This window comes from Balaenoptera physalus, assembly GCF_965194825.1.
Source record: "Balaenoptera physalus genome assembly, chromosome: 3".
Classification (NCBI taxonomy): domain Eukaryota; kingdom Metazoa; phylum Chordata; class Mammalia; order Artiodactyla; family Balaenopteridae; genus Balaenoptera; species Balaenoptera physalus.
In genome coordinates this window covers 175,972,674-176,261,031 of record NC_138890.1, presented here as the reverse complement: position 1 = coordinate 176,261,031, position 288,358 = coordinate 175,972,674, and positions in this window count along the sequence as shown.

Here is a 288,358-nt window from a genome sequence, read left to right as displayed (position 1 = left end):
TTGTGGCTCACGGGCCTAGTTGCTCCGCGGCATGTGGGATCTTCCCAGACCAGGGCTTGAACCCGTGTCCCCTGCATTAGCAGGCAGATTCGCAACCACTGCGCCACCAGGGAAGCCCCTGGTCGTTGGTTTTTAAATATGAAATGTATTGCTTTTTTATTTTAAATGTTTTTATATTTTGATACTATTAAATTTCTAGACGAAATTTAATTATTTAATAATTATATAGTTATAATTTAATATAAATATATAAATAATAATTATAATTTAATAATTTGAAATTTCCAGATTTTATTTAATTATTCTGACATTATGTAATTACGCAATCTACAGAGTAATAATTTTTTCCTTTTCCTGACGTTGCCATTCCCAGCGTGTGACCAGGGCAAGCCTTCCTCTGTGCTGAGACTCTGCATCCTTGTCTTTAACGTGGGAACAGTGTCTACCTAAAGTGTACTCGAGGTGGGAGTCTTGGCTCAGCTAAGAGAGTTGCATGGACACTCAGCCTCCCTGGGAGAGGAGACCTCGTGCTCCTGGACACCCACACCTTCCAGAAGCTCAGGCCGCTTCCTAGGAAGGGGTGTGGCTGTGCACTCAGCGTCAGGACCAGGGAGTGGGGGGGGCAGTGAGGAGACACCTGCTGTGTTGGGGCTTCGCACACACGTCTCTTTTTCCGGGGTTTCGAGGTGGGGGGAGCCAGGTGGCACAAGGAGTACCCCCTGAGGAAGGGGGCGAGTTAAGGGTCCCCTTTTCCTTTAGGGGGAATAAGGGTGAGGCCTCTTGTGGGGGCCACGTTCATATTTATTGAAGAGAAGTGATGAAGAAGCAGCTGGTTAAATATTCGGGCATATGAATTCACAGCAGACCCAGGGAGACAATCGACCTCACTCAACGCGGCTGGGGCAGCTCTGGGCGGAGTCCTGGGGGCTGGTCATCGTCCCTGCCCCCCATCACGGGGAAGACCTACTGATCTTCGTCCTCCTGGGGAGGATCCCATCAGGGCACATTTCTGTTCCCCCCGACTGCTGCCCATCACTTGTGGACGGGGAGCTGGTGCTCTCAGGCCTGACGGAGGCCCCAGAATAGCCCCTGGAGCTGCAGCTTGGTTACACGAGCCGGCATTTCAGGTGGGTCCTGGGTTGCCCGCAGCCTTGTCTTTAACACCACCAGCAGTTCAAGGACGAGATTCCCATCCTCTTCCCCGCTGCCCTGACCTTTGCTTCCCGCCCAGCCCGGTCTCCGTACTCCGTCCAGGGGGCAGCGTGACAGTCAGGACGAGTGTCGTCTTTAGGGCTCCTGCTCCGTGCGGCACCTCCCACCCCTCAGCACCTACAGCCCGCCCAGCGGCAAGCCCCCTTGAGTCCACCTGCACACGCACGGGACCCGTGTCTCTCTTCATCTGTCCACCTCAGCCCCTGGTTCAGCCACGGCAGCCTTCCCGCAGCCCCTGGCACCCGGCCTCTCACTCACCTGGACATGCCTGTATTTAACACTTAGACCTCAGTTCTCTTCAGTTAAAGCCCCCCAGTCAATGTCCAATGCAAGCAGAAAGCATTCCTAGGCCCACCCCTCGACGGCAAGGCCCCCTGTCTGCCCGGCCTGCAGCTCTGGCCTCACCTGGTGCCTCGGGCGTCCTCACCTGGCCCTCTAGCGTGCACACCTGCCCTCCCTGCCTGTGGCGCTCCTGCCTGGGACCCTCCCGCCCACACTTTCCCACTGGCCTCTGCTCGCCTGCTTGTCAGAAGCTGTAAGTAAGCCCTGGAGGGCGTCTCCGCTGTGGGTCCAGGGCCCAGCACATAGCGGATGACTCAGTATTTGGTGGCTGAGAGCTCGGGTGTGCATTGCCCAAAGCTTTAGTTTCCTTCCACCCTCCCTTTCTGGTGTGATTTCAGGGCCATCTTCAGTGACTGGTTTTACCAAAGTTCTAGACTCTTCTTTACAAAGGGTCCTGGTTACACACAGGTTTCTGCTGAGTTTATTTGGTTTTCCATGCTCCCGCCTTCTGCCATCAAATCCACAGGAGGCTATGCTGAACTTAAATTCTCAGTCGTTTGTAAAACACACGGCATCACAGAAGAAACACCTCATTCTGGTATCAGCCCAGGGAAACTGATCCATCCAGATCAGAGATTAAGGCTGGGCCAGAGATAAGCCCATTCAGGCTTGAGCCTGGAATTATAGCAGCATCTCACGGAGCCAGTGACACAGCACGAGGAGACCAAACGGCATGCCTTTAATGAGCAGGCACAGCGGCTGGATGCTGTCTCGCTCGCATAGAACAGAACGCTTCATCAAGACGTTTTCCCCCTGAATCATCCCACTTAAAGGGTTTTTTTTTTCCCCTGATTAATTAAAAAGTTAATGAGCTTGATTAAGTACCCACTATTTTTTGGTAAAGATTAAAAAGAACATAAATACCTCTTTCTACTTCCGATATACAAGTAAAGATTCTGCAACCCACTTTCTGTAATGAAATGTGTCCATAAAACTTATTTTATAATTTTGTAATTTATACTCTTTGTGGACTTGCTGATCCTTGGTCTATAATTTTTTCATGAAAGTATACCAAACGATAATATCATGCCATACAAAATATTACATGCCAGTAAAGATGAAAATGTCAGAGTCAATTTATTTAATTTCTTCAAAGTGTGGTTGATGTGGGATGGAGACAGATCTGGGGGCGTTGCATTTCTCTTGCATGTGTGCACATGAATGTGTGTGAGTGCACGCATGTGTGTGTGTGCGTGTGCATGGACAGGTGCATCCACGTGCATGTGCGTGTGCCTGTGTGTGTTGCAAGGCTGAGATCTGGAGCTGGAAGAGCCTGGCCTGTGACTTGGGCCACAGGCTCCAGACCTGTGCATGGGTTAGAACACCGAGGGCTGTTCCAGGCAGATTCCTGGGACGCCCTGCCCTCCTGAGGTTCTGATGGAGCAGGATCTGGGTGGGGCCCCAAACGTGCATTTCTAATAACTTCCCAGATGACTCTGCTGCTGGCTGGGGCCCCCTTAGAAAACCCTGGTCCACATCCTATATATTTTTGATCTGTGAAGTTAGAGGGAGCAGCTCCCCGTCCCTCCCCCGCACTCACCTCAGGCTCTGGCATTAGAGTCACCAGAGTCGATCTATTGTTGGGTGAGATGTTCTGCGCATAAAGTACTGCATGGAGCTTTCTGTCCTGGGAATGGCTTGCTTAAAGGACTCCCTGCAGATTGATAAGCTCACCTTACCATTCTTCTCCTGGACCTTTGGGGGAAAATATATGTTGACCCCAAAACAGGTGCTGCATCCCCTCCCCTGGTGCCCAGTGGTTTTTACTCAGTAGATGCTCAATAAATATCACCCACCTCCACCTCTGTGGAGTCTTGTGATTCTAACAGCTCACCTGCAGGATGGTGACTGAGCAGGATGGTGACTGAGCAGAATGCTCTAAATGCGACCCTCCTTTGGGCCCCCTTGGTGCCGTCAGACACAGTAGTGTGTTCAGCTGGGTAGCCCGGGGTGGGGCAGCCCTCATGGGCAAGGCTGACCTCTGGCTGATGGGAGATGATGCAGATCCTACAACCAAGCTCATTAGAAGTCCCATCTTAAATGCATGGGGGAGATAGGGGTTTATATGGAAATAGCTAATTCTGCAGTCGGCAGGCAGATCCTAGGGTGACCCAGTGACCCCTGCCTCCTGGTGTTGGTGCCCTTGTGTGACCCTTGGCCCTTGAGTCTGGTGGGCCCTGTGATTTGCTTCCATACCCATAGACTGGCGAAGGGGATAGGAGGTCCCTCTGGGGATAATGTTCCTTTACAGGAGGCTCCATCTCCACAGACTGGAGGAAGACTTTTCTTGCAGGCCTGATGAAGCGTTGGGGTGACCTCACATGGGGAGGTGCTGGGGGGTCCCTAGGACCTGAGGGCAGCCCCCAGCCCAGGCCAGCAAAACTGGGGCCCTCAGTCAGACAGCCACAGGGAAACGAATTCTGCCAGCATCCAAAGGGACCTTGGAAGAGAGGTCTTCCCCAATCCATCCTCCAGATGAGAACGCAGCCCAGTGATGCCTGGATCACTGCCTGGTGAGACCCGAGCTGAGGCCCCAGCTAAGCCCAGACTCCCGCCCCACAGAACCAGGGGATGACAAATGCATCTTGTTTTAAGCTGCTATGCTTGTGGTCATTTATGCAGCAATTAAAAAAGAGTACGATTATGGATGCTTAGCACCTCATAATTTATGAGCACGCGGGGATGGTGCTAAATGAGAGTGATGCGAGCAACGCTTCAGTGCTTTAAAGTCACTTCCATCCTCTCTGTTATCCATCCCATCCCTGTCCTGAGTGGGCTGGGGTTGAGTTAGCAGCTGGTGGACAGTGGACGGGCCCAGGGGGGGAGGCTTTGTGTGGGCTTCCCCTGTTGGAACCCAGTGTGGACTGTCTACCCTCATTCTGGGGAGAAAGGAGGAAGATTAATGGAATTACGTAACGACTCAGCATTTGTGGAAAGGCTGTTACCCTTACTTCTGAAGTAGGAAGTTCAATGTGCTTCACTTTGGGCTGGCCGAGCGGGTCTGAACACAGACGGCTGCCCTTGGGGTCCACACAGTGAGGATGTGAGTTCACCCCGAAGTCTCCCTCCCAGAATGAGACAAACTGCTCCACACCAGGTTGGCTGGGGGGACAGTGCTATTTTTAGGATCAGTGCAGACATGGAAGTGGCTTCCCAGACAAAGTGGCTCACTTTCCAGACACAAGGGATGCCCAGACAGTGGGGACGTGGGTGGGATTGGACCTGTAGCCCCGCCCAGGGGCTCAAGGAAGAGGAGGTTATTCTGAAGTGGTCATAGATGCGGCAGAGGACCTGGTCTCATCACTTGGGGCCACTGGGGAAGTGAGCCGGGGGGAGTGGGGGTGGTGTCAGGGCTCAGTCCCACGGGGTCTGTCTGGAGTGACTGGTCTGCCCATATTCTGGGGCAGGATAGGGCCACGCTGCTTTTGTGCCATTTTTTCCAAGATGATAAACGAACAAAATTAATAAGTAACAAACCCAGCTGTACTTCCTTTCAGCTCAAGAGAAGAGGAGGGAAACACGTTTGTGACCATCTTAGGGTGGCATTTACTGATTTCCAGTACGCAGCGCATTCTGGAGAAAACAGCAGATAGTCAAGCCGAACTCTTGTTTTTTCTTCTTTACAGATGTGTTGTGCCTTTCCCCCCTTCATTCAGGGCAAACTGAGATGAGGCATATTTTTGCCTGTCACACGTGGATGGTTTTTAGTAAGAAAGCACCCTCCCCGGCTCGCCTGCTATTTCCCGCCCTCACAAAGGGTCAGGGCTCCCATGCTTGGACCTGTGGGCTGGGATCTTCTTACGAGATGAAAGGGGAAGCAAACAGAACCGACGTCTGGGTGGGCTCTCCACCCCCAGCCCGCCCCCCTGAGCCGGCCTTCACGGGCCCTCCCCTGTCCTTTGCAGTGATGCCCTCGTTACCTTCTCTACCTGCAGAGGCCTGCCCATCCTTTCTCCCTTTCCACCCTCATCCCCACCTGGGATGGAATGGAAATGGTCCATCCAATGGACCAATGGAAACGGTCCAATGGAAACGGTCACCATGCCATGCTTCTTGTGGACACGCGGCCGGGAATTATGACGCTTCCGCACTCTGTCTCTGGCCTGCACGGCCCCTCCCAGCCAGCGAGAGGCTGATGAAAACTGTCTGTTCCACTTACACTTCTCTCTCCCACTTTCTTCTGTACGAGGAACAATTTATGTTCTTTCTTTGCAGGAAAAAAAAAAAAATCCTGTCTGAAATATGTAAGAAGCAAGTTAGCAGGTAATAAAAATAGGAAGAAAAGTCACTCTTCCTTGTCTTTTTTGCATGTGCTTGTCCCAGCAAAGTATTGAAAACAATCTGCGCCCTAAACTCTCTTCAACCTCAAATGCGTGTAGTGTGGGGAAACTTTTATTTAAGGTTTCTAGAAAGTGTCCCCATTTCTGGAAAGCACAGGTGGCCCAGGACTGGCTGCCAGGACCCGGCCCTGGACTCGCCTTCCCACCGCCCGCCCGCCTGCCGCCAGGACCAGTATCCATTTCTCCACTGCTGCCACTCGCGCCTGTGTGACTCTATCAAATAACCACTTGTCTTGAGGTCTTGTCTGAAATAATTTGAACTGCCAAACACTGAAATGAATAGGTTTTGTTAACACAAAAGGCTAAGGGACTGGCTGGAAATGTTAAAGAGCTCCCCGGCCCTGAGTCTTAACGGATCATATTGTTTGGCTCCCAGGCATTCTTTTGTCAGCACCCCTCGGCCTCCGTGGGTGCGGGATGATGGATGGTCCGGCTGCTGGAGGAGGAGAGAGAGGCACGCGGGCGGGGCTGGGAATTGGCTAAGTACTCCTGGGCACTTCAACCTCCCCGTGGCACACAGCGAGCCGGCCGCCGTGATTTATAAACTGGGGTGGTGATGGATGATCTCTGGAGGGACGCAGCAGGCGGAGGCCTCGCCGACCGGAGCACTCAGACACGACGGCCACTCGCGGCAGAGTCACGGCCCGCTCACACCCATCAGCCCCAGAGGACCCCCGTTTTGGACACGGGTCCCCGGGCCAAGGCTCCCGGTCGGTGGTGAGGGAGGGCGCCGTCTCCTGAACGACCGGGGTAGCTGCGGATGGGACCAGACGGGAGGAGCTCTTGCCGGGCCTGGATCTGGGCAGCCTGCCCGGGCTTTGTTCCTGCTTTGCGACCCCTCGAGCCCTCTGAGGACGCTTGTCTGCTGCTGAGGGCACCCGGCTGAGCTCCTCCCCCGGGCCCCTGCCCGCCTAACTTTGTTCCCCTCAGGTCCTCCCTTCTGAGCTGAAGGGGAAGCCACAAGCGTGGGGTCACCGAGACCCACCGGCCACGCCAGGAGGGACTGGACACAACCCCTCTGGGCCTCCATCCAGGCCCCCCTGCCCCGGGCCCTCTCCTGCTCCAGGGACGGGCAGGGCCGGCAGAGGCCGGGACGGCTCAGTGACCAGAGCCCGACCTGGAGGTGCTCTCTGCCTGGAGGTCTCAGTATTTGTCAAGATAACGATTAAGCGGGAGTCAGATAAACGTGGGTGCCGGGGCTCTGTGGCTGCAGGTGAGCAGTGAGCAGATCAATAGCGGAAGACGACTTCCGAGGAGAAAAGAGCTTTCTCGTCTCCCCAGAGGGAGATCCCAAAATCACTTCCATCTGTTCTGAACTCCGGGGAAGACATCAGTGTGGCTAAAGGAGGAAAGAGCGGGGAGAAATCTCAGAGGCAGACTTTGTGCGCGTCAGTTATAATGAACTGAGCTCTTTGCTCTGAGACGTGTAATATCTTCCTCAAATGCCTTTTGCAAGGCAAGGGAGTGCAACTAATGAATTATCCTGTGGCTCGGGATATCTGTGGATAATTAACATCGCTCCCTTTTAGGCTTTACTGCGGCCGCTGCCTTTTGCAGAAGGCAAACTCGAAACAGGGAAACCACTTGGTGAAGGGAGAGGTTTGAAGGGTGAGCTAAAACCTTCGTTCCAGAATTCTGCAGGAGGAAACATGCTGGTGGAGACCTCAGGAAAAGTATTACTTATGCAAATAGATTTCTGTACAGAGGATAAAAATAGAAATGGGTGAGCAGGAAGGGTCTGTCTCTACTTATGACGATGCTCCTTTTTCCTGAAGAAATGAATGTTCGTTTTCTGTGGCTGGTTTTTGAAGTCAACAGAAGAGACTCTCAGTTCAGAATAGTGTTTAACTTGTGGCTCAAAGAGCCTATGGTTATCTTACTTTACTTCTACTACAAAGAATTTCATCCCGCTGGCCCAGGATCCTGCAGGAAGAACTGAAAAGGGGTATTCTAGTGGTTTTCTCTAGGGGTTGGGGTGTTTCTTCTTTCTTTGGGCTTTGAACATATTTCCTCTCTATTTTCTTCGTTTTTCCCCCAAATCTTTAAAGCATGTATTGATTTTATTACAGAAAATTTGATTTAAATAGTCGATGAATTTCCCCTTGTTCCTTTTGAAGGAACAGGGGCTGGAAGATGAAAATGACAGTGTGCAGCTGCATTCGGCTCTGCTCTTAGAAGGCTCCTTAGTTCTCGAAATAATTCAAAGTGTCACTGACCCCACAAGCCATGTTAACAATAAGCTCATGCCAAGGCACTCATTCACCTTCTTTCCACTTCCAGAAACAACGGGAAGAGTATGGAGTTTGGAGTCTAAATGACGTGGTCAGGTTCTTTTTGCTGCATCCTCACTGTATCAATTCGAGTAAGGGACCCGGTCTTTCTGGGATAACAAGTAAATAACGAAGATTTCTCTAGCTCGTGGCATAACCCAAGCGCCGCTCTAAGCCCTATTGCACATCATACTTTGTTAATTCTCATGACGACCCCAGGAGAGAGGTACTCTTCTTATGGAAGAGGAGACAGGCACAGAGATGGCAAGCGACTTGCTCAGGGTTGCGCAACTATCAAGAGGCAGAGCCTGGTACCCTGACACCATACATGAGCTAATCTAGATCAGCTCCGAGGGTTATTATAAGAATTAAGAAAACTATCATATGCCTCCTTTCCTTTCAGCCAATCAGGTGGTCCAAATAGCCTAAGTTAAACTCTACAACGGGTGATCCCAAAGTCTGCCAAGCAATAGTCATTTGCAGTGGTAATGCTTCTCTCACTGAAGCGTAATCATGTACCATCTTGGATTCCCTTCTCTGTGAATTGTGGCCCTTCAAACAACTGAACACTCCAGTGTCTCTGATGAGCAAGTGACATAACCTCCTTCGTTTCTTTAACCCGTGATGCCGTAACACTTTGTAAGGAGCAGTAGACTGAACTATAACGACAGAGTCAATCGCTGCTGCCGGCTCAACTCGGCTTTCCAAAGGTAAGTTAAATTAAAAAAAACAAAACCTCAACCAAAAACCAAAACCAGAAAAAGAAAACAACCCCCCACCCCCCAAACCACGCTGGATTTATGAACAGCCCATAGGAAAAACCTGAATTTTCCTCATCACTCATAAATCATTCACATCTGAAACTATTTCTTTTAGTCTGTTTGCAACTACCAAATTGTAGACCCATTTGCTGGACCTAATGGGAAAAAGAAGACCAACTCGTCAACGTTTGGAGAACAAAGAGTGTATTTATAACAAAAGTGTTGTACATCGTAAAATGGTTCGGGTAATTGACCTTTGGGGTGGGATGATTTGGGGAGAGGAAGCAACATTTATTTAGATCCCACATTTCCACATCTGCAGCAGATACTCTGGGCCTGCAGAAACTGCTGAAGCATCCCTGAAAAGTTTATTTTGCTATGGGTTGTTTCATCTTCAACCAGTTGTAGTATTGATTTCTCTCAGTGGATTAATTATCAGAGGCAGTTTCAGACTTCCCTGCGCTGGACGGAAGGAAAAATGATGTTTTCATTTCAGTGAAGCCTGCTGGCAATTGTGCTTGTGCTTCTCTGGAGCCCTGGCTTCGACGAATGGCAGAGAAGGCCCATAAACAGGATTATTCATCTCCTCTGTGCTCGCGGAGCCTTGGCACGATCTGGGGACCCGGTAAAAGGGGCTTCCCGTGGTCCTCTTCCCCTAGTTGTAGAAGGAGTGTTCAGACCCAGAGAGAAAGGAAGAGAAATCATGGAATTGCACAGATGTGGAAGTCAGGGTTATTTACAGCACAGCCATGGCCTGACAGAGGGAGATTTAGATAGTTCTCCAAGACAGAGGGCTCTAACATGGGCTCCAGAAGACTCTTCTCCACGGGACCTGGATTCAAAGCCACCTCCAAGCACCAGGACTGCGAAAAGCTCTCTGAGAATCACTTCTGTAGACTCCAAGGATCTAGATGATACGGATGAACAGAACACTTAAACCCAAACTCCGTCTCGGCAATTTTTCATGTGAATTCTCTGAGCTACACCTTATACTTGAATGTCAGCGTTAGCCTTTCAAGGTGTCGAGGCGTTTCTCATCTTCTGGAACACCTCTGAGTGGTAGACAGAGCAGGGTTATGAATTTCTGCAGTGTTTCAACCATTAAACATCTGGTTGGAGCAGGGGTGCAGGGAGAAGGCTGAGTTTCAGGGAAGTGGCAGGATTTTCCTGGTGCTTGGTGGGGTCTGGGACACATTTTCTGGGATGGCGTCATCCTACAGAGAATTTAAATAGAACTTCCAGACATCCTTTTCTTTTCCTATAAACTTTATTTTTTTCTTTAAAAATATAATAAGGTAACTATAAAATGTCACCATGTCGTCAAATAGAAATCAGATAAAAGATGGAAATAAAAATAATGTGTGTGTGTATCTTACCACCTACATGTAATCATGTTAATAATTATATGTTCTCTATATTTTTGCAGATATACAATAGCAAGAAGTAGCGCTTTTTACATTGCTTTGTGATCTTTTTTCCACTAGAAAAAAACACATTGAATTTATTTCCTATACTTTTCTATAACAGCATTTCTCAGGGCTGCAAAGTGTGCTTAGAGGTCATTGTTTTATTTTTTCCTTCGACCTCTTTTCTAAGTTGATACACTTAGAGTGTCTCCTATTTTTCACTTCAAACCCCTGCACTGAATATTTCTGGAGCTGTGCTTTGAGCTCGTGTCTGTCTGGGCTCAGCCTCACGCGGGGTTGTTTGTCAGAGGTCAGCGTCCCTCCGTCCAGGGAAGGGGAGCCCAACGTCCCTCATGACAGCCTGGAACCCTCTGGTCTGGCTGTGCCGGTGAAGTGCACACTCTGGTCTCCGTTATGATGTAGTTTCCAGAGTCGTGTGGGGTGGATGGGCATTTGTCCAAAAGAAATGCCTGTTAGGATTTTCTTAACATTTTGTTGTGGACTGACTTTCATTATACCCTTGCCTGGTGTTTGCTGCAAGTGTCCCCTTGTGTTTAAGAGACATCTCAGCCCTTTCCTGCCGTGTGTAACGAAAGTGCTTCTGCACCCTTGCCTTTCACTTTATTGACTGTGTCTTTCTGTGTGCTCAGCATTTCATTTTTAGTTTGTCAAACCCATCAGATCGGTTTTTCAACAGTGTCTGCCTTTGTTGACATGCTTAGAAATAGCTCCCCTATTCTAAGTTCATATAAATCTTCAGGTATATTTTTTCTAGTATTTTATACCCTTATTGGTCGCATTTAAAACTTGAAATTATCTGGAAAGAACGTTGATAGATGATGTGTGAGGCACGGTGGGGACCGATCAGATTCCTACGTGGGGCGGTCACTGATCCCTGGGGAGGGTCGGGGTCCATTCTCCTGCTGTCCCGGTGCTGGAAACTCGACGACTGAATCACGGTGACTTTACCGCATTCAGTGTCCCAAGAGCCCTCATTATATGCTTCTCAAAGTTTATCCTTTTTGAGTCAATTCACCAGATTATCTAAAAGCACCTTTCATGCTGCTCACAGCTCCTAATTATTTGATTTACTTTCAGAATACTTCTATGACAATCTCATTATTCTTAAGTGTTATTTTATTTGTTATTAATTTACTTAGCACAATGGCTTCCATTTCTAGATTAATTTGGGAGGGAAAAGCCTTTGGGTGGACTGTTTGCTCTGGGCCTTCTCTTGTCCTTGCGGCAGCCTCTCTGGGTCACTGGTGGCACTTTCTCCGACTAAGTCGCAGAAATCCGGCAAAGCGGGGGCACTGCAGGGACCGGCTGGCACTCTGCCTAGGAACCTGCATTCCAGACCCTCCCCCGGGTGGTTGGAAGGCAGGTGTTGTTGGATGGACGGCCATCGGGAGGACCGCAGTGTTTGTCTGTTTGCACTTTGTGGTGAGGTGGCGGTTCCTCCTCGGCCTTGCAGAGCAGCACAGAGCATGACCACCCCGGGGTGCGTGGCCCTCTCCTCGGGGACTCCTGTCCCGGCACGTGGCCTCCTGACTGTCCGAGGGGGGAATGGTCTGCAGTCTTGTCCTGCCTCTGGGAGGTTGGCCAGGACAGCCGCTCTCCCCCGGGCCGCACCTCAGGCTGGGCCACCTCCTTCTGGACCCCACGGGGCCTGGCAGTAAAGGAGGGACGGTGACGAGGAGCAGGGCTGCCAGCCGGCCGGTGACGCTCCCACTGTCCTGAAGGCTGTTTACCCAGGTTGCTGGGCCTCACCTCCCGGAACTTAGATTTGCCGAGTCTGCCGGAATTTGCGTTTCCACAGGTTTCCAGGTGATGCAGCTGCTGGTGCTGGCCTGGGGACTGCCTTACAGGGAACCGGTCTCTCTCGTCTCCCTCTGTTTTTAATCGTATTTAAGATACCAGTTAATTGTTCTTGAATTTTCCTTCTACTATTTAAAAACAGTGAAGCAGATAATAGAAATATTCTTTTAAATTCCTTCAGGGAGAACATTTTTGTCTGTTAATCAATTTTCTTAATTATTTAAACTGATAATTACCATCTACTTCCTTCCTGACTGATTTTCTTGGAAGGTAAATCCGCACCGGTGCTACTGTGACTTGGGGAGTTGCCATGGATCCCAGGAAACAGAAAGGAAGACATCACCAAACCGCACAGGCGACGGACGTGAACCAGTGGGGGACTCTCTCCACCGCCCTTTGTCCCATGGAACCAGTAGGTGAACTGGGCAGAGAATTAAAGAATCATGGAAGCAGGGCTCTGACTTGTGGGCAGGAGGGGCTGGTTCCCCCCAAACACTTCGAAGTGGCTGTGGCGTCCCTGAGACATTTTGAACGTACGCTGAGTACGCAGATGGATTCTGGATAAAAAAGTGAGTCAGACATCAACGGCCAATTTATCATTTGATCACTTGCTGGGAAAATGCCTGATTTATTTGTAAGTCAGTGCCTGTCATTTTCCCTAATCATAATTAGTGTGATCTGTAATGCATACAGCATATGATTTATTTAAAGGTAAATTTATTTCAGATAACTGAATCTGAGTGTGAGTGAAATACAGGCTCTGAGTGAATGATTTAAATGCCCGCCATGCAGGAAGCTTGTATAGATATGGGCTAACCTCCACCAGCAGCCGGCAGAAGAATGGGTTGGAAAATACCAGTATCTCTCACGCCGTTCTAAGCACGTGGAAGGCAAGAGCACCTTCTCCTCTGAACTCTGAAGTGTGAACTCAGGGCTGCTGGGGCCCAGCAAGGAGCAGCCGTCCAGGTCCTGGGCCCCAAGCCCCCTTTCCCGTCTCTCCTGCCGGGTGGACGGCAGCCTCTCTGTTTGGATTTGTGGCCCCAAGGCTGTCTTTGCTCAGCCAGCCCCCAGCTCCGGCCCACGTGTCCCCTCAGTGCCCCGTGCCCAGTGGTGACCTCTGGTGGGCTTTCTGTGTGGGGAGGTGGGCAAGTCCCTGCAGGCATCCGTCCACACCACCCAAGTCCTGAGGGTCCTCATCCTGTCCCGCAGCCGCCGGCCTGGGGTCGGGCCGGGGTCAGGCCTGTGAGCCTCCGGAAGCATCCATGGAGGGCCTGGGCCTGCCCCCTCCCACTGCCCTGTCAGCCACCGCAGCTCCTGAGGTTGGCAGTTACCCCTCCACTCTGTAGGGTCCTGGGCTATCGGCAGGTTCCTAAATGCCGCATTGAAATGCAGAGCCCACTGGAGTGAGGACCCCACCAGCCACTTGACTACAACGGTCGGCGGGGCGGGTGGGTTGGCTGGGGAGTCCACGAGGGCGGGAAAGAGCCAGGGTTCGGGCCTGACCGGCGGGTCTGCAAGGCTGGACACGACTGACCGGGGCCGGCCGCCTGCGTAAGGATCACCACACGGTGCCTCCCCGCATAAGATGCCCGAGGGCAGGTGCTGCTGAGTAGGGAGCCCTGGGGCACGTGTGCCCCGCTGAGCCCAGCTGGTGCAGCTCGCCTGCCGGGCCCGACCCTGAGGGCAGCTTAGTTATCACGGGCCAGGCAGGGGAGTAGATTCACAGGCAGGCCTCACTGCAGGGCGACTTCAGACACCCTCCATGGTGTCCCCAAAGTCAGGGGGTTCAGAACTGAGCCCGGGAGGGGCCCACAGGGGAGGCCGTGAGCAGGGCCTGGAGGGCGGGGCCCTTCCTTAGCCACCCCTGCCGGGCCTTCCACCATCAGTGTGCGGAGCCACTGACCACTCCTGGCCGTCTGTTACCTGCGGATGTGGGTCAAGTACCCGCAGGGGATGGACGTCCCCTCTGAGGTCCATCAGTCCACTTCTGTCCCCCACGTCCCCGCCTGCTGACGGACGCTCACCAAGAGCCCCCTGTGCCTGATGGGCGGATGGTCTTATCGCAGCAGCCTCCTAGGGCCCCGTGCCAGCAAACCCGATCGCACGGGCCGGGCGTGACGGCCCGCGAGCAGACTTGGGGGAGTGCGGGGCCACGTCTCCACACGGGAGCTCAAGGCTCGGTCAGAGCAAAGCAAAGCGACCGCGTCATCACAGGCGACAAGCACACACATCCACGCATATCGTGCAACTGCTTCTAGAACGCAGGGGAGCGTAAGGTGATAAAGCGAGGGTGGCAGGGCCGCGGGGCATGCCTGCAAGGGTCACGCAACACAAGCCAGTGGATGGAAGGCTCCTGCAGCTTCCAGAGGCCTACCGTGACGGGGAGTTCACGGGGAGGTCCAGTGGCCAGAGACGCTGACGGAAGCTGGCATGTGGACCTGGAGGTTTTATTTTACAAACTCAATCCAAACAAATAGAGTGACATTTCTTGAGAGCTTTGTAAAGCTGGGTGGGAGGGACCCGCACAGACTGGAGGACACCCCAGCCACAGTCACCCCCGTGTCCCCTCTGGCCAGAATGCCAGGTGAGGTGCGGGTCAGAGACAGGAGCTGTGCCATCCCAGCTGTATTAATAGCCATCTCACACTTCAGTTCAATAACACTGTTTTAATAGTCATTTGTGAATTCCCCGTTTTGTTGCCAATTATAGGATACAAATCATTTGTTTATGGCGATCATTTAAGGCTTAGCGATGCTCTGCCCTGGAATTGGGCCTCTGGGTGCACTTTAATTGCTGTTTGCTCGGGCTAACGAGTCGGCACAGAGCAGAGACCCCGGAGTAATTTAAGGCCTATCTTCCCGAGCGTTTGCATCTCTGTAAACCCGCCTGCCCATGAGATGACTGACAACATGTTTGGTTTCCTCTGAAGCCCGCAGGTCCCAGCGCCTCCTGCTGAGACGGGTAAGCCCTGCAGCTTGCTGTGCACTTGGGGGCCCAGCACCCCCTCTCACCTGCCGGCTGCAGGGCTGCCCAGCCCGCCTCCCTGCTCTTGGCTGCGACTCACAGGAGAAGAGGGGAGGCCCCTCCCGCAGAGCCTGGCCGTGAAGCCTGGCACCTGGATAAGGCGTGTCCCTGCCAAAGGGAACGCTCACTCAGGTTCCAGCCAGCTCTGAGTCTGGAAGGGAAGTGTCTGGGGTTGGGGCCCCTCCCTCCCGGAGGTGAACAGGCGAGGAAAGGGACTTCACACCAACATCTACAAGTGTAAACGCATGAGTCCCTTACTGCAGGAGGTCCAAGGAGATTTCCCTACCCCCTACCCTCATTCCATTCGAATAGACTGCTATGTAAATAGTATTCCAAGTGTGAACCAGGTGAGAGACACTTGCTGAGGAGTTATTCAGAAGAGACCTTTCATCTTTCCCTCACACCAAATTGTCTGTTTTGGCTACTTCAAGATAGTAAGAGGAAGGTCATGCCAACATTTACTTCTAAAGGCTTATGTTTGTTAATTTGACCCTCAAAACGTCTCTGTGAGGTAGGCAGAGTTGTTGCTCCTTTTTATATTTGGGAACTAAGGCCCAGAGAGGGTAGTACGTTTCCCAAGATCACACAGCTGTAAGCAGCAGGGTCTGAGTGCGCTGTGCCATCTCTCAATGCGGGCGATAGTCCTTTTGCGTCTTAACGCTCTTTCTGACCTGGCTTTTGAACCACCAGCAAGCACTGGGGTTTCTTCTCCATCCAATGTTTGTGCTGTTTTCAAATGTCTTCTGCTGTAAGAGTTTCCTGGGGCTGCCGTGGAAAGTTACCACAAATGGGGAGCTTAAAACAACAGACATTTTCCCTCTTGTGGTTCTGGAGGGCAAATGTCTGAAATCATGAGTCACAGGGCCTCACGCCCTCAGGGGGCTCCAGGTGAGTGTCCTTCCTGCCTCTTCTAGCTTCTGGGGATTCCAGATGTTTCTGAGCTTGTGGACACATCCCTCCAGCCTCTGCCTCTGTCTTCACCTATTCACAGCCCTCTGTGTCGTCCTCCTCTTATAAGGACACTTGTCGTTGGATTTAGGGCCTACTTGGATGATCCCAGGATGAACTCATCTCTAAATCCTTAGCTCAGTCTGCAAAGACCCTTTTTTCCAAACAAGGTCACATTCACAGATTCCTGGAATCAGGACACGGAGCTCTTCTTGGGGTGACCCTTCAACCCACTACAAACCCGAATATAGCTATCACCTCTAGAGAGAGGGTGCCAGACACGCATTTGTTTGTTCAGTGAGCAATTCTCCAGTGCCTGCCCAGCCCCTGCACACTGCTGGGTGCAGCAAACGCATGGGGGAAGAGGGTGGGCCCAACCCTGGCCTGGCGTCCACCACCCCAGTGGGTCACTTTGCCCATGAGCGAGCATGGGTGAGGGAATACTGCAGGGGCCTTGTCTACCCACCTGCGTGGCCTCTGCCCATGAATCTGCCTTGGCCCCAGCTCTGAGGGGCCTCTTGAAGGGAGACCCTGACCCTGGGCATGTGAGACCCCAGCCATGACCCCCGTGTGGGTGCCAGACACCAGACATGCCATGGAGGGAGCCAGAATCCAGAGGCAGCCACCAAGGCCCCGGAGCTGGAGAGGTGGCCCGTCGGGAGGGGCTGGGCCTAGTGAGGTCAAGGTCATGGGGCCAAAAGTCATGGGTTGGCCTCACCCACGGTGTGCCTGTGCAGCCCCTCCTGCAGAGGGAACAGTGTGCACCTGGCGTCGTGTTTGATGCCCCTTCCCCAGGGATCTAAGTGGTAAGTGTGCCTTGGTATTTTGCGTCTTCTCATAAAAGCCATGGAACACCTCGGTCTCTCCTTGTACCTCAGCTTCCAGGATGCCCAGGCATGACATCACCGGCCTGCTGCCTTGCCAACATGACCAGTTTTTGCTCAAGGTACACTGTGCCCAGCCTGAGCCAATGCACCATGGCTAGACTTTTCCCGTCCTGCCCCTGGTTTCTCAGCCTCCCTCTCAGCAAGCAGTGGACAAGCGACCTGGGCTCTGAGACCCAAGGTGAAAGATTGTGATTGCCTGATGAAGGGGACAGGCAAGGCTGGAACAATGCTTGGAGCTGCAGCATCTATCCTGTGACCATGAGGCCACAAGCATGGAGATGACAGTCAGGATGGGGAGACAGGGGACGGTAAGAGATGGAGAGTCCACAAGGGACCCCTCTCTGTGGACTTTGTGTCCCTGAAAAATAATTGCTCCTTACTAAACCACTGTTGGGGTTTTTGTGACTTTCAGGTAAACTGATTCCTCACCAATACAGGTGAATTTTGTGTTCAATTACATTTACTTCTCAAAAAAAGCTTTCTTTATATTTACTTCTGCCTTTTCTCTTTATTACTTGAATGTTGCCTTTAAAAAAAAAAATTCTGATTTTCCATTTTTGCATTTTATGATTGCTCTGCTTTAATTAATGCATGCCATGTCAATCCTTTTATAAATATGTGTAAATAAATGTGATATTTATATTATAAATTTTTATATATTTATATGATACATTATAAGTACATTTATATATTATAAATATATGAATTTATGTTATGGTCCAGAATATGGTATATCTTGGTAAGTATTTTGTGTGCCCTTGAAAGGAATGAGTATTCTGCACTTGAAAATAATGTTTACCTGCAGTGTTCTATAAATGTAGCATAGGTCAAATGAGTTTAAAGAGTGCTTCAAGTTTTCTTTATTCTTACTGATTTTCTCTCTACTTGCTCTATAAGTTATTGATGGAAAAGTGTTTAAATCTCTCACCATAATTGTTTATTTATTTCTAATACTAGCGAAACTCCTTTAGTTTTATCAGTTTGTACTTCATTTTATTAAATGCATAAGTTTTTAATATTTTTTGTGGTTTCTTGATGGATTGAACACTTTATTATTATGAGATAATCTTCATCTCAGGTAATACTCTTTGCTTCACTTTGATATTAATATAAGAGTCCAGCTTTCTTTGATTAGTGTTAGCATGGTATATATTTTGCATTCTTTATATTTCAAGTGGGTTATTATGGTTAGTTTTTTTTTTTTAAGTGATGGCTTTAGGGAATATGATCTAGATATTTAACTTATCACTGTCTACTATCAAGTAATATTATGCCACTTCATGTATAGTATAAGAACCCTATAAAAGTATACTTATAATCTTCTCAGTTCTTATATTATTGTTTTTATAAGTTATATTTCTACATATGCTATAAATACTTCAATACACTGCTATTGTTTTTCTTCAAATAGTCAGTTATCTTTTAAGAGATTTTTTTAAGGAAAAAAATGTCATTTATATTTACCTTTCTTGAGGCTCTTTATTTTGATATTTTATTCTAGATTTCCACCTGGTGTCATTTTCCTTCTTAAAAGACAGGTCTACTGGCTATGGATTTTTTTCAGCTTTTGTATGCCTGAAATTTATTTTGCCTTCATTTTTGAAAGTTACTTTTGCAGGATATAGTTTGTTTTATTTTGTGTTTTCTTTCAGAACTTTAAAGATGTTACGTCACTGTCTTCTGGTTTGAATGGTTTTCAATGAGAAATCTGCTTATGTTTGTTCCATATTCATACTATATATCTGTATTTTTTTCCCTGGCTATTTAAAGATTGTTTATCACTGGCTTAAAGCAAATTGATTACAACACAACTTGTGTTAGTTTTCTTCAAGTTTCTTGTGCTAGAGTTTTGCTGGGTTTTGGAATCTGTCTAAATTCATCAACTTCAGACATTTTTAGGTTACTTCTTCAAATATTTTTTCCCTTCCCTACTTTCAGGATCTCAAATTACACACATACTAGACTGTTTGAAGTTACCCTACCTCTCACTCATGTTTTCAGTCTTTTCCTCTATGTGTTTAAGTTTGGATAATTTTTCCTGCTATTTCTTCAAGTTCATTAATCTTTTCCTCTGCATTGTCTAAACTGCTGTTGTTCCATCTTATGTATATTTTATCTCAGATATTTTGATATCTAGATGCTTGATTAAAGTTTATTTTTTGTATCCTTCCTATGTCTTTATAAAATTTTCAACCTGTACTTTCTTGAACATATGTAATATAGTTTTTTTTTAAATTGAAGTATAGTTGACTTACAATAATATATTAGTTTAAGGTGTAAAACATAGTGATTAAATATTTTTATGGATTACACACTATACAAAGTTATTATGGTATTATTGACTCTATTCACTGTGCAGTACATTACATCCATTACTTGGAATATAGTTATAATATTGTTTTAATGTCCTTGCTACTGATGATATCATTTGTGTCATTTCTGGGTCTGTTTCTATTGATTGGTTTTTCTTTCATTATAGGTCATGTTCTTCTGTTTCATTCCATGCCTGGTGAATTTTATTAGACTTTGTAAATTTTGCCTTGTTGGGTGCTAGATATTTTTTATAGTTTTATAAATATCCTTGAACTTTTTTCTGGATTACAGTTAAATTACATGAAAAAAAGTTTGCCTCAGGCCTTGTTTCTAACCTTCATTGTGTGGTGCCTGGGAGGCCTTTAGTCTGGGGCTAATTTTGCCCTGCTATTGACTCTCTACACGGTGTCCCATTAATTACATGTTTTTTTCTATTCTGGCTGGTGGGAACACAGACTGGCCCTATTCCTACTCCTGTGTGTGCTCTCAGGACATCTCTCTGTCCACAGAGAGCTTTCTCACATGCGTGCACTGGCCAGCACTCAGCTTTGCTCAGCAGGGTGAGGACGGGGTCTCTGCAGGGCTTTGCAGCTCCCTATCTGTGTATAATTCCTCTTTCTAAGAATACCCTGTCCCCTGAGCTCTAGCTGCCTTGAGCGCCACAAAAATCCAATTTTTTTTTTCAACTCAGGGAATGCACTTGACTTTGCATCATTTTCCCCTCCCTGCACTGACATCTGGACTCTCTCTCTGAGCAGGGAGCTGGGGACAATCCTAGGACTCACCTGGTTTGTATTTTCTCACAGGGATTTCTGGCGTGTGCTGCCCACTGTCCAGTGCCTGAAAACTGTCATTTCATGTATTTTATCAGTTTTCTTTACAGTTGTTTCAAGTGGGGGATGTAAACCCCACCTCTGTTACTCCATCTTGATAGATACCTAGATTGTTTTTGAAAGTGATTTAAATCAGTGCCTACATTAGCAGCTTACCTCAGGGAGCTCATACATTTAACTAATACGTATTGAGCAGCAACTCTGTGCTTGGCTTCGTTCTAGATGCTGGGGCTGTGGTGGTGAGCCAGCCAGACGAAACGCCTTCCCGTGTGGAGCTTATACTCCATGAGGCGTAGACTGACAATAAACAGATAAACAGAGGGCCTCAGGTATTGGGAGTGATGAGTGTTGTGGGAAAAAATAAATCTAGGCATGTGGGATTGGGAGTCTGTTTGTTGTGCATTCAAAATACAGCGGCCTTGAGGAGAAGATGCTGGATCAAGTACCTTCAAGACGCGAGTGTGTGAGCTCTGCAGACACCTGGGTGAGAGAGATCCAAGCAGAGGAGGTGGCAATGCATAGCACTGACTGATATTCCAGAATTCCTGAGAAATAATTAGGAGAACACACTATAGATGGAGCAAAACGAGGTTTGAGAAAAGATAGTAGTAGGTCCTGGGTTACATTCATAGTCTGCTTTAGCATTAGAAATAAAACTCTGCTCTCCATGCCTTTGGGGTCCAGATCATCAGAGATGGCTGAGGATAAACTTCCTACCCGCTTCCAGACAGGGAAACTGTGGTGGATGAGAATGAAAAGATGAACTCAAAACTATCTCTTTTGACAGTGGTTGTGCTGTAGGAAAAGAGGGGAGGGTAATGGTGTAGTTGATAGATGTGTCTAGGGTAGCCTTGAGCACTCATGAAGCCCCTTGGGTCTTCAGGTTACCACTGAGGGGCAGCGACCCATGAAGAAAGTGAGGAAGATGATGTATGTCCTGACGGCTGAGGACACCTTAGGAACAACCGGCTACATCAGTTCCTAATCTCTGTCTGCGATGGACATTTTTTTCTGTTTCAGTTCTATGGAGCTTGAGTGAAAAATGCAGATCCTGGGGTGTCTTGGAGCATTTTTTCTAACCCTTTAAATCTTAATATTGTTTGTAGTAAAATAATAGGAATAGAGGTCTCTACCTTATAGGGAGTTCAGGAAGATTAATGAGGATAATATGTTCAAAGCCTTTATAACTGTGCCTGGTACACAGCAAGTGTACATGTGGTAAGACCTTATCAGATATTCGCTCTCAACATCATCTTCACCATCCTCACCACTACCATCATGATTACTATCATCATCAAAAACATAACCACCATGATCACCACCCTATCATCACCATCACATTATCATCATTACCATCACCACCCTCAGCATCAACCATCCCCATCACCATCATCACTAACTTTAACATCATCACCATCACCACCACTATCATCATCACCACCATCACCACCACTATCTTCATCATCGCCACCATCATCATCACCATCATCTTCACAATTGTCATCCCCACTACTGTCACTACCACTTACATCATCATCATCATCATCAACAACATAAACCACCACCATTGCCACCATCACCACCAACTTATCATCACCATTATCATCATCATTACCATCATCATTGTTAACAGCACCACCAGCATCACCATCGTCATCACCATCACCCTCATTATCCAACCCTCAACACGAGCATACACTTATTTCTGAAAAGCCCTTCTTCCTAGTCTGGATATTCAACACCTTTATTACCGTCTTCAGAGGAACAGTTGAGTGACATGGACTTCCATCCAGGGGAGGAAATGAGAACTCTGTAAGCTGGGTGCCAAGTTAATCCTTCCATTATGAAGAGTGAACGAAACCTTGATTTCAGACTCTAAGAAATGACTCCTTCCTACAGACTGTACTAGTTACACAGAGCCCTTACTCTTTCAAATTCCACCCTTAAATTCATAGCTAGAAGCGATTGCACCAGCACCAGAGTGGAGTGAATTTCAATTTCAATCATTTTATTGGCATGACAAAGTATACAGGAATTGCCGGTGTTAATACATCAAATCCCAGTGTCTCAGAGGTTGTCATTGATCATGTGTCTCTATTTCGCATTACTGTCTTTCCAAGCCTGTGTCAGGCTCTAGCTACTTTAAGGTTGCTCCTGCCAAAATTTAGGCTTATTTCAATTTTATGGTTTTTCTTCTTACACCTGCCTTGACAGTACTTCTTCACCATTTTCAAAAATTGGAGAGGAATATTGTCTACATTTCTGCATCTCGTAAGGAGGAGTAAGAACCATTTTTTGTCTAATTTACTGCTTTCTTATGACAATTATTGAGTTATGTTCCAATTACTTTTCTGGTTAGTAAGATCAATAGCACAGAAGATAAGCCTAGATTATTATTTCAATTATCGTGTCTGTCAGGCAAAAATTACAATGTTCAGGTATAGTCAGAGCTGGTCAGTTATTGAATACTTAGGAAATATAATTCATACAGTTTAGTGGTTACATAAGAACCATTTTAGCAATTGTTTCACCATCCTATCTTGAGATAAAATTACTGACTTGAGACGTGATAATTTGGCCAACAATCCAATAGTGCTTCTGAGAATTTTTTTCTCATAGCATCCAGGAACATTACATTATCAATTTTGTCCTTTTTGAGTTTCTATCATGGAGCGCTGTCATGGGCAGGGAGGGATTCAGCCAGTATATATAGTATATTTTGTATAGTAATAAAGTATGGTCTTTAGCCTGATCTTTCTTACCCTTATTTTTTAAAATCCAACATAGGAGCTGTAGAAATCCAAGAAATCCTCTATGTTTTCCTCATACCCCCTAATTCTTCCTCCCAGACCCCCACTCCAGACCTCTACAGAGTAAATGAGTATCACACATATAGAAATGATATGTCCCAGTACCATAGATTAGAAAATTGTGGGTAAGTTTAAGTATATCCTGACCCAATTCCAATGTCCTTAGCCCTACCTTAAAATGTAATCTTTTCGGTAAATTGAAGCTTTTCTGATATTCCCTAAAAATCAGTCATTTTTTATGTCTGAAAAATTGTGGCTTAAAATGTTCTGTGTTACAGCCCCCCACTGCTCCTCTCCTGTGGCAAAACAAGCCCCCGCCTGGTGAGGTTTTATTTCCGGGAGTCTTTTTCTGCAACTGTTTCCTAATACTCTCTGTTTAATATTTTGTGATTGTCTCCCTGGTGGTTAAAATGCTTTGAGCTAGGGCTGCATTTCAAACAGGTTTGCTTTTCCAAAGCCCGGAGGTGCCCAACTCACTGTGTGCAAAAGAAAATGGATAATGAAGCACTTTAATTAATGTGAATATTATGAAATTTTAACTGCAGTTGATGGGCTCCAGTTAAGAATCAATCACTGCCTCTTTCTTCTCTGATGAGTCTGAGAATCTGTGAAATGAAACACCACCAAGGTACTCACGTAAGAAGAGCCAGTTGGATGGAAAGACTTGATTTATTGGATGCCAGATAGGACGGGTCTGATACAGCATCCTGGGGCTTTATGAGACTATAATACTTGTGTAATGAAGGTTATTCCTGCACTCATAACATTTCATACTCTGGTCTGTACTCAATCATCAACCTACACTGTGAGGCTTGGATGGATAAACATATTAATTATAGAAGGAATCCTTCTGTGGACGGGTGATGTGGAGTGTTCCAGGGCAAGCCGTATTACAGAAAGGAGAAAAATCTCTGTGAGGGTCCTGGCAGACCCCCACAGGTGGTAACAAGCTCCTTGGCAATTCCCTCTAGGGTGCAATTTTCTGAAAGTTGGAAACTGAGGGTTCCTCTGGGGTCTCAATAACCCATAGTTCTAAATAAGGTCAAATTTACAGTTACACTGACATCTTGTTAACAGCTTAACCTTCACTCCGGAAGGATTCTAGTCTTTTCCACCATCTCCAATACTTTCATGAGTTGCTGGGGTTCTTTCTGGCGCATGAGCCAGTGCTCTTCCCCATCTTTGTTACCAGAGCTGCCTGGGATGCAGTCCCTCCACCTGGGATCTGCCCTGCTGAGCTGGTCCCTGATCCGTCCCAGGCACCTGCCTCTGAGCCTGGTTGATGCTGAGAAGGTGATTCTCCATCTCTCCTCACAGTGCCCAGTTTGTCAGGTTCCTTGGCCTACAGGGTCAGGGGGCCGGGAGTACCTTGCTGGAATGGCGAGGTGGGGACGGGCACCCGTCCCGCCTGCCCCTGGACACCCAGACCCACTGGCTGCCCTGGGCTTGGGCCCACTCCGCAGCCAGCCGCAGCACATCTCGTCTGTGAGCTCTCTCCATGGAATTTAGTACTTGTGGTTTTGAAGGGCTGCAAACATTTCTGATCATATTACTTTTTATAAAGCTTGTAGTTGAAAAATATTGAACCTTTTTCAATGAATTGCTGCTAATCTAGGTCACTACCTTCTTGGGTCCTGAAGCTGGCTTTTTAAGCCTCAGTCACACTTGACATGTATCTCTGCTGAATGATACTAGATTGGTTTGCAGCATATCTAGAGGGTGCCCTCTGTGCCTGTGCCATCAGTGTTGAGTGTTTTGAACAGGTCAATACAGGGGGTTCCTCTCAAGGCCGTCCACACGGACACCTGCCCGTGGGATAGACCAGACCTCGTCCCCACCAGGTGTGCCTCCACCCAGGCACGTTCTTTCTCACCTGCCAGCTGGCATGTCCTTGATGAGCTCAGTGGATAACCTGACCCCAGCGTTTCCCTTCCTGCAAACCTGGAAACTTACTGGACCAGAAGACGACACCTTGCTCTGAAGACTTCAAGGTTCCGTGACTGTGGCCACAGGGTCCCTCCTATTTTGAATCCTAACTCAGGCCACACAAGTGTCCAGTGAGCCTTTGATCCTGGGTAGTGCCCTATTTGGCCATTTGTAGACAGATTGAGCTATCAACAAATGTGTACATTTCAGGACAGGTGGGCTTGAAAAGAAGAGATAAATCCTTCCAGAGTATAATGTGCTCTAGTAGCTAGAGTAGCTGACCTGTGTCTAGTGTTTTAGGTTCACTTGGTGATTTCACAAACACCAGCTTCCTGTTCCCATGGTAACATTTGAGAAATTAGGCATCACAGCATCATGGGCTCAGCAGTGAGAGTGTAGCAGGTGCCCCGATACCGGGTCCTGATCTCGGGTTAGCACAACCAGGACCCCAGATTCTACCCTCTTCATTCTTATCTGATTGCCTGAGGTTAACATGTCACCAGAGCCGCTGGGACGTGACGACCTCGTCGGCATCAAACTGCTGAGGGCAGGGACGAGTATTTTAGGGCTAAGCCTGTTTGTTATCTTCTGTGCAAGTGACACGCCCCTTGCAGCTGATTTCGTGTCCCCCCCCCCACCAAGGTTGGAGATGGCCGAGCTTTCCCACAGTCACAGACAGGTTCTGTCCATTAGCTATCACGTCCAATTTCCCTGTATATAATCCTGTGGCCACTCAACATCAATGATCCCTGCCCTCACTCCCTGTCCCCCAGAAGATGGATGGCCCGCATCTTCACTCACAGGAAGGCATTTCAATAAAAATCACACTCTGTCTGCGTCCCATTTTCCCTCTGAGCGGGGGAAGCAATCTTATTAAATCAAATTAGATGTGACTTTTAAACTTCCTCTTGCAGCAGTCAATTGAAAATCTGAATCCTATCATAACACATTGCCTTTTTATGAGTAACTTGACTCTACTTGGTCCCTTGGGGGTTTCCAACCTCCTTTCCATATTAGGGGAGAAACGGCTCCCCTCCAGCATGGGTCGCAGAGCCCTGTCCCACCCTTGCTGGACCCGAGGACCTACTCCTGGTCCCAGCTCACCTGTGACCCGGGCTCCTCAGCTCCAGAGTTTGGCCCTGGGGCACCTGTCAGGGACAGAGGCAAGTCAGTGGGCCTCGGGGCCCAAGGTTCCGTCTCACCAGCTGCTCCGGGGAGTCAGGTGGTGGCTAGTCTCATGGGAGCCTCTTCTCATGTGAGGCCCTGTGGCCGTGAGCGGGGGTCGGCGTGCAGCCAGGGGAGGCATCTCCCCTCCCACCAAGGCCATGGAGCCCACCCATGCTGGCGAGATTCTGGAAGGTGCCCTCAGGGACTGTGTATGCAACTTTGAGTCTGGAGGAACCAAATCCAGGGCTGGCAGAGGCTGCAGGGCACCTGCTCTCTGCTCAAAGGCGTGGCCAGGTCTGCAGGGAGGGGACGTTGGTGGGACCACCTCATCCATGCCAGATGCTGCCTGCGCCCTTTGCTTTTTTGTTCATGAGCAGACATCCTTGCTTCACAGATGAGAAATCAGGAGGTCAGGGGGTTCGGGGAATGCATGCACCCAGAACTGTGTAACTTTGTGCTTGCCATTTACCTGCCACGCCAGAGGGGCCACGTTCCTCACTCAGCGCTGGCACGATCCTAGCAGTAAGGACAGCTCTGGGACCACTCTTGGCTCTGTTGATGGAGGCACGTGCGGTGTCTGCCTGCCTGGCTGTCTGTCCCGCTGTTCTTTACGGATCCTAATGATGGTCCCAAAGAGATTTTATCCCGGGGCATGAAATTATTTGTTGGCTAGAAATAGCAAGCATCTTAAGAAAACCTGGAAAAATACCCGGTGTACGTGTGCTCTATATGGATACAGACGTAGAACTAGATGTACATTTATATATGGATGTAGATATGGATATACAAAGAGGTTAGATTTAGATATAGATTAGATATATAGATGATATGTATATATATATATATGTAGATACAGAAGTAGGAGCTCTAGATGTAGATTGTATGGATATAGATGTAGATGTAGATGATACAGATGTAGATGTGGGTATAGATAGAGGTTAGATTTAGATATAGATTAGATATATAGATGATATATATAAGTGTAGATACAGAAGTAGGAGCTCTAGATGTAGATTGTGTGGATATAGATATAGATGTAGATGATACAGATGTAGATAAGGGTATAGATAGAGGTTAGATTTAGATATAGATTAGATATATAGATGATATATATGTATATGTAGATACAGAAGTAGGTGCTCTAGATGTAGATCATGTGGATATAGATGTAGTTGTAGGTGATCCAGATGTAGATGTGGATATAGATAGAGATCAGATTTAGGTATGGATATAGATTAGATATAGGTATAGAAGATATAGATCAGATATGAATATAGATGATATATACATACATAGATATAGATAATGCAGATATAACTATAGATATAGATGTATAGGTAGATGTACAGATTAGATACAGACATAGATTAGGTGTGGATGTAGGTAGTTGTTCCTTTGCCCGCTTTGACAAAAGAAAGGCTCACTTTGTTAAGGGCACTTGAACTTGGAGTCTTGGTGAGCACAGATGCTTGGCATCAAAGCAGACCCTTTGAAGAAAGACAAGACCTAATCTCAACATTGGAGGTCATTTCTAGTAACTCTTAGGAGGGAAATCATCCTGATCCCAGCCAGTGACACGCCAACGAACCCACATGGGTGACAGTGACGTGGGAGGGGGCCATCGTCGCCTGAAGGCTGGCTCTGTCCCACCATCTCCCGAGACCTGGGGTCTGGGACCCTCGGGGAATTGCCAAAGTTAGTGTGGTTGTGGAAAGGGTGCAGTGAGCTGTGGGGTGAACTGAGGGCAGGGCTCCCGGCGAGCGTGCCCTAGGGGAGCTGGAGCTCGGAGGTGAAGGAGGGCAGAGCAGGCCTGTGTTCTGGCAGGACCCAGGGTAATTCCTGGTCAAGGGGACATACATGGAGGTTCCCAGAGACTGAGAACAGCTGGGGAAGCCCAGGGCCAGAGGGCCCGAGGCCCCGCACAGGGCCCAGTCACGCAATGCGGCTCAGCCCCGCTCCACGATGGGCTCCCAGAGCCCAGAGTGGCTCAACAGCTGCCCAGGTCACAAGGCCAGCGGGCAGCAGAACAGCCCCTGCCCCACCCCTGCAGGCCCATGGAGCCAGGAGTTGTGCTGGGTGATTGTGTGGCCCAACCCTGCCGGCCACGCAGGGCTCTGGAGAGAACCATAATGTCCCCTTGGAAGATGAAAATGCTGAACAAACCCACACACCTCAGAGGAAATTAACAAAAGTTAGAAAATAATAAACAGAATTCAGAAATTTTAGAGGATGATGGCACGACCAGAGAGTCTAAAGGGAACTGGATCAAGAGGAAACCTCACATTTAACACGTAAAATTCTACCGAGACTACAACCTTTTTAAAGGAGAATACAGGCAAAAGAAATGAAAAGATTGCTTCTGTTAATGAAGCTCAACTTCATCCTAAAGTAGGATTTTATAATCGGTGTGTCCCATCAAGGCATCATAAACAATTGGAAAGACCTCTTAACATAAAAGGTATCCATAGAAAAATTCTGCCGTAAAGGTATTCGTTCATTCATTGCACCTGTAATAAATCAGCACCTGAGGTGGGATGGGGCTGTTCCAGGTTCTAGGAAACAGTGATCAGTGATCAGAGAAGGTTCTGTCCCCAGCTGGTTTTTACTGTAGTGGGATGGACAGAAAGCAGTGTGCCTACACACGCGTATACACACACGCACACATACACACACGCACGCATACACACACGCACACGCACACACACACATACACACACGCGTATACACACACGCACACATACACACACGCACACATACACACACGAACACTGTCGGGGGGAATTGACAAGGGGACATTGGAGAGAAGGGGAGGCCCCGAGCCTGGCTGCCAGGAATCTGGTCCCAGCCAGTGCCCCAGAGGGGAGGGTGTGGGGGACCCCACAGGCCAGTTTCCAAGGCCCTGAGGCCAGCAGTGCTCATGTTCCAGGAGTAGCAGGAAGCCACGTGAGTTCGGTCTGTCTGTCTGTCTGAGCAGTAACAGGGTGGAGGGAGGAGATGAGCTTGGAGAGGGGGGCAGGAGGCGGGATGAGGTAGCCAGTGAGGAACTGGTTGTATTCCCAAGGCAAGGGGCGGGTCTAGAGCCTGGTGAGCTGGGGCAGCCAGTGGGTCAGGGGGCTGCTGTGGGAGAGATGCAGGTGGTGTGGACCAGTGTGAGGGTTAGGGGTCTGCTGTGGGAACTGGGGGAGATGCAGGTGGTGTGGACCAGTGTGAGGGTTAGGGGTCTGCTGTGGGAACCGGGGGAGATGCAGGTGATGTGGACCAGGGCGGCTGTGAGGATGGTGAGGTCTGCTTAGATTCCAGACACTTTCTGAGGCCAAGCTGACAGGGCTGCTGGTGGACGGGACATGAGTGCGAGTGAGAGGGACCAGTGGAGGATACTTTGAGTTTTTGGTCCCCGACAGCCAGGTCAGTGGTTGTTCCGTATTTACTGAGATGTGGGGAGCCTGGACTTCCAAGTGGAGGTGAGGTCGGCTGGGAGGTGAGTCCAGAGCTCTGAGGAGAAGGCAGGGCTGAGCCATGAGTGCGGGCGGGCATCAGTCGGGGACTGGCCGGCTGCAGAAAAGTGGATGCGACACAGACACAGTTCACAGGAAAAATATGCAGAAGATTAAAAAAGACTATTTAAATGTTCCCTTTTCTTAGAAAACAAAACTGAGTAGCTGAATGGAAAGAAAGAGGCTTATAGTTTTGTTTACTAAATGATCCAAGACAAAAATAACACCGGTGTTGGAAGGAACACCCTCTGACTGCAGGTACTTGAAATGTTCACGAGAAGAAACTTATCAGTAGGTGAAGGGGTTTCACATCTCAACCTTGCCTCTATTATTTCCCTTCTAGTCATCCAAATTTTGGGAAAAGACTGAAAAACTCATAGATGTTTAGATATAAAAATGTATTTTGGGACTTTCCTGGTGGCCCAGTGTTTAAGACTCCTCTCTACCACTGCAGGTGACACGGGTTCGATACCTGTCAGGGAACTAAGGTCCTGCATGCCATGCGCACTGCCGGAAAAAAAAAAAAAAAGAAAAAAATAATTAAAAAATGTATTTTGAACTGATATTGATGATATTGAAAAACTGAAATAGCCTACAAGTTTAACAGTGAAAGATTATTTTAAAAGTGGTCTTTCCATAAGATGAGCTATTATAAGATTAAGAGATATTATTGAGAAGAATTTCATAATGGTGAGAACTGTTCACAATATTTTAGTTGAAACAATGTGCATTTAAAAAATTAAGTACACGCATTCTATATGCAGAGAAAAAAGACTGGAAGGACGTGTATTAACATGTGAAGAACAGTTGTTTCTGGTGGAGAATTTCAGGTGGTGATAACTTTCTCCTTTCTCCTGTGCCATGCTGTGGGTTGTGGTTTTTCTTCTTTCCTTTACTTAGATTTGTTGTTCTATTTTTCCTCTAGTGATTTAGAAGTTATGATTCTATTTCAGTTCTTCTAGTAATTGCCTTTTGTTGTGTATACAAATATATAAACTAATGATTTTCTATTACTGTCTAGAGTGGGCTTGTATATCTCGTCCTCAAAGGAGACAAACAGGGCCTTCAAACCCTGTACCATCCTTAACTTGGAAGCTTTCTCTTTCTGACTTGTGCACACTTTTATTACACCTTGATAATTATTTAGGCTTAATTATATGCTTTTTGGTTCTGTTGCTCATCGATGTTTTAAGTCCTGTGTATTTCTCTTTTCAAATACAATTTTCCTTTTAGAAGATTATATCCTAAAATAATTATTTCAGAAATCCTGATTATTCAAAGACATTTATTAAGCACTTACTGTGTTTCAGGAAGTATTGCAGGTGCTTGGGGGAACACAGTGAACAAGCATGGGGGCTGTGTGTCTTAGATTCCTGTGAGCTGGGCTTCTGAGTCCTGGAGCGATGGCTGGCTTGCCAGGGCACAGCACGTATCACAAATTCTTTCTTTCCTGTGTCAGAGCACTTACGACATTACAGCATTGTCTTCTTAAATTCAGTGGTACCGTGGCAGAATGTCACACCAATATTGTTTCTGTTTCTTTGTGGATAATCAAATAGTTGTTTTTTTTCCCTTTGCATCTTTAAAAGCTTTTCGAATTTTTCATTTATTCTTGGCAATCTAAGATTTCATCAGGGAGTGTCAAAGTATGATTCTTCTGATGGATCTTTAAACCTAAATGCGTTCTTCCTTTCTTGAGCTTCAAGAAGTTTTCTGGCATCAGTTTTCTTTCTGGAGCCTCACTCTGCCGGTGTCCTGGTTTGATCTTCTCACTCACAGATCCAAGCTCTGACTGTGCTATCGAGCTGTTTAGCTTCCCATTTCCTTATTTGTTTCTTCTTCTGTTTTAATTTTTGGTTTTAGGGCAGGTATTTCTTGAAGGAGAGCTCTTACTTTTAGAGGTTTTCCATTCTGCATATTTTTGGTATACAGTTTTCTCTCTTCTGATTCTTCATTATTTCTAGCCTGTGCTTCTTTTAATTCCATTAATTTATCAACATAAAAATTCATTACTCTATCTTGTTTTCCAGTTCTGTGATGGAATGCACACACATGCATGTTGTTCTGGACTGAATGTTTGTGTCCTCCCTTCCCAGATTCATTGAGGCCCTAACCCCCACTGAGATGGTGTTAGGAGGTGGGGCCTTTGGGAGGTGATTAGATTTAGATGAGTTTGTGAGGGTGGGGCCCTCATGATGGGATTTGTGCCCTTAGAAGAAGAAAAGAAAATCAGAGCTCTCTCTCCACCCTGTGAGGACACAGCAAGAAGGTGGCCGTCGGCAATCCAAGAAGCGGGACCAGCCAGACAGCACATCTGCCCACACCTTGCTCTTAGGCTCTTGGCCTCCAGAACTGTGGGCATACATGCTTGTTGTTTAAGCCCCCCCACCCCATGCCCCCATCTGTGGTGCTTTGTTTTAGCAGCTTGAACAGACGGAGGCATGCAAACTATTCTGAAGGATCAAGGTTTTCAACATATGTCTCTGATCAATCATGGAACCTGGTAGAGTTGACAGCTTTGGAAATGGCAAACTGTGGTGATTTTGTAAAAAAGAGAGTGGGCATGGGAACCATGAAGGCTACATAATACTGATCAGTGTACAACTAATCAGATGATTTGGAAGAAGTTACAATGAGCAAGGAGTCAGCTGTACAAGGAATAAGGGCTGAATAAGAAGCTATGCTAAAAAAGTGAATCCTTTCTTGGTAGGATTACAAGAGGGCCATGTGCCACAGATGGTGGGCCTTCATTTTTAGAGACATGTAAGAAAACTTCTCATGACATTTTGAGGACCAGGAGCAGTGAAATGATTACGTAAATGATATTAGATTTAGGTGATTAAAAACTGAATTAATTGCTGTATTTGGGGAATATCAGTTTAAAAATTTACTTTACTTTAAAAATTTTTTAATTTTGTCCCCAATTTTATTGAGACACAGCTGACATGTAACGTTATGTAAGTTTCAGGGGCTATTAAATGAAGTACTGATGGAGTTGTGGGGACTTTCCCGTGTCACCCCCTGTGGAGTGTTGAAGGTTGCTGAATTATCAGATGTCACAGCTGTTTGGGGAGGGACGGGGGTGCTGGAGAAGGGAGTCAAAACTCGAGTTGGTAAAGTGAATATTTTAAAATGAATGAGAAGAAATTAACAAAATCAATGTTAGTAATAGCAAACGTATGTCTTACCTGAGATTTTTAAAAAACAGGACTAGATTTAAATCTGGATTCACAGAAGTCAGGTCCAGTGAAGGCATTGTGTTGACCACAAGTTAAGCACAAGCCAGAATCAGAAGGTGATGAAAACACCTTCAAAGTCATGGTCCAGGGTGAGATGTTGTAATCAGGAAAGGAGAACAAATGCATGTTCTTTGAGTACTTGAGGTAAACTTGTGATTAAGTCAATGCATACATGCATTATTTCCTTAAAGAAAAACGACGTTGGTCATTTCTGTTGCATGGAAAATGTTAGGAGTCATAATTTGGGGTTACAAATAAACATCTGGTTTGTTGGCAAAAGCTGTTGAAGAGACCTCTGAGTTACCGTGTTGCCTGTGTGGTAAGAACATAGGGTTCTCGGTGCTGGTGTCCTCCTAGCATGGCTGGGACTGAGGTGCTCACTCAGCTGAGGCTTTGCCCCGACTTTTATGCACCTGCTCCCATGGGCATAGCCATGGGAGGACCTGCACTCTACCCGAATCCCACACCTGGGTTTCCAAACGTCTTGACAACAAGGGTCTCACTGCTGTCTCTCACCTGTGCTGTGGGGACTGGAAGACAAAGCCAATACTTGGGGTCAAGGAGCTTGGAGCCTGTGCCCCAGGTCCACCACTGACTAGTGGAGAGGTTGGTGGAAATCATAGCCTGTCCGGGGCTGCCCCACCCCAATCATAAAATGAGGAAAGTAAAGCCTGCATCGTAGGATTGAGGGCCAGCAGGTTAAGTTAGCCCCGTACCTGGAACATGGATTTGATTTTAAAATTGACTTCAGTTCCTCATCTCTCTCACGAGGCCACTGTCTTCCAGGAGCTCCTCCGGGTCGTCCCCCAGGCAGATGGTTCTGGGTTCAGGGCTCTTGCTCGTGCACAGACCTGCAGCTTCTCCTTCTGCTGGACCATCCCCCCCATTCTCTTCCTGTGCTTTGGTCGTTCTAGGGGATCCATTCCACATTCTGTGACACCCACCTTCCACTTGTACCTATGCAAATCCACAAGCACCCTGCTGAGTTCCTTTTTTGTAAATTGCATTTGTGATTTGAAATGATGAACATGGATGTTTTGACATTTGTAATGAGCATGAGTTGGTTTGTATATTTCTAAGGTGCTTCCCCAGATAAAATCTATTCGTGGTCATCCCTTGCCAGATAATCCATCTGTAATGACCCCATGGTCATGTGATCAATTATACTTTATCATTAGCATGATAGCATAATCATATAATGAAAAAACTGATGCCATGTAATTCTTCCTGGTGGAATGGATCGCGTGAGAATCTGCCCAGCCACCTGGCAGTCAGGTGGTGGTGAGGACGCACATGCCGCTTCATGGCTAGCAGTACAGAGGGGCTCTGTTCTCTACTATTAGCAGGTTTGGGCTCATGCACCTTATTTCATTCATCTGCCTTGAAAATATAACTCACACTCTTTCCCACACTTTCTATGTTTCCATTCATTGTATATAATTTCACTTCACTGTCTTGACTGGTTCAGTTGGAATCTCATCCTCAGCTATTGTTTCACCAGAAGGGAACTGAGGGTTCCAGTGGCCCAGGTGTGTGCTCACCTGTATCACGCAGTGGCTGGGTGCCAGGGGCTCAGCTGCCCACACCTGTGCACCTTCCGTGCTGAGGAAAACCACCTAAAATCCACCCAAATGTCAGGGCTAGTCGCCAGGGTCTGCTCACACAAACCAGGTGAGCTTCCAAGGCCAAGAGGACATTAAAATACCCTCAAGACCCTGTGGCTCCATGCAGGACGTGTCTTTCTCTTTGATGAATAGCAGGACCAAGGTCAACAGGGCACTGCTACCTGCTCAGAGAGGCACCTGTGCCCTTGTCCTGGGGTCCCCTGGACGCGGCACATTGTCCCCAACAGTCAGTGTGCAGAAGTGTCTATTCTGTCTTCCATTGGGTTAAACAATGGTAAGGGGACGTTTGGGTGCGTGAGTTTTCCTGTGTCTGTCAGAGGTCTCCCACGTTCAAAATGTCAGAGTCCGCACTTGTAACACCAACAAAATCCAAGGCCAGTATCACCTAAACATCGACACAAAGGAGGGTGTGGTTACAGTGAAGCCCTGAGGCTGATAATCCCAGGGCATCTAGAATTTTCTATTGAAAAACATGTATCTTTCCCCTTGCTCACTTAAATTGTTATTCTAATTAGCAGTTAATTTGAATGATTTCAGGGCTAACGCGCCAGGTGTAAGTTAAGTGATCAGAGCTCTTCCACCTCGACCTGAGGGTCCACAGGGTGTCCCTACACCCCCTTCATCTCCTGCTCCCGCGGCTGAGAGCATGGAGGCTGGACGCGGGGTCTGTGCTCCCTTCCCCCTTCATCTCTATTCAGTAGCAGTTTTCTTCTCCCCTCTGTCTGTTGAGGTCACACGTTTTAGTTCAAAAAGTGTGACTTTTGGTACAAAGCCATCCTGCACGTTTGGACGCAGGATTCTTGACCCCGCTGTTTCTCGGGAGCAGACGCGCCCTTCAGCAGGGCCTCCACTGGCTGTTTCTTTGACATGCTTCACCAAACCTAATAGCTCCCTATTACCAGCTACAATTTAGCATCTGAGCCAGGAACTGGATGAGAAAAGGGGAGAAAAGGGTGTAAATTATACGGAGTAGCGGGGAACAAAGGTTTTATTTCTCCTGAGCACAACCCTTTGATAGGAAAACGGGGAGACAACTGTGTCACTAATTTAATTAAGTAGTATGAGATTTCAGGGCCCACAGATGCCATTTAGAATGGGATTAATCAAGAGCGGGTGACAAAAATGAATAGTCACACACAATGTTCGCGTTTTTAACAATCCGACACAGTCGACTGGAATCAAGGGCTCTTAAAACAGGACACAGTTTTGCTTGCTAATCCAAATCTACCTCTGCTTCCTCCTTACAATGCGTGGCTTGTCCTCATGGGGCAGAAACCTTTTCATATTTTCTGCTGAAATCCAGGCCCCCAAAGTCAGAGGATAAAGGAGCTGGTTCATCTACGGACGGTCTGTTTATTCCCCTTTCTCTGAGCATGCTGTCCAAGAAAGAAGAGAGGCCCTTGGGGAATCGTAGAACATCTTTTGAGAGAACCTTAGTGCATGTTAAATATCAAATATGTTACAACTCAGATCTATGGCTGAGCACATGGGCGCAGCCCTGTGGATGGGGAGCGCCAACTGTGTGCTCAGGCGGTGTGGAAGGAGGGCCGGAAGGAATGGGGTTGACACTGACCACCCAAACTCACACACCACCTGTGCGGAGGCTGCCCGAGGGTGCCTGTAACAGGCTCTCGGACATAGCAGAAAAAACACCCATTTCATAACTGGACAGAAAGGAGCAAAGAGGGCCCCCGGCCCTGCGTTGCCTGACACAGGCCTCAGGACATCACAACCAAAAATGTCTCAGAGTTTGGAAAGCCTTGGGGAGACCTGACTCACTTCCAAGTCAATTTACTGATCGGAACATGTTTGGCATATGTATCATTTATGCATAAATGGACTTTTCTCCAATTCTTGGGAGTACTTGAAAATTATTTTCCAGTCTCTTAAGAGTTTAAGCAGCATTCTGAAAATTCTACTTAGCCTCACTGACTGCTTTATTTCACATAGTTTGGAAATGGTGAAAAAGTTTAGGTTGCCCATCAAACGTTTTCAGAAATTCTTGATTATTAGAGACTGGGCTAGGGAGGTTTTGCTGGTCAGGAGATTCCTAAGCTCCATGTGAGTCAGGCAGGTGGGTGCTTGCATCTCTGCACACCTGGTTGTCAGCTGTTTTGGCGTGTGTAGCATCTCCATCTAGAGATCCTTCCCTGTGGCTAAAAACCACAACCAAACCAAACCACAAAGTCCTTTCTGAACTCTAGAGGTTTGTAATGGCCTGTAGTGGCTTTCCTGGGGAAACATTTGAAACTATTAAATATTTATTAAATGTATTTGAGGAATATCTAGGGATTTCAGATAAACTTTTTACTCCTCCTGCTTCAATGCCAAAAATAATTAGAATTGGTTACATTATCTCCCAAATCTGAAGAATAAAAAATGACATCGGAAAAGTTTTTGTTGTTAGAACAATCTCCCTCTTCCATGCTCACGAGGAAATGACAGAAGCCCTCCTTCCTCAGATGAAGGAGATCCAGCTCTGAGACTATCTGAGAATGCCTTCGTGAATCCAAAATGCCTCACTGCCCTGCCAGCCCCGGTGGGGCGGCCCCCTGGCAAAGGGGTTCCAAGCAGGACGGCCAAGCACACAACCCTAATGAAGACCAGGGCCCAGAAATCTCTATCTGGTCACCTACAGCCCTGTTCCCTACATTCCTGCAATTGCATTCCTGCAATTTTGTCTCGAAGCTGGTGGATCCCAGGATCCCCTGGAAGGGGCGGCCAGGTCTGGCCTTGGTTCAAAGAATGGCAGAAAAGTAGCAGGACTTGGGTTGTAATCGTGTCTCCACAGTGGAAGGGTGATGTTTTAGGAGAGGCTGGGATGCAAGCTGGGCACCAGCCCGGGCATGTGTTTCCAGGCCTGGCTCCCTCGATAGACGTGTCTCGTTCAAGTTCCTGGACATTCCCGGCCACAGCTGCCTCCTCACAGACACAGACCAGGTCCTCCCAAGATGCTCTCCAGCCTGGAAATCTGGGAGTTGTAACCACAGGGGCTCTGCTGCCGAGAGTGACAGAGCAGACGAAGCCTCGGTATTGACCTGGCATTTGGACCTGGTGGGGATTCATCCAGGGAAGTGTGAAGAGGAGGCGAGACACTGCGTCGGACTGGCGGAGCTCAAATCCAGGTTCAGCACTGGGGCCTTTTCTACCTGGCGGAAGGCTCGGACGGGAAGGACTCTGGGAGCATCAGACTGACTCGGTTGACATCGCTTTCCCGGGTGGTCAGGGCGCCTTGGGGAGCAGGAATGCTCCCCTGCCTTCATGCCAGACATCGGGTCACTCCTGCATCTGCCCAGGAGCTGGAAGCGTAGGGGCAGGGCTCCCCCTTTTCCCACAGGAACCCTGGCCGCTCACTGAGATGGAAAGGGGGGCATCAGGCCTGCCAGCGAACAGCCCCAGAAACCTCTGTATGTCTCTTTCCTCTTGGTCCTCCTGGGTGCCCAGGTGCCTGTTTGCCAGGAGACGCCCACCAGAAAACTCACAGCTAAAACAGAACGTCAGGAGCCGTTACAGGTCTGCAAAGGATGTCTTTGAAGCTGGCTTTGGCCATTTTCAACCACCCTTGAGCTTCCTTCTGCTAACTGGACCACATATTTATTTTTTGTAGGTGAGATTTCATTTTCATTAATTCCAGGTCTGTTTTCTGCTATGTTGACAACAGTACGAAGCAGAGAAGACCTGAGTTCAGATACCCGCTCACATTTACCCTGAAAACCAAGGAGGAACCCCTCAGCCTCTTGGGCTCTGCTTCCTGCACTTGGGGAGCTGGCAGCAAGTATTTCAGGGCCAGTGACTTCACCCAGGCCACACCCTCCAGATCCAGGAGACCCTGTGTCCTCCGACCATGCCTCCCAATTCCCTCTCTCCAGCAGGAATTGCTGTAAAGTATTGGATCCCTAGATAGAGAGGATCTGGAATGAAAGTTCAGGACATTTTGTTACAAACAATGTACAGACTTGAAAACTATTAGGACTTTTACAGATTTTCTCCATCGTTCAAAACTCATTCCTTGGCAGATTTTTGGTTGTTGTTTTGAATAGACTTAGAGCCCCTGTTATCTTTCTGACATTATGTTTGTGATTACAATTACGCACAACCTGGAAAATTTTGCTTGACTTTAAACCGACGTTTGCTAGCCAGTTTCTTTAGGAATGATCAGTTGTTGATTTCAACTCAAACAAAATAGCTCTAGTAGATGGCCCAGCCTGAGAGTACATCAGACGTATGACACACGGGTCAGGACCGGCGGGAGCCTTTCTTTTTTCCACCATCAGGCATTTGGCCGACCCAGGCACCTCTCCCATCTTGCTAATAAGGCATTAGTGCAGGAAGGTCTCAGGGCTTCCAGGGGTGGCCCTGTTTCTCATTGCAAACCGGACCGGGTCCCACCCCACTGCACCCCGGAGGAGAAGTGGGGGAGGGACTGCCCGGTGGTTGTCTGCACACCCTCAGGGTACAGCTGGGTGCACAGTGGGTGTCCTTGCACTGGGGTTCACCTGGCCAGTCTGACCAGGGCACCTGGAGTGGGGGAGGTTGCTTAAAAAATCAGGCCTGATGTTAATCTTAGTCAGTAAGGCCAACACACTCGATAAATCAACCTCCCTCTTCTAGATGTACTTTAAAGATTTTTAAAAAAATATATATTTTTAAATTTATTTATTTTATTTATTTATTTTTGGCTGCATTGGGTCTTTGTTGCTGCGCATGGGCTTTCTCTAGTTGCGGCGAGCGGGGGCTACTCTTCGCCGTGGTGCATGGGCTTCTCATCACAGTGGCTCCTCCTGTCGTGGAGCACGGGCTCCAGGTGCACGGGCCTCAGCACTTGTGGCCCACGGGCTTCAGTAGTTGTGGCTCATGGGCTCTAGAGAGCAGGTTCAGTAGTTGTGGCGCACGGACTTAGTTGCTCCGCAGCATGTGGGATCTTCCTGGACCAGGGATGGAACCCGTGTCCCCTGTATTGGCAGGCAGATTCTTAACCACTGCGTCACCAGGGAAGTCCTAGATGCATTTTAGAGAAACACAATCTCCATCAGTAGAATGCCTGAAGTAGAAAATATGTTGATATCTGTTCCATGATTTTATTTTGAAATGTCTCAAACTTGAAAGGTCCGTGGAATCGGGGTTCAGTAGACAGAGGAGAGAGCTGAGAACCCATAGGCAAGATGCTTCATCAGGTAAACGTGAGGTCCTAACACACACAACACAACCACAGCAAAGGTGCTTTTCACAGACAGAAAAAAATAAAAGCTTATGTACAATCCCTTTCAAAGATGTTATAATTTTAAGTCTTAATTAACGTGGTTTTACATTACAACTCAGTGCAAGACTCAATATTAAATATCTGAGCTCATCTGTAGTCTGGGATTATTGAAACGTTCCCCTTCTTCCATTGTCGCTGAACAGTCCTAAGAGAAAAGGAAGGAGGGAAGATACAAGGTGGGCATCAGAAGTGGTCAAACCAAGCACGGGGGGCAGGGAGACTATCAGAGCCGAAGAGACATGATTAGGCACAAATGCATCAGACAGAGAAGCTGGTATAAGTAGCCCTAAAGTACAAAGAGAGAAGTATAGATTCTTAAAAATAAAAAAAAAAACACAGTGTGTTAATGCTGGATGGGACATAATGAGAACCTTTAGAATTAGGCTAATAAACCATGTGATTAAAAAGTGAGCCAGGCAAGCTTCAATATGATGAGAATGATGAAGTCGGTAAAAATAGTCTTGAATTAGCTGAGTTAGTATTCTTTTTCCAAACCTGTTCAACAGGAAAAAACTAAAGGCAAATGTCTGGGCAATTATGAAGCAACACAGATGTCATGGGAGTGGCTGATGGGGAGCAGACCAGAGACCCCCGGGAAACAGGTGCCCTCAGGGGAGACAGGTGTCCTCAGGATCCCTGGACCCTAAATGTGCACCAAGGAGAGAAGGTGAAGGGTTCCTGGTGGGAACAGACACACAAGCCGTGGATGTGAACGCGTCACCATGATGCAGTGTCAGGCGACCCAGACAGGAAGACGGCACAGGGTCAGATTACTCAAATGCATTTTATTAAAGCCGTATTTTCTTGACTTGGAGACACGATTTAGTTTGTTCTTAAGCCGAATGTGGTTGTGACTTTTTGTCCTTTGCACAAATACAATTTACTGTGGCTCCTGATACTTTGCCCAGGTCAGGATTGGGATTCAAGGCAACTGACAGATGTGCAGAGGGTGTGGTAGGCGAGGGGACAGAAAGCAGGCGGGGGTCAGGCACAGCCTGGGTCTGAGCCTCCTCTCCACCCCCCCCAGGGTATGCGTCCCCCCCTGCCCCCTCGGCAGGCGTTCCAGGGGCTCCCGGGCTGGCGGCATCTCCAGCCTGTCCCCGGCCACCGCAGGGGACTCTCCCAACACGTCGTCCAGGGACCTGCTCCTGAGACGACACTGCCCAGGGAGCCGCGAGCACTGGGGGAGGAGGACAGGACGTGAGCAGCACGCCCTGCCGAGGCTTCCGGTTCAGGCCTGAGACAGAACACGAGCCCCCGTGAGCAGAGGCTCCCCTGCGGTGGTGACACACGGAGGAGAGGGAGCCAAGCAGCGGAGCAGGAAGCAACGGCAGGGCAGGAACCTGAGTCTGGAAAGAGCCTCAAGGAGCAGGAAGCTGGGCTGGTGGTTCCCTGGAGGCCTTGCTCCAGGCACAGGGAAGTGGGGCTGCAAAGGGTCAGAGGGGTCCCAGAAGGGCCAGTGGTCCAGGGAGATGAGGAAGGGGGAGACTCTAGATGATGCAGCTGGAGAGGCGGGGGCGGGCCTGGGGGCTTCCCACACGGAGCAATGCTCAACCACCAGGCTGTCTGGAGACAGAGAGATGTGCCCTGACACTTGGGAAGGTGGAAGAGGGGCTGTAGGGGCCGGGGGAGGGGCAGGGACCCCAGAGGAGTCTTGTTCCTCAGCCCAGTCCTGAGAGGATGGAGGCTTGGGTGGGGTGCCGGCAGCAGGGGTGGCGGGAAGAGGCTGAGTTCCATAGCTGTCTCACATTTTGAATGGAGGGAGGAGGCCGCGCGGTTTCAATTGTGGCCACTGACCGCACAGCCCCGCTGCAGGCTGTTCTGGGCCCCCAGGGGAGGGGGAGCTGGGTAGACGCAGGGATGGGCTGCCTTTAACCCAGCAGGACCGGGACTAGTCAGAAGCGGTCTCCCTAGTCTGGGACCCAAAGTGCCTCTGAGAGAAAGAAGAAAGACTAAAATGAAAAGGGTGATACAAACCGTGTTAAAGCCAACCTGCCTTCCGATATGGTGCTTGTTTTTCCCAAAGGGAAAGACAGGCCAAGAGGACGGGCCCCCTGTCAAGGGGCCAGCCACACCCCCTTGGCCGGGACCCCTCCCTCCCTCCCCCCGTGCATCTCACGGGGGAAGGCGCTGGGTGAGGGGGCACCTGACGAGTGCCGGGGCGGGGCTTCCACTCAGAACCCCAGATGTGGGAGATTCGGCTGTCACCCCCATGCCGCATCCGGTGTGAGCACCGCGGTCTCCCTAATCGGCGTGGCATCACAGGGACGGCCACGGCTGCCGCAAGTCCGAGGTGACGTGGCCGCGGGTACATTCATGCAGATAAAATGGGAATTTAACAGTATCTCTGGGTAAATGCATGTTGCCCTTTTCTCTAAGTGCGTCACATGATCTCGCTGCGTGACATCGCCCAGCTCCGGCCCGGCTTTGTGGGCCTCTGTGCATGAAGAATTTTCCCAGTGCTCGTTTCTGGCGGAGCCGGGGAAGGAGCCCATCGCGGGCATGCGATTCCTTGTTGTGGGCTCTCAGCCTTCTGCTGGCCTGAGCCGCTTACAACAGTGTAAAGGCGCCAGTGGCATGTGTTATAATATATGAGGCATTGTCCCTCTGAAGAACACACGAAAGAAAGAACATTGTTCTACGAGGGAGCAATTCATCGGGTTTTTCCCAGAGACTCTTGGGTCAAGTTTTTATAGGCCTATTTGATTTTCAAATTCTTTCTACTCTCTTTCCTCTCAGCAAGCGTAGTGCCCAAACCTGTCTACATTCACTTCCCATGTTCTGTGGATGCTAGATGTCCTTTAAAAAGAGTATCTCAAATAAGTCTTTATTCTTGTTTTGTTGGCTCTTATTCTGTGTTTTCATGAACTCTGGCCCCAGCCATGGCAACTGCAAGAAAAATGTTAACCGTGATGGACAGGATGAGAAAAAGCAGGGTCTCTATCCGCATTTCAAACACTTTGGGAACAATGGTGTTTGGTGTGATTGAATTAATGAGATACCGTGGGCTGTCAAAAGAGCACACATACTTTACATAAACCTGATTATCTTTGCATGGCAGAAATGGAAAAAAAATAGAGGAGGGAGCCGGGCTCGGCTTTGGGTCCCCCTCCGGAGGAGCCCGGCTGCTGGCCCTGCTCGCGGAGGGGCCCCGGGCAGCCGCTGCCCTCCCCGCCTGCCCACTCAGCATCCATCAGCCATGGTATTTAACAAGTCTATTCAGGAAACCAGGCTCCCAAACACCACTCTTTTCACTGCTCAGCACCTCTGTGGGGTGTTTTATTTTCTCTGGGAGCCATTGTTTCACGTGAACTAAGCGCACATTTCAACAATTAGACCAGAGCGGGCGGCCACGGCCCCATCCCAGCCCTGAGAAGTGACAGCGGGCATGGTGGTGACACGTATATAAGGACCAGGTCCAGCTGGTGCTGACTGTAAACCCCCAGTGAGGGCAGCAGGAACCCGTCTCTCCAGTGGTTGGGGTCAGACGCAGTTGCTGGAAGCTTTGGCTGGAGCCTCACAATTTTAGTGGCGAAGCGGGCTGAGCAGCTGGGAGTATCGGAGTCCTTCCCTAGAGAAGAGTTGCTGTCTCTGACTGCAACGGCGTGCAGGGAATGGGGCTCCGTGTAAAGGCGAGTGAGCCGGGGCTCCAGCCCAGCATGGAGAGAGTGGGAACATCGCCCCCTTGTCGTGTCCGTGTCACCCTCCTGCTTCCAAAATGCCGGCGACTTGGCCAGCAGAGATCCAAAATCTCCATCCAATGACCCCAGGGTTCGGGAAGCAGAGCTCTGCCCTCCTCAGGCATGCTTACACCTTAGGAGGAAGAAAACCCCATCAAAGTGACAAATCAATGAAATAAAGCGAGCAAACAGCTGTGCCCTCAGTCGGAGCCCAGACCCAAGTTTCTAAGCAGTTTTGCTCTGGGAGCTGCTGGTGTGAGTCAGAATCAGGACTAAAATCAGCAAGAAATAACAGAGGCCGCAAGGCCACTCCTGCTGTGTGCCAGCAGGTCATAGGTGATGTAGAGCAGACCGAGGAAGGGGCTGAAAGCAGAGCTGCCTCCCCAAAGCGAGTGTGCACTTCAGCCCACCACTCTCGTCCCTGGCGGCTTCCACCTGAGATGCACGGCTCAGACCAGACACGGCACGCACGAAGCAATTCCAGACTCTCTGGTGTCTTGTACCTGTGATTTGTCTGTGAACTAAATGCACACACACAGAAATAAAACAAGAGCAGGTCCAATCTGGGTCATCACCCCGGGTGAGCTCTGTGTGCTGGTCCCCAAGGATGATGGCACAGGGACGCCCTCAGCTCCTGCAGCACAGCTTTGGGGAAACACGTTCTCTTCTGCAGATTTCAGAGCAGCCTACGTGCATAAAACTCCGCGTCAGGCTCCCATTCAAGGCTGAGGACAACCCAGAAACGCCTGATCAGCGGGGGCGGGGAGCACGGAGCAGGGCCTGGGGCTTGGCCAGCAGGTGTCTCTGTTTCACACTGCTGGGCATCTTCTCCCTGTGGCTGTTCAGGTCACCCTGCCCGCTGGGCGGGGCCGGAGGGAGGTGCATTCCTGGGCTCTCTGGTCCACAAGTAGGACGGGCGGCGCTGGAGAACATTTCTGGAGGGACACAGTTGCCCCACTTAAAAACACTGGTTAGAAACTCCCCAGACCTGACTCCAACTTAACCTACAAGTGCATCCCCTCCTCCCTGGGTCTAAGAATCTGGAATTTTCCCCTTTAGTTCCCAATCAGGAAAACTCCAAAGTGACAGCAGCAGTGCTGGAGGTGGAGAGAGGGATAGATATCCACTGGATTTTAGATTCACATTTTCATCGTTTTGCTCGGTAAAATTACAGTCCACACGTAACTAAAAGGAAGTTCCTGTGTCATCCGTCCCTGGCTTACTCTATTTGTGGTCCTTTAATTTTCAGCTTAAAGTTTGGTTGTTGTTTTCTTAAGGAAAAGGTCTTTTTTCTCACAGCAAATAAGAAAGCTTGATAGTGGACATTTTTAAAAAAGCTGTTGTAATATTTAAATTCTACTTTAAAATGTCACACTCTTGCAAGATAAAATACACACTTGAATTTGCTTTCACGTCTTTAGAGAACCATTTCATTTCTTTCTTTCTTCCTTCCTTCCTCCCTCCCTCTCTCTCTCTCTTTCTTTTTCTTCCTTTCTTTCTTTCTTTCTTTCTTTCTTTCTTTCTTTCTTTCTTTCTTTCTTTCTTTCTTTCTTTCTTTCTTTCTTTCTTTCTTTCTTTCTTTCTTTCTTTCTTTCTTTCTTCCTTTCTCTTACCAATTTAGGTTTATTGGGACTATGTAAGTGACTTTACAATGTTCAAACCTAGAAGTAAACGAAAGTCAGTACTCTCATTGGTCCCTCCTATGGTGTGAACATTTGTGTCTCTTCAATTTTCTTTTTTTTAATTTAATAATTATTTATTTACAATTAAATGATGTATACAACACTATGATATATTATAAAAGAGAATTAATATCATTAGATTCATGGATTAAAAATCAGAAGATTTGGGTTCTGCTAACATTTGTTTTTGCCTCTAGCTACTAGCCTTTTTTAAAAAAAATTATTGAAGTATAGCTGATTTATCCATTTCATTTTCTTAAGATCACAAGATATTGCTGTTAATCACATGACAGACTCGTAAATCAGGAACCTGGCAAACAGGTGTGATGAGTTCCTGCTGTGAGCTCTTTGGTTGAAGTTATTTTAGACACTTGCTGGCACTTGAGCCCTGGAAACATGCCTGGCCCAGAGAAGAGCCTCAAAAACTTAACGCTGGTGACATTCAAACAACGAAGTTTCCAAAACTGGAACAACAATGTCCTGGAAATAAGAGCTTTGCTTCAGTTTTATCAAATGAATCTCTCTTAGGGTTTTTATAAATTTAGCTCATGTTTGGGGGCTGATTTAAAGCAATCACATTTCAATACAATACTATTCGTTCCTTATGAACTCCTTGCTGTAAGACAGGGTTTGAGCCCCTTTTCTTAGAGAATCCCCCTTGTTTCTGTGGGATTTTCTGGCTTCACTTTCGATGGTGTGCACACTGAGCTATAAATCATTTCCAGGGCACAGAGTGCTCTGGGGGAAATAAATCTGTATTTGTATGTGGGTCCCTGGGACCCATTTGCATTGCTTAGTTCCCCACATTGGAGCCCAGTGCTGTTTACATAGAGTGGCTCTGCTCCCTCACAGAAGGCTCCCTTGAGCCTGGTACATTTTAGTTAAAAAAAAAATGCTTTGGATGATCATAAAACCTTTTAAACAGACATTTCAAAGACTTTGCAATCAAGTTTGAACCCCCTCATAAAGTTCAGTAAAGGAGCGATGTGCCTGGTGTCTCTTTCCTCTGGCCAGGGGAAAAAGGCTCCCTGGGGCAGCTGTTTTCCACTTGCCTGTCCAGCACCCCCTCAGCACCCCTCCCATGCTCGGCACCTGCCAGGAGCTTCAAGAGGCTGCTTCCTGTAGGGTTTGGCCAGTGAGGGGCAGGAGAGACTGGAGGAGAGAGAGGCTGATGTTTACCACTCGCGGCAGGGTCGTCCAGGCTGGTCCACGCCGAGGGCCAGACGCCATCAGGGGGCCGCCCGGCTCACCTGTGCTCCTCGCTGCTCTGGCGCTGACCCTCCCTGCCCTCTGGCCTGGGGTCCGTGGGCAGCGCGACCCCCCCAGCCTGACCTCTCATCAATCCTCCTCAAGGCCTCCGCCGGGGTGCCGTCTGACACTTCCTCTCCCAGTGGCAGAGACTCCTGCAGCGGTGACCCTGCTCCGTGGTGGGGCGGGCAGCTCGGGGCAGGTGCACCCCGGGGGGGAAGGGAAGGTGTTCTAGGAGTGACGTCCTGTGTCCCCAAGTCGGTGTCCCTGGCCGTGCTGTTCTCACCGGCTAGGCCACAGCGTGTGCCCTCCTTCCTGGGAGGTGGTGACGCACGGGTGCACCCTCTCTACACATCATCACTCAGGTGGCTGCCCGGCCCCCTCCCCAGGCTCAGCGTAGACTCTGCCATAGTGCTGAGGACCAACAAGGTGACCAGGGCAGGACGTGGAGGTTACCCTCAGAGAGCAGCCTGGGATGGACCCCATGAGCTGGTCCAGATGCCGGGGGCGAGATGTCAATGAGATAGAACGCCCTCGGGAGGTGGAGCCAGGATGCAGGCCCGACTGAGGGGCTCCTGAGAAGTCTCTGGGCAGGAGACCATGGCTCCCAGGCCAGGCGCTCATGCTCCCACGGCCTTGCTTGGACTTTGCAGTGGTCACAGGAGAAGCTCTCTGTATCACTGAAAACTCGTGAGTCTTGTGGAGAACAGCAGGGGAGGTCATACATGGGGTTATATGTGCCCAGCATGAAATGTCTGGTCACCATTTCTCAACCCCAGTGAGAGGCCGGGGGGACGGCAGGGCCTGGGGTCACCACGCGTCACAGTGTTTCCAAGGTCCTGTTGCTCCAGCAAGTTCAAGGCCCTGGGGGTAAACACGTCCAGGAGAAGCATCGGATGGCGTAGAGGGTGGACCCATGGGAGGCTGGAGCCGCGCCCCTGCGGAGGGTCAGTTTCGGGGATGGACGCTCCGTGCCCCTGTGTGCGCTTGGTGGGGCTCCCGGGAGGCGGGCGAGTGTGCTGCCACAAGAGCTCAGGACCAGTGGGCAGGGCTCAGGGCATCCCCCTCTTGACATAAGTGAACCCTCCAGTGTCCACAGTCACGTGTATTTTGTTTCTGGCAAAGAACAGCCACTGATTTTAAATAACTGGTTATTGTGGGCAAACAAGATAAAGTGGAATCACTTTAAATTGTTGGTTAACAAAAATTTTTATAGGATCTGCTCCAAAGCACAGATTAAAAGTCAACAGATGCTTTCAAGATCACGTACAGTGTTTTCTTTTGTTTTAGACTTTCACCAAGAAGTGTGTTCTGTTTAATAACCCAAACACCGCTCTGCGATTGTCATATTGAAATAGTTTGCGCCAGGCAAGGACGCTGCAGTCCAGAGGGACCTCGGTTAACAGCTGAAGAGAGAGAATAAATCCCCTTCGGCGGCCCCTTCAAAACTTGATAGCTATGGTTTTAGGTCTATTTTTCCCCTCGGTGAATGGGGGCTGGAAATGAATTTCTTTTCAACCTGATTTTGGGAAGAACATTTTTGAGCCATAGATTTGGTGTTTTTGTGTCACTGGAAATCATCAACACATAATTATCATTAGAACAAGGGCAGGAAGTCTGCGGTCAGTCCAACAGTGAGGCAAGATGTCCTTCTGGACGGGAAGTTCACGGAGATTAACACGGAGATGACAGATCCAGGGTCCTGGCTGGCTCTTTATTTCAGGGGAGCATAAATATTCTTCTGAACCCTCACAAATGCCCGTGATCCAGACATGCTGAGGGAGAGGAGAGACCCCAACCTCATGCCCGGGGCTGTGATGAGGACACCCCCCCTCTGTGAGTCACCCCTGCCCCAAGTGACTTGCCCCGGCCAGCGTCCCCAGGACCGGGGACAGGCTCGAACCGCCACCAGCTTCCGGCCTCATCCAAGTCAGAGCAGAGCGCATTACGTTGGTTTTCGGGTCTCCGATGGCGCTGAAGTTCTGTGCCTGCCGGGACATCAGGGTTGACCCGTGACCTCAAGGTCTCTGGGCATTTTAAAATAAAGCCCACGTTCAATTTCAGAGTCTTTCTCTTAATATCTAGAAGGCTCTGTCTCAGTCTCCGTCATCTAATAAAAACCACAGTGGCTGAATGCTCCGGCCGAGCGTGGGGAAGCAGAGCCGAAGGCTGGCCGGGCAGGGAAGGGTTAACAGCCGCCTGGGCCGCAATTTCTCCATCAGCCTCGGGAAGCCTCAGGTCAACTCTGCTCATAAAACTCTGCACAAATATTTCTCTTTCTATCAGAGGAATTCTAATTCTGCACACAGACCAGGGCCACTCAGATTATTACACATTATTAAAAATTAATTTAAAAAGTGGTCTGGTTCTTGAAACGTGCTGTAGAGATGTGTGTCCAAGTTTGAAATTATAGCAGGGAAAAACCGAAAGGAAAGCTGTACGTCCGTCGTGCGGGCAGAAAAAAGCCTGGAAAATGGCTCCTTTTGCTTTGACAATCGGGAGTCCCTGGTTTTGGCTGTGCTCCCTTTACCGTAATGACGAAGTTATTACACCCGACCTTAAAATACAACTTTTCACCCAGCGCCCATCCCTCTGCGGTTTCTGAGTGAGTTAGATTTGTCCCCTGGATGGGGAGTCCGGGTCAGGCCAGGCAATGCCCTCACACTGCACTGGGTGACGGTGTCCCCTGAGGTCCGTGTGGACACATCGTGGGGACACAGGCACTGATTTTACATTTTCCCCTGAGGACGGCTGTGGGTCCCCTCAGTAAAGAGCCTGGGCTCCAAGCCCTGAAGGAAACACTAAACAGAGGTTTCTTGTTGTTTCATCCCCACGGCGGGCGTCAAGACCGTGAGTCCTGATGACGGTAGGCACGCGTGCCTGGTTGTGCCTTTGATATTCTCATTTCTGCTCATTTAAGGGAACAAATGATTTGGTCCCAGTTAAGCACAATAAGAAATAGATTCCACATATATATGTATAACTGAATCACTCTGCTATACACCTGAAACTAACACCATATTGATAATCAACTATACGCCAATATAAAATCAAAATCAAAAAAAAAAAAAGAAATAGATACTACAGTTGCTAGACCTAAAGCATCTCTGGATACAGGACATGGTATTTAAAATACCAACAGTTCTCACTGTCGGGCGGCCTCCTCGGCCCCAGATGCCTCACGTTAGGATCTAGTGGGCGGTGGGTTCAGCTCCTGATGCTGGAAGCTCAGCTCCAGCCCCGGCACCCCTGCACCTGCTCTTCTGAAAGGGGGCAGGGAACCCCTCGCTGCAGCCCCTCCTCCTTCCGGGCAATGCCCACCCCAACAGCTCCAGCTGGGGGGCAGGTGAGTGCGTTTCCAGGAAGGAGGGGATGGTCACTGGGGAAGGGACTGGGCAGGGCTAGAGACAGGGCAGGGTCAGCCAACAAGGACACAGAAGGGACCTCGTCCTGCTGCCCAGACAGGGCAGCCCCTGGGGAGGGGCTTTCCTTAGAAAGTGGCTCTTGGGGTTTCTGTGAGCCGGCCAGGGAGACAGGCTGACCTGAGTTCATAAACAAAGGCCACCCTGTTAATAGGGGTACACAGCACACATCATCACCCTTGAATGTCAGTGAGACGATGGGGACACAGAAACAGATCGTCGTCCTTGCCACTGTCATCTGCCACATTAACATTCAGCAAGGCCAGCCTTCCCGGCCCCGGCGCAGTGGCCAGCTGTCCATCTGGTGGCCAGCGCGGTGAAGCCAGCAAATCTTCCTTTGCCACTGTCCCCCCCGGGCCGGTGTTTTCACTCTGACATGTCCACTTTCTTTCTGGCTGGAGTTTTTAGTCTGGAAAGACACACCTTTCCCTTCATGGAGGAGGGATTACAGGGTTCAGGAGGTAAGTGGGTTCCCATGTCCTTCAGAGGACGGTGTACGTGCCTGAGCTCTGCGAGTTCTGAGGAATGTGACGCATCCAGCTATGCTTCCAGGAGGGATGGGGCAACGTTTCCTGGAACTTTGGTTTCTTCGGAGGAACAGTCACAGTCACACTTTTGTCTATAGCCTCTACAGCACTAAGTGCTGGTACTTTTCCCAAGAACACATCTTCTCAACTAAAATAAATAGATGACGTGAAAGGTAAGAGCTGCCCTTCCATTCCATGCAGACTGAGCCCTGGAATCTACCTGGTGGTGATGCCCCAGCACCTGCTTGGCAGGACACCCCTGGGCAAGGGTTCCCAGCTGTATCTCTCACCCTGGGCCCCTGGAATAGGGTCTTTTGTCTGATACCCTATATATTAGTCTGCCTGGGCTGCCATAATACCACAGACGGAGTGGCTTAAACAACAGGAATGCATTTTCTTACAGTTCTGGAAGCTGGAAGCCTGAGATCAAGGTGTCGGCAGGGTTGCTTTCTTCTGAGCTCTCTCTCCTTGGCTTGCAGATGGCCGTCTTTTCTTTCTGTCCTCACCTAGCTGTCCCTCTGTCATGCCTGTGTCTTAATCTCTTCTTACAAGGACACCAGTCAGATTGGATTTGGGCCCCATCCAGATTAAGTTAAAAGTCTCATTTTAACTTAATCATCTCTTTAAAGACTGAATCTCCAAGTACAGTCACATTCTGGGGTGTTGGGGCTTAGGATTCCAACAGATGAATTTTGGGGTACACAATTCTGCTACGAATGCTGTGTAATCCCCTTCCCAGTGCAGCTGTTTGTTACAGAGAAAACTCGTACACACAAGCCAAGCCTGGGTCCTATAACTCAGACTCAGAGACCCCAGGGCTTTCCCTTCCAGGCGCTCCTGCCCTTCTGGCATCTCATGATCAGAGCAAAATTAGTACATTCTAGTTGTGTTTTAACCTGCACTTAAAGATGGATCATGGAAGGAAGGGAAGAGGGGGGAAGTGAAGAGGGGAGGAGGGGGGAGGGAGAGGGTATGGCGGGATTCCCTCCACTGCCAGCACTGTCCTAAGGGCTTGCATTTGTGATCTTGTTTCATCCCAATAACAACACCATGAGTTGGGTAGTACCTTTGCCACTTTGCAGACAAGAGAGCTGAACCTCAGCCAGTGAAGCTCAGAGTGCAAGAAGATGCTGTGTAACGATCCCACCCCCGTCGGACTCACCTCCAGGGGAAGGGGTGGGCCCAGGTCCAGCTCCGCGGGTGGTGCCTGGGCCAGGCCAGCCCCGCTGTGCACACAGGAGCAGGACCTTGCGGTTATCAGGTGACTCTGCACCAGTTCCTCCCTGAAACGAGGCCAGGTTCTAAGAGTGGTCGTTGCCGATAAGGTCATGCTGATGGTAACACGAAGCGTTCACTTGCTTTGAGCAAGGGGGTCTCTGCTCACCCTGCAGCACCACCCGCTGTTCAAGGGCCTCTTCGTCTACCGCCCCGGGAGTTAGTCACATGGAGAAGCCCGCGGCCCTTGTCCTTAATCACACCTTGGGACTGGCCAAGGTCTGAGCGTGGCGTGTGGTGTGTGTGTGTGTGTGTGTGTGTGTGTGTGTGTGTGTATGGAGTCTGCTGGGAGCCTCCGAAGGCTTCTGATGGGACGTGGTACCTGCCCCAGATCGAGTGCGAGGCCAGGGCTCTGCCCAGAAACCACCTCACTTCAGGAACCCCCAGAATCTAGAGGTCCTGGGAGCCCGGAGACATGGGTCACGCCCGTGGGCGAGGCAGCTCGGCATTGGAAATGCTCTTTCTGTGTTTCTAGAAGAGATGTTGCCTCATAATCTCCTCCAGTGTGTAACATCTGCTTAGTGCGGTTCAGCCGCTGCTCATATAACGTGTGATCTGACATTTAAATTTGAAATAAAAATATGATTTGGACCCAGAACTGAATTGAGTCTTCTCTGCCCAGTCTTGGTGGATCTGTCAGGATCCCACCAGGAGGACGGAAGCCAGCGTGTACTTCTAGCATGCAAGGTCTCAGTGCAGGAAACTGGGGGGCCCGGGAGCCCCAGGCAGCAAAGCACCACCAGGATTTCAGCTTCCAGGCTGGCAGCGTCCTGTCCCCTGGGGAGCTCCCCCAGCTGCCACTCTAGGCTTCCTGGGCCTCACCTGGAGAGGTTCTGCCCCACCCCTGCTGCAGGCAGGAACCCCCTTTCCTGTCTGGGGTCCCATTTTATTCTGTGATGTAGGAGGCCTTGGAGAGGGGCGGTGACGCTGAGCAGACACCAGAGGATCCCGCGCTGGATTCACCTGGTCTGGATAAACCCGGAGACGTCAGAGCAGCTTAGGTGTGTCGGGGATGGTGGGACCTCTCCTCCCAGAGCTGCAGCCACTGGAGGCTGTCACCTTGAGGCGTCAGGAGACCCTGCACAGTTTCCCGGCCAGGCCCTGCCGGCTCCCTCCAGGGGTCTTCCTGCAGGTGTGGTGACTGACGGCAGAGATCTGAGGGTGGGAGGGCCTTCTAGGTGTCGGCCTCTTGCAGGTACCGACTAAAAGGTTTACGTTTATTAATATTTAAATCTATTTCCAGTGACAAGTGGGAACCAAGTCATCTTTGACCTCCTTGGGTATCCAGGGTACCAGGGCCTGAAAGAGTCAGGCTGGCTGCAGCCCTTCCAAACTGGCCACTGCCCGCTGTGGGGTTTTAGTGCCTGAGGCCAGGTCACAGGTGGGGAACACTCCACCCCCAGCGCGGCCGCCCCTCGCCGCCTAGTCCTCTGAGGGTTCCTTCTCAGCGGGGCCTGCGGTGTGCTGACGCTCGACATCCCCACAGCTGCTGGGCTCGTCACCCCCACTGTCCCGGACACACCCCAGCCCGGGCTCCCTGCTGCCAGTGGACGTGCTGGCCCGGGAGGCAGCTCCGGCCTTAATCCTCAGCAGTCACTACAAGAAAGCAAATAATCCGATCGGGGTGCTGGTTTGTAAGATGAATTTTCAACGTGTAGCCCACAGATGATCATTGATTGTGGCCAGTAAACACAGACAGCCCTGACGTTTGTTGTTGTTGGGACTAATTGTAATCGGCGGCTGACGCTGTGGGGCTGAATGCCTCGCTTGTGGCCGGCGTGGGCAGACCCGCCAGCCTCTGCCGGCTCCTTTCATGGGGTGCTATTACTCACGGGGGTGATCAATATTTCACCTGCACAACATGCGGACTGAAGGTGTCTGGGTCCTATGTTGGCCCGCTGATAGTGACCCCTTTATTCAAGCCAGCTTATAGGAACAAGAAGGTAAAGAAAAGGGGAGAAAACTATAGCATATTCTCAGGAAAGTATTGTGAAGGTTATAAGCAGAAAACGAGGAAAATGACAGAACAGGGGGAAATCAAGGAAGAAAGTGCAGAGGTTTCTAAAGTCGTATGGAAAAGAAAAGGAGATGTTTCACAGATTTTTCTTCGTGTGCTAAAAGGCTCAGTAAGCTTTCATCAATCTTTTTGAAACTCATTCTCTTTCAAAAGATTGATTTTATGAAACTGAAGTTTAACAGCCAAGTGTTTTTCTCATATTCTGAATAATTTCAGTATCTCCTTATAAATAAGAATTTATCACTCTTTCCCCCAAACCCAACCCCATTTGTTTTCTATTAGACAAAACTCCGGGATCTGACTTCTCGACTTTTCTAATTTGTCACTTCAAATACACTCCTCACCAACGATCTCCGTCTACTTCTCTGAGACCCCACCTTCTGTAGTTGCTGCAGAGTTGAATGAAAAGTGAGTTAGGCATGCTGTGTAGACTGCTGACATCAAAAGGCTATGCTTATATGTTGGAAGAGAAATCAGGATGACCCCAGTCTTGCAACAGCTACCTGGCTCTTCTCAAACAGTTGTGTTTCCCAGTATTCACCACGGACAAGGGCGGCGTCCCAACAGCCAGGGGGAGGGGCACTGCTGGGGTCTGCGTTTTACGAATTAGAAGACGAGGTACAGAGTCTGGATGTACCCTGGGTCAGGGCTCTGGTCACATAGTGGGTGGTGGTGTGCAGGGCTTGAATTCTGATAGTCTGATTCTGGAATCCAGAGTCTTGCAAAACCAGCCATGATCTCTAAGATCAGCACCCAAGGAATTCCCAGGTCTCTCTGTCCAGGTGTGTGATCATCTTATGGTGTCGGGAGGTCCCCACCTCCTAAATGACGGGGCCACCCTGCCTCCCAAGCCCCAGTCCCCGTGGCATGAAGTTACCAGCTGAAATGTCTTCTGCTGTTATTAAGGGCCCAGTGGTTTGGTTTTGTTTGATTTTGCTCTAGCTTGTGATGTAATGGGCGGGCAGATGACAAAATGCAGAAGAGCATTGAGAAGATGCTGGACCCTGTAGACTCTTGATCAAAACAGGCTCCAGGTCAATTCTTCCAACAGGCTCATCGTGGATTCCCAAGGTGAACGTGAAAGATGATGTAATCACCTGCTCTGCACATCAGGAAACCTTGTGCTTCTGAGCCCTTCCTCCGGATAGCACCCTACACGCAGAGACCCTGCTCTGTCTGAAGGGGACGGGGTTTGCTCTCTGTGGCTCTGAGGAGCGACCTCTGTGGACAGTGCTTAGGGAGGGGCATGCAGGGCTGGATAGAGAAAAGAGGATGGAGCTTGATGAAGCGTAAAAAAACAAACAGAGGACTGTAATGTGGATATTCATCAGTCTCTGAGTGAGCAGGAACATCCCACCTGTAAAAGCAACTGGAGAACATACCCAGATTGACTATATTAAATTTTTAAAAATCTACGTTTGTAAAACACGTTACTATTAAAAGGCCAGTGTCACCAATGTATTTATTTTTTTATCAAATGTGACAGAGAAAAGGTTAATTCACTTAGTATGAGGAGTTCTCTTATTTATATTTAAAACTAACAAAAAACAATAGAAAATATGAGCAAAAGAATCAATAGGCCACTGACAAAAAACCAAAAATGTGAAAAAGAAAAAGCCTTTCATCTCATTAGCAACCAAAAACATTGCGACTTAGATAGGATATTCTGACTCATCCCTCAAAGTGTTGCAAGGGAGTTTTGCAGCATGGCAGATGTTACACATACCCTGCAGGTGGGAATGAAAAGAGAACCACCTGTCTGGAGACACGAGTAGAAATATGGCTCAAGAACCTGAAAGATATGGAAATAAGGTGAGCCATTCACTGTGAGTCTAGGAATGTGCCAGAGAGAAAGAAATAGATTCAGACAGAAATTTAGTTATAACAGATACGGGCATAAATTCATTTAGTGTCATTTTCATAGCTAAAAATTAAAAATTACTTAATGTCTGAGAATACAGTGACATTCTTTGATTCCTTAATAGTGGTCCCAAAGTACAATGGGACTTTCAAAATCTTAAATACTATTTGACAACATGGGACAATAATAAAAATACACAATTAGATTAAACTCAAGCACCATAATCTCTAATATGCTTGAAATACACAAATGTGGCACATGGAAAATACCTACGGAAGCAGCAAAGTATCTCAGCCCAGAAAAAGCATGGCGTAGCTTCCTGAGTGGAATACTTGGGGGGAAGGTCACTTAAACCCTAAATCTCGCTTTCTGTACATAAAATGGAGATTAAAACGAACAACTACCTCCCAGAATTGTGGGGAGGAAGCATGAGCTGAGTGCACAGCCCTGAATCTGCCAGCGTCTGCATTGGCCCAGGTCACAAGCACCTTCAGCTCTGGGGGCTGCAGGGTCTCCGTCACCAGTTAACTCTGCAGCTGTCGCTCAAAAGCAGTCACAGGCAAACTGAAAGCAAATGTGGAGACTGTACCAAGAAAACTTATTTATGAACACTAAAATTTGAATTTCAATTAATTGTTGCATGTCATGAAATATTCTTATTTTGACTTTCTTTTCAACCATTTAAAAATGTAGAAATCATTCCTAGCTTGGGGCTGTACAAATGCAAACACAGCCTGAAATGGTCCAGGCACTACAGTTTGTTGACCTTGATTTAAGATGTTGCCTGGAATTTATATTAGTTACTAAAATGATTATTCCATTGTTATTTGAAAAAATGGACGAAAACACAACATAAACCTTGATATTCTCTAATTGTAGTTGATTTTTACTTTCTTCTTTTACCTTTTTCTAGATTTTCCCATTTTTCTAAAGTAAATGTCACAAGTAATCATTTTATAATTTTAAAAAGTAAACTATGAAAGTTATGTAAACCAAGAACATCAAAATCTCTGTAAGAAAAGCAGAAAAAAATAACACCCAGTATCCCCGAGACCCGCTTCGTCTCAGTGTTGACGATACTAAGAGGTCTTCGAATGTATGGGAAACAGCTCAGAGACTAAATGCAAATACCACAGGAGATGTGGCAAAGGAGCCGTGTTTCCTTCAGTGGTTGAAGAAAAAATATTTATTCTGTTGGTGGACCTTATCACAGGGGTGCAGTTGGGGCTGAAGCCCTTGAACCACATTTGTGATCTCAATACAGGGTCAAAATTTGTATTTACCAAGGAGAAGTATTCTTGCTGGAGGATACGTGTCGGTAGAAAAAGAAGCAGGTTTGAGATGGAACATCTTTTTTGTTTGTTTGTTTCTTATTTAAAGGTCTGAATGTCCTTGTTTGAGATTTCTTCTAAACTGGGCTTACAAGTCACAGAATTTGTTATTGAAATGAATGGATACACTCAGTACACGGGAGCAGAGTAGTGCAGCCTTTCTGTTATGTTATGGCCCTGATCTTTTTTGCAAGAGGAGTTCAAAGATTAATTAAACTCTCCTTTTTTTTTTTTTTTCTTCAATTTACTGAAAGGGTAAGACAGACCTGGGAAGATGGTGGCCATGGTGGTGGAATAGCTTTTGAATCTCTCAGTCTATACCTACAACAGGCAGGGCGACCAGGTAGCAAAATAAAAACTGATGAGCAACTTTTGGAACAAAACTAGGGGACGTGGCACATGTGTGCCCGAAGTGCCTGTGGGTGAGGACGAACCTGCAGTTCCCACAAGACCTGCTGGGTGTGAGCACCCACGTGGAGGAAAGCAGAGGATGTAACAGGGTGTCTGTGAACCCTGGGAGGGCCTGTCAACCCCCTCCAGGCTTCCTCCTGGGACAGGGCACTTCTGGGGAGACTAAAGGAAGTTGGGCAGCACAGACGGAGACGGGTAAAGGGGAGAGGGATCAGAGCTCCAGAGAAAAGAAGGACAGAGCTGTGGGCCTCTGTGAGCAACAGCAGGTTCTGCTACTGAAGAAAAGCAGCAGCAGAGGGAATTCCATGAAGTCAGAACTGCCCTGAGCCACACCACCTTCTCCAGTTAAGGAGAACTGAATTCACATAAATGAGCAACAAAAAGATACCAAGGCCAAATCCCAAACAAAGCTTTCATAAAAAAGGAAGGAGGAACAGAATTAAGTCCCTACAATGACAGACGAGGAGACAGAATAGCAGGCCAATTAGACCTATAACACGCTCATTCAAAGTAAGATAAAAGACACTAAGAAATGATACGGCAGGAAAAAAACAACAACATAAACCAGAATTGTAAACACACAGAAATGAAGCGAAAAAAAAGAGAAATAATTATACGAAAAGAATCAGAAATAAACCATAAACTAAAAAAGTATAAAGATGAATAAACAGCAGAAATAGAATGTAGAAGTAAGAAAAGTTTTACTAATAAAAAACGTGAGATCAAAGGATTTGAAAATGACAAAAACTGCAGTTAAGCAAAGAAAATTCAACCCATAAATAACAGGTGCCCAGCAAAGAAAAACCAAAGTGAGAGGAAACAGGAGAAATATTAAAAACTATAACTCAAGAAAACATTCTGATTTTTTAAAAAAAACTACTTTACATATTCAAAGAGCACAGCATGTGTCTGATAATTTGGACCCAAATGGCCACTATCAAGACATGTTTTAGTAAATTTCCTGAGCTTAACAAAAGAAAGAACAAAAACTCTTTTTGGGGTCCAGGCAAAAATTACAAGTAATTCATAAGGGAGACAAATTATATTTTTATCATAATTTTCAACTACGACACTTTATGCCAGGAGTAAATGGAGGAACATATCTGATAAACAGGAAAAGAAAATATAAGCCCATGATTCTGCAACCAGAGAGACTTTCTGTTAGCTAACTATTCTTTGTTATCAACATGCAAATATCACAAGGAATACTATCTTTGAGTCCTTTCTGAGACATCTACTAGAAAACCAATAACAGACAACAAAAATCCCAGAGAGGCTCAGGTCCTCCAGCTCAGCTCACTGTCTGAGCTTGACTGGGCTAGCTGTTCAGCCGACTGCTCTGCATTGTGGGTGCCAGGAATTTCCTGAGTCCGAGCAGGTTGCTGCTTTTGCTAAGAGAGCACCCAGGACCCCAATTGTGTTTCCATTCACAATAAAGGGCTCTATTGCCTTTATTGATTAGCTGAGCAAATTCAGAAGGGAGTCAAGGCCAAGAGGAAACCTTCAAGATGGCAGAGGAGTAAGACACGGAGATCACCTTCCTCCCCACAGATACATCAGAAATACATCTACATGTGGAACAGCTCCTACAGAACACCTACTGAATGCTGGCAGAAGACCTCAGACGTCCCAAAAGGACCTCGGTGCTCCGGCCGGCCATCAGGCCTGTGCCTCTGAGGTGGGAGAGTCGAGTTCAGGACATTGGTCCACCAGAGACCTCCTGGCTCCACGTAATATCAAATGGTGAGAGCTCTCCCAGAGATCTCCATCTCAACACTAAGAACCAGCTCCACTCAATGACCAGCAAGCTACAGTGCAGAACACCCTATGCCAAACAATTAGTAAGACAGGAACACAACCCCACCTATTAGCAGAGAGGCTGCCTAAAATCATAATAAGGTCACAGACACCCCAAAACACACCCTTGGATATGGCCCTGCCCATCAGAAAGACAAGATCCAGCCTCATCCACAAGAACACAGGCACTAGTCCCCTCCACCAGGAAGCCTACACAAGCCACTGAACCAACCTTACCCACTGGGGGCAGACACCAAAAACAATGGAAACTATGAACCTGCAGCCTGTGAAAAGGAGACCCCAAACACAGTAAGTTAAGCAAAATGAGAAGACAGAGAAACACACAGCAGATGAAGGAGCAAGGTAAAAACCCACCAGACCAAACAAATGAAGAGGAAATAGACAGTCTACCTGAAAAAGAATTCAGAGTAATGATGGTAAAGATGATCCAAAGTCTTGGAAATAGAATGGAGAAAATACAAGAAATGTTTCATGAGGACCTAGAAGAACTAAAGAGCAAACAAACAATGATGAACAACACAATAAATGAAATTTAAAATTCTCTAAAAAGAATCAGTAGCAGAATAACTGAGGTAGGAGAATGGATAAGTGACCTGGAAGATAAAAGAGTGGAAATAACTACCACAGAACAGAATAAAGAAAAAAGAATAAAAGAATTGAGGACAGTCACAGAAACCTTTGGGACAACATTAAATGCACCAACATTCAAATTATAGGGGTCCCAGAAGAAGAAGAGAAAAAGAAAGGGACTGAGAAAATATTTGAAGAGAAGATATTGAAAACCTCCCTAACATGGGAAAGGAAAAAGTCTGTCAAGTCCAGAAAGCACAGAGAGTCCATTACAGGATAAATCCAAGGAGAAACATGCCAAGACACATACTAATCAAACTATCAAAAATTAAATACAAAGAAAAAATATTAAAAGCAGCAAGGGAAAAACAAAAAATAACATACAAGGGAATTCCCATAAGGTTAACAGCTGATCTTTCAGCAGAAACTCTGCAAGCCAGAAGGGAGTGGCAGGACATATTTAAAGTGAGGAAAGGGAAAAATTACAACCAAGATTACTCTATCCAGCAAGGATCTCATTCAGATTCAATGGAGAAATTAAAACCTTTACAGACAAGCAAAAGCTAAGAGAATTCAGCACCACCAAACCAGCTTTACAACAAATGCTAAAGGAACTTCTCTAGGCAGGAAACACAAGAGAAGGAAAAGACCGACAATAACAAACCCAAAACAATTAAGAAAATGGTAATAGGGACATACATATCGAAACCTACCTTAAATGTAAATGGATTAAATGCTACAACCAAAAGACATAGACTGGCTGAATTGATACAAAAACAAGACCCATATATATGCTGTCTACAAGAGACCCACTTCAGACCTAGGGACACATACAGACTGAAAGTGAGGGGATGGAAAGAGATATTCCATGCAAATGGAAATCAAAAGAAAGCTGGAGTAGCAATTCTCATATCAGACAAAATAGACTTTAAAATAAAAACTACTACAAGAGAGAAAGAAGGACATTACATAATGATGAAGGGATCAATACAAGAAGAAGATATAACAATTGTAAATATTGATGCAACCAGCATAGGAGCACCTCAATACATAAGGCAAATACTAACAGCCATAAAAGGGGAAATCGACAGTAACACAATAATAGTGGGGGACTTTAACACCCCACTTTCACCAATGGACAGATCATCCAAAATGAAAATAAATAAGGAAACACAAGCTTTAAATGATACATTAAACAAGATGGACTTAATTGATATTTATAGGGCATTCCATCCAAAAACAACAAAATACACTTTCTTCTCAAGTGCTCGTGGAACGTTTTCCAGGATAGATCATATCTTGGGTCACAAATCAAGCCTTGGTAAACTTAAGAAAATTGAAATTGTATCAAGTATCTTTTCCGACCACAGTGGTATGAGACTAGAAATCAATTACAGGAAAAAATCCGTAAAAAATACAAACACATGGAGGCTAAATAATACACTACTTAATAACCAAGAGATCACTGAAGAAATCAAAGAGGCAATCAAAAAATACCTAGAAACAAATGACAATGAAAACATGACAACCCAAAACCTATGGGATGCAGCAAAAGCAGTTCTAAGAGGGAAGTTTATAGCAATACAATCCTACCTCAAGAAACAAGAAACATCTCAAGTAAACAACCTAACCTTACACCTAAAACAATTAGAGAAAGAAGAACAAAAAAACCCTCATAGTTAGCAGAAGGAAAGAAATCATAAAGATCAGATCGGAAATAAATGAAAAAGAAATGAAGGAAACAATAGCGAAGATCAATAAAACTAAAAGCTGGTTCTTTGAGAAGATAAACAAAATTGATATACCATTAGCTAGACTCATCAAGAAAAAAAGGGAGAACACTCAGATCAATAGAATTAGAAATGAAAAAAGAGAAGTAACAACTGACACTGCAGAAATACAAAGGATCATGAGAGATTACTACAAGCAACTATTTGCCAAAACATGGACAACCTGGAAAAAATGGACAAATTCTTAGAAAAACACAACCTTCTGAGACTGAACCAGGAATAAATAGAAAATATAAACAGACCAATCACAAGCACTGAAATTGAGACTGTGATTAAAAATCTTCCAACAAACAAAAGCCCAGGAACAGATGGCTTCACAGGTGAATTCTATGAAACATTTAGAGAAGAGCTAACACCTATCCTTCTCAAACTCTTCCAAAATATAGCAGAGGGAGGAACACTCCCAAAGTCATTCTACGAGGCCAACATCACCCTGATACTGAAACCAGACAAAGATGTCACAAAGAAAGAAAATGACAGGCCGAAATCACTGATGAACATAGATGCAAAAATCCTCAACAAAATACTAGCAAACAGAATCCAACAGCACATTAAAAGGGTCATACAGCATGATCAAGTGGGGTTTATCCCAGGAATGCAAGGATTCTTCAATATATGCAAATCAATCAATGTGATATACCATATTAACAAATTGAAGGAGAAAAAACATATGATCATCTTAATAGATGCAGAAAAAGCTTTCAACAAAATTCAACACCCATTTATGATAAAAACCCTCCAGAAAGTAGGCATAGAGGGAACTTACCTCAACATAATAAAGGCCATATATGACAAACCCACAGCCAACATCATACTCATTGGTGAAAAAATGAAACCACTTCCACAAAGATCAGGAACAAGACAAGGTTGTCCACTCTCACCACTATTATTCAATGTACTTTTGGAAGTTTTAGCCACAGCAGTCAGAGAAAAAAAAGAAATAAAGGAACCCAAATTGGAAAAGAAGAAGTAAAATGGTCACTGTTTGCAGATAACATGATACTATACATAGAGAAGCCTAAAGATGTTACCAGAAAACTACTAGAGCTTATCACTGAATTTGGTAAAGTAGCAGGATACAAAATTAATGCACAGAAATCGCTTGAATTCCTATACACTAATGATGAAAATTCTGAAAGAGAAATTAAGGAAACACTCCCATTTACCACTGCAACAAACAGAATAAACTACCTAGGTATAAACCTACCTAAGGAGACAAAAGACCTGTATGCAGAAAACTATAAGACACTGATGAAAAAAATTAAAGATGATATAAACAGATGGGGAGATATACCATGTTCTTGGATTGGAAGAATCAACATTGTGAAAATGACTATACTACCCAAAGCAATCTACAGATTCAGTGCAATCCCTATCAAACTACAACTGACATATTTCACAGAACTAGAACAAAAAATTTCACAATTTGTATGGAAACACAAAAGACCCCGAATAGCCAAAGCAATCTTGAGAAAGAAAAATGGAGCTGGAGGAATCAAGCTCCCAGACTTCGGGCAATACCACAAAGCTACAGTAAACAAGACAGTGTGGTCTTGGCACTAAAACAGAAATATAGATCAATTGAACAGGATAGAAAATGCAGAGATAAACCCACACATATATGGTCACTTTATTTTTTATAAAGGAGGTAAGAATATACAATGGAGAAAAGACAACCTCTTCAATAAGTGGTGCTGGGAAAACTGGACAACTACATGTAAAAGAATAAAATTAGAACACTCTATAACACCACACACAAAAATAAACCCAAAATGGATTAAAGACCTAAATGTATAGCCAGACACTGTAAAACTCTCAGAGGAAAACATAGCCAGAACACTCTATGACATAAATCAGAGCAAGATCCTTTTTGACCCACCTCCTAGAGAAATGCAAATAAAAACAAAACTAAACAAATGGGACCTAATGAAACTTAAAAGTTTTTGCACAGCAAAGGAAACCATAAACAAGAGGAAAAGACAACCCTCAGAATAGGAGAAAATATTTGCAAATGAAGCAAATGACAAAGGATTAACCTCCAAAATTTACAAGCAGCTCATGCAGCTCAATATCAAAAAAACAAACAACCTGATCCAAAAATGGGCAGAAGACCTACATAGGCATTTCTCCAAAGAAGATATACAGATTGCCAACAGACACATGAAAGAATGCTCAACATCATTAATCATTAGAGAAATGCAAATCGAAACTACAATGAGGTATCACCTCACACCAGCCAGAATGGCCATCATCAAAATATCTACAAACAATAAATGCTGGAGAGGGTGTGGAGAAAAGGGAACCCTCTTGCACTGTTGGTGGGAATGTAAATTGATACAGCCACTATGGAGAACAGTATGGAGGTTCCTTAAAAAACGAAAAATAGAACTATCATACGACCCAGCAATACCACTACTGGGCATATACCCTGAGAAAACCATAATTCAAAAAGAGTCATGTACCACAATGTTCATTTCAGCTCTATTTACAATAGCCGGGACATGGAAGCAACCTAAGTTTCCATCGACAGATGAATGGATAAAGACGATGTGGCACATATATGCAGTGGAATATTACTCAGCCATAAAAAGAAACAAAATTGAGTTATTTGTAGTGAGGTGGATGGACCTAGAGTCTGTCATACAGAGTCAGAAAGAGAAAAACAAATACTGTATGCTAACACATATATATGGAATTTTTAAAAAAATGCTTCTGAAGAACCTAGAGGCAGGAGAGGAGTAAAGACCCGGACGTAGAGAATGGACTTGAGGACACGGGGAGGGGGAAGGGTAAGCTGGGACGAAGTGAGAGAGTGGCATGGACTTATATATACTACCAAATGTAAAATAGATAGCTAGTGGGAAGCAGCCGCATAGCACCGGGAGATCAGCTCGGTGCTTTGTGACCACCTAGAGGGGTGGGATAGGGAGGGTGGGAGGGAGACTCAAGAGGGAGGAGGTATGTGGATATATGTATATCTGATTCACTTTGTTATAAAGCAGAAACTAGCACACCATTGTAAAGCAATTATACTCCAATAAAGATGTTAAAAAAATAAACAAAAACCGAGAGACACTTTCTGTTAGGTAGCTATTCTTTCTTATCAACATGCAAATACCACAAGGAATATTATGTCTCTGATCCCTTTCTGAGAGATCTGCTAGAAATCCAATAACAGACAACAAAAACCCCAGAGAGACTTTGACTTAGGACTTTGCCACAGTGTGGCAAACACCAACGTGGAGCAGAGCTCCCAGAAAGCTGATCAGAGCTGAAGAGAGGAAGTTTTCAGACACGTCACAGCTTTCCTCACGGATTCCCCAAGGTGGTGTCACTATTACTGACAGCCTGAGGCTGGTCGTCTTTAATGTGGGACAAATAAGTGAGTAATCTGAGGTTTCTAATTACACGATGCCCTCTGTGTCTGACGAATCTAACACGATGCACCTTCCCATGGTCCTGAGTCTAGGGTGGAAATATCAGTATGAAATCCGGAGGTGACTTGTCTTTCTGTGTAAACATTGTAACACTGTTCTCTCTAGAGGCCTGGAAACACCGACTGTCAGCTGTGAGCTCCTCCAGCCCCGAGAATGGTGGTCCTGAAGTACCCTTTCCTGCTAAAAGGAACCTGGGCTTCTTGGGGAAATGTCTGATTTCCAGCCTGGAGCAGAAAATGAACAGGAGGCTGGAATATACTGCTCTGGAGGATACGAAGGGACCCATCAATGGCTCCTGGTCACGTCAGAAGGATGCAAGGGCCAATTCAGACTGGCTCCCCTGCCAAAGATGGGGCCATGTGACTATGAAAAAGATAGCAATTTCAGTTAATGATTGCCTATCAATTATGTTTAAATTCCTGAGTTCTTAACACTATTCAAAAATGACTTTCAGGGGATGATATGGAACCAACTGATTATCTTGAAAACTCCTGGTAGTGACTAGCTATCTATCCCGCATTCCCTACATAAAGTGTTCTGTGGGACCAAGCAATGTGTAAGGAGAAGAATCTTGTCATCGAATTTATTCCAGTGAAAAAGTAAAAAAGAAATTGGAGAAAGAATCAACAGATGAAATAAGACTTAGACGACCTAAGGAATTCAAAAGCAGGGAGGCCTGAGCTACAGCACTAGGGATGCGCACTGGGTGATAAAGGGTCAAGAAACACAGAAGTGGTTTCTATGACAACCAAGGGGAGGAGACTCCCAGGGGAGGGGGTGCTGTGTTGGGATGGGGTTTCTGGGGCAGCTGGACCAGGGCTGTTGTTATAGGATGTTTCCCTTGAAAGACTCGTGACACGATATGTTTATTTTAGAAGGTTTGCTCTATCAGTGTTTTATTTTACAATGAAAAGTTTAAAAATAAATTTGCAAGGCATCAATGTAGTATCATTATGTAATTATTTACTTCCCAATATTATAAAAAATTTCAACGGTTAAGAGAAAATGAGTTCTGTGTTGAGCAGACACAGTCACTGATCTGCCATGACACTCAGTGGTCAGCGCAGAATGAGGCAGTGGCAGCCTTCGAGAGATGTGTGGACCGCCACATGCAGAGGGTACCATGCAGCAAACCCAGGGATGTTTAGAGCTCACATGTGGAAGACTGCACTTTCTCAACTGCTGGATATTTTGTGCTTTAAATGAGGTGTCATGACTAAATTCCTAGGGATTTAATGTTTTGAAAGGGTCGTTTTTGTTTCTTTGTTTATAACCTTTCCCTATTTTGCTATTGGGATTTCAATCTGTTCCTTCTGATTCCCAGGGCTTTTTTGTGTGCAAGATATATTAACCCTTGTCTCTGATAGGAATTTAAAAACCCTTTTCTCGATTTGTCATTTGAGTTTGTTTATGCTGTTTGTTTGTGTGTTTTGCTCCCTTTGACAATGAAGAAGTTTATTTTTTGAAGGGGTTAGTAGCAGAGATATTCTGGGTGGTTGCGTGTAGGCCAGGGAAGCTCTCCAAGTGTCCACTGTCAAGGATCTCTTTGTTGTCCCTTTAAAATTCGGCCTGTCCATAGTGTCCCCTGATGCAGAGGAGCTTGATGTCACCTGGGCTCCTAGAGCTCCTCAGAGCCCTGGCCATCTGAAGCCACACACATGGGCTTCCAAGTTGCATTTTGCTCTCTCTTTCTGGGACGTGTTACCTCTCAACCCTTCTGAGACCCCCCGCAAGCTCCTCTCTCTTGCCCTAATGACTATCACACGCCCAGGACTGGACCTCTCCTTCTGGACACTTCTGAGTTCCCCATGCATACCTCCATTCACCCCTGTCCTTCCCAGGACAGCTTGTCTGCAGCTCCTCTGCCTTGAAAGCCTTGAAAGCCTTTATGAGCATCTCAGGTTGTGCAAGTTCTGTCTCTCTCCAAAGCCACTGAAGTGTAGTTTGGGGGGTTTCTTTCTAATTTCATGCTCCTTGTTGGTGCTGTTTCTTAAAGGAGAAGGAGAAGCATTCAGAGCACTGTGCCCACCACGTTCCCACCAGAACAGACTTCAAAGTCTTCATATGTAACATTTTCTTATTACTTAGCTCCAAGTACTTTTCCAATTTTCATTGTAATTTTGTTTTCAACATTGGCTACTTAGAAGTACATTTTTTTATTTAAAAATTGTGGAGATAATATTCTAATTATCTTTTGGTTTTAATATCTGATTGGATGTTAAACAACATACCCGCTGTGATTTCAGTCCCTTGAAATGTGTTGAGACTTGTTTAAGGCCCAGAATTATATCAATTTATGAAATCAGTCAAATCTACACCTGAAAAGAATGCCGATTGTGTCATGTTCACCATGTTTCATGTTTCTAGCAATTAAATGCTTTAAACATATGTTAAAACACTTCTACATAGTGAATTTTTGTTGGTTCTATCCATCACTAAGAGTAGGGTGTTAGGTGTTAAAATCTTCCACTCTGCTTGTGGATTCGTGCATTTCTCCATATAGTTTTGCCAGATTTTGCATCATAAATTTTGAGATCATGTTATGTGGTACATATTAATTACTGCTAGTATATTTACCTGATGAATTGAAACTTTGATCGCTGGAAGTGACCATCTTTATATGTACAAATGCTTGTGAACATAGAATTCTGATATTATTATAGTTATTATGGCTTTAAAAAAAAAGAACAGCCTCTTATGGTATCTATGAGGAATGTTATCGCCAAACTTCCAATTCCTTTTTTAACTCTGGCATAGAATTTTATTTGTTTGCTTTTTTTAGCCTTTAGCAAGATCCGTTGATCCATTTACCTTTGCTGCAATTACTCATTATTCTTGTTTAAATCTATTATTGTGTAATGTACTAGTCTGTTCCATATCCTCTTTTTTTTTTCTTATCTTCTTTGGAATATAGTGACATGTTTATCATTTTACCTTCTCCACTTTTTCCTATTCTTTCATTATATTTTAAAATTTCTATTCTTCTGTTCTAGAAATTACACCTGCAATATATAATATAACAAAGCCTAAAGTTAATCAACACTTTTATTTTTCTCCCAGATTCTATAAAGAGCTTAGACATTTTATTTCCGTTTACCTTTCTCACAACTAATACATAATTGTTGTTGAGTATTTAATTTTACATATTTTTAAACCCTGAAGACATTATTATTATTTTACATAGTCTATAGTCATTTAGATTTTCCACAGATTTAATACTTTATTTACTCTTTATTCCTTCTTGAATCTCAGCATTCTAATCTGGAATTATTTTCAGTCTGCCTAAGATGGATCCTTTAGAATGACCTTTAGTGGGTAATATTGCCACTGTCTTTTCTTTTTTATTTTCTCTCTCATCCCTGAAACTTTACTTTGGGTACAGAATTCAAGGTAGGAGGTAAGTTTCTCTTGGCATATTTTACGACACTCTTCCATCATGGTATTGGGAACTGTGGCTCCTTTGAAGGTATTCTGTGCTTTCACACCCTCCTTGGGCTGATTTTAGAATTTGCTGCTTGGTTCAGGAAGCAGTGAGTTTCTTTATACTTATTTTGTTTGCGATTCACTAGGTTTCTTGAGTCTACTGATTACACTGATTTTCATCAGTTCTAGAAAGTCCTTGGTCATTACCACTTTTGAAAATTGTTTTCCCTTAGCTGCTCTTCTTCTTCTGGGATTCTGATTAAATGCATGTAGATTTCCTCTTTCGCCTTTTCTGTGTCCATCCTTTGGAAACTCCATATTGTGTTCCGGTTGTCTTTTCTTAATTTAGCTACCCTTCACTAATTCTCTCTCTGGCTGTATATAATTAGCTGGGAAGATCTTTATTGGATGTGTAATTTAGGTTCATTTGTCATTTCTAGAAGCTCTATTTTGGATATAACCTGCTTAGTCATTTTTATAATCCCTTTTTGTCACTCATAGTGGAAATTCCTTTTCTATTTTAATTTTTCCAAACATATTCTTTCAAACTTCCAGACCAAATAATTTCATTGTCTAAAACCTTCCTTTCACACCTTTCTGTCTTCAGCTCTCTTGTTGGTTTTTTTGTATTTATGTGTTTTTTCACAGATCCTTGTTTCCCTGGGTGGCTAGTTTCCTTTGAAGGATGGAGCCTCACCTTCCCACAGTCCAGGGGGGCCTCTGCAGTGGGTCTCCTTCTGAGGGGTGGTGTGGGACCCCTGGCCTCACCTACCCCTGCATCTGCAGCTGGGGCTCTGTCAGGGGGGAGCCCAGTGCAGAGAAGGGGCCACGTGCAGGACGTGCTCTCTGGCTAGACTGGTCTTAGCCAGCTTGTGCTCCAGGTGTCTGGCGGGGTTTTGCACCTGACCTTTTCTAGGTTTCTTGAGCCTCACCTCATCCATACCATGTCATCTGCTGGTCCCTCGGCCCAGGGAGAGGCTGCCTCCTGTGGTAGCTTCCTTCCTCCCTCCCTCCCTCCTTCGGACTCCAGAGCCCCCTCTCTGCTGGTGTCCACTCACCCTGTGGAGGCGCTACAGGCTGAGAGCCCTCACCAGGGGTGTGGTCCAGAGATCCCTGGACACACTCAGGCTCACGTCCCCCACACAGCAGCATCCGTCCGCAGTCCACCAGCAGACCAGCTCTCTGGCCATGCCTCATGCTTGTCGAGTTTATCAAATGAGTCAGCCCCTGTCTGCGTTCCCCCCTGACGCTGAGACCTGGAGCGTGCATCTAACTCCGTGGATGCTCGTTAGGGGCCGCGGGGACGGGTGGGGAGTGAGGCCCCCACTAGGGGTGGGGATGGCGCCATGGCCTCATCGGGAATCTCCAAACATCCTCCTCACAGTCCTGTGGTCTCTCTCCAGACCCTGGTTTCCCTTCTACCTCCCTGTGGCCCAGCCCTGCAAGCCTTCATCTGTTCTGGTACATTTGTGTTAAAGTCTCCCCAACCCCCTATAAGATCTGTGTGAAGATCCCCATGGAATTTCCTAACAATCACGTATGATGCCCCAGCTGAAACTGTTAATTGCAATGTTGTTACATGTTCGCGGGGTTACCTGCCCTGCTCACAACCAGCGCCCCTGGACGCCCCCTCCTACATTTGGGCCAAGCTCATTGCCAGGGTCCTTGGACACCTGAGGCCCAGGCCTGGCCAAGAGGTTCCAGCGCCAGTGGACAGTGTGAGGGTCTCTCACGGAGGCCAGCGGGAGACGGGGACCCACGGTCCAACTGGGAACCTGGAACAGCTCGTGTTTAACACCCCAGTCTCTATTCAGCAAAAATATTCTCCCGTAATTGTAAATTAAAATGAATAATAATAATGGTAGTATAGAAGTGCAGGAAGTGAAATTTTTCTTGAACATTTTATATTTAATCATGTCAATTATACATAAATAAATAAAATATTGTGGTACATGAAAAGAAAAATGATGGATTAATACTTTTTAATTACATTAATACATTTTTTGGAAAAGGGAAAATACACCTACATATTGGTCTGCCATTATAATGAATAATATAATTTTCGTGATTAGCCTTAACTTCTGTAATTTTTAATGATGTTACCAGAATTGATCTTTTCAACATATTAACTTTTAATATATGTAGCCAGATGTGTCACCGTCTTCACCCTTAGTTGATCAAAGAATATTTTTCTTAATTTTAATTTTGAAAAGTTTCTTTCATATGAAGCAACATATCCAAAATAGTTAAGAAAGTCTTAAACATGAGGACAAGTTTGGCAGACTTTTATTTAAAAAACATTTTTAATGCATTCTAGAAATCTCAATCCTGCCCATGATTTTGGTTTTTGAAATTGACTCTAGCAGTTTACAAATATCTCTACAGCAGAGTAATTTCCACCAAAATAACTTCATCTGAAAAGTCACCATAAGGTCCTCTGAAATTGGGTAATTGTAAGAAGATTTTTTTTTGTTGTTGGTTTTTTTGTTTTTGTTTTTCCTGGCATGAAGCAGATTGAATGAAAGCAAAATGGCAGGATTGGATCAGGTGCCTGAGAACCAGTGACAGAATTGCAGAGATTCAAGTTCTCTGTCTTGTCTTTAGGCTTCCTGTGCTGTCATTGTCACTCTGAGTTCCATGATTAAACATGCACACACAAAGTCCCAGTGGGGTCTGGGCCAGAGCTGCCCGAGCAGAGCTGAGGGCCCCGAACCCCCAAACTGAGCCTTGGAGTGATGCCATGCGAGGCATCCATGGTGCCAACACCGTGACTGGATTCCTCAGAACTCACCTCCACAGAGAACGTGCAGTTTATCGCAGCATAAATAATACAAACATGCTCATTTGAAGCTCACAGACCCAACGGTAACCAAAGCAACTCTTTAGAACTTAGACCCACCAAAGTCGTTTTTCAGGGAAGATCCTTTTATCACTGGTACTGCTTAGATTTGTGCATGGTGAAAATGGAAATCCATGACTCTGGGTTGTTTTATGGTTCTTTTCAAGTTCTCTACAGATAAGGCGCCTTATTTCCTGCCCCCAAGGTGTTCCATCACACCCCCCAACCTACCCTTGGCGGGGCTTCTAAAGTTCAGGTAAACTAAGGAATATTGTGTGCTTACTGGGTGCAGGCATGCCGCCGGGAGGCCTGATGCCACACCTGGCATACTCTCCACACAACCTCTGTGACGTCATCGTCGCACAGTAAAGAGGATGAGGTGAGCAGAAGACAGTCACCCGCCCGGGGCACACACACGCCCGCCCATTCTTAGGGAAGCACCCCAGTCACTGCGGCCCAAACGCACATGCGCCGTCTGCATTCTGGGGCCAGAATCAGGAACACAGGATGCGCCTTCCTGACGCATTTTCAGACTGGGTTCTGCAAAAAAGCCTTTCAGAAGAACATGTGTGGAAACACACTGATAATTTCATGTTCTAATAATTTAGAGAAATTCTGAGTTAAAAGCATATTGTTAGAGAAACTAAGTCCTGTGCTCCTCCCTGATGAAGAGGAAACTGGTGAATCAGAAAAAGTTAGGTCTGTATAGTTGGGGCCAGTTGTATTTCCCCAGGAGCTAGGATGGAGCTGTTTGGGGAACGGGGCACACTTCCAAGGTCGCCGCCTTAAGGGACAGTCTCTGAGACTCCTCAACACAAAACCTGGACTCAAAGTCATAGTGGATAAAGAAAGTTCATTTCCCATGCAAGAATAGGGTGTTTTCAAAAGACAGTTCAAATGTGTTATAAAGTAATTCTAAAGTAACTCATTGATGGCAACTTGGAAAACAGAAAAAAAAAAAAAATGGAAAGAAAAAATAACTCACAATATCACTGGTAAGCTCTCACTGCAGATGTGCCGACCTCACTACTTGGTGTTTTCCATCAAACTGCGTGGTGCCCGCGTGCCTGGGTCAAACCAACCTGCAATGGCTTGTAGGCAATTAAGGGTCAGAAAATCAGTAGAAGGCAGTCGGGGGCACTTCTCACACACAGAGATTCTAGAATATTGGAAGTAGTCACGTGGATATCAAATGAACAACAAATGCTCATTCTACTTTTTTTAGTTGAAATAAAATAAATACATCAGGGCTGTTTCATGCAGATGCTGTTTATGCGTTGAGGGTCTCCGGGGTTAAAAACAGCAAGAACTGGAACAGAAACAGAAGCCACCATAAAGCTGGTGGTGGCCTCTGCCCAAGTCATTTTAGATGTCCCTTTTGTACCTCCACAGGGCCGGGTGGGTGATGCGGGCAGGGCTTGGAGGGTGGATGAGGTGGGAGTCTCTGCCCAGAGGTGGGTCCCTAATAGCCCAGGTAAGAAGCCAATTTGCCAGCCAAGATTTCCCTGTCCTGCAATGTGAAGGCCACAGACAGCACCTTCCTGCTGGGCCGGGGGCCCACTGACCACTGCAGGTGGTCCCGTAATCTTCTTGGTGTTTTCAGCGTGAGGGCACGGTGCTCGTGTGCCCTTAGCATCCTAGCCTAAAACCCAGTAGAAATGAAAGATGTAGTGACAGATCGGTATGAGGTGTTTTCTCTATTGGTTCATGATTTAAATGCACCCAGTTAACCCTAGTGTAAAACGTAAAAGGGCTCCTAGAAGCCAAGCATGATTTGAAAGCAAGGCAAAACATGAACTTGCAAATAATTCAAGGAACAGTTAGCTGAGGTGGTTTTCTCTCTTTTTAGCTTAGTATTTGCATGTTGCTGTCCTCTTCTTGATCATTGATCAGCAGAGAGTGTGCAACTAGACCTTTAATAAACGTGCTGTGCACATGACGGGGCAGTGCGGGACGCAAGTACAGCACAAACGGGACGACAGGAAAGCCGGGGTCTGCATCCTGGAAGTGGGATATGTGAGTGCCCTGGGTTTGAGGTGCTTGCACTGCCCTGATTTAAGTGGGATTCCCTGATTTAACCTTTAGCCCCCATCACCGTGCAGAGGAGAGCCAGGTCCTGGTTTTGTCTAAAGCAGGTGAACAAAGTGTCTGCAGTGGACTTCTTTCAGATTAACAACCATGAAAAATGGCCCTGGTCATTCCCAGAGGCTAAGTGTCCTCCTGCCATCGGGCCTCAACACACAGACCTCCAGGCCTCTCTCCAGGTCCTGGCCCTCATCCCATCCTCATTCAGTGCTGGTTTGTAACCCACTGCCAGGGCTGGGCTGGGACGTGGAAGGTGGACCCCTCACTGAGGGGCGATCGTCAGGTCCCCAGGGCGTGCGCCTCAGGGAGCTGCTTGGAGCCGGGGGACGCCACGCTCGAGCAGGGTCCACTGACCCGGCCCCACAGCCATGCCCTGTCATTTACCTGGCCCTTCGTGAGTATCTGGAGGGGGAGAAAGGACCCCGGGTCTGTGCCACTGGGGGTTGTCCCGGCCAACACTGCCGCTGACTCGGAATAACTTAAGAAAAGGGAAAGGCACTTGGGCTGGGTCTAAGCTCGCCCTCAGGATCCACCTGAGACTGGAGAGACACCTAGAGGCTCAGACAAGGTGAAGCCACAGGGCTTCTCAAGTTAGGGCACATCTGCTGGTCAGGCCCCCAGGACCCTTGGCACTTGGTTCTTGACTCAGAAGGGACCTCGGTGGTTAGTGCCCAAGGGTCCCGGTGGCCAAGCCTCACCTCCTCAAGACAGGGACTAGAGAGTAGACACACCTGGCTGACACCTGTGCTGGCTGCTCACCCCCCCGGGAGGCCACCCCACACCCTCCAGCTCCTGTGATGTGGGTGGAGGTCTGCTTCCCCTTGCCCCGCCTGCCCCTCGAATGGGAAGGGGCTTCGGCCTCTCCTACCGCACCCTGAGCAGCATGCGTCTTCTTCATAAAGCCCCTGATGCTTCGCTTATTTACTTTAACGGCAGTAAGATCCAGACTTGCGACTTCCAGCTGGCATGCAGGACCTTGGAAGTCCCCATGCCCATCCTTACAAGGAGAAGAAAGCTGAACACACTGAAAATCAGCGAGTCTTCTTAGGTCCCTGAGAGAAGTGAGGTCGCAGGGCAAACCACCGCCCTCAGATCTGAGAGACGGGTGGGCAGGTGCAGCGAATCAGAACTTGCTGGAGCAGGAGCCTCCCTGGGAACCAGGACTGCAGGGCAGCGGGGCAGCCTGAGTTGCGACTGTGGGGCAGCTGGAGGCCCAGTGCAGATAACTGACTGGTGAAGCTCAGGGCTCTGGCACGGGGAGGGCACCCCACTTCTGTGAGCTTTCCCTCCAGGGGCTCCACCTGGTCCTCACAGGGCAGGTCAGACAACAAGCTCCTCCAGCTTCTGGGAGCTGGAAGGGAAGGGAATCATTTTGAAATAGGCCAGAGTGCTCTGTCTCCATCAGAGGGCTGGCCTTGGGAGGGGGTGTCTAACCAGAGTCTGACCTGCTGGGATTTATCAGAGCCCAGCTGACCCGGGGAGGGAAGTGCCACCTCCAGCCCCTCCAACTCTCCTGTCCCCGCTAAGGGGAAAACAAAACAAATCACACACAACCGAAAGCACTTTGTGAAGCTGCAGCCGGGCACTCGACTCACTGGAAGGCTGAGACCAATCCCAGGACTAGACCCCCCCAACCACCACCAGGGCAGCAGGGCTCCTGTGCAGAACAGGATGGGGATGAGGGCTGCCAGCACAGACCTTATGCACGACAGCAAGATTCTGCACTTCTTATTGATGGAAAGTTCAAACTATCTGACTTTGTTTTTCAGTGAGTAGTCTTATTTAGCAATTTTATCTGATGTGTTTAAATGTTCCTGATTTTACGTCTTTCTTACATCGTTCCCTGAATTAGAAAGAGTATAAGTTACTGCCACCTTTCCAGGGACAATTATGAGCTGATACCATCAAAAACATTATTTATGCTTTACCCATATACTAGGAAAGCCTATGACCATTTCCCATAAATGGCTAAAATAGGTAGGATTTTTTACCTCTTTGCCAGAAGGGAAAACATAATCAAATAGATCTGGTTATTGACAGAAGATTACTTTAGCATTGCTTAAGCTGTGGGTACGTGTACTCATGTAAGTGACTTAATGAATTGTCATTTCAGAATCAATTTATGGAGTGGAGGAGCGCTGACCTGGAACAGCCTCCCGCTTTGCCCCCACCTCCCCTGGGGGACCCGCCAACCATGCCTCTCTCATGGCTTCAGCCTCCTTTGTTTTGTGAGAGGCGTTTATGGATGAAAAATAGCAAACAGAGGTTGACTCTGCACCCCCAGCCTGGACTCCAGCTACAAGAGCTGGTGAGGAGATGGATTAAGGGAGGCTGTTACCTGGGCCCCCATGAGTTGGTCCACTTTCTGAAGGGCGGATGCACCCCTGTGGGGCGGTGCTCACATGGCGCCTGGGGCTCCAGGACAACAGTCAGGGGTCGGAGGCCCATTTCAGACCAGGACGCAGATTCCCTGATTCCGATGTGCACTATAGTCTTCAGCTCCAGTGTGTGGCTCTCCACTTGGGGTGTTTATTATCTTTGCAGATTTGGGGGCTCCACCCCCAGACCTATAAAACTGGGCAGATTTTCTAGGGTTGGGGCCAAGTATTTTCAGTGATTCTTACAATCGCTAGCATTTGAGAACAACTCCAAGAAGAGCTTCTATCTCCCAAACCTTCCCTGACATCTGTTGGAGATGTCTGAATTTCAGGTAAGCTCACGTTCCAGAGGCAGCTACCCACAGGCTCCCTGTGATGGAGGGAGAGGCAAACCACTGGGAACAGTGCTCCCAACTCTTAGTAGTCCTTCCTTCTGCTCCAGGACCTCGGAGCCCCAATCTCTGTCTCTGTCTCTCCTGAGCAAGGGTAAAATTTCTTGAATCTACTGAATGTGAAATCTCAACTACATCCTTACTGATCTTGGATCTGTGGTTTCATGTCTGTCATTAACAGTAGAATGTTCTTGGCCATTATTATTTCAAATATTTATTCTGCTCCATTCTCTCTTTCTTCTCCTTCTGGTATTCCAATTATAGATGTTATGTCTTTTGAAAATTTCCCTCAGTTTCTGGATGTTGTGTATTGTGTGTGTGTGATTTTCTTTTCCCTGTTCTTTTTTTCTTTTGCATTTCAGTTTGGGAAGTTTCTATTTCCCTCTCTTCAAGTTCACCAATTCTTTCCTCAACAATGTCAAATGTACTGATGAGCTTTCTTAATTTCTATTACAATATTTTGGATTTCTATCATTTTCTTTTGGGTTTTTCTCAGAATCTCAATCACTCTGCTTACTTTACCCATTTGTTTTCCATGCTTTCTACCTTTCCCATTAGAGCTCTTAGATTATTATGATTAGTTATTTAAATTCCCTGCCTGAAGTGTCCGTCATTTGTGTTATATCTGAATCTGGTTTTGATCCTTAATTTGTCTTTTCAGACTAGGTTTTTTTCTCACCTTTTGGAATGCCTTGTAATTTTTGGTTTAAAGCCAGACATCTTACTACATCTGAGGAAGTAGACTCTAGAGTGGCTCCAGTCAATGTGGCGGGAGTTGGTCTGTATGTAAGGTCGTCTTCAGCCATGGGTACCAGGGAGTTCATGTTCATCTTGTCCTTGCTTTGTCCCTCGTGACCTTGGGCTCCCCTGTAGCTCCTCCTTGGAGAACTTCTGCAGCTCCTTTGGTGCAGCCGTTCTTGTACTGGGGCCGTGTTGAGGCTGGTAAGACTTGGAGAGGGAAGTGTCTTCCTGTGGACTGGGGTCCCTGGGTGTGGCATTCACAGAGGTTTCCTCTTGGATTGCTTCTTTTTCCCCCATTGGTTGAGACCAGAAGACTCGAGGGAGCAGGAGGAGAAGAGCACTGTCCTGTTGGCTTGGGACAGATGCTGGGGAAAGGCTTCCCCTTTGTTGTAGAGAACTGGGCATATTTCACATCAGCTGCCCTTCCCCTCCCACTTCTGGAGCCATGAGGGCATCTTTCTCAGATCTTCACCTGCAAATAAAGCCAGTGGAAGTGTGGGGGTCCACTAAGCCCCCAGCCCCCAGGAGTTTCTCCCTGTCACATGGCTCATACTCATCTGCCAGCAGCTGATCAAATTCACCCTCTAATTGTTCCCACCAGCTTGTGGCTCCAGCAGCTTCTGCCTCAGATAAGCAGGTCCTGGCGGTATCTCTGTGGACTTCCCTGTCCCTCAAGATTTCAGAACTGCCAACTCAGATCCCTAAAGAATCTAAGAAAAGTCATTGATTTTCAGGCTTTCCAGCATTTTCTAGTTGTAAGGACAGGGGTGAAAACTTCCATGCTTTTTATATGTCAGAGGTAAATTTAGAAGCCTCTCCACCCAGTGCGTTAGTTGTTTTCTGTGGGAGACTTGAGCTATTCCACCATCACAAAAAGCAGAAACTTCTGGTCACTCCACCTAATAAATAGTAATACCAGGATATAGAATAAAATATTTTCCTTAGCCAAGAAAGGAAGAAATGTCATCTGCTATGTATCACCATTCTTAAAACCATCTCTGGTTAATATTTGATTCTGAGATCCCACTGATGAGGATAAGCTTCCCTTGGACAGGAGGAATCTTAACACGGATCTTGAGTTTGGTGCCCATATCCTGTGCCAAATTGTGTGTGAGGCCCACACAGGCTTCTGGAAGTCCATACCTACAACGCCTGATGGAGCCCTTGCTTCTTCATTACCTGAACCTCTTAATCATTATTCTGGGGGAGGCTAAGCTTGCTGGGTTCACAACCAGCAAGCTTGCTGTGTTCATCAACACATCTGATGATGTGTTTATTCATCAGAAATGGAAAGAAGGTTGTCAGACATTGATTTCCTTGGACATGCGCTGACATAGCTAATAAACACAATAATGCCTTGTATTTGTGCATGATTGGAGAATTGAATGAGCATTCCTACCTGCCTTATGTCACTTGAGTCTTAAAAGAACCCAACAAGATTGGACATCCCGAGGCTGAGGTGGCCGCGTGTTTTGCTCACTGACCTGCACCTGGCCTGACAGGAGGTCCAGCCCAGAGACAGCAGGTCCCAGTTTGAAATCAACCTGCTCTATGAGCGAGGAAAGAGCTCCATTCTGTGGCCTCCTCCCAAGCACAGGTGTGCTGGCTCCTCTTCCCCCCAGGGCGACACAGGCAGCATGCGGGCCTCCAATGGGTGAGAAGCCCCTCCCAGCCCCTCCCAACAACTAACAAGAATGAGATGGAGGTTGGAGGGGTGGGGGCATTTCTGGGCAGATGGGAACTCTTGCCTCTCCTACCCGACCTGAGTGGAGCCTCACTGCTCCTTCGAGAACAGACTGGCTGTGGGGTCTCAGCAGCCTGGAGTGGTGGGCAGGTGTGCTGTCCTGTGGAGCCCAGGCTCCTTCTGGAACCACCTTCTACCACAGGAGGAGCTGGTGACGAGCCCCTGGGGAGACATCTTTGGAGCTGGACCCTCCAGCTGCACCGTCGAAGGTAGATGCAGCCAGCCTGACTCCCAGCGCTGGCCCCGAGAGACAAAAACTCTGTGAGACTCACAGTGACCTAGGATAAGCCTGTCTCGGGGGTGCACTGGCTGGTGGAGAAGCAACCCCATGGGAGAGGTGTCACCCAACATTAGCTGAGCCAAGACGGTGACGGCAGAAGGTGTGGACCACCCCCGCCCCGCCCGGAGCAACAGCTCAGGGTTGGCACCACTCCCCTCAGTGCAGGGCCTCCCGAGGACCCTGACCACTCCACTTCCCATCGCCCCCCATGCCTGCATGGGCAGTAAGAGGAGTACCCGCCGTGGCCTTGACTCTGCCTGTGTCTCCTCGGGGCGTCCAGAACAGCTGCCCTGAGCAGTCTCCATGTCACCAGAAGGTGCCCATAGGGAGAAGGTTCTTGGGTTCTAGAGGAAACACCGCTGCATAATTCTAGCTAAGGTGCACGATTGCCAGAGCCTGAAGAACTTAGGCTTTCACCCACAATCGGTCCCTTGAGTTTCTTTTCAAAATGAGACCTCTTTTCACTCACAGAGATTTGCATTTTTAGCAGATAACTGGTTTCCAGCTGCGTGGCTGCTGTGGGCGGCTTCCGGGCGGAAACGCAAGGAGACAAGTTGGAATGCCACTGGCAATGTCCCTGGACTCCGTTTCCTACAGACACGTCTGAAAGACAGTCACAGGGCGTCAACAAGTGCCTGCATATTTAAAGAAAATATGATGATTTTTCTTTAAATATTTAATAAACACATCATGATATACTTGGAAGTAATTGAAGAGACCCAAGGACATGACCAAGATTCCAAGATTTCATATGATATGAATCAATACTCTGAAAATAAAGTCTCCTTGTTAGAAAAAAGGACAATCAACAATCAACAACAAAACCCGAACCCAAGCTTGCCCTTACATTTTCTGGTGAGCAGTATTTGACATTGATGATCAAGAAAACCTCGAACGCCCAAAGCAACATCCACTGCCAGGTAGAAACTGAGCAGGGGAGATGCAGGGGATATAAATAAAGGTAGTAGCCAAACACAGGGGCTTTTGTTGAGTCCGTCACTGCCGGGAATCCATCAGGTGCAGCCATCCTAGGAACTCAAGTGCTGGGTCCCCAGCCCGGGCTGGCAACTGAATCAAACGTCTCCTCTGTATGTCGGTCCATCTGCTGTTTGCATTTTCTTCCCCAGCCTCCCTCCCCTGCCTCCTGCAGTCTCCGTGGTATCTGCTCAGCCCACCTTCTTATCTCTCTAAGGATGACATTTTGGGAATTGAGTTTCTGGGGCCGCCAGTGCAGGGAGTGGCAGGTAGAGCCGTGGTCTGTGCAGAGGATCCCGCCCCCTCCCTGGGCCCCTGGTGTCTGGGATGAGGGGACCAGAGGCCCAGGGCTGGTCAAAGTCACCACACATTTCCTCTGGCTGGAGAAAACGGAGTTGGGCTGCCTGTGCCTTGCTTTCTTCTAAAATGGAAATTATTGCCGATGAGCTCACAGTAAAGAAACCTCAGCAACATGTGCAACAAATTAGTAAAATAAATGTGTACTTAAGTATTAATGAAATAAATATTCAGCAGGTTATTTGGGATATTTGTTCTATCCTCAAATGTTTAAAAAATAATGAGAGGTTTATTAAAACTTTAAACTATGACTCAGTATAAGGGTTTTCACAGTGTACCTTTCTTCCTAAATTCAGAAAAGAAGGGATTTGTGTTCTAAAGATGGGTGAGCCAACTGACAGAATGGAAGCTGGAGACGGAGGCCCTGGATAGGATGGGGGGAGATGCCCAGATCTGCAGGGATCCACTGTCCAGCCACGGTTGGGTCCCTGGCTCAGAAAGCACTCCAGCTATGAGGCAAAGGATTTGGAACAGGGAACGAGGGCCCATAAGATCGCTGGATCAGAATCGAATCCGAGCCCAGAGCAACACGGCAGAAACTGCCCCTGAGGGGCTGCCTCTCTGCACAGCTGGGGACTGCAGGAGACCCTCCCCAGCCCTGTAGAAGGGCCCCGGGAGCTGCCCCTGCCAGCCCCTGGCGACAGGAAAGCCGCAGCCCTGTGCCCGCAGCTGCTGATGACCCAAGCCTGAGGGTCTGCACCCACAAGCTGACAGACCACCCCTCAGCCTCACCCGCCCCCCCGAGTCTGAGGCAGCCCTGGCCCAGGTCCCGCTCAGACACAGCTCCTTGCAGAGCCTGGAGAAGCCCCCAGAGGCTCCTGGACCAGTCCCCGCAGCCTGTGGTCCCAAGCGGGGAGCTCGCTGGCCCCGGGGGCTGAGATGGGGTCTTTTCACACTGGCACGGCTATGTCTAGTTTATGTCCCGGCCGTGACCCACCTGGGGGCCGTGGCAGCATCTGCTCCCACCAGGAGGAGACCCTCAGCTCCACCTGCGAGCCCTGCCCTGGTCTGAGCCAGGCGCTACAGCCACAGGTGCCCCTTCACATGCCCTCAACTCCACCACACCTGCCAGCCTTCCCACATCCCGGATGGTGGCAGAGAGTGAGGTGCTCGGATGGGACACTCCCCTCAGCCCTGGGAGGCCGGGGCGGGCCCCGTCACGGAAAGCAAGCCCCCAACGGTCACATGCAGTAACGCCATGCACACACAGGCAACACACATGCACACACCCATGCACACACATGCACACACACATGCACACACGCACACAGGCAACACATGCGCACACACGCACACATGCAACACATGCACACACACACACACCCTTCGTGCTGTTCACTTATTCAAAAGTAAATTGTGCTCTGCTGATGTGTGAGCATTCTTCTTTTTCTTTATTTTTCTTCTCTCTCTTTTTTTTGTGGGGGAGCATGAAGTGTTTCCATCCATTTAAAAACCAATAAAGTGAGGGGAAATTCAGAAAGGCACAGTACACCCCCCTAATGCAACAGCTGCATCGGGGCAAGCCTTCTGTAGCAGCTTTAAACGGTGTTAATTTTTAAAAAATAGATTCTGTGGGCTATAAAATTATTATTTTTTGTTTGGGGAAACATTGTAGAGGCAACATGTGTCCGTCACGTTGGTGTGAAACCTTCAGACAAGACTTTCAAAAACACTCTGCGAATGTAGGAGACCCGTTTTCTGTCTAAAAAAATAAGAAAGAAAACAGTGAAATAAGATGAAAAGTGGCATTCACGTCCCTAACCTTCAGCATCCCCACTCACCTGGAGAGCCCCTCTACCCATAATGCACTAAGTGGATGATTAAAAAGAAATGGGGGTTTAACTGCGGGTAAGCGTGGGGTCCCCAGAGCTTTGCAGAGCATTGAACCGTGCGTCTACAGCTGTCTCCACACAAGCCCGACATTCTTTATTTATTTGTTATGAAATATTTATGGGTGTTATGAAAGGTTTAAAATAATGTGTCTGTCGCTCTCTCCCCTCTCTCTTTCCCTCTTGCCCGCGCACGGCTTCTAATGCATAAATCATTCGGGGCTCTGGACAGTGGGGCTGCACATTAGGTGGGTGTATCTGCTGTATCACATTTTTTCTGCCTGAGAGAAAATATCATTCCTAGTAATTTTCTACACTTATACAATCAGCGTTGACAGTAAATAATTGATGTATGAATTTAGGACTAAACTCCAACACAATATGACTTTATGTCAAGGGTGACTCCCAGCAGGTTTTGAGCTAAATCATCTTGCAAAATGGGTTCTTTCAGTGGGAGAAAAAAAGCGTTTTGAAATTATTTTAATGGAAAACGGGACCTCTGTGCAGCTCTTCTTTTGATGAGGTCTTGCTTTGCATGGCTGGTAATAAAACTGAGCAACCCACCCATTATGAGATTGGAAATGTTTCATTTGTGATCACAAATGGATTTTTTTAAGACCGACACAGCTGTTTTTATTCTGTTTATCCTTTTTTCTTTTCCTTTTTTTCTCTCCTTTTTTTGGGGGGCTTGTGTGTGTGTGTGTGTGTGTGTGTGTGTGTGTGTGTGTGTGATTGCGTTTGTATGTGGTAGGCTGCCCTCTGCTTTTCATCCTAGTATCTTCCGTAGAAAGTACAATTATGATTTACATTACAAGCTGGGTATATTTGTGACTTAAAGATACATAGCTAGCAGAAAGACCTCAGATAAAGGATTTTACATTCCCTCCCATCCCTGCAATTAAAATCCTTTACATCATGAAAAGAAAATGGTTACTGCAGACCAGGAGGGGGAAGAGCGGGTGTCGGGGAGAGAAAACTTTCATGAGATTGTCAGAAGAGAAATGCTTGATAGCTTTACAACTTCCACTGAAATTCAGACAAGGAGATCAAAGAAAACAAATCAGGTGAGAGACCCGAAGTGAGATTCTCTATTTGTTTTACTCTACTCTGGGGCAATGAAGATTTGAAACTACTGAAAATCTTTCTTCATGGGATGTCATTTTTGCTGAAACCACGATTCAAAGACTAGCGTTCAAAGCAAGGCCCTCTTGTCTTTGAAAGAAAATAATTATTTTCTCTAGCATTCACATTTGCATAAAATTTTATTTATTTATTTTTAGACCCATTGTTTCTTTTAAAAATATTCAGATCTTTCATATACTAAATTTAATTACATTTATTATATAAATGAAGAGATATGATAAAATTCAAAGCCTCCTGAAAAAATTCCCATGATACAGCAAGACCTGCCCTGAGAGTCAAAAGCTGCAAAGCTGTTTCCTTCCCGAATCGCCCTTCCACGTCTCTTCCTCTTCCTCTGTCTTCTGCTGTTTCTCCCTGATCCTCACTCAGAGGACACGGCTCTCCCTTCATTCTATAGGTGGCACTCATGTCTCTGTGCACGAAGTTCTGAAGAAATTCCAGGCCAAAAAGTGGTTCATGAAAAAGTCCTTGCTCTCGGGGAAGTGTATTGATTTCTGCAAAATATAACAGATTTCTTTAAAAACAAATGTTAGATAAGCATTCTTAACTAGGTTTATTTGATCTGTACCTTTCTTTATAGGTGGTGGTGAGTGATTTGAAGATTGCCAACAAATGGGTTTTATGTAACAGATGCTCCGGGCCAGACTCTTAGGTTCATGTGAGTCTGCGGGGAGGGAGGGAGGGAGGGAGGGGAAGGGGTGGGAAGGGGGGCTGGCGTGGGGCTGCTGACCCACAGCCCTTCTTGACTCCTGGGGCAGCCGGGGCGCCCGCAGCAGGCGCTCCACAGCCCACAGCCAAGCGTCCGACTTCACAGCCTCTGCTGGTGCAGCTGGTGTTTCACGGAGGAAAAGACTGATTCTTTTCTGAGGTTTGGTCCTTGATGCCACCCAAGGGGGCTTCAGATGCCCAGGCCGGAGCCTCCACGCTCACCATGCTCTGCAAGGCAGCAGAGGCCACGTGCACCGTGGCAGGAAGGGAACCGGTGTCTGGGTCAGAGCCCGCGCGTGCCCGGCCCACCCTCGTGCTGTTTGGTGGGTGAGGCTCGGGAGCTCGGCAGGACAGCCACCCCCAAGGGGCCTGCCAGCGGGAGACACGTGTGGCTGAGACCCCAGGGCTGTCCGGTCGCCAAGCCTGCGTCACCGAGGACCACAAGCTGGACGAGTGGGCTTGCCCTCATCAGGAGACCCTGGGGCCCTGGAGCGGAGAGCGGTCTCCCCCGGGCCCTGTGTCCCGGGGAAGTGACAGCCTCATTCTCAGAGGGACCAAGTTGCACCCTCCCCTAGACCGCCCTTGGCTGTTGTCACCCCTGCCATGGTGGGGCCTCCCTGAGGGTTGTGGGTCCTGCCCTCAGACAAAGGTCACCTGGATTTGCTCATCGTGCGGGAGCTCCTTACAGGCGCTGGGGGCCTTCTGGGAGCTCGGCCTTAATGAACAGAGCGCCTCAGGCAGGGCTGGGGTGCAGGGCAGGTGCCACAGGCCGGCGTGTCCTCCACCTTCCTGAGCTCTGCTTGCGATCCAGACCCCGGAGTCTGCTGGCCCCACTGGGGTCATCTGTGTCCTGCTGGGGACCCTTGATCCCCTTCCCCGACCAGCAGCCCCAGGGCTGGGCTTGGTCCCCATCTGTGTTTTCTCCCCTGCACACCTGGGGTGTAGGAGAGAGCCACCAGGCCGAGTGCTGGTAGTATGAATGTGTGGGTGTATGTCTGTGAGTATGTGTGTGTGTATGTGTGTGCGTGCATGCATGCATGTGTATGTGTAGTGCATGTGAATGTGTGTCTGGTATGTGAATGTATGTGCATATACGTAAGCATGATTTTGTGTGTGACATATGTGTATATATGAGTGTATGTGTCTAGTCTGGGCATGTGTATATGTATGGGCACATGTGCACATATATGTATCATGTAAATGCATGTATATTTGCACATCTTTGTGTTTTATGCATGTGTATATATGTTTGTGTGTACGTGTGTGTGCACATGAGTGCACATGTATGTGTATGTGCATGTGTGAATATGTATGTCATATGTATATGTGTGAGCATGCATACATATGTATGTGTATATGTCCTGGCCGCAGGCCTAGTACCCCCTGCAAGGGCATCCCTCCAGAGTCATGTTCTCAGGTGATTTGGGGGGCAGGAGTCCCCCATGGGTGGTGGTCGTAGGGTTTGCAGAGTGAATCACTGACCTAAGAGACAGGTCAGATTAGGGTTCTGGCAATCAGGGGCTCAAGCAGTGAGGACCCCCAGGCCACGTGGGGGACTGAATCTTGGGTTTGGTATAACTCTGTCTGCAGGGTCACCTCTGGCTCTGAGAAAGGAACCTGGGACCACCAACGGCCACTTTGAGCTCACCCTTCCACAGAGACTGTCACCCGCTCTTGGCCACACCAGCAGGTGCCACATGTTGGTTCCTGATGCACAATGAGCAGGAAAGGTCTGTGGAGGAGAAGTGGGGAAGGAGTGTGTGAGTGTGTGTGCATGTGTGAGTGTGCACTTGTGAGTGTGTGACTGTGTGTGTGGCTGCATCAGCTAGTGATAGTTTACTAACAATGTACAGTCTAGATCCCTGAAGCTTTTCTTTAGCTGAAAGGACGTTTGAGGTGGGGCCTCAGAGGAGCAGAAAAGAGTGAGTCTCCTGGTTCACCAAGCCCCCCGCCAGGGCTGCACACTGCCCACCCCCCTGGAAGCTCCATCTCTTCCCACTCAGAACACGGGCTTTCCCAGGGAGCCCACCTGAGTCAGCCTGCGGTTAAGCCTGGACCCCGAGCTGCTCAGTTGGGCGTTGGGTCAGCTGGGAGTGTTCAGTGGAAGAGATAGTTTAAAAAAAAAAGCAAAACGTCCAAAGCCCAAACCAAAATCATCTCAGGCAGTGCCTGGAGCACAGCTGGTGCTCAGTGAAAGCTGCCCTGCCTCTTCCTGTGAGGCTGGACCCTTCCCCTTGCCTCCGTGCTGTGCTCAGAGCAGCTCTGAGGCTGGAGGGAAACCTCGGTACCTGGAAAGCTGGAGGGTGGCTCACGGGTGCAGCCGCCCTTGAGAGGGCCAGCGTGCTGCCCGTGAGGTCGAGAAGCATCCCTGCCCCAGGTCAGAGGGGCAGCCGAGTCAGGCTGCAGGGTCTAGGGCAGAGCTGCAGGTGGGTCTCCGGGGGCCATATCAGCTCATCAGGACCCAGGAGTGCCTTCCAGCCTCCTCATAGGACACATTTAGATCAGACCCTGACGACCACATTTAAAAAGAGGAACAGAGGTATAGACAAAATAGAAAAAGCTTCAACATATCCTCAGCTGGATTTTTTGTCTAATGCTTATTTCTAAATGAACACAATCTCCTCCAGAACTCTTTAATGTAATAAAAATATAGCTCAGGGTCAGGTATGAAATTAATGATACAAATTCAAAGTAGTAATGCTCAGTGGGATGAAACAACTTCAATGAAGAAATAATCAGACTCTGTGACCAGACCCGAAAGGAGCAAGATGGAAGCGTACGAACAATTCCAACAGCAATCTGTTATGAAGGAATTATGGAAACATGTATAAAATATTTATTTTTAATAAGATGAATGTCCTATTTCTTAAAACTAAAATAACATTCGACTCTTAACTTATCAAAGCTTAGCAATGATTGCACATGCCACCTCTCCGTGTGACTGGCAATGCTAATTTTATTATCTTAATTTGTGCAGTTCTGTCTCTTGTCTATTTCATCCTTTTTAAAGTTAAATAAGTAGCAATAAGAAAGCTTTGAGGTTTCATTTATATGAAGTGAAATCTATGGTACCAAACATCCAACTAGGACATTTGACAGATCCAATAATTATAGGGCCAGAACAATTTCCTACATCACAAGACTCCTGAAAAGACCAGCTAAAACCCGATGGAGGCTTAAAAGGTGCAGATGTGGGAGGACACCCTTCACCACGTGAAAGGCATGTGCTGCGATGTCACTTGTAGGTGACACACTCCAGGAAAGTGAAACTGACCATTGCATTACCCTGGAGGTGGGTCATCTGAAGGAGAAGGAAAACTGGCGTCCTGGTTGCAAAGTCCTGTCCTCGGGTGTGGCATTGACAGCTCAGTGAGCAGCCCAGGTGGGGGTGGGGGGGTCACAGAGGTCAACTGCACGTCCTTGTCACCCATGGCTCTTCAGGGACCCTCGGCAGCTCAGTCTCCCAACCCAGGCAGTGGGAATGGGCCGGCTCAGCCAGAGGCTCCTAGTTCCAGGAAGCTCTCCAGGAACTGTGACCCTACAGTGGGAATGGGCCAGTAGAGTCAGGCAGAGGAGACAGCAGGCAGAGGTCAGAGACGTGCAAAGGGGGTAGGTTTAAAGTCCTGTCCTGCAGCATAAACTGCAGTAGTGAAAGGTCTAAAAGAGCCCAAACAGACAATGTGAAGGAGGGATGATTAAAATGTGCTCACAAAATAGGATAGTATGAAGCCATTAAGGGCATATGTTTGAGGATATTTAAATAAATGGCAAAAGTGGTAATTACATGTGAAGTAAAGAAGGCAAAATAAAAACGGTATATCTAATATGTCTCTGTTTGCTGTAGGAATATACTTCCATATGTGCACAGAATATATGTGAACATATACGTATATTATGTATTATATGTATGCTTGAATATAAATGTGAAAACACTCTCACATTTACACTCACACTCACACCAAAATGCTTGGTAGGAAAAGTAAATATAAATAGTCCACCTGTGATTTATTTTAATGTTTTTCTTCTTACCTTTCTCCCAAGGAAAATTTCTACAATGACTGTAGGTCCATTGCATAATTTGAAAAATTATTATCTTAATAGATATTATGAAAATGTTACAACAATTTGGGAGCAGAATGAGGGGGGCATCTTAGCACTCTCTGGGCTCACCGATATTTTAATTTTTAAAAAAAGTTCACAGATTTGGTAGATAAGAAATGTTATTTCCTGATTAGTTTTTATTAACTTATCAGTACTTATGAACTTGTGGTTGCTGTTCTCTTGAGTAATCTTTCTCTGAACTATCTGTCCATGCTTTCTACACTCTGGTGGAAGTATTAGTATTTTTTCTCACTAATTTATAAGAGATTTAAAAAATCATATCTGTTGCAATATTTTCTTGGTATGTCTGCCACTTAGTTTTATATTTAAATGCACGAATGTGTTAATTGCTTATACTGTCAGAGGTATCAATGAACATTTGCACATTTCTTCAAAAAGTCACATATTTGGAAAGTCCTTATGCATCTATAGATTTATTAACTCCATTTTTTTCTAGTATTCATGTGGTTTCATTTTTACGTTTAGATTTTTAATCGTGTCATCATTACTAACACCCCACTTGTTTGCAAACCTAATCCCCATATATTAAATGCTAATATTCATATCCTGGTGGGTGTATCTGTTTTCTTCATTCGTATATTTTGGCATCAAAACCAAACTTTAATAATTAAAATATATTTAACAATCTTCCAGATTAAATAATCTTTCTTTACAAAAAAGAGGGTAGGGGAGAGGAAGGGAGGGAAAGAAAAGTTATTTGCAGTTATTTTGTTATTTCAGATAAATTTTTAGAAACATTGTGTCACATTTACCTCCAAAGTTGTTCTCAGGTTAATGCCTTAAATTCAAACAACCTGCATACTTTCAGATTCTCCTTTGACCCAAACTCTTCTATATCCTTCCATTTATAAAAATATCTTTCCTCGCATGGGTCCTATTAGTTTTTTAATTTTTTTCTGTTTGATAAACTGAATTACCTTCTCCTCATCACATACTCTAAATGATCATTTCCGTTCAAGGTAAAAGTCAGTGATCTGGTAACATTATATACATATGTCTCCATCCAATGTCCCCCTATGGCATTTACTCTATTTTTTAGTTGATTCTTTGGCAGAGTCAAACAAATGGCCAAAAATCAGCAAATGATGATCATTTTATTTCCTGCTTTGCCTCATTTCTGATTCATGGCAGTGTGTTGGTAGAAATGTATGTATTTAGTTCCTAAACTTTATGACAGCACAGTCTCATAAACTTCACGTGTATTTTCTGATTTAATCCTCAGATTCTCCCAAAAGAAATACACACAAACCCACTCCAGTCACAGGGCTGGTTGATGGCAAAGCAGGAAGGACTTGGACCTGTGGGTTCCCTGAGTCCAGGAGGAGCTCGCGGCCTGTCCTTTCCTTTCTCAGACTTTCCGGGAGATGGCTGGGAGTTTTGCTGTGATGATATTGATTGTCGGGTTGAGGTAAATATTCCTCATCAGGTTAAATGCATGCTTTTCAATAGTGTTTTAAAATTAATAACATATACTAACTGAATATTACTAATTACTCATATTAACATATTATTATATATAATTAATACATAGAGATGTTAATGAGTTTGTCATTTGAACATCCATTTGTGTGATGATGTGGATTCCTAATACTTAACCTATTAATGTGATATCACATATTAATAGATATATTATTCAATTAAACCATCTCACTTTTCCTTTTTTTATTTTAATTTTAATTTTTTTAGTTTTTTTCTTCAAGTTTTATTGAGACATAATTGACACACAGCACTGTATAATTTTAAGATGTACAGTATAATGTTTTGACTTACATACATCATGAAATAAGCCACCTTGCTTTTCTTTGATAAGTCAATTTTGATTTGGGTTGAATTTGATTTACTAGTATTTTATGCAGTTGTGTGCTGGCAAATATCTAGCTCTCTGAAAAATTATATACATACACATATATACGTTTTAAGATAAATTTTACTGATAGAAAGGACGTGTGGCACATAATCAACAAATAATAATAAAATATGCAATACTCTTTGTTGTAAATGCCGTATAAGCAATCGACTCTCAGATTGTCTTCTTGAATTTGCTAAACTCTTGACTCTGTAGCCAACCTATGGCTGCAATTGGTCATCGGCTTCAACCTTGACTTTGTCTCGGAACCTCACTGTCCTGCCGGTGATGGGAGCAAATCTTTGCTGAATCTCACACACTGGAAGGATCTTTCCTCACTGTTTTGCTATTCACAGTAAAATGGCTAAAGACCTGACGCACTATTTATATGCATTTTTAACTTTTTCTCCATCACTTTTATCAGTCTAGTCAGTCAACCAAACAAAACGGTAAACCAAAGCCCGATTCGTAGCATAGCCAGTGTCTGTGGTGCAAAGGTGCCCAGGAGGGCAGCCAACTTCACGCTACCGACAAGGATGTGTAGAATACGGAGTTCGGGGGGGGGAGGGTCACAATAGTCACCCCCATGCAGAGTATACACCACACGGGTACAAAGGGCAGTACATACATGACAACAGAGTAATCAAGAAGTGAGAGGTTTTCAGGATGCCCTCTTAAAATATAATTTATTTAATTTCAAGTTTACATAATTTAATTTTTAATAATGGCATTTTGACCAACTGGCTTGCAAAGTTCCTGACAATTTAACTGCTAGCTCTCATGGGTGGCACGTAAATTCATACGTGAGGCAGAGCTATGATTTCTTCGTCACGGTTCCACAGCCAGATTTCGGTTATTTTCAAGAATTGAATTGAGCAGCTTTTCTGTGTTCTTTTTCAGCTTTCTTGTAATTGATATGGTATTGGAATAAAATGCTTCTCGAATTAGCAAATAAATTCACCTTGCCCTAGAAACCACTATAGAAAAGACGCTTTGATTTTTTAACTAGTCACCTCAAAGTTCCTTCAACTTGACTTAATTTGGTGCATTTTTATGTGCCAGAGAATTAAAGCAGTACTGATGTGTCCAAAGTATTATGTTAAAAGCCTACCCTCATAACCCTTTTCATCCTTCACAACACCCTGGGTGCCCTCAGACTGGCCACCCCACCCCACCCTTGACTTCAGCCATCGCCCGCTGTCTCCTGGTCCCGTGAACCAGGAATGCGCCTCCCTCCCCTCCCCCTGCCCCGGCCACAGCCTTCTTCCCAGTCCCCTGGCTGATACAGCTCACGATGGCCTGGAGCTTGGTTTGTTTTAAACTCCGAAGCTTTGGTCCTTCAGAAAGACATCTCCCTGGAGTTCAGCCCAGCCAGTGCTCTGCCCAGGTTCTCTAGTAGAGAGAAGAGTCCACCCTAGCTCAGTTCCCGGGACCCACATCTGGTTGGCCTTCGAGCCACACGTGCTAATCCACATGCTTACTGCCGTCCTACTATGTGCCCAGCCAAGAGGGCCAGGCCCTCCTGTAGGGCCCACTGACGAGAATGGGGATGACAGGGGCAGGGATACACACACGGATGGAGGCCACCTGAGAGATGGCTGCAGACCGTGGGCGCTGCTCCAGGACTTGGTGGGGGGGTTGGTGAGGGAGCAGGTGAGGGGCCTCAAGGAGGGGCTGCCCTCCACAGCTGGGGACCATGGAAGGTTTCCTGCGGAAGGGGCAAAGCTGGATCATGGGAAAGAAGACACATGGGGGAACCCTCAGAAGGAGGGTGGCAGGAGAGGGCAGCACCTTACCGGGGGCCACGCAGCAGCCTGGAGAGCTGGCAGGGGGGTGGGGAGTGGTCTTCAGGGGACAGAGCCCCCAGTCCTCGCTGTTGGGGGCATGGAAGAGGCCTTTCTCAGAGGCTGGACTTGGCTGGGCTTCTATTTATTTATTTGTTTGTTTATTTTTTTTTGACATATAGTTGATTTACAATGTTGTGTTAATTTCTGCTGCACAGCAAAGTGACTCAGTTATACGCATATATACATTCACTTTTATACTCTTTTCCATGATGGTTTATCCCAGGATATTGAATATAGTTCCCTGTGCTAAACAGTAGGACCTTGTTGTTTATCTGTCCTATATGTAATAGTTTGCATCTGCTAATCCCAAACTCCCTTAGTGCCTTCAAGGGTTTACTCAAAACCTGACTCTGCAAGAAAATGTTTGAATGCATTTAATTCTTTTATAGATTCTCAGTGGGTCCGACCGAGTGGTTACTGTCAGTCCTTTCAGATCAGTCAAGCTGATTGCTCCTTGAACTGCTTCACCCCAGGAAGGTGCCGGCTGTGGGGAGCTTCATGGTAGCAGCCCCTGGTCGCCCCATTTCAGCCACCTCAACCTGCTGGTGGCCTCAGGGCCCCTACATCTCCTCCCCGGGCTCATCCTCTTCCATCCACACGTGTCTGGCAAATACTTGCTCCTCCTGGCGCCCCCTCCCAGCAGGTAAGGGCATTGTGTTCTCACCTGGAGGGTCTTCCCCTTGCAGGCTGGGCTTCCCACCTTTGCCCACTGCTCAGGGGCCTGTGCCATCGCATCCCCAGCTCCTGGGGGTGCCCGGCACGTGTCTGCCTGCAGTGCTTGGTGCTGCTTGGGAAAGAGCTGGGGCACTGAGAATGAGGAAGCCATGGTGGGTTCATCAAACTCACAGGGGAAAAGTAGAAGACTGAAAAACGTGTGCAAATTGAATTATTCATATTCTTCACCAACCTTTTCTAAATCCACCCATGAAAGTTCTAGTGCATTCCTGAGAGGCACGGGTGGGCTCTTAATCTACAGATTTAAATTTGGTGTCTTTTCTATTGTACCAATTAAGTTATTACTGAGAGAAGGGGGGGAAATCTCAGTTAAATTCTGTATGGACAGGGTGTGGCAGTGAAAAAGTCACATTAAGCTGTGAGTATATTAGCTTTTCCATCTGTAAAACAAAATATTTTATCTTAATTTGGTGAACCAAACATCACCTAAGGTGAAGTTTATGAAAACCCAGAGAAAACCCCAAATGCTTAAAACTTGCAGGCTGCAGACTTTGGGGAGCAGACTGAGTTCCCACTTCAAAGGCACAGATTCTCCCTGGGGAAGAATTGTCTGAAAATTTCAGCCCCTGTATCTCCAAAAGGGAGACCAGGGTGTTGCTGACCCCAGCAGAGTGGACGGCTGGGGTTGTCCAGGTGGCCCAGTGTTGACCATTAGTAGGAAGGGAGGGACGTGGGACTGGTGGTGTAGCGGGCTGTTATCACTGACCCACATGGACAGCCCTGTGTCCACAGGAGAGCGTTCGCTATAATGGAATGCCTAGAAGCTGGAGAGGAGTTTCACACTCCCAGGGCAAAGGGAAATGCACTGTTTGAGCAGTTTAAGGTCACTGGATTTTATTCTAAGAGAATGAAGCTTATTCTGCATGAGTTGATTGCATAACTATTTTCCATAAGCATTTATAGTTGTTTATTATGTAAATATACATATAGGTGTTAATCACATCCCGTAAGTGAATTTGATTCATAAGTTTTGCTTAGAAAGTAAAGATAGTGAGTGGACGCTACGATGTGGTAGCTTCCAGCTCTGCTCTGAGGAGCCCTGGGACGTGGGAGAGGGTCCCCAGAGGCCGTGAGGAGGTGCAGGAGCTGGGAGAGCCGCCCCCTGTCAGCCAACAGGTGTGTCATTCACCTGGTCCTGAAGTGCAGGGAGGACGTGTCAGCTCCCCAGATTCTTCCTGGCCTCGGCCCTGGGCCGGGTGGTGGGCTGGGGCGTGGAGACAAACCGGGGAGCTGGACCTCTCCGGGCTGGACCTGACAGTCTCGGGGGCCCAGCTGCAGAGGCCCGTAGAGACCACACAGCATTTTCTCCTGCAGGGCTCTGAGCCACCCTGGAGAAAGGCATCCCGTTTAAACTGATTTGCCCAGAGTTTCCAAACTTATTGAACCAACTGACCTTTCTTTCTTAAAATACCTGTGGAAAACCACGTGATTCAATGGCTAGGGCCGTCTCTGCTCGTGTGCGTGGTATCAGCTGCGTTCACTGTCTCCGTGGACCCTCCTCCTCGCTCAGATCCAGGAGGGCATCGCCCGCCGAGCGTTTGGCTTTGCTGCATTAGGAGTCCTTGTTCTATGAAATGAGATCATTGCAGTGGAGTCAGAAGCCCCGGCGGCTCTAGGCCGCGGAGTCCACCGACTGCCGGCTTCCGAGATGCCTGCTTCCACCGTTGTCTTCATCTGGATGGGCGTGTCCACGCCCCGGACCGGATGCCAGCTTTGCAACACAGGCTTGTGAGCAAACACCGGCCAAATCGGAGGGCAGGGGCTGTCCCCCGGGAGCGGAGCCATCTTGGGGGGCAGACAGGGGAGCTGAGGGGTGCGGAGAGCGTCCGGATCTGTGGCTTATTCCCGCCCCAGCCTGGGATCTCCTGCCCTCCAGGCCCTCTGCCTTCCCCGTCTCCAGCCCCACAGCTACGGCACCTTTCTCACCTCTTTCTCCTTCCTCTGCTTTCTTCTTCTCTCTTTTTAAAATAACGTTTTGAACACCTTTTCCTTTAACCAGGGAAGCCCGAGGGTGGCTGTTTCTGTCCGACCCAGATGTGCTGCTTCTAGGGGAGCCTCTCCTGGCCGGATGAGGGCCAGACAGCATCACCGGCCAGCCGGCCTGGGTGCCAATCCATAATGTTCCTGGCCATGATTAATCTGATAAATAATAAATATATCAATCTAGTCTTTTAGACAAGGACAAATTCTTACCAGCAGGGAGGCATGAGGCCTCTTTTACAGCTGCCTGTGGTGCTGGGATTAATTATTTAATGCTTAATTCTTCGGGAAATGAGAAAGTTTTGATTAATGCTGTCCAGTGTCGTTCCTTGCTTGTTTGATATGTGTCAGATAATTTTCCCTCGGCAGTCACTCTGAAGAAGCCAGAGGCTACTGTCACGGGGATCAGACACCGAATTTCTAGAGATTAATTGAAGTGAAAATTTAGAGAAGAGCGCCATAAGTGCCCGCCTGAGATAACCTTTCTCAGGCTAAATTTAGCTCCATCCAAGGTGTTGGCCTCACTGTGTCCTTAGGTAAAATACTTATTTTCAAGGCTGTGAGAAACCACATTTGGTTTCCAGTAGATTTTTTTTTTTTTTTTCTAAGCTCCCTCCCAGGTTGGCAGGATTAAGATACTTGGTTGGCAGGCAGTTCATCTGTAATCTTGTCTCTGGTAAAATAAGAATGAGTGGGTAGCTAAGGTCGATGTTTCTTCATGACTTTGAGGCCAGTGCTTTCAGTGATTTTGGGCTCAAAACTCACTCTGCAGACGGTTCAAATCCAGCTCCAAAGCAGAATGTTCTTGATCTTCATTTACCGTAGCAAATAATTTTCTGATCTTTTCATCATCTCTACAAATTCATATTTCCCAGAGCGCTGAATTAAAGACAATACAATTAACCTCATTTCAAAATACCCTGATTGATTTTAGTTCTAAACACACCCATTTCCACCTGGTCTGAAATTGCCTTCTTAACATGGATTTCTTATCTTCATTTAGGGGCAATAACTAAGAGGACACGTGCTCAGGAAGAGTAAGGACGCGGAATGAGATTTAAGGGCAAGCATCCAGGGTTCGTGGCAAGGATGGTTTCCTCCAGGATCTGACAGCCTCGTGGCTGCAAACCAGCCTGGGTCTCTTCACAGAGGCAAGCTTTCCCCGCTCTTTAAGGAACTTTAAAACTTCTTAAGACTCCTCCTTCTCTGATTCCTCAGGGTGGGAATGCCCTAGTGCCTGAAGATCTCTGAACCCTTCACTCTGATTCCTCCCAGGTCCTTGGCCACTGCATCACCATGGCTTGGAGCCAAGAGCTCCTGAATGCAGGTAACCTGCGTAGCCCCACAGCCGCGAGATGGAGCACGTGCTTGAAACGTGACAGCGATAGTAACGCTAGGCAGAGACAGCCTTGCCCACGCAAAGCTCTCTTAGAGGTTTGCAATATGCACGTGGGGTGCAAAGTGGGGACGTCAGAGGCATTTGAATCATGGTGCTGGAATGAGGCAACTTTACACCTTGATCAGCTCACAGACAATCCCACACGGGGTGCAGAAACAACACAGAGAGAGAGCCTTTCATATATTTTGCATGCTTGTTCGTCTTTAACATGAGGAAGAGTTTATAGGCTGTACTGGCTCTCTTAACACGTTTCTAGTCCTGTGTGCCCACCCACTGGACCTGAGCGCGTTCCCAAGAAAGGAAGGGAGGGCTGAGGAGGGAGCCCGCATTCCCCTTTCACTCTTCCTGCGGCCAGGCCCCGGTGCCTGTCGTCACACGCACCCCCAGGTCACACGCGGTTCTGTTCCCAGTGCCCTCTTCTTGCTCAGTGCCACCTAAAACTCACCCGAGTCGCCAATGAAGAACTCGGACTCCGGGAGATCAGGTCAATGTCCCAAAGTCAGGAAATGGGGTGCAAACCTGGGACTTCAGCTCCAAACCCCACCTCTCTTCATGTCCTGGAAGAGCGGGATGAGGGGGACCCTGTGGGAACGCCCCCTGTTGGACAGGGTAGAGTTTTTGTCACTTCACGAACACTTGGAATTTTGACCACACGCAGATGCCTCCCCAGAAGACGTACCCACTCCTGAACCTTGCTTCCGTACTGGGCACTTAGCAATTGCAGGGAAGACGTGGCCCCAGAAGCCTGTGCCCAACCGCCTCCGTGCGATCGTGTTGGACGCTTCGCGCCCTGGCCCTACAGACCCTTCTGCCCTCACGTCCTCCAGGCTTTCCAGATGCCCGGCCACAGACTGAAGGGGGCATGGGAGCGGCTCAGACCCAGGGTCCCCAGCGCCCAGATGCTGGCTCCAAGGGTGTCATCAGGGTGAGATGAATGTAACTTGCGGGGCGGACCCATCCCCCTCCCTCCGCCCTCTGGGTGGGTCGGCCTGGTCCCGCCCGTGCGGAGGCCCCAGTGAGGCCAGTCACAGGGGAACAGGCGGGCGTGGCCTCCCTGCTGTCTGCTGAGGCCTGACACACCCGTCACCAAGGCTTACTGAAATGGGTCAAACCTGCGCACATTTGTTTAGGGTCAGGGTGAAGGGCGTGGGGAACCCTAAACAAAGATGGCTTGGGTGACCCCACTTTCACGGTGTCTCCCACACGTCAGACCCAGCCCAGCTCTGGGTCACACGGGCTGCACCCCATGGTCTGAGTGTCACCCGGGCTCCTGGCCAGGACTCCACTCCGAGGTGGGACAACCCCAGCCCCCAGTGAAGCCCCTTTGAGGGGAGAGTCGTTTAGGGAATTTGTATTTTCTGCTGCTTTCTTCTTGAACTTATTTGCATTTTAAATAATTAAAGCATTAAATCTGAAAAATTTATAAATGAGAGCTGCTCAGAGGAGCCCGCCTGGCAGACAATAGAAATGATCACCCTGCTTGGTTTGCTTTCATGTCCGATCTGTCACCCTCCCTGAGGTGTGTCACCGCGGCCGGGCCCCCTGCAACCCTCGGGGCACATGCGCAACGCAACACACACAGACATACACACAGCACAACACAACGCACATACAGACACACACAGAGACACACAACACAATGCAACGCACAGATACAACACATACACACAGAGACACACAACACACACACACACAACACAACACACACGCAGACAACACAACACACACACACACAACACAACACACACGCAGACTCTCCCGTGACCTCTCCTGCTCTCTGTCCCAGGGACTCTCTAGGGAGGACTTGATCTCACCATGTAAGGAACCCAAACAGAGTCCCACCGGGGCTCAGGCGTGGTCCCCTCCACCTTGTACTTTCCACTGAAAGTTCCTCGGAGGGAAGGGGTGGGAGCGGAGTGTGGGAGTGACAGGCGCCGGGTCCGGCGCGGCTCCGCCTGGCTGTAACAAGCGTCGGGACACCAGGAGCCACAGAAGCCGGCCTGGCCACATCATCAATCACTGCGCTGACAGGCGCCTTCAGTTTGTTTGTTCCACTCTGCATAATAAGTGATTGGATCAGGTTTAATTAGATATTGGGTAATCAATCATTGCCAACGAGGCAACCCAGCTTGGGATCTAGATGCTGGAAGGGAAAAGGGGAAAATAAAACCCAGCAATCTCATCTCGTGTGCAGAAGCACTCAGCACAGGAGTGCACGCCGTGGCGTGTGACCAGAGAGCGGTCCAGAGACGTCGGCAAGACGCACGCAGAGCAGAATCATTCACATCTGGGCAGCCGGCTCCCAGACAGCACCAGGGTGACATTTTACTTTGGCTGCATAATTACTTTTCAATATAATATAATATGCAGACCCGAGGGAGGAAGAAAAAGCAATTAAATCACGCTCCGGCCCTTCGTCCTGCCGCTGTCCCCAGAAGTGACCAGGAGCTGTCGTTCACTGCAGCACTGCTCAGGGTGGAGGTCTGACACCATGTAGGCTAGGGAGCCTTTTGGGGGCCCACCGTGCAGTGCAGGGACCTCAGAAGACCCCCGGTTGGCATTCTGTCACCAGCTCTGGGACACTCAGGCTCATGTCAGGAGCCAGAACTTCCCCACAGCTCAGCGGAGATTGTTGACCTGCACTGTGGGTGACTTATTTATTCATTTGGAAACTTCATTGAGCCTCACAAGTACAAATAACAGGGAACACCACTGAATTCATCATTCAGAGGTCAAAGGTTATGTTTATTCTCATACGAATCTAATTAGACACAAAGGAAATGAGGTCTATTATGAACCTGGGGACTCAAATGTTCATTGAGGTGTCAGCAGGCAGACCCTGGCGGTCCTCACTAAGCATTGGGCCAGTGGTACCTCCAGTAACTCCTTTGTGTTGTAAAATGGTAACGTCCATCCTGATTCTGATTCCTTCTGTACAAGAGGAGTGAACTCCTCCAACTCCGGGAAAAGCAGACCCCTGACATCACTTGAGGGATGAAGTGGGGAAGCATCTCTCTCTTTCCTGCTGTCCTTTCCATTTCATAGGCAGGATCCTCCCTCACTGTAAGGCACTCATCTGCTCACCTGGAAAGAGGACAGTTACGGGCATGTCACAGGTAAATCAACAAGTCTTGATTTGGTGGAAGTCCCTGCATGAGTGAGTAGATGGATGGATGATGGATTCATGGATGGTGGATGGGTGGATGAGTGGATGGATGGTCGAGGGTGGATGAGTGGATGGATGGTGGATGGTGCATGGGTGGATGGATGGATGGTGGATGGGTAGATGGACGGGTGAGTGGAAAGGTGGATGGATAGATGATTAGATGGTGGCTGTGTAGGTGGGTAGATGGATGAGTAGATGGATGGGTAGATGGATAGATGGTAGATGGATGGGCAGATGGATGGATGGTAGATGGGTGAGTGAATGGATGGATGGGTGAGTGGATGGGTGGGTGGCTGGATGATTAGATGGTGGCTGTGAAGGTGGGTAGATGGATGGATAGATGGGTAGATGGTAGATGAATGGATGGTAGATGGGTGAGTGGATGGATGGATGGGTGAGTATATGAGTGGATGGGTAGGTGGGTGGGTGGTTGGGTGGATGGGTGGGTGGATGGATGGGTTGGTGGATGGATGGGTTGGTGGATGGATGGATGAATGAATGGATGGGTGCTGCTAGTCTGTTGTGGGCTTGCTTCCATGTCCTTGCACAAGGCATTGCTGGCCATGGAGTGATGCTTCAGCTAAGAGCTGGCCAGTGACTAACAGTGTGTCAGTGAGGATGAGGGTGGGTGCTACCCACCCAAGTACCCCCCCCCCAATTATAGAAAAGGGAAAAACAAGCCCTCTCGGATTAAGTAACCAACTGAAATACTATAATTTTAGAATTTCTGTTTTTGATAGTTCAGATTAACCGTTGTATGTAAGAAGGATTGGATCTGTTTTACGGGCAGTTGGCCACGAAGTACAAAGTGATAGCGAACACCTGCCCTTTTCACTGCGGAGTCTGACGACGTGGGAGCCGAACACTCCCCACGGGCAGGTCGGCCCCCTCAGCCGCTTTGCAGTGGGTGTGCTGTGTGCTCTCCCCATGAACACCTGCCCCCCTCGCTCCCTGGCTGCCTGGTTGGCAGCCTTGGTGCCTCTGCTCCCCTGTCCCCCTCCAGGGCCAGGAGAGTCCCCAGGCCCTCGTACTGGAGCCCGTTCCTCTACGAGGGGCCCTGGGCTCTCATTTCTCAGCAGCCCGCCATCCTCCCTTGTGGAGAAAACATGCCTTGTAAATTGAGGTGCTTGGGAGTGTGTTTTGGGGGGACACGGTGAGGGTAGCCCCTCCCACTATGTGCAGAGGAGGGTGCACGTGGGGTACGTGGGGTGCATGTGGCTTAGCTCCTCTCCCCTAAGGGTGCTAGGTGGAACCAGGTCAAGGGCCAGCAAGGCCCTGGCAGGGCTGGCTGGGAGAAGGGCCCTGAGGGACAGGGACATGAGGATGCAGAGCGCCCCCTCCTGGGTGACGTGGGGAGCCGGCAGGCAGGGCCTGCTCGACCGGGTGGGGCCTGGAGGGCGGTGAAGCAGGTGTCGCGGGCATGTGGCCTGTCCCTCGTGTGGATGGCAGGCAGACGTGCCTTAAGGGGCAATACGGTGCCCAGCTGGCAGTGTCGGCCTGCTTGTCCCCAGCCCCATTCACTTGTCTTCTGTGTGCCTTCTAGGCCGTGCGGTGAAGGATGTTTCCATCTGTCTTCAGGGCTCGTTTCCCTTAATCCGTGTTTAGCCCCGTGCCCCCTCTCGATTTTCAAGGGCTGGATGTCGTTTTTCTCCTGTGCAGTAATGAGGAAGGGATGGAGCTCTGAGGACTTCCCAGGGAATCACGTGGTCCCAGCGTATGTGTGGCTAAACTGTCCCTGACAGTTTAGCCTTTTGTTGCTTTGGTTGTGTTTTGTATTTAACAAGAGGAGGCAGTGTGGAAAGAAACTGCGTTGAGGGGGAGGGGATGGGACTGCGCTTGGCTCCCACCTTGACTTTGCAGAGAGGTTGGATTTCAAGGTCTCCTGCGCAGCCCCTCTCTCTGCACCTGCCTCAGCCTCCACACTGATCCCAAGACACGACTCACTCTGATGAGACGATGCTCCATTTGTTAAGGGAAAGAGCCCTAAATTGGGGTGAGCGTGGAGATTAGATGGAGATGGAGAAGGTCAGCAGTTTAGGACAAAGATCAAAGCCAGCTCGTACCTGCAGTTCCCCCTCTTCAGTAGGAAAAGATCAGAAGATTTCGAAGCGGAGGGGTTCTCTGTGCCCACACCTGATTCTCCTCTTGGAAGATGACTTCTCACGTGACTTATTCTTCTAGAGGCTGCCTGGTCCCACCAGGGGCGAGGGATGGTAACAAACCCTCCCCTTGGCAGAGCTGAGGGCTGGGGGCCTGATGGGCAGGGGCGCTCCTGCCCCAAGGCAAACTCTGAGGATTTGAGGTGGACCCCAGGCGAGGAGAGCAGAGTGAGGGGCATCTGGGGGCACATTCCACACACCAGCTATCAGGATGCCCACCCCGGTTTTCCCATGAGCCATATTCCTCAGACCAGGCTGGGGCTGAGGACACAGGTCTCCCCACCGAGCGAGGGGGCAGCAAGGACAGGCACAACCTCCGTGGGAACAGAAACTGGGGGCCTGGGCTCAGAACGCGGGCAGACAGGCACAGAGGCAGGGCTCCAGACACAGAGTAGGGTCTGACCCCTTGGCGGGTGCCTGAGTGGAGAGGTCAGAGTGTTCTTTCATGACTGGCACCTGGCTGCCCCTTAGTATTGGCACGTCACGGACCCACCACCCCCAGAAAGGAGGCAAATGCATCGGGGCCCAGGGGGACATGGTGGTACCTGAAGAATGGGTGAGGATCCCGTGACAGCAGGTAGACCCCCACGGGGATGGGCTTTTCCAAGCAAAGGGAAGCATCCACAGAGAAGGGAGCAGGCGCCACCTATACTCAGTGGGGGTATAGCGGTGGCTGCAAAACCCCGAGGTATCCCCAGGGGGACCTCGACTAGGAGAACGGTGAAATGGTGGGTCGCCAGAGCTTGTGACGAGCTGCTGTGGGAGAGCCTCTGTACATGCACCTGCTGAGGAGTCCAGAGCCCTGCAATCACTGGTGGGATCGGGTCTGACAGCAGTGATTACTTTATGCACTATAATTACAAAGGCATCAGTGAGGCTGCTCTGGGAACTCACAAGTACAAAGTCAATGGTGATAACCAGCTTTTCAAAGCTTGCGGGAGGAATTTTTTGCTGAGGTGGTTATGTCTTTGTGTTGGGGGATAATAGCACAAGGAAGTATCACTGGCTTCTGCTGCTGCTGCTGTAACCTCCATTTCTTATTTATCTCCCACCTGCTACTCGCCTGAGAGGCCGTGGAGAACAAAGTCAGACACACAGGGACCAGCTTCAGTCCTTCACAGATTATCCGGGAAGGACTGCTGGAGTCTTTGTGGCCCCGGGTCCCCATAAGAGAGTTAACCGCACGTCGACACAGGAGCTTTGAAATCTGCCCCATCCAGGGCCAGAGAAGGCTGATCAAGTATGTGCCAACCCTCAGTTTCACCTTTAGGGGAGCCTTTTCAAGGTGGTTACAATGCGGGAGTGGATTTTGGAGCGGGCTTTCCTCCAGCCTTGGAATCTGTGCTTAGCAAAGCCCCCCTTACCGTGCGCAGGAGCAATCTGAGGCAGAGCCTGGGGCTTTGCAGGACCGCGTGTGGGTGTCCCTGTGGTGCCAGTTGGTACATCACCCTCTTGCATCCTTGACGGAAACCTCTGGCTCTCGGTAGCAGAATGGGCATTTCACTGCAGCATGGGTTAAGGAAGCAACAAGGATCCAACGCATCAAATTTGCGCAATCAGGTAAGTTTATTTTATCATCTCAAAATTTTTGACTTAGGCCGAAAACATAATTAAAAAGAATTTAAACTGGGAATGTGTACCGTTGTAAGAATGTGTGTCTGTTTCCATCTCAGAGCTGACAGATCACAACTGAAGGGTGTCACCCAGGGAAGTCCCGCATCTGGGGACTCAGATCTAGGGTTGCTTTGGGGGCAGTAAATGTCATGGTAAACATCATCGCCCGGTTGCTTGGTGCTCTTAGTCACACACACTCCTTCCTCCCAACAGGTACAGATCGTATGGATTAATGAACCTGAAACGGCCACAAGGGCAGCCCAGCCCATGCTGTCTTTGTCTGAAAACCTTGATGGTGACCTTTATTATTCTTTCAAACACACCACTTGGGGAATTAAATGACATAATAGTTACATACGTATACATAGCATATACATGTGTAGGTACATTGTATATAGTGCTGGTTAATTTATGTGCCAGTTTGACTGGGCTAAGAAGTGCCCAGAGAGCTGGTGAAACATGATTTCTGGGTGTGTCTGAGGCTCTTTCTGGAAGAGATGAGCATTCAGACGGGTGGGCTGAGTCCAGACCCCCCTCACCGGTGTGCAGCCTCACCCAACCCGTGGAAGCCTGAGCAGAGCAGAACGGTGGAGGTGGGGGATCTACTCTCTGCCTGAGCCAAGACGTGATCTCCTCCTGCCCTCGCACATCAGAGCACATGGTCCTCAGGCCTTCAGGCTCAGAGGGGGACTCAGACCAGCTGTCCTCTGGTTCTCTGGCCTTTGGACTCGGATGGAACTACACTACCCGCCCTCCTGGGTCTCCGGCTTGCGGGGGGCAGAGCATGAAGCTTCTCAGCCTCCATGATTACATGGACCCATTCCTAGACTGAATCTTGTCGTACATATATTGGTTCTGTTCCTCTGGAGAGCCCTAATACGTGTGTGTGTGTGTGTGTGTGTGTGTTAAAGACAGATCTTCCTTGACCTAGAATTAGATTATGTCCTGATAAATCCATCGCAAGTTGAAAATATCATTAAATTGAAAAGCAGTGAATACAGCCAACCTTCTGAACATCACAGCTGGGCCCCGCCTTCCTTAAACGTGCTCAGAACACTTACATGAGCCTGCAGTGGGGCGAAATCATCCAACACGAAGCCTATTTTATAATAATGTGTTGAATACTTCATGCAATTGATTGAATACCACACTGAAAGTCGAAAACAGAATGATTGTCTTGGTGCAGAATGGCTGTGAGTGTATCAGTTGTTACTCCCTGATCACAGGGTTGATCGGGGGCAGCTCGCGGCCGCTGCCCGGCATCAGGAGAGAATATCATTCCACATATCACTAGCCCAGGAAAAGAAGAAAAATTCAAAATTCAAAATATGGTCTCTACTGAATGAGTATCACTTTCACACCATCGTAAAGTCAAAAAATTGTCTAAGTCCAACCATGGTAAGTCGGGGACTGCCTGAATATATGTGTGTGCATATACTCACCTGCAGAGCTTAATACTTAAATTAATCTGTGATGAATCTTTTTTTAATAAGATTAAATTTTTTTAAAATTAACTTTTTTAAGTTATTTGTAGCTTTTCATATAGTTTAAAAAATTAACAGAGATCCCATATACCTTTCACCAAGTTTTCCCCAATGGTAACATTTTGTTTAACTAGAGAAAAACGTCATAACCAGGGAATCGACATTGGTACCACCCACAGGGCCTATTCAGATCTCACAGTTTTACCTGCACATGTATGTGTGTGTGTTCAGTCCTACATGGTTTTATTACACCCGTAATGTAACTCCTTTTTTTTAAATTGGAGTATAGTTGCTTTACAATAATGTGTTAGTTTACACTGTACAGCAAAGTGAATCAGCTCTATGTATACATGTATGCCCTCTTTTTTTGATTTCCTTTAGGTCATCACAGAGCATTGAGTAGAGTTCCCTGTGCTATACAGCAGGTTCTCATTAGTTATCAATTTTATACATAGTATCAATAGTGTATATATGTCAATCCCACTCTCCCAATTCATCCTACCCCTCTTTCCCCCTTGGTATCCATACGCTTGTTCTCTACATCTGTGTCTCTATTTCTGCTTTGTAAATAAGATCATCTATACCAATTTTTTCAGATTCTACATATATGTGTTAATATACGATATTTATTTTTTTCTTTCTGACTTACTTCACTCTGTATGACAGTCTCTAGGTCCATCCACATCTCTACAAGTGATCTAATTTCGTTCCTTTTTATGACTGAGTAATATCCCATTGTATATATGTGCCACATCTTCTTTATCCATTCCTTTGCTGATGGACACTTAAGTTGCTTCCATGACTACAATCACCACCAGCACAGTCTGAACACAAAACCATAACCTCTCGAGGATCCCTGGGGCTAAGGTCACCACTGCCTCACCCTCTCTTCCTCTCCTCTCCAACCCCAGCAGCTGGGAAATCCTCTCCATCTTTGTTTGTTGTCATTTTAAGCACTGTCTAAAGTGGAATCGTGCAGTATGCGTTGAAATGGGCTTTTTTCACTCAACCTGATGATTCTGAGGTCCATCCCGGTTGCTGCTAACACCAAGGAGCCCAGGGCTGGAAGGCACCTCAGTATATCAGCATACACCTGATAAAGAACCTGCCGCCTGTTTCCCGTTTCGGGATGTTACAGATAAAGCTGCTGTGACGTTCACATACAGTTTTGTGTGAACATCATTTTCATTTTTCTGAGATAAATGCCCGAGTGCAAGTGCTGAGTCCTGGGGTGTGTTCCTCCTGCAGGGACCCACCAGAGTGAGGACACTTTTCCAGAGTCCCTGCACCTTCCCCCTCCCCCCATCAACGCGGGAGTCAACCTGCTTCTCCAGACCCGCGTCAGCATTTGACACTGTCACTACTTTTGATCTGATGAACCACATTTAACATTAAAAGTCATCTGGAAAAGTGAAAACTATACCTCTCTGTAAATATGGACCTCTTCCTAATTCTAAACTGAGGTTCCCAATAGTCTGATTATTTGCAACTAGCTAAACGATGGGTCAACCTCGTGGTGGGGTGACGCATGAACCAGCGTTCGTCTTCCTGAAGGAAGAAGACTCTACCACTGAATTTTCACTTTCCATTTATTTTCTGATGATAAAGAATGTTTCCTTCCAGAGAGGAAGCCCTGTGTTGGACTTGGAGACCTCTCTGCTTGCGTGGCTGTCCCTCCTCTTGCATCCCCTCAGGATGCTCCCAGCCAGGGGTGTCCACACTCACCTGGGGCTGGGGCAGGAGCGGGCAGAGGCCTCTGAAGGCCGCAACCCCCCAGGGGTGCCTGTGGTGGATCTACTCGCAGCCGGGGGACATTGAAACTCGCAGGAATTTACCACCTTTGTGGAGAAACCTGTCCCAGAGGGGCAGAGCAAGCTCTCCCACCTCACCCTGCCAGGCGGAGGGTGGCCCTGGGGTTTGGAGAACACCACCGTACTCCCCGGACCCCTGAAGCTTCTAAACAGTGTTTTCAAGCTGAGTTTGAAGGTCTCCAAGGAGATGCCTGTCCTCAGCTCACTGTTCGTTGGTCAGCGGGTATCCATGCGTCTGGGATGGCCGTGGGTTGGTGCCACGGAGGAAAGGTGACCTCAGAGGCCCTTTACGGTCCCATTCAAGTGTTTGCCATAGATCTGTGGATCGGAGCCAACCAGATGGGTCTAGAAATGGGTCCAAGGATGGATCCTCAGCACGAACCCACAAACTAGGAATTTTCCTTGTGAAACCCAGGCCTCCCCTCTTTGGCCGTCACACTAGAGGAAAGGGGAGAGGTCGGCTCCCTGTGCTGTGAAGAGGCCAGGCCGGGGGGTGGGCAGGGCACGGGATCGGCCTCCTCCCCGTTGGCCCCCGGCTGGCGGGCGGCATCGGACACGCAGAGCTGCTGCGACCACTGTTTGATTAGGGATGAAATCTGCCGAGGTGACAACATCTTGCTCTGCCTGCCTTTCAGGGCCGGTCATTAAAAATGAAGCAGGGCACAAAGAGGCCCAGAAGCCTCTGGGTTCTCTCCAGATACGAGAGAGACACAAGTTCTCAACTTGTCACGAGCAATATCCATTTGTGTTTATTCTTCACACCTGCTGAGTAACCTCTTGGCCGGAGCCGAGGACGCCATGCCAAAGACGATCAAAGGATCTTTGAGGATTTCCTGGGCAAGGGGCTGGGGGAGGGGTGTGGGGAAGACATCTCCCTCTGCTCCTCAAGGAAGGGGCTACCCCCTCGGAGTGTCTGCTCCGAGCATCCTTGGAAAAGAAGTGGTAGCCTGGCTCAACGTGATGGGGGCTTCAGTTCTGCGTTAGGGTTTTGCTTTTAATAATAGATTGATGTGAACAGCTTGGGCACGCCAAACAAATTCTCTACACAAAAAGTCAACTGTCGGAACGAGGCGCATCCGTCCGCCAAGTGCACTCGGGGAGAACGTCCCCGCCAGCCAGCCGTGCGGCTCTGGGAAGGGAGGCCCCACCTGCCGGGCTCATGAATGTTTAGTGAGGAGCATTTCTGCAGCTTACACGAACAGCAGCTGCAGGGTTGCTGTGACGTAAACGGCTTTTCAAGGAGGTGGTGGGAGGGCTTCCGTGGGATGAGGATCTGTAGGAGTTTCTGCCTTAACATTGACCTTGAATCACCTGGCGAGGGCCGGGACCCCAAGAGCAGCCACTCGACATCTCTAGACCAGCTTTCCTGCGTATTATTCTTTCCCATCCTTGTACTGGAAGAGGAGAAATTATCATGGGTTGTATTTTGATTTATTCCTTCGTCAGTTTTTCCAAAGAGCAAGATTGCTTTGCCCAACCTTCCAAGTGCAGCCTCAGAAAACTGCCATTAGGACATAACTGAGCTCCAGTGGGCTCAGAAAACTGCCATCAGGGGCTGAGGTGTCCACCCCTGGCCTCGGCACCTGCCCCGGACACGGCACCAAGCTCGGTCCTGTGAACTTTCAGAGAGCCTAGCCCACATGTTTACTGGTCCTTGAACACTCACAGGGACAGCAGAGAGAAATTTTGGAACCTATAAGAACTTGTACCTGGATCCTAATGAGCTTCATGGCATGGAGACAAGTTCATATGCCCTGCAGCCATTGCTTAGAGGGGAAAGAAAGCTCTTGGGTCAGCCCTGAAAGTTAAGGTAGAAAGATACAAAGAGGTATCTTTGTAGGCAGCTGATCGGCTAGAACAGGTGGGGTGATTTTAAATGCCCTCTCTTGACGGGGATACTCCGGAAATCTGGACGGGCAGAGTGCAACGATGGAGTGACCCTCTTGTCGGGTGGCTCTCAGGTGTGTTTGGGTCCTGGATCCCCAAAAATCCCTCCCCCACAACTTGGGCGTCTTCTGTCAGCTGCCTGGGTGCTGCTTGCCCACTCTCTTCCAGCAGGGACCATCAGTGACCTCATGGGCGGTGCACAGTTGTCCTGGGCCCTGGGAGACATCCCAGGCTGCCTCCTAGAAGCTGACCAGGGCCGCAGGCAAAAGTCATAGTGCTTCTGCAGGGTGTGACCATCCCACTGAGATGGCCGAGTCCTGCTGTGGCCGTGCCAGTGGCTGGAAGCTTGTGGTCTTCATCTCAGGCAGGTCTCAGGCCCCTATACAGCCTGTACCCAGACACACTTTAGAGTGTGGGGAGCTGCAGCCCCCAGACCAGGGGCACTGGCCCTTGGCCAGTCAGCTAGATGCCCTCCATATGCATTCAGGTCTGTCTGCCCTGCAGCCCCCCTGCCCCGCAGAACTGCCCCCATCCTGGAGCAAGTGAGTCTGCCTCTGGCAGGGGGGCCTCCCAGACCCCGGGGGCCATTGTCTCTGAAGTTTACTGTTAAAAGCATGTGGCCACGAGTCAACGAAGTTTGACATTCTTTTCTATATGTGTGTCTTCCTGAACTGGGTCTGAGCAGTTTGTGATGGAAATGTAAGCCTCTTGGGTTACTTGAACTTATTTTGGAGGATTTGAATTGGCCTGGGAGGAAACCCAGAAATGAAACATTGGGCATGTCATTGTCACTTTTTTCCTATCAAGTCTTTACCCTCCCTCCACACAATGCTTTCTCCGAGGTACATTTCCATCTGAATGTGTAGGTAGGACCAAATGCCATCACACACAAATATGTAAGTTTTGAGGTTTGTAAAGATATTTTCGGCACATTCCTATTTCTGTGTCCCCATGCAGCAGGGTTTTCCTTGCCTGTACTGATGGTTTTGCACGTTTAGAATCATGTGGTGCATTTCTTACTTCTCAAAACACCTCCTGCTATCCTTCTGCCTCTTGAAACAGCCTTACCTTGCTCCTTCTCTTGGCTACATAGTACTTCCCTGTGTTGATAAATGGGATGCACAGAGTGGCACTCACTCTGCAGCTGGCTTGTTGCCAACAGTGCTGTCACATGAATATTGGCGTATTCTGTGCTCTTGAGCCTGTGAGACAGTCCCTGCATGTGGGAAACCCCTCTGCCTACCTGGGAGCCTCTTCATTTTCATCTGTCGTTCCCTCCAGGGTGACCCTCTCTCCCCTTCACTCCACCTCTGCCCCTGCCCTGCCATCATCCCCTCGTTCCCTTAACAGGTCCTAAAATGGATTGAAGAGTTTGCTATTAAGTAAACCTGTATGGTGACCAGTCCTCATTTGTAAAGCTGCTGAATTATTTTCATCCTTATTGAAAAATAAGTCAACCAATAGATTAAACATGTAACCTAGTTGTTCCTGCATGAGGACTGTGCAGGGCTGCCTGTGGTCTGTGGTAGATCGTGGCTCCTCAGCACCTTTGTCTACACGAAAGCCCTAATGTCAAAATGGGGCAAAACAGGACTAGACTTGCTTCTTCATTTTGCCTCCAGGGGCCTAAAGCAAGTGACATTGAAGTCGTGCCTGATGGCATATTTGATGCCTTCTTTCCAGAAGGCTCCACAGCAGATCTGAACCACAGCACAGTAAATCTAAGCTCAAATTAATGACTCCCTATACTTCCCCCAAATCTGCTCATGACCCACACAGCTTCTGGGGTCCAGGCCCAGACCCACCCAGAGGCAGTGAAAAACTTCACTGAAGCCGCTCTGGGCTCAGCAACAAAAGAGATTCAATCCCTTTGCTGCTTATTTTAATTTTAAGAAGTGTAGGTAAAGTCCCATATCCCCACATTCAAATTCCCTTCTAAAAATGGACTGCCATAATTATATGTTAAATATGATTCAAATCTGCAGGGAACTGGGACTCAATAAGCATGAAAAAATTAATGAAAAGCTTAATTATTATAATAATACCATTAAAATCTAATAAAGGAAGAAAAAACTTGATTTCATTCCATTTTAGCTTGGGCATCTAATATCTTTTCCCCTCTTTAGCAGAACTGTAATTAATTTAGATTGTATTTTAAGAAAAGCTAAATTATATGCTATACTACTTAAAAATTTTCAGAGAAAAGGAAATGGGAGTATAAAATAAAGCACATGAAATGATAGAGGATGACTACAGCTCTATCCTATAGAATTCATTTTAAGGGTTGTCTTTTTCAGGAGGTTCAATCTTTTTTACCACTTTTTATTATTTATGAACCTTCTAGCTGCTCTGATTCCTGCTGTAGCCCCAGAGCTGCACAGCATATAGGTATTTAAGAGTCAAGATATTAATTCGATTAACAGCAGTGGAGAAGTACTTGGATGCTCTGGGTGGTAAAATGTCTGTTCATTCTGGATCCCCCCTCACCCCACCCTCCACGTACACACAAGAAAGTTCACAGCCCAAAGCTCCAGGGCTGATGTTCCCAACTTACTTTTCCAGTGGAAGGAGTATATTTATTTATTTTTAATTTAATTTTTATTTTATATTGGGGTATAGTTGATTTACAATGTTGTGTTAGTTTCTGCTGTACAGCAAAGTGGTTCAGTTATATATATATACATATATATATATATATATATACATATATATATATATATATATATATATGTATATATATATATATACATATGTCCATTCTTTTTCAGATTCTTTTCCCATGTAGGTTATTACAGGATATTGAGTAGAGTTCCCTGTGCTGTACAGTAGGTACTTATTGGTTACCTATCTTATATACGGTAGTGTGTGTGTGTTAATCCCAACCAACCTCCTAGGAGTATATTTATTTGTCCATCAAATGTTCTTGGTGATACGAGCCTCTCCCAGAGCTTGGATGTGCACAGCCCGCCCGAGGTGCAGGGCACAGTAGCGGGAAGGCAGGAATCCCAATCTTGACCCCATAGGAGTGACTTAATAGGAAACTGTACTTTTTTCCATAATAATCCTCTTTTCCTGCTATTTCATTCTGAAGAATGGACCCACACCTGCTGTGCCCATCTCTCTGTAACCATTTAATGAGGCGCTGTGGTTTATTCCACAAACATCTATTGGACACACACTACCTGGAAGATTCCTCCTTGGCCACTGGGCAGTCAGATCTACACAAGCATCGGAAAAGTTAAAACGGAATCAACTGAGCAGTTTAGATGCCATTCCAATGCCAATCAAAATGCTTGATCTTTGCTCTTACTGACGGTTAGGGGCCTATCACATTTATTTTACTTTTGCTTTTAGTTAGAACAATAAGCAATCATTATGTCCTGTCAGTTCTGGGTCTGAATTCTTTCTGGTGAGACTCTCTCCACAACCAGCTTTCAGTTCAATCTCCAGGCCGTTTGCCTGACTCACGAGGCAAGGCGAGGGCATCCTTCACACCCACCCAGCACTGCCAGGTGTCAAACTCAGGGCCAGAAGCAGAGACACACGCGGCCATGGCCGCTTGCCTGGGGCCGACCAGCCCGACGTGGTTTGCCAGGGTGTGTGGAGTTTCCTGCCTCCTGGGAAGTACGAGGCCTCCAGGACGCTCAGCGTCCCAGAGGAGGGCCTGGAGCGCGGCTTTGCTGGTCCAGGGGCTGCCGCCTTGCGCCCTCCACGGGTAGAGGCCGTTCATGCCTCATGGGATGGCTGGAGACAAGCCTGGTGCATCTCGGTCAAGTCAGTCACGGGATCGTTAGTGAGTCAGATCTAGAACGCAACCCAGAGACGCTCACACCTAAAGGCCTTCTTTACCAGGTGAAAAAGCAAGAGCGGCTGCCAGGCCACCTTCTCAGGGGCCAAGGGTGTAGGAACTGGTGTAAGATGGTGTGATAGCGGCTCCCCTGACCCCAGTTCCACAGACCACTCACCACAACACCTGACAGACAATTTCACCCAAGCCACCCCTTCCAAGAAACCCCTAGGCCCTTCTCACATGCACAGCTGTGGTTTCTCAAATTTCCATGCTTTTAGCCCAAAGAATTAAGAGGCAACTATCTATTGCTCACCCATCCTTGAGTTCCTCGTGAACTTCACCCTTAATAGTCCAGCCTAATTTGATAATCTTTACATGATCCAAAGCAAAGATGGTCAAGGTTTTCTGTTCACTATAACTTCAAAATCAATTCTCAATCTCAGCTGCTCATTGACATAAAAATGTGGAATAAGCAAGTGAGGATTTATAAACTGATGCCTGGGCCACAGCCCCCGTCCTGGTCAGGAAGCTGCCAGCTGGGGAATTTGTTAAGAGGTTGTGGGCATTCAAGGTTGAGAACACTTTTCCTAACAAAAGTCACCATGGTTTCAAATGGACTTATAAAAAAAAAGGAAATAATTGAACCATCATGTTTTCCCATCTTAAAGTTCTGAATTCCTATAGTTCTAATGATTTGCTTTGTGAAGTTTTGCTACAGATTCTGTATTCCTCATATTGTATCTTGGAAACTCAGCATTGAAATCATCAACCTAACTTTAAAAGAATGCCCGTCTGTAGATATAGTGTGTATGTAGGTATGTATGTGTATATATATATGTACACACACACACATATTCAAAGCTGATTCTTAATGACTGGTTCTGATATACCACATCAGTTGTTTGGGAAAAAAATAATGGGAAAACCAAGTCATGGATTCCGGCAAATGAGTCTAATATTTGGGGTTTGAAAAAGCACTGCAAGAGACCTTTGCCAAGACCCTTTCTCCTGTATTTCTGAAGCCATGAGCATCTTAAGGAAACGTGGGCCATACGTTTGGAATTAATTTACACAAAAGTTATCAGCTTATCTGGGAAGAGATATTGATGCCTGGAAAGCCTTTCTACCTCCTTTCTACATCTTTAGCTTTCGAAAAAGGAGGTTGGAATTGAAAAGGAAATGGCACAGAGACCTGGGAAGATTAAATGTCTTGTGAGACAGCTGAGGTGCTCACTCACTGCGGGTGCTTGACTTAGTACCAATACATGAGGATTTACCAGCTGAGAGAGAGATTCCAGACTCTTCTGTGAGTTTATGTAACGTGGTGATAAATGGCTTTGTTAAGTACCTTTAAGAGAAAGACTCATTTAGACTATTAGAGAGAGAAACAGAATAAATGTTACTTTATAAACACAATAATATTAATAAATATCCTTTTGAAACAGGTTATTTTGTGAAATAATCAGTATAATATCACAATTCTCCCCCTTCTTTTTTTTTTTTTAAACTATCCCTTTTGCCTTTTCACTGAGATTATACGTAGGACAAAAACCAGGAAATGAATGCTTAGCTTTCACTGGAGTCCAAATGGAGTGTCTGCTCATACTTGGACCTTGACCAAGGGTGAGGTTTCACAGTTTCAATTTAAGAAGTTTTCACTTACACTTTCTCCTTCTAATATAGATGTAGTCAAGAACAGTTGACCTTCCAACAAATCTGGGATTAGGAGTGCCAGTGGAAAATCTGCCCATGACTTCACAGTGCCCTCCCCACTGCATCTCTACATCCTCGGATTCCACCATCCTCGGGCCGTGTGGTCCTGTGCTATTAACTACTGAGAAAAATCTGCGTATAAGTGGACCCGTGCAGTTCAAACCCATGTTGTTCAAGGGTCAGCTGTATTTCCTTTTCCATTTCTCTTCTAGTGTGTGGCTTCCCCAACCATTCTGTAGGCTCAAGGTTACTGACCCTCCTCCTTGTAAAAAAGTGAACCTTTGGGCAGCCATCGTGGGCCCATCATCCACTGATAAACTCAGTATTTGTCTCTCAAATGTAGAAGCTCTTTGGGTGCAAAGTTGTAGCTGGAGATGCCCGTGTCTTAGTGAGCACCTCCTGGACCACCGGGGGCTCTGAGGGAAGGGGGACCAGGAGCCCAGCCGTCCTTCTCCAGACCTCGCTCTGCTTGGCAACCTCCAGCGCAGAGACACTCTGCCCAGGAGCCCGCTGGGCCTGCTCACCAGGTGGTGAGGGCCACTGGGCTGGGCAGAGCTGGCAGCCGAGTGCAGCCCATCCTGGGCATGTCCTGGCTCCTGCTTCTGCCCCAGAAACTGGGGAAGAATCGTGTGTGCGTGTGTTTTGCTTTTCTGGTGTTAAATGTTCACCAACATGGATTGAAAGACTTCTAATAAAAAGTCAAGTTAAAAAAAAGGTGAAGGGTGGCACTTGGCCATGCTGTTCCCTGGGGCATGTCCAGGAAAGAGGCTTCATCTCAGCTTGAAGATGGGGCCTCACTCTGACTCTAGGAAGCACCTGGGAGCCAACCTCACTCAGATCACCATCAGGAGAAGAATCTCCTCCTTCCAGGAGGAAAAGCCGTGGCGCAGACCCTGGGGAGCCCTGGACACCTCGGGGCACCTGTCACAGGCTGTGGCTTCAGCTGCGGGAGAAGCAGGTTACTGTCGACTCCTCCTGGACGGCCTGTCTTGACCCAACCTTGTTTAAGTCAAAGGACTAATTTAGAAAAGAACAATTCCACATCCAGCCCCCCAGCTCTGGGCCCAAGTTAATTTTTTTTATTTATTTATTTTTTATTTTTCCTGAGTATGCTTACACACACACACACACACACACACACACACACACAGAGCACATCTCATGCATGTATGTACATGTATATTTTTTACTTAACATTGTAGCATAAGTATTTTCACTAAATATTTTCCTATTACAAAAACTTCCTATTTCAAAGGGTGACCATTTTCACGAGTGGCTAAACCCCACTTTACTTCATCATTTTCCAGTGTTGGACATTTCATTCCAACAGCAGCTGAGATTTCAGCTTTGGGGGGCTTTCAGGGTGGGTCCTCAGCTGGAGTTAGAGCCGGGTTTCCCTGGAGGAGTGGAACGTGAGCTCTGCCTGGGTATCCAGCCCCCCACCGCCTGCTGCCCCCTCCCCAACAATTCACAGTGACCTTGGTAAGTGGGAGAAGTTCTGTACACTGTAAAAAATATGCTGGTATACTTGTCAGCTCGGGTTGCCTTAACAAAATGCCATGTTAGGCTGGACCCCTAAACAACAGACATTTATTTTTTTCATGGTTCTGGAGGTGGGATGTCCAAGGTTAAGACCCTGGCCAGTCTGGCTCCTGGTGAGGGCTCCCTTCCTGGCCTGTGGACAGCAGCCTTCTCACTGTGTCCTCACATGGCCTTTCCTGGGTGTGTGCTCTGTGAGAGAGATCTCTGGAGTTCATTCCTTCCTTCTTCCTTCCCTCTTCCTTCCTTCCTTCCCTCTTCCTTCCTTCCTTCCTCTCTCTTTCTTTTCTTTTCTTTCTTTCTCTTTCTTTCATCTTTCTCTCTTCCTTCCTTTCTTCCTTTTCCTTCCTTCCTCTGTCCCTCCTTTCTTTCCTTCCTTCCTTTCTTCCTTCCTTTCTTTCTTTTCCTTCCTTCTTTCCTCCCTGCCTCCCTCCCTCCTTTCCTCCTTCCTTTCTTTCTATCTCTCTCTCTTCCTTCCCTCCTTCCTTCCTTCTTTCCTTCCTTTCTCTTTCTTTCTTTCTTTCTTTCTTTCTTTCTTTCTTTCTTTCTTTCTTTCTTTCTTTCTTTCTTTTTTTCTTTCTTTCTTCCTTCCTTTCTTTCTTTCTTTCTTCCTTCCTTTCTCTCTTTCTCCCTTTCTTCCTTTCCCTGCCTTCCTTCCTTCCTTCTTCCTTCTTCCTCTTTCTTTCTCTCTTTCTTTCTTTCTTTCTTTCTTTCTTTCTTTCTTTCTTTCTTTCTTTCTTTCTTTCTTTCTTTCTCTTTCTCTCTTCCTTCCTTTTCCTTCCTTCCTCCCTCCCTCCCTTCCTTCTTTCCTTCCTACCTTCCTTCCCTCCTACCTTCTTCCTTCCTATCTTTCTTTATTTCTCTCTTCCTTCCTTCCTTCCTCCTTCCTTCCTTCTTACCTTTCTTTCTTTCTCTCCTTCTCTCTTTCTCTCTTCCAAACTTCCTTCCTTCCTCTGTCCTTCCTTCTTTCCTTCCTACCTTCCTTCCCTCCTACCTTCCTCCTTCCATCCTTCCTATCTTTCTTTCTTTCTCTATCTCTTTCTCTCTTCCTTCCTTCCTACTTTCCTTCCTTCCTTCCTTCCTCTTACCTTCCTTCCTTTCTTTTCTTCTTTCCCTTTCTTTCTTTCTTTCTTTCTCTCAGCTCTCTTTCTCTCTTCCTTCCTTCCTCCCTTCCTTCCTCGCTGTGCCTCACAGCTTATGGGATCTTAGCTCCCCAACCAGGAATTGAACCCTCGCTCTCGGCAGTGAAAGCACAGAGTCCTAACCACTGGATGGCCAGGGAATTTCCTCTATTTATTTATTTATTTATTTTATTGAGAAATAAATGACTGCATCACTGTGTAAGTTTAAGGTGTACAGCTTGATGAGTTGATTTACATATATTATGAAATGATTACAATAGCTTTGGGTAACAGCCATCTTCTCATATAGATACAATACAGAAAAAAGAAAGAAGACAGAAGAAGAATGTTTCCTTATGGTGAGAACTGTTAGGATTTATTCTCTGAACAACTTTCCTGTGTATGATGCAGGGGTGTTAACTGTAGTTGTCATATGTTATATCATGTCCCCAGTCCTTACTTACCTTATCACTGGAAGTTGTTGCCTTTTGACCACCTTCCTCTAATTCCCCATCACCACCTCACCTCTGGTAACCACAGATCTGATTTTTCTATGAGCTTGTTTTAGTTTTTATTTATTTATTTATTTATTTAGGTCTACATGTAAGTGAGATCATACAGTATTTGTGTTTCTCTGTCTGACTTACTTCACTTAGCACTATGTCTTCAAGTTCCATCCATGTTGTCACAATCACAGAATTGCCTCATTTTTTATGCCTGAATAAAATTCCATTCTCTCTTTTGATATAGATAAAGTTATAGATAAAGATATCTCACATTTTCTTTATCCATTCCTCCATTGATGGACGCAGGTTGTTTTGATATCTTGCCTGTTATTAATAATGCTGCAGTGAACATTGGGGGTGCAGATACCTTTTCGAGTTAGTATTTTTGTTTCCTTTGGATATATGCCCAGAAATAGAATCACTGTGTCATATGGAAGTTCTATTTTCAATTTTTTGAAAATCCTCCATACTGTTTCCAATCATGGCTGTACCAATTTACATTCCCTCCAACAGTACACGAGGGTTTCCTTTTCTCCACTTCCTCACCAACACTTGTTATCTCTTGTCTTTTTGATGAAGCCATTCTAACAGGTATGAGGTGATATTTTGTTATGGTTTTGATTTGCATTTCTTCAATGACTAGCAATGTTGAGCATCTTTTCATGAATCTGTTAGCCATCTGTATGTCTTCTTTGGAGAAATGTCTGTTCAGATCCTCTGCCCATTTTCTAATTGGGTTGTTTGTTTTTTCGCTATTGAGCTGTATGAGTTTATTATATATTTTGGATAGTAACTCCTTATCAGTTAGATGGTTTGCAAATATTTCTTCCCATTCCATAGGTTGTCTTTGCTGGCATTTCTTCTTACTGGGACATTAACCCTTAGGATCTCATTTATTTTAGTTCCTGTCACCAAATACAGCCACATTTGGGATTAGGGTTTCAACATATAAAATTTGGGGGGACACCAATATTCTATTCCTAGTAATAGGTCTTAGTTATTTGTTATTTGGGGGACCTAAAAGATACTTGTTACTTTGGAGATAAAATAGAAGTTAGGGAAATTCTCAGAAAGAAGTTGCTATACTTTGTGTGACTTTCTGTTAGTAGTTTTTGGTCAGGAATGTTCTGGAAATGTCCTTTGCCCTGGGATCATGACTTTATGTGGCTTTATATGGCTAGTTTTCGATGGTTATCCACCTCCTTCAAAGAAAGGAATACACTCTGGGGTGCAGAAACAACCATGCTCTGTGCGGACAGTCTGGGAAACACGTGTGGGTGCCAGGTGATCAACCCCAGACCCACCCCTCTTGTTGACAAGGGCAAGGTGACACAGGCCAGTCTTTGAGGCTGTCTCTGAACTCACAGGAAGCAAGGCTATTTCTATTCAAACTCTATGTAATGTAGCAAGAGGCATGGGCAAGCAATCGGTACCAGTCGGTGGTTACAGAAACGCGCTGGGTCCCAGTGGTGGACTCTCAGAACCCAGCTGAAGACTCTATGTGGGGTTCCATGCTGCACTGAACCATCACCTTCCTACAATGGGGAGGAGTCAGGGGAGGGAGCAAATAGCCTGGACCTCATGACAGCACAAGGACTAAACAGCTCACAGTGAGGGGTGGTCCTCCCCCTTAGGCAGCTGAGGCCAGAGCACTGAATCAGGGGATTCACTAAAACTACCCCTGGGTGGTAGATAGGACCACTGACACCAGGTAAAAGCAAAAGTGCCAACAAAAGACTGCCTTGCAAGGCCCAAAGGGGCCACTCTGCAAAAGTGCATTGGGAAGCAATTTCTAAGTCAGCTGGTCAGGCAGCCACCACTTTTGCAACATCCACAAAGAAGCACTCTACCAGCGGAGAAGCAGTTTGGGGGCAAAACTTGTCTAATTAGCCCAAATGAGCCTTCTGCGGCGGTAGCCCCGTCAGAGCCAGCAGCCCCATCCTTGACCCAAGAAGCAGGTCCTGTTAAAGCAGCTGTAAAACACTGCAGGACCCCTTCAAAGCCTGAGTAAGAACCCCAGAGCCCCCTCCCCCGTCATGGGTGCCGACCTCCGTGGAGCGAGGGGCTCAGGCCTGGGGAGACTGGGACACAGGCTGTGTCATGCTTTCCAGGCAAACTTGAGCTGTGTCTTCAAGCAGATGGGAAAAGAAGCTGGGCTCTGCTCATCCTGATGCCTGGCATACTCTCCATTAACGCTGTAGAAATCCTAACTTCTCAGAGTGAACTGCATTTTGTCAGGAGCCTATGAGGTTTTAAAACTCCGTGTGTCTTTTCATTAACTAGATGGCTTCTGATTGGTTCTTGAAGTCAACAGAATAGCATGTACCAGTTTTAACAACTACGAGGGCCAATAATTTTGGGGAAAAGAATAGATATGTTACGTTGAGCAAACATCACAAGAAGACGTAAAGTTTGTTTTACGATGTGCTGAAGCCATCAGGAAATGAGACACTGGTGCATTTTGGGTGGTGGGGACCATCTGATCACTCCCATTTCCAAACAAGCTGTTGATGGAGTGTAAAAGGGGAGAAACCATCTATGGAAATCAAAGGATACATGCTCTTTCACACTATTAAACCAGGCTCGAAAGACAGATGAACCTAAAAAATGTTTCTGGTCTCAGGGAGCATGTTGTCCATTACTAGCATAAGGAAGACTTGCTTGTGCAGGGAACCCCATGGTTCCCAATAGGAGGTATCTAGGTGACCTTCCCCACTCCTATTTTAGTTTGTGGTTCAGAGGTCACCAGCATCAAAACCAGGGACTGCATCAGTATGCAGATTCCTGGGTCTATTCCAGGCCTCCTGAATCAGAACTTTTGGGGGTGCTGGTGAGCTTAGAACATTCATTTTTAATGAACTATGAAGATGAGATGGACAGTCTTTAAATTTTGAGAAGTACTAGAGCACACCAAAGAGGCTGTTGGTTTAAGTTTTTCATCTCATTGGAATGCACGAGATTGCATTTGTTCCAAGAAGTGAGGAGACACCAAAAAAGACACCCAAACTGAATCTCTAGTCCCATGACTTGGAGTTTGGTATTTTTTTATGCAGGACATTTTTAATTAAGGGGCCTCTGTAACATTGTGGCCTGTGTCCACTCTAAAATAGTGCCCTGGCTTTGTCAACATTCTTCCTTCTGAGGTTCCTGGGAACTGAAGTGTCACTTGGCAATCATGGTGATGTTGACAGTCTTTTTTAGCCAAGTATTAAAATGTCCCTGTGCTATATCGCTGGCCTTGAGGGCCAGTGGGGCTACTTTCGGGAGACCCAGAGGGCTGTGGGAAACAGATTCCTCTCCTAACGGGTGCACACAAAATCTCACCCACTCTGCAACCCAGGGCAGAAGCAGTCATTTGATAGAAGCTTGCGTCAGACCCCCTGCTGATCTTGTAGAGCCTCCTGGAAAGACAGGAGGCACTGCAGGTCACCCTGGGGACACAGACACTGGCAGCAGCCATTTGGGGGAGCACCTTCTACTACCTGGTTGCTGTGCTGGCAGGAGTCAATTTGGAATCCTCCCTTGCACCTGCCCCTGCCCACCAGTCTTTAGGAAACAGTATTGGGCACCTCAGACCAAGCAAATAACTGCGTGTGGACAGAGCCCCACCCACCAGCAGACAGGCTTCCTTGAGACCCCTGAGACCATAGCCACCCCTGGACACAGCCCTGCCCACCAGAGGGCCCAGGACCTGCCCACACACCATGCACAGACACTGGACTTGGGACCCCCAGATCCCTGCAGCCAGAGGCCCCGAGACCTAGCTCCATGTACCAGCGGGCAGACCCCAGCCCCAAGACAGCTGCAGCCCCACAGCCCGCCATTGTAGGACACAGCCCACCCACCAGCAGGCCAGCACCAGCCCTGGAACCCCTGGGTGTGAGTGTGCTTTATATAATCTGTGTGGTTTTCACATCTTTTCTCCCAGTCTGTAGGTTGCAATTTCATACTCTTAATAGTTTTTTCACAGAGTTCAGGTTTTTAATTGTGATAAAGTCCTGTTTATCAAGTTTTCCCTTTCATGGATCATGGGTCTCTTTGCCCAGTCATAGAGCCCAAAGACTTTCTGCTGCTTTTTTTCTGAAGTTGTATCATTTCAAATTTTTATTCAAGTGTCTAATATATTTTTAGTTAATTTTTATATAAAGTGTGAAGCTTTTAGGTCATTTTTTGACCTATGGATGTCCAATTGCACCTAGCGTCATTTGTTGGAAGACTTTCCTTTTTACATTGAATCACTTTTGGACTTCGGTCAAAAATAAGTTTGGCATATCTGTGTGGGTCTATTTCTGGGTTCTCTATTCTGTTCCATTGATCCATGTGACTATCTATCCACCCATACCACAGTCTGGAATACTAGAGCTATACAGTGAGTCTGGAAGTCAGTTAGATTGGTTGCCCAAATTTCTTCTTCCTTAATTGAAAAAAACCTCTTCTAATTCTTTTTCATTTCCATATAATTTTTGAATGATTTTGTCTACATCTACAAAAAACATTGATAGAATTATGATAAGTATGACATTAAACCATCCTTTTACTTTCAACCTGCCTATACTGTTATGTTTTGAAGTGAGTTTCTTGTAGACAACATGTTGTTGAGGCATAGTTTGTTTTTTTTTTTCAATTGAAGTATAGTTGATTTACAAGGTGTTAGTTTCTGGTGTACAGCACAGTGATTTAATTTTATATATATATATATATATATATATATATATATATATATATATATATATTCTTTTTCAGATTCTTTTCCATTATAGGTTATTACAAGATATTGAATATAGCTCCCTGTGCTATACAGTAGGTCTTTGTTGTTTATCTGTTTTGTATATAGTAGTGTGTATATGTTAATCCCAAACTCCTAATTTACCCCTTCCCTCTTTTTCCCCTTTGGCAGCCATAAGTTTGTTTTCTATGTCTGTGAGTCTACATCTGTTTTATAAATAAGTTCATTTGTATGATTTTTTAAGATTCCACATGTGTATGATATCATATAATATTTGTCTTTCTCTGTCTGACTTACTACACTTGGTATGGTGAACTAGGCATAGATTTTTTAAAAATCCACTCTTTCAATCTCTGCCTCTTAACTGATATTTTTAGACATTTACATTTAATGTATTTGTTGTTGTGTTAGGAATTAATTCTGCTATTTCAGTTTTTGTTTTCTATTTGTTCTCTCTTTTTTTTTTTCTTGATTTCCTATGGGTTACTTGAACATTATTTTTAGAATTCAGTTGTGCTGTATCTATTGTGTGTGTGTCTGCACGCACATGTGTGTGTCTTTGTTTAACTTTTATTGTGGGTGCTCTAGGTTTTATATACATACTTGATTTATCACAGTCTGCTTGTGTCATTTCGCCACTTCAAGTGAAGTATAGAAACTTACCTTTCTTTATGTCATTATATCATCCTTGTTTGTAATATAATTGCCTTAAGTATTCCCTCTACATATATCTAGAATAAGATGAAGCAGTGTTAACAGTTTTGTTTCAATCATCAAATATAATTTAGGAAACTCAAGAGGAGAAAGAAAATGCATTGTATTTGTCCACAATTTTACTCTTTCTGCTCTTCTTTCAATATCCCTGATATTCTAAGATTCTTTCTTTTACCATTTTCTTTCTGTTTCTAGACAGACATTCTTTTAGGGTAAATCATCCGGTAGCACATTTTCTTAGGTTTCCTCCATCTGAGAGTGCCTTGATGTACCTACCCTTCATTCCACAAGGATATTCTCATTTGGTTAGGATTCTGGGCTGGTAGCCGTTTTCTTTCAATAATTGGAAGATGTTATGTCACTTGCTCTGGTCTCCCTACTTTCCATTCAGAAATCTGCTGTAATTTGAATCATTTTTACTCTATATGTAAGGTGTTGTTTCTTTTTCACCTGTTTCATTGCTTTTAATTTTCAGAAATTTGACTATGATGTGTTTTGATATAAATTTGGGGGATTTTATTCTGTCAGAAGTTTTATCCTGAGGAATTGCTATTCAGCTTCTTGAATCTGTAGGTTTATGCATTTTGTCATATATAGGAGAATTTCAGCCATTATTTCTTAGAGTATTTTTCTGTCCCTCTCTTTCTCTCTCTTTCTGTGACTCCAATGACATGCAAGTCAGGCATTTTGCCTTTGTCCCAAGGGTCACTGAAACTCTGATACCTATTTTTCTATTTTCTGTTAGTTATTCAAATTGGGTAATTTCTACTCTCCTGTCTTCAAGTTTCCTGATTCTGTTTTCTCAGTATTGGTGTCAAGTAAAGCCATTGATTTCTTTTTTTTTTACATTAAAGATATTGTAATTTTAGTTCTAAGATTTCCATTTGGTTCTTCTTTATGCCTCCTCCTCCTCCTCTTCTTCTGTTGCTGTTGCTGGGACTTTGCATTTTCTTCTTTTATTTAAATGTGTTCCTATTGCTCATAGAAGCACTCTAACCATGGCTGCTTTAACATCTTGTCAGATAATTCTAACATCTCTGTCATCATGGCCTTGACACCTACAGATTGCCTTTGGTTTTCATTCAGTTTGAGATCTTCCTGGTATGTGGTGTTTTTAACTTTAACGTCCATATTGTCATAGTATGTATGAGACTCTGGATCTTATCTACACCTTCTGACTCAGCTGTCTTCTCCAGCACCAGCCCGTCAGCAGCAGGTGGTGGAGCTAGACGTCCAGGCTCCTCATGACTTCCCTTGACCCCTAAGGGGGGGTCCTGCTGGGTGGGATGGAATTCTGACTTCCTATGTGGCCTCCACTGACACCATGGATGAGTGGCTTCATGACCACTGGGCAGTGATGAAAGTCCTGACCCTCCACGAGCCCTCTTCTGACACCACTCCCAAAGAGAGGGAAGGTGCGCCCTGTGTCTGTTGTTTGGGGTGGAAGTTCAGGCTTCCCATGTGGTCTCTAATGACCCTGGGTTGGGGTCTTGGTTATCTTTGAATGGCCATGAGAGTCTGGTCTCCATGCTCTGCCAGTCTCTGAGCATGGAGACTGGCCCCTGGCAGGGGTGTTTGGTGTCTCATTACAGCCCATAAGGCTGGAGTCCAGGCTCTCCACTCAGGCCTCAGTGCTGTGATTTGGGTGGGGCCACAGTTTTTGTATGACATTTGGCTGGAGTAGAGTGGCTATTGTCTGAAATAGACTGTCCTGCTAGGCTGCTCCTTTCCTTGTCCTTTGGCTAGAGAGAGCAGACTTCTGTTAAACTCTTTCTGTCCTGTTGGCATGTCTAGGCTGATGGCTTCTTCAGCTCCACATCTGGGACACAAAAGGTAAGAAGAAACCCAGCTGATTTCCCACTGCGTCCTCCCGCGGGTCCTGCCCTGAAGTTCCTAGTCAGTCTCTCCTCTTCTCACGTTTCAGATACTTTGTGTATTTGTGTCATATATAATGCCCAGAGATTTTAGGACAGGAATAGGGAAAATACATGTACTCCATCATCCCAGAGGCAGAGGTTCTGCAATCATTCATTTTTCTCCAAAATAATTTTTTTATGATTCTTGGAAATATCAAAATGTTAAGAATCAGTTTTGCACGACCTATTTGAAAAGGTATTGATTGACTTTGCCACTTTCATGACACAGCTTCCCTGTCCAGTGTAAACATGTTCCTTATTTTTGAGATCCCAAATCTCTTAAAGGCACACAGTAGTGGATGGTGATTTGTCATCATTCATCAAAAATTCCTGTAGTATCAAAAATGACATTTAATATCAAATGTAATATCCAAATGAAATACATACTGCTTTTCTTTCTTTTGTATTTGAAATAATTCTCCTTCTCCTCTTTCTTCTCCTTCTCCTCTTTCTTCTCCTTCTCCTCCTCCTCCTCTTCCCTTCCTCCTCTTCCCCTTCCTCTTTCTTTTTTACATCCCATCCAGCTAGTGGATACTAATTCATATTACTTGACAAGGAGTTGGACGATCTTCATGAATCACATTCCAGTATCTGGTACACGTTCTGGCACTGGACTTGGTGTTTCTTCATTGCAATAGTGTCGTGAGGGGAGAAGGTAATGTGTGAAGGGGTCACCTCTCATTTAGAGGGCAGTGTATCTAACTAAGCCAGCAGCCCTGGACACAGTTCAGATCATAACCTTCCCAAACCTCCTTTCAATTCCAGAAACCAGGGTGGTTACCTCACTTGGCATGGAGTGATTGGGCCTATGATCATTAGGAAATGACAGCTCTGCATGCCACAGTTGTCAGGAGATCTACCTCTAAGTGCCTTAATCAAGACCTGAAATGATACTTTGTGTCTCTTTGTTTATCACCTGTCTCCATTTGTATAACTTCTGTGAAAGCTGGAGGCTCCTTTGTCACATTTATGGCTTTACCTACATCACCTGAGACCAGATAAAAGCTCCATGAATATTCACTGGAAAAATGAAGTAATAGATTCTTCACCCTTAAGGCCAAGGCATTCTGGAACAATGTGTTTCCTTGTGTAAATATATTACTGAATTTGAACAGCTCTTACAGACTTGAGGATCTTCTTACCTTATGAAGTGACACGTTTAATCACTTGTGACCTCAGAACAGAGTCTAGCAAACTTGTATGACCAACTCTGAGGTACAAAGTGAAAAAGTGTAAGTCATCAGCCCAAACTTGAAGCACCAATTTCAAAACTTTTCTATGATGATAAATCCAGTTACACCCAAAACTATACTCTCAAAAGGCAATAACAATCTAGAGTCATAAGAAAACTGAGAATTTATTTCAACAGCTGAGACCCGTGTATTTCTTAGGATCCTTTACATGCTGTATGTTGACGATGTGGGCACGTTGAGATTCCTCCATGTCCAGCACAAAGGCATTGGTCAGAACCAAGTCCCAGCGGCTCAGGAATGCAAGATTAGCACCAAGAGAGTTGAAACGCTGGAGTAATGGCCATAGGTGAACCAGACTTGAAGATCCAGATATTTTTAAAATAATTAAATAAAAAAGGACCTTTGCCAGTCCTAAAGTTATTTAATGTAGGACAAAGGTTGACAACAGAAAATGTGAAACTTCTGAGCTTTAAAAATTAAACTAATAAACAAATAAATTTAAAAATTAAACAAATTCCAGGAATTGTTTTATGGATGGGTGATCAGCTGGATATTTTTGAAGAGGAACTCCCAGCTCACAAATCATAAGGGAGTCCATGATTCCCGGGGCCACTGACTGCAGAGCTTCTGCAGGGACCAGAGAGTTTGCTGGGTCCCACTCTTCCCTGTCCTCCTGGTCTGGGGTGAATGTTCTGTAACTTGCAAAATAAATAGCACAACCTTTCTGAGCACTGAGCTCTGTGCTGACAAATATACAAACGTGGAGAGCATTAGGGAAGCCTCCAGCATTTCAATAATGTATGCACCCCAACACTTAATTATTTTGAAAACATCTGTTGAAGAAAAAGATGCTCTCAAGGGAAATTAGGAGTCCAAGGATCAGTGACTGAGTGACCACATTTCAGTCTCAAATGGGGGGCAGGAACCTGAGAGGTGCAGAGCCCGGGCACTGAGGAAGTGAGGACGGGGCTGTCTCCGCGGTCCAGAGGAGAAACTGGCCCTGGCGCTGACCGTTGCCTGCACAACTGATGGACCCTCGTTGGAAAGTACACATGTTCACTCCCGTGGCTGGCTTTCCTGGCAGTTCACGCTCTCTCACAAGAGAAGGACACCTCCTAGAAGGTCAGGCACTTCCCGCGATGCTGCACAGGGCTTGTGGGTGTAGGTGACCAATCCAGGAAACCTGCAGGTGTGAGAGGGAGAGGGCTTAGGGAAGAGTCCCCGCTGTCAGCCGGTGTTCATGACCAGCAGCTAACCACCCTGGAATGAGGGCGTGGAGCTAATTTCCCCAGGGAACCATCAAGACCATGGTAAACTGCACCAAAAGCCTGCCTGTGCCAAAGTTTATGGTTCAGTGATTAAGCCCCAAGGCCAGGCATCCTCAGAAAATCTCCATAAATGAGGAGAGGCAGCCTAGACACAAATGCGTATTGTTCCCGTTCATAACCTATTCATCAGTTATCCAGAGAGTTGTCCTAATTTCCCCTGTGTTCAATTTTTAAATTCATCCTTAGGCATAGGAGCAAAAAAAGAAAACCTTCAGCTCACGCCTATCCTAGCCCCTGCTAGTGGCTAGAATGGGCTCAGAGTCAGGGTGGGTGGGGTGGCCTGCAGGCCAGAGGGCTGGGTGGGGGACCCACTCCTGAGGGTCTGGCTCCGGCTCCCTTGGGACCCTTGCCTGGTGAGCTGACAACTCTGCCCGTCTACCCTCGCTGCTCAGCGTCCCAGTGAGAGGGTTCTTTGCAGGTCCGTTTCAGTGTAACCTTTCAGGAGTGATAAATACACAAACAAACAAGGGAGAAAGAGATGAGGGAGGGAGAGAAAGAACAAATCAAATTCCAAGTTGTGCAGAAAGAACCGTGAGGAATATGGATAATTTCGTCCTGACAGTTGCACACTTAAAGCGCAGGATTTATTCTTTGCCATTTCACCTGTGGTGAATAGCACTGCATCCCTTCCACGCCCACCTGCCCCCCACACACAGTAGGGCTGCACCAGGTCATTCTCCCCATGGAATTTATACCTAAGTGATACCAAGCAAAATTGGTGCCATTTTATTTTTTCCTTAAAGCTTCAGGAATTTCACAACTTCCCTTGGTAACTTATTCAAATATGAAATATCTCCTGGTAACTTTTTTTATATTTAATGTAAATCTTATGCTTTGGCTTGTTTTTGTTTTATTAAGATTCAGTGAAATTTAAAAGGCCTGTAATTACATGTAATAGCCCCCTGTTTTGAAAACTACTATTTAATTTTGATCTTCATAGTATTTGCTACAATAACCAATTTAACCACATTAGAAAATTGGTGTCCCAGAAAATATTCCTTGCTACATTACAGACCTCATTCACATCAATGAATACTTAAAAATTGGGCCAATAAATAGGCCACAATTAAATAAAAAATAAAACAATAAAAATAGTTGAAAGGCAGTTTTACAAAGAACATATTGATAGTTTTCTGTTTTCTGTGTCTCTAAAATTTCAGGCTGGGAAAAAATAACTGGCAAAGATCTCAGCTGCACTTCAGCACATTCACTGCACTGAGTCTTAAACTGGATCCTGGGGTGAAAAGTCAAGTGCCTGGTGGTTCCCTGGTCATTCACCTGCTGCCCCCATCGTTCCAGGCTCACAAAGTGGACGGGTCACAGGAAAGACTGTACTGCTCCCTGGACAGCTCCCAATGCCCTCACTTCCATCAGCATAACTGATGAATTATCTGGAGAAAAAGAGAGTGAGGAAGACATCACTTAAGGTAATTTGAAATTATCTAGAAATTTGAAAATTAGATTGGGAGTTTGGGATTGACATGTACACATTACTATATTTAAAGTACGTAACCAACAAAGACCTACAGTATAGTAAAAATAAATAAATGAATAAAATCTTAAAGTCTTAAAAAAAGGTTACAGAACTCTCAAACATCAACATTGATTTCCTCACATTTTACCCAAAATTGAGAAAGATGTGTGTGTGTCTGTGTGTTTGAGTGTGTGTGTTATATTTATATGTAAATAAACAGAAGGAAATTAAAATGCTTATAAAGTGCATTGGGATACCACAGGCACCACATGCCACTAATGAATTAATATTTAATATGATGAACATGATATTTGACATATGTATACAAACGTCCATTAAACATACATGTAAGGATTAGGGGATTTTTCATAGATTTGAAAATTAACTTGCTATTTTAATAAATTAAATCCAGTAAGAATTTCAAATATCTTTCTAGTCTTAATAAAATCAAAGGAAGAACATATGGTTCATTTAAAAATCCACACGTGAATTGTCGGGGGTGGGTCTGAGTCCTGTGAAGCATGGAATGAGGGACTAAGTGCCATGAAGTCACCTGGTGCGGCTGCTTCTCTCTCGGAGGTCCGGCTGGGGACCTGCAACTCCTCAGAGCCACTGCTCGGAACAGGACCGTCTACTGGGGGAGCCAGAGACTACGTAAGGAATCATGCAAAACCCCACGACTGCAGTCTCCAGGCTTCAGGGGCGGGGAGAGCGGGGAGCTGTGAGCCAGCTGCATGCACACAAGGGACCCTGGGATGGAGACCCCAGCAGGACCTGGGTTAGCAAATGTGGAGAAAAGGAGGGTGAAAGGGACAAGGACATGAGAAAAGTCAGAGAAAGAAAGTGAAAAGCTTCATGTAAGAAATTAAGATGCAAAGACCTTCACTGAAGTGACTGAAAGACAGACCAACACGTGGTGAACATTAGGAGGAAGTTAGTGCCCTCGGGCCTCGCCCCTTGGACATTTCCAAGGCCAGGGCTGGGTCAGAGGCTCCGTCAGAGATGCGGGTACGTGCGTGTGTGCTTGTGTGTGTGCATGGGTGTGTGTGCACGTGTGTGGTTGCTGGCAGCTCCACACGGAACCAGGGAGGGAGCTGGAGGAGGAGAGGATGCACCCACGGGGGACAGGACTGCTTCCTACCTCTGCCTGGACTCTCTCTGCAGAGACATAATTTATCTTGTCAGAGCGTGGTGGCAGAGTGACACAGTGTATTTTAAGCACACATTTCTTTGTTTCCTAATATACATCAGTGTTTCAGTGCATCGGATTTCTTTGAACAGACCCACTCTGTGGCTTCTTTCTGCAGCTCTCATCAAATTGAAGAATAAAATAGACATTAGCTTCTGAGAAGGAGAGAATCAAAAGGAGGACAAAGCCTCACTGGGTGGGTCAAGATGACTTTGGAAGTTGGAGAAAGATGGACAAGTGGGCTGCCAGAGCGGAAGGAGAGAGGGAAGGACACTGGGGCCTGCGGAAGGGGTAACCGACTGGCACTGGACCCCAGCAGAACTCGGAGCCTCCAGGAAGATCTGGATTTGGGGATGGTGGCTCAGGGTGGAGAGTGGGAGGAGCCTCTTCACCTTATACAGAGCAGAAGATGCACAGACCCCCTCCCTGCCCCCAACTCACAAGCCCACAGGAGTGGGAGGCTCACCAGTGGGAGGGGTCGCAGAGAGGGGCTGTGTCCTTGGGGCACCTGCACAGCTGGGAATGTGGTGATGTCTTTCCAAACATGTGAGCCACGTGGGACGTTCCAGCTTCGTCCCCTCCAGGTTCTTTCTGAGCCTGCTGATAAAAGGTGGGACATTCTTCTCTGGGGAAGACCAGCCCAAGCCAGGAATCCTGGTTTTCAGACTGGAAAAGTAACTTACACACACTGGAACAGTAACTTACACAAGTACATTAATTCACTTATTTCAATGTACTCCCCAAGTTTCAAATGTGAAAATGAACTTCAAAATTGTTTTCAAACATTCAGAGTCTCGATAGAAGATCTCTTATACAGTCTTTACCCCCAAAAGCTTTCCAGAGGTTGAGATGGGAACCGAGACCACAGCGTCCAACACGGAGACAGCAGGCAGGTGCCCAGCATTGCAGGTGATGGCTATGGGCTCCTCCAGGAGGGCTGAGGAGCTGGCCTTGGGGACAACTCCTCCAGATGGGCCCTGGGACAGAGGCCCCTCTTTATTAACAGGACTGTCCACGGCACGACGTGCCGAGAGGAATTTTCTAGCTCCAACAGAAACTCTGCGTGCAGATAGGTGACAGGGAAAAGAAAATACAAAAGCCAGGAAAAACAAAACAGAAACCAAAGTCTGTACAAGAAAGGAAAGCACAGTGCATGTTGTGTGGTGTTGTGAACACGTGTGCCTGTGACGGGTTGGACGTTAGGACACAGTCAATGCACATTTTCTAAACCTAGAGAATTCGAAAGCAGCTGTATAAATGTGTTTTTTTGGAAAAATGAAGTTTAATGCTAGCAGAAATATCTAAAAAAATCTAGGGTTGATTCTTTTACCCAGTGGGGCAGGAGTTGGGGCTCAGTGGAGGTGGATTGGTCAGGGGGTGTTGTAAATTTCGCCTTGCAGCACGATCTGACATTGGAAGTTGTGCTCAGCCGTGAATCTGACTTCGCGTCGGCAGCAGATGGGCCCTGGTGGGGCGGCTGGTGGCCGGGTGCTGGCCCTCCAGGTTTCCTCTCCCACCCACACGGCCGGCAGCAGCCCGGTCCTCAGCATGGCAGGCAGCCTGGCATATTCTTTCTAATTGTGTTGCCGTAGCAGCTACCAGGGTGAATTAATGACTGATGTCTTCAACCGTCCAGGCTCCTGGGCGGACGGGAAGCATCGTCCATCATTTATCCAGCGATCCCCTGGTGCTCTGTCAGGGAGATACAGCAGAGGAATAAATTACATCTGCTGCCAATAGGACCAGAGAGAGGGAAAGAACTCGATGGATGGAGTCAGGGCTTTGGATGAATGCGAAGAGGAGATGTCTCTGCCGCCGCCGTGTCACACCTGCCGAGTGTCCAGCGCCCTCCGCTTGCTCTGTGAGATGAACGGCTGGAGCCATTCGTGCTCTGCTTCCCACACACTTCTGCTCCTGTGGGCTGGGCTGTAGGTTTACCGAGAGTCATGGTTGATGATACTTGAGTGTGCTTTCATAATCATCTCACTTACCAAATGTTACTTAGAAGATAAAACATGAATTTGAATAAAAAGTCAGTTGTTTCTATGAAGCCCAAGTTCGATGCAATTAATAAAGGAAATCGCTTTAAAGTTTTTGTTTGTCTTTAAAGAAAGCAAAACAGGAGACCATGGGTGAATTTGGGTCTGGTACGCGGGAAAAATGTGAGGAATTGCAGTTGGCAACCATAGAGTAAGCCTCCACAGGCCTATTGCTGAAAAATTGCCCTGATGACGCAGCTTGAAGCATGGCAGGTGAACCAGAGGACGGATGTGCCATGTGGGCAACGAGGTTCCGAAGGCTTTCTCTGCTCCTCTTGGGAGAGAGGCGATTGAATCGCTCGCCCTTGCTGACTTTGTCCATTGATGCGTTGATGAGACACTCATTTTCACAAAAACTCTTCCTGAAAGAAAACTACTTAGTTTGTTGTGAAAAAAATAAGTGTTCCTAAGCTGAAAAATCTTCTCAGTGAGTTATACACTGTTTAAAAAGTGGAGCACGACCAAAAATGCATGTGTCTTCCCAAGAAAATGTCCTTATCTACTTCTAAAGAGCCATTCCCCAAGTCCTTGTTTGAAATACAAGAGTGGGAAAGTAAGAATAAAAAAGACTGCATAGTCAGAGGTGTGAAACCCAGTATAATGGAGTCAATGTAAAGGCTTGAGTCCTTATTTGATAATTTAACAAAAATCAATCAATATGAATTTTAATTGAGTTAAGACTGAGGTCTATAAAGAATAATTTGAAAGGAATATTCCAAAGATCCTCCTTTGCAAAATATTTTTATCTGGATTGTAATTCTGTACCATTACATACTGTCCAATTAACACTGATGATTTAAATTGTTCATTTTACTACATGCTGGGCAGTGCTTTTAATGGTTTTCATTCATCTTGCTGAATAAGATTAGTGCCCGATGTCACAGATGGGAACCTGGGCATGGATTGCTTGGGTAACAAGATCAGATGATGAACATTGCAGTGGTGGAGTTAGGAGTCAAGTATGAGAACCTTCCTTCTACCTGCACAGTTTGACTTTATTTTGGAATGAGAGATAAGTTTCAAATGCCTAGTCAAGATCCCTTCTTAAGAAGCCTTAAAAAAAAAAAAAAGCTACAAATTTTAAATACACAATGCTTTCCTGAAGCTTACTTGCTCTACTTTTCCCTAGAGATGTTCCCCATAAGCTGGAGATGTGGGTTCAATCTATGAAATCTGTATGTAGGGGAAATATAGAAATATGTTTTTGTAGTATATTCATTTATTTTCTTTATATCTATCAATTTATCTGATTCATCTATCTATCTTCACCATCATCATCCTCTGGTATCTATCTCTCTATCCACCTATCTCTTCCTCTCTTCCTTTCTCTATCTTATATCTACTACCTATCTATATATCTACTATCTATCTCTACTTCGGTTGGCCTCAATGTTGGAGATTGAGTGACGGACAAAAGGAACATGTCTTTACCCTCAGGGATCTTAAATTTTAATAGAAAACAAAGATATTAAACACAATTGTACAAAAATTCTGTGTATAGTTGCAACTCATGGTAAAATCCACTAGAAAAGATTGCAGGCTCATATGTAAGGGAGAGTGTAGCAAGTAGATACAATTCTGTTTGGGAGGAGAGTTTGTCAGAAAAAGCCTTTCTGTTCTGCATCTATTATGATTTACTAATTATGTCAGCCCATCTTTCCATCTGTGAGTAACTAGAAAAGCGGAATAAAAATACAAACAACAACAACAAAATTGATGACAGGTTTGGGTAGCTGCTAAGGCAGCTAGGTCTAGAGGGGCAGAGATCCTTGACAAAAGGAGCAGAGAATGAAGTGAGCTTGGCATTCAGCACCACTTTCCCCTCAAGATGTTTGCAGATTCCAGCATGGTATGGGGCTCAGAATCAGGAAGGATGGGTAGAACCCACAACAATCTCCTTGGCTGGAGACAAAAACTGAAGTTCAGGGTCAGATTTTGCTTCATACATTGCTCCATACATCTGTTATCAGGCACATATGTATTTATAACAGTTAAATACTCCTGGTGCAATGATCCTTTTATCATGCGAGAGTGAGCCTCTGTGTCTCTAGTCATGCTCTTGGACACAAGTCCCTTTTGTCTGATATTATCAGAGCCAATATGACCTTTTTTTATGCTTAAAGTTAGCCTGGTATTTTTTCTAATCTTTTGCTTTCAGTCACTTTATGTTCAAGTAGTTAAAGTTCATCTCTGATAGACAGAATATAGTTGATTCTTGCTTTATTGTTCAGTCTGACAATCTCTGCCTTCATTGATATAATTATCAATATGGTGACATTTAGGTCTGCTATTTTGCTAATTGTTGTTTATTTGTCTCATCTGTTTTTGTCCCTGTCCCTCTTTTCCAATCTTCTTTAGTGTTAATCAAATACTTTTTAGTCTTGGTGGTGGCCATGAAAATATACCTTTCATGTCTTCAAGTGCAGAGAGTCACGTGACTGACAGCTCCAGATGTTGCAATATGAACCCGTCATTGTGTTTGCACGAGGGTCACACTCCCCACAGCCAGTTCCCAGTCAAAGAGTGTGGCAGCCCCTTCCTGTGAGACATGGGACTTCCCTGGGGGGTGACTTTTGCTTGAGAATCCCATTGGCCTTGTCAAACTGTATTAGACACACATCACAGTCTAAGACTTCTACTCAACCTTTCTCTTTTCCCTCACTTCCTTGGGAGGGAGTCTGCATCATAATCGGATAACTCTCCCAGGCCCAAATTCCCTTATGGGCATTTTCTCCTAGAAATCGCTCAGATATCTAATCCCATCTTGGTGTTCGCTTCTTGGAGAACTCACAGTAACGTGACATTTTATTTTATTTTATTTTATTTTTTATAAATTTATTTATTTTATTTTATTTACTTTTGGCTGCATTGGGTCTTCGTTGCTGCGCGTGGGCTTTCTCTAGTTGCTGCAAGCGGGGGCTACTCTTCATTGCAGTGCACGGGCTTCTCATTGCGGCGGCTTCTCTTGTTGCAGAGCATGGGCTCTAGGCACATGGGCTTCAGTAGTTGTGGTATGTGGGCTCAGTAGTTGTGGCTCGCGGGCTCTAGAGCACAGGCTCAGTAGTTGTGGCGCATGGGCTTAGTTGCTCCACGGCATGTGGGATCTTCCCGGACCAGGGATCGAACCTGTGTCCCCTGTATTGGCAGGCGGATTCTTAACCACTGCACCACCAGGGAAGTCTCAACATTTTATTTTAATGCCTTTATTGACTTCCTAGCTCAGTCTCTTTGCATTAGTGCTTAGTCATCGCTTTAGAGATTACAATGTGCATCTTAAACTTAATCCAATCTGCTTAGAGTTAATATTCAATTACGTCAGGTAAAATGTGGAACCCTTATAATAAAATGAGGAAATGAAGCTCAAGGTGATACATGAAGGATGGATAAAATTTAGCAAATAGAAAGGAGGGGTAGGAAGAACTTTCCAGGAAGACATTATAACATGGAATTGCCTGAGATGGAGAAGCACTTGGAACAGGGTGGATGAGCGGAAGGGTGGTCTCAGAAGGGGTTGGAGACGAAGCAAAATAACACAACCAGCTGGTGCGGAACACTTAAAATGTGCCCCAAGCCACGCATTATTCCACTGAATCTCCACAGGAACTGTAAGAGGAAGAGGCTTCTATTGCTTCCATCTTACAGATAAACAAATAGAGGATTGCCCACATTCTCAAGGTCACATGGGGAGGGTGACAGCTGGGGTTGCAGCCAGGTCCAGCTTAGCCATAAGGGGGCTGCTGACCGTGGCTCTGGCCTCTAGGAGGCAGCGGCCAGACCAGGAGCAATGAAGTAGGAGATGGTGTTAAGGCCATTTTACTTTGCCACAACTGTCACTGAACAGCTTCCCTAGTCTCGGCTTGGCCTCGTGTACGACTGACCTCTGGTTCCTGCTTCCTGCTGCTTCCTGTTGTGTCGCCCCCATGACCAGGCTCCTTAATCAATCGAGTGCCCTCTGCGCTCTCCCCGACTCTGCCCCTCCACCCCCAGCCCTGAATTCCTTCCTGGGCCTCCGCCCCACACTCGGATCAGTTCATTCACTCCGTGGCCCAAGCCCGTATCTGGGTTTGGTCCAAAGGCAGTGAGAACACTGGGCACCTGCCCTTGGCTTCGTCAGGAAAGGAGAAGCCTTAGTCCTGAGACATGTTGTTCCAGTGACAGGAAGCTGAGAGGTCCGACAGGGGCCAGAGGCAGCCCAGGGACGGTCGACTGGATCAGGCTGTCACCACCCCAGGGCTGGAGAGAAGCGGGGAGCACGGTGTCAGGGCCTGGGGTCAGGGGTCAGCCTAGGGAAGCGGGTCAGACTGTCTAACAGGAGTCGGGGGCCAGGAGGAGGTGCTGCCCTGGAGTTGCAGAGGAGACGGGGCTGCTGCCCGAGAGGCTGCCCATGAGCCCTCCCTTCTCCTTCCTCCCCTCTCACATCTTCTGCCATCGGCTCCATTGGCTGAAGCTGCCGGGGGCTGGGGCAGGAGGGTCTGGAAATGCAATTTCCTGCAATTCCCAGCAGGGCAGAGAGGGGGCAGGCAAGTGGCATGCTCTTCTCTCAGTCCATCTCCTTGACCTTAGCCTGGAGCAGGCAGAGGAGAGATGGATTCTCATCCCTCTCCTCCAGTGTTCTTGGGCAGAACGTCTACGTGCCCGGGCCCTACTGCCACCGCATCAGTTGTTCATCCCTCTCTTTGGACATCCCATGCAGGCGGTTGTGACCTGGACTGTGACGGTGCTTTTCCATCTGCATTTGAAGTCCTGCAACTTATCTTAAATACCTGGTGTTTCTACTGCCCTGTGATTAGTTTCCGTTCATGAAGGAAAGACTTCCTCTGGTTAAGCTCTCCACCAGCAGTCACCTGGGCACTTTCCATGTTGTATGTACAATTCCACCTGTTGCATCCGTAGAACCTGGGCTCCAGCATCTTCAGATCATGACCCCAGATCGTGACTTTGAATAGGCTACTCAGGACACATAGAAACATATAAGCACTACTTTAATTTAATGTTTGTGGTTGTCAAAAAGAATCATAGAAACAGTGGAAACATGCTGAACCATCACCTGCAATCATCCTCTCTGCTTTGTCTCCCCTGAGAAACCTTCGAGGGTGTACCTTCTAGAGGCACAGAACCCTCCGAGCGGGTGGGGAGGCCTGGGGGGAAGGAGCCGGACGTGGCCCTGAAACTTCTAGAGGCACAGAACCCTCTGAGCGGGTGGGGAGGCCTGGAGGGAAGGAGCCGGACGTGGCCCTGAACCTTCTAGAGGCACAGAACCCTCTGAGCGGGTGGGGAGGCCTGGGGGGAAGGAGCCGGACGTGGCCCTGAACCTTCTAGAGGCACAGAGCCCTCCAAGTGGGTGGGGAGGCCTGGGGGGAAGGAGCCGGACGTGGCTGAGGTTCTAATGAGCAGCTTCCACGAGCAGCACACACGCCTGTTTTGTTTTAAGTCAGTAATTTGAATGTTCTGTTCAAAGTCACGACCTAGGAGTGGAACCTACAGACGTTCAGACACAGTAGGATCGCATGGCCGCAGTGCCACAGGGGCGTTTCCCATCCTCCCCTCGAGGGCTCCCCGCTGGCACCCTGTCATGTTGGCTGCCGGGAGCTCTTCCCCGTAGGGCACCCCTAGCCTGGTGTGGGTCTAGAGCTGGCCTCACGAGGGACTGCGGTGAGATTTGGAGGGTGGAAGGGAAGCAGTGCTGGATGTAAGGACAGAGGGACGCAGAGGTGTCAGGGGCCATCGTCCAGCTCTTCTCACCACTTCTGCCTGATGACCAGCAGTGACCAGGGCCACCAGTGGCGCTTGGAGAGGACCCACAGAGCAGAATTTCCCTGGGCCCCTTCCTGAGCTTCCCTCCAAGGCCTCGTCTCAGCGGCTGGACAGGCCTGGCTTCTCGGGTGGACCGACTATTCCCTGCTCTGACTTCCGGCTTCCCTCCTCCAGCTTGTTCCACACCTGGTGTGTCCAATTCCTCCAGTATACCCCTTACCGCAAACCATCATGGCTCCTCCAAGTGAGAAAAAGGTTTGCCTCAAGTCCAGGGTCTCTTTGACTCGGGGGGGGTGCGGTCCCAGGACACAAGTAACCAGAGGGCAGTCTGCGGCCTGGCCTGAGCTTTGAGCCAGGGGGTCAGCTGTCACCTCAGTGTCCTCACTCAGCAGTGACACCGCCCTAAGCTCTCCCTGATCCCTGGCATTGAGGAACACGGGCTCTGCTACCTGCTGACACCCCAGGTGCAGGGACACCATGGCGATGGCAGAGATGGTCCCTCCATCCTTCATCCTCCCACACATCTGTGGGGGGTGTCATCCAACCTGCCCATTAATGTCCTCGACAGTGGCCGGGACACGTCCTCCTCCCCAGACCGACTCCTCGAGTCCCTGTCTGCCTGATGAGTGGTCTTACTCCCTGGTCCATTCTTGTTCCACGGGTCAGTCCCCAAGCCTCACAGGTGAGTGTGGGTGTGCGTATCTGCTAACATCCACAGGCCCAGATTCATGGAGAGCGGGGATGGCTGACTTTCCCTGCAAACAGCCAGACTCTGGGGTCGTGTGGTCTCTGTTGCAACTAATCAACGTTGCCCTTGTCCTGCAAAAGCAGCCACGGAGATAAACAACAGATGTAAAGAAACGGCACGGCCGTGTCCCAAGAAGGTTCACTTACAAACTCAGGTGGCTGTTCTGCGGCTGTGGTCGCAGACCTGCTTCAGAGTGAGGGCGGAGGGGAGGCCGCGGTGCAGAAGGTCCTGGTCCCCAGGCCTGCCTGGGCCATGCTCGTCTCCACGGTGACAACCTCAGTCAAGCACCACACGCCATGCTGTGATGTTTAAGCCCAAATTTCTCATACAGCTCTGGAAATAAAACATTAGCTATTTAATCAAGGGGGGATATCTGTCAAAGATATTTAACAGATTTTACAAAAAAAATTTACAAACATTACTTTTATATAGAATGCTAAGAATGATTCCCTCGTATATCCTATGATCTACTGTCTTTAAACCTGGGCAGACAGGTCTTTGTGGGAGGGGGCAGCAGCCCTCTCTGGTCCTTGTCCCCTTTGTGGGCACGTCTCTGATGTGAGAGTCTCACAGGGTGATGCAGGTCTGGGGCTCCGGGAAAGAGACTGTGGTTTGTTCATCTCACTGAAAAGCATAATATGATGGAGAAGCATTTGTGTGATGGATTGGAGTCTTCCGACCTGACGCTTTACTTCCCGAACCTCCTTGATTGGAAGGGACCACGAGCGCCTGGGAAAAGTCTGCGCTGACCGCGTCAGGTACGTCTGCTTTGCTGCATGTGGGAACAGACACGCCTGCCCTCACTCGGGCCGCGGGGGCCCAGTCCTCGGTGCACAGCGGGGGGGGGGGGGGGGCGGGACCTCCTCCCCAGCATCACTCCACCGTGTCCTCCGTCGGCTGTGGTCGCCACCTCACTCTCGTCACTAAAAAAACATTATACATGACTTGGCTAAAATCCAAGAGGGCTGTCCAGAGACGGCGCTTAAATTAGAACCTGATCTCTCATTCCTGAGATGTGATCACCTGGAATCATGGAAAAAAGAAACGCCTGAGATGTTGCCTTATTTCAAAACTCAGGAAGATTGTAATCCCAACTTTCTGCAGAAATAAAACTGTATCTTAGCTTATTCACGAGTTCAGCAAGGCTCAGTGCTGGGCTTTAAGTAAGTGAACTGTTCGGTCTGCATTCAGGTCCCCAAGTCACCGTCTGCTAGCTGTGTCCCCTGTCATCCTTTAGCTGGCGTCCAGCACAGTCATGCTCATTAGAGCAGGAGCACAAGCCTTTGTACACACACACACTCCCGTACACACACCTGCACCTGTTTTTCTAATGTGCTCATTCTGCCTCCCCTCATGGTATTTGTAAGGAGAACTTGTCCCCTTCCCCATCTGCAGGGGCCTGTGGTGTCCATGGACGTGTCCCGAGTCTGGCCCTCCCTGCCACACGCAAGCCCCGCCCCTCTGCCCTGTGTCTCCCCCGCCAGGAGGTGTTACTTCACCCCCAGAAGCTGCTCAGAGCAAGTTTAGTGAAGGACGGCGCTTCGGCCTGCCTCGGGCAGACCCTCCTCCCTGGCCTGACGGGAGGTGCGCAGCCTCCGCCCTCCCCGAGACGCTCTGGGCAGACGGCCAGCAAGCACCCACATCCCTCATCCCACTCAAGGGCGCTGGGACATTTTGCAGGTTCAGAACCGACTGGGAGCTCAGGAGGGCGTGTGAAGACTTACACCCTCCATTTCTTGATGTTCTAGTTTCTACCTCTGAAAGGAAGCACGAGCAAACAGAACCTCTGGCAGAGCAGCGTCACTTTGGCAAACGCTGCCCGCAGCCCTGTCCTGCTCTCGCTGGCTCGGCGTCTTATTTCTGGAAGCCGTGATGCTTAGTAATTCAGAAGGAGCAAGAATCAGCATACTTGATGCGCCAGCAAACGGCCCGCAGACGGGTTCACTTCAGCTGGCCTCTCTGTTGCCAACAAAAGCTGGACAAACACCCTGAGAGAGGCCCAGGCGGCAGCGTCGCTGGCGGGGGCTTCTTTCCTTCCTGCTCCTCAGGTCTCCGCCCTCTCCCTCGCCTCCTCCCTCTCCCTCGCCTCCTCCATAGCGTTCTCCGGATGCTCTGGTTCCTCCTGTATCGCCTTACCTGGGATCACGTGGCTTTGCCAGCCCACAAGTCGGGCTGCCTCCCTCTCCAGGCTCTCTGATCGCCGGGCTAATTGGCTCAGGTGTAAAGCGAGCCAGCAGGGCTGAGGCTTTGAAGTGGTGGTGCCGTGCCAGCCGGGACCGTCCCCGTCTGCGCGTCAAATGCCCGCCAGCTGGGCGTGCCGCTAAGAAAACCGGGAGTCATCGTGTTGTACTGTGAGGCTCGGGGCCACTCTGGTACCCGACTGCAAGCTCGTCGTTAATTGTGCAGGCTGGGCCTGGATGCGGTCGGACCCGGGTTTAACAAGGGAGGCTGGCCCCAGAGCGTGCGCAGGGAGTGGGAGATGCCAGCTGTTCCTTCGCACATGAAGCCACCCCCTGCTTTGATCAATAATGCTGTTCCACTTTAAAGTGGGCTCTCTTGTCTGGGTGCAGGGCTGGAACCCCGCCCTGCGCTGTGGTCTGCTCAGCCGCTGCGCATGATTACGGAAAGGTCAGCCCGCAACACAGGGGCCACTGGCCGCCTGGCTTGATGTCACTGCTCCCTGGCCTCTTCAAAGGGCTTGTCCACCTCTGGGATGCAGGCTCTGAGCCCCGGCTGCATCCTGGTGACCAGTGATTGCTTTAAAAAGGAACAAAAGCCAACACAGTTGACTCTGATTTTGCCCAGATTCTCATTCTTAACACCGAAACCTGCTTCATGGACACAGCACAGAGAATAACCTCCTTTCCAAGGTGTCTGGCCACGGGACACCCCCCAGAGTCTCGCTTGCCTTCTGGAATTGTGTGCTGACTGGCCCCCTCAGCCACCCTCTCAGCTCTGCTCTCAGGCTCTGTAGAGGATGCGCAGAACTCACTACACTCAGCTCGGGGCTAAGCGTGCAGCTCCTTCCAAACCTCTTCAAATGTCGTATCTCTGAACACAGTCACATTCTGAGGTGCTGGAGGTTAGGGCTTCAACATGAATTTGGGAGCACCATTCAGCCCGGGACAGTGGGACAGTGTGAGAAGGCCTGCCCTGGACATAAAACACTCAGCCCTGATGTAGCCGGTGGCCTCGGCCCCTGATGGGGCAAGACTCACCCAAGGAGAAGGCCCCGAGGCCTGGGGGGCTGCACACCTGCCCAGACAGGCCCACTGTGCCTCGGGACCCCTGGGAGGTGGGAGTGAAGCTGTGCTCAGCGAGGAAAGGGGTGACTCTGAGTCCTGGGCCGTCTCCTCCTCCAGCCCACCACTGCGGACTCCTGGTGGAAAGACTATTCAAAATAAGAGGTAATGTTTTCCCTGCGGTCTGTGCCACATCAACTGCTGTGAGGCCAGCAGATCCCCTGCAGCGGGGGCCGTCCTCTGCCAGGACCACAGCATCCTCGGCCCGAGGCTCCCAGCATCGTGGACGTCACCACTTCTGCATGGCACCTGTGTGAGAGCTGCCGATTTGGGCACCAGCAGAAGTGGACCCCCAGGGGGTAGAGAGAAAACCAGGCACGTTACGCATTAGTCCCCAAACTTGCCCCGTGGTACGCCTGCGAGAATGGCCTCAGGACCCTCAGAGGCAGTCAGAAGGCGTTTTCAGGGGGCAGGACCACAGCACTCATTGGTCACCATGGGCTTGTCTGTCCCCCAGTTCTGGCAGGAAGTAGGATGTTGGGTTACAAATCCTTCACCTCTTATTCATGGCAGGTCTAGAACTTATTTAATCTTCCATCACGGTTGTGGAAGGGGGAATCCCTGGTTCTTAGCCTGTTTTTCCTTCGCAACCCTGTTCCCAGGAAGAAGCCGGCCCCTGTGCATTTGCAAGAAAGCACACACACCACCTTGCGAGTCTGCCTCCCAACTTCCCCTCCTGATGGAGCTCGACAGGCGGGGAGCAGGGCAGCCAGCAGGGAGGTGGCAGCAAGCAATTACCAGAAGAAATTAGCAGCTGCCTCTGGGGACAGAGACACAACGACACAAAGCAAGGGGCCCAGGGGAGGGTCTCTGTAGCCAAGGAAGGAAGGCCTTCGCTGAGGATCTCACCATTACCGGGAATAAAGGCTCGCAGAGGAGGAAATGGAAACTGGTGGAAACTGGAACGCCTGTTTCACTTCAGTATTAGTAGAAATAACACGCATCGCAGTCACTGTGGGAAATGCTTATGTCGATACCCTCATTCAGAAATCAGCGGAGCCTGAGGGAAAGGTAGGTTCAGGGGTGGCTGTGGGGAGAATAAAACACTCACGTGCACTTCATGGACAGCTGAGATTCCAGCGTGACTCAGGTTGACGTTTTCATCTCCATAAATGAGTTAGGCAAAGTGAAACCAGCAGACACAGGTTGGACCCTCACTCCACCATCAGTGCAATGACGAGAGTGACTTTGCTGAATTTGGTGATAGTTTTGGAATCAGGGCAAAACGTCTCCTTAGTTTTTCATGCCGTTCAGGATGCAGTGGCCACGGAAACACCGCATTTAAGTTTGACCTACATCATTAGCATTTATCCATCACTTTAAGTCTAGGTGATCAATGGAACAATAAATCCAGGCCTGATTTGCAGCATTTGCCAATTTTGATGGTGTCAGTACTCCCGTCAAGCAGATTTCCAGCTATCATGTGACATCTCTGAGGGCAGAATTAGATGCCCAGTAGATGCCATTGTACAGTATTTCTATATAAAGGCAAGAGACACACAGATAACCTCAGAGGAATAGATAGTAGTAAAATGCGATGCAATAATTAGAAACGGTGAGTTTTGAGTGTTTATTATCAATATCTAGAATATAATTTACTTAGCCGTACATTGAAATCATTTAATCATTCATAATGGTGCTTTTAACAACCAGTTTACCGAATTTCTGAAAATCTGACCTTGGTTCCTGTTAGTTAGTGTGTGTCAGCTGAACAGTTTACAAGCCCGGACTCAATCCCTGCTTCCCCTGTGCCCGGCAGCACCTGGCCTTCCCTTCTGGGTACTTAGCCCCCTGTATCTCCTGATGCTTTGCTCTGTGAGAGCAAGACCAGGACTTAGGTTCCCAGTCATAAGCACTTAGCAAGGGTCTGGCACAAGTCAGTCTACAGAGTGAGTAGATGGACATTCGCCCAGGGTTACACCTGTCTCAGTCTGGGGAGAAGAGCTGGTCAGTTTGCAGGTAGAGACGTCACCCAAGAGAAGACAAGGGTCCAGGGGAGCCTGGGGGCAGGAGAAGGGATCGGTGTTCTCTGGGGCAGCGACCCCGGGCTTGCGATGGGGAGGACACCTGGCCACGCCGCCCTGGGGTCCTCGCTGGAAATTGCTGCTCGTTGCTTGTTTCCAGAAGAGAAGCATTTCCTAGAATTTGGTACAAGTTAAAGAAGTTATTGCATCTACAAGCATGGGATATTTGAGAGTTCCAGGAATTTACCTATATTACAAGATAAATAATAATAATAAAATAATAATAATATAAAAATGTTCGCTTAGGATAAGATGAATAAAGATAAAATGGGGGTCTTTATATTTCTAGTAGGGAATCAATTCATTTTTGACTTGATTTTTTTTTAATTTTTATTTTATATTGGAGTAGAGTTGATTAACAATGTTGTGTTGGTTTCAGGTGTACAGCAAAGTGATTCAGTTATACATATACATATACATGTACCTATTCTTTTTCAAATTCTTTTCCCATTTAGGTTGTTTGTTACAGAATATAGAGCAGAGTCCTTGTGCTATAGAGTAGGCCCCTGTCAGTTATCTATTTTAAAGATAGTAGTGTGTATTTGAGATTGACGTATACACATTTTTAACTTTAAAATGACTGCTTCTTAATTCTGCGAGGATGGAACAAGTGACGCAATTATGTAATGGAAAACTCTAGAAAAATATATCCCAGCAAAATATCTCACCCTGTTCATGGCCAGAGGATAAGATCCGATTTTCAGGGTCTGTCGATGTCCTTGATCGTCAGCTTCTTGTTAATCAGGAGAACACGGCAGTGGCGTCGCTCCTGTTTGCTACAAGGCAGGGTCACAGGCTTCCGCAGTATCAGCACTGCCCGCGAGCTTGTTAAACCCAGAGCGCTGGGCAGCAGCCTCTGTCTTCAGAGTCTAGAAGCCTCAGGTGTGGCCGAGGATTTGCATCTCCCCCAAGTTCACCATGAGTCGGATGCTGCCGGTGCAGGGACCCCACTTAGAGAGGCTTCTGTAGTGGAAGCACGATGCTGCTTGACTTCGAGGCACATTTTAAATATTTCAACACCTGTTCCTTCGCTATTGACTTCCACGTACAAAGTCAAGATATTTACCAGGAAACTATACATGGGATATTATATATTCTTCACACTTAGAGCCAAATATTAGTTTAGTTTTCAGACTTTACAGACACCTCTGATAAGCGTCAGTTTTGAGAACCACATGCAAGATACAATTTATTCTGCAGAAAGTGTACTTCCTGCTTGATTATTTCCGAGAGCGAAATGTTGAGATTTGTTCTGGGAAAACATTCTAAAAATCCACACCACAAGATAAAACGGCTGAGGTGGTCATAGACCCAGCTTAATTTTCTAATTTTCATCTGTAGCACCTTATTAAAAGTTATACAGGTTGTGATCTAGAAAAAATAAATGATTAACTACTTGAATATTAAGAAAAATAGTTTTTTGTCCTTCCTTAAGTGACACATATGAAGCGTAGTTAAGGTTTTTATGACAACTGTGACCGCTGCGTTTTCCCCTGACTTACATAAATTCCTCTTACTTGGTCATTTGAATACAGAACTCATTTAAATTCTCCGAGCCACATCCTGAGCTTGCAAACTTTCCAGAGGTGCTTTGAAGAATCACACCTTATGCACTCTTGACATTTCCAGGGAAACTATGGACCATGGTCTCTGCAAAATGATTTAACTCTCTGGCCCTTGGTTTTTAATTATTACTGAGGGGAGGAGGCCTGGGGAGGGAAGAACTGCTGTAACGTCCAACCTTCCCCCGAAGCACGGCTAATTAGTGAGCAGCAGCTAAATGACCGCCTTGCATAGTGAGGAAAGGTTTGGAGGATGCTTGCAGGCAAAAAAAAAAAAAAAAAAAAAAAAAAGCAGCAGCTCAAATTCATTATCATCCTGCCTGGATCTATCAGGTGGTACAAGATTTAAACAAAGATGTGGGTTTATACAGGCTTATTTAAATTAAAGAGAATGTGTTTCACACTGAAGATAACATCTAGAAGGGTTAAGGCACCTACAAGGTTTTCAGGTAACTGCTGAAGTTTGGCAGCAGTGAGCTATTCTGAGCTTTCTGCATATTTTATGGCCATCATTTCCGGAGACCTGAGCCGTCTGTCGGCAGCGCTGGGAAATGGCAGAAGAGTCCCAGGGAGCGACCCGCCGACCTTGTCATGATTTGCATGCTTGCTCCGCAAATCCATCAGAATGGGTGTGAAGTGTGGGCCTCTCTGAGTTCAGTGAAGTTTGAAAGAAAGATGTTGAGCGTGTCACCGAATGGCAGTGGTCCTCAGGTTCGTGGATGGAGGGGCGGCTGAGTCGGGTCAGCCCGGGAGGTGGTCCAGCTTCCCTTGCCCACCCTCCCACCCGCCATCCATGAGAGAAACGGACAGGGGGTACGAGCACACGCCAGGGCCCGTCCGCTTCACAGATGGGGAAACTGAGGCAGGGTTCATAGTCAGGTAGTTGAATCACATGTTTATTGCAAAGCCTTCAGTCACCTTCCTGCCTCAGAGTGAAAACCGCTTGAGGACCTGGCTCTGGGGAAACACCCACCCCTGGGAACAGTGCATCTAATTTCCCGGGACAAACAACAGAAGTCATAGAACTAGCAGGAGTCTCTTTTTTGTCATTGGCTTATTTGTGTGTTTGTGTTTAAATAGGAGCGTTACATTCAGATGCTATAAATGAACTGAAGGCAAGGGCAATTTTATTCATCACCTTCCACAAAGGAGGAGGCCACCAAGAGTTTGTTAAACACACAGAGGAAGGAAGCTTTAGAGACACCTGCACACAAAGCCCACGACACAGGTGCTGGAAGGAAAAGAGCATGGCACTCACTCAGGTGCCACGTGACCTTCCTGGGCTTCTGTGAGGCAGACAGGTTGCTTGTGCTGTGTCCATGGGGTCTGTCTCTCCACAGACCACCAGGATGTCATTATTACACCACACACCACTCACCTGGCCTGGCTACTCCTGACGACACTGTTATAATGGGCCTCCCCGTGTGATTTTGCAAGGATTATTTTTTGAGAAGCTTAGAGTTCATTACAGACATTATCCTGCAAATTCTCCAGCCACCCAAAGAAGTGCTTAATATATTTATTCCTTTTTTTCCAAGTCCCAGTCCCAGAGAAGAACTTTGCAGGAGAGAGGTCATCTTTGCAGACTGGTGGATAATTATATTCCCAGTTAATTTAATCCAAATGACCAACATGGGTGATCTATGCCTGAAATGTGATTTTTCTAGGTATCATTTTTTGGTCTGAATTTTCTATCTATTATCAATCAATCAGTCAATGAATCAATCCATCTATGCATCCTATTGGTCTGTTCCTCTGGAGAACTCTGACTAATAAACTCTGAGCAAACATTCAGGAAAAGGATTAGAACGTGGACCTTGAATGTAGATTCAACCTCCAACAGTGGGCTGGACAACCCTGGGACAAGTGACCCATTCCTTCTGGGGTCCATGTCAAGTAAACACACACGTGCGTGCACACACACACACACACACACACACACTCCCCTGTCTATCTACACCCTGTATCATTGGAAATACAGTAACTGGTATTTAGTTTAGCAATCCATTTATAGATTTTGCATCATCTTTCCAGCTCTGAAGTTTGCCATAATCAGGAGAAGACGACAAGGGCACCAGACCCAAGCCCCTGCGGTGTGAGCGGTTTTCCTGCAACCTGCCTCTGTAACCCATCCACATGAGTGACACACTGAGCATTCGTGCAAATTCCTCAAATCTCAGCCTGAAGATTTCCATACACAAGGCTAGATGTTAGGCAAGGGCAGGAACGCCACCTCTAACACAGGGTTGCAGCAGCAACTTTGAGAAGCTAAAAATATTTATTTAGATGCTCAAAATAACTTTGGAGTTAATTTTCGCTTTTAAGACCACCAGGCAGAAATCGACACCAGGAGCACAGCTCCGCGTGGCTTGCTCCCCGCTGCTAAGACAGCTGCTAATTATTTTCTTTCCATTATTTTGAGACAGCAGGGCAGTTTGGGGATTGAAATCTGTGCACACTCGTAAAGCAAAGTGCGGAGAGGAGGGAAGCAGAGCTTTGTTCTCGAGTTCAAGGCCCAACAGTCGTCTTGTCTTTACCGTCGAGCTGTTTGGTCCCCGTGACCCTCAGACAGGACGTGCTGCTGTTCCTCCAGCACCCTGGGTCTTAAAATAAACAAAACTCCAAAATAAGCCTGTGGAGAGGCAAAGACCGACCTTCCTGGTGCTGGCAGGCCTGTGGCCACCACATGCTTTGGGGGGCCCTGCATGGCGGCCAGGGTTGAGCTGGGACTCCTTGCGGCCTGAGGTAACGCATCAGAGGCTGACTCGACAGCCTCTTCGTTCACGGGGGTTAGCATAGCCGTGACCCGGCTCCCCGTCTTCCTGCGGCTATGGTGTCCCCAGGTTAACTGTCTGCCCTAGTGTGAGTCAGCTGGCCTTCCGCTCCGACCCATGTGAACCCATGGCGTCCTCCCCAGGCCCTCCCCTCTGGACTCTCTGTGGAAGCCCAGGGCAGGACTCCCATAAACTTGGCTGAGCGGACCCACGCCCCCAACCCCTCTCACGTGACCCTCCCCATCCATCTCCCTCCAGCTTCACCATCTGAGCAGCTGCTGTCCTGGGGGGGGGAGCGGGGAAGAGGCACAGCTTTTCCTCCTGCTGCAGGTCCCAGACTCTGCACCCAGGAGGCTCAGGGGCCTCGCGCTGCCCTTGGCCTCTGCGACGTCTCCATCCCTGGACCCCCATTAGGTTGTGCCATGTTGGTTCAAACTCCCCCTTATACATACAATCTCATCTGGGCTGATGGCATTTTACCCTCTGCACTCAGCGTTCTTATGGGCAGGAAGGAGGATAAAAATCCCAAATTCAAAGTCAGTGTGAGAACAGATGCGGTGACACGGGAGACGCTCAATGGCTTTGCTCTCCCCACCCCCGTCTGGACTCTTCCAGGGTCTGAATCCAACTGGCTTCAGCTACCGCCTCTGACACATTTCCCAGGAGTGGCCTAGGGATCCCCCTAAAGCGAAGCTCTGAGCAAGGGCAGGAACGCCACCTCCTGTGCGCACTTTTCCTCCTGTGCGCCCTGTGCCTGGCCGCCTTTCCCCAGAGGTGGGGGAGTGGACCCCTGCCCCTCGGCGGCCTCCGTGGAGCAGCCCCTGGACGCCTCTTCCTCGCCCCTACCCCCAGCCTCCAGCAGTGCTGACTCCTTGGAGCTGCCTGGCCCCTGCCTGGGTCTGTGTCTCTCGTGCTATTTTCTCGAATCTGGGTCATACAGGGGCTTCCTCCTCACTGATTTGCCAACACGAGGCCTGACCTTCAAGCCTGGGCTCTGCGGTCTCTGTGGGGAGAGGTCGCCAAGCTGGGTATTGAACTGGTTGCAGCTTTCCGCCTTATGCTGTTCTTAGGACACTTTATCCTTCCACCCAGAGGAGATCATAAATACTCAAGGCTCAAGTCTCCAGTTTATTCATCTTTATAATCCCGTGGTGTCGGGCCACGAAGAGACTCTCAATAAATATCTAATAAATGCGACTCAAAGTGTCTGCTCGACAAAGGCCAACATCTTTCTTCTGTGGCAACGGCAACTCAGTGATCATTCAGCCCAATTTATTAGTCACTGATGCAGGTCACTGGCTCATCAATAGGATGGGAGTTGTATGGGATAAGAGAAGTGACCGGAGTTCACAATTTCCCGGCCCTGTTCAGGTACAGACACGGTCTTATTTGAGATGAGGACTAAGAAAATGGATCTATAATTTCCAGAGCTCTTTGGAAGGAGACTATTGAAAAAACTCAGTAGAAAGCCTAACCCTCTTGCTGAAGATCTGGGCTGAATTATATTCCACTCATGATTCTCCATCTACACTCCATAGTTGTATATTCAAAGCAAATGCATTATTTAAACAATATTATACTCTCTATTAGTTCCTGGGCTGGGTTAATGGTTGGCTAAAGCAATTATAGGGCCCCAGGGATGGACTTGCAGGAGAGGCACCGAGACACACAGCCAGTAATACGTGCCTTTTCTTTATTGCGGTAATTCAAGATTTTTATGCAGTGTACTAAGGGACTGTCAGTGGGACGAGGCATGTATAATGACCAACAATCTCCTCTTCTCCTAATGCAGGAAAGAGAACAAGAGGGGACGTTGAACCCCACGGGACACCTAAGGCAGCTTGCCTTTTTCTTTCACATTCCTTAGAGGTTCTAACAGACAGGGCTGTGATCAATCAAAAGCCGTGATATTAAAAACACACAGGAATTAGCTTCCAGGTAAGAATGCAATCTTAGAAATATTTGAGTGGCATAGAATTCACTCCTGTACTATGTGGGAGATTATGACAGAATATGCTTGGGAAGTTTTCTGAAAAGTCACCAGTATATACTGTTAGAGCAGGATTTCATGAAGGTGATATGGGCTGGTTTTTCATAAGAAAATGGCTTCACTTAGACTATGAAAGCAGCAGTAGCGGTCACGTTCCCGGTGAGGACCTGGCAGAGCCCCTGTCGCGGTCCTTCTCCATCTCGACCCGTTGGACCTCCTTCCTCAGCTCTTCTGCATGTTCTCCTCCTCCCGTCCACCCTCCCAGGAGTTCCCTTTGTAAACACACACGTGTGACTCATTTTGCTCCTTTTTTTGTATCCATCAGTGGCCCTTCACCACTCACCCAGGCCACCTCATTGTCTGGAATTTCATCCAAGCCCTTCACAGCCTGACCCTGACCCAGTCGACCCAACACTCACCCAAGATTACACATTATGCATTAACTGTGGCCTGGACCCATGGTTTGAGCATAGAGGCCAGAATATCTATTGGAAATCTGACTGGAAACAAATCAGAAAGTTTAGAGATGCCACATCCACATATTCATACATAGCTTTTCTTTCTGATTGTCTGCTTGTGGTCCATTTCACGTGATTCTACACCTTCCTCTTTTTGAGGCACCAGGCAAAATTTGTGTCCAGCTTTCTCTGCAGATCCATTTCCATTTTCACAGACATATTTTTACCTCCAGCTGAGGTGGTTGGCTTCACATTTTTGCCCTGTTTTCACAATCACCACGATATGTAATACACAAATCACATCTCATTGTGTAATGTCAATTAACAATGCTCACCATTCATTAGTGCCTTCTACATTCTAATGAATTATTTGCTAAGAATTTTACATCTATTATTTCAGCTCATCTTGTCAAAAATTAAATAAAGAAGTTCAATTATTCTCGTTTACACTTACGAGACTATTATTTAATCAAGGTTGTGTGAAAGTAAGAACTGGCCCCGGACTTGAACCTGAGTCCGATTGTCTGGGATGTGCTAGACCACGGAGTTACCTCATCTGTCTTCCCGAAGCTTCTAGACCTTTAGGAGCCGTACTCATGGGTGAATATTACCAGATCTGGCATTTGTCCTCATCTGATCAGGAGAGCTCTGGTTTGTACTTGCTGTCCTGGAATTATTGTTAAGCCTGTTCTGTCTTACTCTCAAAAGTATCTGTTTTTATGATAAATTATAAGGTCACCGGAGGCATTGTCAGTGTGCCTGAGCCTCAGTTTTCCCACCTCGTGTGGGTCTCTGTGCTCACTGCTGTGTCAGGGCAGAGCCAGGGAGAAGCCCAGGTCTCCCGCCAGGCAACAACCCTTCCACCGGCACCTCCCTTGAGTCTCAAACAGAGAAGTTGACATGAGATGGAGCTGAAATCCACCCTAGTTCCCTGAGGTCTGTGATATTCTAGCCTTCACAATGCTTCCCTAATAACATTGTAGCAGACACACTCTCGGGTGACCCCCAATGGGTCCTGCCCTTGTGTGGTCCCCTCCCTTGAGTGTGGGTGCAAACCTCGATTGCTTCTGGCCACTCGAGTGTGACCGGGATGGCAGGTGTCACTCCTGTGATTAGGTCACATTACACAAGGCTTGCTCTTAGCACACTGAGGTGAGAGGGGCTCCTTGTGGCTGTGAGAGTGCCACAGGGCAGAGACACGGGGTCTCCTGGAGCTGAGAGTTGTTCCCAGCTGAGAGCTAGCACAGAAACTGCAAGGTTATGAGTGCAGGGAGCTGAGTCTGCAGACAACTTGACTGAGCTTGGGAGCACTTCCGTCACCAGCTGAGAGTCTGAGGAGCCTGCACCCTTGTCAACAGTTGGACGGCAGCCTGGGGGTCCTGAATTAGGGAATTAGGCTTAACCAAGCTTGTACGTACGACCTACAGAAATGATGAGATGATAAGTGGGTGTTGTTTTAAGCCACTGTCACCTAGGACAGAGCCTGTTGTGCTCATCTCAGGGCCCCCCCGACCCCTTATAACCCCACTCCTTCAGCATCGGCATCTTCTCCCTGAGGCCTCCAGCTGCAGGCGGCAACCCAGCCTCCCACCCGGATTGCGATGAGGACTTTCTCCTCGCCGCTGTCAGAGCAGTTGCTTTAAATGGCACATCTGATCAGACCCTTCCCGTATCAAGGCCACCTTCATCCTCAGGGTCAAATTTAAATGCTGTGACGTGGTTTAGGAGCCAGTGCATCACTGGGCTGACAGCCTCCACCCCCTTCAAGCCACCCTGACGACTTCAGTCAACCTGGCTTTGTCTGCGACCCTCACTAACGCCACCCACCTGACATCCATCTGGCTACTTCCTGATTCTTCTGGTCTCACCTGAGACACCACTTCTCCCAGGAGCTTAGCCTTCTCTAAACTCTCCTCCTGACCTGTGGCCCCCCTGGCCCGAGCTCCCTGCCTGTCCAGTCCTTCTCTATCTGAGCAGTCATTTCACTGCACTGTCATTTCCTGTCTCCCTCCAACCCTGAATTAGCCAGGGTGCATCAGAGGAACAGAAGCCATAGGATATTATGTCAAGGAACTACCATCAGATCCACTGCCCGGACTCTTCCTTGGACAATCGTAACAGCCCGGGTGCACAGGAGTCAGCAGATTGACCATCAGTCACACTTGATTCTCAAATTCTGTAGATGCAGAGTTCATCAAATGGGTCTACTCTCCATAGGCATTTGTTTTAATTAACAAAATGCCAGAATATCGTGTTGCTATCTTTAAAGGGCTTAGAGAATAAGGAGAAAAATTCTATCAGCAGTAAAGATTCTTCCCCCTCAGGGACTTGTTCTATTGCAAGTGTCTACAAAGGTTGGGAACTTTATTGGGCCCAGGATTCGAGCCCTGGAGTGAGAGTTTGGTTAGAGATGAAATGTGCAGAGACCGTTGGTTTGCAGGAGACCCTGGCCAGGGCAGCTCACTCTCCCCAAGAACATGAGCCAGATGTGAGGACCACAGGCGAGCAAGTGACGTGTAAAACCTTAACAGATAAAAATGCATTCCATCCGGAGCAATAGATTAAGGATGTGGCATATTAAATAACATCATCAACAACAAGAACAACAATAAATGGAACAAAAAGAGTAAAAGGACACGTGACTCTTCCCACTGAGCTCATCTCTCTGCTCTACATTCAGGGGATGCGGAGCTGGGTATCAAAATCCAGACACCTGATTTCTTTGCTTTGGGGGCTACAGTGATCAGGGAAGTGGTGTTTGACGGCTGGCCCATTAATTTGGCCATTGATTGTATACTGCTTTGTGAAAGCTCTTGACATTTTTGCATAGTTAGTCTTATTTAAATATTTTCTCATTTCTTTTAAAAAATTTCTTTAACTTTAAAAAATTTATTGAAGTATAGTTGGTTTATTATGTTGTATTAATTTCTTCTGTATAACAAAGTGACTCAGTTAAACATATATACATATATTCTTTTTCATATCCTTTTCCATTATGGTTTGTCACAGGATATTGACTATATCAATAGCTCCCTGTACTATGCAATAGAACCTTGCTGTTAATATTTATATTTTCTGATTGAACTTCCTTTGTGTTTACCTTTGTTTTCCCACAACCTTGTATAAATTAGGTTGCAGAGTGCCAATATTATATTCATTTTATCTTTCTGTAGTAACCACCATAATAATTTGCTTAAAGGGAGTATTTAGCAGAATTGCTTTTATTAATACGCATTTCAAAATATGGAGAAGCAATTACAAACCATCTATAAATTTTAAAGTAAAAGGTAAAATGTACAACCATTGAAATTAGCCAAAACTTGTTGAAAATAATTTATTCATTCAATTAATATTTGTACCAGCCATGTGCATGTCACATAAATATATATATTGTGTATATATATGTATATATGTGTGTATGTGTATATATATTCAGCCCACTGTGATTGTAGGTTCCACATCCTTGAATTCAACCAATTGTGGATCAAATATATTTTAAACAATCCAGAATGTGATAAAAGGCGAAACTTGAATTTGTTTCACACCAGCAACAATCTATATAGCATTTACATTGTATTAGGTATTATTAGTAATCTAGAGCCGATTTACAGTATACAGGAAGATGTGCATATTTTTATTTTTTATTTTTGTAATTTTATTAAAGTATAGTTGATTTACAATGTTGTGTTAATTTCTACTGTACAGCAAAGTGACTCAGTTATACATACATATATATGTATATATATACTTTTCCATTATGGTTTATCCCAGGTCATTGAATATAGTTCCCTATGCTATAGAGTAGGACCTGGTTGTCCATCCATTTTATATGTAATAGTTTGCTTCTACTAACCCCAAACTCCCAATCCAACCCTCCCCCAACACCCTCCCCCTTGGCAACCAAAAGTCTGTTCTCTGTCTGTGAGTCTGTTTCTGTTTTGTGAATAAGTTTATCTGTGCCATATTTTAGATTCCACATATAAGTGATATAATATGGTATTTGTCTTTCTCTGTCTGAATTACTTCACTTAGTATGATAATCTCTAGGTCCATCCATGTTGCTGCAGGGTTGTGTGTATTTTATATGCAAGTCTGATGTCATTGTATATAAGAGATGTGAGCATCCGTAGATTTTGTTATCTGGAGTGGGTGTCCTGGAACCACTCCCCCATGGATGACGAGGGGCAACTGCGCTGACTTGCCTTGGACACTTGCGATAGAACAAATCCCTGAGGGGAAGAATCCTTACTGCTGATAGAATGTTTCTCCTTATTCTCTAAGCCCTTTAAAGATAGCAACACAATATTCTGGCTTTTTAAAAACAATTAAACCAAATGCCTATGGAGAGTAGACAGATTTTTTTTAAAGGTTTTTTTTTTAATGAATTTATTTATTTTTTATTTATTTATTTTTGGCTGCGTTGGGTCTTTGTTGCTGCTCGCAGGCTTTCTCTAGTTGTGGCGAGCGGGGGCTATTCTTGTTGCAGTGCGTGGGCTTCTCATTGTGGTGGCTTCTCTTGTTGCATATCACGGGCTCTAAGCACGCAGGCTTCAGTAGTTGTGGCTCACAGGTTCTAGAGTGCAGGTTCAGTAGTTGCAGCCATGGGCTTAGTTGCAGCACAGGGGCTTAGTTGCTCCGCGGCATGTGGGATCTTCCCCGACCAGGGATCGAACCCGTGTCCCCTGCAACAGCAGGCAGATTCTTAACCACTGCGCCACCAGGGAAGTCCCAAGTAGACAGATTTTAATGCACATGCTGCATCTATAGAATCTGAGAATGGAACGTGGCTCCAGTGCACCTGGACCCTTATGAGTGTCCCAGGAAGAGTCAGAGAAGTGGACTCATGGGTAATTCTCTGACATCCATGATACATACATACATACATCACACATAAGTGGAGGAAAACATAAGAGCACATTAGAGAATTCTGCTGTAGCCATGGGTCTAAACTCTGGATCCCATTAGGAATTGCAAGAAATACCATTGTGGGACCTCACTCCAGGCTAATTCGGTCAGAGTCTTTGCGTGAGACAAGGCATTGGTAGTTTTGGAAGTTTCCCGAGTATTCTATCTATGCAGCAAGGGTTGAGAATCAGTGTTTAATATTCATATAAAAGGATCAGGACTTCCCTGGTGGCGCAGTGGTTGAGAATCCGCCTCCCAATGCAGGGGACACGGGTTTGAGCTCTGGTCTGGGAGCATCCCACATGCCGCGGAGCAACTAAGCCCGTGCGCCACAACTACTGAGCCTGCGCTCTAGAGCCTGCGAGCCACAACTACTGAAGCTCACACACCTAGAGCCTGTGCTCCACAGCAGGAGAGGACACCAGAAGAAGCCCATGCACCACAACGAAGAGTGGCCCCCACTCACTGCAACTGGAGAAAGCCTGTATGCAGCAACGAAGACCCAATGCAGCCAAAAATAAATAAGTCAGTAAAAGGATCTCAGTCAAACTCATACACCTCTGCCCTTAAATCTCCAACTCTTGTCTGTAAGGTATATATAACTGTAAAACATATATAGACGATAGCTTAAAAAAGGGAAATGACTTCAAGTTGAAACTGTCATTTTAAAAGAGAAGAACAATCACATCTAGAGAAATCGTAAATCTGATACAGGGATATTTAATAGTCTTCTATATATTTGTGAATAGAGAAACCAAATAACATAGTGATGGCTTATTTTAGGCTGTGGTTAAGTGATGTATTTTACATGTGAAGTCATTATACATACAGCTTTTGGAAAATTAATTAAGTATAAAGAATATTTTGAAAACAGTGTGAATAAAATACAACAGTTTATTTCTCTAAAATTTTAATGTCAAATAATACGTTTCAGGTCATTGAAAATTAAGCCTTAATTTACATATACTATTCAAAACAAAATAGTTATTTAGGTTTATGAAGTAAGCAATATTTTTGCCAAGATCAAGATGTTAATGTCTATCCAGCACCACCCAGTGACTGAGTAAAGGAAACCCAGTTTTCCCACCACAGCTGCTATTTGTCGGGCGTGGCACCAGCTGTGCTGCATGGTTCAACAAGTGAAGCCCTCCTGGAAAGCCCAGGTTCTGCAGCCCCCCAACAGGAGGCTGGAGGAACCAGTGGCGAGCTTCCAGGCTGGCTCTTCAAACCTTTGCAGCTCAAAATGTGGTCCAGGACCAACAACACCAGGTTCTCCTGGGAGCTTGTTAGAGCTGCCTAACCTCAGGCTGCACCCTGTCCACACCCACTGAATCAGAATCCACGTTTCAACAAGCCCCCAGGGATCTATCTACACATCAATGTCTCTGGGTACCTATCCTATTTGCTCTAAGTCACTTCAGCGCTTATTTTCAACCTCATAATAAAAATGTGTAATAAATATGTAAAATCCATTTATAACAGAAAAATGTCCTTGCATTTGTTTAGTGCTTTTGAGTTTAAGAAATGCTTTCAGGCGTAGCATCTGCTTTATTGTCATGTATTTCAGAGACATTTCAGGAAACTGAGGCTGATTCTTGTGCCGGAGTAAGTGGTCCACTTAGAGCTCTGACAGGAATCTCTGAATGTGGTGCAGGATTCATCCACAACAGCAGATCTGATTTGTGAAATAGCTTTGTTCCTCAAATGCACACAGACAGAAGTGCCCAAGATAAACCCACTGGACCACAAGTCCTGTGACACGGTCTGAGTAGGCAGTCACCTTGCTGATGTCCTCATGAATTTGCCTTCAAAACACACACATCGTCAGTGAAGCTGTTGCATGTGCCAACATTGAGGAGGGCAGCTTCTTTCCAAATGGCTGATTGTTCAGGAACATTCCATAATCTCACATCTCTTACCTAGTGAAATTCTTCATCTTTGCACATTTGCCCCATGAACATCAAATTCCAGGCTATCCTCAAACCAGACATTTCTAGATGAGCTCTCTGTTTCTGGTTGTCTCCTGCATCCTAATTCATCTAGGTTGTGCCCGACTGATTCCCCTGGGTTAGCCATTACCTGCAGACTGGGTGCCAGAAATTTCTGTGCAGTTTGCTGACCCACATAGCTTCATCGTGGTTCTCAGTTACTTCTGCTGCTTGAACCAGGTTACTTGGCATTTAGAGGTTATTTTTTCCTCATTTCTACATCCCTCCATCCAGACCTCAGGTCATTCTTGATCGTGTTCTCGCTATGTCCTAAGGACGCCTATTCAGCACGATGGTCTCTAAGCAGTACTTACAGCTGCCCACTGGATCTGTCCCATCCTGCGCACCTGACTCCATCCCTCCTGGGGGAAACTGACCGTGTCACCATGGGAACCACGTGAGGGCACCTCGTTCCCAGCATGATGCAAAGGGACAGAGACGGGGTGGAGAATAACAGAATAAGGAGTGCCAAGCATGGCTCCCGGGCCAGCTCTGAGCACTTGCTGCCGAGAGAAAGAGGAGACAGGTTTACAGTGGTCGCCCTCATCTGTCCTCCTGGCGTCCCTGCTGGTGACCACGGTCCACCCCGTGTGGGTTACAGAGCATGAGGGGCTCATCAGAACCACGTGGCTGCCTGTTATGAGGCAGGTGCACACACACATGTGCCTGTACACATGTGCACACACTCACATGCACACACATGTGCACAAGTGCACACGGACCATTCCTCCCCACCAGGCCCTCTGACCAAGCTTGGTAGCCTGGGTAACAGACCATCTAAATTCCCTGCAACACTGCACACTTTCACAACCTTCCAATTTAACTTTCAGTTTCTTCCCTGCCAAGCGGGGCTGCCAGACGCCGGGGTTGTTAATGAGCTGGCAGCTCGGAATGTCATTACGGGCCCCGAGGACGGCGGCTCGGGGCGGCGCAGGTGCTCGGAACGGATCCTCCCCCTGTGCTGCACGAGGGCTGGGCAGCGCAGCTCCTCTTTCACTGATTTTCCCCAAAAGCGGTATTAAAAGTCGGCGCTTAATGATAATGAATTGAATTGTTCCTCTCCAAAGTGGATGGGCTGGCAGAATTCTGGAAACCAAGAGATCCCCGATGCTGGCTAAAAAAACAAAAGTAATTGGATTACACAAGGAAGATAAGATAAACATTCATTAAAATTACAGTAACAGGCATGATGAACGAGCTGGCAGAGGAGGTTGGTCTGGCCTCCAGGCTGGGACCCTGAGTGCCCTTCTCCCCCGAGGAATCTCCATGGCCGCTCAGGGCAGGGGAAAGGCATTCAGTTTTCCTCAAGTTTCTTTTTTTTTTTTTTTTTTTTATAGCTTTTCAAAAATGTTTTAATGGAGTTGAGACCTTCCAGATGGAAAACACTTTTTATCATTATCACTGGGATCTGTAATTCTGGACGTTTTGAGGGAGGTTGACGCTTCTCCAGGCAGAGGCTGGTCCCCTCACCATCCTCTCTTCACCCAGAGTTGTCCAGTGTGTTCTCAGGAGGGAAGTGACCTTTATGACAATGTCCACAAACCAGGGGTATCTGGCTCTCATTATGGTGACACACAGAAAAGTCCTAGAACGGGAGAGAGACCCTGTGGGCCCCGAATGTCCCTGGCTCTGTGACGACCAGCCTGCCCTTCTTCAACTTCACTGAAACAAGCAGACAGGTTGTTGAGTTAAACAGCATGGGGCATCTGGTGAAGTGGTACCCGGCTTGGCTGACACTGGGCAGCATTAGATAAAACCCCAGGTGTGTCCATCGCTTTTGCTCAGCTCTGGACACAGGCCGTGACCTCTAAAGCCAGCCGTCCTGGGGGGTCAGCAGCCGGGTCCTCTCAGAACCAGCAGGGACAGTGTCCATGGCTCAAGGCAGTCAGGATGAGCATCCTCCTCATGGAGCCCGGCGTGCAGACCACTCCGTGGGGGTCAGAGAAGCAAGTATCAGACATGCCCCATCCTCCCTCATCCAGCCAAGGCCAGGCCCTGGGCAGGTGGGGAGGATGCCGCCTTGGAGGGGGCCATGCAGGGCCGCTGAGGGACAGATGGGCTCTGCCTGCTTCCCCTCGGTGCTGTCCGGTGGCCAGTGCTGAGCCCCTCCTGGAACCCCTGTTATGTGGTTCACACAACAGACAGAACAGGGACCTCTAGAGAAGGAAACTGGCACGGGGCTGGACCAGCCTGAGAGAATCCCTGCTGGCCTTCTCGTTTGTCCCATGACCCTGAGCAATGCCTTTAACAGCTCACATTCAGAGCCTCAGTTTTCTCATCTGTGCAAAGGGCCTAGTTGCATGGACCTCCCAGGGTCCCTGGGAGTGTGAATGAAGTAACACATACGGAGTGTCTGGTAAAATGTAGAGCCTGTGAAGGAGGGACCAGTGTCCCTGCAGGAGAGGCTAAGACACGGTGAGAATGACAATAAGAACTGTGACCGTGGAAAGTAAACTGGTGCAGCCACTAAGGAAAACAGTATGGAGGCTCCTTAAAAAACTAAAAATAGAGCTACCAAATGATCCAGCAATCCCACTCCTGGGCATATAGCCGAAGAAAACCACAATTTGAGAAGATACATGCACCCCAATGTTCATTGCAGCACTTTTCACAATAGCTAAGACATGGAAGCAACCTAAATGTCCATCAACAGAGGAATAGATAAAGAAGATGTGGTACATATATATACAATGGAATACTACTCAGCCATAAAAAAGAATGAAATAATGCCATTTGCAGCAACATGGATGGACCTAGAGATTATCATACTAAGTGAAGTAAGTCAGACAGAGAAAGACAAATACCATATGATATCACTTATACATGGAATCTAAAAAAAAAAAAAAAAAGACTCACAGAAACAGAAAACAAACTTATGGTTACCAAAGGGAAAGGGAGGGATAAATTAGGAGTTTGGGATTGACAGATACACACTACTGTATATAAATAGATAACCAACAAAGACCTACTGAATAGCACAGGCTGTGAAGTGTAGTTGCCTTTCTGCTGCAGGGGAGGGGCCAGGAGTGTCCTGAGGGCCTGGGGCTCCTGAGGGTCAAAGCGACTTGCAGAGACACCCAGGGCTGCTCTGTCCTGGTGACCGCCCTCATCGGCTTCATGCCTCTGAGCAGCGTCCCTCCCCGTCCTGGCTCTTCTCCTGGAGGGGGAGTCAGGCAAAGAGCCTTTACCCGGCCCTGGACCAGCTCAGCTGAGGTCTGCTCCGCTCCTGGTGGGGACTCGGGGGTCTCGCTGTGCTCTGATCATGTCAGCCTGCACGGGTGCACCCCACCCCGCCGATCCTGAGTGCTAGGCTGTCATCTGGAGAGCAGCTGTGCACACGCCTGCCAGCTGGGTCATCACCCAGCAAGGGTGGCCTTCCATGCCCCCTGCCCCGTCCATCCTGCCCCTTGGGATGCTGCCAGAAGATGCACTGGGTCCCTAGAGACGATGTAATCTCCATCCAGACAGGGTCACCTGTGAGTGGTGCCCAGACAGGGCCTAGCCAGACTGTCCCGGGGAACAGGACGCACGTCCACCCCACAGCAGAGCCTCTTGTACAGATGTCATCCACTTGGGTGGCTTTAAACACAGTCCTGAACCACACCTCCAGCCTGCCTTTGCCCCAGGGACGTCCCCCCAACCTCTCTCTGGAGCCCACGTTTCTCATTCACGCCCCTCATCCCTGCCCCCATCCCATCAGGTTGGGAGCCCAGACTTCACCTGTGAGTCCTTTCTCCCTGTGCCCCGCCCGTCAGCACTTGCTCATGGAATATGACCACGGGTCCCCAACAGCCCCCTCCTCCAGGCTTCCCCCCAGGACTCACCCTCCCGAGGCTGCCTGCGCCATCACCCTCTGTCCCCTGCAGAGGGCTTTCCGTCCTGATTAGACTCCTGCTGTCTCGTAAACTCACAGTTTCACACCTAGCAAGTCCTCAGCTCTGTCCCTGAACCACTGTTGAACTTCAAGTCTCACACGGAACAGTCTGTGATTTCCAGGCACCTCCCTTTTCACAGTCTGTGACTTTCCGTGTTCTATCTGTCATGACGTTCATCGTATGTAATCATGTTTGTATTCCATGATTTCCTTGGTTAAAAACAGAGTCCATTTTTCCTTGACCTTTGGGTCTCCCAAGGCCAGCTCAGGCCCGGCGTGAACTAAGTGACTGAAGGAGACTCAGCTGAACCTGAGCCGGTTGGGCAGGGCTCCGTCTTTGAGAAGTCTGCCTTCCAGGGTCTGGCACTAGATTTTTTGTTTTTTAAATTTCCTCCCTCTTTTGTTTTATTTTTGACATTTTTTTTTAAATTATTTTTTAATTGAAGTATAGTTGATTTATAATGTGTTAATTACTGCTGTACAGCAAAGTGACTCAGTTATACATATAGATGCATTTTTCTTTTATATTCTTTTCCACTTTGGTTTATCATAGGATATTGAATATAGTTCCCTGAGGTACACCGTAGGACCTTGTTGTTTACCCATTTTATATATAATAGCTTACATCTACTAACCCCAACTTGCCACTCCATCCCTCCCCCAACCCCTTCCCCCCCGGCAACCTACAAGTCTGTTCTGTATGTCTGTGATTCTGTTTCTGTCTCATAGATAGGTTCATTTGTGTCATATTTTAGATTCCACATATAAGTGATAGCATATAGTATTTGTTTTTCTCTGCCTGACTTACTTCACTTAGTATGATCGTCTCTAGTTGCATCCATGTTGCTGCAAATGGCATTATTTCATTCTTTTTTATGGCTGAGTAGTAGTCCATTGCATAAATGTACCACATCTTCTTTACCCATTTAACGGTCGATGGACACTTAGGTGGTTTCCATGTCCTGGCTATTGTAAACAGTGCTGCTATGAACACTGGGGTGCATGCATCTTTTTGAAGTAGAGCTTTGTCCAGATATATGGCACTAGGTTTTAAACAGGATGCTGGTGACTGAGTGAGTGAGTGAGGGGAGGAGGTGTAGTGAGGGGGAGACCCGAGAAGGAGGTCCAGAGTCCGCTGGCCGGTGGCCGTTGTGGGAGTGCCGGTGGAGTTAGAGTGAGGGGCCGGTGGCTCTGGGAGCGGGGGCTCAATCGTGCACCCCCCCCATCCTGACCTCTGGTGCTGCTCAAATGGTTCTTCCAACACAGAAGGGCTCAGCCCACATCCCTTGCCGACAACCCCGAGAAAGCGACACTTCCTTCCAGGCTAGACCTTCCCACCCTCCCTTCCCGATCTCCTGCCAAGAGATGGGCAGCTTTGCTGTCTCCCCACGGGGTGGCCTCCCTAGCTGGACCAGGAGATGGGGGCTGCCACTGTCACTGTTCCGCAGGGACATAGGACTGTGCTCGCACCATACCTGACCCTCAGCCCAGCACCCAACCATGGAGGCTGGCGTGGAGCCCGGTGCCCTGGGGACCCCTCCCCACAGTGCGCCTGCTCCCACGTGGATGGTGGGGGCCCACAGCCGTGTGAGGTCAGGCAGCCTCCCTGCAGCAGCTGCCCAGAGGGTCCCTGCCGTGAGCACTTGCAGTCAGGAGTTTGTGTGTTTTCTATCCTCAGACACATCATGTGTTTCGCTTTCTCTCGGCATCCACGTCCTGCCTCTTTGGTCTTAGGGGACTTGGAGAAAGGCTGGAGCTGGGGCAACGGCAGGCAGCGTGCCCGGTGCCTCTTCTACGGAGAGCCTGATAACATGAAAGAATGTTTCAAAATGCATAGACAAATGGAAACACAGTTTAGGCCTTTTCATGATATTCTAAAGAAGACCACACTGCCTACCCGACATGTGTCATTTTTGCAATAAATGACATGGAAAACCGGAGCTCAAACTTTAATGATCATACATCTAAGCCAAGACTTATTTATGCATAATTTGCTTCCATTATGTTCAGTCTTACGGGGCGATTCATGCATCAGCCGCCGAGCTTCGTCTTTCACAGCCTGCCTGCCCTCCCAATGTCGGCCGATGCCGTGCTGGCTGCAGGCACGGAGGGGAGGGGCGGCCCCATGACCCCGCAGACCACTGGGCGGCCCTGCCTTCTCAGGGAACGGCCGGCTGTGCCCGTGGTCAGCAGGTGGACACCCTTTGCACCTGGGAGGGACCGTGACAAATTCCCTGGTGGAAGATGCTGAGATGCATGATTATCCTTCTGCATAAAAACGACAGGCCCTGGAAAGGAGAACCAGACAGACGTCAGTGGGCTGGAAACCGCACCAGGGCCTGGGCTGGATCACACCTCTGAAGGGCCAGCGGTGGTGCCCAGAACTGGAGGGCGTCTGTGGGCATGGAAGGTCTCTGATCTTCAGTGGCTCTTATTTATCCGTCAGCCTCTGTGTCCCGGGCCCTCTGCAGGGTTCGTCGCATGCTCAGCGATGCTGAATCTCAGAGGGACCTCCAGATGAGGTTTTATCATCACAGCTGTGCAGACAGGGAAACACCACCTATGGGGACAATGGTTGATGCCACTGTAATTTCACACTCTCCACCAAGCACATGGGGTAAAGCAGCACTTTTCTAAGAATTTCCCTCAAAAACAAACAGTCTATACCTCCTCGAATGAACGGCATGCCTTCGGGTTGATTCACTGAGGAGGACGCATTTGCATTTATACCGATGTCCTGGCTCTGTGGCCTCAGGGCCCCCAGCACCGTCTGGGGCACTTGCGCACATGCTCAGCTCTAAATGACAGGCTTGCAGTAAACTTGTCCGACCGTAGAGACTCCTGCCTTTCCCCCACTGCATCCTCCCTGCCTACCTCCTGTCTGGAGGTGAGACTCCAGGGCTGCCGTTTGGAGAAACTTTCAGGTGATGGGGACCAAGGCCACACCTCCAGATCACAGAACCTCCAGAAAGTGGAGTGTGAGGTCCTGGACCGCAGCCTCAACCTCAGCACAGGTGCAGCGGTGAACACCTGGTCTGGCCGTGGCCATGACCCTCGAGCACGCGGTCCAAGACATGCTGGGCTGGAAGGTGGTCTCGAACACCAGCTTGGATACAAAGCATGCATGTCCTAAGTGGTGTTCTTTTTGCCTTTTCTGTAGGATTTTGGTCAAGTGTCTGCAGGATTCAAGGACGGAAGACAGGACCCCCTTCCTCTCTGCCGTGTCTCATGCTGTTTGGACGTCGCTTGGCTCTGATCCGGCTGTGGCCAGAGAGGAAGCTCACGTGATGTGAGCTTTTCCGTTTGTCTGTCTGAGGCAGGGAGGCTGCTGCAGGGGAGCAGGGGCTGCAGGGGCGCAGGAGGAGTTGGAGGGACCAGACCCTCTTCAGGGTCGCCGTCCTGCCCACTCTCCACGCCCCCCACCCGAGGGCCAGACCCCGGGGATGGAAGGACAGACACCTCTGTTCACTTTTCATTCCCTGGACAGTGGGATTTTCAGCTGAAACCTACTGACCACAAGTTCACCGCAAAACGAAGCACCAAGATTTCACCAACTAAAAGGCCAGAGGCCCAAACTGCTGTCATTAAAGCCCCTTTCTTGTCTTGGCTGGGGGCATCTTCCTCTCCATATGCCACGGACCCAGTGACGTCATCCCAACACGTGAGACCTCCCTCCACTCTCCCATCTTTCCCCTGAGCTGTGGATGGTCCCCTGCGGTCCCGGCATCTCGTGTCTGGAACTGGCAGGGACCTGCTGGCCGTGGGGAGGCACCTTCTCCTCGTGCTCGGCCTGTAGGAATATGAACCACAAGTCCTACATGGTCCCCAGAGCGGGCATCTCCCGCATCATTTTCTGTGAGTGGGGTGGGCTGCACCCCCCATCCTGCAGAGTGAGGGACCCCCTGAGCTGGGAATGGGTCCTGGAGTCCAGGCCCGGTTCCCTCCACAGCACCACTGCTGTTAACACACGGCTGGGGGTGCTTTTGTATTTAAAAAAAAAAAAAACTCGTTATTTTGTAGATAAGCCCTCATATGTGTTAGTCTCCCGCAGGGTCACATCACAGAACAGGCTGTCCTGGAAAGCACTGGGGATACTCAACCACCCTTAATTCTGGGCTCTAAAATTCAGGAACTTCTCTAGGATGGCTCACCGAGAATGAGAAGGTGCACCTTTCTCAGCTGAAAGGGGGAGGTGTTAGTTTCAATAACATGTAAGCCCATCACTCTGTGACCTTCCAAACCTCAGGCCAAGGTGAATGTCATGGCTACAAGGTCAGGATCCAGGATGCAGACGCCGGCCCCTCCCCACATTCCTTGTAGAGGCCACGAGATGGTGAGAGCGGGACAGACCCAGGCGGACGTGTTCTCCCCAATAAACAGAGGAGAGGAGCCCCTGCCCTGTTTCCATGAGGATTTTCCTGAAACCTGACACACCCACTGCTCTTTGGAACGCACAGCTGATGCTTAGTGACAAGTGGCTATGAATGGAAGCTCCGCAGCTGCAGACCCACAGGGCGAGGGGCCGGGAAGGACCTCGGGTGGAGCCAAGCCGAGCCAAGCGTCCCACGCAAGGCAGCAGCCTCGGCGGTGCCCCGGCAGATGTCAGCCAGGAGCACCGCCAGCGGCAGGTGTGGCCACTGCGGCTCCTGCGCAGGCAGGTGTCTGGACGGAGGCGCTCAGGGCGTGGGGTGGATGGATGCCCACCGCCCGGTAGCCAGGTGTCTCAGCCCCGTTTGAAGGTCACCTGCTCTCCACCCCGCTGCTCTTCCAGATGTTGCGGAGGCTGGAACATCTGGAGCAGGGCACACGGGGGGCCCGGTCATCCATTGTCCTGCGACTGCCAGCGGGGCCGGGGGTGGGAAGATGTTCGCTGGACCGGGTGGTGGTGCGTGGGAGCGGAGAGGGCTGCCCTGAGCACAGACGGCCCTGAACTGATGGTGTGCTGGGCGCACGGCGGTGCCTGGGCAGTGCCTCCGAAGCACGTGGCCCTGCCTTTCTTCCCACTCCTTTCCTCCCACGTGCCCCTCTTCGGAGCCCCTGCAGTTCCTTGTACCTCCGCACCCCAGATCCAGCGAGACGGACACCAGGGCAGCTGCGGGCTCCTGGCCCTTCCCTCCACCAGGCCCCTCCCTGGCGACTCACCGGGCGCCCTTGTCACCTGCCGGCCTGGCTGCAGGGGCGCTGCTGGGGGCCCTGCGGCTCGACCCACAGCAGGGGGACGGAGTGCACAGAGCCCGGCTGGTCCTCCGCCCCCGTCTTCAGCCGCGCACCGTCCGCCTGTCTGTCTGCGGCTCACAGCTACCCCTGCTGTTCGCTGCGCTGTCCGGGAGCCGCTGTGACTCTGTTTCCTCCGTTCATTTGTCACCAAGCCCATTTGGCTGATAAGTCACTGTTCCTATCTCATTCCAGCCATGCCAACACTTACAAATAGAAATGAGCTTCGTAGGTGGGTGTTCCCTTCGGGGAGATTTTTTTTTAAAAAACGGGACTCAGTCTGCTCTGCTGGACAGGATACTCTGTCGGCCCTTAGTTGCTTCTTGTGTCCCGGGCTCTTGGCATCTTGCGTGTTCTGGGTCTCTTGGCTCTTAAGCCTGGCGGTCAATTCGATTTTAATCAGAATCAGCCACAGGACCTCACAGTGTGTCCCTGTCCCCGTGGACTGGCCATCGGGAAGAGGAGGAGAGAGGGACACGGCTCCTGTCTTCCTATGACTGTAGGTCCCAGGACGAGGCTCAGCTGCCGCTGAGACTGGCGGAGCTCCTCGCCCGGGGCAAACGTCTGGCAGCATCTTCTCGGGGCTAAGCTCTGCAGACATGATGCTCTTCTGGAGAAGAACAACCACTTGACAATTAACAAAACTCGTATTTCTCGACTTCAGAGACTGAGAAAACTAATGGCACAGAGAAAACTGAGCCATCTCTTGGAAAGGGAAGACTTCCAAAACTTAAAGTATGAGATAAACCGCCCCACTGATTCTAAGTCTTCTCACAAGATGAGACCCAGGGCTACTCCCGACGGCCACCACGAGGGCCTTGGGGTTCTCAGCATCTTCTAAAACCACTAAGGGGGCAGGAGGAGGAGGCCAACCTGGGCAGCTGTCCCCCCACCCGAGAGGACGCCAAGGATGGCGCCCGGTGGGGCCTCGCCCCTGCCTCCTGCACCCCCAGGCCGGGGTAAAGAATCTCATTCGCGCAGTATTCTCTGCACCGCCAGCCCGGACGCTGCGAGAACCTCGGAGACATTTCTTTCAGGCCCCAGGAGCTCTACACAGAGCCTGGCCCCTGGGGACGATGGGCAGGTGGGTTCTGACCACATGGGTCCCTGCTTGGAGGAGGAGGGTTCAAAGTGCTAGAGTTTGGGGGTGCTGAGACAGGAAGAAGACAGAAAGGGTCCAGCCCGTGCCTCCTCCCCCGCCCAGGCTCAGTGACTGAAGTGAAAATTTCCCCAATCTGGAATCATCTGTAACGCATGGGAAGTTGTCAATACCTACGATTATTTGTTTTATCCTGACAGCAGACTCAAAGTTTCTGGATCAAAAGATTGATTATGCAGTTATAGGATACCTGTGTGCTCCAAGCCCTGGGGAGACGCAGTGGGGGCAGAAGTCCCCTGTAGGGGAGGAGCCCAAGCGACACATCCCAGGGCCTCTGTTAGAGCCGCACAGGGCACATCTAGGGCCACAGCACATGGTTTTCCACTGACATTTGTTGTTTTTAAACGCAAGAGAAGGAAAGAAAGAAAGGAAGGAAGAAAGAAAGAAAGAGAGAGAGAAAGAAAGAAAGAAAGAAAGAAAGAAAGAAAGAAAGGGAGAGAGAAAAAGAAAGAAAGAAAGAGAGAAAGAAAGAAAGAAAGAAAGAAAGAAAAAAAAAATGCAGCCCTGTATTGACTCAACTAATGCACAGCAAGATTTAAAGAAGTAGTGACCGACCTGTTTTCTTTCACTCTTCCGGTCTGGGCTTTCCAGCGTCTAGAAGTGGGGCGTCCTGGCACAGCTGCCTGTGCTCAGACTCTCCTGGGGGCTCTTGTCCCCCCTTCTTTCCCACAGGAGCTCTGCCAGGGAGCAGCACCAGTCACACAAACACCGCAAGAACCCGCAGCGCAGGAATGACTCCTCAAACAGCCTGGACAGGGGTACCCCTGGGGGTGGTGCCCTGGCCACAGCAGAAACAGACACAACCCCCAGACAACCCCATCAGCACACGGTGAGGCCAGCCCAGGCGCCTGGCTCCCCGGCTCTGCCACCCCGGACAAGCCATGCTCCTCTTGGTCTTGGATCTTTTCTACCTACAAGATGCGGAGTCAGGCTCCAATCTCTGCAGAGACACAGCTGAGCTGGCCAAGAGCTCCACAAATGAGGGTGTAAGTGGCCGTTGGTAATAAGATTCATGACCATGATGGAGCGCAAGCCGCCAACAGGCTCTGTGGAGCTGTAATTACTAACTTAATGGAGAGGAAATTTTAAAACAGGTAAAACGTTCAAGGGGTAAAGGCAGAAACCGGGCTTTCCAGACTCTGCCCTAGGCGCTATTTCACTCGTGGCTAAAAGGCCAGGCAGAATTCCAGACCATTGACTCTTCTGACGAGACCCGAGTAGGAAACCCAGACATTTCCCATCCTCACCCGGACCACGTCTCACCACCAACGGCTTGGTTTCTCCAGAGCAGTGACCCGGAGTGAGTCTGATCCAAAACTCTTCTCCACACGCAACACAATCAATCACTCATGGTTTGGCTCAACCCACAGATGTGCCAGGAACACAGCAGAAAGTCTCCTCAGGAGAATGGGCTTGAGTTTTCCCAAGGCCACCTCTCAGGAAGGCGCCTTGACAGCCCCGGCCCTTCTCCCGCGGGGGCACTGTCACCCTCACAAACTAGGATCACAGTGAAACCCCGCACACTTTGCCGGCCACAGGCTGCCTATTCATGTGATCCTGCAGTTACACACACATCACAAATCCACACTCTAAAGATACACGTGGATTCTCAACCCTCCCTAAGTGGCCTCCTTTCTCTCCACCCTCTTCCAAAGCCTTGGGTGGTGCTGTGTCATCTCCTTTTGGCTGTTTATTCCTGCTTTAAACATAAAGGCTCATTTAAATCCAGTCTCAATTTACCACCCCCCAATGAGGTGCCCTGGAGAGTTGGAGCATGCGTCCCAGGTGGGTCCATCCTCTTCAGCATCACTCCACGCCCTCCGCGTGGTCCTCTGGATTTCGCTGTCTCAAAGTTGCTCCCCACAGACCCTGCTTCCCACCTGTAAGAGGGGTGTCATGCTTCTCGAGGCAGGACATCCAAGTCCTGTTCTGACATCCTTGCCCAGGGGCGGGTGTGGGACCTGCCCTTCCTTCCCCTTCACCCTGTCAACACAGCCCCACATCCATTCCATTCTCCCCTTTCCTTCATGACTTAAGTGTCTGTTTCACACCCATTTACCTCGACTTGGGGGGTTTCTACTTATACTCCACTGGAAATGCCTCTCAGCTCTCATATCACTTTCTAAAGCGTTTTATTTTCCCTCAGTGAAGCTGAATCTCCTGAAGCAAGGCTGGATCACAATTTATGAAGAGGAGTGCATGTGTTTTTGTGTGTATGTTACACACATGTTTTGCATAGGGCATCTTATAACACTGATCAGAAACTCATACATGGATGGACCTGGAGATTCTCATACAGAGTGAAGTAAGTCAGAAAGAGAAAAACAAATATTGTATATTAACGCATATATGTGGAATCTAGAAAAATGGTACAGATGAACTGGTTTGCAAGGCAGAAATAGAGACACAGATGTAGAGAACAAACGTATGGACACCAAGGGGGGAAAGTGGTGGCGGGGTGGTGGTGGGATGAATTGGGAGATTGGGATTGACATGTATACACTGATGTGTATAAAATAGGTAACTAATAAGAACCTGCTGTATAAAAATAAATAAATTAAATTAAATTAAAAAGGAAAAGAAACTCATACGTGGTACACTTGCTGCATCTAAGCTGTCTTGTTTGTAGCACAGGACAGCAGTATTAGAAAAATTAAAATTTCTAAAAGTCAACGCTTTAAAATAACCGTCTTTTAGCAGAGCCATGAAGTTGTCCCCAGACTCCCTCTCTTAAAGTTCCCCCAGCCAGAGCCCAGGGACCTCAGATGTCCCTCCTCTGGTGAATGTCTGCAGTCAGGCAATGATCTGACATCAATGCAATCCTAAGAATCCCCCAAACACTCACCAAATTATCATGGCAAGGCTCCCCTATGCCAAGTGCATGCCCAGCTCTGAAAGGCACACGCCTAGGTAATTCCTGCCCTGATGGTGTTGGCCACCTGAGTTGGTAAACTCAGCTGGTAGAGGAGGCACAATGACCTTGCAGATGGTTCCAACCCGTGACCGTGGAGGTTTTCCCTGGAGACATGGGTGGGTTTAGACTAAAACTGTCAGAGTCTGCACAAGGCTTGGTCTCCCAACGTTTGTGATGAGCTTTTCACAGGAGCACTGTATTGGGAGCTCACGTTTACCAATCAAGGTTCTTTTTACTCAGATCTCAATTCAACATCAGGGGACATGTGGGTAATTGGAAATGTGTATTCAAAATTTAGTTAAGGTACAAATCTGTTGTTCAGATCAAACCACGTTTATTGGGACAAGTGTTTGTATCAACAGGTGTTGACAGGACAACTTGGAGGGGTTGGGAGAATGCTGTAGTCACCATGCCCTAATTGTTAAGTTCTGTATTTGAGAGATGCCTAATTATAAAATCTGCCAGATTTATTTGTTTAAACAATGGTTAGATTTCTGTCTTGTATTACCTTAAAATGTTAGCTAGGTTGTGCTAAATCTGGGATGCCTTTGTTACCAGGTAACAGCCCATCCAGTTGTCTTACAGTGATGCCATAGCACGACCTGGCTATTAATTCAGTGTTTACAGAGTTACCCCACACTGACATATTATACTAATGGGCATGATTTTCTATTTTACCAAGTTCCTCCAGACCAGGGATCACATCTTACTTTACTTTGCATACCCAGAAATACTAAGTTCCTGGCACAAAGATCAGACAAAAAATGTATTGAATGATGGGCAAAATTAAACATATATTAAGACTTGATAGGGGTTATTGAATTATTGACTTTACAAAAGCATTCCTTATGAACACATAGTGAACACAATTATGTATTTTAAAGGAATACAAAATAGAGCAGTAGTATTCATTCTAATTAACTATTAGGGTCAATAAGGAATTAGATTATCAAGTATGGTATGAAAATATTTTGAATGTCAGCTATATGTCTATAAACAGCAATGTACACATATACATATATGAATATACACACTCATGTTAATGGGGAGCTAATCCAGAACATTGGCTCAAATTCAACTTGCAGAAGGCTTATTTTTACGCTCTTTCTACACTTTCTGCATCTTATTTCTGAAAGTAGCCAGAACGTGGGGGCACACTGCATGCCGATGAGGAACACTGGCCTCTCGTGTTCACGCCGCACGCCTGTGCACGAGGTGTCAATTGCAGAGTATTTTTTCAGACAGGGGCTGACGGGCGGGCTGGGGAGCCGCGCGGCCCGTTTTTCTGGCTGTTTTTGATTTACAGACTGCTGAATCAGAGCTTCAAACTGGTCTGGGAAACTTAAGAAGCTGTTTGAGGTTTTGCCCAGACCCCTCCTAAGCCGAATGGCCCTCGAGGGTTCAAGTCGGTTCATGGTGTCCTTTTTCGCAGTCTGGTTCTCCGGGGCTCGTTTGTGTGTTTTGGCTGCGTCCTGAGCTGCTGTGGCCCCGACAGTATGTCAGGAGAAGCGTGCTCTGAGGCAGGATCTCTGGGCACAGGAGTTGGGGTGGGTTGGAAACTGCGCCAGGCTGTTGGTTCCCACCCAGAGGGGGCTCAGTTTCAGACACAACGTGACAGTCAATGTCAGCAGCGGCCTGCAGATTCAGGGAGGCCAACCGAGGCCAGGCTGTACCCTTCCCGGAGTCTCCAGGGACAGCAGGCCGCAGCTCGTTTTGGGTGTTTTGCTTCTTGACTTTGTTTCCAGCGATTGCAGATATGTGCAGACTGGTGACCCGGGCATTGGCAAAGGAAGTAAACCTGAGAACCTCGACTTCTGTCTGTGATTCAGGGTCTCAGGTGCCGTAAGCGGGAAGCAGGCACGTCTTCTCCCACCGTCCATCCTGGGTGGCACGTGGTCCTTGTCATTCAAGCCCGGGCCGCTTTCCCAGCAGCTTGTCACCTAGAAGCTGCACGGGGGTCCAAGACTGAAGCACGTGGTCCCAGCCGCGTGGTGCTCAGTTGACTGGGTCACACTGGAAAAACTTCATCACTAGCAGAACGTGTCAAAATGAGTCACTTAAGAATGTAAACAGCCCCAGGGACAGAGTGGAGCAGGCGTCTGGCCATCTGTTCCGAGCCTCGGTCTGTGTTGGCACCGTGGGCACTGACTCGCTCCCCTCGGCAGATGAGGACCAGGGCCCGGCATCAGCTGACAGTCCCCGGGCAGCCAGGCCTGACGTCCGCAGCCTGCCTCTCCTGCCTGGGGGCCCGGGGCTCCGGCTTGGCGGGCAGTGGCAGCAGCAGCTGGCGTGGCAGGGGACCCGCTCCCTTCCCCACCCTCCCTCTGTAGATGCAGACTGGCCATTATCGGCAGAAGCACACGGAGTGCAGAGATGTGAGTGCGGAGATGTGAGTGTGTGTGCGTGTGTGTCCCCCACCCTTGCCCCCTCGCCTGCTGCGTCCCCACGTAAAGCCTACACTTGACCCTGGGGTCACCTGGCCTCAACCAGGCACAGAAGTGTTTCTGAGGGACAGTGAAGGAATCCTGACTTCACCTGTGCTGCTGATGGAGAAAAATGTTCCTTTCAGTGGATCTGGCCCAGGAGCGCGTTCTGAGCTCCTCCTTTTACATTCACACGCTGTGCGGAATTACCCCCAAATCTAGACCGGGAGGTCTGGCCCCTCTCACGCACAGCCACCCATGGAGTCAGCAGAAGCTCCCCAAAGAGTCAAACCAATCTCATTGACTAGTTAATGCGATTGTGTCGGTAAATTAAGAAAGTGGGCCAAGGACTCCATGGAGAGCATGCCTCTGTGTGTAATAATTTGGAATTCAGCTCCAGGCAATTTCCATAAACTGGTTTTGAATCTAGAGTTCATCACCCTCTTGGGTTATGAGTTGGGGGGATTTACACCCAGAAATGACAGGAGGCTGTCAGATTTCTCCGGAGCGAAACCCTCAGCATTTCAGTGATCTCAAGGATGAAGTCATCAGGACCGTGAGCATCCTTTCTAGATCCAGGGTCCAGATGCCCTCGTACAGTTCAGCCCCCAGCAGACTGTGGGTCGCCTCAGTAGGGCCTCTTCTGGTCTCACTCTCAGCATCACGGTCCTTCCCTTCTTTCTGGGAAACTTTCAGACCAAACTGGGAGTCCTCCTTCCTCCACTCTGTGCTGCCCTCTTGAAACCATTGCAAATCCTGGAAAATGCACTGAGACCAGATCCTTCTCCTCTGCCTCACCTGCCCTGTCCTGGGCCCCCTCCCCACCCCTGCACTATCCCCACCGTAGCCTCCCACCCGGTCCCCCTGTCTCTGCTTTGCAGTCATTCCCAACCCGGCAGAAAAACTCATGCTTTTAAAGCAGGAGGTGAATAAACCACGATTGTTTGACCTCTGCTGACCCCAATCTCCATCTGCCTGGAATGTCTCATGGCCACAGCCCCCCAGGAATAGAAGCCTGGGTTCTCACAGGCCCCTTCAAGACTAGGGGAGCTGCCACAGTCTCTGCCCTGCTCCTGGGATGGGCCAGGGGCTCTCCTGCCACAGGGCCTTTGCACGTGCTGGTTTTTTCCACAGGAAAGCTCTGTTCCAGGTGGTCTTCATGGCTCTTTCTTCACTTCCTGCAGAGCTGTCCACAGGTCACCTGGGGCTGAGCTTCCCTTGATGCCTCTCTCTCTGTCTGTAGCCTCCATATGTCCTAGTCTCCTGTTCTGCTCCATCTCCAAGATGCAGCCACTCCTTCTGTCCGCTTCTCCCATGAGAGGTGAGTCCTGCAAGGATAGAGGTCTTTGTGGTTCTCAGTTAGACCGCGTGCCAGGAGGGCTGGATAAGTGAGACCCCTACTCAAATTCTGACACCTGTCTGAGACGTAAGCCTGGACAGCCACTGTCAGCCCTCCTCATGGAGAAGATGTTCCTCCCCCAGTGATCACAGAGCCAGTGCGTGGCCACGGAGACCAAGTCTCACAAAGCCCACTTCCTTGCGAGGTGTGCATGTCAGGACCCAGCTCTTCCCTCCCGGATCTTCGGAAGTTGAGTTGATTAGTTGGCCTCATCCATTGGAAAGTTCGGCTGCAAACAAGAGGAAGCCAGGTTAGCAAATCATGGGTACCAGCTCTTGAGCACGTGTCTTGTGGAAGCTTTCTTACGATGATAACGCTTTATTAGATAATGCTCTAGGAGGTGGGGATTTAATTATTGTTCGTGTAATTTAATTGCTTTATGTAGAGTTCTCAATATTCACTATGGGGACATTCTCATGATTTTCCACTTGTGGATTTTCTCTACCTATTAATTATTTATAATTACTCCTGCATTTGCATTGTGCATTGTACACTTTTATTTTTTTAATTTTACAAATATCATTGCCTTTAATCTTCCCAAGCACCTTGTCGAGTTTTAGAACAGGTATAGGACCTCAGGACACAGCTGAAATATTGAAATGCTTGGAGAGGACGCAGGTGTCTGCCCTGGACAGCTATCAGATCAGGGCTGTCCTGGGCCACCCAGGAGCAGCACTGAGCAAAGACTCAAGGCCAAGTTGAGATGCTGGATTGGGACCAGGGTCCCTAGAACACACTGTCCCCAGAGACGAGGGTGAGGTGGGCCTCTGGGTCCAGACAGAGATGGCTGCGTCCCTTCCAGTCTGTTGTTTTAGCAAAAACTGATGTGAAAGTTTGGACCAGTGGAGATGCAATCCCAGGTGCACTGAAAGGCAGGGCAGCGGGGCTTCCCCGAGGGCCCTCTGGGAGTCATGGGTGCAGTGCTTTCCCTCCAGATTAGCTCCCTAGGGTGTGGCCCCTGCGAAGTAACCGGCGTGAGACCCTCCATCAATCGAGTCCAGTGGGCTTTGTTCCCTGCCTTCAGGGTGAGCGTCCGAGCAAGAGAGACAAAAGAGCCCGGGTGCCTGTGAGGGGGCCGAGAGAGTGCTGGCCTCTGGGAGATGGGCCACCCCGTCCCCACTGCAGGGGTGGGGTGCCTGAAGGGAGGGGCGCTTCCTGCCAATGCTGAAGACATCAAAGCCCTGCTGGAGGAGGGCGGGTGCTTGTGCCGGGGCAGCACGTGGGCTGGGGAGGTCACTGCCGGGCAGGTGACACCACCGACCAGGAGAGTCCAGAAGGACAGAGGGAGGGCCTCGCAGGTGGACGGGCCAGCTGGGAAGCAGGTGGGCCCGTGCGCACAGCATTCACTTACTATAAAGATGACATGTGCGTGTTGAAAGCAGAGCTATTCGCAGCAGGAGGTGAAAGGCGACTCCTTGTGTTCCCCCCCATTTCAGTTTGAGGGCACCTCGATTCTGCTCCCTCCCCAGAGTAGGAGGGTCAAGGGACTGCTTCCCATTCAGGCACTAGGAGTCTTAGGGCGGCATGTTATGGTTTGGACTCTTGCAGAATTTATTCCTGAAAAACCTAGTATTTGTTTTATCAAAAGAATATGCGTTTACGTGTGAGGTCAAACAGGGGACCGCACCTGTCCCCCGTCAGCCCCTGGGTGCAGGCTCCACACCCACTGGCCCAGAGCGTCACCCTGGGTGGCAGCCCCCAAGCTGAGGGAGCAGCAGGGCCACGGCGAGCGGGTGACACGCTGACAGCTGGGCCCACGTGGGGCGCTGATTCTAACGAGTCCCGGGTGAACCCCACTTTAACAAGCTCTGCTCCGGGCAGCCGCCCTCTCCTTTTAAAATGAATGACTTTTTGGCCCTTGCTTTTTTTTTTTTTTTTTTAATGTTATTTATTTTAGACCCTTTCTATTGGGTCCCTTGCACTTTTACCCTCCCGGACATCAGATCCCCACCCTTACCTTCCCCGTTTCTGCAATGGAATTATGTCACAGTTTGGAAAATCAACATTCAAGATTCACCAAATTAAATCTCTCTCTGTCCGTCTCTTGTGCACACACACACATACAGACACACACACAGGACAGAGGCACATATAACTCTTGTAGAAGGGTTGATAATTGCCTTGTTTTTTCACTTGCTTAGTCGTTTGAACTTTTCACCGTTTCAGTACTAACTCTAAAATTCTCAATAGGGCCAACACACCTCGTAAACTGTGAGTCTCTTTCCTACATCCCTCCCTCCCTTTCATCTTGAGACCTTACTCCCCACCCCCTCCTCCCCATCCCGGCTGCTCTGGCTGGGGAATGCTGTTGCCCAGAATCTGTCTGCTGTTCCGGGGCATCTCTTTGCCTGTCCCTGAGGTTCCAGCTCTTATTTCTTTGAGCTGACGCCTTACTCTTTCTGAGTTTACTCCCATATTTGGTGGAGCACGTCTTCAGCCCCTCCCTGGAAGAGGACACCTGGGGACAAGTGTTTCAGAACTGCTGTGTCTGAGGATGTCTGGCTCCTTGATCCGGTTGCCGGACCGGCGGGTGGAGAGAGTTTGACCCTGAGAACACGGGAGTCACCCTTTCTGTTTCTCCTCTGGTTTCCAGTGTGGCCTGCTCTTTGGTACAAAACCTACTTGTTTTTCTCTGGAAGGTTTAGACTCTGTCCACCTGGGATGATCTGAAGTTTCAGGATATTGTGATAAGGATGAGTGTGTGCCTGTGAGCATCTATATCAGTATCTGGGTTTATATCTTCATGGAGACTCAGGAGGCCCTTTCAACGTGGAGCCGTGTCTGCCTCAGCTGTTGGCTTTTTGCATTTTCTTCTCTTTCTTCTCTACCTTTTCTCTCGTCAGACTTTATGGACTTCCTTTTTGTAAGAAGATGGAACACCGCACGGACCATCCGTGTTCTCGTCTCTCTTCTTCTTTCTGTTTTTTTGTATTCCTTTCTTGGAGATTATCTCAACTCGATCTGGCAAACCTCCTTCAATTCTGTTTAAGCATTATACTTTCAATATGTAGGTATTCTGGCTTAGTCTCTAATTTTTTTATGGCACTTCCCCTTTATAAGAGCATTCCTCTGTTCTACCAACTTGGTTACCTCATCCGTCAGCTTCCCAACCACCAAAATGTGTTTGGCATCTTCCACCTGCTATGATCTGCTCTCTTATACTCATCTACCTCTTTATTTTATGCCTTCGTCATCTTTTACTGACCTCTTGGAGCGTCAGGATATAACTGAGATAAACACCTGTGTGCATCCTCCTCTGGTTATCCAGAATCTCCTAGAAATTTCTCCATTTAAAAAAATGATTAGGACTTCCCTGGTGGCACAGTGGTTAAGAATCCGCCTGTCAGTGCAGGGGACACGGGTTTGAGCCCTGGTCTGGGAAGATCCCACATGCCACGGAGCAACTAAGCCCATGCACTGCAACTACTGAGCCTGTGCTCTAGAGCCCGCGAGCCACAACTACTGAGCCCACGTGCCACAACTACTGAAGCTTGCACGCCTAGAGCTAGTGCTCCACAACAAGAGAAGCCACCGCAATGAGCAGCCCATGCATGGCAATGAAGAGTAGCCCCCGCTCGCCACAACTAGGGAAAGCCCGTGCGCAGCAACAAAGACCCAGTGCCTCCGAAAAGTAAATAAATGAATAAAATTTTTAAAAAAAGGATTAAAAAGAAGAAAGACAAGGAATGCGTATCTGGATTGATGTGAACAGTTATCCATATTGCTGTGTTAACTAAATAAAGTAGCTTAGAGTTGACAAGTTACAAGCATTACATGATCTCTGTGAAAGAAGCATAACTTCTCATGGATTTTGAAAAGAAACCTAAGGGCCAGTATCTGGTGCGGACTAGAGAAAAGTGAAAACAGTGGAGGACAATCAGTGGGTGAGCCTGTCAGGGGTCGAGGTGAAAACTGTGTGTATCCTGATGAGGCAGTGCAACTGATCAAGGACAGCAGTGGTAGGAGGGTCCTAAACAGAGCACGTGGCGATGGTCCCTGTACACATAACTGACCCTCCACTAAAAGGAGGTCGTGCAATGCACTGCAGGGGTCTCCACCCCCACGTGACATCCTCACCAAATAGTCTCTGCTTGGTGGTCTAGCTGCAAAAGCAGCTTCCTGGTCTCTGCAACCTTTGCCCGAGGAGCTGGGTGTTGCCCATACTCTGTGGTGGGCAGGTTACACTGGAGAAATAAACTAGATATAATGGTCTGTCTGAGACAGACTTGTGCCTGGTGGTGGTCCCATATCGGAAAACAAAACGGAGAGTTTCTAGAGTGACGCGAATGTTGACGCTCACATAATAAGTTAGGATCTCAGTGAAACATTGATCTGCCTCTCAAGACCCAAATGAGAAGGATTATGACATTTTTCCCTTTTGGAAGTTTTGTTTCTGTGTTGTCTTTTTTTAGCACAAAGCTCTTAGTTCAACTATAAAATTAAATAACAGGACAACCTTTGGGCTCACAAGCCACACTCTTCCTCTGCAGGGTGTGTTCTGTCCAGACAGGCCCAGGTAGGAGAGCAACCTCCAGCTGGCCGAGCTGAATCCACTCGGGTGTGTCTGTGCCGCTCCCTTCACTGTGTGGCGAGTCACCACCGCGCATTGACTTCTTATAAAGCTTATGGAGAAAAAGACAAATCCATGTTGATGAAGACAGAACGGATCTATCATCACAGGCGTCATGCCTGGAGGAGACCCCGTGTCCCTGGGTGCGTTTGTCCATTCCTGAGGCTGCTGAACCAGCAGGATGGGTCCACACCACGCTGAAGCTCCCCTGTACCCTTGGGACATGTCTGGCTTACAAGCTCCAGACAAGTGTTTGAACCCAGGTGTCCCTGCTCAGAGCTTAGGCGGCTCGAGCACCCCATGGGTGAATGTGGACATGCCTGAGCCAAGTGACCATGGGCTCCCAAGGACAGTTCCACAGAGGTCTTCGTCCTCTGGTGCCTGTGGTTTCTTAAACCTCTTATTAGGAGCTTCAGTTAATGATCTGTCTTTAGAAAGCATCCTGGAAGAAAAGGTCTTAGAACAAATGTCTGCATCTGAAGCCAGGCAGCCACGATGAGCACCAGAGGAGCTAGAAAGCTCTTCTCGTGAGAGTCCGTGGTGACGTTACGTGCCTATAAAACACTGTCTGTATCACAAAGCTGCCTTCTATTCAGAGTGTGTCTCCCCAGTATAACCATCCATTAGTCTATCAAATCACCCACTTTAAACTGTTAACAACCCACACACGATAAAACTGCATTTTAGCAGATTCATACTGTCTCACTCCATCAGATAACCCCTTGACCATGAGCGAGTTACCTCATCCCTCTGCGCCTGAGTTTCTTTATCTGTAAAATAAAGATGGACACTTGCATCCACTTCATAGGATTTTTATGAAAATTAAATGAGATAATACAAGTAAGAGCATGTATTCTTTTTACTCTGTACACAGGTATGGAGCTGATATGCACACATGTAAACTATCATTATTATTGTGTCAAAATGTGTCAAATAAATCTAATTCACATGTTCATTAGTCGTCTCCAGTTTCCAAGTCATGGTGTCCTATCAGGTTCCCCTTCCAGGATTTTCAGTTGAGTGGATGAGTTTTCCATTCTAAATAGACAACATTATGGAGTAAATATGGAGTCTGGAGTCTTCTAGAACATCAGGGCTTCTTCTGTTAAAATCCAGATTCTGGCTTGGTGTCTTGTGGGAGAGAGGGGTCTGCATTTCCAGCAAGCCCTTGGGTGACGTCAATACTCTACATCCATGGACCAGACTCTGAGGATCCAAGGTCTGGGTAACACAGAAGGTCCCAGATCCCCATCACTACTTTCTTAGTGTTTTTTTGTGCTTTTATTTGGCAGCTTATTTAATGAGGGGCATGAAACTCAGTATCGAATTCTGGTGCCCAATGAAGACACTGTCTCTATTTTGCTGTAGTTCAACTTCATTCTCTTCTTGGCTCCTCACTACTCTGACATGGGAGAAAATTAGTCTCGGTGGTTCTACAGCTTCCTTTCCCCTGGGCTATGTTTAGATTTTGAGGGTGATTCCTAGCAGTGAGGGTAGAACATCAGACCACACAGTGGTCTTCCCAGGGGCCCTTCAAGTCTGCTGGCTTCATGGAAAGATGTCTCTCCTCTGGGCTACACATGACCTGGGATGCTTCTGAAGGGTGTTAGGACACGTGGTTCTCATGACACTGCTCAAGTCCCATCTGACTGGTCCCTCAGCAAGTGTGAATGGGGGGGGCCGGTAGTTGAAATATGCTTAAAATCTCCAAAATGTCATCCCACAACTTTTATCCTTTGGGATGTCAAACTGAATGGTAGATACTCTTGTGCAGGAGCTTAGGGAGCGGGTTTCTCATGGCTCAGCCCTCGTAAGAGCCCAGGGGGCTCTCCTCCACTGGCTGTCCTGTGGGCCGACTGGACGATTGGGGACTTTGAGGGACATGGCAACCACACCACACCAGGTGGGCTGCGTGCTCCATCGTGCCATGGCACAGGCGTGCACATATGGATGTCTTCATCCACTAGCCACCTGGGAGTCCAGCAGGGTCAATCCTGTATGCATACCTCCTGCCTAGCACCTGACCTGTGAAATGTTGTACTTCTTTTCCTGTTGGTGGCCAGTGAGCGTGCTTGTAACGCAAAGAGCTTGCTAACGAAACGATCCTTCTTCAACAGTAATCAACTTGCTTGTGAGGCTGGTGTCTGAGGGAGAGGAGGACAGGCCTGAATGGAGGCACTGACCCCGTGCACGTGATCCCCGAGGAGATGCAGATTTCACGAAGTTTTATAGGGCTCATACTGCAGGGATGTGTGTGACGTAGGTAATGTGAGGAGGCTGGGCTTCCAGGTCCCAAAGTTCATGGGTGTGGGTGTGGCCTTGCCTTGGCGCTGCCAGCTAGAAGCCCTGCAGAGGAGCCGGAGGAAGGAGGGGAGGGGAGCCGGTTCCCTGGGCATCCTGAGGGGCCCACAAGTAGAATCCAGGCACCCTGCACAGTGCCGGCTAGCCCTGCGAGGCCACTTTTAGTGATGTTGGATCATCGTCAGGATTATCTAAATTTCATTATGTTTTGAATCTGAAAAATGAAATTACTTCTGTTTGCCAGGCTTAGCACACAGGGTTAGGACGACTCGGAGTGACTCAATATGCAAGCACTTTAAAAACGGTAAAAACGGAAACATTATGCAAATAGGGGGAAGATGGGGCCTCTGGATTACAAATTCACTTTTCACAAAATAGTCTGCAATCCAAAGGGATTGTGTGGATAACAAGGCCCAGAGCCGTGCACGGCTGGCAAAACGTAACGCGTGTAAGTGTCCGATTCCCTATTTCACGTGCGGAGAGAGAAAGACAGATGTGGGAGCAGAGGATAAGCTGGTAGAATAATTATGTTAAATAAGACACAAATGGGCCCGGATCCATCTCCAGTTCTCAGAGGGGGTCCTGCTTCCAAATAATTGTGCCTCAGAGCTGCACATGGGAAGGCTCCATTCCATCAACGTGCGGAAGGATTTGAAAGGTAACCCTTCTCACTCCAACTGCTTTTCTAAATACAACATCCTTAGGGGAAACCATCTTCCGGAGGCAATATCTTAAAGGGAAAGAAGAAGTAGTAAACACCGCCCCTCCCCACCCGGTCCTCACATCTGCTTCCTTCAGTGTTATTGGAAAATCAATCTCTCTCCAGGCTCGTCCTTTTCTCTCTTTGTATATATGTATCTGTAGTGTCGATAAATCAGCTCTGTTGAGCGGTGCCAAGAAATCAAGATGCTCTCTGGAGCAAAGCAAGCTTCCTGTGGGGGGGATGCCCTGGAGCCAGGGACCCCTCACCTGAAGAGGGCGTTCAGGTTGACCCTCTCTGTCCACCCAGCCCTCAGCTTCCTTCACAAAGTTCTTCCTGGGGCCGTGGCCGTCTTGTTGATCAGCTTCAGCCACTGGCCAACCCAAGAGCAAGCTGGCTTAGGCCAGTGAACCATGCTCAGTATGGCTCGGCTCTCAGAAGATGGCCTTTGGCTGGAGAATGCAGTTATTCTTAAGACGTATTCTTCAGTAAAAATACGTCCCTGAGGCCACGTGCCTCCATCCAAGCCCAGGACTGGACCTTGCACATCTTCCTTCCTCAGACCTCCTCTGGAGAGAGCTGGTCCCCCAGGTGTCCTGCTGTAAGAACCACCTGAAATGAAGGCATATATCCATATGCAAATATTTATAGAAGGACATTAGTTTTCTATAGTTGCTGTGACAAGGGACCACAAAATTACTGGCTTAACAACACAGATTTATGATCTTGCAGCTCTGGAGATCAGAAGTCCAACACAGGTCTCACCGCAGGACTGCACTCCTTTCCGGAGGTTCCAGGGAAGAGTATGCCTTCTCCCTTGTCCTTCCCCTTGAAGCCACGCATGTGCCTTGGCTTTGGCTCCTTACTCTGTCTTCAGGGAGGGCTGTGCCTTTGACTCTTCACCTTCCTCCTTCCACTCATGAGGATCCCTGCCATTACACTGGGCTGAGCCAAGGTCATCCCCCTATCTCAAGGTCAGCTGATTAGCAGCCGTTAAGTCCAACTGCAACCTTAATCCCCTTTGCCATGTAACCTAAATACTTACAGGTTCCAGGCAGTAGGTCATGGGCCTATTTGTGGGATGGGGAGACATCATTCTAACTACCAAAAGGAGCTTTATTACTAATCACCCAAAACCAGAAATGATCCAAATCCCCATTAACTGGTATATATGTCATTTTCTAGAACCTTTATTGTTTTGCCTTTTATATGTAAGTTCTTGATCCATCTGGAATAGATTTTTTTAAACTGAAGTATAGATGATTTACAATGCTGTGCCAATGTCTGCTATCCAGCAAAGTGACTCAGTTATACACATAGAGACATTCTTTTTTTTTTAATATTCTTTTCCATTCCGGTCTATCCTAGGAGACTGGATATAGTTTGGAATAGATTTTTGTATATGAGGCCAGGATCAATGTTTGTTAATTGATTAGTTTATATTTAACCATATGAATATCTAATTTACACAAAACTGTTTAGGAAAGGCCACTATTTAGCACTGTACTCAAGTGGCATATTTTATAACAAATAAGTTCTATTTCTTATATAGTTCTGTCACTTTTTGCTTTGAATATCTTGGTGCTATGTTTCTAAATACATAATAACATAGAATTTCCATAGCTTTCTTTTAACCTTTTTGCATCATGGCCTTCTTTTGTATCTAGAAACACTTCTTTCTTTAAAATCTGTCTGACATTAGGATAGCTACAGCAGAGTTTATTTCAGTGTTTTCATGTTTTTTCTTTTTCTTCCTTTTATTTTCAAATGCACTAAATACAAGAATAAGTTGAGTTTATACGCATTCATCTTGAGAGCTTACCCAGCCCAAGTCAACCAAGTCTGCCCACACACACATCCCCTACCTGGGACTCTTGTTCAGTTGTCAAGGCATTCAGAAACAGTCGGGTTGAGCCCCCAGAACACAGCACGTAAAAGGCTCTCAGAGAGCAAGTACGTGCTTGGGAGAAGAAAAGGACAAACAAAACATAGATCCGGCTCTTAGGGATGGTCAAATGGCTTTTAAAATGATTAAAACCCAAAGACCAATGCATTCAACGACATTTCACATATCAAAAACTCCACGTCTTGGATAAACCTACAAGGTCCTACTGTATAGACAGGGAACTATATTCAGTATCCTGGGATAAACCATAATGGAAAGAATATAAAAAAGAATATATATGTGTGTATAACTGAGTCATTTTGCTGTACAGCAGAAATTAACACATTATAAATCAAGTATACTTCAGTAAAAAAATTTTTTTTTAATTCCACACTTCGTTGTGAGATGTTGAGCTAGAATCATAAAATCCCCTAATAATCTGTTTGAGATAAAGTTTAAAGGCTGTGCAAGACCACAAGCAGGGCCAAAGGAGCTGAAGAAGGGCTTTCTATGTGGAGGGGACAGTAGCAGTGGCACCATGCTTTGGGGGTGATATTTGAGGGTCCCAGTATAAGGATGAAATTAGTGCTGAGATCTGGTGGGGATCAAGGCAACACAGGTGAGTGGGGGACGGAGGGAAGAGAGACTCAAGGAGCTCAAGAAGCTTGATGTGGTGCAGATGTGTATATTAGATGTTAATGGTGGGTTGTATATGTTTTCATTAACTTATCTCTGTCGCCTCTCATTCCAACAATGACTTAAGAAGATGAACATGGACACCCATGAACTTTTGATTTTATCACCAACACATAAAGAACATGGAAGTGGTCACCTCCCTCTTTACAACAAGAAAAAGTATCTACAAAAAACATACAGCTAATATCATTCTTAACGGTGAGAAGCTGGAGGCTTTCTCCCCAATATCAGGAACAACTCAAGGGTGTCCTCATTCACCACTCCTCTGGGACGTAAACTAGGAGTCTCCGCAGGAGGACAAAAAAAAAAAAAGGAACAAGACACACAGATCGGGAAGGAACAAAATTATCTGTATTCACAGATGACATAGATGTCTATGTAGAAAATCGTAAAGAATTACAAGAAAATAAAAATAAAAACAAAAATATAACCCTCTTGGAAGTAATAAGCAAGCATAGCAAGGTTATAGGATACAAAGTTAATAAAATTAATATAGGCATACCTTGGAGATATTATGACTTGGTTGGTTGTATACCACGGCAATGAAGTGAATACGGCAATAGAGTGAGTCACACATTTTTTTTGTGTTCCCAGCATATAAAAGTTATGTTTACACCAGACTGTAGTCTACTGTTTGTGCAATAGTATTATGTCTAAAAGAATAATATACATACCTTAATTTAAAATATTTTATTGCTAAAATATTTATATGAGTCATAATCTTTTTGCTGGATGGTTTGAAATATTGCTAGAATTACCAAAATGTGACACAGAGACATGAAGTAAGCAAACGCTGTTGGAAAAATGATGCCAATAGACTTGCTGGATGCAGGGTTGCCACAAACCTTCAATTTATAATAAAACACAATATCTGTGAAGTGTAATAAAGTGAAGCACAGTAAAAAAATGTGTGCCTGAATATAAAGATCAATTGATTTCCTATGTACCAGTAATGAACAATTGGAATTTTACACACATACACACATACGTGTGTGTGTGTGTATATATATATGTATATATATATAAATCTAACAAAATATGTTCACCATCTACTCACAGAAAACCACAAAACTCTGATTAAAGAAATCAAAGAATTCTAAATAAAATGGAGAATTCTATGTTCATGAATGGAAAGACTCAGTATTGTTAACCTGTTGATTCTTTCCAACTTGATTTACAGACTCAACAGAATCTCAACCAAAATCCCAGAAAGCTATTTTATAGATATTGACAAACTGATTCTAAAGTTTATATTGAAAAGCAAAGACCAGGAATAGCCAACACAATACTGAGGAAGAACAATAAATTTGAAGGACTTCCACTACCCAGTTCAAGATTCACTATAAAGCTGCAGTAATCCAGTCCTCCTGGTATTGGCTAGAGAACAGACACATGGATCAATGGAGAGCCCAGGTATAGATCCACACAAATACATACAACTTACTCCTTGAAAAAGGAGTGAGACAATTAAATGGAGAATGGATAGTCTTTTCTGGAACAACTGGGTATCCATCTGCAAAAAAAAAAACAAAAATGAGCCAAGACACCTTGCACCCTTCACAAAAATTAACTCAAAGTGAATCATGGAACTAAATGTAAAATGCAAAACTTGTAAGAGTTTCAGAAGAAAGGATAGCAGACAATCTAGAGGACCCTGGGTTTTGTGACGACTAATATAACGTGGTATCCGGTAAGGGATCCTGGACAAATAGGCAGAAAATCAGGGAGTCTGAATATAAAGTATGGACTTTGGTTAATAACAATGTACTGATATTGGTTCATTAATTGTAAGAGATGCACCTCATTGAACTGAGATGTGGATAATCTGGGAAAATGGGTATAGGGTAGATGGAAGCTCTCTGTACTATCTTTACATTTTTCTGTAATTCTACAACTGTTCTAAAAATAAAGCTTTTTTTTTTTAATAAAGTAAATACTGACCTGGAGATTTGATATAAAATGCACATTTCTGTTACTTCTCAAGAAAAAATTGTTGACAACATAGGGTCCACATACTGACATGGGCAAGAAATCTCTGGTTATACAAAATCAACAGAGAATTTTAACACATGTATAATGTATATGTGCAGATTTTATAGGACATATATATGTTTATCAGTGAAAACTCTGCATTCAGCCCATTTCTTTGAGTCAGTGCTCACTTCCTGCTGAACCCTTGCCGTGGACACTGCCCTGCTCCGAGATTACACGACTTCTGTAATTTTGTCCCCTCTCGCTCTCTGATCAGATATGCGGGGCCCTGACAGCAAATTTGAACACGTGTTTCTCCTGTAGATTTTGACAGAGTGCTGTTATTTCCTCTGTAGGAACAGTCCAATTTCCTGCCCACCATTTCAGGTTTTCTGCAGGAACGGAGGATAACATCTCCTGGCCACTCTGAGTATGGTTTGAACCCTGAAGATGTCTGATGAAGGAAGTGATTGGATCCATTCTTTCCACCCCAAACTTAATGTCAAAATGATTACTCATTTCTCTGCTCATAACGCCTATATTGCATGCTGCGGTTGGAAATACAGAAATCTAATTAAAACCTCCCACTGTATTTAACACTGTAGTGCCAAGCAAAATTGGTCTTAACAAAGCGCAAATACTCTGAGTCTTTGTCCGTGAGCTAACGCAGCGTGTTTGACGGTGTTTGGTTTTCTGGAAGAAGCCTAGGGGCACGAGCATCAGCTCACAACTGTGAAGAGAAAACCTTTAAGAGTCTGGGTCTGGCCTCCAATGCTCCCACTTGCTCTCTGCAGACTGTACCCCCGTGTGTGGTGTGCAGACAGACATTGAGACCAGGGGCTCCTGCACTGCAGCCAGTCAGAGCCTCATAAACTCCCCCAGGAAAGGTCATTTTCTATAAAATGTCAGGCGAAGCCCTGAAACATTCCTTGGACAGCACTCGAAATGTCTTTTCAAGGACTTAAGATGAAGACCGCCGAGTCCTGCCCCTGCCTGCAGATGCCTGGGGCACCGAGAAGATAAATGTACCCTCCTTGGGCCTCTCCCGCGGGAGAGAACCAGGACCCATAGATTTTCTGTTTTTAACACGTGGATTTCTGCTCGTTTTAGCACAAAGCAAATTCTTATGTGTGATTCATATTCCTAAGAAAATAACCACGGACACTTGTTAGCATCTTAGAGTTCACAATGAGCTCTCAAAGTCTGATTTTTTTGTTATTAAATTAATCTGAATTTCACTGTAACCCTGCCAAATAGACATCATTCCCATTTTCAAGTAATGATATAGGGAACCCACAAACTAAAAACCTGGTTCAGAAAGAGGGACATTAACACAGATTTGGTAAAAATTAGTGTCTTAGAATCATGGTCGGAGGTATTTTTTAGGCATTTACTGTGGTGACAAAACCCCTAAGAACATTTCCAATTTCCAGCATCACTTTACACCCTCATGATGACTCACGAGGGCAGAGCACAGGCATGGGACACTGAGGGATGTAGAAGGTGAACATTTAGGAGACAGGACTGGTTCACGGAGCAGGGCCCCTGACAGAGCCCAATGGGCAGCCTTCAACCTCCTCAGTCAATGGAGTGTGTGTCATTTTTGATGACAAACAACCTTGTTTTGTTTTTTAACTTTGAAGGTGAATTTTTTATTATAAGATCTCAGCATAAAATAAAGGCAGTGGAAAGTGGCCTCTAGTTCTTCGCGTGACTTGTGCAAGTAAAGTTTGCAGAAGCTGTTGGTTGTGACTATTCAGGCCCCATGTGTTGCCTCTGAACCAAATCACAGGAGAAAGTTAGGAGGACCTGGAGCGCCCATCAGTAGGCCCACCTATTGCTGGTGTCGCATCCGTTCTGCATAGCTGTGCGTGGTGGTGCCTTCTGCTTCCAGGCTGGTCCTTGCTCCCATGCTTGTTGGAGCCGAGCTCACTGGGGTCAGCGCAGCAGGAGACACACAGACGGCAAATAATGCTTCTGGCTAACAAACATTAACATGTTAGCAGTCAGGAGAGTGGTTACGGTGATGATGGTAATGTCACAATCATCAGTGCAAACCCACTGGTGAATCCAACGGACAGCACCACTCTCTTCCCCAGTCAGCACCGCGTGGTGAACCCATCTCCCAGAGATCTCTCTGAACTCTTTCCTCCTCCTCGCTCCCTCAGCCCCAGACCCGTCACTTCTCACAGGTCCCCTCGGCCTCCTGAATCCAGCCCACAGCCACTCTGCCGACCCACACTGCACACCCAGTGCAAGTTTCCACAGGGAACAGGTGGCTGATGTACATGTTTAAGGAGGACAACTGCTCCTCAGCACAGACCAACTTGTTTCCATGTAGAGATGCAAACTCAAGCCTCCTTCCATGGCTACTAAATCATGCCATTTGTGTAAAAATTCTTGCTTTTTAAAAAATTAGGAAGAAAATCAAATTTTAAAAAATAGCATGAGGGACATGTTGATGAGGTTGAGAAAATCAGGACCATCACCCCAATGTCCCGTGCCCACCCTCCTCCACTCATGTCCATGACCTTGAGACAGTGGAATATGGCTCAGGGCCCGGCAGTGTTCATGCAGGCACAGCCTTCGCCAAATGCACAGCCTCTTCCCCTCCACTCCCTCACACTCAGGATCTGGAGACTCCACTCTTAGTGACCACCTGGGTTCCAGGAATATTCCAGGAGGTCTTCCTGCTCTTTGGCTCTCCTTGAAGGACATTTCTCTCCCCTGGTTGATGACAAACACCAACCCACTCCTCAAATTCAGCTGCTCTTGAAAGCCTTAGCCTATCTCTATGGCCCACAGAAATTTTTTTTCTTTTAGTCTGGGAGTAGAGTGAATGTATTTCTTCATTTCTAATTTATAAGGGTTTTCTTCCTCTTTCTCGCTCTTTAGAACTTTCCAGGGTCTCCAGTATAATGGTGAATAGGAGTAAAGATTGCAGACATTCTTGCCTAGTTCCCAGTCTCAAGGAGAAAGCTTTCAGTCTTACACTATTAAGTATGATATTAACTTGTAGACTTCTTGTAGATGCCATTGATAAGATTTCTTATAGGGTAAGACATTTATAAGATTTAGAAATTTGCTGAGAGTTCTTAACATGAATAGATATTAAATTTTGTCAAATGACATTTTTGCATTTATTGAAATTATTTTTTTCTTTTAAAAATCTCTTAATAAGGTGAATTACATGAATTGATTTTTGAATGTTAATCCAGCCTTGCATTCCTAACATAAATCTCTTGTGGTCATTTTATTATTCTCTTTACATATTGTTGGATTGGATTTGCTGAAACTTTGTTGAAGATTTTTGTATCTATGTTCATGAGCAATATTTGTCTACAGTTTTCTTGTAATGTCTTTCTCTGTTTTTTTTTTTTTTTTTTTCCTATCATAGTAATACTGGTCACATATAATGACTTGGGAAGTGCTCCCTCTTTTCAATTTTCTTAGAGTTTGTGTACTCAGAGTAATTTTTCTTCCTCAAATGTTTGGTATAATATGGGAGTGGAGCTTCATATGTGGAAAGTTTCTTAACTAGAAGATCAATTTTTTAACAGAATATGATTATTCAAATTATCTGTTTCTTCTGAGTGAGCATTTGTAGTATATGTCTTTCAAGGAATTTATCTATTTTATTTATCTAAATTGTCTAAATTTTTAAGCACATTATTTATCACATTTCCTTATTATACTTTTAATTTTGGTAGGATCTGAAGTAATTTTACCTCTTTCATTTCTATACTGGTAATTTGTGTTTTGTTTTTATTTTCTTAAGCAGTTTGGACACAGGTTTATCAATTTCATTGATCTTTTTGTAGAACTATTTCCCTTCTATTAATTTTGTGTTTTCAATTCCACTGATATCTTGTCTCTTTGTTATTTTCTTCCTTCTGATTGCTTTGGTTGTATTTTACTCTCCTTCTAGTTTCTCATGACAGTATCTTAGGTCATGGATTTGAAATCTTTATTCTTTCTAATATAAGCACTTTAATGCTATAAAATTCCTTTTTAAATAGGTGGTTAGTTGCATCACACATGATTTTTTTCATTTCATTCAATTAAACATATTTTTTCAATCCCTCTTTTTATTTTCTTTGACATATGAGTTATTTAAAAATATTTTGTTTACCAAATATTTAGGGGATTTTCCTAATAACTTTATGTTATTTATTTCTAATTTAATTCCATTATGATCTGAGACATACTTTGTATAATTTGAGCGTTTTTTTAATATTTGTTAAATCTTGTCGTATGGCTCAGGATATGGTATATGTTGGTGAATGTTACATGTACACTTGATAAGAATACATAACCTGCTGTTGGATGAAGTGTTCTACAAATGTCAATTAGGTCAAGTTTGTTGATAATGTTATTCAGCTCGTTTGTGTCCCGTCTTAATTTTTTCTTTTAAGTACTAGCTCTGTCTACTTGTTGAGAGAGGAGTGTGGAGGTCTCCAACAGTGATTGTGAATTTGTCTAAGAAGTTTTTACTTTATGTACTTTGAACCTCTGTTGTTAGGTGCAGTCACATTCAGAATTGTTATATCGTCTTATTGAATTGACCTTTTTATCATTACATAATGTCTTTTTGCCCTTGGTAATATTTCTTGTTCCAAGTCTATGTTGCCTGATATTAATATATCCACTCTAGATTTGTTTAGTATTTAAATAGAATTTTTAAAAATGATTTTTACTTTAAAACTCTGTGTTTTTATTATTAAAGTAGATTTCTGGAAACAGCATATAGTTGTCTTTTATAAATTAAATACAATTTAATAATCTCTGCCTTTTAGACCATTTACATTTAATGTAGCTATCAAAATTTTTGATGTACATCTACAATTTAAATTATTTTTGTTTGTTTCTTCTGGTTTTTGTTCTTCTGCTTCCGCTTTCTTACTTTCTTCTGAATTATTTGAATATAGATAGATAGATAGATAGATATACAGGTATAGATATATATGTTAATATATCTATATATCTTAGTAATCTTAGCAATATAGTAATTAGCAATACAATATTACTATTCTATTTGAATGAACTAGATTTTTTGCCATATTTCTTATATCATTTTTTTCAGTGGTAGAATTTTTTAAGTACTACTTTTATAGAATTTATCACACTGTATTATTTAATTACCTTGGCTCACTGGACAAATTGAGAAGTGATATTTTTACTTTGTTTTATTTTTCTACTTATCATTTAGCACAAAAGGAGCTTTCTAAAAATGATCTTGGATAAATTAATGAACTTGAGGTATTCAGTAAAACACGTATAATATTAACCCATTGTTTCATTCTATCAACAGTACTTTCCTTTTTCCGATTTCCTAAACAAATAGCCTACAAGTCAATTTTCTTTCTTTCCTTACAAGAAGCATTCTGTTTTCTCTTTACTAAAATTGACTGTTGAGTTGTACTCCCTCTTTGGCATTGCTCTGACCATCCTACCAAGCACACAACTCCTGAGCTATTGGATGTCTCCCAGCCTTGGCCTCCCCCATCCACCCTTTCCAAACTCAGCACCTCAGACAAGTCTCACAGCTGCCTCACATAGAGTGGGTCCTCAATAAATATTTGCTTAATGAATAAAACTAGAGTTAATTGTTTTTTCTGTCAGACTGGATTTTTGTTTTGATTTATTTTGTTTCCCTTTTTAAGTCCATGGGGAAAAAAGAATAAAAGACAATATCCACAGGCAAAACATAGTCAAATATTTTATCAGGTTGCATAGAAATAGAGAAATAATACTATATCTGTCTAATAATAGAAGTACATGGCAATAGTAGAAGTTACCAAAAAATTACCAGGGACTTTTCAACTGATTTTGAAAAATATGATAAATTAGCTGTTATTTTTCCAAGTGCCTTTTTGGTTTGATGCTGTAAGAAATACAACTTTCTAAGCCAATGAGTGTTTCAGGAAATCACTTTATATTAAAATCAGATTCTAGGTAGGATGATATGTCTTTTACATGTCCTTGTCTTCCCTTTGGTACCAAATATTTTGTCCACATTGTTGAATAACAGAAGTGTTCACATTTTACGCATTCTTTACTGTCACAAGTTCCTTAGCAACAGTATGTACTCTGACTTCTGACCTAGAAGGGAGAATGGCGATGATGTTGACGCTTACCTCTTCCACTTAAATGATGAAGTCCACATCCCCTGGTAACACTGGGACAACCGAGTACCCTTGTACAGACACTGTCAGGAAGCCTGGGGGGAGGACAGCAGCATGTTAGGCTCCCTGCTGTGTCACCAGATCATTAGCATTTTCATGATAAATAGAGATACTTACTGACATTTTTTATTACTGTAATCATCACTAAGTTGTCCTTTTTTTCTTAAGCTGTGACCTTTTTAACCCTGAAGGTAGTGTAAATTGTGAGTGGTCCATAAAGCAATGGAAGGACAGTATTTATTTGAATATATTAACAGACCCAGGGTAGGCTCCGGAGGCCCCAGGTCTTTTGTTTGCCTTCTCACCTGAAACTATGCTTCTTCCAACACACAATGTCTGCTCCAGATAGGCAGGTGCATGAGCCCTGGAGCCCCCAGGTAAATTCCACCTTCAATTCATCTCTTCTTACCTGACTTGAATCATCTTTCAGAACCCACATCAAGCTCTGCCGCCACCAAAAAGTGTTCCTCAGCCATCATAATAATTTACAGTTTGAAATAAAATACTAACAAGAAGACTGACACTCATATGACATCAAAGTTATCGAAACATTTATAGGCACAATATTTTGTTTCATCCTCAAAATAGTAGAACAATGATTATTATCCCTACTTTAAGGTGATGCAGCTGAGACTCAGAGCAGTTGAAAGTCCAGCCAGAGATCAGCCGAGTGTGAGCACAGCCCCACCAGAGCTGCAGTTCCTTTGAGATTTCTAACCCCAGGCACAACCCTGCTAACATGTGACATATGACATGTGACATGCCTGAACTCTATTTCTAGGCATGTTTGCTGACATTTATTTTGATATAATTTTTTCTGAACTAGAGAAAAGGCACTTTGATAGTGATGAGTATGACATATTTATTTTTATTTCCCATTGTTCTGAGTCTTGAATGCATTCATGGATTTTTAAGCTACTGGTACCTATTCAAGACTGAAACCCAGCAAGTGCCTCTTCATTTCTTAGCAGGTTTTGGGCTCGTGCTTGCACTGATAACCCAGACATCTACTTAGTCAGAGGGACCCTGGAGGGGTGGGAATTTGAACCCCAGGAGGTCTTGACCTGTGCCCCCTGTACCAGGAAACCATCCCTGCTTCTCTATGCTGGAAGGACGTCTTCCGGATGATCAAGTGCCACCTGCCTATGTAACAGGGATGGTGGGGGTCAGGGAGACTGAGGCCGGGACTGAGGTGACTTTTCAAGTTCATGTACTTGGTTAGTCACAGGGCTGGCATGGATTCTGATGCCAGAGTCACTTTCTCCTTGGTATCCTGTGCTGTCCCCCCTTGTTTCGCATCCCCTGGGATAAGAATGTCTCTACATTGATTTGCAAACCTAAGCAGAGTAGATGTAGCCATGCACCCAGGCATCAAGAATGGCAGCAGAGTATTTTGTGATCAGACAATATATCTCATAAATCCATTTCAAATGTTTCTTAGGATTAGCTGACTATTTGCATTTTCAAGAGATGTAGAAATAAGTATTCTCAGAATGTTTTATTACCATTATGATACTATATTCGCTACTTACACTTAAAAAAATATTTATCAATGTTGTGTTAGTTTCAGGTGTAAAGCAAAGTGATTCAGTTATACATATACCTATCTATTCTTTTTCAAATTCTTTTCCCATTTAGTTTGTTACATAATACTGAGCAGAGTTCCCTGTGCTATACAGTCGGTCCTTGATGGTTATCCATTTTAAATATAGCAGTGTGTGTATGTTAACATTACATTACGATTAATGCAACATTGCTAATCAATCATACTCCAGTATAAAATAAAGTTTAAAAAAATTGGTGACTTATACAAATTTGGGAAGCCCATTTGAAGCCCACCTTGGGCCAGAAAACGAAGGCTTTGGCAGAATAACAGGTAATCACACTTGCCCCATGGTACAGACATCACTTAAAAAGTGAGGAAATGAAAACTCAGTGAAATTAACTGTCTGCCCAACATCCACTGTGGATGTGCTCAAATCAGCTACAAACTCGACTCCAGAGCCCACACCCCCGGGGGCTGTGCTGGTCAAGCCTTTGAACTAATCAGTGCTTTGCATACCTGGGCTGGTGAGGCTGCGGCTTTTTTGCCTCCTACCCCTCAGAAGCTGACCTTGGACACGCTACACGGTGTTGTGTTGAGATGGCACCCGGGGTGCAATGCCCCCAATGGCATCTTGTTTCCTGAGCTTCGTTAAATCTTTTAATTAAAGCATGTTAACAAAGCCAAAGAAAAATAAATGGCCCTGCTTGCAAGGAAATTAAATGGAGGAACTAAGCCCATTTATAATTATTGTATTTCAATTAGGCTGTAACAGGGCTGGGTGAACAGAAAGATAAAAGGAAGCAACACTGACATGGGCGTTTCATAAATATTTGCAAAGTCCTGTTAGAAAGAGAGCAATATAAATAATCTTTAAAATAGTCCGTGTCCCCAGCAGCGCCCTTTATGCTAATTACTATATGAAATAATTCATCTGCCGTGTTCTCACCAAAATTCGCCCTAGGATGCTAACAAAGCCTTTTTTTCCTATTCAACGAATGCATGAAATTCTCTTGAAGAAAGACGTTATATCAGTGCATGATAACATTTTAATCTATTATTTTAAAGTGAAAATACAATTAAACTTTTGAAAGAGCTAGAATTAAATTTAAACCTTTTCTCTCTATTTTCATGTTCAAATATCCAATTTTCGCTGGAACAGGAAAAATATAAATCATCAGTTTGCATTTAATGCGTATTTCCCCTACTGTTTAAAAGAATAGTTGTGTACATATCTAATTATTCTATTCTGAAAAATAAAAAAAGAAAGCATTAAAAGTACTTACTTTTTTTTTTAGTCCTAGGTAAGCCCTGGCCCAGTCACCCCAGTGTGGGGTGGGAGAGAGGTGATGCAGATTTGTCTCTGGGTGGGTGCCATCGGTAGGGCCTGTGTCACAGGATGGGGCCTCCCCCATGACCCCTGTCTTCCCGGGGTGAAGGGGTTTGCTGCTGCCAGGACTCGGGACGAGGTCCTGGGTGATCAGATGTAGTCAGGCACTCCTCCTCCACACCCTGGTTTTGGTGTCTGTAAAATTTCAATGGTCAAGTAACATCATCTCATAGTTTACGTCGATGGAGTGGGAGCCCGTCTTTGGCAGAGACGGCCTCAGGGCACTTGGTGAACTGGAGACTTTACGATTGCCATCACTTTCCACAGGGATCTTGGAAAATAGACAGGAAGCCAGTCTTGTTTATGTATGTTCACATCATCAAGGGAAGAGCAAACTATTCTGAAAACCGCTATCAGCTCGTGAGGAGGTGAAGGGAGACATGGAGAGTAAGCACCAGGAGAGTGTTTCATAACAAATGGATGGAGTGATTTCATGTCTGTTGCATCTGATAACAAAACAGATTTGAGCACCGGATTTCAGGATTTTAGAATTCCCTTTTATGACTGTATTTTGGAAAAGTGTTTGTTCGTCACTTGGAAATCACACAGGTGCAGTCTGGGAAGCAGAGGAAGGTGTATTGCTCTGATGTGACGAGAATCCAGACTTCATCCCGCAGTGAGTGGAGGAGGGCGAGGAGTTCATAGGCTCATGGTCTCGGGCGTGTCTGAGGGGTGAGAACTCGGGGGCGTCTGCCGGGGCGCCGGAGCTTTGAAGAGGGGTCTCAGCACGGGCTCCACGGTGGACAGCACAGCCTGAACCAGATCTCTAATCACATCCCCGAGCACAGAATTGGCTGCAGCTCCTCGGGTCCCAAGCCTGTCTCAGGGACCCTGTCCGAGTTCTCTGTCCTCGGCAGTGTCCCCTCCCACTGCTTGCATAAGCAGGGAGCCTGAGATGCTATTTACCGCCTGTCATTTTGACAGCAAGTGACCTGCGATTGTCGGGCTTTAAATTATGAATAAGTAAATAATTTGATCCCTACACCTAAAATTAGACGGTAATAAGATACCTTTGTCACCCAGGGAAATGGACCAAAAAAAAAAGACAAAAGAAATAAAAAAGACCAAAGCAAAAAGGACTCCCCTGTCCACACTGGGGCCCAGGTGTCCCACACACACACCTGCTCCTCTTGGGGACCCTGGCTCCCCCCTCCGCCTCAGCTGACTGCCGGGTGCTGGCACCCCACAAGAGGGCTCTGGAGCCGCCCCGCCAGAAATGCTGGCGATCTGGGCTTCGAGGGCGTGGTGACCACTGAGGGAATGCCAGCTGCTCTGCTCACTGAGGGTGGCAGCCTCGTTCTTGTCACCAGGGTCCCAGGATGTTAGAGGCTGTTGGCGCTGCAGAGATGGCTGGTCTCAGGGGCGCGACACCGGTCAGCTGGACCTGCCCTTTAAGCCCCGGGACCGGGCATCTCCTCATTTCTCCTGTCTCTCCTCACTAGTGGGCTGGCGGGGCTGAAAGATTTTCCAGTGTCATTCATTGTATGTTTTACTGGTTTGCGGAATATAAAATATACATCTTCATATGAAACATGAGGGCTTTAATCTACTTCGTGTAACAATTTCCCTTTTAGACTACAGGCCATACTCAGTTTGCTGTATTAAACCTCTGGAGAAAAAATAAGTATCCAAGTTTGTATGTGTGTGTGTGTGTGTGTGTGCATGCGTGTGTGTGCGTGTGCATGTGTGTGCATGTTGCAGGGTGTGTGTGCATCTTCATGTCTGTGCAAGGTGTGTGCATGTGTGTGTGTGTGCATGTGTACGTGGGCTGTGTGCATGGTGGGTGAGTGTGAATGTGCATGTCTGTGCGGGTGTGTGCATGTGGTCAGGGTGTCTTTTTATTGAAGGTTCTCCCCCTGCGCTGGCGGGGGTGTGACCTTCAGCGGGGCGCCCTGGCTCGCGGAGCCGTCTTCCGGTGACGGGCTCGGGTGGGGACGGTGCGGGCAGCAGGCGGCCGTGCGCAGGCGCGGAAGGGAGGCCGGAGGAGCAGGGGCCAGTCGGCCCAGCCTCCCCGCTTTGTCGCGGCCTCACGCTCGCTCCCCAATTGCTTTAGCCCGAAGCGGTTGACATTTACCCCAGCCAGATAATCGAGGAATAACATTTGCGTTACAGTTTAAGACGACCTCTGCCTCCGCAGCTCTTTTAGATTAGCTTCTGAAAAAAGAGAGAGAGGGAGAGGGATGGGCGTCCGCGGCAGCGAGCGGGAGGGGCCGAGCCTATTACTGCGGCCCAGGGTCTCCAGCAGCGGCTGCGGGCGGGCGACTATTAAGGGGACGGCGTTAAGGGCAGGCAGGAGGCGCCAGGCAGGCAGGGGAAGCAAAGGTTAATGGATTGACTATTACTTGTGCAGGAGGCCCGGGCCGGGCACAGCGGGAGGACAGGGGCTGGATTCTGTCCTTCCTGGGAAACTCGGAGGGCGTCACTGAGGCCAGCGCTGGAGGGCGAGTCGGCCTGCTGATTGTCAAGCAACGAGTTCCCATCTCTAAGCCCTTCGTTATGAAGACTTAGAAGGACCATGTCAGGGAAAGAAAATAGGCTCCATTCCCTAAGGGGAATGGCCCGACTGGGTCCTAACAGCTCGTTTACATGGGACAGGCCACCCGGTGGTGGTCAGTGACCCTCTTGGTGTAATCAGTAGTAGCGAAGGATCAGGGGGCAAAAATTAAACCATTGATCCATAGATTGAAAAGGATTTTGGGTGACAAAGAGGAGGAGATGGATTTTAAAAACAGGGATTGAATGGAGCTCTCATAGCACAAGAGACAACAAGCCTTTGCTTCCCCCCCATGAGAACTGTTTCCCTTAAAAATCCTGTTAGTTGAATAGCTAAGAATCATATTCACCCACAGAAGTATCTGAGCATCTATCTTGTCCAGTGTGTGTCTGATCTGACAATTGAACAGCAGCTTGCGAGAATCCAGGACCCGTGCAGACGTGACTGGAAGAAACCTTGACTGTTTATCACCTAGGTGAGCAGCTGATTCCCCAGGGCCCCCCACATCTAAGAAGGACACCTGTGTTGAGCCTTTGGTTGTGAGGTGGCCATGCCTGAGCCATGGGGGACAATAATACAATTCTTTAATTGTCTCTATGGGAAAACAGACCGGCAATACAAGGCACACTAAAAAAAAAATTAATTTTTTGCTCATTTCACAAAAAAATGCCTATTTGCATACGGGTGACATTGAGTTGCAGTGCCCAGCCTAGAACATCTTTCATGTTGTGAGCTTAAATTTGCAGACCTGAAAATTCCCAGGATAGTCAAATACCGCACGGATCAGATTAGCTGAGCCTTTTACCCAGAATCAAGCTCTACTCTTCAGGGAAATAAATATCTAGGAAATGAAAATGGCAGTCGAGTTGGGACGTCTGCATGGTTGTGATGGGGGACGATGTTATTTTTAAACCCCAAACGCTCTGAAGGACATGCGTGCACTTCTCTAATTATTTGTACTTTTGTTGATCCATCTGCATCACCTTTGCATGCCATCCATCTACTAGGGGGACATGGGTGCTATTAGGGTGAAATAATGACAATCGGCAGCCCTCATAGGGGACTTGGAGTAAGCTGGACGTTGTTCTGAGTGCTCAACACCTGTCAATTCATTTAAAATGCATATCAATCGTCCTAATCAATGAAAATACAAAGGTTCGAACTAATGCAAAGAGGTAAAATGCTCCTTCCTAACTAGGCTGGTGTCAGAGAAGGAGAAACAACACAGGCCAGAGGGAGACTTCTGAAGACCTAAATCGATTTCCAGGCGTCCCTTCTTTAAGATGTGTCAATTCATCAGAAAGTCACACTTTGGTGAGGCTTGAAAATTGTATCAAGCTCAAGCACCACAAATCGCAAAGCACGTTCCACTTTTAAGCCTTTCTGATGTTTCTAACTCTTTGGTTATGGTGGCAGTGTGCCCACAGAGGTCGATTTGGCCAACGGTTCCACCAACACGGTTATGTGTGACCAAAGGCAGCGGTCGGGGGGGGGGGCCTCCAGGGCTGCCTGATCCCCTGAAGCACAAAGAAAATCACTGAGGATGGGGTCGGCCTTCAGCGGGCTCTGAACCTGCCCAATATCTCTGAAAGGATGACCTTCTGACACCAGGGAGGCTTTGCTTGTTATTTAATTAAGGGAGAAGGGGTTTCGGTGGAGAGCAGGCTTTGGGCTCCTTTGTAATTTTCGCTGACCAATCCAATTATGTGGGTAATTGTAAGCGTGTTTCTCAAAGCAGGGAGAATCAGTCACAAAATAAATCAAGATCCAACCAAGTGGGCTGCCGTTCTGAAAAAAAGTGTGTCAAGGAGGGGAATTAGAAGCAACAGACATGGAGTCTCGACTTTAAAAATGTAGTAAGAATCGTTGCACGTTATTAATTCCTGCCGTCGGTTCTGTGTGTCTGATTCGCTCTGGCACGTCCTGTTGGTAGAAGGGTGTGGGCGCATCTCTTTAAACTGGTTCGACATCCATTTGAATCCATACCACACAGGGCTGATGGCCATAACAAGAATTTTCCTCCTGCAAAGGTGAATATGAAAATACTTTGTTTAGTTTTTAGTTCAACAATCCGCAAGGCCTGTATCTTTCTGCAGACATTTATTTCAAGGTACTTAAAAATTGACTTTTATGAGATAATTTAGGCAGTGATTATTTTTGTTGAGAAATGTGTCCTTTTATCCCTCTCATTCATCCTGGGCTAAGATATTCCTGTTTGTCAGAATGCCACCGTTTCTGATAAATGACTGCAGACGGACTGCTACACTTTATTAAAAAGTAATAACAATTTTTGTACGCACCCTTCACATTGTAGGGGGGGACCATGAATCAAAGGACACTGCCTGTCTGGGCCTGATAAATGCGCCGTTTACCAGCTGAGGAGTTATTTAGGACTGGCTATTAATTTAAATCACATTTATCTTCCCTGGATGGGGGAGGTGGCTGTGATAGGGCTTCCAATGACCAATGGTGCGGCTAAGTGCACATTATTTATTACCACCACCTCTGCAGGGCTGCACAATATGTTAAAAAAAAAAAAAAAAAAACAGTGCCAATTACCGTGGTTAATCTCGTCAGGGCATAACAAATTTCTTCCCAGCACAAGGCAATTTTTATGCTCGCACTTTTTCTCCTCCAGACAGACCTGCTTCTAATTCTCCATCATTAAACCCAATACTCTCACTCCCCCGAGTGCTCATGGGAAATGTTTACGTGTCTCCGCTTCACCTTTGTTCGGAGAACAGTGCATTTTTTTATGCATTATTGGAAGCCGAGCGTGTTCTTTTGAGCCCTTAATGAGTCTTTGTGGACACCACGGTGAGGTGGTGTGTATTGCGAGTCGTATTGGCCATATTTTACTATTAAGTGTTTCCTCATTAATAATAATGCCTCTTCCATCGTTTCTCAACTCACCGAGTTCTTATTATGCAAAAATAACAATTGGGAATAACCGATCATAAGCGTTTTTTTTTTGCCAATTAACTTCCATTTGATGGATCTGCCACGGAAGATTAAAATATTTCTAATAAAATGCATCTTAGGCACAAATTAAATCCAAACACGAACAATTCAGCTTGCTGACAGAGCCTGAGGCCCAGTGGGTGCCACTGTCTGGGCGTCGGTGTCTGGGTGTCAGTGTCTGGGCGTCGGTGTCTGGGCGTCGGGCTGGCAAGGGCGCACTTGGCGCAGACGTTTCGGTCCTTAGCTCTGAGTCCAACCACGCGGCATCACTGTTCCCACTGGCTTCCCAGGCCCTCATACTCACCACCCCGGCTGTGTAGAGTGTCTGCCTTATTAGTTTATATATTTTCCCAAAGTGGATAGAATGAATTCGTGTCAAACAGAATCAAACTTCAAATTCAAATGATCAGAACATACACAGGTAGACAGTACCTCCACGTGCATGTGTTCATGTGTAAATAGAATGATAACTGTGAAATCATGAATGCGTTGAATTTTCCAACTGTTTCCATCACAGTGACTACACTTGCGTGGTTTCCAAGGGAAAAGACACATACAGGGACGACCAGAATGTGGGATTGAAGGAATGCGACCTCACGACCCAATGTCACCGGGACAAGCCAGGGCCTTTGCTTCTCTGATGGTTGGTTTGACAGCTGTGGGTGGCTGGTTCTTGGGAGCTTGTCAAACAAAGCAGTTTGGAAGAATTCTAATCCGGCCCCGTCCCGGGGGCAGGAAATGAGCCCCAGTGCAATCTTCCTCGGAAGGTTCCATGCATCTCACAGCTGAAGCATCCCCTATTGCATTGTGTGAGGCACAGGCTCACAGGCTTGGAATAGCCCTACCTGGGCTGTGGTGACTGCGGTCCCCAGAATAACTTCAGCAGTTTGCAAAATCAAGGTCTTAGGTAGAATGTGGAGTTGCACAGGCAAAAAAAAAGTGTGGGTATATGTATTTGCATACACACCTGTATATATGTATACATGTTTTCATATATATATGCATTTATATACACATTTATATAATCCATTATTTATAAATTTGTATATTTATATGTATATATTTGTATATATACATATATGCACACATTGTTATGTGTTTACACACACATACATAAATATATATTTAAATAAATTTAGCTAATTAGATAGGTTAAATAAATAAATATAACATTTAAATAGGGAGGTTTGGACCAGCATTTGGTGAGGCTTTGACTCACCCCATCGGGAAGCATTTCTGAGGGGTGGGGTGTGCCACCCTGCCCTCTGTCCTGCGTCCCACACGTTGAGGGGTTTTCTAGGTCTAGACCACTCCTTATGAGCCCAGCGGGAATGTCCCTCGCACTCGATGTTTTCCCTCCTCTGCTGTCATGCACCCTCTGCCAGATACTTAAGTATCTGTGCCTTTTCACAGACCCTCACCTTTTTTGGGCTGGTCTTCTCTGCCCCTTGGCATTTCTGTCCGCGAGTCCAGCCCAGGTCTGGCCCCATGGCCATGGCAGGTAGGAGTTTGGGCTCTGTCACCTCTTCTGCTGATGGGACTGGAGGAGCAGAGCCTCGCTGACTATGCACGTGGAAGCTGTGCTGGCTCGGAAAACTTGATTTTGAAAAACACCCTCTATTAGACACAAGCACCCAGGGCTGTGGAAAATACGTTGATCTTTGTAAGGACTGAGTCATCCTCAAACACCACTGCAAGTGAACCATGGGGTGAAAACCCCTCCATGGGGTAGCACAGGGATCCAGAGACAGGAGCCCCGGAGCTGCTGGGTCTGTAGACTCCCCAACCTCCCTGAACCTCCTCTTCCTCTATCATAAAATAGAGCAATGATAACAAAGCCCTCTTCCTGGGGGTTCAATGAGGCACTGCATATAAAGCCACCTGGTAGGCCCTCCAGGGCTCTCTGGTGTCATGGCTATGAGTGTTACTGCTATTTCAGAGCCCACACTTACATAATTCCATGGGGAGAGCACGCTTCCTGCATGGAGGATCTTAGTTGACCACAACCACCTGCATCAGTCAGAGAGCTGAGCTGAGTCATGCTTAGTAACAAAGAAGCCAGGAAGCTCAGCAGCTTTCATAGCAGCCAGGTTTCCTTAGGCGGCAGAGGTGGGGGTGGGGGGGCAGTTCTCATCACAGCCCCTCAGGATCCAGGATGAAGGAATGGCCTCATGGGGGATCCTGCCACTGCTGCCAAGCTCAAGAGGGAAAGGGAACCTAGAAGGTCTCACCCCGACCTGGACTGGCTCTAACCTGAAATCATGGATTCGCTCTCCTCAGGGGAGAGTTAAGTCCAACCTTTCTCTTCTAGGTGAGGAGACTTGGAGCACACAGACAGAATCCCCCTCCACCACTGCCGTGAAGACAGAGAGGGTCCTCAGGCAGGAAGGGAAGCAAGGGGCTATGGGGTCTCGGCGATCATGAAGGATAACAGGTGCACACACACAGCAGAGGGGCCCATGCTGGGCCCACCCCCGCCCCCCGCCCTCAGGGAGCAGGGCCTTCCCTGGTCCGTCCTGCCAGTGCTCACTAAGGGGCACGGCCACAGGTTGCCCAGGGATCTGCAAGCCCCCACTCCCTCAGGAAGCTGCTGGGGCAGGGCCCTCACTCTTGTTGGAAGTGGCCAGGTAAGCATGTCCAGTGCTCTATTCACTCCAAAATGTTAACTGCTGCAGGGGACACAGTGCTGATCAAAACAAAACAAAAGCAACGGGAAAAAAAAGCACATGGTTTGAGCCTGGAATGTCCTGAGGCCCCAAGAGGTTTCCTACATCCAAAACCATCTTGGATGGTTTCCTGCATCAAACCATCCAAGACATCAGTGGTATTTAAATCCTGCGTGTCAGAGCCATAGAGAACCTTACATTCATGTGGCTTTCCTGCTGGAGGGCTGTCCACGCACAGACCATGCACCCCTCCAGCCTTTCAGAGCCCCTGCTCCTTGACCCTATGTCCCCTGGAAAGCCAAGCCTCTCCTCCCCAGACTGGGCTTGATTGAACCTTCGTTCTCCCTGCTTTGAACACTAGGAACTGCTCCCTTCAGCTGTACACAGGTCTCTCTGACACAGCTAGACCCCAGCCTCCAAGGCGCTAGCACTGACCTCCCTCTCCAACTCCTACACCCAGGGTGGACCCCATACTGCTCAGACTGGTCTGTGCCCGAGGGAAGACCATTCATCCTCTGGCCCCTGGATGCCTCACTGCATTTCTTCTGATGCCTCTGGGAAAGCTGTACCATCTGCCTCTTGGCCTGGGTGGGCTGACCATGCGATGCCACATTTGCCTGAAAAGGTGACCATATGAAGTCCCATCATAGGCAGCTCATGGTCCACTCCCTTCCTGTCTCACTGCAGTAGACCCTCTGGCTTGGCTCCATTAGGGGTTGTGGGAGCCAATATGCTTGAGTGACAACAGAAAAATATACAGAGAAATGTATGAGTCTGACCCAAGGATATGGACACTAGTATCCAACACCTTATCTGAAACATCCATGGTGACAGCCAATCTTCATCTTTTGCACACACAGGTATGTTGTAGAAACATAAAACATAATCGTATAGAGCTATGATTGATAAATTAGGTAGGGGAGCAAGATGAGCTGCCTTGCCCAGGCCCCAGGAAATGCACTATTTCAACATTATCCAGCCACCCAAGCTGGAAACTTCAAAGGCAATGTTAACTAATTACTTTCCTTTAACAGAATCTTGTTCTGTCAATTCAGTTTCAAAAGTGTCTCTCAAATAGCATCCTCATCCCTATTCCCAGCACTAATGTCTAGCTTCTATCCTTATCATTCTCATGTGGAAAACTCCAGCAGATTCCAGCTGGCATCCACATCTCTGCCATGTCCCCAGCTTAGTCTGTGCTTACCTTTATTCTAAATTTTCTCCAGAGTCCAAAAGTCTTTGAAGGCCTTTCACTTCAGGGTCTGAGATCCTTCATAAGACATTCAAGTCACTGCAATTTAATTTTAAGTTAATTTCCAAATATTTATTTTCTATCCCATTATCTGCTTCTTCTTCTACTGAAATTCCAATTACCTGTTTTCCTCTTAGTTATGTGAGATGATCTTTCTTGATCTATTTTCAAAGTCATTGAATTTTTCATCTGTTGTTTCCATTTGAGATTAAGCCTATCCCATGATTTCTTTTTATTTCAGGTTTTTTTGGTTGTAAAATTTCCATTTTTAAAAATATTTATATCAAGTGCCCTATCTTTTCATTCATTACAAACACACTTTCTTTTATTTTACTGAGCATACTTATAATAGTCACTTTAAAGTCTTTGTCTGATAAACCCAACATCTGAGTCATCTGGGGTTGGCATCTGTTGTTTGCCTTTTCCCTCGAGATTGGGCCACATTTTTCTGGATCTTTTTATGTCAAGTTAGTTTGGATTATATCCTAGACATTGTTCAATGTCCAGAGGTCCAGAACATTGTTTCCATATTTTATTCATAGTTTAAAGCTGTGATTTATTGCAAGACCTATTAGGTAAGTGTTCACTCCTCTGTGCTGAAGGTGGAGGTCCTTCTAACATAATTTTCAGCCTTATCTATCAATACTTCCCCTTCAAAAATCTGCCTTAATATTACAAACAAACCAGTCCCCTCACTATTTCATGGGAATAATTACACTTTCATCTAACACCAAAGGTCTAAAAACGCCCATTCAAAATTGGCTGAGATACCCAGAAATAAATAGATTGTCCTGGAGTAAGTGAAAAAATAACCAAGATACTTCGCCATAATATTACCATGTGATATTCTTTGTCAAATTTGGTATTTTATTTTAAAACAGAGTTCGCTCTTAGTCAAAAAAATAATTCTCCACCACTCCTTGTCCCCAGTAGAAACTCAGGGGATTCTAATATGCAAATTAAGATTTTTCTGACAAATTCCTAAACAAATATGAACATTTTCAATTTGTCAAAACATTGTTCTCATTCAATACTCTTTTATGATGGAAAGGTTCTGAATGTTGAGGGAAAAAGTATTAATGTTTATAAGTCATTTTAAAGAATTTCAGGTAAAATGTACAAAACCCATACATTTGTAGACCCACTTACCAAATCAGAAAAGAGAAAAAGAAAGGTTTGTAATGTCTTGTATCTACAAATCATGTGCCACAGAGTGGTAATGTGCACAAGATTAGGGAGAACGCCATAACCATATTACATATAAGCTTCTAACTATCATTTGAGACAAATTAAAAATCAGAAATCATTTATGGATTATCTATTACATGTCCATGACTTTCTTGAGCTCTGTGGGGAAATATAAGAGAAGCCTCCTGGCTCAAGGAGCTTAGAACTTAAAAAGTAGTTTAACCCGTAAAATGTTGTACAAATATAACTACTCTTCTATCTCCTAGCTCATTATCCCAGTTTACTGACTACAGTGACCAAGGAGATTTGGCAGTTCAGCCAGCCATGCACAGTAGATAACACTTTTCCAATAATCTTCACTTTTCATATTTTGAAAACACCTATTACTCTCCAGGTTCTTATTTATTTATTTATTCTTTTAAATCTTTATTGGAGTATAATTGCTTTACAATGTTGTGTTAGTTTCTGCTGTATAGCAAAGTGAATCAGCTATAAGTATACATATATCCCTATATCCCCTCCCTCTTCAGCCTCCCTCCCTCCCACACTCCCCATCCCACCCCTGTAGGTCGTCACAAAGCATCAAGCTGATCTCCCTGTGCTATACAGCAGCTTCCCACTAGCTATCTCTTTTACACATGGTCGTGTATATATGTCAATGCTACTCTCCAGGTCCTTTATGTTTGCTTCCTCACAGGATCAACTCAAGCTGTATTTTTTGTTTGTTTGTTTTTTGCACTTACTTCTTATACCTAATCAGCTAAGCCATTGAAATTCAGACATTCATCTTGAGTTATTTAAGTCATCTAAGGCTATCATAAAAGTCAGTGGCATAGAGTGAAAAAAGTCAATTTAATATATATAGTAAATGCATAGAAAAATATATTTGTCAGGTTTTTAACAAATATAAAGCATTATTCCACCTCAAAAAGTATTTAACATTATAATTAAAGAGCTTCATTTTTGTGTGATTTTGAATGAAATATTCTGCTGTAATAATAGAAATATTTCAGTGTCTCACAACAACATAATAATCTTCCTCTTTCTGTTACATACAAATGATGCGAATATATAAGGTGGTGGTAAAAAAAAGTCTTAAGTTATTGGCATTCTCATAATGTAATCAAAATGTTGAAAATCCTTTAAAATTTCATTTGCTTTAACGGAGTTTCTGATTAAGCATGAAAGCAAAGGATCAGCTTTACATGAACATTAAACTCCTTTTCAAAGCTTCTTTACATTCTATTTTTTCAATTATTTTCTAAAAATACAAAAGGCATTGCTTTAAAATAGAGAAGTCTGTGTATCCATACCTTTAAAATAATGTGAGATGAGGAAAAAACAATTTCCTTTATTTCAAACTATATTAATAACCTACAATATTTATACTTACCCTTGCAACTCTGGCTCTCTCCTTGAATTCGACAGCTCCCAGCCCTCTGTGTGAACACAGAGGAAGGAAGGCAGGTGCACGTTGCACAGAGGCACATAAGAGAAGAAAGTTAAGGGACATGACTAAGGCAGTAGGAAGTAATCCATGTTTAAACAGCACCTGGAAAGAGTAGACTGTAGAGCCAAAGAATTACATGCAAAGGGGGGAAATCCCATTACATAACAGACCAAACATAGAGTTCAAGTTTGCAAAACCTGTGCCTTTTAGACTAGTTGTCACTTCTGGAACATTGTAAAAAAAAAAAAAAAAAGGAGCGCACAGTCAGGTCTCTCTAGCAACCAGCATCAAACACTGAAGATTAAAGACTTCAGAGGCAGCAAGCAAGACCTGTCAACTAGTTCTGCCACTTCTGAGCTGGGTGACCTTGAACAAGCTAGCTGCTTCTTCTTGCTGACCTGTCCTCATGCAGAGGGACAGAGTTATACTTTTCTACTTTGAGGTAAGGAATGCAGGGAACTCCTGTTATGCCCAGCATGTAGTAGGAATTCAAGGAATTGAAGTTTTTTGTATTATCATCACCACCATCACCATTATCATTATCACCATCCTTATTACCATCATAATCATCATGATCATTATAACCACCATCACCATCATATCACCATCCTTATCACCATAGTAACCATCACCATCACCATCATTATAACCACCATCACCATCATTGTCATCATCATCAGCACAATCACCATCATTACCACCATCACCATCATCGTCACATCCTTATTGTCATCGTCAATATGACCATCATCACCACCACCACCATCATTGTCCTTTAAGTATCTCAAATAGAGAGAAACTAGAGCTCTAAGAATGGAAAGAGTCTTAAGGATCACAAAATTCAGCCTCTAGGAGTCGATGGATGTGGCCCAGAAGAAGGCCCATCTCAGGGGACACATGAGATACCTGCCCTTGAGTCACTGTGCCCAAGTGTCCCTTGCGTGGCAGGGTGTCTTCTGGGTGCTTTGATAGGAAGGTGAGCACATTCCAGAATGCTCCGTGAGACGGTCCTCTCTTGGTCACTCTCCTTCTTAATATGTTCACTATTCATACCTCAACTGCCAAGCACCAGGTCCTATGTTTATGACCCTGCAGCCCAAAGGAGGGGCAGAGCAGGACAATCTGGCCTGTGTCCCTGTTGTTCTGCATCTCCACGTCTTCCTCAGAGCCTCTGGGACGTAAGAGATGGGGCTAGAATGTTACGATGCTGCAGATGCAACAGCTGCTTTGGACATAGACACTCAGAAAACCAAACGTCAGAAACACATAGAATATCTGGTTAACAGGAGAAATCTCACATGGTTACTTTTAACTTTTTTCTGTATATTCTTGAGTTCAAAATTAAAAATAAATACCAAATTATATATATTTCAAAAAATTGGCTACTTTCCATCCTCATTATTATCATAATTTATTTTACATTTTCTTATAGCCTTCAATTAAATGTTGGCTCACATTTGTAAAGTTAACAAGTTTTGTACAGCTATGACTCTAGCATGGAAATCACCGCAATGAAAAAACACAAAAAATGATGACAATGATTATACACACATGATATTTTCCTGATCTATGTTCTATACCAAAGCTAGATTGCCAATTCTTTAGCCTTTGAAATATTCATTAGAGTGAACCCACTCTTAGTTTTCAGGAATTTCTTTCAAGTAACCTTTTAATTTTGTGAACTCCAAAGCAGCTGAGACTCTTCCTTTTCAGAGAAGTACATTTTCTATGGGAGCTTTGGTTTGATATTAAAATGTATTCCATCTTTCCTTTAAGAATTCCTAACTTATTTGTATGTGGCAGAAGAAATGAAAATACTAAAAACTGACCTCCTGTTTATGACGTATTGGTTCGTGCTAAGACGTGGATGAACCTGGGAAACATTATGGTAAGTGAAAGAAGCCAGACACAAAAGGACAAATGTGACATGATTCTACTTACATGAAACATCTAGAATAGGCAGTTGATGGAGACAGAAGTGCAGCAGAGCTTTCCGGGGTTGGGGAGGGAAGGGATGGGGTGTTATTATTTAATGGGTCCGAAGCTGTTCAAGATGTGAAAAAGTTCTGGAAATAGTGATGATGGTTACACATTGTGAATATAATGCCACTGAACTGTACACTTAGAAATGGTTCAATTTGTCAGTTTTATGTTCTGTGCATCTTGCTACAATAAAATAATGTTAAAAATCAATCCCCCTGCAAATCAAGCAAATGCACTGAAAGTAAAACAAACAAACAAAAAAGCAGCATGGTTCCGGAGCAGCCCTTGGAGGCTGACCATTTGGTTCAGAGCTGGGACTCTGGGAGGAGTCGGGGGTAGGTGGGTGCAGGACCCCCGCCCAGCCTTGCACGCAGCTGGCTTCTTCCTCACAAGGTGCTTCATTATTTATTAGCCCAGCAATCTGGCAGGCCGCGTGCTCTCAGCAGTGGAATCCAATACGGAAAGGTCACCGCCACAAACATCGGAGTGAGTGTTCAAGCAAACACAAACACATCTTTTTAATTTCGGCTGAATTGATTAGATAACAATTGGAGGGTGTCACAGGTCAGGAGGCGCGAGCGGCCGGTCAGCGGAGAGAAAGGAGGCTGGCCCGGGGCGCCCTGCCCCTTGGTGCCCCCGCTCTTGTCTCTGCAAATGAAGAAATGCCCACCCCAGACCCCACGGCTTTGAAGAGAGCCGTGCACAGGGCTAAGGCCACACTGGAGTCAATGCAGGCTAGAGCAATGCTCTGTTTGAAGTCAAGTACACAAAGGCTCTTCAATGTCATAAAGGCGAGAACTAACCCCCGTGCCTGAGACCTGGCCTTGCCGACACCTGCCCGGGGATCTGCGTGGTGGGTTCCAGGCCCCAGAGCGTGGCCATGGGTCTTCCAAGCCAGGGCGGTGGTGTGGGCGGTGCACACCCCAGGGCTTCCATGGCCGGCTCAGAGTTGGCACCACAGCTGCCACCGGGGTTACGGGGACGATGGGTCGGATGGCCCTGGTAGGTCCGGAGATGCAGGGCTGGGATCCATATGCAAACCATGAACGCTTCAACTGAAAAGTCAGAGAAGGAAATAGATGGAAATTCACAAACAGGCAAATACATGAATATTTAAGTGTGGAAATACGTTCAGTCTCACAAAGAATCGGGTATGTACATATGCAAGGAATGGAATAACATTTTTGCCAATTAAAATTGGCAATTATTTTTTAAAAATATGAATGCCCAGGAGTTCCTACGAAGCTCCTGTCCTCTGGTCAGCGGGGCAAGTCCAGAGCTGCTTTGCAAAGCTTCATTCTCAGTGAGAACAGAGATCAGAACAGAGACATGGCTCCGGGGACACCGCACACGGGCCTCGTTCCCCCCACTGTCCTGGTGGGGAGGCTTTGGCCAGGGGCAGCTACATCCCCAGCACAGGCTTGCTCACCTGCGTCTTCATGGCCAAGGGTTTTGCAGAGAGCGGCAGGATGGGAGCCGTGGGCAGAGCAGCACAGCACAGCAGCTGGGGAAGCAGCCCCTGCTCTGGCCAGGGACAGCTAGCAGCTACACTCCCAGCTTTTTCTATCGCATTCCAGAGAACGTTCTAGAATGTAAGTCAGGGAGTGTAACATTATTATTACCTGACCACCCTTCAATCTGCTCTAACTTATGGAAGAAGAAAGCCATCCTCGGTGCATCAGCAGGCTTTTTTCTTTTGGCCGCACTGCAAGGCATATGGGATATTAGTTCCCCCACCAGGACCAGGGATCGAATTCATGCCCCCTGCAGTGGAAGCTCGGAGTCTTCACCACTGGACCGCCAAGGAAGTCCCTCAGAAGGCATTTAGAACTGATGGCGCCACACCTCCTAACAGGCTCCTTGCCACTGCTTGGGGTCCGGCTGTCCCAGGTCTAGCCCAGCTGGGCACCCTCCTACTCTCTTCCCTGGGCGCACTCACAGTGGAGCCCAAGAATGTGGGCATCAGTACCTCATTTTTACCAGAACTAACACAGGGCAACTTTTGCAAAACCCAGATAACCTACCCTGAGACCAGGGAGCTAAATTTAGAACAAGAGGCCACGCCTGCATTTGAACAGACCCACCAAGCGTAAAGAACAATGCCTGTGTGCATCTGTGCTTGTTGGTTGAAGCAGGAACAATTTCCAACTTGATTCATATTTTGTGCAATCGCTGTGAGCCTGGCTGCCTTCCATCTTCCAAAAGTTTATGGGTTGAAAGGTAACAAAGGCAAGGAAAACACGTTTTGTTCCTTTTCTATTAAGATTCATTCATGAAATATATAAGGTTAAAAATAAACCTCCCAGCTTATGACTGAAGCAAAACCCCTAAAGACATGCGGATGTTTCCCAAGAGAAGTTACTTTTCGTCTGTGCTCTTTGCTGATGGGTTTTGCCAGCTACTGATGGCTGAGGCAATAAGCTCTGTTGTTCATCAATGGTCATCTGTTTGACGTCATTCTTGAAACAGGCTGCTGATTTACTGATTGGTCCTCTTTCCCAGGGTCGATGCGGACAGCCGTGGTCAGCTCCGGCCGCCCGGGGATGGGCAAGCATCCCATCCCCCTGCGGGTCTTGGCCCCCTCGCTCCACCCTCCCCCCGCTCCTCCTCCTTCCCCATCCGTAGGTCCGAGCCTGGGCTTTCTCAGAGGAACCTCACCGGCTGCTCCTGTGGACTTGATCCTCCCCAGTCCTCCTCTCCTTGTCGGGACATAGGGCAACTCTTCAACTTCGTCGTAACGAAGCCTGGGGCTCAGGAATGAAGGCTTTAAAAATAATGTTCACCCTGTTCCCTTGCGGAAGTGAATAAATACATTTGTTTTATAATTTTTTAGGGTTTTTAAAATATCTTATTGTAGTATAGAATGTGTTAGCTTCAGGTGTACAGCAAAGTAGTTCAGTTATATATATACATGTACCCATTCTCTTTCAGATTCTTTTCCCATATAGGTTATTACAGAATATTGACTATAGCTCCCTGTGCTGTACAGTAGGTCCTTGTTGGTTATCTATTTTATATATAGTAGTGTGTACATGTTAATCCCAAGCTCCTAATTTATCCCTCCCCACCAAGTTACCCCTTTGGTAACCTTAGGTTTGCTTTTAAAGATTTAAATTATCTATGTGCTGGACCCTCTCTTGGGCATCAAGAGGATCTCTGTGTCCACAGGGCAAAGTGCTCTGGGAAGGGCCCTGTGTCAGCAGAGCCAGCCCTAACCAAGATTAATGACCCATCTCTCTCCCCATCAGGGCCGGGCCAGCTATCGGGCGCTGCCGGACACCTCGACAGCACTGAGAGATACGGGAGCCACGGTATCAGACTGCAGAGAAGCCGCTGTGTTTTCTTTTCTTTTTGGCATTGTTAGTGTGTGTTGTCGCAAATCAACATTTATTTATCAAAATCTATGTCTGGGGCATTTCATTTTACTCTCCTGTGTCTCCATCTTTTCATCTATTAGTAGATAGAGTCACTCATATCACACAGCTGGGCTCTGACACACAGAATTGACACACAAGAAATTAAAAGATCAAATCAGTGAATTTCATGTGTTTCTGTGCCATTTAATAAGATGTATTCTCTCATATAATTATAAAAAAAGCAGTTTATTCTGTAAAATTTAAACAATTATAGATATATAATTTTACATATTTTATAAATATATTCTTAGGTGTAATTATAATACAGATGTATAAATATATAATATATATTATATAAAATATATCAAATTATATATATATATCTTTCTTGATCTGAAGTACTCAGTTATAGAATTATAAGTAATTTGTATTTTATTATCCACACTTCTCCATAATTTTTTAAATGTTACAGAATTTATATTATACATTTATTGTATTTAGTATCTATAATGATATAAATTGGTATCATTATGCATATAAAGGCTGGGATCCTGGAGAAACTCCATGAAAACACTGTGCTCTCACGGAACATAAAATATTTTTACTTCTTCTTGCTTCCAGGGAGCTTCTAATCTAGTAAGGCAGTAAGCACTTGAAAACAAACAAATAGACATAGAAATAAAATGCTTTCAGGAGAGTTCATGTTAATAGAAAATCAATGCTACAAGTAAATGGATGATTTATCAGCAATGACCCTTATAGGCAGCAGTCATATCACTTTGGAGAAAGGTAGGAAAAGGCCTGAATGCTAACTTTAGCATTGTAAATGTTTAGCATGATGTAAATGCTTTAGCATGATGTAAATGCTTTCTATACATTATTCCATTTCATCTCGTAACAACCTTAGAATACCACCTTAACAGCTCTCTTTTACAGACCTTACAGCAGAGACTGTTCGGACGTGGAATTTACTTGAAGTCACACCGCAAGGCTGGGAGGGGTCAATGTCTGGAGGGAGAGAGTCAGTGGGTGCAGTCTGGTCGGGCAGAGTGGCGGGAGGGGGTGTTCCACGCAGGCTGAATGGGTTAAACAAAAGCAAAGAGGGTATCTTTTTTTTTTTTTTTTAAGATTCTACATATAAGAGATATCATATGATATGTATCTTTCTCTATCTGACTTATTTCATTTAGAATGACAATCTCAACGTGGTCCATCCATGTTGCTGCAAATGGCATTATTTCATTCCTTTTTATGGCTGAGTAATATTCCATTGTATATATGTACCATATCTTCTTATTAATTCATCTGTCCATACAAATGAATTTATTTACACAACAGAAATAGACCCACAGACATAGAAAATAAACTTATAGACACCAAAGAGGAAAGGAGGGTGGAGGGATAAATTAAGAGTTTGGGATTAACATACACACACTACTGTGTATAAGATAGATAACCAACAAGGTCCTACTGTATAGCACAGGGAATTATACTCGATATTTTGTAATAACATACAAGGGAAAAGAATCTGAAAAAGAACAGATATATAGATATAGATATAGATATAGATATACATAAAACTATACATGTATAACTGATTCACTTTGCTGTACACCTGAAACTAACACAACATTGTAAATCAACTATACTTCAGTAAAAAAAAAAAAAGGGAGTGGACAAGTGTGGAGGTTTTAGGAAACTGTGAACGAGCACGTTTGATTGGTGAGAATGACTCCAGCAGAGGAGCTTGACAAAGGGGGATGGGTGGCCCATGGAACCACAGAGGCCGACGTTGAGGTCCTTCTCCCTACGCAGTGGACAGTAACAGCCACCCCATCAACTGTAAGAATTCAATAACATAATATATGGAAGTGTCCACACCTAATCAGCTTTCAGCAAAAGGCACCTGTTCTTCCTATAGGATGTGAATTTCAGCGCATCATCTGACAGCATCAAGGATGGGTCCAGTGGATCCACGCCAGCCTGGAAGAGGACACCTAGCGATGTCCTCAGACCCTGTCCTAGGTTCTTATTGTCCAACAGTTGCATCAGTGTCTTTAATGAGGAGACAGGTACCACCCCACACAGACAGATGGCAGACTGCTGCAGGGCGGTTATTAAGAGGAACGTTCTAATCACTTCACAATAGGCTGGGTGATGGATGAAAATTAATTATATAGATATAAAGAAGCATAAAGTCCTTATGGGAAAATTCACACACACGTGAGTGCACACACACAACACGCAGACGCTGTGAACTCTAGAAAGAGACGAGGCTAGAGGGGAGAGCAACAGGGGATCGTTTCACTACATTTCCTGCGTTAGTCCAGGGGCCACTGAAATTGGAAGAAGACACAAATTTAGGTGACTGGGTTAATTCAACAGATGTCTTGAAACATGTAAGGTGCTTCTTTGTGTAAAACCCTTGACATACATTTCAAATGGAAAAGGAGTATAATCTCTTGTTTCTAGAAATCCATACTCTGTTGGTGGGGGGGAGTTAAATCAGAAGAAGGAAAAAGATGGGGTTAGAAGTGAGGCCACGTGTTCACACCCTGGGAGCTATTCCTGGTAAAGGAAATAGGAATTCTGGTCACAGAGAAGACAACTGGGTGAGGGAATATGTTCAGTGTATGACACGTCGAGGTTAAGCTGAGGCAGCCGAATAGAAATGTTCAAGGCGTATTACAAATAAAGGGCTGGGAGTCAGGAGCGAGGGTGAGACTGGTGACACGGAACTAAGAATAATCATCTTCAAGGTATTATTTGAAGGTGAGAGGATCATTCAAATAATTCAGAGCTGGGGTAAAAGCAGAGGTGAGGCTGAGAATCCCATGAGGAGCAATGGCAGATTTAAGTGAGCTGGGAAGAGGAAGGGCCGGCGGCAGATGAGTGCCAGCCAGGATGAAGGAACCAGAAGCAGGAGTCAGTCCAGGAGGGAGGGGAGAGGTCTGTTCCAGGGGTAGGTTATCACCACATCCATTGGTCAGGACCGACGCACAAAGCAGACTGTGGACAGGATGGTGGACCCGGGGCTGCGGAGAGCCCTTGGGAGGAGAGAACAAGGGTAATGGAGGGAGGGGATGCCGAGTCACAGATCAAGGAGAAGCTGATGAAGCATCAGTTTTATCGTCCATCACGTTGAGAAGCTCACCGTGAGAGGAGAGAGAAGTCGGGGGTTTGGCAAAGGCAGCAGAGCCACTCAGGATTTTAGGGGGAGAAGCATCGCAGGATGGAATTGAGGGTAGGGAGATACCTTGGCCTCCAGCATCCCAGGAAGGACCCTGAAGGGTGTCCTGCACAGGCAGGGGTCCTCGGGGGTGCTGCCCGAGAGGAGGAGGGATGGGGGCCCAGAAAGGTGTAGGGGAGCTGCCTGAGGGAAACAGCAGGGACCCTGGCTCGTGGAGGACAACAAACTACCCCGATTTGCCTGATAAAGGACACACATTGAAGGGCTGGGCAGGGGGCAACTCCATGGAAGTGGCAAAGTTTCAGGGAGATTTTGGGGGGAATGTCCAGAGAAAGGAGAGGTTGGGAGCATCCTGGGAGAGCCAACCGCATCTGTTAATATGAGAGACATGCTGTGGGAGCGTCAGGAATCTTCCAGGGGTGCCTCCAGAAACACTTCTGGGCCCGGAGGGGAACCAAGCTACAAACGCCAGGGCCATGCAGATCTGGGTGTCCACAGAGTGGACAGGGGAGCGTGCAGGACACCAGAGTCCAAGGTCAAGGCTCTGTGGAATCGGCCAACCCCAAATCTAGATCCCCGCTTGTCTCAGAACCCGACGGAGCCCAGAGGGGCTGATGGATGGGATGTGGTGCTGGCACAGTGTAGGCAAGCAGGTTATCAGAGCAGGGTAGATATCTGCCTCTCGTACGTGTATTTATAATTTTTTAAGAAAACATATCCAACTATTTGGGGAAAGAGTTATTTAGTAAATGACAAGGGCAACTGGTTATTTCAAAAGAGGTGGGAAAATCCAGTAGCATCTCAAAGGAATGGGATAAACAAAAATTTGCATTAGTCCAGTATTTACATCTAAGCAGACATTTAATAGATGTAACCTAGTTTGTTCTTAAAAACTGCTCTATGCAGAAAGTAGTGTCAACTCCAGATTATGTGGTGAGAAAACTAACACTTCAGAGGCTAAGAAGGTCTCCAATCTGCCCAGGTCAGAGGGAGGAACAGACTTGAATCCAGGCTGCTCCTTTCCCAGCCTGGGCTCTTTTCACAGTGCTGATTAGAGCCTCAGGTGCCCAGAGAGGAGAATATGCACTTGGGAGAACATCACTGCTCCAGGTTTGGGCTCAGTGATGGAAGGGGGTCGAGAGCGCGGCTGGAGGAGCTCACCCAGCCACAGTGATGCATGGAACACGGCGCTGGAGCTGGATGGGTCTGAGTGCAATTGAATCACATGGACCCTGAAGGAAGGAAGATATGAACTCCATATAACTTCTCTAATAATCGAAATTACTTCCCAACAACAACTTACCCAATAAAACTCAATAAAACAAAATTGAACCCCTAATAAAACGTCTAGAAGATAGACTGAACTATAGGAGGGTTGGTTTTGTGTAACTCAAGCTTCACCGAGAGTCATTAATCTCATGTTTTAAAGTGTAAAGTGCTTTAGGATTTTATATGAACCCAGAGCTCCCTTGCTTATATAATAAGTCTGGGGTGGGTGACACTGGAGATGTCACCCAGATGTCCCTTCAGGGGTGGACAGATGCAGAAATGATTTCCTCAGCTGTTGGGAAGAGGCCAGCAGGCAGCCCTCAGCAGTCAGCTGTCTGTAGGGATCCCCTCAGATGCAGAACTGTCCCTTCCCAAGTCACACCTCCTTCCAGTGGCAACTGTCACCACCCCAAGCATCTCCCTTCAGAGCTGTTCAAGGGCTCAGCCACGACCTCCGTGGAGACAGCCTGACCCTGCATTCTCCTCCACCTTCCAAGGCCGCCAACCCAAGGGCACCCCTTAAGGACAGCCTGAACCCCAATCTCTGTCTCAGCCTGCAGCTATTTGGGAAACCCAACCTGCAACAAGTAAGAACCAAGACATCCAAGTTCTCTTGCTCTGAATTTGTCATGTTACCTGAGACCTACTCACTTCCCATTGCAAGGATGTTTCCAGAAGTGAAATTTACATTATGATGTGGATGAAAGGACAAGTCACTTCCTACCAACATGAGCCCACTTAGGATGGAGATGACCAGCAAGTAGATGGAAAATCTAAGTGGATTTGTTCACCTTTAAAGCACTCACTGCCATTCCCAATGGAACACACCAGGGACTTTAGAAGTTGATTTATTTAATCCAGGTTATTCTCACTTCTATTTAGTTACCTATTTCTGTACATTTCTTGTCTTTGAGAGACCTTTGAGAATTACTCTGCTAAAATAAACGAACAAAATCAAGCCTGGTGGAGACTTTGGGAGCCGTTTCCCCCAGTGACAGGTGGCAGGTCGTCTTCCTTTGAGTGGACAGGATATGCCACCACTGTTTGCTCCTGGGCCACATCTCCCGGACAATCTCCTCTGGCCCATTTGCTCATAAAAAGTCTAGAGAAAAATCTAGAGAATATGTTATACCCAACACACTTCCATCTGAAATCCTGTAGTTTGCTCCTATTAGCCATCTTTCTAAAATAAATAGAAAAATGATGGATGCAGGGGCAGCACCCTTGGGATTTGGGGAGAACGTTATCTTTGCGATAACGAGTCTTCCTCCAGGAAGTGTCTTTTCCACTGGGCCAGTTTGTTCCTTGTGTGGTGTGTGGCAGAGGAGAGACGGACACAGCATCTTTGCTGCTCCTCCCGATACCTTTCCTCCGGACTCTGAGGTGCTTTAGTGACTTCCTTGACCAGTGGGCTGTGCTGGGAGTGGAGTGACCAGCCTGTCCCAACTGCCTGGACTCTCCAAGGTTTAGCACTGAAACCAGCATCCCAGGAAAACACTCTGCCCTCAGCATCCAGAGATGGTTGATCATCCCAGGGCTTCAGAGACCAGGCCAAAGGAGGCCTTCGGTGATAAGTCGTGTGGTCAGCCCACGTCACAGACATTGGTAAATCTAGTGCCGACGAGGTATTTCCATTTCCTAAGCTCTCCCGTGGTGGCACAGACCCAGACTGTGACCCCAATCAGACGAGGCACAGGCCCTGACATAGTCTCTGCTGTGGAATTTGGAGGAGTGATTTATATAAATGGAATCATAATTTGATCCTGACTATGGCATTGCTGTTTAAAGAAATTCTACATGCCATGTGTTGATAAAACAAGAAAAATCTTACTCCTTAACAGTTTTATAAATTTAAGTGAGATTTTCTTAGAATACTGGATATGCTAAGGAGCAGGATAAATTTCTGTAATTATTGCCAACACATAGATTGGCTCTAGAAACCATCAATCAGGCAGTAACACCAAATGAGTATGGTTACATCTTATTGCTTTTTATAAGTTAAAATATAATAACCATAGGAACACAATAAAGAGCTAGTTATAAAGGAGTTAAGGAGATAAATTATTCTAAATGGGAGATAAAGTGTGGGAGATGATAAGGATGATGAGGCCTGGGGCTACGATCATCGCAGCTGTGTCCCAGGACCCAGACACGCTGGCATATGATCCGTGCTCAATAAATTCTTGTTGAATATTTGTAATAACTGATACTCATTTCTAATAAACATATTATCACTACTTGATTAACTCAATTTTCCAAGAAACAAAATACACTCTAACTACTTTTGAATAATCTCTTTAGGAATCCACATGAGGGACCATCGAGTAGCTCAATCTACCCCCTAATGAGATCATTTTGTCAACTGAGTATTTGATTTTCATGGGATCCAGTCCAACTTCGACTGACTAATGTGGAATTTCCCTTGTAACTCGACCTGCTGTGCCAGGTTTCCATTATTTCCTGGGTACTCTCAACAGTATTTACCAGGTGGATGAAGCCATAGAATGGAGGGCAGAGGAGAGGCTGGGGGGTTCCTGTGGACACCCCTCTGGTGGACGGGCACCCACTAGAGGAAAGCCTTGAGTTCTTCCCCAGAATCAAAAAGTGTCTTTCCACAAATAGACACTTTCTCACTCACAAGTGAGGACAAAAGGAGGCCAACTTGCCATCTCAATATTGACAAGAAATCCAGTCAAATAGAATCTATTTCTTTTTAATTTGATAAGAAATTCAGATAAGAAGTAAAACAGATGTGCAGTATCCAGATGGAATTCTGAGGTGTGGCACAGCTGGCAAGCAGGTCATTCGTCTGTCTCTGGGCTGCACTGAATGGGTCACAGTGGAGTCACCTCTGGGCAGATCCCCCTCTCTAGTGATGGAGATCATGAGGGTGTGGATGCCTTCAGTGGAGACCAAAGTCACATGGCTCACCTCACACCTCACTGGGTAGATGCAGACACTCAGGCAAACCTGAGGGCCCTTCTAGAGATCACACACCTGCTTATTTTAGACACGACTTTGAACCAGAGCAGTGAAAGCAGGAAAGTTCATGACTGGCTGAAAAAAAACACACACACGCATCACACACACATGCACACGCATGCACATGACACACCAAGCACACACACATGCACATCACATGCAAAGCAGACACATGCACATCACACAGAAACCACACACACATCCTCACACACATGAACACCATCAGCATGTGTTTTTCCAGTGTTCCACTCTGAACTGAACTCATGGGTAATATGATCTCTTGGAAACTCAAGCAGCATTATTTTCTCAGCACCATTCTCCAAATATCCTTTCTTTTGGCAAATGCCTTAATCAATCAGGTTTAAAATTTCCTTTTGAAGTTATATTCGTAAAGTACTTTGCTCTCGCCATGAAAAGACATATGATCGTTGTAGAACACTTTTTTCCAAGGCAGGCTGTATTCTGCCTGTCTGTCATGACTTTTTGAACACCAGCAATCAGACTGTAGGTACTTACATTGGTGCCCAAACCCTTCATCACATTCTGAGTCCGCCCAGAAGAACCTGTTGGGCCTCCATCCCCCAAATTATGGGGCCAGAAGGAAGAGTTACATATATAATGGGGACCATCCTTCTGCAATTGGCCTGATAAGGTCTAGGCTGACAACAGCACTCAAGTGGCTGATAGAGGGACCCCACAGCAACAGGGTTCAATATCCCTCCCCTGCCTTTTACCTTTTACGTGAAAAGTTCTGAGGGCAGTGCTTACCTCCACAGTTGCAGGTCAAGCTGACTGCTGCAGCGTCCAGGGTGGTTCTCAGAAGCAGAGGCTCCTGCCAGGAACTCTGACAGGCCTGGGAGCTATTGTCCTAGTGGCCCCTGAGCTCCCCATCGCTCAGGTAGGAGCAGAAAAAGACCAGCTTGCCGGGCAGTTGGTCATGCAAGGTTCAAAGTACAGATTTTCTGACCCCCAGACAGCATCCTGGTCCCCTCACCAGGAGTTTGGAGGGGCTCTCTTCCTCCACTGCACATCATTCTCCCAGCTCAGTGCAGAAGAATGAGGTGTTTGTTTACAGTATTGATTAAAACATTGTTTTATAGAATAAATTAACACTTGATCATGATATTGCTGTTGCGTTCACATTCTGTGATTTAAAAAAAACAAAAGAAAGTGTGTGTCCAAAGGAGTACAAGGCCCCGAGAGCTACAATAAAGACCAGGTGCAAAGTGCTATTGACCTGTGACCTAAAGGGACAGAGCCAGGCTTCTCATGGGTGTCAAGGCTAGTTCTCAGCTAGACCTGAACACAGCTGCAAAACTCCACCAAGGAGCCGTTGGTGTGTTGGGAAGAATGCGTGGAAATCCAGAACCTCTCTGAAGCAGCCGCTTCTTTTCAATGGTGGGAGCGCTCATCCTGCACAAGGATGCCTCACATTCCAGGGTAAGGGTGGCAAATATACAGCATCATAAGAACGCCCCCCACTGCTCGCAGCCCACCCGGGCCTCCCAAGCCCCACTGCCAGGGCCGCCGGGTGAGGCCTCCCTCCTCCAACCTGGCACCTCTTGGCCACTCCCTTTAAGACACTGTACTAGACGTTGTCAGGTGTCATCCACACGCTTGTACAGATGAGGGGATATCTCCACATGTGTGCACGTGCATTTGTGTGCGTGAGTGTGTGCTCTCGTGGGTGTGAGATACACTGCGTTTCAGAGAAAGGAGAGCAGGGCTCGGCCTGTGCTGAGTCCTGCGGGCATCTTGTTGTCCAGACGGGGCTGGCTCTGGGGGCCACGGTGCGGACAGACCACCGTGGGGCTTCCACACAGAGCATTCATCCTCTCTGCCAGTGCCCTAGTGACCTGCTCTCTGAAAATAATGGCCTTTACCTTTATTCTTTCACAGAGAGCTCATCTATCTCAGGGGTCTGTACATAAATATTTATCTTGCATTAAATTAATCCAATTTCACAAATTACATCAGTAATTCTGCAGCCAGAAACGGTGGGATGCATTAAAATGGACACATTCATCTCCAACCCTCTTCACTCACTTCTCTTTTCAAGTACTTTAGAGGCAATGATTGTTCCTTTCAACAAGGTGGAATTTAGAAGAAGAAGGATTTGTGCCTTTAATGACGTGCCTTGAACTCTAAGAAGCATCTCGCGGATGATTATCCAACCAGAGAGGCTTGTTCATTTACAAGGTTCTTTAATGGAAGTCATCAGCAGGTTGCTTACACTTATTAAGTATTCTTGTAATACATTTTTTAAAAATGTGTATCAAAAGGAGTAAAGGCCCCAAGAGCTGCAGTAAAGACCGGGTGCAAGTGCTGTTGGCCTGTGACCTAAAGGGAATGGGCCAGGCTTCCCGTGAGTATCAATGTTAATTCTCAGCTAGACCTGGATAAAGACGCAAAACTCCATCAAGGAGCCCTTGGCGTGTTCGGGAGAATTCTTGACCATCAGAGAAGGTGTGCAAGGGAGACCCAATTGACATGAGGCCCTGATTCTGGTAAACAGAGGACAGTGGCAGATTTCAAGAGTAGGCAGTTATTAAGATCGCTACCAAGGATGCATTGGCAGGAAACGTGAAGAGGAACCGGACCCCTCTGGCCCCCCTTCCGGGTCAGCACCCTCTGCCCAGGCCTCGGCCCCAAACCAGTGTCCTCACATCATCCCGGGCAATGAACAGGGGTCCTGGCGTCTCACCCTCTGTCAGGGAAACACTGGGTGTCACCCCGGTGCCCTGATAGCTCTGTCACCTGCTCCTCATTGCCGAGACCTTGCCACGTGGAAAACGATAGGGGCCCTGAGTCAGTGAGGGGCCAGAGATTGGACGCAGAGTGCTGGGCCCAGGGGTGTCCTCAATTCCAGAGGAGGATTTAAAGCAGAAGCATGTCCAGGCAGGAACGTGATCCCAGACCTTGACTGGGTGCCGGGGCACCAACGAGGCACGAATGGTCTCTGATAGTCCCTGCACCCCCACGGGACACAGAAGGGGGTGCAGGGTAGGGTGGGGTGGGGAGTGCCTTGTTATCTGGAGACTCGTGAAGGCAGGGTGTGATCTCATGCCTCTGAGTCTGGACTGGATGCAGTCGCTGAGGCAGATGCCCCAGATCAGGAGGCAGGTTGGGGGTGACACGCTGGGACATTGGGTGCCATAACAGCCTAAGGAAATGGGGCTCGGCGACGGGGGCTAGTGGGAAACACACTTGGTAAATGGAGAGCAGGGAGGGGGGGCTCTAGAGGCCGGAATATATGTACTTTCAATGATCAGGGCTTTTGAAAGCACTTCGAGGGGGAGGTGATGACTGGTCAGGGCTCCTCGGGATGAGGGGACTCGGGTGGTCCTGGGGTGCCCCACGGAGAGCCCTGGGGGGTCTGCAGCTCAGGGCCTGGGCGCAGCGAGGATGCCCTCTTTGTCACCAGACGGGTGGCTGCTTCCTGGGTCTCTTCAATTAGCCTTTTGTCCCAAAGTCATACTCCAAAGAACCCAAGGTGAAATGTACAACTTTGAGTGGTGGACGAAATCTACCCCAGGTCCAAAATTAAAGCTCCCCACCTGGATGTACTAAATTAATCCTACTCAAAAAAAATAAAAATAAGAAATAAAACAAAACATGAATCGCACGTTTGCTTCAACAGACCGAAATTGGTGAACATTTTCATGAGAAATACATTTCTTGTCAGATTTCAACCTTGTAAAGCATAGTTAGGACACCGCATTCTCTCTGAAACAGGGAGAGAACCTGTTTGCCCGAGTAGGACGTGGAATTGCCATCCGAGATTCTGAGTTCTGGGGTCGCCCAGCCGGCTGGGGAGCCCCAGGGTCTGGAGGTGAAAGCTGGCGTCCGGCCTCTGTTCTTTTTTTTTTTTTTTTTAAATTAATGTGTTTATTTTGACTGTGTTGGGTCTTCGTTTCTGTGCAAGGGCTTTCTCCAGTTGCGGAGAGCGGGGGCCCCTCTTCATCGTGGTGCGCGGGCCTCTCACTGTCGCGGCCTCTCCCGTTGAGGAGCACAGGCTCCAGACGCGCAGGCTCAGTAATTGTGGCTCACGGGCCTAGCCGCTCCGCGGCATGTGGGATCTTCCCGGACCGGGACACGAACCCGTGTCCCCTGCATTGGCAGGCGGATTCCTAACCACTGCGCTACCAAGGAAGCCCCGGCCTCTGTTCTTAAATTGGAACTTGAGTCCTCATCTCTTTGGGCACAGACACAGCCTAGTACCACAGGTCCCCCTGGCCGGCGGCAGGGCCATCTCTTCCCAGAATTTGGAATCAGAAAATAGCACCTGAAAAAAGACTAGCCGGGAGAGAAAATGGTGTTTAAGCATTTATTGTAAATGTGTTGAATGGTGATGCCGTTCTGGAGGCACGATTTGGGGACATTTTCTCTTCCTTCAAGTCTCCAAAGCAATATCTCATTGAAATACGTTGGTATAACTTTGGGGTTTAGATCACACAGCCCACTGAGATCCATTAGAACTCTCCTCTCCCTCAAATCCACCTGGAAATGATTAAAAAAAAAAAAAAAACAAACAGCTGCCTATTGTTTGCGCTAGTACAGCTGTGCGGGGGATATGTTTTCAATGCAGAGGGCGCGGCATTAGGGACTGAATTGCTGCTCCCGGGAGCAGGCGCGTGGCCCTAGGACCCCAGAGTCCACCATAAACACCCCGAAGTCTGCCCGCGGTTGCTCTCACCGCTACTCTGAAACACATCAAGCAAACACTCTAGAAACAAAGGGGACTCACACGGCCGCCCAGAAATCCCTCTGAGCGCTTAAAAAAATACACATCAAGGAGGAGGTGTGGGAATCGTTTTGCATCTCGAACTAGCAGGAATATTTTCGTTTAAAAACTTCAGACACACATAAATGTAGAGTCGTGTGTTTGTCTTACACAGCAGCATGCAGCAGCACTTCTCCAGATAAACAAATATCTACGCAGCGATGGGCTAGATGCAGCCTCTCCTGGGGGCGCAGCGGCAATGAGCGCAGGCCAGAACCCCGCGGAGCGAGAGGCTTGTGTGTGGGCGAGCGAACGTGCACGTGTGTGCTGGGGCAGCAGGGATGGCACGGGACCGACCCTCAGGGCCCCTTCAGGCACCATGTCATAGGGAGCCTCTTCCAGGATGGGAGTCTGGTACAGCTTAGGAAAAGAAGGTGACACCTTCATGCCATTGGATAAACGTGCACTTGCTTCATCTCCACAGCTTGCTTCACCTGGTGTGAGGGGCAGACGTCTGGGGTCCAGCCCTGACCCTGGAGACTCAGGGGCCTTTCGGTGCCAACAGGGAGGGCGGGTGACTCTCCAACACAAGGTGAGAGAAAACAGAGAAACGACCAATATGATGGGCCCTAATCTATTTTGCCTGTTTTACCTGGAATATTCCAAATCAAGATCCAAGTGCATAATCTAATCAACCATCAGCCAATCTCAAGGATCAGACTGAAACCACGGTCTTTATAATAAAGCCAAAGCTGGGCTCAGAGGGCAGGACGGTCTAGCCAGGCGTCTCTTGGAGACTTTGGAATAACTACCCAACCATGTCTTCCCAACGATGGCAGAGTTTAGGTTGGCTGTGTCCTCGTTCCATTTGGCATCCTTGGTGCTGGGCAACTCATTGGATTAGCATCAGTTAGACACATGATTAAAGCAGGCAGAAAAGATCTCAGAAAGTCCAGAACACATCACTGCTTTCCAGAAGCTCTAGCCTCTTGAAGACCCATGGAGGATGGGCAAAGGCCGAGAGGAACTCTCCGCAGCTCATTACCAGCCTGTCTGAGGCCCTAACTTTGCTCGATGGACTCAGAGAGCAGAGTGCAGCTCTAGCCTCTGGACTGCAGCCGCCTAGGGGGAAAAGATCTGCTGAGATGCTCAGCGCAGGCCGTGGGGATGCCAGTGATGGGATCTTTGAGTGAGTTTAATGAGGGGACTGGAGGACAGCAAATCAGTGATATAGGGTAAGGCCACCTCGGGCTGGGCCTGTGAATACACGGCTTTTCCCCCCACCTGTCCGTGATCGCTGACTGATGCTGGACACCCTCCGAGTCTTCCCTGGGAGGGAAGAAGCCTGTGGACAGATGTCCTGTGCGGGACACCCATGATTAAACTGCGTGCCAGTGGAAGCGTTTCCCAGCCCTGGCACTCAGCTCTGTCTTGCTGCTAAAAGAGCAGGAGCTGCGCGGTGTTAGGAAAAGTTAAACAATCGTCAGCAGAAAGCACGTGAGGCTTTACGGAAAAGCCGCATTACTAATGCATGAAGAGGGCCTGGCTGGTCCCCGAAGATGCGATCGTTCTTCTGATCACTGTACAAGTTTGATTACCAGGAGCCCCGTTAAACAAAAGGGGCAGGTAGACTTTCTCCCAGGCCAGGCCTCACGTGGTTCTGGGGAAATTGGTGACCCGGGGTCACTGGGATGCAGTGATACTGGCCAGAGGGTCAGCTCAGTGCCGCAAGAAGGCTAATGTTACTCCCCAGAGGCCGGAGAGGAGGTGGGGATTCAGGCCTGGGCGGGCTGGGGTCAGGGGCCGGCCACCATCACTCGACCGCCAGTCAGCTCCCCCTTCTCTTCCAAGTGCCCCCCCCGGGAAGGTTGAAGAAGACCCTCCTCGGGGAGACTCGGGGCGGTGGGCCTCCTGCTTCCCCATGACGCATGGAGTCCATGCCCGCTGCACGCACACCCGCCCTGCGCTCTACCGCAGGAAGGGCAGTCTGGGCTTGGGGAGTCAATGGGTGGGGGTCCGGTCTCTCTCAGGAAATCCAGTGGTCTTCCCTCCCTGGCCTCTATCGGGGTCTCCGTGGGGGCAGCCCTGACACAAGGGCGAGGCTCCCCTCACACTCAGGTCTCAGGGCGCACGTGGGAAGACCGTCATCCACGGGTACTGACAGCCCCGGGGTGCAGCTTCCTCACTGGCTGTGCCAATGGTTTGGCCTCTGGGACTGAGCCCTATGGAAGCCTGGGGAGGGGGAGGCACTTCCCTCGGGTGGGTGATGCTTGAGGGGCACCAACAACCTCAGTCATCAAGATAAATAATATTTAATGAGCTATTTCAGAAAATGAACATGAATGCTAACAAAAGTCCATGTTAAGAAAAGAGCAAATTTTTAAATAAAGGCTGAGCTGAGCTGAGCCAGCTCTGAGCCCAAGGGAGAAGGGCAAATCAGCAGTACTGATCCTGTGTGTATGCAAACTCCCTACATTTTGTCCACCATGGATTTGCTGCATGAATTTGGATATTCTTCAGTTCTTCAAATCTTCAATTTGATATTCTTCAATACAATACTATTTATCTTGAGGATTGAGTTTCTGGCACCCCTAAATATTGTGCCTGAGATGCTGTGGGACGAATTGTATCCCCACCTCCTCTTCTTATAGGGAAGTCCTAACCCCCAGGATCTCGGAATGTGACCTCCTACGGAAATAGGGTCATGGCAGATGTAATTAGTTAAGATGAGGTCAAGCTGGAGTAGTGGACCCCTAACCCCACAGGACTGGCGTTTGGAAAGGAGAGGAAGTGTGGACAGAGACACACACAGGGAGATACCTGTGAACGTGAAGGCAGAGATGGGGCGATGCTTCAAAGGAACCATCGCCAAGGATCAAGGAACAAGGAAGAAGCCAAGGAACACAGGTGGTGGTCAGCACACCCCCAGAAGATGGAGACCGGCGTGGGACAGATTCACGGCCTCCTAGACACCTAGATTTTGGGCTTCTCATCTGCAGAACCGTGAGAGAATAAGTTTCCATCGTTTCAAGCTGCCTGGTCTTGGCTACTTTGTCAGCACAGCCCCAGGACACAGTCCACCAGGTGTGTGCCTCCCTCTCCTTGCCCCAGTCCCACCCCATTGTCTGCTTTCCCACAGCTCCCGGCTCCAGAGGGAACCCGAGGACCCTGACAGCGGCCGCCAGGGTGAAGGACATGGATACTGGGGTAACACCCAGTGGGCACTCCAGATCTGCTGTGCTCTGGCTGGGTCCCCAGCAGTTCCTTGGACTCCATGCGCCCAGCCCTGACCTCTGTACGCGGTGACGAGGATATGACCCACCCCTAGTCTTGCGAGGGTTACTGCTCGGGTCTCTTGTGGGGAGGGGGACTCCATCAGAGAAGGCCAGCCATCCTGCATCAGCATCAGTTCACTGGAGCGGCTGAGGCAGTGGACACCTGGGTCCCTGGGTGAACGCCGGCGCAGTCGCTGTGGGGCAACAAAGGATGCTGGGCCCGGAGGAGTCAAGATGGGATCAAGGTCCGGGCGGTGTTCTTCCTCCCGTGGGAAGGCCCCTTCCTGCGTGTGGGGTGCAGGTGTCTGTAGCTACACAGGATGTGAGACTCAGCCGAGGCGCACAGAGACCCTCAGATGGGACGAGGTGTGGTGAGCGGAGAGCTCCCTGACATGGAGGAAGCAGCGCTGGGAGGCGTGGGCCCTGGGGACGGGTGGGCCACCACACCCGGCACGCTGTGCAGGCGATGCTCCGGCCGTGTCTGCAGCCCAGGGCCGCCCGTGATCACTGCCGGGTCGAAAGCACAGCCGGACCGGGCCCACAGGTCCACGCCCAGACCGCACTGCGCCCGCCTAGGACTTGGACCGCGCCGCGGAGAAAGGCTGGCACTTGCGGAGGGAAGAGGGCTGAGGGCCACTCCAGCTGATCTAGGCCCCAGAGATCCCTGCCTCATCTGCTCGGACACCGTTCCCACCCAGACTCCCTTTGCCAGGCTCTTCTGGGTCACAAAGGGGAAAAGTGAAGAAGCAAAACAGTTTTCACCCCCTGCTCCTAAGCCAATCGTGCTGTGCCTCATCCCCTCAGGCCCTGAGGGGTCTGAGTCTCCGTCTCTTTCCTGAGACTTTACTTAGATTCATCCCCATGCCCCATCAGCGGGTCCCACGGTCCAGATGTGGTAAAACCTTCCCTGTGCACAGAGAGCTGGGGCTGCATGACCTTTTCCAGAGGTGGTTTCTGGATGCAGTCCTCGCCCAGGCCGGACTGAGCTCATCCCTCCAGGGGCCCTGTGTTTGCCCCTTGGCCAGACTGCTGTCCTCAACTGCCTTCCTCCACTGCCCAAGAGCGGCCCTGCCCTCTGTTTCCATGGGGGGATCAAGACCCCTGTCCTGCCTGTGCTTTACGGAAGAGCATATAAACCTGTGCTTACTGAGGTCTCCCTTGACTTGTTTCCCCCCCAAACTTGGCCCTGACAGACTCCAGGTTACATATACAATTTGAATTTCTCGTCACGGTTACCAGATTTCAGCTGTTTGGTTGGCTAGTTAAGGATGCCCATCCAGAAGGTGCTAAATGTACGTCTTCATCTCGTTGTGATTTGCTTTCCCACCTGATGGTTAGAGTAGCGTGCAGGGCTTTGTTCAGGGTGTCACGATCGCGGTAGGACCCAGACTCACTTCACTAAAGTAGGGTCCAGAGCAGGACAGGCAAGGCAGCCCACCGAGGCTTTAGTCCCCATCAAGCTTGAAGTCGTTACACAGACGCGTGCTTTGATTTCCTGTGTATTTGGTACAACTGTGCTGGCCCTTGCAAATGCTTAAATACTATTTTGTTGCACGGATGGGATTATATTACCCTTTCTACTTAGGAATCGAACTGAATTTTGTACATTTTATGGCAAATTGTTAATTTGGTCATTTTCACCTGTCCCCACTCAAGAGCTCTCTTGTCTTAAGCTCTTTGCTCTGAATAAGGACATTTTGCTTTGACATTTGGCTGCCAGTACATTAATTTCAGACTTAAACCTTGCAGCTTTCCTCATTAACTTGATCCATGCTACAGGAGCTGGGCGGGGGGAGGGAGTCTCTGATCGTGACAGCGGAAATGACCTTCCACGTGGCTCTCCTAGAGGAAGCCCTGATCGCAGAGATGCAATTCCATTCCTCTCTCATCCTTTGACTTTTTTTTTTAAGGAGCAAGATCAAATGTTTTATACCAGTATCAGGTTTCCATAACCATATAGGATAAATATTTTAAGGTCTGTAACTCACACGGGTGGCAGGGTGGTGAGTCGGCATGCTGGGTCAGGAGGTGGGTGTGAGCCAGCCCTCGCAGCGTCCATCCATCTGTGTAGACGTGGACGAGCCTTGCGCATGGTGACCGCGGCGTGTCCTTACCGATTAATCAGGTCTTTGGTATTTGCAGGGTAAATGGTGGCCGTGTCTTAAACCTCCTTCTCACTAGCTTCCGAGCCCCCAACCTGCGTGCATGTTGTACATTAGTCTTCATTCTTTTTCCCGGCACTGCCTACCATAGTGACACATGGTTGATGCCCAATAGATACATTACTGGTTAAATCTGTGCTTATGATATTGGGAAGTAAGGAACTTGGAGTCAGCCAGTGTCACTGAGGTCATTTAACTGCTTTGACACAGACACACCGCTAGATTATTCCAGAACTCTAGTGATGCAGCTGAACCTTTTAAGGTTCCCTAAAACCTACCTTGAAAATGCAGTCCTTGACTGCCAATCCTTCTCGGTCTTTTCTGGAAGTAAGAGAGGACAGGGGATGACTCTTTCTCTTCTCTCCAATTTAATAATGCAGGTTTTTAAAGCTTTCCTCCACATTCTTATTTTGTTTTTCAATCCCTTAATCGTCCAACATTGCTTTGGAGAATTTATACAGTATTGTCCGTATCCACGACAATACACATCCTTCATGCAAGTCAGGTTTTGTGTGAACTTCTGCAACATGTGCCTTTCCTCAGACTCTCTGACATTTCCTCTGGGATGGGGCAGGACGCTCCCTTGAGGGGAGATCCCCCTCCCCAAAGGGCTGTGTCACCCGGAGGACAGCACCTTCTTTCTAGTTGTGCCTGGTTATGGGTCTACTTGCAAGTCAGAAAGTCAGTTGCTCTGAAGCAACTGCCTTGATTTTAAAACTTGGTCCTGGATGGGAAAATGCCGGGCAGATGATGGGTAAGTCTTCCCCATCCGTGTTTCTCGCTGTCTCCTGTGCTCCTACAGTAGGGTCACAAGGCAGGGCCACCTCTTGTGATACAGAATTCCTAAAAGTATGGGTGATTTAACCAGATCAACTTACAATAACAGTCTGTCAAGAAATGCACTTTAAGTACATTCAAAGTTATCTTTGAGTGAGATGTACTCTTTAAATACTGTAATTCCCATAATACCCTGTAACAAAAGCTCCATTCATAGTCCTGACGGTATCGTAATGTTTGCGCTCACCCCAAAAGTAAACATCACTGCCAAAGCCTGCCTAAGAGCCTTAAGCATATCTGTCATCAGTCGGAACTGGTGACAATCATGGCTTCTTTGCATAAGCAGAGAGGAGTTCTACCCACACCACTCCTAGGGCTCGGTTATACACGAGCTCCAAGAAAAATATCGCACAGGAGGCTGAGAGAACCGCATTGAATTAGCCCTAATGTGTGTCCTGAGCACCTGTAATCATCCCCTAAAAGAATGGGTGCACATAGTGACGTGGTCAACACCATTCTGAACTAACATCTCTTCATAAGCTCGCTGGTACCAAGCTGACTGCTTAGAATTAAGCATCATATGTTTCTAAGATCCAAGGAAAACTGAGGCTCATGTGCTGATGTCCATCTTTTTCTTTAACTTTTTATTTTATATTGGAGTGTAATTGATTAACAATGTTGTGTTAGTTCAGGTGTACAGCAAAGTGATTCAGCTGTACATATACATGTATCTATGCTTTTTCAAATTCCTTTCCCATTTAGGTTGTTACGTAATATTGAGCAGAGTTCCCTGTGCTACACAGGAGGTCCTTGATGGTTATCCATTTTAAATATAGCAATGTGCATCTTTAGTTATAACCCCACACACATCAGGCATAAATCTGTCCATCAGGTCCTGTGGAGCCCAGGCCATTCCTGTTTGGACACATGTACCCTCCTGACGCTGGGTCGCGTTCTGGGTAGTTCTCAGCCACTTCAGCTGCAGTCCCTCCCCGGCTGTGCGGAAACTTGTAGCAGATGCTTTCTGGCACGGGCGCCGTCTTCACCAGACACTTCTTCCCTTGGGGGCAACTTCTGTGTTGCTGGATTCACATCTGCCCCCACCCCCCCACTCACTCCGTTCGCTTGGAATTCCGAGAGGAGAGAGAGTGATTAACCAGCGGCGCCTCTGCACTCCCAGTTTCAGACTCAGCAGGTCAGAAAAGCTGTCTCCAGGACCAGAGATATGAGAAGTGCAGGTCCCAGGTGAGCACCTCAGGTCGCAGGCAGGGCAGCCCCAGAGTCCAGGCGGGATGGCTGGCTCGAGTTTGCATACCCTTGATCTCTCCATTTCAAGCTTGTTACTTGTTTGCAAGATGTGTGTGTGCTCTCTCTCTCTCTCTCTGCTCTTTAGAAAGGCAGTATCTTTCACGGGAAGTAAAATTTCCCAAGAGCAAGCCTGTGTTCTGTCCCTGGACAGATGCTCAAGTCCAGCTATTCTGTTCGCACTTGAATAAAGCCTAAGCTGTGGGGACTAGATTCCAGGCAGGTTTTGAACTTGAAGCTTCTTTGTTTTTTTTCCTTTGAGGAGAAACTTAAAAGATGTGAAATACCTGTAACTGTGTTAGTTCTTATGGACAAGGCAGTCAGTAGGCACATCAGGGCGGCCCGGGCTTCCTCAGCACCCACAACAGATCCCCACATGCAGACGTGGGCCTCCCCAGCTCCTTGAGCATCGGGCACCTCATGGCCGGGAAACCTTGGCTCCTCCTCCTGCCTGTGCCCTCCTGCCTGTGTGGCCCGTACAGCAGTGCCGTGCCCAGTGCTGGGTCCATTGCCCTCAGACACTGGTTGCTATTGTGAGGCTCTGAACGCAAACATTAACCTTCATAAGAGAACCAGAAGTAAGTTTCTCTAGTGGGATTGTGTAAATCGGCCTTCCCCAGCAGAGACACTAACTCTGCTTTGACCCTCAGCCAAAGCACACATTGTGCCCAGGACTGAGGCAGGTGTGCTGTTTTGATGCTTTCATCTTCTCCATATTCCTGCCCTGAGTGCATCTTGTTGGCACGTCAGTTGGTGGAGGCGTGTATGGAATGACCAGGCTTTCGAGGGCTGCAGAAACAGAACTCCTCATATCCTAATTCAGTCCTGTAGACCCAGAACTCTCTAGAAATGGCCTATGATAAATATTTCCACACTATTCAAAGTCAAAATTTGGAAATGTAGGCTATGCAAACAGCCCAGACTCGGGAGACCTGGGCGCTGTTCGTGTAGGTGAACTCACTCAGCATCAGGAAAAACTGGGGCACAATTCACATGTGTCCTGGCGGCCATGCCAAGACTGTTAAACTTACTATTTTTATTAGGATTCCATTCAAGTGAAGTGCACTAACAGATCCTAATATCAGATACTCTGTCTTCTCCCAAATCCCAGTAACTAGCAAGGAATGAAATTATTCTCTTATAGGAGTTCCCACTGGACCAGGGGCTTCTTGAAACAGGGACGGAGTGGGGATTAGGAACAGGTCAGCTGTGACTGGGCCAGGTGCATGCCTTCCCTGCTCTGCACCTCTGAGCACGTTTTACCTGCCAGAGAGCAGAAAACAAAGGAAGAAAAGGTGCCCAGTAGCTGACTGAGGACAGTCCCCCCATGAGGTTCTGAGTCAGCCGGCGGAAGGACGGGACGGCGTCCTAGGGACTCTGAGTGACACGGACGCTCGGGGGCCTCCTTTGCCCGTGGCTCCCAACCTTGTCCTTCCTGCCCTCCTGTGCCGACCTCAAAGCCCTCGACCTGCCCCAGGCTTCCAGGCAGTGGCGGGGCCCATCACTGCAGCTCCATCACCTGTATGGGAGCCCGAGGGTCACGACGGGACCAGTGTGGCTGCGGGGATGAGACCTGTGTCCAGACCCCAGCAGGAGGGACCTTTGGGAAGGGGAGGGTTCTGGTCCTTCAGAAGCCACTCCGGGCAGTGAGCCCCCGGCCTCCCAGCCCTGGCCAGACCCATCCTGTTCTCGGGTCCCGTAGGAAGACAGCAGGGATGCAACACTTCAGGAAAAGGACGACTCACCCCTCCCTCCCAAACCTCAGTCCCCCACTTGAAATCTGGTGATGTTCAGGGGAAGAGCTGGTGGCCAGGATAAGGCCACATGACTTCCAAGAGTTTGCACTTTGAGTTTAGATCCAAAAGGTTTAGATGCCCCTGTAAATGTCCTTCTGAATCATCAAGGATGAACTTTTTTCTCTTTTCCACAGGAGGGCATGCTGGTGTGGGGTTACCATCATTTCTATTCCTGCTTTGGCCCCTAAGCTAAAACGATGTTGTGATATTTAGGATGAAAAGAGGGAGGAGCCTGTGGGAAACAGATCTCCCTGAACGTTGTGATGTGGGTGGGAGTTACGTTCCTCATTTCTGCAGAAAGCATTTTCCAATCCCTGCTTCCAAGGCAAGACTTTGGTGCCGCCTTTCAGAAGAGTCTAGAGTAGCGCCTGAAGCAAAGTGAAGCATCCGCACTCCTTTCTTCTTGGCAACTATCTTTGGATTAGGGCTCAAGTGCATTCTTTCTCTGCTGTCATTAATTTCCCCCTTGAACATGCTTTCTCTCTCTGACAAAATAATGATTTTATTTGAGCTGCTGATGATTATCTGGCTGTATCAGACCTGAAAACTGTAATTTGAAAAAGGTGAGTCCTCTGCTTTTGCGAAGGCCCGGGCTGCCTTTTTCTTTTATCAAAGACAGGTATGAGAGGGCTTCTTTTAAATTTAAGCAGACACTCTTTGTCCAGGGATTTGAAATCCTGTAGAATATTAAAGGCCCATTTTTATCTTTAAAATATACTTTTAAAATCTGTCCTCTGTGGACCTGTTTTAGTCCCTGGATGATTCTAAGTGATATTAAATGGCGAGTGAATTAGACCCAGCATGAATCACTAAATGGAAATGTATGTTTTAAAAATAATTGATTCAGGTGGGTGTTGTGAGAAAAGCACGTTGTGGGAACAGCAGCGGCCGAGTCCCAGGCTCGGCATTGGCCCTGCATCAGCCCACCCGCCGGTCCCTGCGCAGGAAAGGGCCCAGCAGGGAAGGCGGGGGCTGCCCGCCCTGATGGCGGTCACTGTGTATGAATTGCTCTGTAACTGGTAAATGATGAAGAGGCAGGAAGAACCAGAACCAGCGAGTGAAAAACTAAAACAAAGGTCACTGGGCCTCTCAACGTGGTGTATGGGGATAAAATAGGAAAAAGTGAGTTTGTGAATAACCATGGCACAATTGTATTATGTTTCTTCTTTATTATCATTATTGAGAGCATTGACCATTGCCCCTGCCTTGTGGTGAGGGGCTCCTGCCCCACCCTGCGTGGTCCCCACCGCCTGCGCTGCGTCCCTCCTCCCCCCGCCCCCAGATCCGGGTCCTCTGCTGCCCCTCCCTCTTCGCTGTGTCTCTGGCCCACACGTGAAGGCCTTGCTCCTCCTGTGGGTCCACCATCTCCCACCTCAGACATCCTTGGCAGCCGTGGCACGTGAACTGTTCTGCTGTCATGGGGCTGCTGTAGGAATCCCAGGCTCCGTGTACCTGAACGGAAGACTGCGGGTCCCTGGGCTTTTGTGTGGCATCTTCATGAAGAGTCCAGGAGGCCAGGCTCCTGCATCTCCCCAAGGGGGACTGGGCAGGAGGCGTGGACACGCCTGGGGTGGGTGCCAGGCCGAGGGCAGGGCCTCCACTGTCGTCCAGGGGAGGCCGCCTCCCGGGAGTGGTCCCTGGGTTAAGCTGCTCAGGCCCATCTTGTGTAAGCACTAGCCATCCTGGACCTGTTGCATTTCTGGTGAGATCTGGGTCCACCTTGTCCTGGCTGCACTCGCCCACGGAACACAGAGACCTGGGAATCACCAGGTGGCCGGAGCTCCCCTGAGGGGGCGGATGCCGTGTGGTCTCTCCCCACACGCGTGAGCTCCTCAACCCCGGCTGCCGTGGGTACAGCTCCCGGAGAGCCAAGGGGTGAAGGACATCACAGCACTGAGGGACAGACACAGGCCAAAGGGCCGCAGCCACAGGGCCGGCCGGTCCGGGGCCTAGAGACCAGGGCTGGGAGGAAGACAGAGGTGGACACGTCAGGGGAGGGAGGAGAAAACCTGCTCTCAACCAGAGGGCGTCTGGCACTGGAGACACTCTTGGTGTCAGGACTGGTGGGTCAAGGCCGGTGATGCCACCGAGTGTCCCGACAGGGGCCAAGGGCGAGCCCACCACCAGGAACAGCCTGGCCCAACGTGTCAGGGGAGCTGGGGGGACCTCGGCTGGACCTGCAGGCTGGGCCACAGCTGGACCCCACCAAGATCTGGGTCTTAGTTTTCCCTGGTTCGTGGGACCCCGGAAGAATCACCCAACCTCCAGAAGCGTCCATTTCCTCCCCCATGAAATAGAGCCGTGATCAGAGGTCCCACCTGGGAGAGCTGTTGGGCCGAGCAAATGTGATGACAGAGGTAAAGCCGCAGCCCGCGCTGGGGCGCAGTGAACCTGAGGTGCTGTCAGCATCCGCTGAGCGCTGTTTTCACAAACACACACAGGAGACGGTCCAAGCCTGCCGGTCTGCTTGTTTAGCAGCTACAAAAAAAAATACTTTCAAAGGATCTTTCAGTTGTGTCTGTAATGTAGTATAAAACTAACTAAATAAGCAAACAAATACACCAAATAAAAAATAAACAAACATCTCCCCCAAGGGCCTTCTCTCGCCAACAGTGGGTTCCTGTTAACAAAAGCAAGCAAAGCAAACTGTCAGGACATAGGTGATTAGTATGTTTGCACAGGAACTTTCTTCTTCTATGAAAAATGTGGCTTTCGGATAAAACATAGGAGGTGTGGGCTTGGTACTTGGGGGAGAAATGGCGAGGTGCTTTGTCAGTTGGACCCTGAGTGATCTGTGGGCTGGCTGGGACTCTGAGGTCAAAGGCGATGAGACCAGGAGAACAAGCCCCCAAATCAGACTGTGTTCACATTCCTAACGACTCCAGGCAAAGTCACACACCACGCACACAAACACACTTGCAGAGAAGGTCAGCCCTACAGGAATTCCATTTCCCTTCTGCAAAACAATGCACCATTCTGTTTTAGTTTTCAGTTAAGTGCTTCTTTCTTTCCTGGTCATGGCTCCGTCTCGTGACCTGTTACTTTGCCAGGGGAAGTACCACCCACACAACCTATTTTTGCAACATTATTTTAATCTGGCCGTAGCTCAGTTAATGAGAAAGATCGGAATCATGGAATCACGTGGAATCTCATACTTTGCTATAGCACAGACTTGTCAGCCTTGCCTTCGTGTGAAGTCATATCCACAGAATCCTTAAGTAAAATCACAGGCAAGAATTAGCCCCACACACACTCATGGGTGGAAGCAATTCTGCTACAGTCAAGAACACAACACAGATGGTGCTAAAAATCATAAAAGCCCTTAATATTTCTCTTCCTAACCCTCTAGACTGTGCTGTGCCACGAAGCTTAGACTCTCACTCCAGGGCAGGGTCCTTGGAGAGTTCAACCTCGTGTAATAACTAATGCACTCTCAGACGATCTGTCTGCTATGTACTTGAACTCTTTAACACAAAGGCCCCGGTAAAATGCCACTCCCATAAGAACACATTAATAGCCATCTTTTCATAAACAGCTTCAGAAAATGGAAGGGACGCCTTTGAACATCTTCAAAGAGACGCTCTATTTTCATGCAGACTTGAATTTGCAGTTGCACAATAAAGAGCAACAGACATTTATCAAACCTTTCACAGTGTAGATTTTTATCTGTGGATCACAGCTCCGTGTGGCCCCTGCAACTATTTTAAGTCCCCGGAAGTAGCTTCTGGGAGAAACTACCCCCCGCCCAGGACTTTTTCCCAGGAGCAGAAGCACATCTTTCCCACGCACCTGCGTCATCCAAAGCCTCTCTTTGTCCAAATCCAGTGGCCAATGGCTAGCTCCAGTTCGTTCTGCTGTGCAGAAAGTAATCTTTAAAAATGTTGAGCAAACAAATGGCTGTCTCAGTTATCACTTAATCCTTGATTTCTCTTCACCAACAGCAGATGAAAATGAGAGTGGAGTCATGTGTATTTACAACAGTTCTCGTCATCGTAACTGTCCCAAAGGACACAGCCTTGAACATAAAATATCTAGAAGGGCCATGTGGAAACACATAACTCACAACAGAAATTGTGCAAAAAGTGTGCCCTCGATTCAGATACTTTCTTATAAAGACCCAGACAAAGCTCCACTTGCACCCCTTCTGGGTTTACTTCTGATTCCCTGTCCTCCTAGTGACCACCGGCCACCACTCCTCATTTACAAAGTTCACAGAGTCCTAAACTGAGGGTTCTACCGTGATGTCTTAATTTTTGTTGGTTGGTTTGGTTTGGCTTGACCCACAGCCCTCCAGAGAAGGATGAAATATTTACCTGGATCAGGTTATTTTACTGAATAATCAGATTCCGCTTATTTTACTTTGATTTTAATGCATCCGGGTGACTGGAGGGCGAGAGGATGAGAGGCATTGGCCCTTCAGCCGCAGGAAGTCTCCCTGGAGCCGCGTCCCAGCAGAGTGCCGGCCCCTCCGAACCCCATTCTCCTCGGAGGACGGAACATGACCCCCCTGTCTAATGTGTTTTCATACCAGGTTGTTTGGTTACACTGAGGGATCACCTCCTGTGACTTACAGCCTATGAAAATAATTAGAAATGCCAAGTGGAGTTATGCACACGCATGTACATTGTAATGCAATTCATAACAGCAACGTGAAATAACTTAGAAGTCCACCCGTCGGGCAAGGATTGATATGGTACAGTGTGTCCATGTAGTAAAACCCCACGCGCTGGCACGCAAAATGTCTCAGACCATGAACATTCAAACAGTAAAATGTTTTTAAAAAGGCAACCACATAATGGTTCCAAACTTAAAAGAGGAAAGCTTGAATATCTATATATACATTAAGAAATGTCTGGGGATAGTTCCCTGCCACTTTGCTGTACACCTGAAACTAACATAACATTGTAAATCAACTATATTTCAATTAAATTTTAAAAAATCAATTGAATAAATATAATATGCAGAGCCTTCTGCTGAAAAATAAAAATAAAAAGGTCTGGGGAGACGCACACACGCTCTTGGATGTTACAGAATGTGGCCACATGACACCCACTTGGAAAGTACCCTGTGAAGCAACAGGACGTTAAAATAATTCTTTTTTGGGGGGGTAGCAGGGAGGGTGGAAAAAAAAGGTGTGGGGATAAAGCTACCCTGATGAGTTTAAAATGGACCTAGGAAGTAAGATTACAGGTTATTTTTTTTTTCTTTTTTAAAAAATACATTCTTTACTATTTTCTAAATTGCTGATTTCATAATCAGAACATTTAAAATCATATATTCATGTAAAATTTATGGCCAGGAAAAATGTTCCCCATATATTATGAACTGAAAAGGAAGGTCACATGCCCATTGGACCATTTCTCATAATAATGAGGAAAAGTGGAACCACCTGAAAGTCTGATAGGCAAGCGGGAATTGTGCAGGGACTACAGCACAGACTCTCAGAGAGGTTCTGGGGAAGGCCTGTGATGTGGAAAGACACCGTAACACATTTTTGGGAGAAGAAGGAAGTTACACAATGCCTGTCTGCCGTCACGCTGTGCCTGACTTACTGTCTCTTCTTTAAATGAATGAGTAACTGTGAGTTCCCAGGCTCATTTTAACACCTGATTTGGGGACTTTAAATACAGCGAGTGAAGCTTCAGGTGAGAATAGAAATCCCTAGGAGGTCTTAGGGTGCCTGAGGAGGGAGAGGATGACACCAGCCCCCCTACCACTCTGTTAGTAAAAGACTGACTCTGAGCGATTTCTAACCTCCCATGGGGAAAATCAAACTGTCGTGACCTGAAAGTTAGGAAAGAAGGAGACCTCAGTCAGGGCTTGGTGAAGCCATTTCTATCCACAAGTCCCCTTAAAGATGTGAACAACCATGGAGTTTCCCCCTGGAGATGAACTTGCCCCAAAGATGCTGCCGCAGCGTTGTCGAAGGGGTCGTGGGTTTAGATGAAGGCCTGGTACCAACGTTTTTCCACCGATGAGCATCAGAGCAGCTGTACAGAGGAAACCATATATTTCTCGCTCCAATTAATGAATTAATTGTGTTCTCTAAATATAATATGGGAATCATAGACATAATGGTTATTTCCTGGTAGCATATGTACTTAATGTGCTGGTAGATAAAACATCCCTGCATTAAAAGGAATTATTGTATTTGTCATAAATTCCTTTGAGAATAATTTTGCTTTCAACTCCGGGCAGGAGGGTGTCTTTGATACGAGACATGAAGGATCACACGGAGGGAGAAGGACAGGGCTACACCTGACAGGTGTGCTCCTGGTGCCCCGCCAGGTAACTTACTGAGACTAACCTGGGGGCACATTTACATTTGAAAACCAAGCCCGACATCCAGAGAAATCAAAGTGCCTGACACAGCTGAAGGCTTTATATCTGGAAATGAAGTTGAAATGCAAGAGTTGGGACGAACACTGGTGAATTCAGCTGGGCTGAGCCCAGCTTGGTTATGGAGAAGAGGACCCAGAACTGCCCTCTTTAATTTGCCCTCAGGCGGTTCAGCGAACATTCTGGAAGCTGTTCACATCTCATGTTTCCTACATGGCTGTGCTGTTGCAGGGCTGGAGAGGCCACCTCATGATGGAAAATACTCTGCTGTGTGGACGTGCTGGACCCTGCTGGCTTCAGAATATCATAGGAGGGACTCCACAAAGGGAGACAAATACATATTTATGGGGAGGTGGGGTGGGGAGAGAAAAGAGAGAGAGAGGGGGAGACAGAAAGAACAGAGAGGGAGAGGGAGAGAGACTTTATTGGGCAGTATCTGCAAAATGGAAATTAAAATGGAAAATAAAAACTGCAGAGGCTGTGGAAAGGATTCTTTAAAAAAACAGTCTCGTTTTCTGTTGAACTGGAATTCTCATGGAAACCCAGACTTGAAATGAGGGAGTCCGCAGCTCCTTCGTGGTGATTCGATTTCTCTTCCTCCAGGGTGTTACATCATGACTAACGCCACCACCGCCTGTTTGTGAAGGCGGGTGAGGCCGGCCCCGTGCGGTCCACGCAGCCACAGGCAGCCCACGCGTGGTGCTGTCGGTACTGTCCCTTGGGGAGAGCCCCTCCCTCCCTCTTCTCCTGGGGGGCCAAGCAGGACACCCCCCCAGCCCCCTGACCATGGCCCCAGCACCCGCCACCCCGTCACAGGCGCCCAGGCCCTCGTGGACTCCTTCCCAGAGCTGCAGCTCCCGGTCTCTCCCTGACGCCTGCGGCAACTATTTTTTGTTTTTGTCTTAAATTCTGTTCCCGTGTAGAAATGATTATTTTGTTTATGGAAATCTCAGATGAAATGAAGGTTGGGGCTCTAATCACCTCATTTCCTTTTCCTGGTTGCTAGAGACTGAATATCTGAGTCCCCCCAGAATTCACAGAGTTGAATCCTAACCCCCAATGAGTGGGTGTCAGGAGGTGGGGTCTTTGGGAGGTGACGAGGTCACGAGGGTGGAGCCCTCATGATGGGATTAGTATCCTGATAACAGAGACCCCGGAGAGCTCCCTGCCCCTCCTCCACGTGAGGACACAGCGAGGAGATGCGTATGTGAACCAGCAGGAGGCCCTCACCAGACATGGAATCTGCAGGTGCCTTGATCGTGGATGTCCAGCCTCCAAACCTGGGAGAAAGAAATGTCTGTTGTTTAAGACGCCCTGTCGTGGCTTTCCTTTGTAGGAGCCCCAACCGGCTAAGACACTGGTCACGACACCCCTCATTCCATTAACAGACATAGTTTTCTCAGGGTTGCAATCCAACACCCAGGCCAGCTCCTGACCGAGGGTCCAAGGACCCCTGAGTGAGAGAAAGGGTGGGTTCTCAGCACCCCCTCAGGGGTTCTCACTGGACACGGGCACCAGCCTGATTGAAAGAATCAGCTCCAGCCCCTTCCTGCTCGTGTCAGCGTCCACTGAGGCTCAGAAAAGAAACCAGCAGCACCTGGGCCATCAGCTCTAAGTCAGCGAGGGGTAGACCCCTCAACCACCAGGGGCCTCTGTGAGACAGAGGATGGCTTGCCACCCACGACCACACCCAGAGGTGGGGGGGTGGAACTGAGCTCTCCCAGGATGTGCAAACTTCCCCGTGTGGGAGACAGAAGACCTTGAGTCCGCTGGTCATTCAGAGTACAGACCATCATCGCAGAAGTGGGTGCCCCCTCTCTGCCACTGACATTGATTCTTGGTCCTTCTGGAAGACCACACGAGGCTCCCTACCAGACGGAGTGGTTTGGATTTCAGGGAATCCGTGCCACCCAACCTTCCCAGGGTGTGGAAGAGCCAGCTGCCTTTGCAAACCATGGAGATGGGCAGTCCGCTCATCTGCCAATCAAGAATTTGTAACCAGTAAGTTTGAAAAGTGGTGAATTCTGAGTAAGCCATGCAATGGGGCCAAGTGATGCTGTGGGCATCCTGCCATGGAGCCCAGACACCCCTAACCTGCTCAGGACGTGTGTGAGGTTCACAGGATGCCGGGGGGAGGGGTGGGGGGCGCAGCCCCCCAAGAGGGGATGTGGTCTTCCTACCAGGGCTCACCTCTCGCATATCCCACTATTAAAATGAAGCTAAATGTATGGTCTGTCTGGTTAGACATATTCTTTAAGTCTCATTACATGACAAAGTCACATTTTTTTCATTTCTGCGATGTGATTAAACTCACATCTGTTCTGATTGAGGTTTGGAATCTTTTATTTCGGGGGGAAAAAAGAGTCTTCAGAAGGGAACCATCTAGTGCTGTGACGCTCATGAGACCATTAAATTTAATCCTCCTTTCACACTCACTCCAGGGGGGATTTCAATTAAATTTGTTCAAAATTTATCAGGTTCCTGCATGTTGGCATAAATGATTCAGGACCACTTATCTATTCACTGAGTAGGATGTACTGAAGGGTACACATTATTGTTATAACTTTTCACAGTTTCTTCATAAATTCACCTAATAGGAGTTTCTATTATTCAAAACCCTCTTCCTCCCCATTAAATGGTCTTGTTGTTCTTGCCACGATGAAATCTAATTACCTATGCAAATTTTCAGAGCACTCCTGAGTTACAAAAGCTGCCCTTTCCCCTAGTGGGCTGGCTTGCAGGACGTGGAATATGGCATTTATTCTCTTAAGAAAGCAGCAAGAATACGTCTCCAGACACTGAGGGCACTGGAGTGACAGTGAGCATGCATATGGGGGAGGGATTTCAGGTGACTGGTTCAGACAGCCGGAAGTAAATACATGTATTCGGGAGCAGGGTCATAGGACACTGGAATAGGCTGACTTTATGTAACACGGAGAATATATATCTCTCTGGACTGAGAAGATGAACAGACCAGAGAACACAATTCTCTGGAGATGACACCAGGGTCGTGGGTGGCCACTGAGGTTGCCATAGAACGATACACTTATCTGTCTAAAATGATTCACTAGGCACTTTTACAACCCCAGGAATTTATCTACAGAAATCCATTCAGCAAAGATGTAGTAACATGAAAACTGACTATTGACCACATAAGAAATACTTTTATTTGCTTTTTCCCTTGCAGAATTACACCAGTGAGAACATTTTGAGCATCTCAGCTATTCCCTACTTCCTTAATGAAAGGACAATATTCATAGGAAAATGAACATCTCACTAACATGACACACAGAAAGTATCTCATCGTTCATATTCCTCTTTAGCTTGAGTTCAGAATTCACAAGGGAGAAGTGAATTGACCTCAGGTTAATAGTTAGGAATTGTAGGGGGCATGAGGTGGTTTTAGAGAGCTCTTTCCCTTTTAGAATGTTGTCCCTTACAAATTCCTCAAATTGAAGGATGTATTGTACATGAAGAATGTACATCTTTGCCTCCATGGAAATAAAACTGAGAGAGTTGGTTGTTGGAAAACTATGGATGGGTTTTTTTAAGTTTTATCCTTTACTTGGTAGTGAGAGATGGAATCATTCCATTGTTCTCCATCTACTCTATTGTTATAAAGTAACTTTTTGAAAACCAAGTCTGGCCAAATCAGGTGTTTTCCTGAATTCTGGGTCCCACCACTCAACATCTCCACTGTGAGGTTCATCAAGGCATCTCAGAACAGAAGTGCCTTGTGGAACTTAATCTGATCTTTTGTCTCCTCTGGGACAAGGATTCTATCCCTCCCTCCATCTGACTGCCAATTTCTGAGGGAAAGTATATTTTAATTCCTGCTCCGTTTTTCTCTAAGTGGCTTCCCAAGATACACAGCAGTAGGAACCTCTGAGGACTTTCTTCTGGAGACCAGACTTGCCCAGATCCTGAGCTCATGTTGCCCTTGGAAATTCGAATTAAGAACCTCAGTCCCACCAGTGGAGGGTCCAGAAGTTTCAAATGCCACAGGCTGGAGGTCCAAATGTGGGACAGATTTCTCTCCAGTCATTGAAACTCACCTCTACCATAATTTTTCAGTGAGGAATCATTGGAACTTTAGCCAGGAATTCTTTACGGCATTGTGGAGCTCTCCCATGCAGTACAGAAATTTTATCAATATAATCCCTGACTTTTGCCAACAAATGCCAGTAATGATATCAGTCATTGTGACAATAAAAGTGCTCCCACACACCTCAAATACCTAGCAGAAGAGAGAACCACTAAAAACAAACAAACAATAAATAAATCTTGAAGGGGCCAGAAAGAAAAGTCGTACCAATTTCAAAACTAAGACAATAAGACTGATGGCTGACTGCTCAATGGAAATGATGGAAACTAGAATATAATATATGACATATTTTCAATGTAAAAGGAAAACAACTGCCAAAATAGAACTCTATGCTACGTGACACAAACCTTCAAAAGCCATGGCAGGAAAGAGGATGTCAATGAAAGCAGCAGAGAAAGGACCTTTGAAAACTGTCTCACCCATAAAACCAAGGCGAGCACTGTACAAAATTTACAAGCATCAACTTTTTCAAAACTCTGGAAATTAACCCAAGGCTTGTAGCAAACCAGGGAGTGTTTATTCAAGAAAAAGCAGCAAACAAAACACATATAAATCTCATTAGGAAGAGTGAGCTGTGGGCATTTTAATTTACCCTATTTCCATCCTCTTCCCACCCCATCCCCCAAGTTCTACAGTTGGCTTTAAAACAAATAGTCCATATTCATGGTGGTAAACAGCAGCCTGGCGGTGACTGAAGCAGGAAGAATGTGGAAGATTCTTCAAACTCCCTTCCCAAGAACTGGCCTTGTTTGACCTGTCTGGTAGTTCCTTGGGAGACTCACTCATGAGGTTGTCTTTGTTTGACTCGATTTGGAGCTCACCCAGCAGAACAGCCTTTTTCCCAGTGGAGAATTCTGAAAACAATTGCAGACAATTGCTGAACACTGAGCTTGTTTGAGGCAGTAGATCACAGTTGGGGAAACTGTTAGACACACCCAGAAAGCTAGGGAATGAGATGTCCATGGAAGCTTAAGAAACTCCAAGATAGTTCCTGGAATATGGACGGACATGTGTCCGGAGCTGTGCTTGTGCTCCAGAAAGAGCTGAGGACTCCCTAAGCTCTCACCTTTCCTCCTCTCAAGGCTCTGCACAAGCAGGAAGGAAGAGGCAGAGTTGCAACCTGTCTGCTGTCTGTTGAAGGCGTGCCCCACCACACACACAGACCCTCAGCAAAGGCTGAGAAACTTGTGGACATCTCTGTTCAGACATTAGCTGGCCACTAAACTACATAAGCAGAGATATCAGTGACCACACATGACAGAGAATATGGACTTACAGAATTAGTTTAAAAAGTGAATAAACAAATCCAGACAACAGGAAAGCGCAACAACACAAAAGAGTGCAGGTGGGGAGGGTCTGACCTCCAGAACTGTTATGTGATTGAAAATGCAATTTTCAACATAAAAACAAATATGAAACATGCAAATATGAAACATGCAAGAATGTATGGCTCAAACACAGGGGGAAAAAGAGCAGTAAATAGAAACTATCCTTTAGGAACCCAGACATTGGACATAATAGTCAACACATTTAAATAATCTATTTTAAGTATTTTCAAAGAACTAAAGGGAACCATGTCAAAATAACAAAGTATGAGAAGCATGTCTCACCAAACAGAAAATATAAAAAAATATATACAAATTAGGGGAAAAAAGAACTAAATACAAATGTGAATCTGATACTAAATACAAATGTGAATCTGAACTAAATACAGATGTGAACCTGAAAAGTATAATGACTGAAATGAAAATTTTACTAAAGAGGCTTGACAGTCAGTTTGAGCAGAATTCCATGGATTTGAAGGAAGGTCAACTGAAATTATGCAGTTGGAAGAACAGGAAAAATAAAGAATGAAGAGAAGTGAACAGAGGCCTGTGGAAACCATCAAGTGTGCAAACATATGCATCGTGGGATTGAGAGCAGAGGAGAAACACAAAGGAGCATAGGAGGTTTCTAAAGAAGTGATGGTCAGACAGTGCAGCCACATGAGTTTCTCAGTAAGATTAATAATGTGTTCTTATCAGACACCAGGGAGGCCAGAGGACAAAAGTCTGTCAACCAAGCAAGTATATCCTGAAAAACTGTTCTTTACAAATGAAGGAGAAAATAAGACGTTCCACAGTAAAGAAGAACTGGACAAATGTGTTACTAGCAGAATAGGTCATATGTTGGGACAGTAAAAAAAAAAGTCTCAATACCTTTAAAAAAACTGAAATCTTACAAAGTATGTTCTCTGACCAAAATAGAATAAAATTGGAAATCATATCTGAAGTAATTTGAGAAATTCACAAACATAGGCAATTTGAACCACACAATTTAAAATAATAATTGGGTCAAAAAGAAATCACAAGATAAAATAGGAATACTTTCAAATAAACGAAAACAAAAACAGTATACAAAATTTTATGGCATTCAGGTGAAGCAATGCTTAGAGGGAAATTCATAGCTACATTGCCTGTATTAAAGAAGATAGATCTCAACCTCATTGCCCATCTGAATAACTAGAAAAAAGAAGAGCATACAGAACCCAAAACAAGCAGAAGGAAGGGAATCATAAGTATTGAGCATAATAAATTGAATAGATCTTAAAAATAGAGAAAAATCAATGAATTGAAAAGTTAGTTCTTTGTAAAGATCAACAAAAAATGACAAACCATTAGCTAGAATGATCAAGGGGAAAAAGAAGACTCAAATTATTAAAAGGGAATGAAAGAGGAGATATAACTTCTGTCCTTAAAGAAATAACAACCATGATAGAATACTGTGGAAAACTGTATGCCAACAATTAGATAAACTTGATGAAATGAAAAAATTCCCAGAAAGGCACAAACTACTGAAACTGACTAAAAGACATTTAAAAATTGAATAAACCTATAACAAATAAAAAGATTGAATTAGTAATCAAAAATTTTCCACAAAGAAACACTCAGGAGAAGATGACCTTATTGGTAAATTCCACTAAACATTTAAAGAAAAATTGATACCAACCCCTCACAAACACTTCCAGAAAACAGAATATCAGGTAACATTTTTAAACTCGTTTTATGATGCCAGCATTACCCTGATACCAAAATGAGACAAAAACATCATTAAAGAAAACAAAAGAAAGAAAAAATACAAAACAATAAATACAGACACAAAAATTTTCAATAAAATACTAGTAAACCGAATCCAGCAATATATAAAAAGGATTATATACCATGACCAAGTAGAATTTATCCTAGGAATGCAAAAATGTTCCATATATGAAAATCATTGGATGAATGTGGTGGCCCCCAAGCTGTAAGCTTATTCAGCTTTCTGCTTTCCGGAGAACTGCTTGTCTCTTTCTTGGTATGCACTCCTGACGCTGTGGTATTGAGCGTAAAAAAGGAAAATGGCTTGCAGCCAGTTTCGTTCCAGGTGCCTGCTCTGAATCTAAGAGCCCCTGGTTGTTCCCCAGAAGAAGGACGTGCTGCCCTGAGGGGGAAGTCTGCATCTCCAAAGAATGGCCCATAAGGCATGCTGACGCATAGATAGTGGTGCATAGATAGTGGTGCATAGATAGTGGTGCATAGATAGTGGTGCATAGATAGTGGTGCATAGATAGTGGTGCATAGATAGTGGCGACAGAACTATGTGGAAATACAAGGTTTACTGATTTGTTGTTTAGTATTCGTTCCGTACTAAACCTATATATACATTCATGCTCTTTGAATAAACTTGCCTTGCAACCATCAGTTGTCTTGGCCCTTCTGACCCCATACTGGTGCTTTTCAGTTCCTTACCCCTCACCGCCAGGAACTTCTAGCTTTCTGCAGCCGGTCTGCGGCAAGTGGCGCCCGAACAGGGACCTGAGTGCGTGAGGCATTTCGGAAGATTTCAGGTAAGTAGAACTCTCGAGTGAGATAGTGTGGCCACAAGAAATAATTTCGTTTTTAGGACGGTAACTCGAGAAAGAGTCAGAAGTAAAATAATATGGGACAAAAGGGCTCTAAGGAGCGTGATTTATTTGCTCAGGTTTTGCTTTCAATGTTAAAAGCCCGTGGAACTAAGGTAACTACCTCACAACTCTTGGAATTTTTGCAAATAGTATATGATGCTTGTCCTTGGTTCCCTGAAGGAGGATCAGTGGACTTAGCAATTTGGACTCGTGTAGGAGATGAGTTATCTAAATATCATGAAGCTCATGGACCATCTTCTGTTTCAGTTTCCATTTTTAGCTTGTGGAATTTAATAAGAGATTGTTTTAATCCAATTTATGATTCAGTTCCAAAATTAACAGCTAAATCTGTAGAACATATTGCTGCAGTAGCTACTGCTCCTCCGTTGCCACCGAGGATAAACAGTGTTAATTCACTTGATGATGATGACTTTTCTTTTGATTTAGCGGGTGAAGAAACCAAATATGAGGCTGAAAAATATCCTGATGAAAATATTCTTCCGCGGTTACAGCAATTACATGTCTCTGTCCCTATCCCTCCTAAGCTTAGTCCTTTACAACAAGCAGTACGGGGAGCTCTTAATAGAGGGGAGGATCCTTTATTCTGCTGCCCGGTGGTGGAACGACCCAATCCTCAAAATCCACAACAAAATAATCGGGAATATCAGCCTCTCTCCTTTAAGGTTTTGAAAGATTTAAAAGCAGCCTGTGCACAATATGGGCCTATAGCCCCTTTCACTATTACTATGTTGGATACTATTGCAACAGAAGCATTGCCTCCAGCAGACTGGAAATCTATTGCTCGTGCTTGTCTCACTGGTGGCGACTATTTACTTTGGAAATCAGAATATTATGAAAAGGCTGCTGAACAAGCTGAAAGAAATACTGCACATAATGTGCTAGTAAATTATGAGATGTTGATTGGGGAAGGACAACATCAGTTATTACAGGATCAATTAGCTTTCCCTTTTGTGGCTTATGCTCAGATCAATCATATAGCTCTACATGCATGGAAACATTTACCTGCCTCCACTAGGACTGAAGACCTTGCTAAAATAAGGCAAGGGGCAGATGAACCTTATGCTGATTTTGTGGCTAGATTATTACAGGCTGTTAATAGAATTATTTCTGATGGTCCTTCTGGAGCAATTATCGTCAAACAATTGGCTTTCGAAAATGCTAATAATATTTGTCAAGCAGCTATACGTCCATGGAAAAGGAAAGGAAATTTAGAGGATTATATTCGAGTTTGTTCTGATATTGGATCATCTTACTTACAGGGAGCAGCTATAGCTGCAGCCCTAACTAAGGCAGGATTTGGGCCAAATGCTAAAAGTAAAAACTGTTTTAAATGTGGGAAGCCAGGTCATTTTGCAAAAAATTGTACTGTTGATACTCCTAATATGCCTATCGTAAATTCTGTGCCTCAAGGTAAATCTCCTCCTCCCACAATTTGTCCCCGATGCCAAAGAGGACGGCATTGGGCTAAAGAATGTCGATCAGTGACTCATAAAGATGGAACTCCCTTGTCGGGAAACTTCCGGAGGGGCCTGCTCCGGCCCCATCAAACAATTGGAGCAATGTCAATAATCCCCCCACACCCTGCTCCACCGCCTCCAGCTCAGACCTTTGTTCCTCAGGGAATGGAATCTCCTCCCTTCAAAGGGCCACGCCAAATAGTGCAGGACTGGACCTCTGTGCCTCCACCCAATTCTTATTAACCTCGGATATGGGACCCCAAGCCCTTCCTATGGGAACTTTTGGGCCTTTACCCCAGGGAACGGTTGGTATAATCCTTGGAAGAAGTAGTATGTCTATGAAAGGCTTAACTATTATTCCTGGGGTGATTGATGCTGATTATGAAGGGGAATTAAAGGTTATGGTTCAAACATCAAAAGGATCTTTTCTTATCATGCCTGGTATGCGAATAGCTCAGCTTCTATTAATTCCATACATACCAGAAGGAAAAATTTTACAACATAACAAAAGAGGAACTGGGGCTTTCGGTTCCTCTGATGCAGTTTACTGGATTCAACAAATTGGTAGGGAAAGACCACAATTGGTATTAAAAATAAATGGAAGGCCTTTTTCTGGGTTATTAGATACTGGTGCTGATGTTTCTGTTATTTCGTTTATACATTGGCCAAAAAATTGGCCCGTGCACCAAACCATTACACAGTTGCAAGGTATTGGCCAATCTAATTCTCCACAACAAAGTTCGCAATACCTACATTGGCAGGATGCTGAAGGTAATCAAGGAATATTCAAACCCTACGTATTGCCCGGATTGCCAGTTAACCTTTGGGGAAGAGATATATTACAACAAATGGGAATCCTATTGCTTAGTCCCAACCCTACTGTAACTAATATATTGTTAAATCAAGGGTATGATCCTAGGAATGGTTTGGGAAAAAATCAACAGGGAAATAAATTACCCTTACAGACTGATAATAAACGGGATAAAACAGGCGTGGGTTTTTTCTAGGGGCCTTGGATTCTCCTCCACCACATGCTGACCCTATAACTTGGATTTCTGATAATCCTGTCTGGGTGGACCAATGGCCCCTTTCTAAGGAGAAATTAATGGCGGCCCATAATATAATTAATGAACAGCTTGCTTTGGGCAGACTAGAAAAGTCTAATAGCCCTTGGAATACTCCTATATTTGTTATAAAGAAAAAATCGGGAAAATATCGTTTATTACAAGATTTACGTGCTGTTAATCAAACTATGGTAATTATGGGAGCTCTGCAACCAGGTTTGCCTTCTCCTGCAGCCATACCTAAAAATTATATGATTATTATTATTGATCTTAAGGATTGCTTTTTTACTATTCCTCTATTTCCGGCTGATAAGTTGCGATTTGCTTTTAGCTTACCCTCTTTAAATTTTATAGAACCTATGCAACGTTATCAATGGAAAATGCTGCCTCAGGGTATGGCTAATAGTCCTACTTTATGTCAACAGTTTGTAGCTCAAGTTATTGCCCCTGTTCGTAAACAGTTCCCTCAGATATATTTTATTCATTATATGGATGACTTATTACTTGCTTATTCTGATAAACATATTTTACTTAAGGCTTATAATTCCCTTCAAAGTCATTTGTCACGATCAGGACTAGTCATTGCTGCTGACAAAGTACAGATGAACCCACCTTTCTCATATCTTGGTAAGTATATCACAAATTATAATATTACACCTCAGAAGATAGAGATACGGACTGACGTTCTTAAAACTTTAAATGATTTTCAGAAGTTATTAGGAGATATTAATTGGCTGCGACCTTCTTTAAAATTAACTACGGGTCAGTTACAGCCTCTTTTTAATATCCTAAAGGGAAGTCCTGATCCTTCTTCCCCTCGTATTTTAACTTCTGAAGCTCAACAAGCACTCAAGCTTGTAAACAAAGCAATACAATCTGCTCAGCTAACTAGAATTGAGCCTTCTTTACCTATACTATTAATAATCTGTGCTACGTCACATACCCCTACCGCCTTATTATGGCAAGAAACAGGAATTCTTGAATGGATTCATATGAAAAATACGCCTAATAAAGTCATTACACCTTATTATGAGTTAATAGCAACCCTTGTTCAATTGGGTCGTAGAAGAAATATTCAGTTGGTAGGATATGAACCAAATTCTATTATTATACCTTATACTACTTATCAATATTCTTGGCTATTATTTGTCTCTGATTTTTGGGCTCTTGCTTTTGCTGGATATTCAGGAATTATTGATAATCATTATCCTTCTAATAAGCTCCTTCATTTTGCTACTCAACATCTATTTATTTTTCCTAAAACTATCTGTTCAACTCCTATTCTCAATGCCCCAAATGTTTTTACTGATGGTTCTGCCAATGGCATCGCTGTTGTTATTTCTGATGACTTACTTCATAAAGAACAAACAGATCATACCTCTGCCCAACGAGTTGAATTACATGCGATTTCCTTGGCTTTTCAAATATTTTCACATTGTTCTTTTAATCTCTATACGGATAGCCATTATTTGGTTACTATTTTGCGTAACATAGAAACTGCTATAATTGGCAATACTGTTGATTCTCAATTATTTCAGACTTTCTTTCAACTACAAAAGATTATTCGTCAGCATGACTTTCCTGTAGCCATATTACATATTCGAGCCCATTCAGGTCTCCCTGGCCCATTGTCTTTGGGAAATCAATTGGCTGACGAAAATACAAAGATTATAGGCTTAAGTTTATCTCAACCTCAGGATCTTGCTACTCAATCACATAATTTACATCATCAATCTGCTGCTATGCTTCAAAAACAATTCTCTATTTCTAGAGAAACAGCCCGATACATTGTTAAGTCCTGCTCTAAATGTTTACCCCACCTTCCTGTTCCACAATTTGGAGTCAATCCTCGGGGTTTACTCCCTCATCATCTTTGGCAAATGGATGTTACTCATATTCCCTCTTTTGGTAAATTACAATTTGTTCATGTAACTGTTGATACTTACTCTAATTTTATATGTGCTACGCCTTTGGCTGGGGAATCTACTAAATATGTAATTACTCATTTATTTCATTGTTTTGCATCTATGGGAATTCCTAAAGCTTTAAAAACAGATAATGCTCCAGAATATACGAGTAAAGCTTTTGCCAATTTTTGTGCAACTTTCCATATTTCACATAAAACAGGCATTCCCTACAATCCTCAGGGTCAAGGTATTGTAGAACGTGCCAACCAACAATTAAAAATTACATTACAAAAAATAAAAAAGGGGGAATATGATAGATCTCCTCAGATTATGCTTAATCATGCTTTATTTATTTTAAATTTTTTAACTTTAGATGCATTTAGTCACACGCCTTATGAACGATTGTTTACAGGTCTTTCTGGAACCCCTCCTGAAAAAGCGCTTGTTAAATGGAAAGATCCCATGACTAACCTTTGGCATGGACCAGACCCTGTTTTAGTATGGGGCCGAGGCCATGTTTGTGTTTTCCCTAGGGAAGCAGACTCTCCTAGGTGGCTCCCGGAGCGCTTGGTTCGACATTATCATGCCATCACCAATAAACATCCTGACTCGAAGAATGCGTCGCCTGAGGCTCTCGCAATCGACCACAGCACACCCCAACCGGTTCCCCCGGCGGACGAGAAGAATGCGGCGACGGAGTAGGAGACAACTTGTCAGGGAGGCGAGGGGAGATCGAAATCAAATTACTTGGTATCAATTGCAATGTTTAGTATTTCAAGCACGTAGGATTATGGAGGAGAGTGCTCATCCTCGCTCTCCTCTTACCTTTTTTTTAGCCATGATAGCTGTATTGGCAGCCCCACCTATAGAGGCTAAATCTTATTGGGCTTATGTACCCGATCCTCCTTTATTACAACCTGTTACATGGTCTGAAGCTGACCTTCCAATTTTCTATAATGATTCTACTTTTGGAAGAGTGCTAGGAAATTTGCCTATTACTAATACTTCTGTTAATTACTCTAATTGGTTTAATACTCCCCCTGTTTGTTTAAGTCCTATGAGTACCAATTCGGGTTGTGTTAAGGCTGTTGCTTTAGAACATGCTATTTCTTACCAAACCACTGTAAATTCTCAATTTTTTACTCATTTACGTAAAAATTATAAAGCTATGGGATCTAATATTTGTCTTCCTTGCAAACAGACTGTTTCTAGACGAGAAGATTTATCCACCTTTGTATTTTGGTATAAGGATAACGTTCCCATTCACATGAATGCTAGAGTAACTAAGCTTGCTTCTAATACTTCGTTGGATCATTCTCTATGCATATATCGCTTGAGGATTGAAGATACTGGACATTATTTGTGTATTGAAACTACCATAGGTAATCAAGGGACGTTATTAGCTGGACATCAAATTACGGTCATAAAGACTGTCACAGGACTACAATTTCCTGCTTTTATGGCTTCTGAATTCCCGCAGTTTGATTTTCCTGTTTGTAATGATACATGGACTAAAGCCTCTGTCTGGTGTACTTTAGATTATGATAATGGCACCATACTAGTTTCTTCTGTCCCCGTTAATAATAACAGCCTTGTTTTTTACAAGCAATGGGAATTCTGGAAACTTGCCTTATCCTTTTCTTATAGACCGGTGATTACTTGCGTCGCTCCTCCTTATGCTTTATTGATTGGAGATTTAATTGTAGAAAACACTATGAATCCTATAGGTTATAATATTACTTGTGTTAATTGTATCTTTAGTAGTTGTGTTTTGCCCGTTAAAGGATCTACATCTGTTATGATTATGAAGCAACCTTCTTATATAATGTTACCTGTTAATTTGTCTGAACCATGGTATCATAACACTGGCATGCAAGCCTGGCTGGAATTGACTGAAGCATTAAAACGACCAAAGAGATTTATAGGTGTTCTAATATGTGCAATCCTAGCCTTAGCAGCTTTAACTGCTACTGCGGCCACTGCTGGGATTGCTCTTTCACAAACTATTCACCAGGCTCATTATGTTAATCAGTTATCTAAAAATACTAGTGTAGCATTAGCCCTACAAAGTCATATTGATACCCAACTAAAAACGGAAGTAGATGAATTAAAAAATGTTCTAATAGGAATAGGGGATCAAGTTATGGCTTTAAAATTAAAAATGCGTTTGATTTGTCATGCCAAATATACCTGGATTTGTGTAACTCAACATTTATATAATGATTCACAATGGGATTGGGAAAAAGTAAAAATGCATATATTAAGTGTATGGACTGATGGACACATTAGCCTTGATATTCAAAAGTTAAATGCCGAAATACAAGCTATTCAAGCGGCCCACCTGGACGAAGATGGACCCCAGAAATTGATTCAAGGATTATTAGATCAACTACAAGGGCTAAATCCGATACAATGGATTCATGGAGGGCTCTCAGGCCTGATATCAATTGGTGTACTACTTTTATTGGTGATCGGTTTATTACCTTGTGTTGTTAGATTTGTAATGGGGCGCTTCGCTGTCTTGCGTCAGGATGTTCATGGCTTAAAACTACATTATCAAGCTTTAAAAAATAATAAAAAAGGGGGAAATGTGGTGGCCCCCAAGCTGTAAGCTTATTCAGCTTTCTGCTTTCCGGAGAACTGCTTGTCTCTTTCTTGGTATGCACTCCTGACGCTGTGGTATTGAGCGTAAAAAAGGAAAATGGCTTGCAGCCAGTTTCGTTCCAGGTGCCTGCTCTGAATCTAAGAGCCCCTGGTTGTTCCCCAGAAGAAGGACGTGCTGCCCTGAGGGGGAAGTCTGCATCTCCAAAGAATGGCCCATAAGGCATGCTGACGCATAGATAGTGGTGCATAGATAGTGGTGCATAGATAGTGGTGCATAGATAGTGGTGCATAGATAGTGGTGCATAGATAGTGGTGCATAGATAGTGGCGACAGAACTATGTGGAAATACAAGGTTTACTGATTTGTTGTTTAGTATTCGTTCCGTACTAAACCTATATATACATTCATGCTCTTTGAATAAACTTGCCTTGCAACCATCAGTTGTCTTGGCCCTTCTGACCCCATACTGGTGCTTTTCAGTTCCTTACCCCTCACCGCCAGGAACTTCTAGCTTTCTGCAGCCGGTCTGCGGCAGATGAATATACTATATTAGTAGAATAAAGGACAAAAAGCACTTGACAATCTCAATTGATGTGGAAAAATCATTTGTCTAAATTTAACACTTTTGTCTGATAAAAACACACAACAAACTAGGAATTGGAGGGGACGTTCTCAACCTAGTAAAGGAAATTTATTTAAAACAAAACGAAACACATAGTTAACATCATACTCAACGGTGAATGACTGAAAACTTTTCCGCTAAGATCAGGAACAAGACAAAAGAATCTGCTCATCATTTCTATGCAAAATAGTTCTGGACATTCTAGCCAGGACCATTAGACAAGAACAAAAAGCAGGGGGGCATCCAGTCTTCAAAATAAAAATGAGAGTACTTTGGTTTGTAAATGACATGTTCTTATACATAGAAAATCCAAAGGAATTCACACATTTGCTTGCACATGCACACAGAAGGAAAACCAATATATTAAAACTAATAAATTGAGATCAGCAAAGTTTCAGAATAAAAGATGAATACAAAAATATCAGTTGTATTTCTTTACTCTAGGAATGAACAATCTGAAAATGATTTTAAGAAAACAGTCCATTTAGAATAGCATCTAATACATATAGAAATAAATTTTACAAAGGAAGTATAAGACTTGTACACTTAACACTTCAAAACATCATTGAAAGAAGTTAAATAAAACTTAAATTAATGGAAATACATCTGTGTCTGGATTGGAAGACTTAATGTTGTCAAGATGGCAATACTCCCCAAATTAATCTGTAGATTTAAAACAATATCTGTCAATTTCCCAACTGGAGTTGTGTGTGTGTGTATGTGTGTGTGTGTGTGCAGAAATTGTAAAGCTGATCCTAAAATTCGTATGAAAATGCAAGTGATCCAAAGTAATTGAAACAAACTTGAAAAAGAAGAACAAAGTTAGAAGACTCATACTATATAATTTCAATTTCACTACACATATGCAGTAATCAATACTGTGTGAAAATGACATAAAGATAGAGATCAATGGAATAGAATTGAGACTCTAGAAATAAACTCATATATCCATGGTCAATTGATTTTTGACAAGGGGTCAAGACCATTCTGTGGGGAAAAAATAGTCTTTTTAACTAAAGATGCTTGGACAACAGTATATCTACATGGAAAACAATGAAATTTGACCTCTACCTCACACCATATAAAAATGTTTACTCAAAATGGACTAAAGACCTAAATATAAGCAATAAATCCATAAGATTCTTAGAATAAAACATAAGTGTGAATCTTTCTGACCTTAGATTAGGCAATGGTTTCTTAGTCATAACACCAAAAGCACAAGCAAAAGCAAAAACAAAACAAAATAAAACAAAACAAGACAAAAACCCCAAAATAAAAATAAAGCAAAAAACAAAAACAAACAAAAAAAAGCTTCATTGGACTTCATCAAATTAAAAAAACAAAACACTTGTGCTTCAAAGGATAATATCTAGAAAATAAAAAGTTAACACATAGAATAGGAGAAAATATTTATAAATCATATACCTGATAAGGGATTTGTATCTATAGTGTATAAAGGCAAATGTCAGTAGAGATATAGATTTGAACAAGATGTTAATAAGTATGTTCTAATTAACATACTCAAAAAATTGGAGCTAATTACTACAAAATATGAATTTTTTTGAAGACTCATAGACTATTTATGAATGATGGCCATATGCTGAGGCATAAAATAAGATTCAAAACATTTCAAACACCTGATATCATTCACAGTACACACCCTGACAACAGTGGAAGCAAGCCATAAATCAAAAATAAAAGAAAGAAACTAGAAAATATCCATATATTTCAAAATTAAGCAATGCACTTCTGAATGACTAATATGTAAGGAATAAATCACAATGCCAATTAGAAAATAGTTTCAACTAAAGAAAAATTAAAATGTTATATAAAAACTTGAATAATGCCTCCAAAGTTTTGTCTAAGAAACATTATGGCATTAAATGTATTTTTCGTAATTTATGCATCAAGAAATTAGCAAAAAAGTAGAGCATAATAAAATAAGAGCTAAAATTAATGAAATGGACATGAAAAATATAGTGAAGATAATTATCAAAGCTAAAAGGTTGGCTTGGATAAACTAATACAATTAATAAAGACTTGGCAAGAGAGATCACCAGGGTGGAGGTGGGAGGGTTGCAAGGAAGATAGGCAGAAGGCAAAAAATCAATATGATAGTAAAAAAGGTGATATCACTAGAGATCTCACAGATATGGAAAGAAAAAACACTATGAATAATCTATGACAATGAATTTGAAAACTTAAATGAAATGGTTAAGTTACTAGAAAAACACAACTTTCTAAAACTGACACAAGAAGAAGTAGAATATTGAAATAGCCCTGAATTTACTATGCAATTAAATACATGATTAAAATTTTAAAAAAATTAAGCTCAAATAGCCATGCCTATAAATTCATTAATTTATAAAAAATAATAAAATGCCATGATAATATTTAGTTTACTTCAAGAATAACAGATTGAATTTAACATTTGAAAGTCAGTCAATGCATTTCACTACTTCCACAAAATAAAGGAGAAAACTGACATTGAACAACGTGGGTTTAAACTGTGTGGGTCCGCATATACTTTTTCAATAAATATGCACTACAGAACTACCAAATGCAGTTGGCTGAAGCCACGGATGCAGAACTGCAGAAATGGAGAGCAGACTGTGAAGTTATACACAGACTTATGACTGCACAGAGGTAGGTGCCCCCTAAATCACCCACCCTGTTGTTCAAGAGTCAACAGCATATACATATGTATATGTGTGTGTGAGTTTAAGAAAGTGGAATAATAAAGAGTAGAATGAGGTAAGATGTTTGAAATACCTTTTTTTCCAACAAAAAGCTGCTATCCAGAAGATAAAGGAAACTCTTAAAAATAAGAGTTCATGCTTAGCCAAACAGGAAAGTGGCCAGACTCTGGGCCCAGACTGTGAGTTTGCAGGCTCTCCCTGCCTTAGCTGACAGGCCTCCTCTGCCAGGGGTAGAAATTATTCTCATCAGAGAAAACCAGGACACACACATCTCTGAGAGGCCAGGTGTGCACAGAAAGGTAGATTTGAGGCCCAGAGCAGAGTGAGGGAGACCAGGCTTGCTGTGGATGTGGGTTCTGCTCTGTGCTGAGAATTTTAACCACTGTTGTGGCAGGGTCAGATTTCCATGTCGGGAAAGTCCTTTGCAATATGAATAGGAGACCAACACTGGGATAGGAGCTGGATGGTAGAAAGAGGAAGACCCACAAAGAAAACATTGATGTAGCCCAGCCCAAGGGGAGACCTGGACTCAGCCAGAACATGGGAACTGAGTCTGAGGACATGCATGAAGGAAATGTGAAAAGGTCTTCAGAGGTGACACAGGTGTCTGGTCACAGGAACTGAGAGTATGGTAGAGTCTTCACAGAGATAGGGTTTATGGGAGGAAAGAGGCCCATTTTGGATTTGTAGTTTCATGTTCACAGAGAGCCAAGGGCTCAGGTTGTGAGTGAGGCAGAGTGTGGTGAACGTGCCTGTTCAAGGCTGTAGCTGGAACAGGTAGGAGAGATGACCCCATGTGAGTCCTGAGAGGGGAACTTTGGAGAGCCAGAATCAACCTCCAGCACTGGCCCTTCAGGAAGGGGTGAGACAGAAAACCTGCAGAAAGTGGCCAGGGAGCCAGCACTATCCTAATAGCAACCCCACACACAGACATTACAAAAACAAACAAAAAGAAAACAAACAAAAAATAAAACAAAACTACAGACCAATATCTCTTATGAATATAGATGTAAAAATCCTTAGTAAATTGAAGCTAATGATGGGAAGAAAATTAAACATCATGATGAAGCAGGTTTATTTCAGGAATGCAAGACTTGTTCAACATTCAAAAATCAATGTAATCTAACACACCAGGTTTTTTATTTTTTGATGTGGACCATTTTTAAAGTCTTTATTGAATTTATTACAATATTGTTTCTGCTTTACATTTTGGTTTTTCGGCCGTTAAGCATGTGGGATCTCAGCTCCCTGGCCAGGGATCAAACCCACACCCCCTGCACTGAAAGGCAAAGTCCTAACCACTGGACCAACACATCAACAGGCTAAAGAAGGAAAATCACGTGATCTTATCAATAGATGTAGAAAAAGATTTTGACAAAATCCAACTTCCATTCATGATAAGAAATCTCAATAAACTAAGAATAGAGGGGGAACTTCCTCAACTTGACAAAGAATATCTGGTAAAAACAAAACAAAACAAAAACAAAAACAAAAACCCAAAAGTCCTATGTGTCTCTATTGTGCACTCCCCTCTCATCATGCAAGCTATATGCTCCCTAAGAGGTCTGTGTGGGTCCTTCTGTTGTGGTGGGCTGATTATGTGGTTGCTCTGGTAGGCTTGGTTGGCCTGTGGCCTAGTTGGTTGCTGGGCCCTGCCTTATGTGGATGCTGCTGGCTGCTGGTCACGAGGCAACTGACTGCAGAAGAGAGCTGGAGGAATCAGGCTCCCTGACTTCAGACTGTACTACAAAGTTATAGTAATCAAAACAGTATGGTACTGGCACAAAAACAGACACATAGATCAATGGAACAGGGTAGAGAACCCAGAAATAAACTACAACAAATAATCTACAAAAAAGGAGGCAAGAATATACAATGAAGAAAAGACAGCCTCTTCAATAAGTGGTGTATGGAAAACTGGACAGCTACATCTAACAGAATAAAATTAGAACATTCTCTACCACCATATACAAAATTAAACTCAAAATGAATTAAAGACCTAAATGTAAGACTGGATACTGTAAAACACCTAGAGGAAAACATAGGTAGAACACTCTTTGACATAAATCGCAGAAATAATTTTTTTGGATCCTTCTTCTAAAGCAAAGGAAACAGAAGCAAAAATAAGCAAATGGGACCTAATTAAACTTAAAGCTTTTACACGGCAAAGGAAACCATCAACAAAATGAAAAGATTAGGAGAAGATATTTGCAAATGATATGAATGATAAGGGGTTAATATCCAACATGTATAAATAGCTCATACAACTCAACATCAAAGGAAAAAAAAAACTGATTTAAAAAATGGGCAGAAGAAATGAATAGACATTTTTCCAAAGAGGAAATGCAGGTGGCCAACAGGCACATGAAAAGATGCTCAACATTGCTAATCATCAGGGAAATGCAAAGCAAAACCACAGTGAGATATCACCTCACACCTGTCAGAATGGCTATCATCAAAAAGAACACAAATAACAAATGTTGGCGAGGATGTGGAGAAAAGGGAACCCTCCTACACTATTGGTGGAAATGTAAATTGGTGTAACCACTGTGGAAAACAGCATGCAGGTTTCTCAAAAAACTAAAGATATAATTACCACATGACCCAGCAATTCCACTCCTGGGTATATATCAAAAAACAAAAACACTAATTCAAAAAGACACATGCACCCCAATGTTCTTAGCAGCATTATTTACATTTGCCAAGGTATGGAAGCAAACTAAGTATCCATCAACTGATGAATGGATAAAGAATATATATATATATATATATATATATATATATATATATATATATATATATATATATATTACTCAGCCATTAAAAAAATGAAATTTTGCCATTTGCAGCAACACAGATGGATTTGGATGGCATTATGCTTAGTGAAATAAGTCAGACAGAGAAAGACAAATACTGTATGATATCACTTATATGTGAAATCTAAAAAATAAAAACAAACTAGTGAATAAAACAAAAAAGAAATAGACTCTCAGATATAAAGAACAAACTAGTGGTTACCAGTGGGCAGAGGGAAGGGGAGAGGGATAACATAAGGGTGGGGGAAAAGCAGGGTTATTATTCAATTATATGTAATCATGAGTGTGAACTCTTGAAAATTGTAAAGCACTATAGAATTTAAAGAATCTTTCATTCAATAACGAAAAGAAAACTACAGCTAACAAAATACTTAATGGTGAGAAACTCAAAGCTTTAATATCAGGTACAAGACAAGAATGTCCCCTCTCACCACTCCTTTTCAACATCATACTGGAAATTGTAGCTAACGCAATGTGATAAGAAAAGGAAATAAAATGTATACAAACTGGCAAGAAGAGAAAAAAACTGTCTTTGTTCACAGATGTTATGATTATCTATGTAGAAAATCCTAAATAATTGATGAAAACCTCTGGGAACTAATAAGTAATTAAAGAAAGTTTGCAGAATACAAAATTAATGTACAAAATTCAATTGCTTTCCTATATACCAGCAGCGAACAATTCGATTTGAAATTAAAAACTCAGTAGCACTGCATTAACACTACCAAAAATTAAATGCTTAAGTATAAATCTAATAAAATATATACAATATCTATGTAAGAAAAACTACAAAACTCTGATGAATAAAATCAAAGCACAAAATAAATGCAGAGACATTCCATGTTCATGGATAGGAAGATTTAATATTGTCAAGATGTCAGTTCTTCCCAACTCAATCTATAGATTCAATGAAATTCCAATGAAAATCCCAGTGAGTTGTTTTTTGGATACTGACAAACCGATTCTAGAGTTTATGTAGAGATGCAAAAGACCCAGAATAGCCAACATAATATTGAAGGACAAAAACGAAGTTGGAGGACAAACACTACCCTACTCCCAGACTTACTGTCAAGCTACAGTAATGAAGACAGTGTGGTGTGGTGAAAAAATAAATGAATAGATGCCCAGCATTTGTTTGTAAGACTCACCACTCCCTTGTGCTGCTCATTTCCTCCAGGCTGACCCCACTCCACTCTGACCCTCAGTCCTGTGTGCACCATGCCCTGCATCTGTTTGCAGGGCTCAGATCTTGCACACTTTTATCACAAGGGTCCTCCCTGGGCCCTGCCACTGAATGTCCTCAAGTCCCCTGAGTGGAACGACGCTGGGAACTCCATGGGCTCCAATGCTTCTGCCCCTGCAGGGGTCCTTTCCTGCTTAGAACAAACATTCAGCACATAAAGAAAAGTTATATTATGCAGCAGTGTTGGTGTAAAGACAACTACATCCACATTACATATTAAAATGTTTTCTTTGACATGAAAATTATTTTCCCTCTAATTTTAAAAGTAATTAAAACATTTCCATGGGCCCCCAAAAGTGCCGTCTGCCCAGGCAGGGCCTACTGTGCTCAGTGGGGAGGTCAGTGCTGGCCCCAAATGTCTCCGACTTTCTTGCCTTTTCTTCTTCTTGCCATTGTGCTTACTTGGGTAATGGGGTGACGTCAAGGATCCAGAGGTCAGACCTGATGGAAGTTGGCTCTGGAAGACCATGTCAGTGTCTCCTGCTGCGTCCAGCCCTGGCACCTTCTCAGGAAAGCATCCCAGGCTTCACAGCTGGAAGGGCATGTGCAGCGGTCAGTGGCAATGGCAGCTATGGAACAAGTGGCCCAGCCTCTCATCTGCTGGAGACACCAAGCGGGGTGGCTTGGAAAGGCTCCTCGCCAGTTTCCATAGAAACTGCATAATTTGATTTCACGCCCTCAACATTTAATTTTTCCATTTTCTATCTGAGTATTCACCTCTCCCCCTGCCATAAGGCCTCTCATACTTTCATGACGACTCTACTGGAAGGTCTTCCTTACAATGAGACCACATTGCCTTCCCGTAACACCCACTCATTGGCCCTGGTTCTCTTTGAAACTACTGAGATGTATATATTTATATATACACATTTTTTTCTTCTCTTTCAATACTATCCAAATATGTGACTAGTCTAAAGATACCATGATGCTTATTTCTAAGGTGGGCTGGGATGGAGGGCACCAAGTTGAGTTTCTGTGGCCATTCACCCAATGTGTTAATGAATCTTCACTTTCCCAAATGATATTCTCCTTACTTCTAAGTGGCTACAAGATGGCAAAGCATTTCCTTAAACTCTCCCTTTCTGCTTTATTCCTTTACCTCCATTATGTTGGGTTCAGACAGAACATCCAGAACATTTCCAGGCAACTTGCTCTGTGAGCAATCAAGTGACATGGCAGCCGCACCATTACTTATCAACTTGCATTAAAGTTTCATTGACGAGTTATTAATTATTGAGGAATTAATGCTGAGATCCAGCTGCGTGCCCCAGTTCCCTTCACAAGAGCCCGCGTATGGGAGCAGGAAGCCACTCCACCACTTCTCACAGCTTCAGCTTCTGAAGCATAAAAAGGAAACAAAACTGAAGACCCCTGCTGAAGACAAAGGCAGGCGTGGGCTGTAAATCCTCAGGATAGATTATTAATGAGGAACAAGGAAGATTCCTGCTAGCTCTAACTTCGGCAATTGTCAGGGGAACCTTTCTTTTAAATGATTTGATGGGTCTGGTTCTGAAGACAAATTCTCCTGTTTAGACCCTGTCTTGTCCATTTGCAGGGTGATGAGCTGGCTGCCAGCACCGAATGTCCCCGGTCATGACCAATTCCCTCCCCAGCCCCAAATGAAACAGATGTTCTGGCTTTCCCAAAGGCAAATGTTTCTTCTTAAATCGTCCATAGTGCTACACGTTTCTCACGGAATGATGCTCAGAAAAGCATTTCCCAACACCGTAGGTAATAAGGCACAAGGAGAAAGATGACATTTTTGTTTGAGTTCTGAAGGTTGTTCCTCAATGAAATTTAATTCCCTCTGTTTAAAACGTACTCATTATTGGATGAAGATACAGCATGGGATCATTAAACAGAAATTAAGAATGAAGTAAGTTGGATCTTTCGGACAGTACAAGAGGTCTCAGTCTCCCAGGAGCACTCAGGTTTGGATGAACGGGTACAGCATGTTTTCATGTTGAGAGTTTCTCCCTGTGTGCCCCCAGGGGTAGGGACCTGGGGCCTGGGGGACTGAGGGGCGGATGCCGCCACGAGGAGAGCAGGAAGCATCACTACGTGCTGTCTGTGCGTGTATTAAGCTCCTCAAACAGCTATTACAAGTTGGCACATTACAGTTGTAAGAAGGCAGGAAAGCTTATTACATGACTCAAAGTAGGATGCAACTTGGTTTTTAAATAATTGGATTAAGCTACAAAAGATTCTGAGACAAGTGAGTTAACAAACCCCTGTGAACTGCTTATGGGCCGGTTAAAGTTTGGGGACTGTTTGCTGGTTATTAAGGGTGTAGTTATCTGGATGGGAAAAATTGTCAACTGTGAGGTGCCGACCTGATCTGGGAGGCGAGGGGCAAAGATGCTGAGAAGTAGGCACGCACATGTTCAATCAACTCCTCAAAAAAACACCCAATTAAGTTGAAAATGAGGTGTTTCCAAGAAGCGTGGCTTACACTCCTGGTTGTGCTTGGAGCATGTGTATGGGGGTGTAGAGCCAGGGGCACCAGCCTCTGGGGTCGGGAGAACTGCTTCAGCCCAGAGGACGCATCAGAAGCAGATGCTGAGACAGGCGAGCAAACCCTGCCCCGAGGAGAGCTGCCTCCCGGACACCAGAACAGCGAGGGGCCTCCCCGCCTTGGGGGCTGAATTGGAGCAGGACGTGGGCTGGAAGGAGAGGCCTCATGGGGCACAGGGAGAGGCTGGTGCACGAGGTTTAGGGACGTCCTGGCCAAGACAGAGCCTCAACAGGGTCTTGCTGGGTGTCATTCTCGCTCCTGCCCTGTGGCCAAGGCTGCTGACCCTGCACACACACCGGTACCCAATGGACAGCTGTGCAGAAGCCGGCCACTCCCAGAAACAGTTGTGCCTGGGCCTTTGGGGAAAGACGCATGTCTTCTGGGAAGATGCGAGTGTGTCCACGGCTTGGGGTGAAGCAGCATCGTGGAAAACAAGGAGACCCCAGTGGGGCAGTGAGAGCCCCAGGCAGAGAGAGGTCAGCTCTTGGAAAGAGCCCTCCCCTCAAAGCCTGAACTGGGAGAGGGGGAGGGGGCTGCGGTCCCAGTCCCGTGGGAGCTGCAGGTGCCGACCGTGAGCTGTTCCATCATGGTGATGGTGTGGTGCTCCAGTCCCCGAAGGGCTGAGAGGAGTCTGGATGCCAAGCCCAGACCCAGACACCTCCTGGAAAGAGGGCAGTGACCAGGCAAGCAGCAGTGTGGTAGACGGTCACAGGGCGGCAGCCCCCAGGCCACACTGCAGGCAGGTGACATGCAGGTAAGACAGTGGGTCTTCGCCCTGTGACTTGGCTCGTAGGAGCTCTGCCTCGTGTTCGTGCCAAGTGGGTGCTCAGTCAGTGTTGGGCAATCTTGTCTCACACGGCCGAGGTGTGCAGACAGGGGCCTGGACGCATGTTCATGTCAGGAGGGACCACGGGTGGAGAGCGCCCATGTGACTCGACAGTAGGTGCCCAAGGCAAGCCCATCCATCCAGGGCGTTTCTGGGTGGGATTTGGGTCCTGAGGAGCAGGTGTGCCCAGGATCACAGGCTCAGCTGCCACAGGAGCAGCTGGGGGACAGAGCAGCCAAAAGTGGAAGATCCCACCCAAAGATGTCTCTGTCAGTGCATTTGTTCCAAGCTGATGTGCTTTGCCAGCTGTGGGAGACGAGGGGTCAGCAGCGGCTGGTGTGGAACGTCCGTTGTCTGTTATGCGTGTGTGTCTCGTGTAAGTGATGGCAGTGATTAGCTGATCGGCCTGAGAGCTCAAGCCTTCCTCGGTGACTGCTCCCCAAGAATTCAGGTAGAGATGAAGCGATGTCACACCGCAGGTCTTCCCAGACTGCACGTCCAGCCCTCTCGGCCACACCAGCAGAGCTGACCTTCATGCTGGCGTGGACCTGTGTATGTGGGGGAGGGGTGCCTGGCTGTGTGCACTGGTGCATGGGTGCAAGTGGCCGCATGTGTGTGCATGCAGCTGTGCGAGTGCCTTGTGGGTGTGGGCATGTGTGTGTATTTGTGCATGAGTGTGAATGTTCACATGTGCCTCTGAGTGTGGGCACATGTGCGCACGTGTGTTTATGTGCAAAAGTGTGTGTGCACATTTGTGTGTGTTAGTGGGTGCACACACATGGGGGTAGGGTGTGTGCCCATGTGTATGGATGAGTGCCTATGTGCGTGCATGTTTGTGTGTACACTGTGTGTGAGCCACAAGTGAATGCATGCGAGTGTGTGTGTGTGTGTGCACAAGCACCTGCATGAATATGCACCCCTGTGTGCATGAGTGCTTGTGTGTACATACACTACAGGTAGGTGCATGGTATCGCATGCCTGTGAGTGTATGTGTTCATGTACACATCTGTGTGCACCTGTGTGTGAGCATTCACATGGAGGTTCATGTGTGCACATATGCACATATGTGAAAATGAATCTGCACATGATATTTAGGTGTGTGTGCATGTGTGGTAGTGTGCCAAATGTGCTTTCATGTGCATGTGCACACGTGCACGAGTGTGTGAGTGCCACTGTAAGCATGCATGTGTGGGTATGCATGTGTGTTTGTGTGTATGTTTGTGGGTAGCCTTGTGAGGCTACACTTGTATGTGTGCGCCTGCACCTGTGTGAGTACCTGTTCTTTTGTGTTCATGTGTGCACACGTGCTTTGTATACGTGTTCATATGTGCTTGCTTGTGTGCATGCATTTTACACATGTATGCCTTTGTGTCTCTGTGTCAGTGTCTGCCTGATGTGTTCACGAACACGTGTGCACACCTGAGTGGGAGGCGTGTGAGTATGTGCACATGTGTGTCTGTGTGCACATGCAGACACACATGGCTATGGGTGCATAAACACGCCTGTGTGAATGTGTACATGTGCACAGACGTGTGTGTGAAGGTCCACGAGTGCATGTGGTGTCTGGGATTCTGTGTGTGTGTGTGCTCACATGGGCTGTGGAAGAAGCAGTGCTGTGTAAAGCAGTGAGGCAGGTGTTCTTGGCTGGCAGCTGAGTCTGGACCTGGGGCCACCACATCCTGGCCCTGAGTCCTGTGTGAGTTACTCAGACCCACCGAGCCTCCACATCCTCACCTGTGAACTGGGTTCTCCTAATGGAACCTTCCACTTGGGTTCACTGTGAGAAGCAAACGAGTGACCTCGTGTGAGCTGATTAGGCAAGACCAGGCACAGAGGCTGTGCTGTCTTCTTGGTTGTGGTTATTGTTGTTAATTTCATTATTATTATTCTGACCCTGTGCCTGAACTTACCTGGGGCCATCTCTTTTCTGCCTGTTGTCCTGGTACATGTAATAACGTCAGGTTCACTTCAGTGTGGATAATAAATCATATGTTTTCACTATTTAGGTAGAAAGATTTTGAAATCATTGCTTTATTATAAATTCTCATGCCCCTTTATTGAATTTGAGAGAGACTAAATGCTCACCTCTTTGGCTGTGCCTGGCACCCACACCTGCTTTTCCCAGCAGCCATCAAACGCATTGTATTATTAAAACCCCAGTGATACATGACATAATTATGATGAAGTTTGGAGCATTCAGTAGAGTATACATCACTCAGAGACGTGTACAGTTAAAATTAAAATTCCACCCTCATCCTATCATGATTCGTTAGGTGAAATTAGTAATGAAAAAAAAGATGAAGAACGATGCAATTCTTTCTAAAAAACAAATCTCCACTAACATTCCTATTTAATTATTAAAAAATTATTTAAATGCCATTTGAAAAATTACTTTTAAAATTCTATGTATAGAATTGCATTTACACAGGTTTGCCCAGATGAATGTGCCATTCAGAAAAATGAACAATTAGGTTTCTTCCGAAGCTTTTCTTTTTGAAAAACATCCAGTCTAAATATGCTGTTATAATTAGAATTTAATAATTTTATGATCAGAGTTAGCTGTCCCAGAGGGTGGTTTTCTGACATTGTTGTGACTGTTGAGGAAAAGGCACGCCACTGGGTTTGAAAGCTCATCCACGGTGAGAAGCTCATCGCTTATAAAGAAGAGAGAATCCAGGTCGTGTGTGATGCCAGGTAGAGAGCAGCGTGGTCTCAGGACAGAGCTCAGCTCCCGGTGCCTGGGTGAGCCCAACACAGGGGAACCTCTCAGATAGCACAAACTTCTGGGAAGTTGAATACGAAGGAACAGCCTCCTCTGACTATGAATGAGGTGGAAGGAGCCTTGCCGTGGTTTCCACCCAGCACGTGGTGCTCACCTACTCTGTTCAAGTGTGTTCACGCTCCACGTGGAGAGAGGAGTGTGCTGGGGTCTCAGGCATCCCCTAGTGTTTGTGATAAATCGTTTACTCTCCAGCTATTTGCTGAGCACCCAGTCTAGCCAGGAGGAAACAAAGTGTGTGTCCTCCCTCTCCAGGGTTCCAGGCAGAGGTCACCCTGGATACTCACAAGAGCTTGGATGAGCCTTACCTGGGGCCTTCCCCCCCCACCTCCACTCACCTTGGCAGGAGCCTCACGAGGTCTTCCTACTGTCCTTCCCGGCCCTGCATGTACTCCCCTCTCCGGGCCGCTAGCCCGCTTCCTACCGCACCACCAACCAGACTCCCGGTACCCAGGGATCACCCCAAGAAAACAGAACCCCCATGGAAGTGGGAAGTGGGCTGGGGGTCCAAAGGCCAGAGGGCAGGGGAGTGACAGCCTGGCCAGCAGGAGACGAGGGGGCACCTCTGACAAAGCTGGCCACCCACAGCCCACCCGCTCCTGCACGGTCCCAGGGCGCCGTGTGGCCTCTCCCCAGACTGTGGTCGTCGGCAGAAAGACGGTCCACAGGTGGCAGTCAGAGTTGCCTGCAGCCACCTGGAAGGCAGAACCGAAGGAAGTGGATTCCTTGGTCCAAGGCATCCATTGGAAGGATGGACCTGGTTCCTGGGAGTCTCCAAGCTGGGGAGGAGCCAAGCAGTGAAATAGATGTATTTGCTGGTCATTTCTCTGTCCTCACAAAACTGAATATCGGGTACAACTATTATGAACTATGTATTGGTTGTTACTTAAAATACCTGTGCAGACTTGGAGCTGGTCCAGTATTTCCTATATTCCCAGGACCGGGGAGGAGGGGCATTCTATTGATGTGCTAGGAAACTAGTTACAAGAAAAGAATTTGGTAAAGATTAGGAAAACATGGTGCTATATTTACATTCTTTCCTTGATCCCTTATTTTCAATGGGAAGCATACCTTTAGTCTTTCCACAGTGACCTGAACTGTGCCCGCCCACCCCCATCCCTATGCTGAACCCCTAACGCCCATGACTGTATTTGGAGATGGGACCTCTAAGGAGGTAGTTAAGGAGTTGCCTCTGATCTGATAGGACTGGTGTCCTTATAAGAAGAGGAAGAGGCACCAGAGAGCCCTCTCCACACATGCTCTCCGTGCAAAGGCCATGGGAGGTCACAATGAGATGGCGGCCATCTGCAAACCGGGCAGAGAGTTCTCACCAGGAACCGACCCTGCTGGACCCTGCTCCCAACCTCCAAAACTGTGAGCAATAAACGTCTGTTGTTTAAGCTGCCCTATCTGTGGTATTTGTTTTGGAGCCTGAGCTGACTAAGATAAGTGGGTTCTGATTTATTGACTCAATAATTTTTACTGGATCAAAAAAGTTTAATCATTTGAATGTATTTCTAATGATGCCTCCATTTTTTTCAACATGGATTTTTGCGCAGTGCATAAAAAATCTCAACCCTAAAAATAGAAAAGTACTGAAATCTCATTTTAATTTTAATGTTTCACTATAAACTGTAAAAATATATAAAGCAGTATAAAGTATAAGATTGTCTGAATGGTATCAATTAAAAACAGAAAAAATAACAATATTACATTGAGGGAAAAGGATAACAAAGTAAAAGGACTCAGTGAATTATGGCAGAGGTGTCTTGTGAATGCCAGTGGTGTGCTTCGAAACAATTAAGCCCCAGACGTTTAGCTGCAGTAGCGAATTCTACCCTATAAAGTGATTGAGATTTACCGAGAAAGGTCTTTCCTGATGATTAAACCCCAATTGATTAATAAAAACCCAGCTATGGAGGTTTAGCAAGCACAGTATATGACTGGTCTGCTTCTGTCACATAGTTGTTAAACCTCAGTAAATGCCTTTTAAAGAATCATTTTGTCTTTAATTAGCATGCAGTAGCTGTCCTATTAAATCTAAATTAAGTCTTTATTTGAAGCAGTTAATTTGGAGACTCAACCAAATGTGGACACCTGCAAGGTAGTGATTTCAGTTTCCGGCCGTTGTCAGGATCTAGCAGTTCTGTGACATTGAAGGTTCAAAAGCTTGGCTGCCCCTGCCGGTGTGGATTGTGTATGAGGGTATGCGTGCATGCGTGTGCTAGTGCCTGTGTGTTTAGACCAAACACCCCTGTGGCAACTGTTTCCATCAGAAAAGCACAATTTATTAAACAGACATTAAAATTAAATTCCATTCTGAAGGTTAGACGTCTGTTAACTTAAAAAAATTCTGCCCAAGGAGACACCATGAAAAAATCACGACTTGGGTGCCTGAGGTTCTGGATTTTAGGCTCGTGGCTTGCACCAATTTTTTTTTCCAACTTTCGTTTCCAAATTTACTTAAAATACTTTTAGACTAAATATTTTCTAAATGTCTTCCAGCCCTAAAAATATGTGATGATAAAATAATAATCAAATGGCATTTTTTACAGTTAATTGCACAGTGTCTGAAATTCAAAATTTGAGTGCATTATTATTCATGGAGAACTGAGGATAGGAATGAAAACAACACAGAAATGGATATAAATACAAATGTAAACAAGCTTTAAGAAGTCTTCATATTGATCGTCCTTCCATCCCAGGGTTAGCCCCCTATAACTGGTCTTTAGGCAATAGATGGGCTCATAGGTACCAAGGGTCCCCAGGTACTGGTGGGTTTGATGAAACCCAGCCCTGTAACGCAAAAGTTAATGATTGTTAAGTTGAACTCTCTAGGCCTTCTCTAAACTATATTTATTCACAAGTAATGACTGAAAAGAACCCAGAGAGAGATAAGAAGATGCAATGCACTTATTTGTCAAATTAAATTATGTTTCTCTTACTTACAGAAGATGATCAGTGTGCTATAAAAATAAGATTGTTTTAATTGGCTAAATAATTGTATAAATAATTCTAATGTACAAATTGGTTTTCTCAATGTATGTTTATCATCCAAAAAATTGTCTCTGGTAATGAGGTAAGATTTATTGCTTGTCTGTTGCGTTCCAGGTTCTACGTTCACTCTCTTATTTAATCCTCACTATAGCCATATGGTGGAGACCTCATTCTTGTTCTGATTTTACAAATGAAGCAACAGAGGATCAGAGGGAGATGGTTTAAAAGGTCCACTGTTTGAATTTGCATGACTTTTAAAGTTCTTTTCCATTTTATTTGCTTGCTGACTTCTTGTGTTTTACTTTTATGAACTGATGAATGATCTTTGTTCATTTTTTTATTTTCAAGTTTTACCTTGATATTTGTGTTATTTTAATAATTATTTTTACATAGGCAATATTTTAAACAAATATGGACACAACGTTAATCTTTTACTTTGTGTTTTTTGCCTTTGGTGTTATGCTTAGGAGGACTTTTCTCATAGGAGATTATAATGGTAAATGCTCACTTGTTTTTATCTTCTAGGGCCCTATTGCCCAGTGCAGCTAAAACATGGCTAGTGTAAATGAGGTGTGCTTAAAATATAAAATACACACTGGATTACAAGGTCTTAGCATGAAAAAAAAACTAGAAGTACTTAAAAATATTTTTCATATTGAGTACATGTTGAAATGGCATAATTATGATATATTAGATTAAATAAAATATATTAAAATTAATTTCACCTATTTCCCATACTTTTGTTTCTATGTGGCTACTAGGACATTTAAAATTGTATCTGTAGCTCACATTATATTTCCATTGTACAACACTCTCCTGGTGTATTTTACTTTACATTTATAATTATATACACATATTACCTATATGTGTACTTATGCACATATTATATATTTTATGTACATATACATATACCTTCACATACATATTATTTGTGTATAATGTGTATTTACATTACACCTATATAAATATATATGTATAATTATATATATGCCATCAGAAATTTGTTTTGGTGTTATGTGATTTTTTTAAGAAATGATTAGGCAATAGCTCAAAACCATTTTTTTAAAATAATGGCTCCTTTCTGATGATCAGAAATACTGACTTATATTAAGTTCTTACTCATAGTTGGGCCTGTGTCTGGGCTTCCCAGTATATCTCATTGGCCCACTCACAGTGTATTAATTATCATGCTTTTGTAAGATGCTTTACTGCTTGGCATCTTAAAGTGACAATTTGCTATGTATTTATTCTTCCAAATAACCTTTAGAAGAATTAGTAATATTCTAAGTAAATTTAGAAAAAAATATATGCTGGACTAACAATTTACAAGTTACTTTACAAAATTTGACATATTTATAGCACTGAGAGTTCCATTCATAAACCTATTTGTGTCTTTTCCCTTATTCAAAGCCTCCTTCTATGCACCTTACTAAAGCTGTATTACTATATTTACATATCTCTGTATTTTTCCTCTACACATCACTATAAATTGTATATATTTTTCCATATAGTTTATGCATCTGCTGATACTTGATCAGCAAGTAAATTTTGTATGTGTTTATCCTAACAAGCCACCTCTCTTATCAGTTCTAAGAGTGCTTCAGTTAAGTCTCTTAAATTTCCAGGAAGACATTTTTATCTTATGCAAATATGACAATGTTGTCTTCTCTCCATTATTCATAAATCATATATTTTTCTTTCCTTATTGCATTGGCTTGAACTGATAGAGAAAAAAATGATAGCATTGACTATGAGATTATTTCTGGTTCTTAAATTTAATATAAACTTCTTTTGATTTAACACTAAATCTGACCTTAGCTATTTGTTTGAGGTAGATATCTTTAAAAAATATATTAAGAAATTTTAATTTCTATTTCTTGATCACTAAGAGAATTTTTGGTTAGTAATTAATATTTTAAAAATATTTTTATCATCTAATTATCTATTTTTGCCTATTGACTGGTTGATGTGAAGACTTATTTTAATAGTTTTCTTATCATTGAACATTATCGAATATGTAAAATCAACTCAATTTAATCATGACGTATTGTATATCTAATATACTCTCAATAATGCATTATCAACACCAGAACTATGTAAGTACATTTATATTTCATCAATTTTGAATTGAAAAAATAATAGAAAAATTTGAAAACTTCAGTATCAAACTAGCTTTATATGTGGTAGCCTATGTGTTGATATTGGCGTCTCAACATACTCAGGACAATGGGTTGAGTGAGATATAAATGATACTGTGTTTCCCTTCTTCACTCCCACTTAGGGCTCCGGTGTTATACGTTGTTCCAAGGAAGTTCTCAGTGTCCTATCCCTAAACTCTCTCTTTATAATATTCTATGCCTATTTTTCCTTTCTTTAATCAAAATGACTTCATTTTAAAAATTTAATCTTTATTTCCAATATTTCTGTCTCTACTTTTCAAGGAAAAGTTTTTTCAACACATTGATAACTTTTGTTTACAGCATAGCTATTTCTTAAAATTATTTTTTTCTTTAAAGCCTTGGGATATAAAAGAGAGGAAAGTAGTATTTGAGTCATATAAATTAATTGGATATGTTCAAGTTTATATGAACATTTAGCAAACATCAATCAGAAAATTGAGATGTTTTCATGAATACAAAATTTTAATTAGGGTTATTAACTATACTCATATTTGCCTTATCACTCATTTTTATGATAATTTATTCAACTTATACAGCACCACGAATCCTCCAACTTACAAAAATAAGCAACTGCAGCTGGTGGCAACTTTTTAAATTGAAAAATCAACCTTTCTAATTGCAAAGTCATGTTTCAATTGAACCAATATAGCAGCTTGAACAGAAAAAAAAAAAAAAAATTACAGTTGTGAAGTTAAATCACTGAGGATGCATAATAGCACCAAACCACATCTTGCATGTGATCAGAGGGAGTCCATAAATCTGATGGATGTTTCCACAGTCAGTTTGAATCTTCATTCTTCCATATAAAGTATTTTTCAAGTGTAACTTAAATGGTATCATAACTTTAATACCTCACACACCTCAGTGTTGACTTCAGTCAGGTACCTACTCAAAGTTTCAAAACAACCAGAAGCTATGTCTGTTTCTTAAAATCTCCATCTCTTCCCTGGCCTGATGCCCAGGTCTAAGCATTATAATATTTTGACCCCAAGTTGTCCAATTAGGTTATTCATCTTTTTAAAGGTCAGCTAAGAGTTTTTAAAACTTCCAAAATGTAATAAGTATATGCTCTACTATGTGGGATGTGTCATATGTTAATTTGTTTTTGCACAACTATTAGGGATGCCAAGATTCCATGTGCTTTTACATCAGCAGATACACACAGGCTTTGTTCTTAAATGACCATACAGAGCCACAGCATTCCTCATCCAACAGCCATGTCTAGATGTAGGCACAGATTGAAGGAAAGGCTCTATTCTGAAACTGCCCGGTGACCAGAGCTACTTTTCACATGTCAGGACCCCCAGTGGTTCCATCTGGTTTACAATGCATTGACTTGTGTATTATTTTAAACTTAGAGTTTAAAAGCATTCTTCTTATGGTGAAATCAGGATCAAACATTTTTGGAACCAGAGAACCTTGAATTTTCTCAGAACTCCAGAGCAGAGACGTTGATTGATGAACATGAGTTAACATATCACCCCTCCTGGGATATTTGAATGTTAGTTGAATTACTCTCTAATATGCGATTACAGGCACTATGGACAAGTAATACAAGATCATGAGGCGGGCTGACCTTCTGTCCTTCTCCAATTGTGTTTCAACAAAACAATCTTATCTGTCACATTAAATTTATATTGCAATTGGAATTATATTGAATTTGAAATTTTGTTTGTATTTAATTTAAAATATGTTTTAGCTTTATAGTTGTATGGCTGATGTAAGAATAGACACTTATACCCACCTTTCAAATTATACATATTTAAGAAATAGTACAGAAAAGTCAAATTAAGTGAACAATGGGAGCCTGCAAGAATTTTGAAGGGGTTTAAGAATTACTCAGATTCAAGAAACATGGCTAACACATTTTATGTTGCAATTTCAAGCATTATTATTTTTAATCCTACAACAAATAAAGAAAAAAATTGTAGATAATCATTGGAACTAAGCAAATTATATTAGTCAGGTCAAAAAATTCTACTTAACAAAAATTATACACAATACTCATATGAGACAAGATAGACTTTAAAGCAAAGATTGTTACAAGATACAAAGAAGGACATTACATAATGATAAAGGGATCAATCCAACAAGAAGATATAACAACTGTAAATATATATGCACCTAACATAGGAACACCTAAATACATAAAGCAAATATTAACACACATAATGATAGAAATTGACAGTAACACAATACTAGTGGGGGAGTTTAACACCCCACTTACCTCAATGGATGGATCTTCCGGACAGAAAATCAACAAGGAAACACAGGCCTTAAATGCCACAGTAGATCAGATGGATTTAATAGATATATAAAAAGCATTCCATCCAATAGCAGCAGAATATATATTCTTTTCAAGTGCACATGGAACATTCTCCAGGATAGATCACAACTAAGCTACAAAGCACATCCCAATAAATTTAAGAAGATTGAAATCATATCAAGCATCTATGCTTACCTAGCATCTTTTCCCATACAATGATATGAGACTAGAAATGAACTATAAGAAGCAAAAACTGCAAAAAACACAAATGCATGGAGTCTAAACAAGTTGCTGCTAAACCATCAATGAGTCACTGAAGAAATCAGAGGAAATAAAACAATACCTAAGGACGGATGAAAATGGAAATGCAGTATTCCAAAATCTATAGGACACAGCAAAAGAAATTCTAAGATGCAAGTTTATAGCAATACAAGCTTACCTCAAGAAACAAGAAAAATCACAAATAAACAATCTAACCTTACACCTAAAGGAACTAGAAAAAAGAATAAACAAAACCCAAAGTTAGTAGGGGGAAGGAAATAATAAAGATCAAAGTAGAAATAAATAAAATAGAGCCTAAAAAATTGATCAGTGAAACTAAGATCTGGTTTTTTGAAAAGATAAACAAAATTGATAAAACTTTAGCCAGACTCAACAAGAAAAAAAGAAAGAGGACCCCCTACCCCAAATAAAATCAGAAATGAAAGAAGAGAAGTTTTAACCAACCCCACAGAAATACAAAGGATCATAAGAGACAACTATGAACAATTATACACCAATAAAATGGATAACCTAGAAGAAATGGATAAATTCCTGGAAATATATGGTATCCCAAGTCTGAATCAGGAAGAAACAGAAAATATGAAGACTGATTACAGGTAATGAAATTGAATAAGCAGAAAAACAAACAAACAAACAAACAAAACCTCTCATCAAACAAAATTGTTCCAGACCAGATGGCTTCACAGGTGAATTCTACCAAACCAAAAGTTAACATCTATCCTTCCCAAACTATAAAAAACCTGAAGAAGAAGGAATGCTTCCAAACTCATTCTATGTGGCTATCATTGTGCTAATAGCAAAATAAAACGAAGACACCACAAATAAAAGAAAATTTCAGGACAGTATTATTGATAACATAGATGCAAAAATCCTCAACAGAGTGTTAGCATACCAAATTCAACGGTACAATAAAAGGATCATGCACCATGATCAAATGGGATTTACCTCAGGGATCCAAAGATGGTGCAATATCAACAAATCAGTTGATATGACACACCACATGAACAAATTAAAGAATAAAAACCATACGATCATCTCAGTAGATGTAGAAAAATATTTTGACAAAATTCAACAAACATTTATGATAAAAACTCTCAACAAAGTGGGTATAGAGGGAACATATCTCAACATATTAAGGCCATATAAGACAAACCTACAGTCAACATCATACTCAACAGTGGAAAGTGGAAAGCATTTCCTTTAAAGTCAGTATTAAGACAAAGATACCCATTCTTGACACTTACAGACATTTTTCCAAAGAAGACATACAAATTGTCAACAGGCACATCAAAGGATGCTCAACAACACTAATCATCAGGGAAACACAAATCAAAACCACAATGAGACAATCACCTCACACCTATCAGAATGACCATCATCAAAAAGACAAGAAATATCAAATGTTGGCAAAGATGTGGAAAAAAGGGAATCCTCATACACCGTTGGTAGGAATGTAAATTGGCACAGCCACTATGGAAAACAGTATGGAGGTTGCTCAGAAAACTAAAAATAGAGCTACCATATGATCAAGCAATTCCACTTCTGGGTATTTACCTGAAAAAAAAAAAAAACACTAATTCAAAAAAATATATGCACACCAATGTTCATTGTGGCATTATTTTCAATAGCCAAGATATGGAAGCAACCTAAGTGCCCATCAATAGATGAATGGATAAAGAAGATGTGATATAGATATAGATATAGATCTATAAATAATAGAATATTATCCATAATAAAAATGAAATCTTGCCATTTATAACAACGTGGATGGACCTAGAGGATATTATGCTAAGTGTAATAAGTCAGACAGACAAAGACAAATATCAAAAGACAAATATTGTATTATCTCACTTATATGTGAAATCAAAACAAACAAACAAACAAATGAAACAAAACAAAAACAAACTCCTGGATACAGAGAACAAAATGGTGGTTGTCGGGGGGGGCATGAGGTGGGGGCGAAACAGGTGAAGGGGATTAAGAGGTACAAACCTCCAGTTATAAAATAAATAAGCCAAGGGGATGTAATAAACTACATAAGAGATATAGGCAATAATATCGTAATAACTTGTATGGGGACAGATGGTTACTAGACTATTGTGGTGATCATTTCATAATATATGCAAAAGTCAAATCACTACATAGTACACCTGAAACTTACATAATATTATATATCAAATATATTTCAATTAAAAAATTATACACATTGTCTGGTCTCTCAGGGACAGTATCAACAAGTTTGACAAGTGACCCCCCTCCATGGGTCACAGCCATGCCTCGCACCTTGCTGTGGAGTAAATGGCTGTAAACAAGAATAAAAAGCCTCCACCTGTTTCAGTTCATCAAGGCTGCTTCAACAGTAAATCAGAGGCCAGTGGCCAGATGAGGGCCTCCTGCAGGTAAACCACAGTTGTGGCCTAGGGCTCGTTTGGACCTGGCCATGCAAACACTTGACATTCAGTCTCCATCCCACATCCTGATCCTTACTGCCCATGCTGGACACTGCCTTCCTGAATCCCCTAATTCCCTCCTCTGGCTCTGAAGGACCATGGCCACTGCTTGCCTGGCAGGGCACCCTTTTCCAGCTCCCAGACCTGGCTGGAGTCCAAGGAAACTCTAGGCACCACTCCCTGAGGTGACCACTCTGTGTTTTACTCCACCACTTGGGTTCTGGGTGCAATGCCACATTATAATGGAGCAACTGCGATGGTGGTTAAAGGGTCAGTTCCACAGAGGGGCTACCTGGGTCAAGCTCAGCACAGTCATTGCTGATCATGTGACCTGCCTGTACTGCATTTTATTCCTCAATAAAACTGCATTGTGAGTTGTTCACCCCTGGGGTCTGCATGGCTGCAGGGCACTAGAGGCAGTTCTCCATCCTTGCAGGCATGGAGAGGGAGGACACATTTCCCAAACCCTTGGAAGGGAGTCATGATCATGTGACTTCTTTGGTCAATAAAATGTGGATGAAAGTGACTTGGGTCACTTCCAGAGAGAAGCATTGAATAGCCTGTGCTCTATTTTCCATCCTAATCTTCCCCTCCCCTTGACTTCGTGGAGGGATGTGTGAACAGAAAGACGTCCAAAGACTAGTGAGCCTGCAGCTGGGCCAGTGCATGGAGGGAGGTGTCCTCAGAAGCCCTGAGGACACCAAAAACACTGCACCAACAGGAAGTAAATATCAGCTGTGTAAACCTCTGATGATTAGATGTTTGTTACTGCAGCAAAACCTAGCCAATTCTGACTGATACACCACCATGTAGGATTTCGTGAGTATTAAAACAGGTAACATATATAAAGCTGGGAGGAACTGCCTCACAAATTGTCAGTGCTACATGGATTCTGGCCCCTGACTGTCTTGTTTCAGGACATAAACTTTCCTTTGTCAGGTGTCTAATTCCTAGGCTTGTTATCATAATCATTTTTATATTTTGATAACCTGGTAGAGTGTCTGCTGTATAGTAGGTGGTTGATAAATGTGTGCTGGAAAAATGAGGAAAACAGCCGCATAGGTTTCTTTGACATATTTGGATAACATGAATTCAAACTATATGTGGAAGAAATTAAACCCTGTTTTAATGATGATGCTAGAGTACTGGTGATTTCTGTATGAATTCCTAGTAGAAAATCAAATATTCTCTCCATTGAATGTTCTAGAGCCCTAACATTTCTGAACTCTTATTAATGGAACCAATGCAGCCAAGCTCCATGTAAACAAGGTGGAAACACCACAGCTAAATACCCCTGAAGGAGGTCACTGGCGCCTCTGATTTCCATGGGGACAGATAAACCTGAGTGAAAGACGTCCCTTCAAATCAGAGGAAGTACTCTCTGCTAAGTTGCCTATGGGGTTTCTCCACCATCCTGCAGGTGGGCTTCCTAGAACAAAGGGATTAATAGCTGCTCATTTTGTGTACAACCCTTTCATCTATTCTTAACTTCAACTTGGTACCGGGTAGGTTCTGGAAGACTAATGAGGCGCATATCACAGCAGACACTGTGTGGCAGCGGAGCTTGCCCGGAACGCTGGCATGTTGGCTCCGTGACGTCACTGTCAGCCAATCAGAGCGGGGCAGGAGCAGGAGGAGGCCTTTCATGGGCGCAGGTGTGTGAGCGCTCAGATGGCGGAGCCCTGCTGCTCTCCCTCCTCGCCTCCAGGTAGGGGGATGTTTGTGGGGCCCCGACTGTGCTCAGCCTGCTTGCTGTGAACGTGGGGAAACGGGCTTAGCAGCGAGCCATGCTCCAGCTCCTCGAAAAGACCAGCCACAACCTACTTTAAGATGAAAAATGGTGAAAGGAAAAGGAGGCTGTAAAGTAAAGACCTGCCAAATTAGCTTCTGGTTTTATATTGACAGTATTTAAATAAGGCATTTAGGAAACCTTCAGAAACGACTCTGTTTTCAAACTCTCCTTTTACAGCCTCAGACCCCTCAGGCTCACCGTGGTATTAACCCTCCATCTCATAGGGACAGAAAAATGTATACTTATAGTGTAACTATTATCATGCAAATCAGTGCATGGGTCAGCTTGGGCTGTCAAATACAAGCATTTCGTGAAAATGCTCGGATCCAGCCCTTCTAAGTGTTTCTCTTTTTAGTCATCTAATGAATTCCAGTTTATTTCTGATAGGAAAAGGGGTAGTGGGACTATCTTGAAATATTGAAAGAAATTACATGTGTTTATTTGGAAATAAATTCTATTTAGCTACAATTACACACACAGTTACACATTTATATCCCCTTGTCAGAGTTGAGGGTCCCTTTACTCTTGGTTTAGCCCTTTTGGTGAAAGACCAACTTCTTCAAGGAGCAAAGAAGACTGAATTAAGGAGAATAATAAAAAACAGGCAGTAATACACGGTTGTGTTTTAAAAGAACCCATGATTAAACACAAATCACTCATGATAAGGCACATGTAAAGACAAAAGCCTCAAAAAAGTTACATATATTTAACTGAATCACTTTGCCGTACACCTGAAACTAATACAACATTGTAAATAAACTATACTTCAATTAAAATTAAATTAAATTTTTAAAAGCTGTTAAAACCCAAAGAAAGGGAAAAAGACATCAGCTATGATTCCATTTAGGACTTACCTCACATCTCAAGTACGTTCACACCGAGTCTGGGAGAGTAATGGGAAAGCTTTATTAACCGTAAATTCCTTCAATTATTATTGCCCTGTTTCTGGATACTTTATCTAATGATGTGGGCATTTTAAAAGCAAGGTGAACACTTTCTAACAATAACCAGTGAGAAATGAAATTCATGAAGCCCCGGGTTTGGTGTTGTGATTATTCAAGCCTCCTCCCGTGACCTGAGGTCTTGGGCAGCATGTCACCGGAGCCAGAGTTGTCTGGGCTGCTTGGTGCCACTATGAGCTTCTTCTACAGAAGTGCTGGGGGAGTGGAGACAGGGGGCCCGCCCCGGCAGAGTGCATGATGCTTCCTCCTTGATCTGTAGCCTTGACGTTCACTCAGGGATTCATGTGGACTTCCCGTGCCCAATTTGAGTATCTTGGACTAGCTTTAGAATCCTTAAAATCTCTACCAAGATACTGAAGGGGAGGAAAAAAAAAAAGATGTATTTGGAAAGCATGGGGTGGTGAGTTGGGGTTGAATATTTTTCAAGCCCTGAGAAAGTTAAAATAATTACATTTCGCACATCAGGTTTTCAAGGTGATAACAGTTATCTCTATGTATGGTAAAAATAATTGCATCCTGGACATATATCCTTCCCTGCTCTGCTCTGTGGTTCCTGCATGTACTAACAGTCATTGGCTATTTTTGAGAAAAATTAAGAATTATATGTGGGGGGAGTCCACATTTTATGGTGCTTCCCTACGGATAGCCAGTGCCCATTTGTGCGGCTGATAATTCATAGGTTAAATTTTTTCAAGACCCAGTCTGTGCATTAGTTTCTTAAATAATGCATAATATATCTTGAGAACATTCAAAAGATTGTGTCTCTCTTCTTTTTGAGTGTAAATTCTGGATAACAATGGTTGAACCAAATAACTCAGCCCATGAAAGAAGTGAGGCTCATCTTGGATACGTGTTCCTGGTGGCTGGCCCCAAATCATTTGAACATTCTTTCCACATTTTGACAGCTTCCCACATTATGAGTCTGTTAGACCAGCATTTAATAGAGGGGAGAGACCCTTATTCCTTAGACTCCCAGACAGCTAGAGGGGACCTCACGTGCTGGCGCCCAACTGCATGCAAGCAGGTGATGGGAGTTGATGGCGCCACATCTGGTTCTCCTGGAGCAGCCCCTGGAGTTCCCTGCCCCCACTCAGGGGTGGTGAGGCAGCAGGAGGGATTTTACACTAGAAGAACGTTGCCCACTGGTTGGCATTGCCTCCACCTATGCTGTTCTCAGACCTACCTCTGGTCCTTGCTTGTCCTGAACCTACCAGGGCTGCCCACAACATTTACCAGCCCCTTTCTGCTCTAACAGGCTGGAACAGGTTCTCTCCTCGGCAGCTTATTTGGACCCTACAAAGCCTGAATGCAGTCGGGTTCCGGGGCCCCCTGGACACGCCCGGGAAATTGTGCTTTCAGAGGGGACCTTCCCTGGTCCTTACCTCCTGCTACAATCCTCCTCCCAGAGCGTTCTAGAGGGAAGTGGTGAACTGATACAGTAGCTGATGACAAAACGCTTACAAGGACCGATCCGATTCCTGCTTGTGGGCTGATCTCAGGGACCTTAGTCCAGGTGATGTGACATCACCGGGGTCCACTCAGGACCCGGCTTCTGCTCCACAGCTTTATGAAAGAAACCACATAGCTCTGTGATTTTTCTCCTGGTAGAACAGAAAATCCAACAGGTTTAATAAATGACTTGATGAGGAATAGATTAATAAATGGAAGGAAATAATGAGGAAATAGAGAATTTTTCAAAATCAGCAATAATCATTTTCTAACAATACGCATTTTAACAGATTTGTAGAAAAACTTGGGTTTTTGATCAGGAAAAGAATAAGAATGACATATGAAAAATGTATAATCTTTGCCCAAGAGACAAAAAATTACAGTGTATTAACCACTGTCACATGTAAGTCAGTATAACTGTAAATGAAGACCAGGTTTTTGTATTTTTTATAATTCAGTTTATTTTGATAAAAGTCAAACTCAGAGTGCACTCTATGGACATTTAATAGAGGGGGCCAGCTAATTAGAAATGGCTGTTTTGCTGCTTCTTCTGAGCTTTTTCAAGCACCTCGATACCAAGAAACCTGTTGTTGGTGCAATCCAAATACATCCCCGACGTTCAGCGCTTGGTGCACTTGGGGTCCTGTTCTCGTCTGGCTCAGACCTTTGGATGCTCAGGCGTTGGGGCCCCTTCCTGAGGGTGGGCTCGGTAGCGTCCCTCAGGGCTTGGGCCCCTGACTGCCGAGCCCTGGTCACTCCTGCAGCCCCCTCCCCTCTGGTTTACCAGACCCTTTCTGCCCTCCCAGCCATCGGGCACCTGGATGTGTCCCCACCTGTCACCCGGGGCAAGAACAGAGCCAGCCTTGAACTTCGAGTAAATCTCATCATTGAATCTCATCCCCACCTGCCCACATTCACATCAATGCCCTCATTCTAGCAAAACTCAAGGTCTCCGTACCTTCATAAAAGAGACTCTCATTATTTCCTACAGTTATAGAACTGTTGACCTGGCACCGTCTCTTCCTCAACTGACCTCCTTCCGCTGATGGCTCTGGTTCTGATCACTGGGGTGGAGGCTGGCACACAAGCAGGAATTTGCAAGTCTCTGGTTGTTCTCATCCTTTCTCTTCCTCTTAGGGCTCCAGTCATATAAGTTGATTCCCATCCATCTCACCCCATCTCGCTGGACTCCCGGCATTGCCGAGTCAGAGCTCACGTCAGTGTTCCCTTCCGGACGCCCCGTCTCGGGGTGCTGCTGTCCATGTCGTGCTGGAAATCTCATTTTCTGAGCCCACATTCCCTGCTTCCCAACTCCGGACAGCTCCCCCCTTCCCTCTGGAATGCCAGGCCAGCCTCGAGCAAGCGCCTCTGTCTTCACATCTTCTCTCAACGGTCTCCCTCTTCCCTGTAACTGGAACCTGGCCCTCTGGTGTCCCCTTCCCCCTCGTCTCCTCCAGGGATGGCAGATTTACTCTTTCCTGTCCACCCATTACTGAGCCTGGGGGCTGGTGCTCCTCACTGCTGCTTCCAGATCGTTCTCTCTGCCCTTACCTAAAAATACCCTCCTTGGAAGCTGCTGTGGTCAGGCTAGCCCTGCTGATTTGCATAATCCACATCCCAGAATTCCCCTCTGTCCCTTCAAGGACCACTACTGCCCTCTCTCCGTGCCAGTCCTGCACAACTCGTGATGATTTCAGCAACCAAGCTGACGGTGCAGCAGTGCTGACCAGCTCCCAGGTCGTGGAAGAGCGCACGCCTGGGGCTCTCTGAGCACAGGGCAGCCAGGCGCCCTCCCCCCTCTGCTGACCTGACCCGTAGCCTCCCCACCCCTCCCAGAGCCAGGCCCTGGAGGACTAGCTCGCGCGCCTGCACACCTGTTCACCCTCCTGGCTCTCAGCAATTGGCCTTGCTCACTTGAGAGACTGGTCCGTGCTCTCAGCCACGTGCACTCGCCTGCTTCTGGGTGGGCCCACTTGGCCGTCACCCCCTTTTCTCGGATGAGCCCTCCCGAAGCCCCCTTGGGAGCTGACCTCCACCTGCTCTTCCCGGTGCCCGTGACTCTGGAGACCAGGGTGCAGGTGCCAGGGGACACCTTCCCACCTTTCCAGAGCCAGAACATTTGTGGATTTTAAACAGATAGTATCATCGTGAGTTCACACTCATATTTCCAGCCCAACTCAGGACCACAGCACTCCAACCTCACTGGCATCATATTTGTTTTCTCTCCTTTCATGTTGATAATCCCAGTTGGTTTGACACCAATGTAAATGCTCATTTGCTTTATCCTGCACCATGTGCAAAACAATATTGAATAATGATGCCAATCTTACCATTGAAGATAGAGTTCTTAAAAAAGAGTTTCGTGGGTGGGTTTTCAGTTTGTTTCGCAGTTTGCGGGTGTGTGTGTGTGTGCATGTGTGTGGTGGGTGGGTTCTCAGTTTGTTTCGCAGTGTGTGTGGGTGTGTGTGTGTGTGCATGTGTGTGGTGGGTGGGTTTTCAGTTTGTTTCGCAGTGTGTGTGTGTGTGTGTGTGTGTGCATGTGTGTGGTGGGTGGGTTTTCAGTTTGTTTCGCAGTGTGTGTGTGTGTGTGTGTGCGCGCGTGTGTGTAGTGGGTGGGTTTTCAGTTTGTTTTGTAGTGTGTGTGTGTGTGTGTGTGTGTGTGTGTGTGGTGGATGGGTTTTCAGTTTGTTTCGCAGTGTGTGTGTGTGTGTGCGCATGTGTGTGGTGGGTGGGTTTTCAGTTTGTTTCGCAGTGTGTGTGTGTGTGTGTGTGTGTGTGCGCACGCATGTGTGTGGTGGGTGGGTTTTCAGTTTGTTTCGCAGTGTGTGTGTGTGTGCGCATGTGTGTGGTGGGTGAGTTTTCAGTTTGTTCTGCAGTGTGTGTGTGTGTGTGTGTGTGCGTGTGTGTGGTGGGTGGGTTTTCAGTTTGTTCTGCAGTGTGTGTGTGTGTGTGTGTGCATGTGTGTGGTGGGTGGGTTTTCAGTTTGTTCTGCAGTGTGTGTGTGTGTGTGTGCATGTGTTTGGTGGGTGGGTTTTCGGTTTGTTTCACAGTGTGTGTATGTGTGTGTGTGTGTGCGTGTGTGTGGTGGGTGGGTTCTCAGTTTGTTCTGCAGTTTGTGTGTGTGTGTGTGTGCGTGTGTGTGGTGGGTGTGTTTTCAGTTTGTTTCGCAGTGTGTGTGTGTGTGCGTGTGTGTGGTGGGTGGGTTTTCGGTTTGTTCTGCAGTGTGTGTGTGTGTGTGTGTGTGTGTGCGTGTGTGCGTGTGTGTGGTCTTAAGAGAACTCCCTCTAGTTATGCAGACTCAGGTTATCATCTCACACTCACTGCAAAGGGGTGCCTCCCAGGTGCAGTTGTGTGTCCATATCTCTTACCAATTCCCTCTTGACCCCCCTCTATTCAGGGTGCCAACTGAATCACCCCCAACACTGCTCTTACCAAGGGCGCATGTGACGCAGGTTGGAGGGCCAAGGGCCAGCTTTCTGCACTGTGAACGCTTTGCTCCTTTGGAGTCAAGGACCCTTCCATTCGGGGCCCCCCCATCCATCACCACCTCACCACCATCACTGCCCCTTTTCCTGCCGCTCTTCTCTCTCCCAGCAGGTTGTGCGGATGCCCCAGACCCCGTTGCTTGGACTTCTTTCTCCATTTACCCCCATTCACTTGATCTCAGTCTTGGCTTCTGGTCCTGTCTGTTTGCTGACGACTCCACAGTTCATATGTTAGCCTGGAAATTCCCCAGGAACTCTGGGCTCCTGTAGCCCAATATTGGGACAAAATCTCCGCATGGATGTCTAACAGGAGCCCCAGATTTCACATGTCCACAACTACTTCCTCATCTCCCCTAAACCTGCTCTCCCCACGTTCACAGTAGGACGACTCATCTGCTCGGTAGAAAATTCTCAGGATCCCCTTAAAATTTCAAGCCAGCAGTGCGTCCTGTTGGTTCCATCTCCAAATTGTGTCCTGCATCCACCCCTTCTCTTTTCCTGGCATCCTTGCTCTGACCTGGACCAAGCACCTGTGTCTCCTGCAGGATGCTGCAGCAAACCCTGAAGGGCTCACGTCCCCCTTCCTTGCTCAGGTGTCATCCCCTCAAGAGGAGCCAGAGCAGTCTTTGCACAACACGACTCTGGTGGAGTCCCTCTCAGTTCCACCGATCGGACAGCTGCCTGTCCGATCTGTGTGGGAGCCGGGTTCCTTTTGGGGGCCTCTCCTGCTCCTTACTCCAACCCTCTCCACGTCCTTGCTCTGGTGAAGGTTAGCTTTCCCACATCGTCTTTGTAGATTCTGCAGGTGGCGATGTCCTTTGTCATCTTCACACCCATTACATGTTGACCTCTCAGGGCAACTTCCATTTTAACATCTTATTTCACTGCCGTATTGAATCACGGCTATGGAAAGAAAGGATGAAAGTGCACAAGGCAGTACCTCCGGGGGCGGAATCTTGCACCTTTGAGAGTGTTGGCGGATATTAAGTGAATTAAAGTGACAACGAGTAAAGCACTTTGATCTTGATTAAAGTATGGGTAAGGGAAAGATCTCGTAGAAAAATGCTTAATCTGACATTTTGGAGATTCTTTAGGAGTGCAGATTGAACGAACACATGACAAAGGGTCAGGAAGTCAGTGGATCAAAAGCAGTGGTCTCTGTCTTTCTTCTCCGGTGTCCCTGGCTGATGCGCTGAGGCCGGACATTCTGGAAAGTACTCAAGCTCCTAGCCGCGTCTTCCCAGCTCCTTCTCCTGTGTGACTGACCCTCAGCCCCGGCGATTTCATATTTGTCCAGCGGCATTCTAGTGCCCTTGTGGAGATGAAAAACGGCCCTGTGGAGATACAATAGGTGCCTCCCTGATAAAAGGACACTTGGTCAAGTAAGACCGGGTGTACTGTGGCTCCTGAATTGATAGGAGCACAGGAGGGGTCCTGAAAAGCCCTTTGTCGAAACAAAAACAAACCTGTCACCTTGTTTTCCTCAGTCTTTCCCTGGAGTCTTAAATGGGGCCATGCAATCCTTTCTTTGAGGAGAGCTGTCAGCATCCCATAAAGCCTGACGTCCCACGGAATGCAGCTTGGGGAATGTCTGCCGATGAGGATGTTGCCCTAATGTCTGCTGATGTCACCTTCAGCCATCACAGGGTGAAAGGACCACTGTTCCTATTCAGGCCAAAGATCCAGGCAGGGGTAGAACAGCCCCACCATCCCAAGCAGACCCTGGCAGTGACACATTAATCGCTGAGCCCCCTAACGGGAATGTGACCCCCCTACAAGGGACGAGTGTGGGCAGCCTTGTGCTTGGTGCAGAAACAACACACAGCCCCCTCTTGGAGGCAGGCACACCCCACTGGAAGGTCAGACACGGACATCTCGCTCCCCTGCACTGGCCACAGATGGGCACTCACAGCACCGTGTATCCCAGTCAAAGAGATGGAGCGGGGGGCTTCCTGGAGGAGGTGATGCCACACGGAAGCCTCGAAGGACACGTGCTCCAGCCCCACTGCTTCTGGAGTCCTGTGTGCAGAGGGTAACTCTCTTCTGTTCCCCTCAACAATATTCCAAGCCCTCCCCCGTCCC